The 267717-nt window shown below is 39.1% G+C and overlaps 3 protein-coding genes across 6 annotated transcripts; 2 read left to right on the top strand and 1 right to left on the bottom strand.

Moving 5' to 3' along the window:
• Positions 1–5414: 5414 nt before the first annotated feature.
• SNAPC3 (small nuclear RNA activating complex polypeptide 3) lies at positions 5415–31207 on the top strand. The gene is made up of 9 exons (XM_056324765.1): positions 5415–5898; positions 12517–12594; positions 13862–13946; positions 15847–15951; positions 16478–16627; positions 23914–23996; positions 25298–25462; positions 26503–26610; positions 28280–31207. The coding sequence occupies exons 1-9, from the start codon at positions 5618–5620 to the stop codon at positions 28425–28427; spliced, it is 1203 nt and encodes a 400-aa protein (XP_056180740.1). The 5' UTR covers positions 5415–5617; the 3' UTR covers positions 28428–31207.
• A 5557-nt stretch (positions 31208–36764) lies between these two features.
• PSIP1 (PC4 and SRSF1 interacting protein 1) lies at positions 36765–77230 on the bottom strand. Of its 4 annotated transcripts, none has more exons than XM_056324885.1 (18): positions 77095–77230; positions 76220–76354; positions 75085–75161; positions 72459–72597; positions 65348–65464; positions 64845–64952; positions 64246–64308; positions 61457–61516; positions 61294–61381; positions 59576–59651; positions 58499–58721; positions 57745–57860; positions 50508–50563; positions 49205–49275; positions 43611–43712; positions 42693–42906; positions 40300–40411; positions 36765–37669 (listed from the first exon to the last, which is right to left on the bottom strand). In XM_056324885.1, the coding sequence occupies exons 2-18, from the start codon at positions 76289–76291 to the stop codon at positions 37606–37608; spliced, it is 1758 nt and encodes a 585-aa protein (XP_056180860.1). In that variant the 5' UTR covers positions 76292–76354; positions 77095–77230; the 3' UTR covers positions 36765–37605. The 4 variants fall into 4 exon arrangements, with proteins under 4 accessions (XP_056180860.1, XP_056180859.1, XP_056180862.1 ...); XM_056324884.1 differs by having other exon boundaries at positions 76220–76377; positions 77095–77182; XM_056324887.1 differs by lacking the exon at positions 77095–77230 and adding an exon at positions 76890–77015.
• A 5866-nt stretch (positions 77231–83096) lies between these two features.
• On the top strand, positions 83097–232137 carry CCDC171 (coiled-coil domain containing 171). Its single transcript, XM_056324797.1, is given in 28 exon segments — positions 83097–83194; positions 86103–86274; positions 89447–89585; positions 91589–91763; positions 94544–94725; positions 99685–99831; positions 111165–111257; positions 112566–112726; positions 119512–119650; positions 127893–127995; positions 133035–133138; positions 135949–136038; positions 137927–138127; positions 140001–140168; positions 142078–142266; positions 147750–148254; positions 148958–149074; positions 153842–154068; positions 154708–154875; positions 156570–156755; positions 173619–173764; positions 177154–177208; positions 189670–189801; positions 209955–210019; positions 210021–210109; positions 218119–218147; positions 231849–231909; positions 231912–232137. Coding segments are annotated over 27 exon segments (3930 nt in total). The 5' UTR covers positions 83097–83194; positions 86103–86164; the 3' UTR covers positions 232061–232137.
• Positions 232138–267717: the final 35580 nt, after the last annotated feature.

The raw sequence follows: 267717 nt of genomic DNA, 5'->3' as shown, positions 1-267717 counted from the left end.
AGATACAGTCTTATGTATTCCAAGCCAGTGAAATTTACACTGACATCAAATGTATCCATCTTTTCTTTGAAATATACTCAAGAAAAAACAAGACAACTTTTTTTTTCCCAGAGAAGTAGAGAGTAGTCCTATGATCAGCCCTCCAAGCCCATAAAACAGAAATTAAAAATCTGAGCAATAAATTATAGTGTCATGTGGCAAGGTTCCCTTCATACTTTGTAAATGAAAATTCTGAAATGGAGGGGACAGTAACACATCGTGCAAATGAAAGATTCAGTATTGAGTCTTCAGCCAAAGGGAGCTGGTAGATCAGATGAGACATCTTGCAGAAGCTTGGCTATAGTCCTGCTTGGTGTCTCATAAAATCTTTGCATGCTTTAACTAGAAAACACTTCCAATAGAAAGAGAAAACTGCCTGGAAGAAGTTTATAGTTTCTTTGGTCTTAGCATGATCCCCTTGGCAATTTACACTGGCAAAGTGCTAAGTAATTTTGTTGTAGCACTACCTGCCTCTGCAAATCTGAGCCTTTTCTATACTATCTCACTGCCTTATATAAACTGGTTTATAAAACTGTACCAGTAAACATTTTCTTAGTCTTTTGTTACGTATGTAACATAGCTGGACTGGCAAAAGGTTCCCATGCCAGAAGGTTCTCTGGTGATGCAAAAGCAACTTCAATTAATAGAATTCCTTGTCCTACAAATCTCATAGACATGTCATGTTTTCTAGCTGAGAATTTCTTCAATGGAGTTTCAAATCCAGATGTGATTTCCTGAATCATTCCTTTCCAACTCGTAACAAAATGTGAACATGATCTAGTGCACACCCAAATCCAAGAATGATATTTATATGAATTCCCAAAGAAGCTGCAAGTGAAAACAGCATCCATGGTTTGCATTTTTAAAGTGTTTCACTGTACAAACCAGCTTTGAAATGAGATGTTGGGAAGTTACCGCTGGAGTAAAAGTTTGGTATGACTGCAGCAGCCTGAGTCCTGAACAAAATTTTATTTATGGCTGTGCTTGTTCGTGACTGAAAATAACATGTAACATACTCCACAACTGTAGATGTTGTCCACTCTGTGATACTGCTGCTGCTTTGTGTCTGACTTTGTTTGTACTTTATTCCAGTAATATACCCAAATTCAGCTGTAAATATCAGAATGACTTGGGTCAGTAACGTTTAAATCCTAAAGACTAGACCTCTGTTTGGGGTGTTTTGGGTATATGCATCCGTGTCATCATCTTTCTCTTAAGCTTGTCTTCTACTTGCAGCTGTTTTAACAGCAAACAAGAACAAGCACTAGAGGTAGATGAAAATCCTTCAGGGAAATTGCTTTGCTCAGCATTCATGAGATGCAAGTATCCTGCATTCATTTGACTCCCACTTAAGTCATGTAAATGTAATAGTCACCTGTGAAATAGTTCAGACATTGTCAACTACAGGATGTTTCCTTCCTTTTTTTTTTTTTTTTTTTTTTTTTTTAAAGAAATTGTTTCTGTGTATCTTAGGTGATAGCAAAACAGTATGCTGTACCCTGGCAAAACAACATGCTGTCCATGGGAAGTGCTCTCACTTTTGGGGAAAGATGCAAAAACCAGTATAACTTCTGTCTTTGGACAGAACAGTATTTTAGTTACACAGCTTTCAAGTTACCTGCACAAATTTTTATGTGATCTGTTTAGACATGAAATGTTTGCAGAGCCTTTATGAACCTATTAATGTGTATTAATATTTTATAGTAAATACAATTCATTGTAAAAGTAATGTAAGCTACGTTTTTGTCCCACCTGTGGCTACATTTTAGGAATGGATTGTTCCTTTTCAGGTGTAATAGTGAAAGATGCTGTTGGCTGCCTTTGAGAGTGTTTGATGTAGAATTGTCACACCCCTAGACCACTGTTCGTTGGCACGGGATTTTTGGAAGCAGTGACAGACAAGACGTTGCTAGGCTTTCCCCTTCATTCCCACTGTTGGTGAACATCAGGCTGGCTATATGGATGCAACCCCGTGTGAGATCATACTATAAAGTTATGGCTTAGCTTAGGCCAAATTAAAATGTGCTCCCCTAGAAGAACTGGGGGAGGACTTTCAATTGGGTTTGATGTGCTTTGAGTGCTGGTATCCAAAAGACAGCTGCATCCTCAGAACAAAGGCCTGCAGTACAGAGCATGGCAAAGAAAAGACTGACAGCTGTTTAAGCCCCATCTAAAATTATAGCTTTCTGTATCTCTAATTGCTGTGCTGAGAAACGTTCAATTCAGTTTAAATCTCTTTGTTTTTCATATTACTCTTCCAGTCTGACATCAGAATGGTTCTGGAAATCTAAGTTTGCTTGTTCATCATTGTCACTTAAAAATGAGTGACAATGTCCCTAGTCTACCAAGCTACAGAGGTACCACAGAGCTCAAGACTGAGGTAATGAATGAGGACAGAGCAGATTCTAAAATATTGAATAAAAATAATGCTCATCATCTATTCTCCAAAGTTTTTTCCAATTACCTACAAACATTAATTTTGTAAGTCTCGTGACACTCCTGTGGGAGCATAAATGATGACTATGGTGATTTTTTGGGATTGAAGTGGAAGTCCAGGGTACTTTAAATGACTTCTCTAAATTTAGTGATGTGAACCGGGGCTGAGAAGAGCATGACATCTGATTTATGATTAAGGCACAAAACTACCCTTTCATAAGCATTACCATGTCATTTTATTAAAACTATGTCTGTTAGAGCAAGTAATATTCAATACCCCCATAGAAGGTGATTAACTTGACAAATATTTGTATTTTTCTGAGGCTGTGTGAATCAAGAGAGGAATGAAGGGTGTTTCTTGTGGTGAAAGACTAGCCTGGAACTAAGGGGTTTAATTAACATCTTTGCCTTAGACTTCCTGGACCATTTAGGACCGGTTTTTCAGAATGGTTATGTATCCACAGTGTTTACTGACTGTAGCTGGAGTTGTGTGCACGTGAGCTCGAAAAATCAGTCTCTGTAGCAGTAGCAGGTCAGCTACAATTTCTCTCTATTCCTCTTGCACCTAGGGTGCTTTTATTAGCTTGTTTACTGGTCCTCTTTTGCACCATCTCCACTTCTTCTCTAACTCCAGTGGTCTTTCAATGCTCTTCAGATTTCAGCACTTCTGTCTTAAGGAATTCAACTCAACACCGGTCCGGTTTACACTGCTTGAGTTCTCCATACTTCCTTCATTGCGTTAATGTTGAATTATTAAGCCTCGCAAGCAGAGAAAAGTAGCTCTTGGAAACCTTGAAATGCCCATGTACCTTGCGCCTACTATATAAAAGGCAGATTAATTCCAAGCTATAAAAATAAATAGCTCTCTTTGTTCTTAAGAGGATTTGGATTGAGCGGAGTTGCCTTATAAGTATATGACTTCTTAGTATTGAAGTTTGGAAATGAAACAGAAAATATATTATCCACTCATGCTTAAAAATTATCAGCATTGGTATTTTCAACTTAGCTGCTGCTTGAGCTTCTGCTTATCCAGTACTTCCTGCTTGAGGTTTATGTACTCTGTGATGGGCTTTTTAACTAATAATGAAGAACTCCAAAATCAAACCTGTCATGGGAAGAAGGAAGAGAGGCTGTGAGAGAAATTCATATATCTAACTGAACAGCCCAAGGTGATTATTCCAGGAAGCATGAAGAACAGTGCAGCAGTCCCTAGCCCCTTTCGAACCATGCTCCCCTCTGTGATAGCACTGTGGATGGCAGTGACCACCCTTGTGCTTGGGAATTCTGTGATGTCATTTTCATGCGGTCTTAGAAAAAATCCAGCCCACTGATTTCTGCACAGTTTGGTGTGTTTTGTTTTCCAGAGAAGGTTTTTGGAAACAGATGTCTTCTTTACTTTCTTTCAAAACACTAAAAATCTCTGACTGTTTTCTGGAAGAGTAGGCTTTAATCCTGCTTGTCTTGGCTGAAATTGCTCCTGTAAGTTTATGTCAACACTGCACTTAGATCAATACTGCCCAGTCACTTCCACCCTAGATGTGGGTATACCAGGTAAGTGATGGGGCGTTTCCAAATTTCAGGTAACACTGTAAGTACACAGAGGGGAAAGGTATGTTCATAACAAAAACAGAGCATGGGAGATAACAACAAACACATTAAAAGGCAGGCATTGTTTTGCAAATTGGAATGAGAATCACTCTTGGAAGTAGGTTTCAGGGAGGATACATCAGGAAGTGAGTGCAACAGCCCTTAATCACGAGCTTCTTCCAGAGCTGGGGAGTGTCATGATGCACAGAGGTGGTAGATGAAGAAAGCAGAGGGTGTAGCTTGAGAAGGTAACAGAGACTGTCCATAACTACGGGCAAAATGGGCTGTAAAAAAAAGCTTAGCAAGACTTCCATAATGAGGAATAATAACTGCAATTAAGAGGCAGAGGTGAGTGAGAGCTAATAAAAGAATTCAGCATTGAAATGCAGTGCAAGTCTAAATCTAACTGAGGGAGGTGTAAGGGCTTTAGGTCATGCTGTTATTGCTAAATGAAGCAAAATATGCTCTTATATCATTGGGCTGTGCTATTACATTCTTACGCCCCCTTAACTACTTTCCATTGTGAAAGCAGCAGGCAAATGTTGTGACCTTCTTCCACTCTCAGCTTCCTACCCCTTCCACACAGCTTGCAAGGAATCAGTCTCCTGTCATGAACTTTTTCTGGCCTTAGCTTCACCCTCTGCTCCAAGAAACCACACAGCACACCTTCTTTTTGAGTACTGTTTTCTTATTTAAAGAAGCGATAGGATATTTTGGCTTGAAGCAAGTGAGAAGGCTGTGGTTCAACTGGTATGTGCAACAGGTATGTCAGGTTAGCTCAATCCAGAATTGCTTCTGCCTCTTTCTTAACAGGAGGTTGTGCTCACGGCAGCTTTGTCACGCTGCTCCAGTGGGGTATTCCCAGGTGCTCTAGCACAAGAATATTTTGCAGCTGTCTGCTGTGGTGTTCTTTGTATATACCATAAAAAAAATTAATGATAATAAAAAAATCACTCCTGGAGCAACAGGAGTACATCATTAATCCCAAACGGCTAGGAAGAAAGTTTGGGACGAACGGTTACATTTTTTAAAGCAATGTCATGACCAATGCTAGTGAATAGTCACCCACCTGGGGAACCTGGTTTGTTGCGCTACTGAACACCCCCATGCTGCAAAAGAAAGTCTTGGCAAGCGTGAGGCTTTCACTTTGGCAGGAGAAAGTGCATTTTTCCAGTGAAGCACGATGAAAGACTGTACTGCTGTAGTGCCACAGGCACCGTGCGTTTGTAACGACTGGAGATATATTTTTTTTTTTTTAATTATTATTTTTTTTTAAGGGACGCTAGCAGGCCCTCCCCCGCCCCCAGAAGGAGCCCCCCCCCGCCCACCGCCGGCAGGGCCCCTCCCGCAGCACCCCGGAGCGGCGGGCTGCCCGCCCCCGCCCCCTGCGGCCACGCGGAGCGCCGGGCCGGCCGGCCAGGCCCTCGGCAGCCTCACTGCGGGCCCCGCCGCGGGAGGGCCCCGCCGCTCCCCGCAGAGGCACGGAGCTGAGGCGACCGTGACACGCTATCGGTGGACTACAGGCCCCAGCGGGCCGCGCGTGAGCCCGACGGCCATGGCTGCGGCCGGGCTGGTGGGGGCCGCGGCCCGTCATGAGGCGGCGGCGGAGGCGGCTGCGGCGGCCGATTATGAGGCGGCGGAGGAGCCGGCGCCCGATTACGAGGCGGCGGAGCTGTACACCCGTGCCTTCCGCCTGGGGGCCTTTGGCCGCTGCTGGAGGCAGCGGCTGGGGCCGCCGGATCTCTCGCTAGCGGCGGCGGCAGAGTCGGACACGGCCGTGGCGGCGGAGCTGGGCTGCGCGGCGGAGACGGCGGCCGAGCTGCGGGCGGTGTGCAGGTGGCCGCGGAGCCGGCGCGGGCGGGGGGGGGCGGCGGGGCCTCCCGACGAGGCTGCGCGGCCGTGTGCGGGGGGCGCCGTCCGGCACGGCGGGGCCCGCGGGCGGGCCGACACCGCCGGCGCTGCGGGCGGGGCTGGCGGCCCGGCCCCAGCAGGAGACTGCGGCCCCGCTGGGTGCCGGCGCGGGGGAGGCCGCCCGGGGCCGGGGCAGTGCGCGCTGCCGCCGGGGCGCCGCATGGGCACCCTGCGGGGCGGGGGGAGGCGCTGCAGCAAAACCGCGCGGAGCGGGACTGCCCCGCCTCTGTGCCCTGCGGGGTTTTATCTCCCGGCTTAATATGCCCTGAGTCCGTAGAGCATCGTTCTCCTACACGGTGATGCTCCGCTGGCGGAAACTTTTATGTTGTGGCCTCGAGTTAATAAACCGTTCAGTGCTTAACAAGTTACTTAAGTAACTACTCAGCAACATACTGCTTGTTAGGTGAAACGTCAGGTATTTGCACGTGTATGTGGTTCTGGGGGGCCCCAGCTGCAGAATGAAAGGCGTTTCAGCAAGGAGGAAGAGGCAGGTATCTGCCTTAGCGCCATTCAGACGAGTCCTAGTAGCTGGCAGTACATGCTAGCTCTTCAGCTTGGCCTAGGCCCTTACCCTCTGCCGACTTCTGCTAGGCCTCATTTCAGCCAGTAATTCCTACAGGAGGCGTCAGAGCGGAAGATTTGTCTGTAGCTCATCAGTAAGGAAGACGTGCCTTAGAACAAGAGTTCTGTTACTACCTGTATAGCTTTGTGCAAGTTCTGTCCTCCAGTCACTATTTCCTCAAAGGCGCAGAAGTATTTACCAGCCATTTCAAAGGCCAGATGGAGATTGTTCACTTCCATGTACTGTACAGAATGAATGTAGTCTCAGAAGAGTTGTAGATGGTGTGATTTGATAATGTAGCTAGAATTGCACTACAGATTAAGCTCTTCTTGATGGCTTTTCCTGTAGTGCCCTGCATGCAAGATGCATATGAAAAATGCAGGTCATGAGCGTGGAGATGAGTATGTTGTGAACATGTCCTTCTAATGTTTTTAGAGTTATACCTCAAATTATGGGGATAACATGACAGCAAAACCGACATTAGCAACATTATTTGAGATAAAGTTGTTAACTGGACAAAGTTCATTTGATAATTATTGTTTGTTTAAATTATTATGGTACCTCAGAGGTAGGAGTAAGAGGAAGGTAATTTGTCACTTTAGTAAAAGGCAAGGAGCAAACAGAGAATAGGAATAGCAGCACAGGCACGTGGAGTTCACTGTTGGAGCCAAAATATACCTGTGTGAGTGTCGTGTGTAATGGTGAGAGCTTAGTAAGCCATTCAGAAGTCAAGAGATTTAGGGACATTTTTAATCAGGAAGACATCAACACTTAGTGAATTGCATCTGGCCTTGCCAACATAGAAGAAATTTGTCAGGCATTCTCGCTTTTTCTAATGCTAGCTTAACTAAAAGAATGCTTTACTTCAGCTGTCGTAGTTCTGGTGAGGAGGATAATTTTTCATCATTACTAGGCTTAGTAAAAACAGAGGCTGATATTAGTATTAAAACCAGTTCATGTATTCTGGTGTGGCAGTAACTGTGAGAATTATCCTGTGAGCTTTCCCAGTGCATATGTCGTCTCCGAGTGCTCCTGTGCTGTGGCTTGTTCTCTGCAGTGACCCTGTTGCTTGCGCGTGTTGCAATTTTCACTTGAATTCCAAGCAGATTGTCTATGCTTTGTTGAATTTTCCCGTCATTCATTCTGGTTTTTCTTTTGTTCTGCTTTCTTTAATCTACGACTGGTACATTTTGTCTGCTGTGTGTGTTTGCCAGTGTTACATAGCAATGCTGTCTGTTTGCTGCTGAGTGTACTGTGTAAAGTGGTGCTGTGTAGTGAAAAAGTTAGGGAAGGAAAGAAAGGACAGGTAGTCTGTGCGGGGGGGACAGGGCACATGATCTGGGAGCTGCTTGTCGGCTTTCCAGGAGAATGAAGGTAAGCCTACACATTCTGCTGTGACCTTTCCCCTGTGCGGGTTGGAAATCCCAATCCATAATCTCCATTTGCTTATACATTAAATAATCCTAGCTTCTGGAATCTCTCCTTAACATTAGCCAACCTCAAATCACTACCTCTGATCACTTTCACTGTCTTGCTCTGAGCTGTTTGTATTCCTCCGGTGAGAAGAGATGAAGACACTGGACTACACCAAGATCTGTTCTATGGTTTGCTGGGGTCACGTTTATTATTAGCATATAGTTTTCTAGGCACTGAAGTGATACATCCTGGATGTAAACACAGATGTTTTCTGACTGTAAACTACTTGTAAGGGAACTTCTAGCAAATGAATGTTTTATTTGGGTAGAAGAGAGATGGGAAGATGTAGATACTCCTGCTATATCTATTTTTAAAATAGTGGTGGGTTAAGAGAATCTTTCATAGACTCAGGGTGAAAATAACCATAGTTAAATCTTTCTTAGAATATAGTGACATAATGTATGTTTAAGTATTCTTGATGATTTAGAGTCTTCTGGTGAGGAGAAATGGTGTAATGTTTAAATGCTGTTTAACTCTTTTTGCATCTCAGTGTCTTGTGGTTGATTTTTTTTCTTCTATTTTCTTCGTGTAATGCATTGCTGTGAACTTAACACACGAAAAAAAGTATGGTCTTCACTTGAGTTTAACTCAGTAAGAAGGCTTTGCATACTGCTCAAGTTGTCGTTACAGAGGTTGCTTGTGTTTTCATCAGACTTTAAACAGGTGTAAGATGGTGTCCTTAGTTGGGAGATTCCATCAGTAGTTTTCCAAGGGGTTGGCAAAGTAAAGTTTATTTTTTGTTCAAATTCCTTAACAGTCTGTGAACAAAGAGGTTTACCTTGGGATTCATTATTGGTGTTTGAGTGATTGAAGTGCTTGAACATTGGAAATGCGAAGTTATGTTACTCTGTTTTGCCTTCTGAGTGATTTATTGTGGCGTGTAGGGCAGGCTAAGACTCAGATTGGTGTGGATTTTAGGTAGGTCAGTGGAGGTGAGGCTACAGGTACCCGATTCCACTTCAGCCCTAATTCACCTTCTTGTTTTATTAGGAGGGGTAGTTGTAAATATCTCTAGGGATGTGTTATAAAGCTGCATTAAGCTAGCATTAACGTCTTAATGTATTAGTATTTAGTGTCTCGTAGTATTAGTGTCTGAAAGGTGATGAAAGTACTGCCTTTAAAGTATATGCAATGTAAAGAGTAATATAAACACTCTACCTGCTTACTATGAAAATACCAGGCAAAATAATAAAGCATCTTCTGATTTCTAAAACTGAGAAAGCTCATTGTGCTGCCAGAATATTCTGAGAAAATTAAAGCCATGTGATTAAAGGCTTCACTAATAGTCTATTTCCATGTCCAAATTTCCACAGTCTTGCCTTTGGCCTTTTTATTTCTAGCCATCTTATTTTTCTAGGGACATGAATTTCATGTAACACTTGGCCTGCTTTTCTCAAGTGAGACCTTCAGCTGTTGTTCCTCATCACTGCTACAGTTCACTTCAGTGTCCATTAAAACCGTATGGCCAGGGTTTTCCCCTCTACCATAACTGAGTGCACTTGAGTGTATTTGTCTTGTGTGCAGGGGCTATTCTGTGTGGGCCCACGGTGAAATGCTATGCTTGTGGCTGTCAGGAGTGTGTATTGCCTGCACTTTCATCTGTTGGGTGTATGACACTGACTACTTAGCCTTAATTTCTGAAGGGTTTAGCATATACTTCCCATCGTAAAGCCAGGTTTCATCAGGACCATGGACCAAGGACCAAATGTTAGTGATGGGGCTTTTATGGCTGCAGCGGATTTGCTCAGGAGGAGCTCCAGCATGGCTTGTGCAAAGGGCATACAGCAAAGCCTTTCAAGGCTTCAGTGCATGTGATACAATGACATATGTCATGAATTGTTAGACTGATGCAAAATACTGGAGAAGTGCTCTGTGTGTTAACATTCCTTTAGAAACTGAGGGTTTCTTACTTTCCAGGAGTGAGAAATGGCAGTAACTGGGCTCACAGTGGTCCACAGAACTGTCAGGGATTCAGTGGCAGTTTGTAGTAGCTGCCTTTCTGTCCTTACAAGGAAAAAGAGGACACAGTTTACATGCCAGCTATTTCACATGGTGGCTGCTTGGAGCTGCTTTCTGGAGAACATTTTTTCCTGCAGCAGGAGATTAGTGGGTATGGTGTAGATACCACAGTCAGAGATCCAGGCCTAGAGCTGTACAGGAGGGAAGGAAAGCACAAATCTTATTGGTGAGTTCTGACATCGTCTGTATACACAGAAGGGAAATGGGAAACTCACATTTGATGCAGGTGGAACTTCACAATCCTGGGCAACAGGCTTTTTCAGATCCTGCAAATAATGTCTGTGGTGTTTAAAGAACAAAATACACAGCCACTTCTTCGAAATGGCAGGTCATCAAGTGACTAGGGGCTTTTTAATGAATGGGATAACTGATTCGTGTGCAGGAAGACTTAGATAAACAGTCTGGTCATGCTGGTTGGGAAGTTGATTCCACAGAAGGGTCATTTGTGATTTGCTTTACCTGTCAGGGGTTGTACGTCACTTCACTAGGTGGGCTGTTCATAACACTAATCTATGCTGAATGGAGAACAGCCCCATCTAAAAGGCTAGTGCTTGCTCTGCGTTCTCCAGAGTGCTATTCTCCTCCTTTAATGTTAGTTGGATAACTGTTCCTCAGCAGTAGTTCAGTCTGCACTTGATACAGGACTTGCTCAGTTGTCCCTACAGGACTTGCTCAGTTGTCCCTGTCTCCACTTCCTTGAGTGGGATTGAAGGATAAGGTTGATTCTCTTTCCAAGAGGTTATAACTAGTTGGTGCATAGTTTGTTTTAAAATGGTATTTCTGAAGGAATGCCCTTTTCTCAGTAATTCAAACCCAGCAATTTTCAGTTTGAGATGAAACCTGTAGGACACAAAGGTTAATACTCTGTGTACTGCTGGATGGTAAGAAACTAACTAAACAGCAGCAAATTCAAATTATCTTTAATGAAAGGTTACTTTATTGAGTCATCATAACTAGGCCATCTACCCACAACCAAAATTTTGTCTCTGACTTTTGCGTATTGTCAGCTGATACCAGTTAATTCCAGGCTTCAGTTTCTCAATGACTATATATTCCTATGCAGGTCCACCCTGAAGACTCATTACTGCAGTGTTAGTATTACCTAGCTTAGTGTTGTTAACATGGGGGACATTATAAGATTGTGGGGAACGTTATAATATTACAATGAAAAATAATATAATGAAATCATAAATTATATTGAGTATTGAGAATAAATTTTACAATCCAAAAATTTTCCCTGGACCTCACAAATGCTTTGGGTGTCCCATAAAGAGATGGGTTTGCACAAGAGTTTGGTGGGATTCCAACTGCGCATGGATTTAGGTAATGGTATCAGCTGTGCCTTTATACAGTCTGCAGATGATAGAGACAAAAAAGATCAAGTCTGATTCAAAGTCTATGATACTTCTCTGTTTTAAATAATACTTTCCAGACTATTTTTAAGTTGTATAAAATTATTTTGTGATTAATACGGAAGTATTACTGTGTTTGAGTCAGCGTTGTTCTGTGTTTCTGAAAAGGTAATTGATACTATTATAGTGCCTAATCTGAAGCTTTCAGATGGATGATTTGGTCTGTTTGTGGAATGGTGTAGGGTAACATTATGTTATAAAACTGTGGCAGGGGAACAGATATGGGATCCCACAAGTTTCATTTTTTTGTGGCATGTTTATGAGAAGTTCCATCCTCATTTATGTTATTAAAACTTAACATTTGTATAATCAGTTGAAATTATTGCTGCAGCCAAAAGCAGTACCACTTTTCCTTTCCAGATCCTGCACTGATTTGTACTACAGCAAAAAAACTGTGGTTAGCTATACTTCGGGTTCTGTGCTAACAAAAGAAGAGTGTGGGTGAAAGGATCTGAGGATGGAAAGAAGGATACAAGGAAGAGTGGATGTGTCACTTCTGGCAGAAGTGATGTCCTACTCCCACTGGAAGACATGGCATAAATTCATGCCTTAATACACCAATGACAGATCATGTAAATGTGGTGGCTTGCCCACATTTGCACCTGCGGAGGGGTGTTGGCTTTACACCTGCGGAGGGGTGTTGGCTTTACGATGCGGGTTGAGGTTGATGGTTCCTTTTGGTTGAATCTATTTTGCTATATATCATCAGAAAATCCGAATAGGTGGATGAGATTTTAAAAAGTCATTTTTAGTTCATATAAAGTATCGAGACACATTTTGAATGGGGATAATTAAACCTCTCTAGGCAGCTATGCTTCATTAGGAAGAATGCAAAATAAAGATAAAATTTACCCCGTCTTTCTGAAAGCCAGATATAAAGTCCAGAACTCTTTGACTTCTGGTTCTTTATCTCGTCAACCGTACTGCCTTTTTACCCTGATTTAGGCTATACAGGCTCTGTCTTGTTTATTTGCTTTTTTCTCTTGGCTCCTTCTAAGCTTCATAGATTTTTTTGTTACAAAGTAAGTATGAAAAAATATGTAATAGTTTTTTTGTTTCTTTTAATTGTCCTAGCCTTGATATGTTACTGTCTTCTGATAAAGAAAAGGACCCAGATGTTATTCCTGAAGACAGCAGTCTGCTAACTCTTCGGTATGTTCGTTATATACTTCATAGTACCCTGATATGGGGTGGGGTGGAAAACAAGCACAAAAGCATGGCTGGCTGATTGTTCCCTTTCAGGGCAATGGTGTGGTTTCTGAAGCAGAGTCCAGAAATACTCTAAGGGCAGAAACACCAGCTTGATAGGATAATTGGTATGAGCCTTCTGCTTGAATGTTACTTAGAATGTTTTTATTATGATATACAAAATATTCCATCTTTGTTATTGGAAGAACTTAGGATTTCTGGACCTAGGTACTTTTGAACTAGTGCCTGAATTTGAATTTGGAGCATGCAAGGAACTTCTCATAGTCCTGCAGGAGGTTTCCCCAGAGCCTTGTGAAATAGATCTGTTTAGCTTTGCCTCTAGTAACCCACAGTCACATCGTAACAGCCAAAGTGTAAGTAGTGAAGTTGTAGCCAGATAACCTCTTTATCTAAACCCACTCTTTACGGAATTCGTTGATACTACTGATGCATTTCAGACACTGAGTGATGTATATTAAGTTTCTATAAGTTAGTGAACTTTGAACTCATACTTGACCAGTTCAGGCCTTCGCTGTACTTGAATTTCAGTTTACATATGTTTCAGTTTACTAATGTAAAGGAATGTTTTAACGACTGTGATCAGTGTTAAGTCTGATTGTTACTGAAAACCTTCAGGAAGGTCTAGAGGATAAATAGACTTGTCCTGAAGGTTAAAAGGATTTGGTGTTCATGCAGTAGTTAAATACATGTATTTTAGTAGATATTCTATGTATGATACTTTCTTCCACAAATGATACTGAAGTGTTTTTAGAACAGTATCTGTCATGGGGTTGAGAATATTTGTGGGCTCTTTCTTCTGGTTGCATGAACATGAATTCGATTTCTCTGAAGTAGGAGGGATAGTTGAAACAGCTTCCTTAAAGGTAGGAAAATGTACTTTCTAGGGGAGCCTCTTCAGACAACATTTTGCTGGGTTTTTTTTTCTTAAGTGTAAAACTAACCTGTAATTTGCACATAAGGGGAAAGAAAAACACTAACTGAAATCCACAAGCCAGCCTGTGTACTACTAGGAAGTAGTATGCTACTACTACTAGAAAGACCACACTTCTGCGGAAGTCAGGAGATAAGTATTGTAAGAGACATGCTAAGACAGCCAGAAATCCTCCTCTTTGAAAGCTGCACTGTAGTAGCTTCTGTTGTTTAAAAATATACCTAGAGATTCTGCATGGAAGTTGTTGAATGAATTTTGTCCTGTGTTCCTGCCCCTTAGAATTAGAAAGAAGGCATTAGAGAGGAGAGAAGAAACAATTATTGTGGATCGGGCTTGCAGACAAGAAACTCTTACCTATGAGATGGTAAGTTCCTTGTCTTAAGTTCTCTGTCATCTCATAAGATCTCAAGACAGTTCTGCACAGCCAAAATCCAGCTTCTCCTTTTGCTTTTTTTCATCACTGTGAACCTCTGTACACTGTAAGTGTTTGCAGGTACAGATTTGCAGGTAATGATTAAGATTAAAAACATTTTATAGAAAGATAGGACAGGAACTCTTCTTACGGTCTGTTAGTACTGAATATAGTAAGGAGGAACACCAGCCCATTACCACTGTATGACTGTTTTTATTTGGTCGCTACTAAAGCGTTGTGTGTGTAATGAGCATCATGTGAAGTTATCATAAAGCCAGATAAAATGTTTTTGCTCGTGGAGTCCTGTATTGGAATCTAAGCTTTAATGTGTAAATGATTGTGAGCTAGTTTTTGTAGGGCTGAAGGAGGAAGACAGTAGGAGCATGGTGGGAGTAACTTCCTAATTCTGAGCTTTGTAACCCAAGTTCCTCAGCTATTCTGAGCTGTCAGGAGTGTAGTGATCAGCCCCTCAAATGCCATCTTGGAATTCCTTTAACTATGCTTAGTAGCTCTTTGGGTTTTTTTCTTTAAGATTTCTTCACAACCATTAAAGCCTTAAAAAGGGAAACTGAAGTTCTTAAATTTTGCATTGCTGGAATCCATGACTTGAACAAGCAAGCCGTGAACTGTTGTAAAAGTTAGGGTTGAAGGTGTAGTAGGGAAGGAGCCTCACTTGTGACTATTGACACTTTTTCTCCTTGAGGTTTCGTGATCTGTCACGAGCGATTGTGTTTCAACTCTCCAGAGGCCCAGGCGCATGGTGTAAACATCATGTATCAGCTGAGATGCAACAGCTGTGTTGGGCTTTTAGCCTAGGGCGTATCTGAGAAAATATTTGCAATAGAAATATTCATAAAGGGTTTTGATGAGTGGCGTTTTATTTCTATTTCTGAAAGAGCACGCACATGGTCAGTTATCGCATCCTTTAAGCAAGCTGTGGTAATTGGTTTCTGTGTCAGAGCTGGTTGGGAACACAGTGTCCTAGAACAGGATGAGAGCAATAAGAAATGTCAGCTTGGAACGTGTCGCATGAAGAAGAGAGATGCAAGGGACAGACGACAAGTATCCCTGGACTGAAGTCTCACAGTAGTACACATTCTTGCTATTAAATCTGAAGTACGCTTCAGGCTGGTTGAAAGTGTTTCTGCAGTCAGTGTTCTCTCTTGATTTGTTGAAAAGGGAGCAAACCAACTGCCACAGAGAAGTGCCCTCCTTCATTCTCACAGCTGGGCTATGCCTTAAACATAAAGTAGGATGGAAATGGGGAAATGCTTTCACTTCTTTCCTAAAACATAGTAGTGTGGCAAGGGCAGTGCTCTATTTTGCGTTTGGATTCTGGAGAAATGGAGACCTCCAGCTATGTCAAGCTTCCCTAATAAGAGGAAGCATCACACTAATTTTTATTTTCATATACTTCCTCTTATGCCTAGTATCTAGGTCACCCTTTCTCAGGTTGAGGGTTGCAATCTCCCTTCGCATGTGAAAGCACATTCAAAGAGCATTTCAAAGCATTAAGTGAAGGAAGTTGGTAGCAGTTAGGTTCCATGAGGGCAGAGCAGTGGCAAGCTTTAATTCCTTAATGCAGGGTGTCTCAGTAGCCACAGAGTAGCCAGTTATCTTGTAACTGCTGAAAGCACCTCAGCTTCTCCAGAGATGAGGAATGAAGAAGAATGCTTGAAATCAGTAATTACAGCAGGTTCTAATACTTCCATCTTCGACGAGGTAGGCTGCTATCAGTTCAGAAGGCTACACAGTCAGAAGTGAGTTACAGTTAGAACAGCATTTCTCAGACTTTTGTCCAGGGGCTATGATATATAAGTGGTTGCCAATACATATTTTTTTTTCTTCCCAGGAATCACATGCAATTGGAAAGAGGCCAGACAATCCAACAGATCTAGTTGAGGAGGGAGAACTACTTTTAACTCTGAATGTCTTCTATCCTGTCATATTTCAAAAGGCTGGTACTAAATCTTCTAGGTTGTATACTGATGTCTCTTCCCTACTCAGGTAGTATGTTGCTTTCCCAGCAGTTAAAATCAGTGAGTCCACTGAGGAAGCATGGTAAACCCTTCAACTGTGGTAACTTTTTAAAGGATTTTCAGAATCTGCCTTTCATTCTGTTAGTGGTTTACAGAAGGAAATTTTTACAGTAATTATTCAGCAGTTAATTGATTTCACAGAAAGCTCAAAATCTGAAACTAAATACATAAAAACTAAAGTATTCTTTCTGGATTTGGGATGAATGTGCTTAGACTTTATATCTTTTGGGCACTTTCTAATGGGGATTGTAATTTTTGAGTTTATGAATGAAACTAATAAATGACAGCCTTAGGAGAGGCTGAGGTAAGATGCCGTTTAAAATCTTGTACAGAGAGGGGGTGTGCTGTGTGCTGCCATTACTGACCTCAAGCTATCAACTGAAGAGCAGTACTGATGATAACAAGTGATTTTTAATTGAAGCTTATATGCCCTTTTCTTTGTAGCATAAACACCACAAACCCTATCAGACAGTCCTTGTACTGGGCAGCCAGAAGCTCACTGAGCTGAGAGACTCAATTTCCTGTGTCAGTGACCTTCAGATGGGTGGTGAGTTCAGCACTCAGCCAGATCAAGCACCAGAGCACATCAGCAAGGTAAAATGTTCTATGTGGAAACCTCTACATGTGCAGGAGCTTTGAGAATATACAGGAGAGAGGGAGGCAGAGTTTTGCTCTGATGTTTTTCAGCAGTAAATTCAGCAGTAAATTGGTTCTGCCTGTGGGTGGCACTGCAAGTTAATACTTCCTGGTAGCACTACCAAGCTGATCTGTTTTGTTCCATGTCAAGAAAAACACCTTTAATGCTACCGCTGGGATGTAGTAACACTGGTGGTGAGTTTTTGCATAGATGTACCCTGTGGACTAACTTGACTTTAAGCTATAGTCTAAGACACCAGAGGCAGTAGAAAACAATCTGCAGATCATCCCCCTTTGAACTTTGATGCTTTGGTGTTTGGAGTTGGGTGCTAATCAAAAGTAGGAATGAAGGTTATTCCCCTCTTGCCCAATTGCCAGGTGTGCTCTGGGGATATGCAAAAGGGGTCAATAGAGAGAAAGTACTTTAATTGAAAATACTAAAAATGCATCTTTTCAATAATATATCACATATAATGGTTCAGGTTGGAAGGGACCTCTGGAGGTCATCTGGTGCAAGCTCAAGCAAGGCCACCTACGGCCAGTTGTTCAGGACCATGTCCAGACAGCTCTTGGATATCTCCAAGGATGGAGATTCCACAGTCGTCTGGGGCAACTCTACCAGTGCTTGGTCACCCTCACAACGAAGTGTTTCCTGATGCTCAGAGGGAACCTCCTGTGTTTCAGTTTGTGCCTAATGCCTTTTGTCCTGTCACTGGGCACCAGGGAAAAGAACCTGGTGTTGTCCTTTTTGCATCTTGCATAGAGGTATTTATATGTGTTAATAAGGTCCCCCCTGAACCTTCCTCTTCTCCAGCTGAACAGTCCCAGCTGTCTCAGCCTCTCCTCATAGGAGAGATGCTCCAGTCCCTTCATCTTCATGGCTGTTATGGGACTCTCTCCAGTATGTCCATGTCTCTTACTGAGAGCCTCAGGACTGGACAGAGGACTCCAGGTGCGGCCTCACTAGCTGAGTAGAAGGAAAGGATCACCTCCCTCAACCTGCTGACAATACTTTGTCTAATGCAGCACAGAATCCTGTTTGTTGTCTTTGCTGCAAGGGCACGTTGCTGGCTCACAGTCAATTTGGTTTCTATCAGGACCCCCAGGTCCTTTTCTGCCAAGTTCCTTTCCAGCTTAGGGGCCCCCAGTACCAAACGGTGCATGGGTTGCCCCTCCTCATGTGCAGGACCTTGCACTTCTTGCTGAAATTCATGAAGTTGGCCCATTTCTCCAGCCTGTCGAGGTCCCCCTGGGTGGCAGCGTGGTATATCAACCACACCTCCCAGTTTTGTGTCAGCAGCAAACTTTCTGAGGGTATGCTCTGCCCCCATCATCCAGATCATTAATGAAGATGTTAAACAGAACTGGACCTGGTGCTGACCTCTCAAGTACTCCACTAGTTACTGCCTTCCAACTAGACTTTGTTCCACTGATTATTACCCTTAGGACCCAGCTGTTCCGCCAACCTTATGTATTAATAATATAATATATTATCAATATAATAGGCATCAAATAATATACGACATACAAGCTGAGAGAAACCAGAGGATTTCACATACTTGTATACACAATAGTGAAGAGGTAATACATTCTTGTTTAAGGAGACTGAAATACATCCCAGATACTAGTTTTTCATTTACGTAAAGTAAATGGAAGAGTCTTTCTGCCACTACCTAGTAAAGCACTAGCTGGTTAGTTCTGAGACCAGACAGTTCTGAGGCTCTCCTCCTGGGGATGCAGAGGAGTCATGTGAGGCTGTCATGGCCTCAACAGGGTTGGATTTAGGTTTCCTCACCTCAGTAATTTCCCCAAAGTAAAGTGCATGCCACCATGCCTGGCCTCCCAGCAGGAGCTGTTAATGAGTGGTGTGCATTCATTCAATTTACTTGTTTTCCTCAAGCATGATTGTTAATTTACAGTTTGCATTGAAGTATAGGCTCAGTATGTGGTAAGTCTTCACAATAAAATTTGCAAGTTGCTTCAGAAACCAGGTAATGAGCCATTGGTGGGGAAGAATTTTCTTCCTTTCAGTCTAGGAAGTGGCACCATGACCTGCCAAAAGTATGTTACCTTTTCCAAATAGAGAAAATTACTTCTGTTTACTTTAGGGATGTTAAAGAGACTGATACAAATAAGAATGGTGCTCTGAGAGTCTGCAGGAAAGAGGCTGTGTAAGTAAGTTAGGTGTTGATGTCAGCTTCTGCTTCTCTTGAATTACCACTTGAGTACACAGGCTGAGCACAAGGATCAAGTTGCTGCTCTCATTGGTTAAGTAAACAAGTGCAGCTTGTCAGCTGGTACGGACAGAGTTAGAGAGACTTTCTGGATTTTATTGGCATAGATAGGCCTAACTTCTCTTTCATTCCTGCTCCTTTTGAGTTTTGTGATTTTATTTTTTGCTTTTTCTTCGTTGGGCAATGATTAAAGGGATGAAATTTAACAAGTCCAAACGCTGGACTCTGCATCTAGGGTGGAGTAATGCCAGGCACAAGCACAGGCTGGGAGAGGAGTGGCTGGAGAGCAGCCCTGCAGAAAGGGGACCGGCGGTGCTGGTGGGCATTAAGCTCACTTGGGTCAGCAGCGTGCCCTGGCAGCCAGGAGGGCAAACCGCGTCCTGGGGGGCACCAAACACGCCGTAACCAGCCGGTCAGAAGGGGGGATTATCCCGCTGCATTCAGCGCTGGTGCAGCCTGACCTTGGGTACTGTGTGCAGTTCTGGGCCCCGCAATTCGAGACTGATGTGAAGGTACCCGAATGCATCCAGAGGAGAGCAACAAAGCTGGTGACAGGGCCAGAAGGCATGTCCTATAAGTAATGGCTGAGAACTGTGTCATTTCCTGGTTTAGAGGAAAGGAGTCTGAGGGGTAACCTCATTGCTCTCTACAGCTTCCTAAAAGGGTAAAGTGGAGAGGGAGGTGCTGGTCTCTTCTCCCTGGGATCCAGAGATAGGATGTGTAGGAATGGTTCAAAGCCGTGATGGGGAGGTTTAGACTGGACATTATGAAACATACCTTTACTGAGAGGGTTGTCAAATCATGAAACAGGCTTCCTAGGGTGGTGGTCAGTGCCCCACAGCTGTCAGTGTTTAAGAGGCATTTGGACAATGCCCTTAATAACATGCTTCAACTTTTGGTCAGCCCTGAGTTGGTCAGGCAGTTGGACTAAGTGATCGTTATAGGTCCCGTCCAACTGAAATACTCTGTTCTGTTCTATTATGTGCCTTGTTTGGTTTGGTTTGTTAACAAACCCCTTAGTAAAACCAGCATCAGGGGGATGTTTGAGAGAACTGGGCAATATTGAGGTATTTCCTCATATATGGATACTTTTAACAAGGATCCTGGATACTTCATGTGGTTACTGCTAGTGGTAGGGTTCCCTGGGAAAATGTAATAGGGCATCCCTCCTTGCAAAGTGAAGCCTAATGCAGAGTCCGGGAGGAAGGAATGTCTGAGTCATACCTCTGGCCAACACTAATCAAACTCCCAAGAAGTTTTTAACAGTGGCTCTCTTCTGTTCACTATGACAAACAGCTGTTTTCTGAAGTTTGGAGCAGCTTTAAAGGACTAGCTAACTCAGAACTGCAGTGACCCACAGAAATTCCTAGGGAGGTGTCAGAGCATGGCAGTACTTAACATTTTGTGGTTGGAGAGCCAGGGATGGTGGCAATAACAGAGCCAAAACAAACTGTCTGAATGTAAAACACATTCCTACTGCTGTGCCTTTGTGCAGGTCACCTGCAGTCATGGACCCCATCTCTGGCCCCAGTGTCTGTGTTTCCCATCTTTTGACATGTTGGAGTTAATAGCTTAAAGAGACCTCTGGCCACAAATGAGCATTCATTCTTTCTTAATAAAGACATGTGAGACTGGTCTGGGGATCCAGAGTGCCTAGTTGTCCATGGTTTTGCTGTATGATTCTTATTTAGTCTGCTTATGCCTCTGCAGCCAGCCTGTAAAGTAATTCCTGTTCACTTCTTGCCTTCTACTTGTTCTTTTCCACTGTAAGCTCTTGCAGGTCATAGGCTGCTTCGCAACAGACATGTAAAAAGTTCATCAGGATTCTGTGACTTAATGAGCAAGTTACAGAATTGGAGTGAGCTGGTCACCATGTTAATCATGGAAAGCGACTGCAGTTACTTAATTTGTGCAATGATGCCTGTGTTCTTGTTCTCTGTTTTTGTAGAAATTTGTAACTGCTATAATGGATGTAGAAATAAGAACACTAAAATAAGCTGTAATGGCTTGAGCACAGTATCAGCAGAGCAGCTGCCTAGCTGGCAGTCATATAAACCTTGTTGTCACATCAGGATCTAAAACCAGTACAAAGCTTTTCTTAGAAATCTGTACAGTGACATCTCTTAAGCACTTTAGATTTCTAAATTATATTGTATTATATTATTATAATATAAAAATATAAATATAAAAAATACAAAATCAGTATATTACATTATCCTGACCCAGCTGGTGAGTGAGCCAGCCAGGGGAAATGCCTTGCTGGACCTGCTGTTTATGAACAGGGAAGGACTGGTGGGTGACATAGGGGTGGGAGGATATCTTGGGCATAGCAGTTGCAAGATAAGAGTTTTCAGTTCTCAAAGTAGTGATGAGGGGGGTCAGCAGAGTCACTGTCTTGGACTTCCAAACAGCCAACTTTAGCCTGTTTAAGAGCCTGGTTGACAAGGTCCCTTGAGATACAGTCCTGAAGGCCCAGGAAGCGTGGACATTCTTCAAGAAGGAAATCTTAAAGACACCAGGAGTGGGCTGTCCCCATGTGCCAAAAGGTGAGCCAGTGTGGAAGAAGACCTGCCTGGCTGAACAGTGAGCTTTGGCTGGAACTCGGGGTGGGGATGGGGCGGGAAAGGAGAGTTTACCACCTTTGGAAGAAGGGGCAGGCAACTCTGGAGAACTATAAGGATGTTGTGAGGTTATACAGGGCAAAGATTAGAGATCCGAAAGCCCAGCTAGAACTCAGGCTGGCCACAGCTGTAAAAGATAAAAAAAATGTTTCTGCAAATATATTGGAAACAAAAGGAGAGCAGAGGTCTATCTGCATCCTTATTAGATGTTGAGGGGGAACATTGCAAGGAAGGACAAGGAAAAGGCTGAGGTACTTAATGCTTTCTTTGCCTCGGTCTTTAATAGTAAGACCAGTTACCCTCTGAGTACTCAGCCCTTGAGCTGGAAGATGAAGATGAGGAGCAGAATGAAGTCCCCATGGTCCAGGAGAGAACAGTTAGTGACCTGCTGCTGCACTTAGACACACACAAGTCTATGGTGCCAGATGGGGTCCACCTGAGGGTACTGAGGGAGCCGGTGGAGGAGCTCACCAGAACACCCTCCATCAGTTATCAACAGTCCTGGCTAACCACGGTGGTCCCAGAAGACTGGGGGTCAGCCAGTGTGACACCCGTCTACAAGAAGGATGGATCTGGGGAACTACAGGTCTGTCAGTGTGACCTCAGTGCAGGAGAAGGTTATGAAGCACATCATCCTGAGCGCTGTCACACAGATGTGCGGGACAACAGGGGGATCAGGCCCAGCCAGCATGGGTTTATGAAAGGCAGGTCCTGCCTGACAAACTTGATCTCTTCCTAGAACAAGATGACCCGCCTAGTGGATGAGGGAAAGGCTGTGGGTGTTGCCTACCTGGATCTTGGTAAAGCCTTTGGCACTGCCTCCCATGACATTCTCCTGGCTGCTCATGGCTGGGATGGGTGTGCTCTATGCTGGGTTGAAAGCTGGCTGGACAGCCTAGTCCAAAGACGGTGGTGAATGCAGTGACGTCCAGCTGGCAACTGGTCACAGATGGTGTTCACTAGGGCTCAGTATTGGGGCCAGTCCTGTTTAATGTCTTCGTCAGTGATCTGGATGGGGGGACTGAGTGCACCCTCAGTAAGTTTGCAGGTGACACCAGGCTGGGGGGAGTGTTGCTGTCCTTAGGGCAGGCAGGCTCTGCAGAGGGATCTGGGCAGGCTGGACCGATGGGCCGAGGCCATTCCTGTGAGGTTCAGCAGGGCTCAGTGCCGGGTCCTGCCCTTGGGTCACAGCAGCCCCACACGGCGCTACAGGCTGGGGCAGAGCGGCTGGAAAGGGCCTGGTGGGAAAGGGCCTGGGGGTGCTGGTCCACAGCCGGCTGAGCGTGAGCCAGCAGTGTGCCCAGGTGGCCAAGGCGGCCAGCAGCACCCTGGCTGGTACCAGACACAGTGTGGCCAGCAGGACCAGGGCAGCGATGGTCCCCCTGTCCTGGGCACTGGTGAGGCCGCACCTCGAACGCTGTGTTCAGGTTTGGGCCCCTCACTGCAAGAGGGCCATGGAGGTGCTGGAGTGTGGCCAGAGAAGGGCAACGGAGCTGGGGAAGGGTCTGGAGCACAAGGCTTACAAAGAGCAGCTGAGGGAGCTGGGGTTGTTTAGTCAGGAGTGGAGGAGAGTCAGGGAGAAATTTACTGTTCTCTACAGCCACCTGAAAGGAGGTTGTAAGCAAGTGGGGACAGGTCTGTTTTCCAACATAACAATGGCAAGGCAAGAGGGAAAAGCCTCAAGTCAGGCTGGGGAGGTTTAGATGGATCTTCGGAACAGTTACTTCACTAAAAGAGTGGTTGTTACTGCACAAGCAACAAGGCTTTTACCATCACATACCAGGTTAACCTCAGTAGGTAGTTACCACACGTTGCCCCAGCACAGCCACCAATCCCCCACAAGGTTTCAACAGTTCATTTACTGTTTGTGCTGTTTCTTCATCCTCTTCAGGCCAGTCCACCCTGCTTCTTGCCTCTGCTGCATCCTTCTCTCTCCTCCATCCAGGGCACACTCTCTCCTCCCTCTGCTTCTCCCAGGTCTCTCATCATTGGCCACCCTTCACACAGTCCTTAGAGCTGTTTAACTGCTTCACAGGAACCAGCCACAGCTGCATGTTATCCACCTCAGCCAACCCACCACCCCTGAAGCAAGCCCGTAGCTGTATATTATCAATGTTAATTAACCTGCCTTCATTCCTCTGTAATTCCTCTACAGGTGGTCAAGCACTGGAACAGGGAGGTGGTGGAATCACCATCCCTGGAGGTGTTTAAAAAACACATAGATAGCAACATGGTTTAGTGGTGGACTTAGCAGTCCTGGGTCAGTGGCTGGACTTGGTAATCTTAAAGGTCATTTCCAACCTAAGTGATACTATGATTTTGTGGATTTTGACATGTTCTTTTGTTTAATCTCTCATAACACTAATGCAGACTTATCTCTTTCTCTCAGGATCTCTACAAATCTGCTTTCTTTTATTTTGAAGGCATCTTTTATAATGATAGAAGATACCCAGAGTGCAGAGATCTGAGCAGGTATAATATTTGTAGACGTTGACTAAGGAAAACCTTAAGGGACAGGAGATTTATTTAATTTTGTTTATGATTTCTGGTGTTTTGAAGACTGGAACGTCTAGTGTATGAAGCTGGAATGGACTTTTTTTACGATCTTTTCATGTGGAATTGATTCTTACATAGAGGTTTAACTTTACTTGCTTTGCTTTTTCCTTCCATTCACTTCCTTTCTGAAAAGGGGATGAACGCATTTTTTCCCCACAAATTTTGTTTTGCTTGTTGGGATGGGATTGCTGTGGAAAGTGCAAGGTGCCAGTCTGTACTGGCTTATTAAGTGCCCTCCCTAGTTGTGATGACCACCAGAAAACTTGCCTGTGAGGTAGAAGATGGGTCAGAAAGACAAGCTCAGCTGTGTAGAAGTAAGATTTCTGCTCAGTCTTGAAAACAAGCTAAATGCCTTCATGGTAAAGTCAACAAGGGGACTGTGTGACTGTTGTGAGAAGAAATCTGAGATGACATTGCCAAGAGTCTCTGGGATCTCTTGTTTGGATCTATAGCTCACGCTGGTTGAGCACAGGTCATGTCCATTTAAACTGTACGTAGTGGTTTATTTTACGGAAGTATGGGCTTGCTGACACACTAGTGAGATTTAGGAGATCAAGATGTTAAAATGGATGGAAGAGCTGTGAGTTTGGAATCTGTTCTTGATATGCCAGACTTAAGTGTGACTTCAGAGAAATTATTTTGCCACTTCTCTTTCTGTCCGTGAGCAGCAGTGGCCTTCATGGAAGGGTTTGTGATAACATACATAGTTTATAGAAGTGAAGTATGTAGGAATATGCTGAAAAGCCAAGAAAAAATTGCAGCAGTGGCCAGTGCCCTTCGAGTGCCAAATTTTGGAAATGTAACTGTGCAGTTGGCAGCTTTGTGTTTCTCCTTGGCAAAACCAAAAAAAGCTTTATAATAGAGTTATTGACCAAGGGAGCAAAAATGACCTGCTGGTAACTTGAATTATTGGAATGCTTGAGAACTGTTGCGCTTGCAAACCAGACCTGGATGGGTGTCATCAGGAGCTTACACTCTCAGGAAGGTGCCTGGTGGGGATTTAAAGATGGGTGTTCCACAAGAACAGTGCACAGTTCTGTGGGGCAGTGGTATTGCTGTAAAATTACCTTAAATTATTACAAAATGTTGCGAGGTGTTTTGATTTCCATCTTTTTAACTGTGTCCCAGTGAAGAGTTTTGCATGTTCCCCAAGGCCTTCCTTTTCACTGCATTCACAGTTTATAGCATTGCTATGCTGAATACCTTTCTGTTTTTAGGACAGTTATTGAGTGGTCAGAATCTCATGACAGAGGCTATGGAAGTCTTCAGTCTGTTAAAATGGAGGACTACACATTTAATGATTTGTCCCTCAAAATTGGCTTTCCATACCTTTTCTGCCATCAAGGGAACTGTGAGCACATCATTATCGTCACAGATATAAGGTAGGTTACTGCTCTTTGGTAGTCCTTAGGCAGTTGAATGCAAGCTTTCTGTGGACAAACTTCAGACATTAAATGCTGAGTATTTGTTAGACTAATTTTAAGATTATTCTGCAGCCTTCTGCAGGGTTTATTTAAGACTTCAGTCCATACATGTGACTACTTCTGCAAGGAAGAAAGTAATCTCCGGTACTTTTTTTCTTTTTTTTTTTTTTTATAAGTTGTCTGCATAAAAAGATTGTTTTCTAACTAGCATGGCGTGACTATGGTATGGGAGGAATGGCACCCACAGTGAAAAGCACTTTCTGTGCAGAGCCAGTGTGTGGCAGATGAACATGCTGGTTCCGGAGCACCAGGGAGCAGAATGCTGTTAACGGCTCTGGCTGGAGTCAGCTGCACTTGTTAGTTTAGACTTGATGCCGAGGGGAAGGAACTGAAAAGAGAACAGAGAAGTGGAAATAGTGGGCTGAGGTGGATAGGCAAGGGAGAGAAGGAGGAGCTGATAAAGGTGGCAACCCCATCAACAGAACTGCTGTGTCCTCTGCTCAGTGCATAGCAGGTAGAGAGAGCACTCCTCTGATTGTCTGTAGTGGGTGACAGATAATTTTTTGTTTCCAGAAGCCTAATGTATCTAAGCATTGTCAATAAATGATACCTCCCAAGAGGAACACAACCCAAAGAAGGGCATAGATGTTGCAAGTAAATGATCTCGGGATTACGAACCTCTGAACATTCACCTGGTGACGATTTTGCCTGTTGGTTAGTCTATATAAGAGATAAAACCTTTGAAAATACCATCTAAAATAGATGAAGACTTCTGAGTTACTGCACAAACTGAATTTACTGCTGACCATAAAATCCAGAGATGGTGCAGCTAGCAGTCTATCCCGAGGTCTTCATCTGTGTTGAAATGCTAAGCAGAAATCTAGTCATAGTTTACACAGGAATGTAAATTATGCCTTATCTTCAATGTCCATGCTTATATCCAGATAAATTCCGACACTGCTGAGTCTTTATTTTATGCATTATTTATTTCCCTCAAGGCTCATTCATCATGATGACTGCCTGGACAGGAACCTCTATCCCTTGCTGATGAAGAAACACTGGTTATGTACCAGAAAATGCTTTGTGTGCAAAATGTATACAGCCAGGTAAGCTACGCTCTCATTCCTCTTAAATGAGTCTTTCTAGGTGCTGCTACTAACTTGAAAAAAATAATTAAAAATCAAAGCTCTGTATATATTTGATAAGGTGTGTGAATAATCTTCATGCAAGTATTTTGAAATCTTACTCCTCAAGCAGCTGTCCACTCTCTACCCAGGAAAAGGCCTCCTGCAGGTAGCAGTCATTTGGAGATGATGATTCAGGTCGATCAAAAGAAATGATGAAGTGGCTAATTATTTGACTCACAGAGCTTTCATTAAATCTAGCATCTGAGTAAAGGGAAGCATGGATCTGTCCAACTTGAGTATGGTAAAATCTAGGTATTTTTTCAGAACGGCGTATAGCATTGCCCACAGGTAAACCCCTAACCCTCTACCTGAAAACCCTGCTGTGCAGCTGTACTTGAAGGAACTTTTTTGTGATGCACAGATTTTCTGCAGTTAAGAGAGCAGAATGTGAACTTGGTGCTCTTTATCTGCTTTAGTGCTGTTTACTTAGACATGATAAAGCTTTTCAATAGACACAGTAGAAATTTCTCTACAGGATTTCTACAGACTAGGCTAGGCTCTCTGATTTTATAGGTCTGAATGATGTATTTACAAAAATACCCACTGCTCCTTTTTTCCCCCCAGAGCAGCTTACAGTCTCAGCCTCAGTTTGACACAGCAGCTGTGTCCTTGTTATCTTGCTTGTTTGGCCTTAGACTTCCCTGGAATCAGGCAAGGAGCCAATTCCGCTTGTGATGGGAGCCCATCCTAGGGTTCCTAGCAGAGCCCCTAGGATGCCTTCACAAGCAGCTATAATCTGTGAGGCATTTGGCCATAAGGGGAGGTGGAGCCAAAGGGTCAATATGGGGGAAAGATGGGATGGGGAGGGCATTACCAGAGGTGATGTAAATGCATTAAATTAAAACCAGGATAAAGCACTAAGCTGAAGTGGGGAGATGCTAAACCATGGATGGCAGAGCTGCTTTGGCTGGCTGTCCTGCGTATTTTAATCTGTGCAGATAGCATCTAATCACTAGAGGCCTTGAGCTGTCGTGGCCGCTGAGTGCTACCATAAATTAATTGCTCCGTGGCATGGCAGGCCCTCCTTGTACTGGCACCTGTGTTCATGTTAACTCCAGTGCTTGCTGGAGTATGCAGCAATCTTCTCCTTGTCTTGTCTGCATCATCCAGGTGCTTCTTTTGGAGTCATAAATGGATTTGTTACTACTCGAGAGTAGTTTGGGTCAAGTCATGTGTCTGCTCTGTATCACAGTTTCTTGCCTTAAGGGAAAACAGATTTTTTCTTTCATTACTTAAATGGTCATAGGGTGGACAGAAGATTCTTGTTAATTTTGGGGTGGGTTGGGGTTTTTTTTTTCGGTTATGCAGTGTACCAGCTACTGCAGGTTAGAGGAGTTCAGGAAATGCTGCTGTAGCAGTGTAAGGTAGCAGCTGGGATTGGCACTGTGTGGGTGTGAGTTTGGAAAAAAAGCTGTATGCCTGGGGTGGGAAATAGACAATATAGGCAGTACCTGGTCAATATAACATTAATTATTGATGTTTGTCGCTGCCATCCCCAACTCCAGGTAAAATGTTGAGATGTTTGTCACAAGTGAGATTCGCAAGTGTTTGACTCACACAGAAAATACTTGTATTTTGTAACCTGCAGGTGGGTAACCAACAAAGACAGTCTGGCACCAGAGGATCCTTGTTTCTTCTGTGATGTTTGTTTTCGGATGCTCCATTATGATGTGGAAGGCAATAAACTGGGGGAGTTTCTTGCATATCCTTATGTCGATCCTGGAATTTTCAGCTGAAACTGACGTGAGCTAGTGTGGTGGGCTGGATGCCAGGTGCCCACCAAGCCGCTCTGTCACTCCTGTCTGCAAAACAACAGGGTAGAAAATAAGATGGAAAAAAATAAACTCGTGGGCCAAGATAAAGGCAGTTTAATGAAGCAACAGCAAAAGTCGCATGCATGGAAGCAAAAGAAAACAGACGATGTTACTGTCTAATTCCCATCAGCAGGTGATGTTCAGCCACTTCCCAGGAAGCAGGGCTTCAGCGGGCGTAGCAGTTGCTCCGGAAGACAAATGTCATAAATAACGAATGTCCCCCTTCCTCCTCCTTTCCCTTAGCTTTCATATCTGAGCAGACGGCATGTGGTATGGAATATCCCACTGGCCATTCGGGTCAGCTGTCCTGCCTGTGTCCCCTCCCAAGACCTTGCCCACCCCCAGCCCACTGGTGTGTGTTGGGGGAAGGTTGGAGAGGCAGCCTTGGTGCTGTGTGAGCGCTGCTCAGCACTAGCCAAAGCACTGGGTGTTACCACCACCTTTCCAGCTACCAATACAAGCTCGGTGCTGTGAGGGCTGCCGTGGGGCTCAGCCAGACCCAGTACAGCCAGAATTAATTCAATGAGCTACGTTGGTGAATCAGTTACTCTGGCTGTTCAAACCACCAGACAGCTTGAGTTTTGAGCGTACTGCTGGGGTTTGTGTTAGGCTTTTAATTCTCTCCCCTTAGGTCAAAGGAGCTCTTTGCACTTGAAGTCTTGCTGGCGTGCTTTTCTGAGTAAGAATGGTTTTAAGAGATAAGTTAGCATGGAAAAATACTCTCAGACATCTACTTGATTTTAATCAGTTACATCTTTTTTTCTAATGCACTGACAAAAATACAGTAGTTCGGAGACTATGGACTCTAAAAATATGGATGTTGCAAAAGCATCCCTGGTCTTAAGAATTTGTGTGCATCTAAGTCTCTGTTAACCTTGAAGGATGAAAACAAAGTGTTTGGACATCTTACCTTGAAAACTCTGGCAGGTTGTCATCTTTGAACAAGGGTGGATAGCACTGCATTTGTGGGGAGCAGAGCGTTTTCTGAGAGAAGCTCAGAATCCTTGTTAACTTTTAAGGTCTTTCCTGCAAACAGGGCATGCTTGCATCTGTAAGCCACTGCTGTCCTTGCGTTCTGAAGACTGATCCTGTGAAGAATAAACTACATTTCGCTGATTACGGAATTGTAGCCTGCCTTTCAAACAGCTGTTAACTGTTCACAGTGTGTGCAGTTTTAACTGTTCATAAAGTAGAGTTCATTGTGCATTTCTTTTTTTTAGTATCATTCTGTTGTTGTAAATATTGTTGGGTTTTATTAAAATGTGACCGATTTGTACTTGCTAGTCTTGATGTTAAGTTGAAACTCTGCTTGCCAAGACAGAACATACTTATCTAGTGCCTTGCTTTTTAAAGTAATCTGCAATTCAGAGGATTTTAGTGGGCATAATTGCTGTTAAGTAAAGCTATTAGCACTAACTGCTTTCTTTTTGAAAGCTTCAGCTAGTTCTCCAAAAAAGTCTCGTTCTGGTTGGTGTAAGAGACAACCAGCTCTGATAACCTCTGCACAGAAACGTACTTGACAGATTACATTGTATTCAGGTCCTGTGGCCACAGATTGTGTAAGCGCTCACTTGATTATCTGAGATGTCTTGAAACAAAAGTGTCTTAAGCATTTGCAGGACTTCATGCATCACTCTCATATCTGACTGCTTTCCAGTGGTGTGTTAGCTCAGCCAGCTGTTGGCCAGTGTACTTTGGTAACAGGGTGGTGAACCAAGCACTTGTAGCAGCAGGTGGTGGTAGTTCTCTTACCCTTCAGGAATCTGCGGAAGAGGGAGCGAGCGCCCTTCCTGCCGCAACTGTTGCCAGTTAAACTGCTAGGGCTGGACTGCTTTGTGGTGCTGTAGCAGCTGCGTTAAATACCCCACGTGGAAAAATTACTGAAGTTGTATTATAATATTAAGGAAATTTTAGGGTAAAACTGCAGCTGCTACTTCCAGGGTGGAATATAGTTGGTATGCACAGGCTCTACTCGCCAGTAGTTCCCCAGGCAACACAACTTGCAACCTTAGGACATGCCAAGAGAAGGTGAAGGGCCGCGGGGGGGAGGAGCAGAGTGGAGACACTGCGCCCAGACCCTGTTGTGCTCCCTGCAGGAAGGGGAGCCTGGTGGTACCATGTACTGATAAACTTTATGCGTAGTAGCTGTCTAACAAGGAAGATAAGGGAAGGTACCGGCTGCTGAGCCAGCAGCTGCAGTGAGCCAGCAACTGTGGTGAAATTGCTTTCTTTGGATGAACTTTGCTCGTTATAATTTCATTGTAATACCAAAGCACACCTCCATCTCAAAGCCGCCTGCCTCCAAGGTACGACCACCCCTTAATCAGCTGTGCCTTTAAAGGTAAAGCAAGATAAGTTTGCACCCATCAGTAACCAAAGTCTGTATGACTGGAGTCACTCAAGCTCCACCTGGAATTCAAGAAGTACTATGAAAGTAAGTTAGGAAGGGGAGAAGTTAGGGAAGACTCCGTTGTAACTCTTGGTGTTGGTGGATGGGCTGAACCCATCTTCCCCATAAGGACACCTGTCGGGTAAGAACTGTACTCCGCACATTTAATGATGAACTCCAGCTGGCTTTTATTAGTGATTAGATTTTGTGTGTATACTACTTCACACTTGTTCTTGCAGTCAGTGTACTATCAATGGCAATCTGGAACCTTAAATCTGTCATGGGTTTTGTATAATAAAAAATTCTCAACTGAGATGCCTTCTGTGTACGTTTCTGGAAGCTTGAATAATTGATTTGACTAGCGAATCCATCAGCGCACGTCCCTGCACAGGGCGGGTGAATCACCCTCCGATGCAGTGTGCTGCCCAGGAAAGTCCCTGTGGTGAGCTCTGACAGGCTGGTTGATGCAAGGGTCTCATCTTTCCTGGGATGTTGACAGACTCGTTGAACTTAAAGCACTGGGGGGGGAAACACATACACCCATACATACACACACACCCCGTAGTGTGACACCCTGCAATACAACTCTGGCTGCAACTTCAGTGTTTGCCTCATAGGTTGCTAATCTTTCCCTGACCTCCTCCTCTTTCAGCTGTCTCCTGGTAACATGGGACAACACAACAACTCAGTCCTATCCAGTATTCAGGCAGATCGTGTAGACAGCTGGCATCATTCTGAAGATCCTGTTTGCTTTTTTGATGGCTGCCTATGCTGATCTACAAGGCAGCAGTCACTAGGGTTTTTGTGTGTGGCAGTGGTTGTTTGGTTTTTTTTTTTTTTCTTTTTTTTAGCAGTAGGCAGAAGGTAGTAGGAAAAATGTGAATTTAGTCTTTCATTAAACTAATTCTGCCTCGGTGTGCTATCTCTCACCCAACCAATTTACCTTCTTTCCAGTAAAAAAGTTATGGTCAAATATATTTCAAAATTGCTGTCCCTGCAGATTAAGGAATTTTTCTAGGGCCCAGTCCCATACTTCCAGTAACACAAAGAGAACTGGCCACATCTGGGTGTGGGAGTTGTGCTTAACTACAAAGCAGAGAACTCCTTGTAGGAGAAGCTGTGCTTCGTGTGTTCTGGTCCTCTTTCATATTGAATGATTCAACTTAAATGACAAATGGAACAAAAAGTTTACACTAAATCAGTTTTTAAAAGTACTTCACTTCCCGGGAGCTGGGAAGTCACAGGACAGCTGGGTCTGGTCTTGATTTAATGTGTCTGAGTGAGTTCTCCGAGTGAAATTCAGCATCATACCCAGTTGCCCATTCATAGTTAAATTTCTGTGACACCACTTGGATATTTGTGTTTTGGCTGCTTGTTTTAAATGCATTTAGCGTTTCAGTGATCAAAACTTCCAAACAGATTTATGATGAAAATGACAAAATATTTTTAATAATCACTTCTCTGTGTGCTTGATATTTATGCCTTTTGTCATGTTTTTGTCTTCCACAATCAGCAATTTTTTCTTATAAATCTCTTGTTACATAAACTAGATATAAGGGGTTGGAACCTGAAGATTGTTTGAGTTATATTTAAACTTCAAAGGCCCTGCCTGCTGACAGGTGACTTGTGTCTGTACTTGGTGGGGGCAGCAAAAAGGCTGGAGTATAAAAACTGTAGTTGAATCTGAAAAGCATTAACCTGAATCTCTGTTGGCTTTTTACTTTGATCTTCTTTAAATGCTTAGTGATTTGGCAGCATGAACCTTTGTAACTTACTTCAGACTTCCAAAAGGTGTTGGAGATTCTCTCCCTAATGAAAGTTTTTGCCTTGCTGACAAGACGTGATGTTGAGGAAGAGGAGAGGCCCTCTGATTCCGGGTTGGTTTAAAGTTCGAAAGCGAGGTGTGATACATACATACAGTGTCGCTTTCTGCTGCTGGCTGGGCACTTGTAACAGTATCAGGGCGGCCCTTCGCACGCTTGAATGATGCCCAGCTCAACAGGGCTGCATAATATTTCAAGCTGTAGTGAACATGACTCTTGAAGGAGGGATGCTGCAGTTGAAGCTAACTCTGCTTTGAATTGTGTGCATTAACTGTGGTTTGTTTCCCTTCTGCAAAAAGCATCGGCCTTCCTCCTTAGGAGACTTAAGTTTGGCTGCCTAGTCAGTTCTTGTTTCTCGGAAATAATATCTGTATCTTTCAAGAGACACCTCATGGACACTCGGGCACCTTGGAAGGCGAGATGACCATTTTTACAGTCTTAGGTTACTTCTGATTTGTAAATGGGCAGTAAATTGGGGCAGTAAAGGCCCAAGTGTTGTTTAAACTCCCAAATTCTTGAACTCTGATTTAGTGCTGAACTCAATTTAGTGTTTAACTATAGGTTGAACAAATATGTGCACAGAGTTTAGGGCAAGATGACCCTCTAGAGTTGTCAAGAATGACAAATCAAGGGACTTCTAATCACACCCTTGGGAGTGACAGAACAAAGAACATCCCATTTTTGTGATTTAACATGTACTTAAGATTATCTTGTTCACGTTAACTCTGATGAGTCAGCTCTTACGGTCTTTAGCCTTGCCCTAGAAGTGAGCTATCCTCATTATAATACCAAAAATCACACCCCCTAAGGGAAAGACCTAGGCCCACTAAAAGACCCTTCCTCAGAGAGCCTGCTAGTAGTAGTAAGGTTAAGTTAGGTAATGGCTGTGCCCACTAGCTATATGGACCCACCGTCTGAGCTGGAAAAGCACAATAAGGTTTTGTGTATGATTAACTTTGTACCATGGTACTCCAGCTTTGCTGGCATCCAGGCTTGCGCAGCTCCGTGATGAAGCAGTAGCTCACCTCCGTGTTGGAGTGGCTTGTTGCACGCACCAGGAATGGACTCACATTTTAGAGACGACACAGGCGAACGGATGGATGAAAGCATGGCTTTGGCACTTGCAGCGTATCATCAGAAGCTTGATCTCTGTATCCATCTCAAGTAACCCTTTGAAGTAGTGGCATGGTTGACTCATTGTCTCTGAAGCAGTGCTGAAAGACAGACGTCTGTTGGCTCATCAACACTTGTGTGAAAACAGGGTGGGTTTGGCCAGTTTGTTGAACATGCTGTACTTTTTTAGTGGTAAAAGGGGTTTTGATACAAAGGAGTGGTCAAAATCGGGAAGCACATATGTGAGAATTCCCATTTATTTTGCATTAACATCTTCACAGAAACACTCTTGAGGGTGAAAGTGGAAGTCGCTTTAGTTTCCTAAGGCAATACAATACATCTTGTGACTAGCTGTATGTAGAAATATACAAAATCCAGTGTATAGTAACTACCTGTATTCCGAAGCTGAAGGAGAGTGCCATGGTCTGACGGTCTAGCTGTGTGGCCGTGTTAGTCCCTCCCTTCGGTCTGTTGTGGAATGCTAGAGACTGCGGAAACTCGCACCTGTGGAGGCCAAGCAGTGCTGGTCATCTGCTGAGGACATTTTCATACTGGGAGCTGCCAGGGCTATTGATCTGCCAGGTTTAACCTGGGGGTGTCTTCAAGACCGGAAAGCTATTCAGTTTTGATATATTAACACCTTCCATTTCATTACACAAGTGCATACTAACTACGCACATGGAAAGCTCTGCAAGCAATTTTAGCTTTTGGCAACGACTTGCATGTTTTTACCTTTGTGTAGGGATTGCAATATTCAAAATCTTAAATGTACTGCTGCCAACTAAAACAACTTTCCATGCTGAGTTTTAACTTCCAGTAATCACTTAAGTGGATCCTGCTTTGAAAATATAAGCTTCAATATTTAATCATGAACCATTCTAAATGCTTATAACTTGGTACTTTGATTTCCTAAGGCAGCCAGCGCCTTACTACAAAGCGCTACTGTAACTGAGTGCTGGTGCGTTTCATGCAAAAGCCATTGGTGGGCACGATTCTTTGAGCAACAACATGGAGCCCTTCCCCCAGGCACGCTGCACATCTCTCCCCTGTCTGGTTAATAAAGCTGTGAAGGGAGAATACAGTTTTAAGCAGCTTGCAACTTTGGGCAGAAAGGCGGAGTGGAAATAGTACCGTGTTGTAAATATGCACAAATGACACATTTTTGTTAAGATGGGTGCAGATGCGTACATGTGCACATGCTTCTCTATCCCCTGACTTAAAAGTGAGAGTGGAGTGATAAGGAAGGATAAAAACCATGCTTGCATCTATAAAAGTTCTTAATATAGTGAAGTCTTTAGGAAGTGTGCAGCATACTCCAATATTGAGAAGTCTGCTGTACAAATACAGCACAACAGGTGCTGTAAATTCAGCTGCTAGCAAACAGTGTTGTTGAATGTTGAAATACTATTGTGTTGCCTTTTCCACATACCAAACCTATAATCCTGCCTCATCTTAACATGACAGACTACTTACTTCAAAAATAAGTGTAATGGGTTATGCGTAAATGACAGCCTATGGAAGCAGTTAACATCACCTAGGTGTACCACTGTGTAAATGGACAATTACAAGCTGGTCAAACTACTTCGAACAGGAAGCAGCAGCAGCTTACATGTAGTAACTACATGTTGCACACATAGTCTCTGAAGGACTGGTGTATTTAACAGGGAAAAAAACATTCACTGATGGATTCTGGCAAAGTTATATAAAAATAGGAAGTAGTGCAAGCTCGCAAACTGACAAAGTGGCAGTTCTGAACACAATAAACATAACGCTGCTTGTGCAAAGAGCATCAGGTACTAGAGGTTTGATTTTCAGGCTTTTCATGAATTTTTCAGTGCCTCTGGTCACTGGTGAATATTTTTTTTGCTGTTACTTAAATCTTGCAAGTGAAGAGAAGAAGTTAGGACTATGATCCTAAAACTATTATGTGGTTTACTACTCTAGTCTCTTGCAGGGAGGGGGACAGCAAAAAGGCAACGCTAGGGAAAAAAGTTTTCATCTCTTTACAATTAGGAGATGGAGAATAAGGAGAAGTTACTTCATAGTAGTGCATGATTTCAGTGGGAGAAAAAGCATGATTCTCAAAATAAATCTGTCACTTCCAGAAAACAGAGAACACAAAAATTTTGAAATCAATGCTGAGGTTGCTGACCTTTACTTGGTTGTGACATACTGAGCACTGAGGTTACTCTTTCCTCTTACTGAATGCTTAGCACTACTATATCAGCAGAACTGCAAACAAAAGTAAAGATTGTACCAGATTGCTGAATGGGGAAAAGCTGTATGCCTTGCTTTATAATTGAGAAATCCCTGTTCTCCATACCACCCTAGGTGCGAACGAAAGAACAACCCAGGTGAGCTGACTGAAGCAGCTATGGCTGCAATTTACACAGCATGTAAACAAGAAATAATCTGACTTCTTGGTATTAAATACCATGCTGTTTTGGCATGCTGCAATACTGAAAACTCTTCCTTATTGAATGATGCAAGTTAAAGCTTCAGAAGTACTGGTCTGCACCAGGCAGATTAATCTTTGTTGCTCCCTTGAAGGTGATGCAATACAAGGCAATACATACACCTGGAAGACTGTTACTTCCCCTGATACCCCTAACAAGATACTTAGTGCTATTAAAATTCCAATTTCTAGCCCAGGTGGCCTCTGTCAATACCATTTTCCAGTCACATACAAGTTGTTCCTAGTTCTGATGCTAGGTGGTACTTCAAGAATTTTCAGAGGCAGTTATACCCGTTTTGTTCCCTTTCATGACTTTAAGAAAAATTACTAAAAATACTCTGCCAGTGTTTCTGTTAAAATTCAAGTTAGAAATCCCCAAGTGAATGCCAAGACAACAAAACTGAAATAGCACTAAAACCAGACACTTGTTACTATGATTGGTTTTGTCTACACAAGTTAGTATTAAGAACCAGTCTCTCTTTACCAGTTTAAAATTCTTTAATTTCAATTCAAGTCAGATATCCCCAAGTTAATGCCAAGGCAACAAAATTGAAATAGCATTAAAAACAGACACTTGTTACTATGATTGGTTTTGTCTACACAAGTTAGTATTAAGAACCAGTCTCTCTTTACCAGTTCAAAATTCTTTAATTTCAATTATTCAAGACAGTGTTTTCCAACCAGTGTGCATGAAAAGGTTCTGTGGGACCACCACGTTTCTTTCTAGTATACTTATCAGACCAAAAGCATACCATAAACTCACATTGCAGTAAGATGGCACAATGCGTTTTGCACAAACAGAACCAAACTTGTTTTTAGAAAGTGATTAAGTATCCATTAACATTTTAACGGCTAGAAAAACGGTGCTTCCAACTCCTACAAAACACAGTGAAAATACATCCCCACGAGAGTTGAAAAGCTGTGCACTAACAGACGTCAGTACCATAGGAAGAGAGTAGGTTTTATACAAAGAAAGCAGTTGGGCAGTTAAAAGTATTTACACTTTTTCCTGCTATTAGCTAGACAAACATACAGTAGTCAGGTAAAAATATACTACAACTCTAAGACCTGTAACATTTAAGCATTTCTAACTGGAATTTTCATCTTTTGAAATGTGTTACCTGTTAATACTGGACAAAACTATTGCAAAAGTGTTTAAGTACTTCAAAACCAAGATTAAAGGGGCTTTTATTCCACAAAATTTAACTTCAAAATACTATGCTTATAAAATTATTTAAACTTTCAGCAGTCTATAGATTTCAAATGCAAAACTTAACAATCATCTTTGATATTTTTTTTTAAGAAAAGATTCCAGTGGCATCATTTGCTTTCAAAGGCAGAATCTTTTGCTGGCTTTTCAAGCTCTCTCTCTTCACCACATGTCCTAGAAAGAAAATAAAGCAACATTAATGATCACATACAGATGCAGAGCAAGACTTATTCCAAATGAATTTGTAGTCTAGAGTAAGTGATGCTGCTGTACATCCAGCAGTACACGGACTCTAGAGAAGCGAAGCAGGTAGTGATGCCAGCTGTCTGTGCTCCCTCACGCTGACTGCCCCCAAATGTGAAGCTACGCCGGTGGTGATTAATGTATGTGACCTGCTGTGAATGGCAGTCATTCTGAAGTGAGTTTGTGTTCCATTCAGGCAGTCCTCCCTGGTCTGCTGCCAAATATATGTCAGCTCAGGTAGAAAAGCACTCTGGCTTAATGTACCTGACCAATCATAAATTTTCTTAGCAGCCAGAAATAATCTATGTCCCCCAAACACTAAGGTGACCTCAGGAAGCACTATGTATTTTTACCAAACGAGAACAGAAAAATGTTCTTCAGAAGTGTGAAGTTAAAGAACTTCTGTCTTCCAAAATTTCCAAACTAAACCTTCAGAAAGGTACAGATATGTCTTGCTTCCATTTATCAAAGGGAGTAAAGTTTAGAAATTAATAGACAGCCATATGATTTGAGCAGCTTACAAATTATTTGCCTACAGTCAGTAGTGGGAACTGCAGGATTGTTTGAACATTGATGATTTATTCATATTTATTTTGCTTACTAGTTTCTCACTTCTAAGAAACTGAATATTGCAAATAAAAATGTATGAAAAAATCCTGAGTGAAAGGAAGTTTGTATGATGCAAAGACATCAGTCTGTAGCTTGCTTGAATTTAAAACAGGTACACAGATGCATTTCTCAATTTCCCAACATGCAAGGTATTTGCAAAGAGGTGTTAAAAAACCTGGTTTATAGCTGTTAGCCAGGAATGAATGTGAGTCCATGGAAACCTTCTCCCAAGTAGCCACAAAAGTTTTGTTGTGAAGTGTGTTTATTTGTAGAAGTCAGAGAGGGGCAATGGGGTCAGAGAATGAAGTCTAAGAATATGTTGGGAGTGTAGTTTGCCATAGCAAACACCGCATGTACTTAAAAAGAGACAGACGTTTGTTAGAAGAACATGACACCTCTCTAGCTCGTACATAAAAGATGTATTTGCAAGTTATACAGACACAATCACAATTGCTGAAATAGCGAAAGTTATTAATTGCCTTGCCTCAAAGGTACTTGACACTCTTTATATTCAACAGCCTTTTCCAATAGTATTTCAACAATCTGAACTATCTGCCTTAAATTTCCTTTGACCAGTGTCCACCAACTAATGACCAAAGCATGCACCCAAATATTTTTAATTCTTTTAATCAGCATTATAAAGGGCAATCTGACTGAGATTGTCTCTCTGCCACCTAAAATTCCAAGTGTTGTCAAGTTCTGCAGGAAAAAGAGCAGGCCATGAAAAAATTCTACCTTGGAGAACCAGTGTAGTCGTCATTTATTTTTAAATATGTGGTCAAGCATACTCTATCAGTACCATACCGTGATTTGGCCAAACACTTATTTAAGCAGCATGCTAGGCTGTGTAACCTGTGTTAGGAACCTCCACTTGTGCCTTCATCATGTTCCCTCAACATGCTGCTTGTTCAGACCAAATGAGTATTTGGCATCACTGGTTGAAAACTCCCAAATGTCACTTCTGACAGCTGTGTAATCAGAAGTGAGTAGTTCTTCTTAAGTTTTTTTTTTGTTTTGTTCTGTTTAAGTTTACCTTCTTTTAAATAACTGTCAATATTCCACTTAGTTGTACAGTTTTAACTTGGCAGACAGCCAAAGACTGCCAGGCAACTGCAGTTTCTCGAAAGGGAAGTTTCCTTCAGTACATACTGGTGGATAAGAAGAATCGCCGAGCACAACGTGCAGAAGTCCTTAAAGAAAACTAAGTGGTACTTCAACAAAACAGTTCAGCTCAAGGATAATTTTGGGCCTTTTTCTCATTGTTTACTAAACTCTATTGTATTTCTCATATTCTACTAGATTCTTCTTGTTTACAAAACAACATTTTCCAGTGAGGTTAAGGTTTAAACACTTACCTCCTGACAGATTCAAGCATTCCTATGACTTTTTGTGAAGAAAATGTAAATGTATCAGCCTCTACAAAGCTTTCAGAGTTCTGAAATGTCACAGGTTTAAAGTTCTAGCCTGCAGTTTACCTGCATTTAGGCAATTCTATAGCTACACTACATATATATATACTAAAATGGCTTGGCTTGATTAGAATACATGACCATAAAAAAACTTGTTAAATCCCATTAGGTTTGGTAACACTTGATTCAGGCTTCCTTTGCTTCCAGCTTAATAGCATCGAAGAGTCTAAAACATAAAAGAAAGCTTTACGCTTTTCCCTGTCTCACCACATGCTGGTATCTCCTAATAGGACATTCCTCTGATTTTTTTTTTCTTTAAGTCTCCACCATAGCAGTGAGTGAAGTAACTTCTAAAATGTTCATTCAAAACTTTAACAGAAGATTTGCATGGTATTATCAGTCCCTAAAGTTGAGAAAAAACTCTTTCTGTAAAGAAAACAGTACCTCAACATGGTTAAGTAACCTCAGTTTACTGGTGTTCTAATTTCACATCATTTTGCTCCAGCAGAAAAGAGCCTTAGCTCAGTAAGGTTATTAACTCACTTTCTCTTACTGCCAACTTCATGCCTATCTTTCTCATCCTCAGTGTTCTCTCCATTGTGTTGCGACTGGTTGGTGTCTTGAGCTTCAGACCCTCCATTCAGAACCTTGGAACCTTTAAAATGAAAGGGTAGAGAAAGAAAACAGTACTGCAGACAGCAAAACCGTGCTATAAAAAGCCCCAGATAATTTCTTTACCTTCATCAACTCAAACACTAAGAGTTTTCCCCTCACCTTGATACTCAGCAGCTGAAACAAATCAAAAAGCAGTAACTGATATGCCTTCAGCTTCTGAAAATACCATGCAATGAGCCTCATCCCATAATTTTAATAATGGGAAATAAGTAGTGTACGTATTTCATGCGATTTCGAGATCTTCTTGTGCTTGTTAGGCTGCAGATAATAGGACTAATGCATATTTATATTCTGAGCAGTGAGAGAATATACTTCAGTAGTACATTGTTAGCACTCTAACCTCGTCAAACAATTTGGGGGCATTTCTGATACTTAAACTAGAGAAGTTACTAGTTCCACGGATTCTCATTTACTCTGAACTCTGACAAATTTGTATGTAATCAAAATAGGACAAACTATACATAAATAGAGTAAAAGTTATGGTAATACATACATATATATGTATATATAGTATTAGTATATCGCAGAGTGAAAGAGTTACAGATTCCAATTGTCAAGCAGGAAACAAAGCACCAAGCAGAAGCTGTATTTACTGAAGTCAAAGCAGAAATATTTAACCTCTTTAAAATTCTGTGATGAATACATGTTTTGCTCTGGTATTACAAACCAGCGAATTTTAAGTAAATGGTTAAGGAATGTCACTAAGTCAGAACTGACAGTCCGTTTTATCTGAAGTTGCAGGTTTACCAACCTCCCCCATTAAACTACTGTACTACAGCAAGAAAAAAATAAAAGACATGATTCATTTGTATACTTACAGGCTAAGAGATGCTAAAAAGCAGGCAAGATCATTTTAAGAGGACATTCTAGTAGTTGACCTATTTAGACCTGCTCAGAATTAGTTCTGGACTGCTGTAACTGTTGCACTTTGTAAAGATTGTAAAAGTTCAGCAGTTCCATTTTTAAAAGGGCAGAAGTACGAACATAAGGAACCAGAATTTGTCTTTGTAGCAATCAGAGCAAAATCTACTTCTATGAAATATCCCCCTACTGATGAAACTACTTACCATTCTCCGTTTGACTAGGCAGTAACACACTCCTTCACCGTGTTCTGTTAAGTCTAGCATTAACCTTATCCAAAGTAACTTCACTAGTCACACCACGTGAAGGAAGTCTTTCAGTTTAGATTCCTTGTGTAAGTGTTAGCTCTGCTGATCACTGGGCTGGGGAAAGATCTGTGTGGAACATCTACATCATACATACTTCTCTCACCGTGAAATGGTTGGATTTTATCATCACCCTTGCTTTCTTAACAGTTACAAATACAGTGGCATTTCAACTAGTTATTCTGAGTCCTTGGTATCTTCAATCACCTCAGTTACAGTAAGTTGTTTGTTCCAGATCTGCGTGGTTTAACTTTTAAACAGTTTTCTGAAACAGTTTTGCTCCCAGTATTCAAGTTCAAAGAAAATATAATTTCTGTCCAGTGCTTGTGGAGGTCAAGGATCTAAATAATTTTAATAGATGGGTAGAATTACTGCATCTTCAAGAATTTAAATTTGTTTGCAACAGCTTTCCAGCATCTGTCTCATTTTCTTCCTCTCTTGAAAAATGCAAGTATCTATTTTACTGTATTTTTTTTTTTTTTTAAACTGACCTAAGTTATGGTAGAACATGCTTACTATGGAAAGCTTTCAGTACCATGCTGTACAAATACAAGTGCTCATGCTTAATCTGCAACAGTACTGCTGAGAGCACAAAGGCCTGCTCTCCCCTGAATTATGATTGTTCCTTTACTGTTAGACTGAACTACTAAATTTGCATCACGGAAGTAGTATGTAAGTAGTTAAAAGCTGCTGCTACACATAGTAGCACACATGACATAGGAAGAGGCTAGTGAAAGAAAGCATAGGTGGAAGTCCAGGCACCAAAGGCTGCTTGAGGAATGGAAGGTAGTATGTTGTCCTACCTCATGTTTACAGGTTTTTTATTCCACAAGGTAATAAAGTTAGACAACCTACAGAGAAGTAAAAATTCTAAACAATTCTTGCAAAAGCCCTTCCTTTCAGGTAATAAAGGTAAAATAACCACAGAAAACATTATACCCTTGAACTTGAAACTTAGTTACGGTTATTTCAGTTATGTAGAGGTTTTAATAGATAGGTAGAATTCCTACATCAAGAATTTTTTGAAGCTGGCTCAGAAATTGATAAAGACTAAGTCTTTTATATGACAAGAAACTAAAAACCACAGTGACTTACCTGTTTGGTCCTTTTCCATTTTTTTGTTTGCTCCTTTCTTCCACTGTTCTTTGGTTTTGTTGGCTTCCTCATGCTGCTTCTGCTCAGCAAGTGACTTATTTAGTACTTGGGAAAGAACAGAATCTCCTTCCCCAACCAGAAACATGGTCTTGAACTTGTTATATAGCATTGTAGATTTCTCCATGATAACTTGGCTAACTTTGAATTTCCGTATCTAAAAATCAAAGTAAAAAAACAATGAGCTCCACTTAGGTATTTAAATACCTATGTGATTTCATCACATGCAAGGTGAAATTCTGAATTTAACCTGAAATGAGATCACAGACTTTTACACTCTCTGAAGTATTACGGAATCATAGAACAGCTCAGGTTGGAAGGGACCTTGAGAGACTACCTGGTCCAAGCTTTCACGGAAGAGGAGTCTAGATGAGACTGCTGAGCACACTGCCCAGCTGCATCTTGAAAGCCTTCAGCAACAGGGACTTTTACCACGTCCCTGGGGAGGACGTTCCACTGAACAATTGTTCTCAGTGTAAAAATTTTTTTTCTACTGAGAGGAAACCTCTACCAGTGCAGCTTGTACCCTCTGCCCCTTGTCTTCTCCACATGGCTCCTTGTGAAAAGAGAGCCTCTGTCCTTTTTGTAACTGCCCTTTTAAGTGCTGGAATACTGTGATGAGGTCCCCCCCAACAAGACTTCTCCAGGAAGAAAAGACCTAAGCCCCTTCAATGCTTCCTTACAGGGCAGGTTCTCCAGCCCTTTGATCACTTTCATGACCCTCCTTTGGACCCTCTTCTGTCTGTCCATATTACTTGAATTTTGAGGGCCAGAATTGAACACAGTACTCCAGCAGTAAATAACACTGATACCAATTCAAGCAAGCACATGGGTTACTTTAATTAACATTGTAGATCTCACCTTCTTTAGAGTCAGAATCATCTCTGTGTGTTTCTGAGCTTGCTGCATTGTGACTTGAAGGGATGCAAGCTCATCAAGAGCCTCAATACACCTGTTCACATCCTGTATATAAACAAGAAATTAGTTTGGAGACTTAACTTACATGTTAATAATCCTTAAGTAGCCATACTAAATTCATTTTCATGCTCAGCTATACCTGCCTATAATATCCTTAATTTGACTAAGTACTTAATTTAGAACAATTTATACAGCCAAATCTGTGAACAAAAATTACTACAAGTTGCCCTTCAGCTCCTTCTGAAAGGCAGATACAATTTGAGTAAGTTGTAATTTTTACAAATAATTGTATACTTTTAAAAATGAAACTCAAGCTTTATGCCGCTTTCACAGTTCTAGTACTTCCGTGCTAGAAGCTGTTCTCCATAGTCAGTGTTTTCCATACACAATTCTTGCTAATGTGTAATGACTTGCCACTGAGAAGGTAGCAAAGCTCCATTGCACCTCTGAATCAAGAGGCCTGGTGGGGTTCTGGGGGGTCTCTGTCTTTTTCTGGTTTTACTTACTATTTTAGGGGAATTTACTATCTGGTCCATGACAAAAGTGATTCATTTAAGCCAAACCATTACGTTGTGAAATAAGAAATTTATATTTAAGACTAGCTATTTTTTTGAGACAAAGTACTGGAATAGACTTAAATAAAATATTTTAAGAATAGGCCATACTGGAAATGAATGTTTCATATTTAACACTGTGGTGGGTTAGCCTTGGCCAGCAGCCCGATGCCTACCCAGCCACTCACCTGTCGCTCCACTCCTTAACAGGGCAGGGGGAGAAAACAGGATGAGAAAGCCTATGGATCGAGATCCAGGCAGGGAGATTGCTTACCAGTTACTGTTTTGCCCACAACAGACTCCACTTAAGGAAAATGTATTACCAATTAAAGTACATTTAGGTCACGAGAAACAGGGACAAACATCAAATCAACACTTTTCTTTCACCCCTCTCCCATGCTCAACTTCAGCCCAGACTTCCCTCCCCAGCCCACCTCCAAGCAGTGCAGAGCAGGGCAGATGGTCACTAGGTCACACAGTTCCTTTCTGCAACTCCTTCCCTCTCACATTCTCCTCTGCTCCAGCCTGGGCTCTCCCCACAAACTGCAGTCCTTCAGAAGAAGTCTCCAGCATGGGCTCACCACAGGCCACAGTGAGAACATCTGCTCATTCATGGTCTCTTCCACAGTCTGCAGGGAAATACCTGCTCCAGCAACATCAAGCACCCCTTCCCTTCTTCTTCTCCTCTGACCCTGATGTACCTCTGCTGTTTCTCACTTTTCTTCCCTCCTCTCTGCCCAGTGTGTTTTGCCCTTTCTTAAATTTAGGTTTCCACTGAGGCACCACCACCTTGGCTGAGGGGCTCAGCTGTGCCCTGCAGTAGGTCCACTGGAGCCAGCTAGACCTGGCTGCCTCCAGCACAGGGCAGCCCGCTGTCCCCACTGCCAGAACAGAACCTTGCCTCTGACACCCAACACAATGCCAAGTCCTCCAGCTGGAGCAGCTTGTTGCTTCTTATGCTACTGTACTTCACTGACACTCATTTTCTCATTGCACAAACAGCACTCACAAAATGAAGATGCTAAACCAAAGGCTGGTTCCCTTTCAGCACCACCCATGCAATGACACTCTGAAAAGGCCATGTAGTCAGTTAAGGGAAGTCCTCAAACTGATGCCACTCTCACACCTCTCCTGAGCCAGTTAATAGCAGTAGTGAGAATTTCTCGTCTTCAGCAGTACATAAAGGCAGAGACAGAATGAATGAAGCCTTTTATTTGCTTTTTCAGTTGTGTAAATGGAAATGGGCTTCTGAAGATTCGCAGCCCACTCCAGCACTTGAAATGAGAGACACTGATGATGAAGTATTTTTGGTCTAGCCTCACGATTTGAGGTTTCAGTTAAGAGAAAAAACTGAACAAAACCAACAAAAGCACAAATAACCTTGAATTCAGAAAACCTGGTAGTATTGTTCTGAAGCACCAAAGGCACAAAAATTAAAATAGGCTTAAAAAAAGATATAGCTCTGGTCCTTCCCTATCTGTTTTCACATCCCAGCCTTAACAGTGGATTCCAAGGAATCCAAATAATTTAGATAAATGTATGTGAGTGCTTGATGACCTTCACTGTAAAAAAAGTAAAGAAGTTTTTTCTTATGTTGAAGCAGTATGTCCTGTATTCACTCAGTATTCGTTGTCTCTTGTCCTTTTAATAAGAAAAGTCTGGCTCTGTCACCTTCCCATACTCCATTCAGGTATTTACACACATGGAGAAGATCCCCCCCTCAGCCTTATCTTCTCCAGGCTGAACAGTCCCAGCTTTCTCAGCCTCTCCTATGACAGATGCTCCAAGCCCTTAATTTGTCTTCAAGACCCTTTACTGCGCTCCCTACAGTATGTCCATGTCTCCATTGTACTGGGGAGCCCAAATCAGGATCCAGTGTCTCACCAGTGCCAAGTAGAGGGCAGCCATCACCTTTTCTAATCTCTAATGCAGCCCAGGAGGCTGCTGGCCACCTTTGCCACAAAAGCATATTTGGCTCATGGTAAGCTTGCTGTCCATCTACACTCACAGGTCATTCTCTGACAAGCTGCTTTCCAGCCACTTGGTCCCCGTCACATGTGGTGTGCTGGTGCATGGGGTTATTCCCCGCCGGGTGCAGAACTTGAACCTTTGTTGAACTTCATAAAGTTCCTGTTGGCCCATTTCTCCCCTGTCCAAGTCCCCCTGGATGGCAGCACACCCATCAATCTTTCCTTTCAGTTTCACATCATCTGCAGCCTTGCTATGGGTGTGGTCTGGCCCCCCCATCACCCCAGTCATTAATGAAGAAGTTTTAACAGTATTGACTACTGGTGACTGGCCTTTAGCTGGACTCACTACCATTGACCACAGTATTTTGTGCCCTGCAGTTCAGCCAACTGTCAGTCCACCTTGCTAACCACTCGAGTCGAGACTTCATCAGTTTGTTAATGAGGCTGCTAAAATAGACAGTGTCGAAAGATTTTTTAAACTTTAATATAAACCATGTCCGCTGCTCTCCTATATCCACCAAGCCATTCATCTCACAGAAGGATGTCAGTCTGATCAGGCATGATTTCCTCTTCATGAACCCATGCCAAGAACTTCCAGATACTTTACTGTCCTTCATATTACTGTAAACAACTTCCATGAAGATTTGGTCCATCACCTCCCTAGGGATCTATGTGAGGCTGACTGGCCTGCAGTTTCCCAGATCCTCCCTCTGGAAGACGAGGGGGACATCTGTTTTCTTCCAGTCCTTGGGAACCTCTCCCTTATGACCATGACTTTTCAAAAATAAAATGGAGTGGATGCACAATGACATCATCCAGCTCCCTCTGCACTCTGGTATACTTCATATCAAGTCCCACTTTGTTTACATGTTCCTGAATCTGATCCTTTTCCACTGAGCACCAAGTCTTCCCTGTTCTGGACTTTCCACTGGTCTTAGGGACCTAGGATTCCTGAAAGGAATCGTATGAGCAAACTGAGGTCAAGAAGGCATTAAGTACCTTTGCCATCTCATGCTTTTCACTAGATTTCCTCACCCTGTTCTGCACCTTTTGCTGATGAGGTATTTGAATAAGCTTTGTTGTCCTTCATATCTCTCTCTGGATTTAACTCCAAGTGGGTTCTGGCTTCGCTAAGCACATCCCTCCATGCTTGACAGTGTTAGCATTTTCCTCCCAGGTCACCTGTCCCTGCTTCCACTTCCTTTATATGCTTCCTTCTTTTGTCCCGGCTATAGTCAGGAGCTACTTGTCTATCCATGCAGCCCTCCCACCAAGTTTGGTTATTTTCCCCCTTGTCAAGATGAATCAATCTTGAGAATGAGGTCATCTCCAGAAGTAAACCAGTTCTCTTGGACCCTCCTCTCCAGACTGGTGTCTCCAGAGATTCTTCTAAGCTAGAGCCCTTGGGCAAAGGCCTCTGTAGAGGCCAGAGTCTACTCTCCCGACTCTAGGTCTGTGACCCTTTTTTCCCTGCTCCCTCCTACCAGGATCCTGAACCCCACCATTTCAATCACTGAAGCCAGTGTTGCCCCTGACCTTCATATCCCTAATCAGATCTTCCCCGTTTATAAGAATCAGGCCTGACAGGATGTCTTCCCTTGTCAGCTCTCTTGATCACCTGTGTTAGGAAGTTATCACACTCCAGAAGCTTCCTGGATTGCTGTATAATCCCCATGTTGTCCCTTCAGCAGATACCAGGATGGGTCAAGCCTCCAGTGAGGACCACAGCCTTTGAGCAAGAGGTGTCTCTGGATTGCCTTCAGATGACTGACTTCACTCTCTGCTTCTGCCTGATAAGGTGATGTGCAGTAGATATCCTCTGATGTCACCCATACTTGTCTGCCCAAAAATCCTGACCCATAAACTCTCAGTTGGCTTATCATCTGTCCCAGTGAAGAGCTCCACACATTCCCACCGGTCTCACACAAAGAGTTACCCAAAACTTGTCTTCCCAGCACCTATCTTTAGTCCTAAAGAGCCGGTAATACACACATGGCAATGCTCCAGTCCTATGAACTATCCCAAACCACAGCCCTGCAACTGCAGACAGATGTCCAGTTCCTCTGGTTTGTTCACCACGTTTATGCATTAGTGTACAGCCACTTCAAAAAGGCACCCAGTTGTGCTCACTTTGCAGAAAGGTTACGAGAGCTTTCCCCATAATGCTGTGCTGCCAGCACTTCCTCACTTCTGTGCATATGCTTGTGGTGATGCCACTTCAGTCCTGTTCTGTTGATTACAACGCCAATTCTGCTTACATCACCCTCCATCATTTGACTGCCATCCTGCTCCACCACTTCCTCACTTTCTCCTCTGCTGCTGTTCCTTGTTTAACACTCTAACCAGGTCAGCCAGCCTCTTGGCAGCACTACTTTTGGGTGGATGTTGCCACCTCCTAGGAGTCTTACCCATTCCTTTACAAGTCCTTTCCTCAAGAAAGGGACCACCACCTCGGTTCCCATACCCTGGCCATCACGCTCAGAGTCACAGTCATGCTTGATACTTTGCAGGTCTCCCCTGACCATGTCATTGGTGCTCCACATATAAAAGCAGCAGTAGTTGATAAATAGTCTTAAGGCCAGACAAGCCTCAACCACTTGTCAGTAACATTCCAAATCTGAGCTCCCAGCAAGGAGCAGACTTCCCTTGACAATGAGCAGGGTCAGGAGATGGGGGCCTCCATCCCTTGCATCAGGGACTCTGCCACTACTGCACTTACTGTGACCTTCTGGTGCTTCTGCAAGGCTCAGGCTGACCTGGCATAGAAGCTTCATTTAACGGAATTCTGTCTGAATGCTTCTGGTAAATAGTTCATAATGAAGTATTTTCAAACAAGACCAGTTTTACTGGCCAACACTGATCTTTTTATGTCCATTGTAACCTCATTTAAGCAGGAGTTATGTTTCAAACTGAAAAAATCCATTAATTCTCAGAAAATTAATTACAAACACCTATGCCAAGTACTTCCTACTGGAATTACATACATGTATAAGTTTTTAAAAAATATACTTACAAGATTATCAATTTTCAGGGAGTTCTTAATTTCTGCATGTATCCTTTGAAGCCTAGAATCCATTGATGTTTCTGAAGATTAAAAACAATATGCATGAGTATTTGAGAGTCACATCAGGTTTGTTTTTTTGGAAACCTTTCTACAAATCTGAACTTCACACAGGAAAACATGGGCAGGCACTCTACATTAGTTCATTATGCAGCTGCACACAAATACACCACAGGGCTTACTACCAGAAGTATGCAAAATCGGGCACTATCAGAAGCCTACATAGTTTTCTCCTTAGGAGTTACAAATGGAAAAGAATTTTCTACTTCAGCATACAGCTGTCACCTGTCACTGTCTACTTGTGGGCCAGGTTAGAAGGAAGTTTCAATAAATACTAACACTTACAAAGCTGAAAAATCTTTAATGACAGGACAACTGGATATTGATGGGTTTTGTTTTCAGTAAATCAGACATCATTCAAGTTATAGTCCAAATTCATCCAAATAAAGTGTTCCCAGTACACATACTCCAGCTGATGTGCAAGATGAATGAACATGTCCATCTCTAATTCACCTGCCAAATGCCTGTTTGGACTTTTCCCTAAGCAAGTAGTACATATTCTGAACAATAACTGCAAGCAAATGGCTTCCTTCAAGTCCAATCCAACTTGGATGGGTTTAGGTAATTACTTTTTTCCCCTGCCAACACTAGGTTGGTTGGAGTCCACGCCCCCCCCCCCCCGGAGCTGTACTATACTACAGTCACTGGTTTGGATTGCCCTTAAAGATGGGAGTACTAAAAAAGGAATGACTTATCCCTATGAAGGTCAGTTTGCAAGTGTGGGTTAATAGACAAGATCACAGTAATCTGAATCTAAGCCTCTTGCTAAGGAAGAACAAGCCTCTTGCTTAGCAGGCCTCCTGCTTAGTAAGAGATAGTATCCAACTGCTTTCAAGAGGTCCCTCAGACTGTGTTACGAGAAGACAGAAAGGAAAATGAAGGGAAGAACAAAAGTGATTCACTTCAGAGAGTAAGAGCTTTTGGGGTTTGTTCACAAACAGAAGGGATGATCGAGGTTTAAAAGCTTGAATGACAGTAAAATGGGAACAGCAAAGACCTGTTCTAACACACTGAAGAAAGAACACAGAAGAGCAAGAACGTGCTGTTTCACAGACCTGGAGCAAGCAGTCATGGCTCAAACATATCTAACAGAGACCACACAGCCACCTTTAGCAGTGAATTATGTTATCCAAGCAGTTAATCCTGTTCAAAATTTAAGATTACTGAAAATACCATTTAGCGTCTTTCAACTAACCTCTCTTCTTCTCCATCTTCTTAACTTCTGTTTTCTTACCTTCTTCCTTACTCTGCCTATAAAGAATGTTAAAAGTGTTTTTACAATGCTGTTAATTCTGTTCTTCAGTCTTCCCCCCCCCCCCTCCCCCCGCCCCGCCGCCCCACCCCCCACCCCCAACTTTTCACAGAATGGTGTTTTGAGGTATATCTCAGTAAAATATTAGCATGCAAAAACCACAGAGCCAAACTCTGGTTTTCAAAGACTAAACTAAATTAACAAAATTAGTTAGCCGAGATACTGCAGGTAAATCCTGCATACCGACAGTCTTCCCTAGAAGCAGCAGATTAAAGGATTTCAAAAACAAGTCACATTTCCAAACTGTATTCTGTTTTGGTTGCATGTACAAATTGGTAAACTGGCATTGTACAGAACGAACTTAAGGAGAAAGAAAATATTCTTATTATGATGACAAAAAGAGTAAAACTAGTTAATATTACCACAGGGAATTATGGAGAGATCTGTAATAAGTAACTAAGGGTAATTTGCTGATCAAAGGGGTTTTTAACAAAAGGAATGATCTTGCTGTAACAGATCTGAGAATGTTTTGTCTGGTGAGAAAAGAGTTAACCGTTAACCATGAGGTTGGAGATGTACCTTCTCAAGACCAATGTTAAACCATAATCTCAAGTTACTATGACAACTTTGTCTTCGTCTAGACTTTAGTGTAAAAATAGTTTAGTTTGTAATGTACAGCTTCTTGCTACAGGATTGAGAGCATAACTGTTTGCTTAAACCGGCCTTGAAGCTGAGATTAAAAGGGCTGTGTTACTTGTCGGAATTTGCCAGCCTGGATGGAGCTGTGACTCCCCGGCTGCACAGCGCTGGTTTTTTTGCTTTCCTGCCTTAATAAATACTTTGTGAATTTATTTCGGACTCTAGCTATTTCAATTTCAACTATAACAAATTTGGTGCCGTGACTCGGATCCAGACAGCCAACTCGGACTTCAACTCTGGGAGGGCGCCCCATCTTTGGATGGTCCCGGAGGAGATTCCGACTTAGCTCACCTGGATTTTCCAAACTGAGAGAGGAAAGCAAAAAAGAAAAGAGAAAGAAGATACTGCAGTTCTCGGTGAGTTCCCCGTAATTTTTGTGCACAAAGAGCCGGACAAAGACTCGTGAGTGAGTGAGTATATTGCGGTTCCATTCGGTCGGGGATTGGGTACCCGGAGTGCGAGTGACTGAGACATCCACCGGACTTAGTAGTCCACCGGGCGAAGCGAGCGTGGGCCTCCTTGTAGTGCAGTTCCCATTGTCCGCGAGGGCGTGGGCCACGAACAGAGGGAAGTGAGTGAATTTTGTGTGAAAGGTGGCACTCTCGGAAGATGGGCCAGAAAAAGAGTAAGGCGCCTGGTTCCATGCAGGAGATAGGGGGTGGGGGTGGGCTCCCTGATATACCCCAAGATAGCCCGTTAGGCCTAATGATTCAACACTGGGACGCCTTCCCTTCTCAAAAGGGGAAGTCCAGGGAAAAAATGATCCATTATTGTATGGAAGTAGGGGGAGGAAAACAAATAGGAAAGGATTTACATTGCCCTACTTTTGGATCCCTTGAGGATTGGATATGTCAACAACTGAATATGTATGTTAACGATAAACAGCCATTTAATAAGGAGGGGAGTGAATATGCCTTTTTATGGATCCTGGGTACAGCCCAGACCACCAATTTGTTCCCATTAAAAGAAAAGAAAAAGGATAGGAAGAAAAGGCAGGAGGAAGACGAACTTCCAGTGTCTCCCCCACCCTATATTCCCCCTCCTCCATCACTACAGGGTCCTGATCCTCCTCCAACAGCACCCCCCCAACCTGAGGAAGAGGCCCCTTCTGATCAAATAACAACTAGAAGTCAAACTAGAGAAAGGAGGGAGGAAAATCTATTATATCCATTAAGGGAGACTGCTATGGGGGGACCACAACCCGGAGTCGGATTTGTATCTGTACCCCTCAACTCTGGGGATGTGAGAGAATTTAAGAAAGAAATGGGACGCTTGTTAGAAGACCCATTAGGGGCAGCAGAACGTTTTAATCAATCCCTCAGCCCTAATATTTATACTTGGGACGAGATGGAGGCTATTTTAAAGATATTGTTTGCAAATGAAGAACGAGGGATGATCAGAACGGCAGGCATGAGACATTGGGATTGGGGACATCCACATGGCCCAGCCGGAGATTTAAAATGGCCCTTACAGCGGCCCAATTGGGACAATCAAGATCCCGCACATAGAAATAATATGGTCGATCTCCGGCATATGATAATTCAGGGATTTCACGATTCTGTACCCAGAGGACAAAATAAAGCCTTCAACGAACAACAGAAAAAAGATGAAACCCCCACCAGGTGGCTAGAAAGGCTGAGAAGGGGTTTCCAGCTATATTCTGGACTAGACCCTGATAGTCAAGTGGGTCAAGCCCTGCTGAAAACTCAGTTTGTGGCTAAATCTTGGATCGACATAAGGAAAAAATTAGAGAAAAATAGAAGATTGGCAGGAAAAAGGGTTAGATGAACTATAGCAACAAGCCCAAAAAGTGTATGTGGGAAGGGAAGGAGAGAGTCAGAAGGGACAGGCTAAAACCTCGATGGCAGCTGTAAGAGAAGGAAAAAATTTGGATAGGAGAGGAGAAAGGTCCCGGAAGGGCCCAGAAAATCCTAGAAGAAAGGAATTCCGCTCACAAGATGTAGAGTGTTTCTATTGCCACAAGAGGGGGCATTTACAAAGGAATTGTCAAAAAAGGAGCATGGATGAAAAAGTCTTTTAAAGAAGATTAGGGGGGTCAGGGGCTCTGTTTGCTGGGGACCCCTAAGGTTACCGAGCCCTTGATGAAATTAAAATTGAGTCCTCAGCATGAAGCATAACAGAATATATTTTAGAACTCACAAAAAGGAGACAGGAATTAAGAAAGAAGGGTTTGATAGTACAAAGTCCTCCCTTGGATATTTCCATACACCGAATTCAACCTGGAGACCAGGTATTGATAAAAACGTGGAAAGAAACTTCTCTAACACCCTTGGGAAGGGCCTTTTGTTGTTCTACTTACTACGGGTACAGCTGTATGAACAGCGGAAAAAGGATGGACTCACGCCAGCAGAATTAAGGGACCTATCCTCCCAGAGACGTGGACTGTGACGTTGGAACCAGGAGACCTCCAAATGAAGATAAGGAAAACCGAGGCTGGTAAATGAACCCCTCCAGAAGGGAAATAAGAAATAGTTTATATCAATGGTTCCAAATACCACCTGGAATTACCCTACAAAAGGTATATTTTGCACCCTGGAGTGAAGAACAAATACCTGATCAAACAGGGGGGAGCCGGACCATATAAACTGACAGGAACTGCTCAGGTTTTTCCCTTTTGCTGTGAGGCAGAGACAGGTATACCTGAATCATCCGGTATAGGAGACATCCATGGAATACCCTGTTTAAAACACCCCACTTCCGGACACTTATGCTGGGTTGTTTGCCAATGTTTAAATTGTGATAAAAAGTGGTCTTGTGTTTCAATTAAGAGACAACCTTATTGTATGAAATGTCGCAATAATCTGACACCTACCAGGGAACAATGGGCTCAAACAGAATTTGTAAATTATTTTGTGGATGGGAACTGTCAGTACCTGAACTTTGGGAAGTATATGAAACAGACTGGTATAGAGTTTTAGGACAGTGTACTATAAGATCCTGGAAACGGGCACAACAACTGAACAGGTGGAAATGTATCTGAGAAATAACTAACTCTTTAGACCTTGAAAATTATTGCAGGATAACAGCAAATTCCCCTGAAGACTACCTGCTGCTGCCGAGAAGACACTGATATCCCGATGCTCTCTGCAACACAGTAGATGAGGAAAGGCAGAGACGTACTAACAGTGGGGAAAATGAAGGCTGTTATCCTGATAATATTAATTACCACGACTTTAGAAAATGAACATCAACCCTTCAATTGGACCTTAGGTCGATGGGAGGGTCCTGTTACATTGAGAATTAATGTTACGGCCGGTGCTTCAAGTTTCTTGGTAGATCTCTGTGATTTAGTGCCCACACAACCATGTCTTCACCAGTGGCCTCATTACTTTTGTCCAAACTCAAACCCAGGAAAAAGTTATTGTAATTTTCCTTACAATGATGTTACTGACTCTGACTTTTGGACCCTGCACCATCAATAGAATTATAACTTTTGTTAAAAACAGGTTAAAAAAGTGCAGCTAATGGTAATGAAACAATCAGAAATGGAAATGAAAATTATACCAAATGAAAGTCCTGAATTAGACGCAGCTTGTGAGGCATTGTTTAGATTTGACCAGCAAATCACTTATAAATAAAAGAAGGGGGGGAATTGTAATAAGTAACTAAGGGTAATTCACTGATCAAATGGGCTTTTAACAAAAGGAATGATCTTGCCGTAACAGATCTGAGAATGTTTTGTCTGGTGAGAAAAGAGTTAACCGTTAACCATGAGGCTGGAGATGTACCTCCTCAAGACCAGTGTTAAACCATAATCTCAAGTTACTATGACAACTTTTGTCTTTGTCTAGACTTCACTGTAAAAATAGTTTAGTTTGTAATGTACAGCTTCTTGCTACGGGATTGAGAGCATAACTGTTTGCTTAAACCGGCCTTGAAGCTGAGATTAAAAGGGCTGTGTTACTTGTCAGAATTTGCCAGCCTGGATGGAGCTGCGACTCCCCAGCCGCCCAGTGCTTTTTTTTTTTGCTTTCCTGCCATAATAAACACTTAGTGAATTTATTTTGGACTCTAGCTATTTCAATTTCAGCTATAACAGACCAATTGGTCATAATCAGTTCCTACATTACTTATCTTCTCATATAATTATTTTACCAGTGAAAGAATCCTACAACTGGCCATAAATGTATCAGTGATAATTTAAATATCCTTAAAGCAAAGAGTAATAAAGGAAGACTATTTATTACAAATTCATTTAAATCTCCTGGTTCTTTCACTCTTTCTCTAGTGTTATCACTGAAAATAAAGCTGGGACTCAAGAAAAACAAACCAAAAGTTTTTTCTTTCTCAGTTACAGGATGAAGACAGGCAGAAGTCTTTCAAACAAGCTTTTGAACTCTATTCAGTGAGTTTAGCAATTCCTCAGTCTTGTCTTACCTTGAAGGGTTTCAAATCCTCATTTTAGAATTTGCATATTTCAGCATATCACAATTCAATATTTGCAGGAGGGGCCTGGGAAGCAGGACCTCAAGTAACAATCAGTTGGAAGGAATGTGCTCGAGCTTGTGGGCCACAAGCCCTGGTGATAAGGGACATGAGGAATACTGAAGGGTATAGAAACAGGGACTAAATATCAAGTTGAGACTATACAAGGAATAAGGCGGTGTGTTTGTCAGCTTGCACAAGGACCTGGTGCAAGAACTGCAGACACTGTTATCTTTAACTATTGCAGAATTGCTAAATAGCTAGTGTGAGGTCTTTGCACAAGTTGCCATGTAGTTATAGAATAAGCAAGTTTTTGAACCTATTAGAATAGGATGTAACAAGCCATTAGGCTAATTAAAGTGACATTTGCTTGCATCAAGCTGTGTCCTATCTCTCAATTGCAGCAAATATTCTGTGACTAATCTTCCTATCATAGCAGTATGCATCCATAAAACATCCAGGCCTGCATGTCTATAGTCTTCCATGTTCCTTTCATACTCCATCCAGTTACAAGTCAACAGTTTTCAAGTACTTAAGACAATCTACTTTATTCTGTAGCACAAGTTCATGCTGTCCAAACAGTGCATGTACACTTTGTATATGCACAGAACTGTGTACAAAGCACTGTTATTCAATGTAAATATTTCTAGTCTTTCTAGCTACTTTGTTAAATCGAAATTATGCTGCTGAGAAAAGTAACCAAAAATGGTATCAGCCTATACTCAGTATATTAGTAGAGGAACCTAAGGACAGCACAAAAAGCAGCTGTTTTTTGTTTTATCAATATTGAGTTTTGTGGTATTAGTCATCAGCTATAATTAAATTATGCATTCATTAACTACTGCTTCTTTATCTTACCGAAACAAAGCTCAACCTACCCTCCAATGCATAAAATACGACCGCTATTTAAAAGTAGAGGAGATTGGATTATAACCAGAGCAATGTATGACTGATTTCTGTAGTCATTTAGCATATGCCATGTTTATTAAACAGTCCAATTTTTATTTATTAAAGAGTGCAATTTTCAGAGCTGCAAAGGTGCTAAGGACAATTTAATATCTCTGGAACTGAAAACACTTAGGTTTGCTACAGGCAAGTAGAGTAATCACATTAGGTTTCCAGAGAAGGAGTGACAGGAAGAGGAGAAGAAAGGGCTAGAGGATTTAAATAAACACCCCAAACATGATTCTTGTTAATGAATGTGAAAAAGTTAGAATTTTGTTGTTACAAAAAGGTGAAGGGGACCTTTATCCTCCTCTTCATCTGAATGTTTACCTTGTTCTCCCTTTCTTCTGCCCTCCCACCAACTGTGAGGATGGCAACATCACGTTTTCGTGGTGGTGGCTTCTTCGCTCATTTGCGGAATAGTTCTTGAGAATGAGTCAGTTTTCTTCCTATTGTCCCACCCCCCCAGTTTCTGGCAGAATCTTCTCTCCATTCTTACGCTTGATTCATTTGATAAATTATCTTCCAAATGCAGACTGCTCATGGTATCACTCAACTGGCTTTGCAGCTCTACAGTAGAATAATTCTTATCTGTTCCTTTTTTTCTGATGGTTGAGCTCCAGCTGCCAGACAGAGGAGGAAATGTTTTCCAGGTAACCCTGTGCATTCCACAACCCAATCAAAAAATCCATAAGCATGGATTGATAGGTCCTACCACTTCTCAATCTGACAGAAAAATGTATGGCTGTCCCGAACAGTTTTTCACACTGATCCCTTTTCATATGGATATTCTTAGGTTACTTCTAAACAGAACCCACCAGCTGTCTTCTGCTAGAATCTCTAAGTCACTGAAAACTGACATCACTTAATTACTAGGTTCAACTCTTCCCATCCTCCCACAACAGAACCTATTAGTTTAAAGGAGCTTTTTACTCTCCACTTACATTAAAATAGAAAAAAAAAAAAGGGTGGGGGGAGAGAACAACAGAACACTGCAAATCAGTTTGGAATTTTTTCAGGTATTGTCTTCTCTTGTTAGTTTCAATGTACTCCTACAACTTGCGTACAACACATGTTAAAACATACTCACAGTTCAGATACTGTTTCTTCCTCTTGCTTACGCTTTCTTTCTGTTCCTTCCCTTTCATGCTGGCCTCTTGAAGCACATCTTCTGTAAGTGCTCAGGCAGGTCCTTCCCCTTTTCTTCTGTTTTTATATGAGATTTTTGGATTGGAAAGAAGAACAAGATTATTAAATCTTTGTTTCTGTTAACAGGTGAACTTACCTATGCTACATATCTTTGAAGCAACACTGCTTCACAGAACAATTCAACAAGAGCTGGCTTTCCCTGCAACTAAATACAAAACCTCCAAATATTGCTATGTTCTGAATTTCTGTAGCCCTTTCTTCTTTTCTAAGGGAAGGCAAATATCCTAAGCACCAACAAAATTAAGACTTCCCAGTAATTAGCTAGGGACAGCTTTATACCTTTCAAAACCTTGATTTCAAGCCAAATTCTCAGACACACCCAAGGAAAAAATGTCTGTGTTCAAAGGAACAGAAATCGAAAAAAATTATCAAAATAAGTTACATTTAAATTTTAAATATATTCAAATCCTTTTCAACAAATAAAGTGTCTTAGAAAAGATGCTTTTCTTTAAAAATACTAAAGTTCCTGAAATAATTATTTGACAAAATGAAGTTCTACATCCTTTATTCTATGAATCTGTATTAGTCAGCCACAGGGCTCAGACCTTTACCAAGTTCTATCATTACCTTCAAGACAGATCTGCAGTGGTTCTGCTTTCCTCTATAATAAATGTATCAGAAAAACAAGATTATACCTTGTCACCTTTTTCTTCTCCATCACCTTCAGAATCAGAAGCTGATGCAGAACCCACTTTTGCAGCATTTCTCCTTTTTGGTTCAGCCTCTTTCTTTCCTTCCTTTTTGTCAAATTCCTTCTTTGATTTCTCCTCTTCTTTCTGACTTTCCTCATCTTTTTTTCCTTGTTTTTTTGGCTTTTCTTCTGGTCCTTTTTTCTTTGCCTTCTCCTCCTCCTTAACACTAAAATATGACCAGTGTTTAGGCATATCAATTGTCTACAGTGAGTTTAAAATATCACATTAACTCAGGAATTTGGGTTTTTTTGCCACAGAATATTAAAAATTATGAATTCATTAAATCTCAGTTTATTTAATGACTCATGAAAAAAACCATCAGTCTTTTCCTAAAATTATAGCTCACTACCTATGCAAAAAAAGAAATGATAGCATGGAGGCCTTAATGAAGCTAACACTAACATATGTGCAGAGATCCAAAACCAGGGAGTTAATGTTCAGAAGTTTTCCGCACACATCTGTCTGCTGGACCAAGAGTGCATACACCATAAATTAGTTTTATGAAGTATACTTAAGGTGTACATATGCTGAAGTTATGCATCCGCTAATCTATAGAAAACTACACCAATGCCCAGCTTTCCTTCAGTTACCAGAACCACTAAGGACTTGACACAAGACCCTAAGAGGTTATAAATAAAGTTAAACAAATAGTGTTGGAATTTCATCACAAGACTTCTGAAAAAATTTTACAAAAATAATCATTTTAATTTTGTCTTATCTTGTCTCCTCCCTTAGTAAATGTCTTTTCCTCTTCACTCAGTATACAATTATAGAAAGAATTTTGCACAGATTTTACAAGTTAGGAAGGTTAAGATCTTCTGTCTCTTGTTCCAGAAATGTGCTACCTTGAGTTACTCTGTATTTATCACTTGAGCTATAAATAACATCAACACAAACAGTAACTCATACTGAATATTCAAGGGGCAAAACCCTGTCAGGAACTCAGTATTAATTGTGAAGTCTTAACAAAAGGAACACAGTTTACAATGAAGAAGCTTTATATTAAGAAACAGAACTTACAAGTCACACTCTGAAAGACAAGATACTTTCACAGACTTGGGTCTCCCTCTTGGTTTTGGAACCTTTACTTCAGAAGCTAGTATTTATATAGAAAGAAAAGGTTAGTCCACAATCACCATCTGCTCCTCATCTATAAGGAAAGATTCTCCCTCAGACAGAAGCTACACTTAAAAGTCAAAAGAGACACTAACTTTGTTATCATAAAAAAATCAAGTGTTAATTGAATACCAAACTTCAATCAAGATCTCTTTGAAAAATTGAACTGTTAGTATTTTTCATTGGTTAATTAAAAACTTTCGTTTTTTTAGCCACAGGCTCCAACTATAAATTCTTGTGGGTTTTGCACTCTGTGCAGTTAGAATTTGCTTCACATGTTGCATAACTAGTATGAACAAGACTCAAATTAGAGAATGAGTAGGTCTGAAATTAAGAGAATGGAAAGAAGCCATTTAGTGTCCACATTTGTCCACTCTGCTTAACAGTATTTTTAGATTTATCATGGGGCTTCCATCACTTTTCTTGATAACAAATCACTGTCAGAAGTTCTGCCACCACACTACAGTATGCTGCAAAATTGCACTTCCTCAGATTCATCACATTATTAGGGGACTAGACAAATACTGTTATCTGCCTTCTTGGCATTTATATCCTCCAAATACTTGCCCAATACCACAGTGAACATGTGGTTAGGAAACCTAATACTCAAGTATTGGGACTCTTGCTGATGTTAGCATGGAGTGCTTAAGCAAGAGATGCATGCATCATATCAACACCAGAAAATGCTGCATAGTACATCTTATAAAAAGGTATTTTCTACAGAAGGTGAAATAAGCTAAACCGCATACAAATATTGATGAATACAAATAAAAATGAAATGGGGGGGGTGCGCAGGGAGAAGGGGAGCTGAAGTAATTCTTTGTTTCCTCAGTTTCCAAGGTAATCAAGCCTAGTTAACTGTACTTGCACTTTCTAAAAGTCATTTTCAAATGGTCAGCCAATACAGATGAGTATAAATTGTTTCTAGACCAGATGCTCATACAATGTACTTTGGAAGGCAGTTCTCGCAGCACTAAGTAGTAGCTAATAATCAATTCAAGAATATCTGCAAGCTTACCCAAGAATTGCAATTAATTAGATCATTGCTACTTTGAAGCAAGCATTGCAGAACTATCACCAAATGGTTCTTATTATACGTCTTAAAAAAAGCACTTCTATCTCCTTTTCATTTCAATCTACAGACTGCCTTAAATATCTTTTCAAGCAAGTCTCTCCAGCTTTGTTTTTACTGTTCTCTGAGCTCCACCTACAAGCTGTGTGTCCCCCTAGTTACCTTATGTTTTATGGATACTCTAACACAAAGTATTTTACAGACCTTTAATGAATATTAACTTTTATGGAGCAACAATGCACAAAGAGGTTATATCCCATCTCCGCACTTCAGCGGTATTCTATAAAGAAGGTTTTTCTAAAGATGATACTTGTACCCAAAACCAACGAGTCATACTTAGAAAACTGAGCATTAATGCTAACACTTTAAACCCATTTATGTCATAAATTAGTCAGTTTGACATGAGGTGTTTTCTCATTACAACCTATTAGCAAAGACCACATTTAGCATGAGAAAACACTCCAGTAGCACTTTGCAGTAAAGAGACAGCTGACTAATTTTACTAAGACATTTCTGGGATAAAAAAAATAAATCCTCCTTTTCAAGTTACCTGCTGGTCGTCCTCTTTTGGGGCTTACTTTTGGAGACACTGGCACAGGAACTGCTGCTGCCTCCTCAGCTTCAGCTTGTTTTACAGCCTAATTTAAAGAATGGATTTTTGTAAGTGAAAAAACACAGGGCACCAATATCTCAGTTCCTCTTTTGGGGCTTACTTTTGGAGATACTGGCACAGGAACTGCTGCTGCCTCCTCAGCTTCAGCTTGTTTTACAGCCTAATTTAAAGAATGGATTTTTGTAAGTGAAAAAACAGGGCACCAATCTCTCAATTACTTTCTCAAACAACAGTTTTAAGCTCCTAGAAATGCATTATTATGCTATTGCTTGTACAGATGAAAAATGTTTCCAAATATAGTAACAGCTTGTATTTAAATACCACTAATTTCACTCTCTCCATACCATCACATAGTAAAGTTTCATGTAATTTCAGCCAGCCCATTCAACTTCAGAATAATAAACCATCTTGGTACAACAAAGGAAAAACATTATTTGTAAGTATTTTTAGGATTACCATAACAGCATGCCAAAACCAGTTTTAAGCAGGTTAAGTTCATATTTCCCTACACACCCCATCACCCATATAGAAATACTCTTTGAAATGCTATTACCTCCCCTAGCTGCATCAAAGTGATGACAGATGGCCAAAGAAGGAATATTAAATAATCCAAGGAACTCATAAGCTAACACACAGACACAGTGACCCTGTAGAGTCAGTGTTGTAGAACTAGGGTAAGAAATACGTTTTCAGACCTACCAATTGCTGAGACAAAGTACCTGAAAGTAACTTATCCTCATTACAACATAATAGTAAGAGTAACCTCTGCTGAAGCAGAAACTTTGAAAAGGCAGCCCCAACACTGGAGCATGCGTATTATATATACAACTATGTAAGGAGTTACAGGAAATCATGTACAATGACTAACATCTCCACTTGAGAAGTATATAAAGTTGCTGTAAATAAACCTCCTAAAACCAGGAAAAGATGTGCTAGCTTTGTGGATTTACTACCCAGCACCCATCTTGGCGCACACATGAAATAAACAAGTATCTCGACTCTGTTGATCACCTTTCACGCACCAGGTGAAGTACCTTCCTTTAGGGGCAGCGACAGTATTAAGCCAGTAGATGGCGCTACTCGGAAAAACATCTGCCTCCAAAAAGCACTACAGCCAATTACTGGCAAGGAAAAAAGGTATGTTGCACTAACTGAACATAATGACCCCCCATCTACATAGTCATTTTATGGAGTTTGGTTGTAAAGACAGATAGAACTTATCACAAAAGAAAATCCTGATGAAACAACACATCTCCCTACAGAAACATCCCATATCCATACATGCATGAAAACAAGAACTGAGAAAAAAATCCCAAACGGAGAAAATGTTCACTGGATTTAGTATCCTGGATGCAGGTGCATCAGCTAGCAGCAACAGAGAAGTTATAAAGATAAATAGGTACTTGTTTGTATTATTTGTGGGCACCTATAATAAGACAATTTTAAAGACTAGAGACCAATCTAGAACACAGTAGAAGCACACCTTTCATACTGTGCTTTTCATCAGCCTACAGAAAGTCTTCTTAAATGAAGACAAAATACCTGCTAGAGTGCTTTTTTCACAATCCTAGGAAAAAGAACACCATGTTTTTAAAGGCAAGTAAGAAATATTTGAAGTCATGTAACTGCATATCCAACTCTTTTCTGACCCACAGGCATACACCAAATCCCTTGCAATGTTTTTTTCTGTTCAGCAATGGCCTGTAGTAATGCAAATTTCTTATTAAATCCCTTGCCCCATACAGCACATGCCAAATACAAGCCTGTCAGCTGAAGCTAGTGTGACAGTGGAAATCTTAAGCCTGCAGTGACTTCTGATGCCAAAAACACCCCACCTCGAACAAAAAGAAAAATGCACCACAACCATACAATTTCAGTGTTTTTTGAAAATGCAAAGAATGAGATCTTTTTGTGTGCCATCTGTGAGGCTTCTCTTGTTTACAAGCTGAAATCACTTTTATGCATAGTCACAGACATTCATTCAACTTGTTTCAGACTGGAGGCTTTCTTTGAATTTTATTTTAGATTTCTATGTAAGTCTACATATTTTTAAAAAATAAAGTATTATTTAAATTATGTGGTTTAAATATTCAAGTCACTTCTGCAATAGCATCCAGGCACTATCTCCCTTTTCCATTAAGCAAATGATACTCAGCATGTTGCTTACCTGTGACAACATACTAAAGTTAGTTACCCTGCACTCATCCCATCCCTGCTATCAGCACTAATGTTACAAATTAAATGGTTTCAGATTAAAATTAAACTCTACCCCACTTTAAACTAGTTTTCAGTTGGGCCAGTTCCCCAGTCTGGCTTGCTGTGTGACCACATGAACAGTAAGGCTGGAGCATGCTGAGCAAGCAGGTGAAACTGCTTCTTTCAGAGGAAGTCCATTTTTTCCCAGGTTAAAAAGACCACAAAATCACAACCTTACAAGAAGAGGGAGTATTTCAGGTGTTAGTTCAGTATGACAAACATGTTAAACTTTTTCAGAGCTTCAGAACAGACTACTTTGTCAGTGGTCTAGCAACAGTTTATCTCTTAGTTTTTTCTACTTGGCAATGGAGTGTTTGGGAAAAGATGGGAACTGGTTAAGTTCAAACAGAATTAAAACTTGTAAAGCATCCTCTAGGAAAACCTCCATTCCTCCAAATCTTTCAGCCATTTGAAATGGGGGAGGAGAGTATCAAACACAGCTTACACATAATCTGTCATTAAAGAAAACAATATCCAATATCACATCCAAAAATTCCAGTGAGGTGAAGTAATTAAATAAATTATATATAAAATAAAATACTTATATGGATATTTACAATCCATATATATAATTTATGTTTTCTTTTATATTATATATAGGTAATAAAAATAATTAAAGGAACATACTGTTACCTTTCTTTTTCTTCCTCTTCTAGGAACTTTAGGAATAGAATCATCACTCGTTTTCACCACATCCTGTCAAGGTTACAAATGGTGCTAAGAGTCTTTACAAAAATATATTTTTAATGATTCTAAGTATTTTCCACAACTGAAGCCTCTGGCATACAATTTAGACAAGAACCCCATAATATGTATGAAGACACCTCCTGCTTTTAAATTATTAAAGTCATTATTACCTAGTAATCAGGATTTGCTTCTGGAAGGTAAGAAATAAGTACTAAATAAATAATACTTTTAAATAAAGGTATGTTTTAGTCTAAACTCTTTCTCTAGTCCTTTAAAAAAGTACATTTGCAATACAAAGTGATAAAACCCACACTGTTACACCTGTTTTAATTGATCTTATAGACAAGCCATACTAAAAGGTTCCTAAGATGAAAGCTTCAATTCCTGTTAGTTTCAAAGAGAGGCATAAACATAAGTGAATACGTAAGTTTTATATAATTAAACAGCATCTGAGACTCTTACAGTAGTATTAACTATAGCTTCTTCGTAACAGATACACATTGTATTAATATGTTCTTTGGTACTCAGAAAAAGCTTTCACATACTTCTTTACTGTTTTTTTCAGAAGTTAGATCATCTTCCTTAGAAGTACCCAGCTCCTTCTCTTCCACTCCAGGTACTGTAGTTAAGTAACTATCCTGTTTAGAGTGTAACTGTAAAAAGAGTCAATATAGAGTAAAAGAACACATTTAGAAGTATTTCATAGTGAAAAGAGAACACACTAATAACCATCAGGCTGGTTTTTACTCTGAATACTTTGTCTTGGACACAATTTTTAGGTACACATCTAAAAGCCTAAGGCAGGGCCACTTTTTCCAGTACATGATTGTTGATGGTTGTCAGAACAGGTTAAAAACCAGCAACATACCATAGTGGATCTTAAAATTTCACTTTGTGTTCATGATAATGTAACTACACACTACACTTTTTCACTGTATCACTATTACCTGAACACTTTTAAGTGTTCATGTCAACATTCTAGATTTTTTTTGAACACTGGCAATGCAACACAGTTTTGACTTTAAAAACAAAACATTCAGTCACTTACTTTCCGGACAGTAGGCTTTCTTCTTTTAGCTACTGCTTTTTCTTCACTTCTTCCAGCAGGCTCCTGACCACCTTCTTGAACAGCTTCCTTGATGGTAGCGTTAACAGATGGATGGGACTTCAATACAAAAACATCAAAAATGAGATCCAAATCTCCTCCTGAGCTACAATAATGACACTGAGAAGTGTTCTACCACCGGTACATTACTGAAGGAAGCATCATGCTAAGGAACCCCTTAGCAGAACTACAATAATATTACAACATATCTTATTTCATTACTTTCCATTTTTCTATTTAAATTGCATCATCATTATCAAATTTCCAAGCTCTAATGCTGTAACTTCTTTTCACACTAGAAATAGTGCAATTTAAGTTTTCTCTTATGTATAATTTTAAAAAATTGGGTTCGGTCAAATAAAACTTGTGATGCTATGGTCAAGAAATGCTTTTTTACATGAGACAATCTTAAATGAGCCAACTACCTGTTCCTGAAAACATGAGCAGAAAAGAGATCATGATAAAAGCTAGAGACATCAAGTCTGAAACATGGAAATACAGAAAGTAAAGCTAAAATTACTCTTTTATTCCATTACATTATGTATCACGTTCTCAATCTTCACCATTACCTCCTTCAAACAAAGCTGGCAGAATGCCCCTGACTCTTAATTTTTTCCCCGCACTGAGGAAGTGGGTTTGGATTTAAGCCCAAGCCACAAGCTCCCTTCTGCCCTCCACCTCCCTTACTAGCATTTACAAGCAACATCTGCAAAGTATAAATAATGCTTTCAGAACATTCCAGCCAGTTCTGGCAGTTAAACAGAAAAAGCAGCTCTCGGAAGAACTTATCAAGGCAAAATATGCCCAGTAAAAGAACAGGGGGGGAAACATGCAAGTGAATTCCTCTATATGAATAGCTGACAAGTCTGTCCCTTTAATATCATTACTGTATCCAGAGTAAAAGCCCGACTTTGCCAACTTTTCCATCTGATTACCCAATCCCCTCTGACCTTACCTGCTGTGTAGCCAAACACGAAATTATCTACTCCCCTTGAATTTTTAAGGCTCTGACAACTGAACTGTCTTCCCTGCTACTGTCCAGTAACTGTGCTTCACTTAACTCTTAAGAATATTTTCTAAACCCAATGAATTGCATGTGGATCAAATATAGAGATGGAAGAAATATCTTCAACTACATTCATTCATCTCAGACCTCGCTAAAAAAAAAATCTTTTCCACTCACCAATGTGTACTGAATGCTGCAACATATTAATAGGCTGTTATATACTAATATATAGTTAGAAAAGCATACTGGCAAGACACTGTTTATGTTACCTACCTTTCCTCTCAGTCTTCATAAACAACTACTTCATTTTTGAGATCACTTGCTGCCTACACTGCCATTTTCCCTGGTGTAGTGTGTGGGAGAAGATCAGGCAGGTGTCAGCACCTACTGCCAGCCACCTGTGTGGAACCCAGCCTAGGATTGCCCTGAGCTGGTCAAAACCGGTTCCAGCTGGCTCAGCAACAGGCAAACGGAGCCACACACACCACACACCCCCAAACCTGCCCGCCAGGAATGCACAGCGCCTTCACACCACCACTGTGGGAAGGGAATCACTGAGGAGAGAAGCACCTGCCTGAGAAGGGCTGAAGGTGCTGCAGAAGGGGCTGCTGACACAGACACGATGCCTGTGCAGGGCATGAGGGACACTGAGCCAACTGAGATGCCAAGGCAGGAGGCACCCAAGGGGTCACCCAAGCCAGGCTCCATTCCAGAGGAATTGCCTGAGCAGGGACAGAAGGGTTGGCAGCCCACAGAGAAGCCCACACCTGAGCAACTGAGTAAGAAAGGAGGAACAGCAGAAGCAAAGTAACCCCTACACAGTAGCATCAGTCTCCTGCACTGCCATCTCCTCACCCAAGGGACCAACTGCCATGTGCAACAAAGGGACTGGTGACTAGTGAGCAGAGTTGGCTGGAGGGAAGCTGCTGTGTTTTCTCCTACACATTTGTTTTTTCATGTTACCAGAATCAGTAACAAAAGCTTATGTGAAATGGGTAAACTGTGCCAAAGCCCCCAGCACGAGTGGTTCTGTTGCCTTACCATACCCCTCTGGCAAAGATGGGAAGGAAGGCCTCAGAAGCCAATTTCAACCACTCTGCTACCCTTAAAACAGGTATCAGCTTCCCCATAAACTCCCAGTAAAACTGACTAAATACCTGCATCAAGCAGTCTTAAAACTTCCTTCCCCAATCAAAATATACAGAAGCCCAACCCCTCAGAAAACCCTTAGCTGTTAATCAAGATAGCCACAGAGACTGTTATCAAGCAGATAAGCATCCTTCCCTTTTTACTAGAAGTGAGAAGCTGTACGTAATTGTTTCTCCACTTTGAGAATAGGATGCTAAAGCAACATCTTCATGAACAGGAAAACTGCCACATAGTCAAAACATCAAGGAAACCAACAAGAACTTTAAAGTACCTCAAGTGTCATCATTGTGAACTGTATGTTATCCTGCAAAGTACTGAATAAATAAAGCTAATTTCAGCACATAAGCTGAAAAAAGTAAAATCAAAACAAAAACCAAACATCACACTACAATTTTCTTATTCTTGGAAAAGTGGGATGTTCCTCCATCTCATCTATAATCTTTGGTGGAACACTGACATAATATTGACATTCTAAGAATTAAACCCAAAAAGTAGTGCTTTGTGAAAAACCATGGAAGATCCCTGACTGATTAACCTGACAAAGATAGTAAAGCTATCTCTGAAACATACCCTTATCGGCAGTTCTATTTCACATGAAGTAACACTTACTCTGTTTTAGATCCCAATTTTACAGACTGTCAAAGCCAGTCAGCTGCATATGTGTTCCTTCAGCACCAACAAGAACTGCCCACAAGTAACAAGAGCTGGCTAAATGCTGACTAAGGCCTTGATTTAGCTTTATGTCCCTGCAAAGACAACATGGGTAGGCACACGCAGTCCAGAAGGTTCCTGCAGCGCATTGACAATAATATTTTGATGCAGGTGGTGATGCCAATGAGGTGAGGCATGCTGCTGGACCTTGTACTCATAAACAAAGGAAGACTTTGGAGGTGTGAAAATCAGGGGCAGCCTTGGCTGCAGTGATCATGAGATGGCAGAGTTCAGCATCCCAAGTGGAGGAAGTATGACAACAAGGAGGACTGCAACCTTGGACTTCAGGAAAGCTAACTTCAGCCTCTTCAAGGACCTACTTGGAAGAATCCCACGGGTTAGGGCCTTAGAAGGTAGGGGAGTCCAAGAAAGCTGGCTAGTAGTCAAGCATCACTTTCTCCAAGCTCAAGATCAATGCATCCATATGAATAAGAAATCAAGCAAAGGAGGTAGGAGGCTTGCATAGATGAGCAAGGAATTTCTGGCAACCTCAAACAAAAGAATAAGGTTTACAGGATGTGGAAGAGGGGACAGGCCACTTGGGAGGAATATAGGGATGTGTTCAGAACCACAGGGAGGCAACATGGAAGGCTAAGGTTCATTTGGAATTAAATCTGGTAAGGGAGATCAAAAACAAGGCTCCAAGTACATCAGCAGGAAAAGGATGACTAGGGAAAACATGGGCCCACTGCTGAATGAGGTGGGTGCCCTGGTGATGAAGGACACTGAGAAGGCAAGAAGTTACTGAATGCCGCCTTTGCTTCAAGACTAACCCTCCAGTTGCTCTGGAGGTAAGAGAGGAAGTCTGGAGAAAGGAAGTTTTTCCTTTGGTTGAGGAAGATCACATTAGAGCTCACTTAAGCAAACCTGACACCCACAAATCCACAGGCCCCAAAGGGATGCACTCCCGAGTGCTGCGAGTGCTGGCAGATGTGATTAAGGGCTGTGATCAGCAGCACAGTCTGGCCGGAGGCCTGTAGCCATGGTGCTCCCCAGGGGTCAGCACTGGGTCCAGTCCTGTTCAATTCATCCACCAGTGACCTGGATGAAGGGACAGACTGTCCCCTCAGCATGGTTGCTGATGACACAAAACTGGGAGGAGTGGCTGGTACACCAGTAGGCTGTGCTGCTGTTCAGCGAGACCTGGACAGGCTGGAGAGCTGGATGGAGAGGAACTTTATGTAACAAAGGCAAGTGTAGGGTCCTGCACCCGGGGAGGAATAATCCCACACACCAGCACGGGCTGGGGCTGACCTGCTGGGAGGCAGCTCTGCGGGAAAGGGCCTGGGAGTCCTGGAGGACAGCAAGCTGCCCCTGAGTCAGCAGTGGGGCCTGGTGGCCAAGGCGGCCAATGGGATCCTGTGGCGCATCAGGAGAAGCATGGCCAGCAGGTCAAGGAATGTTATCCTGCCCCTCTACTCTGCCCTGGTGAGGCCACACCTGAAGTGCTGGGCCCAGTTCTGGGCTCCCTAGTTCAAGAGAGGCACAGACCCGCTAGAAATAGGCCAGTGGAGGCCTACCAAGATAAGGGTACTAGAGCATCTCCCTTATGAGGCAAGGCTGAGAGAGATGGGCCTGTTTAGCCTGGAGAAAAGACGACTGAGGGGAGATCTTATGAATGCATACCATTATCTAAGTGTGGGTGTTAAAGAGGATAAGGCCAGGCTCTTTTCAGCCGTGACAGCTGACAAGACAAGGGGCAATGGGCAGAAACTGAAACACAAGTTCCATCTGAATATGAGGAAGAACTCGAGGGTGACACAGCACTGGAACAGGCTGCCCAGAAAGGCTGTGTAGTCTTCTTCTCTGGAGACATTCCAAACCCACCTGGACATGACTGCGCAACCTGCTCTAGGAGAACCTGCTTTACCAGGGCGTTGGACTAGATCATCTCCAGGGGTCCCTTCCAACCCCAACCATTCTGTAATTTACTCCAACTTTTTAACAATGCACAGCACAGGCTAGAAAGAGAAGTCTATCAAAAGAAAGGCTTTCTAAAGTTAGAGTTAAAATTCAGAAGGAAATTTGTGCAAGTTTACTGTATTACTTCATTCTGTAATTCAACCTGGTTCAACCCTTCTGCTCAAGCAGTGACACCCAGAGCTGGCCAACCAGAACCATTTCCAGATGGCTTTTGACTATCTCCACAGATGGAGACTCTACAGCCTCCCTGAGCAACCTGTGCCCATGCTTGTGGGTATGTCTCTAGCATCATATGCCACACATGCTCACCCACCTTCATAGCAATAAAACCCACCTGCTCATTTTCAGAGGGAACCTCCAGTATTTCAGCTTGTGCCCACTGCCTCTGGTCCTGTCACTAAGCACCACTGAAAAAAGCCTGGCTCCATCTCTCTTCCCCCTCCCTTCATGTATTGTATACACTGATGGATCTCTCCTGAGCCCCCCCAGGGTTGAATAGTTTAAGCTCTCTCAGGCTTTCCTCAGAGCAGAGATGTTATGCTCCATCATCTTTGTGGCCCTTCATGGGACTCTCTCCAGTATGTCCGTGTCTCCTGTACTGAGAAGCCCACAACTGGACACAATATTCCAGTTTGAACATTCCTACTAAGAGCAGTTTCTTTTTCTAGTAATTTCAAGCCTCACTTATAGGAGCCGATTTTCAATACAACTTGCAGAAAAAGGTTTTTTTTAAAACAAAGCAACAGGGGGGAAAAAATAGCAAAGAACAAGCCAATGGCTACAAGACAGAACCTGACCAGTTCACAGAAAGCATCTGTGTAGGATCTGCCACTGAAGTTGAATGAAGTATCTGAACAGAACTCAAAAGGTGGAAAGGACTACCCTGCAGAAAAGCTGCCAGACTAGGAAAGCAGTCTGAAAGTATCTCTTGACAGTATGTTGTGTCTTTCCAATTGGAAATGTATTCGGAATGTCTGACATGCTACACAAGCAATGCAGAGCACTGCTTAATGAAGTTACTGATTCCTGCTGCGAAACAAAGTATTAGACAAGCTTGTTTATACCCCGATTTTCACCTTGTTAGAATGACTGGTAACATACACCTCACTTAAGGTTCACAACTGCCTCAGCCACCCACAGAGCATCTCTCCTAAACAGTCACAAAGAAAAAAGCAAGAAGGTATACAGACTCATTCTGCAATATCAGAAAGAATCTGTCCCTTATTAATGAAGTCCTTCCCACTGTGCTGAGGGGATCCGCATCTTTCCATATTCTGAAGCAGAAAAATGCACATCTGGAATACATTATCTTACCTCTCAACTCTACTTCAGAAACTCTGAAACTCTTTATCCATGTTCTCCTTCAAACTAGAAACATAGTAACTTCAGATACCTTATGAAAGCAGGGATTCACTGGTGCTAAAATGGCAATCTGGCACATCCTGCAAGAGCAGGAAGTAATACCAAAAGAAACCAATTCTTTTTACTATTACTGCAGCTTTCCCTACAAGGCAATGTGATCAGGGTCCAGTGCACACTGCAAAACCAAGAGGCTACAAAGTGTTCACAGCAGGTAGGCAAAGAAAATGAGCAAGACAATTTCTTGATTAAGTTTGGGTCTTTCTATGGGCAGCACTGCATAGCTCCAGTTTAAGCCTGGAAGATTTACCAAGAAAGCATGAAATGAGGAGCAAATCAAGGAAGTCAAGTCACAGTTTGGGGGCAAAATTCAAGCATCACATTGTTTCCAACCACTAGAAGGATAATACTATACACTAAGGATTACTTTATTACAAGGATACTTGTGGAGAAAAGCACTTGGGTTTAGAGGACAGAAAGAAGTAGTTGACTGAGATTCAAAAAAACTACCACTTTTCAAGCACAGCTGTATAGTTCCAAAGTTAAGTATCTGAGAAATAGACATAGTTATAAGCATATATATAGCTGTAAGTAAAACTTGATGTATACTGTAAAGTGTTAAAACTTTTAGCCTTGTGTTCCCAAACTGTCCACATGATTCGTCACAAGCTTGCTACAATAAACAGGTATCTCCATTTAAACACCTTCCACCTCTTATGACAAATATTAGATTTAAAGTATTTTTTAAAAAACACAACTGGTCTAACCCACAGCTGAACAACAGCACTAATTCATTACCCTACAGCTGGGAAACACTCCTTGCCTTTTTCCCTCCCCCACTCCCCACAACAGCACAGCAACAAAGATTTGCAGCCTCTACATACAGACTCATTTGCAGACTCTTACCTGCTGATGAGAAAACTTCACTCTGGGGTTGTTGTCGATTTCCCACAAACCTTCATTAAAACCCTTTCTTTTATTTGGTTTGCCATATTTATCTTTATTTTCAAGGTAAGGGAATATGTCCTTTGGTCCCAAAAATGCCCTTAAGGAGAGAACAAACAAGAAAAAATTTCATAGTTTAAATGGTTAGTTTTTTCAAAGCAGTAAGCACCAAATTTTATTAAGATACAAAATTCATTACTACTGCAACAACTAGTTCTGCTACATAAGCATCTTTGGTTTTCTCAACTTCTGCCTTCAACAGCTCAAGTCTTCCATTACTAGCACCACACATACGGGACCCCTGTTTCCCAGGGCGTTGAGTGTCTGAGCAAGAAACAGCCAAAGCTGCATCTCAGACTGAAGCTGATAAGACACCTAACTACTGTAAAACGGGAACAATTAAAAACTGAGTAGTTTACAAACAAACAGAAAAAGCAGCTGCTTTCTTAGGAAAAAAAAAAGAGGCTTAAATGTTAATAAAAAAATCTTTGAATCTGGACAATGTAAGGCAAGAGAACAATTTAAAGGATAAAAAAGAGCTCCAAGCTAACAAAGAAAATCTTCTAAGTAATTGAATTAAAAATAATCCAGTTAAAACAATTTCAGAATAAGAAAAAGCAACACTTTCAATATACTGAAAGATGGTAACAGTTAAAGAAATGCATGGGCATACAAGCCAAACATATAGAAGTCTTCTTCACAGAAGAATCACAGAAATCACTTCTTAAAACAAAGAACAAGTAACAAGTTATAACAGAGTAGAGAATGCTTACTCTTTAATTCAACAGGGCAATGTATCTTGTCTTAGCATGGCTTACTAAAAGACAGATGTGAAGTACTAGATTAAGGCAATTTCAATAAATACTTAGTAAGATAAAGAAAAAGAAGAAAAAACCCAAAGCCTTTCCTCCCTTTCAGAGGGACCCGGACAGGCTTGAGAGGTGGGCCCATGCAAACCTCATGAAATTCAACAAGACCAAGCACAAAGTCCGGCACCTGGGTCAGGGCAACCCCCAGTATCGATATAGGTTGGGTGCAGAATGCATTGAGAGCAGCCCTGACAAGAAGGACTAAAGAAGGACTTAGGGGAGCTTGTGGAACAGAAGTTCATCATGGCCCAAAAATGTGTGCCTGCAGCCCAGAAAGCCAACCATGTCCTGGACTGCATCAAAAGAAGCATGGCGAGCTGGTGGAGGGAGGGGATTCTCACCCTCTACTCTGCTCTCATGAGACCCCCACCTGCAATACTACTTTCAGCTCTGAAGCCCCCAACAAAATGATATGGACCTGTTAGAGCAAGTCCAAAGGAAGACCACGAGGATGATCAGAGGGCTGGAGCACCTCTCCTATAAAGACAGGCTGAGAGACTTGGGGTGGTTCAGCCTAGAGAAGGATCCAAGGAGACCTTATAGCAGCCACGCTGTACCTACACAGGGCTTGTAAGAAAGACAGGGAGACTTTAGTACTGCCTGTAGCAATAGGACAAGGGGTAGTGGTTTTAGTCTAAACCTATCCTCTTTTATTTTAAATATTATGAAGAAATTCTTTACTGTGAGTTTGGTGAAACACTGGAACAGGTTGGTCAGAGCCTCATACCCAGAAGTGTTCAAGGCCAGGCTGGATGGGGCTTTGGGCAAACCTGTCTAGTAGGTGTCCTGGCCCATGGCAGGAGAGTTAGAACTCTCAAGGTCCCTTCCAACCCAAATCATTTTATAACTCTAAATGCAATAAACAGGAGTACTTGCACACAGAACTTCTATCTCTGACCTGTTTAAATATCATTTGCCATTTCCTTAAGAAAAAGCACAGAACTAAACCCACACCATTATAGGTTTTGATTCTTTTTAACAAAAGATTCAGACAAGAAACGTAGCACTGACTTTGAAGTCTTAGAAATCTACATTAGGACAACTAGTCATGCTATAAAGTAGCATAATTTGCAAAAAGACAGAACTGCATAAAATTCAGCATATTTACAATCAAATTTAGCAATGGAAGAAATACAGTCCCTCAAAGTAAACACTATACAAATTCAAAATGCTAGCATGGCTGAAAGTACCCAAAGTTAAGTATTTTGAAAACTGCAGGTATAAAGCTGATTGCACTGCCTCATTTTTCTCTCCAGATCTTATAAAAAACCAATACCCACCAACCCCAAACCTCTCCAGAAAAAACACCCCAAAACATAATACATGATTATTTGTCTGTTTCTCAAATTTTGCCTATTTCATTGTCCTCAGCCTTACTGCATTTTGACAATCTAGTGTTAAGAATTTTGAGGATATATGAAACTATAATGAAAGTCCATTATTTAAGAAACAAAAACCTACCAGTCATACCACTGTGGGTACAATTATTTTTCTTCTGACAAGGAAAGTCTACATGGTATGGTTATGGTCTTACCAATGCCTTAAATAGCTTAAGCAAATGTTAGAGAAGCATGTCTTGTCAAAGGATTAATTTAGGAAGAGCTGGTCTGCTACTGAATGCTATAGTTTAAAATACACTGCACTCAGACAAGCAGTTAAGTTCTTGTCATGGCATTCTACAATGAAAATAATACAACCCTTAAATATAACAGACTTACGTCTCATGGGTGCCAAAAAAGAAAATAAGCATTTTATTCGCAGGTGGCTTTACTGCACCTTCAGGAACTTCATCCACCTAAGGAAAAGACAGACTATTACTCAAGTCACGTAACATTTAAGAACAGTCTAGGGGAAAATAAGTAAAAGGGGAAAAAAGCTACAGAGAAGTAAAGGAGGTCTCAAGATCTCTTTTTAACTGTAAATCAAAAAAATACAACAAAAATCAAAGACTTACCAACAATAAGAAATTACACCACTTTATGTTACGGCAACACTTTTCACATGACCACTTTCTTTACAAGTGAGAGACATGATATACAGGTAAAAAGCACAATTCAACTCCACCCAACTACTGTCCCTCTTGGAGCACAAGTAACAGCTAGACTTCCTACCCTTGGGGAGAGCTGGTAACTTGCCCAAGCCCAAAATATCAACTACAACAAAGAGGAAAGGTCAATAAGCTGTTTACAAAAAAAATTCTTAAGCCAGCACCTTTTCTATGTATCTCATAATTTTATCTATGTTCCCACAACTGGCAAATGACCTACAGCCATCACAGAACTTGCCAAGGCTCTTCCCAGGGAGAGGGCAAAAAAGGGCCTGGACAACTCATTGCATACACTTCGGTTATGCTAGAAGCAGCACTGTAGGAACAGCTGACTAAGAGTTACCCTGCCATAACTTTATGTTTTTCTTTTTTTCAAAAAAGCACAATTATTCGGAACAGTATTTCCATACAGTTAGGTGCCTGCAGAGCTCCAGCATCATGCTACCATACAGCGCCCCTCACTTCTAAAAGTTATTATGCAAATTAGGCCAACTAACGACTCCTAGAGAGGTCTGTCTGTTACAGGAGAAGGGACACAAGATAAGCATAAGACAACAGCAAGCCAGAGCACAGCACAGGATATGCAGTGCGATTCAGAAGTCGCTGCCAACCACGGGAGTGCAACCGTGCCCTCCCTGGCAGGAGGCGAGGCTGAAGGTGCGACATGGTTGAGCCGCATTACTCTCCACAGGTGTCTGAAGGCGCTTCTTGCGGCACAAAGCACCAGCGGCGGGGGAGGCGGCGCAGGGGCCAGGTACCGCGCGGGAGGGCGTTGCGGCCTGCGGGGGAGGGAGGGGGCGCCTTACCCTGGCGGGCCAATGGGGGTAACCTTTCATCTTGGCAAAGATCAAGTCTCCAGGTTTGTACTCGCGGCTCATGTTTGCTCCCGGACGCGACGCTCTGCAGCGTTCACCGGGACGCTGCTTGCCGTCCGACTACCCCTGTCGGAATAAACACACTGGGGCTGGGGAGCGGAGTCAAGGGCAAGACATGAGAAACATGAACAGCGCGCTCCCGACCGGCTGCCGAGGGACCCCGCGCCGCGCCTGCTCCCACCGCCGCCGGGAGCCCTCGGGGAGCCCCACGGTCGCGCCCGCAGCCCCCGCGCGCGGCATGTCCGCGGCTCCGACGCTGCACACAAACCCACGCGGGCCGCGCTGGGCCGCACGCAGGCGGGAGCGCCGCCCGCCCCCCGCTCGCCCGCCCCCGCGCACACACGGCTCGGCGCTGCTCGCCCGCCGCGGCCGAAGCTCCCCTTCCCCAACCAGCAGGGCTCCCGCCACACGGACACGAAGCCCGCCTGCTCCCTCCCTCCCCCCCCGCCCCCATAAGGCGTGATGGCGCGGAAGGTAAACTCCGCCCGTCTGCCTACCTACCCGCCTGCCCATCTACCCGCTTGCCCGTCCTCCCACCGCCTCCACCGCGGCGGCCTGCCGCCTCGCCACCCACCGCGCTGGCGCCCGACCCGCAGCCCACCTCAGCCGCCTGCAGGAGCACCCGCCGCGGGAGACACGGCTGCGCTCCCTCCTCCCGCCAGGCGGGGCGGGACCAACCTGCACGCCGCAACCGGCCGCGGGGGTGTCCCAGGCGAATCAGCGCAGGCCCTGTAGAAAACAGACGACTTGGCCCCCCCACGCAAGCCTGAGGAGGACGCGAGCCACAACAATAAGCAACCACTTACCTAGGTGCCCCGAGATGGCAATGGAGGAAGGAAACGATCGAGTCTATTTAAGGTTTCTCCCCGCATCGTAGAAGTGGCTCCTCCCTCTTTCCGCGGGGGCGGGGCAGCCGCGGCGCTGCGGGGTTGGCGGAGCGGCGAAGGAGGAGCGGCGCGGCGCAGCCCCGCGGGCCGCCCTCGGCGGTAGTGCGGGGGCGGGGGCCTCCCGGCCGTGTGTCGCCCCGCTTCCCCTCCTGGCCGCAGGCGGCGGCCGCGGCCGGCCCCGCGAGTACGACCCACGCTGCTCCCGGGCTCCCCAGAGTGGGGCGAGCTGCGGTGGGGGTCGCGCCGGTGGCAGCGTGGCTGACAGACGCGGGGGCGGCGCTCCCTCGCTCAGCGCCACGGGCACGGCCGGGGGCTGGCACCGCTGCAGCCGCGGCTGCTGCCCCAGAGTTGTTTTCACCGGCGTCTGAGTCCGTGGCCTCGCGACGGGGCCCTTCCCAGCCAGGAACGCCGCCCCACTCGCAGACTGGTCACCACCCCTGGCCGTACCTTGGGCGGGTGTGTTGTCCCCACCGGTCCCTTTGTGTTTCTCCTGCCCCACGAGCCCTGTTACAGAGCCCCCCCTTTCCCGGGCCTTACCCCGTCGTGCTGCTGCCCCACAGCCGCTCGTGCTCCCCCAGCGCTGCTCACCTACCTGCTGCTCTCGATGTCTTGACTTCCCCAAGCATCCAACAACCCACAGTTTCGGTCTCTTCAGCCTACGAAGTTCTTACCCACAACTTAGTTGCTATCAACTCCTGGGGTTTTTTTTCTGGGATTACTGTTAGTTCAGCTTTTGTGTTACCCACCCCACCCCACTTGTCCTCTCCATTATCTACCCTTTCCTGGCTTGTTCACCCGTCGGTGTGAAGCTCACTCCTCTCCCAGCATTTCAGCCACTGCATCCTCCTCTCCCCTTGCTGTCTGTCAAGATGGCCAGCCTCTGCTGAGTGCATCAGGTACCTCCAGCCGCCCCACACTTTCCCCCACAAATACCTTTCTACAAACAGAAGACCTTGGATCCAGATTTTAACTCAGCAGCTTCTTTCTCCCTGTCTGCCCGCCCTGTTGGGTCTAGTTTTAGTTCTCCCTCTGCACTGAAAATCAGCCGGCCTGTCAGCTCTCTGTCAGATAGATGGTCCCACGCAGCACCACCTGCGAGTCACTGTACCGTGTGTTGTGCTGACACGGGTGCCAAAACCAGCAAAAAGCTGTAGGAGTAGCAGCACAAAAGGTTACTTCTTACACAAGTACATTGGCTCACAGGGGCATACCTGACCATTTTGCACTTCAGTGATCATTCTCAGCATGTGGCCTGATGCACAAGTTTTACAGTCTGGTTTTCTGCCAGCTTCCCTCCCTCCTACTTGCACACAAAGTTAAGTTGTGTGCGAAGAATCACCTTACTGCTTTCAGTTTTGGTACAGAAACTCAACTCGTGTCTGAAACTCCCACTGCAGTTGCCCCAGAGCAAACTGTGCTTTGTTCTAGGCTCTCTTCTTCTCAAATGCAAAATGGTCACTTACAAATGTTAATTGAAATACTTTACTCCATCTGTGTTGACCAGGAACAAACTGCAGTTTTCCAATGCCTTAAACCAGTCAAATTCAGTCGATTTTCTTGGAGGTTGTGAAGCTCATAACCCTGACATAAATACCAACTTTCTACATGGTTAGAGAAGAGCTCATCAGAAAATAGATCATCGGCATATTAGACAGGAAAAAAACTTTCTTCCTATGCGCAAACAGATGACCAGTTGTGGCACATGTTGTTAAAAAATTAAGACTAAGGTAGACTGTACATCTAGAATTGTTTAGAGGAAGATAGAAGTTTGACAGTGGTAGAAATTGTATCTCATTGCCAGATATTTAGTCTTTATTTAGCTATATTCAATCACTCCTATTGCAGCATACATAGTTTTGTATTTTTTCCTAAATGAGAAAGTGTTGAGTACTGCAAAAACTCTGTATATTAATACTTTGCTATGCAGGAACTGAGAATCTGCAGGGATTCCCTTAGCTAAGTCACTACTCTGTTTAATCATATAGTTACATTTGTATTCCATATCAGATTAAATAATTTCATATTTTAGTTTTGAAGAAGCAATGCTTCTCTTGAGGACAGTCTTTGGAAACAGTCTTTTGAATCTGAAGTGTCTCAAGAATCAGAAGTTTTGCACCTTGTATTAAAATCAGTGAGAGCAGCTAAGAATTTTGTTTTTCCTAATTAAGGAAGCAACTCAAGATTACTTGGCTTCATTGAAAAGCAGTGTGCTTTTCAAAAGAGACTAATGTGAATAAAGCCTTTTTAAAAGGTAAATAAAACAAAGTAAAATTCGATTTAAAAAGTGAAAAATAAAACTGTTTGAACAAGTTATATTTTGTGTGCAGTTGAGCTCATTTGTACGTTACATAAACATAAGATTGAAGGTAAACTGTTCAAGTACAGACACAACAGAAGGAAAAAAATATCTTTTGCATTCCAGACACTACTTTGACAGTCCCATGCCATACTGATGCTGTTAAACTTTTAGGACCATATCAGAATTTTTTAGCAAACAGTTTCATTGTGAAGACAGAATCTGTAGGGCTTCAGCCAGACCTGCCATCTGATGCTGGACTAGGAGGTCAGTACGCTGATACATATTGTTAGAAGCCATGAATTACCTTTATAGATGAAAACCAGTACCTCCTGTGAGGAGTTGTGTAGTTGTATGTCTTGAGTTTGCCTGTTTGAAACAGCCATGCCAACCAATTTCCTGCAGATGTGGCCTAGGTTGCATGGCAAAAAGCTGGTATCCTGTCTGCAAGTGAAGCACTTGCTTCCTGATGTACCAGGGCCAGAGCCACAGTGAAGCACCATGTTCCCTCCTTTATCCTGCATGTAAAGCAGTTTCTAAACACATCCATCAACAAATCTCTCTGAAGAATAAGAAATAAGTTAATGATGAATTTCATCTGTGATACAGCTCTGTTTTGATTCCACCTTTCTAAAAAAACTCCATTTATCCTGAATACATGTAGGTTTTAGCCAAAATATTCCTTGAACTGTGAAGAAATGCCTAAGTGTCTATATAAGATGTGTTTTTCAGTGGGGAAGGAAAGAAGGGTGATTGTTTAGCTACATGCATGTAGCAGCAGTATTGTGTCTACTGTAATTTTTATGAATCAAGTTAAAAGATAATACATGTGTTATTTTGGGCAGATAAACTCATGGTTCAGCATCTGGTAAGCTATTATGGTGCAAAAACCACACTAGAACTTGCAGACATGGTGTTAAATGTCTATGATTCCTTCCATAGTAACCCATAATTTATAATTTTTCATTAGCCAAGGCCACTTTGCATCATGTTCAATTTTTGACTGCTCATCAGACACCAGCAGATGTATTTTTCATCTGCAAAAAAAATAACTACAGCATAATGAAATCTTCCGATTTTGTGCACTCTGGGCAAAGAACTTCTTTGATTTGGCACAAGACATTTAAAATAACTGCATGATGCAGAAGTAGCAAAACACAGCTGAAAGCCACTTTACAGGTCACAGACCACTTTCTACAGATTAGGTCACAAACTAGAAATCAAGTTTTGAGATTTACCTCTGAGAGTGTAAAAAATATAACTGAGCTTTTTGTCTCATGCAATTAAAGGTTCAGTCTGTACCTTGAAGGATAGCAGTATCAGGCTACACTTCACCACGTCTTAGAAAATTTTAGTCCAAAGTGGTATTTCTGCAGTTGTAAGCAACAGGGAACCCTTCGGAATAAAAAGTGATAGAGCATCTTATGTGCTATGGCAGTACTTGCAGTTACAAGGGAAGTCATGCTGACCTGTAAGCCACAGCAATTAGCTGTACTTTGAATTCAGTGTGAGTGTTTTTCTGAGTAAGGACCAAATGCAGCTCTGTGGTTGACAGAAGCTGATTTTAACTTCATAAATATCTTTAGCGTAATATTGCTCCTGTTAGGGAATTCCAACTAGAACAAAAACCCCAACAATTTTAAAGTGTTTTTATAAATACATAAAAATAAATGTAAGCTATGTTTTAATTTAAATTTCTAATAGTATTTCTCTGTAGATTTTTGATGTTATAAAATCTGACACATTTAGATTCAAGTCTGAATTAAAGAAAGGCTAAGACTTCATTCTGCTTGTTTCCAGTTGTTGCATCCAGATTAAAAAGTAACATCAAAGGTGGAGCGGACGTTACCAGACCAAATACAACGTAGAAAACCTGAGAACAGGTAATGCAACACAGCTCCCCATAGTGATAAGAGAACAGTACTTACATAAACAGCAATACAATACACGCAGCCTGTCAAGAGTGATGGGTGCTGCATATTCAGTGCTGAAGAAACACGGCAGCTTACACAACTCAAGAGTCGTGTAGGCTCACTGGAGTCTTATATATCCAATCTTCATGTGTCTCTACCTATGCTATTGCTTGGGGTCAGTTTTGGTTACAGTTAAATTATGTAATCCCTTCTACAGATAAGGATAATTGAGTTTCTCATAGTGTTTTTCCCCCGTGTTTCCACATGTGCCCATTCTGTGCACCATCCATCCGTATATTATTGTCTCTTAAGCGACTTGTTCACCTTCTGGACTGTGTGTTCTCAAAGAATTTGGTCATTGTTAGACTGTGTTTTCTAAAATTAACCCAGGCATTTGTGGATTACTTATTTCCTAGATAACCTGGTAATCTATGGACATCATTATACATTTTTCTTCTTCAGATACAGACCCACGTTCTTTTAAGAGACTATTTTAACTGATGCTTTTCCAAATGTGGTTTGTGATAGCTGTAATTCAACCCTGCTCATGCAAGAAGACCCAGATTTCTCTGGGCCTGTGGAAATTCTGGTCATGTACAAGAATATATAAAAAGTACCTTTCAAATTACTGGTTAGTAACATCTGAATGTGTATCTAGTTATGACAATATATTAATGTTAGTTATTGAAAATGCTAACTTAAAGTTGTTTTAATTCCCTTCAGCCTGTGACACTTTCCAGAGGAATACCATGTCCACTTTTCTAGGATATTGTAGGGTGGATTTTATTCAGCATCTCGTGCTGTTGTTGTTTTGACATCACACATGTTTACATCTGGGGCTTGAGATCTCTCAGTTCGCATGTTTTACAGGAAACTTTCCATCCATATAGCCAGGCAAAGAGAGAGGGAGCGGTAGCCTTGTTACCCATCTCCCCCATTGCTGCGAGTGTCTCATGGTCTCTCAAAATCATTACCCACTTGATTTTCTCCATAAACTGAGTGGAGAACACCACCCCATACTTGAGGACATCCAAGTCTCCACCTGGCTTTCACATTAGCTGGTTACTTTCATTTCCTGTGCATTCCCCATTATCTGTTTTAGGGATTCAGCATCCCTAAAACATGCCTAGGATTGCCCGGCTGCAGACACGCCAGCAGCCCTGGGAGGAGGGTACAGCCACCCCCGGGTCCACGCAGAGGTGTCTGGGGACGCCACCTACGCTGCCGGTAGCCGCCGGGCCTCAGCGGCGCGAGGAGCTGCCCGGCCGCACCCAGCCCGTGCCCAGCCGGGCGCCGCAGCGGGCCGAGGAGACCTGGGCGCACTCCAAGTCTCGGGGAGCCCCGGAGGGACCTCTCCACGGGACGCGGCGCAAGCCCCCAGGGAGGGAGGGCGGCACAGACGGTGGGCGCGCCGAGCCCCGCGCCCGGCCTCCTCAGCGGCACCGCGCCTCCGCTTCCCAGGGAGCCGGAACCGTCCCCCGGCAGCGGGGCGGGGGGCGGCGGGCGGGATACCGGCGGCTCGCTGGCGGTCAAGCGAGGCGACAGCCCGGGGCGCGGCACTGGGCAGCTGCCGGGTGCCCGCCGGGCGTCCCGCCGCCCTCCCGGCGCATGCGCGATGCCCCGCCCGCCAGCGCCGAGCGGCGGCGTTGCCAGGAGCGGCGGCGTTGCTAGGACCCACCGCGCGCCGCCTCGAGGTACGGGCGAAACCGGAAGTCGCCGTTGGGAAGGAAGGGCGGGACCGGGCGGGGCCGCGCCGCGTCGGTCGCCTCGGGCCCCAGCGATGGCGCGGCTCGCCGGCGGCCGCGGAGAGGTGGGCCGGGGCTGGCGGCGGTGTGTCGGCGGGACGTGCTCCTTCTGTGGCCAGCGGCGCGGGCGCCTCACGCATGGCTCCCGAGCGCCCCGGCCGCCGCAGCCGTGCGGAAGCGTTAGTCGCTGGCGGCGCGCTGCCTGGAGCGCAGCTGGGGCGGCGGGCGGGCCGCGGAGCCGCCCCGCACAGCCCCGCCAGGCCGGCGGCGCTCGGCGCTCCGGGCGCCGGTAGCGGCCGTGGGGCTTCCTGCTGGTTTCTGGTCGGCGGCGGGTTTCGGGCGGCGGCCGCGGCCGGTGCTCGCCGGAGCCCTTCCCTGGGCGCCCGCCCCCCCTCCCGCGGAGCAGGAGGCGCGGGCCTGCCGGACGCACCGCCCGGGCAACGGGCGCGGCATGTGCTGAAGCGAGTGTAAACTTTGGTGTAAGCGTAGTAAAGTTATGCTGTTGCCCTGCTTTTTGGCTTGCATAGAGTTTTTGATCTACGTTAATGAATGTCTGGCGAGTCTGTTAGCTGAAACAGTTGCCGATGAGTTTCTGTAGGTTCTAGCGCAGACACGTGAATTATGCCTGGCTTTATATGTGTGAAAGTAGTACATCTTAAGGTCATGGTTAGAGGTATTTTGGGTAGTCTCGATCATGGAACGGCTTGGGTAGCACCTTCAGAGATCATCTAGTCCAGCTCCTCGCCCCCAACCGCCCCCCCCCCCCCCCCCCCCCCCCCCGGTTAGGGTCAGCTTTCATTCGACCAGGCTGCCCAAGGCCCCGTCCAGTCTCATCCCGATGCTTCCAGGGATGGAGCATCTGTAGCTTTTCTGCTCCGCCTGCTGCGGTGACTCGACCCTGACAGTAAACAATTTCTTGCTTTGTATTCAATCTAAATCGGCAGCCGTGGTGAAGTTTGTTAAGGGTATTCAGAAGTTCGTGAGGAGATTATGACACAATTGTTTTTAGGTGACACCCATCAAATGTATTAACTCCTCAAGCAAAACATTTCTTAGACTGCTTTGTTTAATTGTGGCGCTCCTATGAGCCATTCCATGCCTCTTGAATACTTCTTTTACTAAATGAAATAGCATGGTTTGGGAGTGTATCCATTTGTGCACTAATAAACGAGCTGTTGATATTTTAAGAGAGGGATGTTGCATATCCAAAATAATTAGGATTCCCAGAAAACACTCCAGAGATTCCCCTCCCCCCCAGCCCCCCCGTGTGACTTCAGTAGTTTATGGTAGTTGTCAATCTGCAGAATGATGTGGATGTGACATTGGCCCATATTACTCCACTTGATTTTGAAGACATTTTGGAATAACTGCATGTTTGAATATAAAGCGGTATGATAACTGTGGACACCAGTTGTTATGCTTTTCTGTAATAAAAAAATATTTAGAAAGAATAGGTTTATTCTTGCTGCATGTTCTGTTGAAGTTATACTTTCAAACAGAAGTGCATTTTTTCTGTTAAAATTATGGTTTGAAGCAGAAGTGCATTTTTTCTCCTCTGTATTTCTAGTGCAGATTATTAGCAGATGGAATGGACAAAATCAGTTTATAATTAATATATTACACCAAGTACTTCTGTGTTCAGTCCAACAGAAATAAACTTGGCAAACGTGTGGCTGTAAGCTGGAGATGGTAAAGATGGAGTCCCGGGTAGTTTCTTGTTATGGACATGAGTACAGATATTGTTATAGTTGAAATTGAAATAGCCAGAGTTCGAAATAAATTTGCTAAGTGTTTATTAAGGCAGGAAAGCAAAAACAGCGCACTGGGTGGCTGGGGAGTCACAGCTCCATCCAGGCCGGCAAATTCCAACAGGTAACACAGCCCTTTTAATCTCAGCTTCAAGGCTGGTTTAAGCAAACAGTTATGCTCTCAGTCCCGTGGCAAGAAGCTGTACATTACAAACTAAACTATTTTTACAGTAAAGTCTAGACAAAGACAAAAGTTGTCATAGTAACTTGAGATTATGGTTTAACATTGGTCTTGAGGAGGTACATCTCCAACCTCATGGTTAACGGTTAACTCTTTTCTCACCAGACAAAACATTCTCAGATCTGTTACGGCAAGATCATTCCTTTTGTTAAAAGCCCATTTGATCAGCAAATTACCCTTAGTTATTATAGATGTGAACTCCACAGCAGATGGACAAGCAGACCTTCATGGCTCATTAATCTTGACTGTTGAAAACTGCTTGTTTTTCATGTTACCTTGCTTTAATTAATGGAAAGAACTTACAAATGAGTTTGCTATTCAACTTTAAATCTTGAAGGTTTTTTTAGGGCTTATGTAACAAATATGTGTATTGATTTCTTCTTGTCACAAAACTGTGAATGATACAGGAACAGTAACATTAATTTAATGAGTTTCTTTTCAAGGTGAGCTGAGTTACAGTCCAATTCAATATTCTTCCTGTATACCCCTAAATAGTGCTGATACCATTAATACGGCAGAAATAAACTCAGGTAGAAAATTCCAGGTTTATGAAACAGGAGACTTGCTATGTTAGAGGCTGCTATTAGACAGCAAACCTTGGATATTGACCTACTGAAGAAATGATAGTACATGCATTTATCTCCTCTAAAATTATTTTGAAGAGAAATGGAGTTTGTGATCATCTTAGGAGAATAGAGAATGTAGGGGAACAATCTATGCAAGCGTAACATTTTGTATTGGCACCCTTTTGAAAACTCTGGCAGTGGATATACTACAAAATACGGTTTGTTTTTTTTTTAGTCTGCAATATTGAAGCTTAGAGGACTACCACCACTTTTTGTTGATTAAAACTGATGTCAGATTCCAATTGGTGGTGATTCTTTGTTTGACATAGCAGTAACAGTTTGGTAACTGTTTTGTGAGTGTTAACAAGTGGTTCTTTTATTATGTGGCCAAATAAACTAAAGCATGTTTCTGTTACAGGTTTTGATGTTATTATAACAGGAAAAAGAGTAATCTTTGAAGCTTTTCAAGTAGAAGTATATATGGGTGAAAGTGATGTTCATTCTCCAGACTTTATAGGTTTAAAAAGCTGCATATTGGATGTTGTGAGTTTGCCCTCTCCAGTCAGCTACGTTGTCATGGAAGCTAAATGGTAAGCCCCACTTCTGTATTTTTAAGTCTAGTTATGAGGTTCATGTTTTTGTGGTTTATTTTCTAGATCCCTGAAATGATATGATACAGATTGAAGAAGAACCAGAGAGCTATGCAAGCTGTGCCATGTCAATGTAGTTGTTAGATGAAACTATTTACTTGAAGACATGTATACTGGTCATCCCATGTGCAAGAATTCACACAGGACCATAGGAGATGTGACTTAGAGATAAGAGGGTGTTCATGTCTGCAGTTAGGAACATCCACCTGGAGTTACAGAATGATTTCCTGCATTAGCTGTGGTGGGAGAGGTTAGCTTTAGGTCTTGCACATGGCTCTTATTTTTTATAACCTTATATGTGTTGATCTTTGGTGCAATTAAAGTAAGCATTAATTCATGAAGTTTACCTTAGCTGTGAGAGCTATTTGTCACATTTAAAGTCTGATTATACAAAACTGCGAATGATACAGGAACAGCAACATTCCATGAATATGAATTTTGGTTAGGAAATGAGACTGCAGACTACTCCTTCAGCTGGGGAAGTTAAGCAAAATTTCACTGCTAGCTAATAAATGAAAGAAAATTTATCTCTGTTAGAAAATTACATTTTCTGCCACATATTGAAGAAAAGCTACTGAAAACATGTTTTTCTGCAGTGTTCTATGTATACTGTAACATGCAGTGTGAATTGTGACGTGCGAAGTGAATGTGAATTTCAAGTTTTTGAGTTACATAAAGTCATTCTGCAATGTAGAACTCAAAAGTGATTTCACTTGCTTACATGCTTTCTTAAAAAACTACTAAAAATGGTTTATTAGATACGATGTAGTTGGTAAAATATGTATTTTTATTCAAAACCAATGATTGATGAACTATTAATATATGAAAATGGAAGTACAAAGCATTCTCTGAATTCCTTTCAGACTGCAAATTGTACATTCTGTGAAACTTTCCAGGGATTTTGTGTGGTTTTGTCTTTGATTTAAGCTTCCCAGAGGTTTATGCTTATAGCACTTCTACCTGTAATATGAATATGGAAGGAAAAATCCCCTACAATAGGTACTATGAAGCTTTCATGAAGTACTGCATGTGCTGAGGATGCTGTGATGATTGAAGAAAATACCACAGAAATAAGAGTTCTTAAGGCTGATCTCTATTTTATTTGGAAATGTTTAAGTAGACAAATAAAATAATGAAGTTGTTAACATAGTAATAGTCCGTCCTTTTTTTTTTTTTTTTTTTAGTAGCTGATTAAATTTGATTCTATAAAGCAGAAAACCCTATTTTTGTTCTCAGTACATTTTTAATTTTTCAGTAGTGGCGTTGTGAGTTTGGAAGCTGTGCAGAAAACATTATTTAATGAGTTCAACATTTTTTTCCCAGAAGTTATTGTTGTGCTGTTGTGTTTTAATGCCATTATGCACATTTTTCATTTCTGTAATGTCCCTAATTTACTCTTAATTGTGATGTTTTGTAACTTGTTTTGGTTTGTGTGTGGTGCCCCACCCCCCACCCCCTCCAGTTAAGCACAACAGTTAATCACATAGTTAAATGTTCCTCTGAATTGAAGTTTTGTGGTGCACTATCTCCATTGTGCTCTTTCTCCCTGCCCCTGGATAATTAATATAGGAATTGGAAGGACCAGCTTTCTTGAAGCTGATTGCTGTACAAAGCAATGTCATGTACTTTGAAGACTTAAAGGTATTTTTAAATTTACTTTACAAAAGTACTCATTCCCTTGCTTGCATTCAGTGTGCTGTCTATGCAAGAAGTATTAAATATCATCAGGATCAAAGAAGCAAAACGACCTCCCTACTGCCTGCAAACTTAACAAAATGGTTACCCTTTCGATAACCCTTCTTTCTTTGCCCTAGTCCTCTCCAGTTTTCCAGTTGGGTCCTGTTTTTCTCCCTCACTCGTGCTTTGGTAACATAGCTATCTGGCCTTTAGCTGTCTTTAGCTGAGATAGATATGTGCATCATCTCTGAATAAGATGACTTGCCTTTCTTTCATTTCTGTTTCTCCCAGCCATGGAAAAATAAAGGTCTTCCAAACCTATTATACGATGTCCACCAACAGGCTTTTATACAGTTTACAGATGCTCCGGCTGTTCAGATTCTTATTTCCTGCTTGTTTTACCACTGTCTCTTCTTACAGCAGTAGCTAAGACTTGTGTAAAATAATGATATGTGATTTTACTTACCTTGTTGCTGATCATTTGCCCTTTGAGTAATGTTAGTTCCGCTGGGTATGGTTCTCATGGTAAACACTGAAAGCTGAATAATGTGCCTGTGGTTTTCTTGCAATACATGCAGGTTTTAATGATCCTTATCTCCTACATTTATTAAATGTATAAAATGTGTTAAGTACATGGCACCCTGTAGAACAGTTACTGATGGCATGCAATTATTCTGATCTCGTAGATGAAGTCCATCTTGGTTTTAGTTGGAAATAGACTTAGTATTTATTAAATGATAAAATATTCATAGATTGCAGCTAAACCCCTGAAATTTCATCCTTTGTTATTAGTAATGTCTTTACGGACAACACAATATAAATTGCTGTTACCCTTGTTGATGACATTTGTGCCTTTTTTTTTTTTTTTTTTTTGGTTGCTAGTCAACTTACGTGAGAACTTATATCCTCAGGTAGAGTTCTCAGTCATGGAAAATGTTAATGGTGCCTGTGCACAAACCTAGGGGTAAAATGGTGATTTTTTTATTTAGAAAAACCAAATAATTAAATTCCTGTAGACTGTCATTTCTGTAATTAATACGTAAGACTTAATGTAGACAAAGGTGAGCTATTTCAGTGCTTCGAGTTCTGTATGAACTGAAGGCAACTTTGTGGTTAGTTTAATCAAGTTTTTGTACAGTGTATTTCATATTTAGTGCTCCTGACAACTTGTGCTTTTGCATGGAGCAACTAATTATGGTAGCCAGTCTTATATATATAAAATAATGTGAAAAATGACATATATAATAATGTAAAAAAATATTTTTAACTCTTTTTCAAAGAGCAATATTGTGACAAAATTATGACAGCTGCGTGGCATAATTTTACCTAAGCAAATGTTTAGAAACTTTGGGCTCACAGTCTGATCACTGAAATAAGGGAGCATTAAAACTTAGAAGGAATACTTACATTTTTTGAAAACGTTCTAATTTTGCAGCTTGCATAATGCCGGGTGTGAGTCAGAGTTACTACAAAATAGCAATGAATCAGAACTGGACACTGCTGAAGATCTGAGAAGGAAACTCTGTCAAGCTAAAAAAGAAAAATTAGACTTATCCATTAAACACAACCAAGAAGTAAGGACTTTTTTCTTTGCTTTATTTTACTCTTGGAATACATGTTAATCATGTTTCATTGAAGTAATACTCTCGCATGGTGTATAAAAAGCACAGTCATTAGCTGTACAGAGCCCCCATGCCTGTTCATAGGAACTGTTAGCACCTCTGCTGTTATTGTTGGTAGTTACAGTTGCCCCAATCAGAGTGCAAATTTTCTGCAGGGAAAGGAGTCACTGCTGCTACCAGTAGTTTGTTAGATAAAATTGCCTGGTGACACAAATAAATAAAAGGCACAGCTTGAATCTAGCCTCATAAAAAGATGTTATTTAGGTCTTACTTTTTTTGTTGTTTGTAGAGTATTAGAGTGTCATTTTAATTCTATGGAAATCTTCTGCAACTCAAACCTAGCACAGTGTTTTTGTGCATGTGTGTGTCTGTGTACACCAGATCCAGCTGGTATATCCTTTGGAAGTCTTGCAGTGTCTCACCTTGCGCAAATTTTCAGTTTTCAGTATCTACAACAATGTGTAATGTATAAATGGAGTGATGTGTTTGTCAATAACTTCATACTTGTTAATGAGAAGTTCATTCATAGGGAAATAATTTACCTGCATTACAAAGGTTTTCCCTCGTGCTGTTGTGGCTAACTAGTATTGAAATGAAGTAGTAGGAAGAAAATAATTAATCTTTTATTTAGCTTGAATATCAGCTTTTGTAATAGTATATGTAAGGAAAGGTGGGCACTGAGTACAGCAGTAGTTGTAATCAGCTTCAGATTCTTCCCACACTTGCTAATGCCAATCCGGCAGCTGATATCCTGGTTTAAACTGTTGGTGCAGAAGTATTATTACTAGTGCAGATAATGATTCTGCTCTTAGCAGTTTGCTAGGAGCAGTTGGTGTGGGTGCTTATTCATCTTTTCTGGGTGAAATCCAGCCAATAAACCAAGTTTGCTGTTCCATATCCATTTTGTATTGGGGTGTGTACAAAATTACGAGATTCCTGCTTCTTCCACAATTACTTGCTCTTGGGCTCTAGTTAATTCATTTTTTACCCATTGCCCCATCAGTTGTGGGGCGGTTCTATAAATAGATCCCTGGAATTACCTGGATTTAAAAAGAAACCCAAACCACCTCTTACATTGAGAATTTGAAAGGTGGGGGTGCACAAGGATCTTCTGCACCATTTTTCTGTTGTGATGTGCACCCCAAAGTTAGGTTGCATTTTAAATAGATAAACTACTTTGAGAGACTTTTTTTTATTTCCCTATCCATATACTGTGTAGTTACAGATAATGGAAGTGCTTAAGTTACCTACATGTGATACTATTGAACTAAAAGGGCTACTTTGTAGATATTCTGGAGAAATACTTAATTTAATGTCCACTTTGTTGTGTTGAAATAACTTGAACTTGATTTTCTAGACTCAGTTTTTGGCAGCAATGACTAGACTATGTTTCTTAATCTGGAAAAGATAACTTTTTGAAGCATTTTCCATTCTTAGTTTGTTGTGTGCTAAATTTAGTAGCATTCTGTTTTGACTACTGAACATTATTGTACTGAATTTTATGTTTATAAATATATTTGTGAGTTATTAGACATCTTGGTCTAGCGTTCCAACATGACTGTTTTTTTAAGTGTTAAATTTAAAGAAAGTTACCAGAATGCTTGTGGAATATGTTTCTGTTGATGCAGTTTTTCATTTGAGGTGCAGAAAGATGGCTTTATTATGACTTCTGTTTTCTTACGATAGTGTATTTTTGGAAAAATGGAGGAGTATGTTTAAGGTACAGAAAATTAATCTAGGAGTAGGAAGAGTTTGCAGAAAACAACAGTGAAAGTACTTAAAACCTGCATAATTGTGCATTTACAAGACTATATTTCAAATTCAAGTGGAATAAGAAGGCAGCTATAAATGCAATTCAAAATATCTTTTAAAATACTCTGTGGGTGTATTTCTGTAACATTGCATTTTTTCAAAGGAGCACATTGGCCGTTTTCTGAAACAAATTTGTTTTCTAGCTATCCAACTATGAAAGCCAGATAGTCAAATTACGGTTGGAAATTGAGAAAGGAGAGGCTGTTCGACAAAGTCTGGAGTATGAACTGGCAATTGCCAGAAAAGATGCTCGTCTGAAAACATATGCTGCAGAAGAGGAATTGAGTGATGCAAAAACCAGACTTGTGGAACTGCAAGGTAAGTTTCAAAAAAGCAAACATGGAATGAAGGCTAAGTCAGTTCCAAGTCAGAAAGACAAGTGAGAAGCAGTGACTTAATTAAATTTTCTACTTACTGCTGTTTTTCTAGGATCTCTTTCTGTTACCTGTCTGCTTTTGTAAACTTGCAAGAGTTTTGTAAACTCTTGCAGTCTCATGTGTGAATTAAAACTAACTGGCTAAACTTGTCAACCCTTTTTCCTCTTGCCCCATACCTTCTGTTGTTCCCTCTTTCACTGCTGTCCTTGTGCGGAATCGTAATCCTGTTTATCACGATATCCAGCAGTTCTTCCTTTTCCATTTCAGGGAAAAAGAAAGTCTATTCCTATTCATTTGTTTGCACTATTTCCATAACTTTTTTCAAGAAGTTCTCATCATACTTCTTCTTTCTTTCACCTTTTCAAAGGTCTCAAGCTTTTCAATTTTTGTGTCTAGTTTCTTTTCTTACCATCCTTATTTCTCTTTTTATAGGTAATGGAACATGTTTGTTGTGACAGTAATACGTGGAAGTGAGGGTTTTTACCTAGACATTTTTTTCCCCTACTGGTTTTCTATTCAGTCCTTGGTCCTCCTTAACAAAGATTTCTCATTCTTACAAGTAAGGTGCATTTTTAATTACTTAAGTAGGTATAATACCTTTTTGTTCTAGTACAGGAGATGAATTTCTGAGTTTGCTGAACCTTTGATGTTCCATGAAAAGTTCAGAGCACTCTTCCTGGATATTTTATCCTTCCAAGAATAGAAAGAGATGTGGAAACTTGCAAGTACTTAAAATACCAGGTGTTTTTAAGATGGTTGGAAAGCTGAACTTCTCACTCCTTTGGAGAACATACACACAGGAAAAATAGCTTATGGATTGCAGGCTGGAAGAAGGCATTTATGTTCCATTTGGAAATTCCCCTGTGATTGCAAGCGGAAGACTTTAGCTGCTTGTTTCTCACTTAAAGGAAAGCTGTGCTTCTTTCTGTGCATGCTCACTTTACTGCTGGTTTGCTTGCCAATTTAGTAGTGTGTGTGTGTGTGTGTGTTTTTTAATTTAGAAAACTCATTGGCTACTGTATTGGGCATTGCTGGCAGGTGTGGGTGGTGGATGTGGGTCTGCAGGGCCACCCGTGCAGGAGGAAAGCATTCTGGGTCTGCCCAAAGCTGGTCCTGGCCAGTTCCACAACAGGCAAACCCACCCACCACCTTGCTCCAAACTGCTGACCGGGGAATGCATGGCACCTCTGCCACAATGTGATTCAGAAAGGGTGGTAAATGCTGAGAGGAAGAGAGAAAGAGAAAAAAAGAAACAGCGGGAGAAACGGGAACAGAGCAGCAGTCTGAGCAGGGGCTGGGGCCAAAGTAGTAGCTGCCCATGCAGGCACCAAGAGGCAGGACTCGAAAGGGACTTCTGCTGATGGAGGAAACCACAGTGCAGCAATCCCAGTCCACTGTGCTGCCTGTTACCTCTCTGAAGGGACTGGGCGTTATAACTTAATGTGTGGTGAGGAGGCTGGAGAGCAAAAAGTGGGTAGGAGAGGTTTTGCAGAGGCAAGGAGTATTTTCTTGTGTGTTTGTGAATTTCTTTGAATACCAGAATCTGTAATTAGAAGTCTTTTAACAGACAGTAAACTACATTGGTTGAAATTCCTCAAACTGTTGTTTTTTCTGTGAGAGTTGTCAAGAAGTCAAATCATCATGGTGTTGCTCCTCAATTCTTTTGCAGTTTATAACTTACTGCATGTTTGCCCTGGTCACTCAGAGCTTTCCTCACCTCATTTGGTGCTTTGATGTGACCCCGACCTAAGCTGCTTGGACAGAATGCCTCATTTGTGGCTTGTCCTCATCAGTATTTCCTCCAAATTGTTTTTCTGCTGTTCTCAGTGAGGCTTGACTTTCTGCTGTCATACAGTCCTTTCTCATCATTGTGTTCATTGATTGTCCTAATATGCCTCTTCTGTTTGTTTCATCCTTCTTTGACTGGGAAGACATTTCAGAAAACTGGAGTGAATTTGAAATATAAATCTGTTAGAAAGTGGTGATCCCTTAAATGCGAGTTAGAGTTATAGTTGGTAAAATGAAAAGCTGACACAAAGTACTTTCATCTGAAAGCCAGTTTCTAAAACAAAGCAAAGTTCCTAGTCATAGTGCTTAAATAGCCGTAGATGATGAAGGCTTCTGTGGCATTTAAGCATTTGTGGATGAGTTCCTCTACAATGTTCTTCTATCTCAGGGCATTTGTTGGGCTCAAGATTTAAATCTGGTGAGCAGCAATAAATTTCCTTGGAACAGCTAAGCCTTTGCTTGCTAGCCCAAGCTGTCTGAGGTTTTGCTGTACTCCCTTTCATGGGGCACATGCCTGTCTTTAGTTTTGAGCTCAGTTGAAGTGATAGTAACTGATGCAGACTAATATCTATATGAAATAGACATTTGGAAATAAGCTGACCAAATACAGAAACCTGAAATTAAATCCTCCATGCTATAGAGACCTTACTTGAAAGAGTTATCTCAAGTTTTTATTCTTTTCCAACGGAAGAAGAGTTTTAACGTGCAAAAATCTCTAAAGTATTCAGATCTCCTTCTGTGAAAGATGTTATAAGAACACAAGATTTGATTGTTTCTTTGTAGTGAAGGTTGTGCGCTCTGGAAGTGTTGATGTTCAAGTGTTCCACAGGATATCACAATACACAGAAGAACTGATGATAGTTATACATTTTTTTTTCTGAATATGCTTTGCAGTGCTACTTGTCTGTCTTTCTCTTTTTCTGTAAACAATAGCATTGAATGAAAAACTTCAGCAGAAAGTGGCAGAAACTGAGAAAACATTTCACATTGCTCAGCAGAAGTGGAAAGAACAACAGCAAAGACTTGCAAGAGAGAAGGATGATATCCACAGAACTTGCAAGAATGAATATAAATTGCTTGTTAAGGAAAGAACCAAGCTAGAAGGTGTTTTGCAGGTATGATGTGATAATAATTGGAAAGTTTCCTGAGATGATGGCTGGAACATTTTTGGTACAGAGTGTGTGGTGGCTTGGAGTTTTTCTGATTTAGGGAAAATATCCCCCAAGTAGCTAAATACTGCAGAATATTTCTGAAGAATATAGCTTTATAAAGTCAAACTTACTGTGTCAGAGTCTTTCTTGCTTTGGTGGAATGTGTTGTGGCTGATTTTCATGGTAAACACCTAAACTCGAGCTACCAGTGCACGCACAGTGGTAGTGAGGCCCATTTGCTCTTGTGCAGATCTAAGTCAGTAAAATCAAGGACACCCAACACCTAGCTTCCAACTCTGTTTCCCTCTTACCACCTCAGTCTGACATCTAATAGCCTGTTAACATGAAAATAATTTCTATAATATGGAGACTACGTCCTGTCAGGAAACCCATATAGTTATGATGGGATTTCTGGCTGTGTATTGTACATTATTTGTTCCATGCCACATATGAAAAATGCCTGTTACTGGAAATTCTGCCATTTGGTTAGAAAAAAAATCATCTAATACTAAGAGATGGTCTTATAATCTGTTTTAGACTGTTTTATTCTTCAGATAATGAATTTCAGTGTATTTCATGAAAAAATTAATTATCAAAGTTGAGTTGCATTGGTATGCATAAATCCCTTAGGTGTTAAATGCGTAAAACATAATAGAAATGCAGACTTTTTTTACACTTTTTAAATACAGTCAAACTATTAAAAACTGAATTATATTTCAAAGAAGTCTTGTAGTAGTGTTGTGTGGTAATGCTGAGTTTTTTCAGTACAAAAAGTACCCAACTTTTACCTGCTCTCCAGGGACGCAAACAATTATATCAACTTTCATCTTTTTAATTGACAATTTAATTATCTTAAATCTTAGCAATGTATAATACCATATGAGGAAAACTGAGCATGTATTCAGCTATAGTTATCCTTTATATTTTTCAAGAAGTGTAATATAGAGGCTCTGTTAAGCCTGGTAGCCATTTATGCATATGCATGACATATGCAGAGAACAGATTGGTACTAAGAGAATCACTGTATTTAGTGAAACTCTTTCTTTTCCTACATTCATATTTTTTTCTTTTCTAGCTACTTTTAAGATGTGGCAGACTTATCTCAGTTGGTCTGGGCACTAGTCAAGCAGCAGAAAATCAGCCCTGCTTTGTTCCCACGCTGTCAGCTTCTAGTCTGGGACTTCACCAAACGGTCTTCCCAAATGACACAAAACAGTCCTTACCTGGCAGCTTGATAGCACAGTTCTGACAGCAAACCTGCCTGTTGCTCTACATTTAGTGCTGTTGGTCAGATTCTGTATGCCACCTGTAGGTCTTAAAAAACTAAGGCAGAGAGAATCCCTTAATTAGGTGTCTTCTCAAAGTATGTGTGCTGACCCTTCAGCTGTTTGTTTGAAGGCAGGATCTGGAAAGAGAGGTAGAATAACAAGACCTGAAGTAGAAATCAGGTACCATATGGATATGTGGTGTTTCTGTGCATGGGCTGCAAAAGGAGTTGCACTCTGTTGCTGGTTTAATGATCAGAAGCCGTGATGGTGGAGAAAGATCACACTGAACTGGATTTTCTCTGAATGAAGGACAGAGAGTAATTTTGTGGATATGTAGAGCAGTGCTTTAAAGAACAGTTAAGAGAACCATAAAGGAATAGTTTAAAAAAAAAAAAAAAGAGAAGAGAAAGCCGAGGAAGGAGAAGGCTTTGGAGATAAGCGAGTTGATTGACAGGTGACACCCTAAAGGTCCTTCTCAAACCAACAGAAACATGATTCAGTTTCCATTCAAAGTTGATGCTTGAAAAAGTAGGGTTAGGTATAGGCTATGAGGAATCCTATTTTTAGGTACAGTTTTCTTTTTTTGAGTTACCAGGTAAAGCAAGCTAAGGGTGGAGCTTTGGCTCTGAGTTCTGGCTAATAGTAGGCTAAGTTACGTCGAGGAGGCTTTGGAATGGAGCTGTCTTAGGTTCTGTACAGTGTTTGGTAGAAGCTACGTTCGGTGAGTTTAATACTGTATAAAAAGAGCAATGTTGGAGAGATACACTCTCTGAAGTGATGTTGGCCTCGGAACCAAGGGAGCAGTGGATTGCTTGGGACATTATGGAACACTATGGGACATCTGGCAATGGATGTATATCCAGAAGTAAAGGTCATCTGCAGAGGCAGGTGTTTGGTTGGTAAATGTAGTAAAGCTAGAAAACTGATCACTTCTAAGGTAAATGTGATTCACTGCTAGGTGTGCGCTCCTCATCTGGTTTCAATAGTAAAAACTTTATATTTTCCCAGTTTGCTTTTGTAGGTGTTCCCCTGCCCATAGCCATAGTTACAGGTTTTAGGGATAGTTATAAAATTCTAGCAAATGAAAAATATAACATACATGTTAAATATGGACTTTTCCAGCAAATAAAAACCTCCCATAAAAAATGTTAAATATGGACTTGTCTGCCTTAGTTGTTGCTTGAAAGTTTAATTGATTTAAGCTTGGCAGATAAATATGAGAAAGATCTGGGTTTATAAATTATGGCTTTAGATATGTTCCAGTCTTGTGTTGTGTATTTACAGGCCTGTTTTAAATAGTTTTATAGGTATTCTGAGTTACAAAATAAAAGCTAGATAAGGTGAATTGAATTTTTGTCTTAATAAGTACATAGAAACAAGATTTTAAGCATGTGTGCAAATCCTGCTTGAAACAGTTGCACTTCACGAACTGTAATTCTGAAACTGGGTATGAAAATGCTGAGGTATGCGTGGAAATGAAGTCAGCTTAACCTATTGAAACGGGTCTGTAAGATATGGAGGAAAAGTAATCTCGGCTTTCTAACAGGTTTGTAGAGTGCTTTCTGTGGGGTGTGCTTAGCAGACATACCATCAGCTTCATAATAAAAGACGTTGGAGTTCCATAGTAGGTGCAATAGCATCACCTTGTGGTTAGTCAGAATATAATATTCACAGAAGCACTCAATTTTTCCTTAGATCAGTTGAGAAATCATCTTGCTTACATAAGTGTTTTTTTAAAAAATCAGACATGTTTTTCATAATCATATATATGTAGTAAGTGTGTATATGACATGCAGGTATACATGTACATATATATAATTTTTTTTACGTGTCTGAAAAGTTCAGACACTTCTTTAAGATTCTGAAATTCCACAGCCATGTTGACTTGCATAACAAGTTTGATGCATTCATGTCAATTTTAGCCTGATTAACTACATTTCCATTATAAAATGCTTTTAAGTATTTTCCAGCAAGCTATGCGTTACTTATTTAATGTATGCTTTTCCCAGCTCACTTCTGTTAATATCTGGAGGATACAGGTGAAAAGATAAAATCTCTGTATCTTTATAGTGTGGAGAGAGTCAGAGTAGTTTCAGATTTCTATAAAAATGGTTAAACATTTTTTTTTTTAGCATGCTGATTGTAAAAAGCCTCCACATTGGCTTGATGTTACAGGCAAAGTTAGAGGATTAGCTTAAATTTAGTCCATATCCAGGTATTCTATTTTTGCAATACTTTAATTTACGGAGGCCCCCATTTTTTTTCTGTGCGTGAGTTTCACATGCATACTTCTTGTCTTTTCAGAGGATGCCAAAAAATAGTGCCTGCACATGAAAGAAGAGAGAAAATAAACAATTTTTTTGTTAGTAATCGGTAACACTTGGCACTGTAAAAAGGCATGATTCCCTGTCATGGTTCCCTTGTTGTCATGTTTGAGTTGCCAAAGTGTTCTGTCTTCAGTCTGGAAAACAAGTAGTGGAAGTTCCTCCAAACTTTGAAAAAGACTCGTACTTCTTTAATCTTCATGTATTAACAGGGTTCTGTCAGACTTCAATCTTCCAAGCAATCATTCTGTATGAATAATTAGTTTCCTCCTTCTCCTCCCCTGTTCTGCAGATGCCTTATGATTAGTAATTTCTAGGATCAAGATTATGTGATGTAAGAGGAATAGAAGAATTTCCAGACCAACTGGTTTATTTTCACAAAATTTCTTCTTTTGCTATGGTGTTGAGTAGAAGTAAATGAATAAGAGAACTTACGTGTTTTGCACAGAAAGTAATTTTAACAAATTGGGTCTCCAAAGGTACCCCAACTAAATCACTGGATTTGTGTCTTGTTTCTGATGCTAGTTATGGAAAAGCTTATTCCTGTCCACTAGACCAAAGCTATTCCTTTTGAGACTTCTCAGATCTCCAGCTTAAGCATGCACTAGGCTACTGGGGGGTCATTATTTGGCTACTTTCCTCTGAGTCTGGTGTGTTGTGAATGTGGATTTTGTAGCAGTGACTCCACAAAGCTGCAGAGTCCCGTAGTGTTAGTAATTATCCTAGCCTGTAGCTTGGTTCAGCTTCTGAATGCAGAAATAGTGGGAAACAACTTGGTTATTCTACTGAGAACTTCGTAGTTCATGTAGATGGTTTTTTGAAGTAATTCAGCTTATAGACAGAAGAAAGTCTTTTTCAGAGTAGCAGAAGTGAAGATTATTTAATCTATGGGAGTAACTACTTCTAAAAATTTCTGATCTGATTTCAAGTTCTGACAGTTAAGACCAGAACAAAATAGAACTTCTGTCCCTGTGTATCATTAAATCATACTTAACTGTTTTCCTCTTCCATCATTGCCATTCTGCTGAAGGAGAGAAGAGATTGGAAGAGCAGTCTTGTACTCTTTAGAGAGTAAGTTTTCCTGTGAGTAGTTGGCTCTGATTTTAGTATCACAGGTCATGCTTATAGTGATTTTTGAATGAACACATTTTACCTGCTGGTGAATGAAGAGCATGTCTGCTGTTGGGTAAATGGTTCTCTTGACATGCTGATGTGTTAGATTTTAATAACCCAATCTAATGCAGTTTCCATTCACAAAGTATTTATTTTTTGAACTGTTTACTGTAATACTTTATCTTAGTAAAAGTATCTCTATGCTTTGTTTTTTCTAGGAGCAGAATAATACACTGCAAAATTTGCGTGAGAAAATGAAAGAGGTGGAGGTGGAACACAATGTCTGTACTGAGTTGCTGAGATGCCAGGCCAATGAGCTTGAATACAGTGTTGAACGAGAGGAGCGACTTAAAAAAGAGCTTAAAGTAAGGCTTTTTGACTGTTGCTGTTAGTCTCAACAAGCACTGACACTAAGCAATTTCATTTTTGAGGGGTGGAATCACCCAGTTATGCTATGAATTCTGAGTACTCGATTAACAAAATGTTGAACTTATGTTTTGTGGAAAAGCCTGAACAGGCAAGTGCCACTTACACTGTGTACCTGACTCGAGACTGGTGTTTGAGTAGCAGATAGGAAAAGGTTTATGTAAGCGTGCAAACAAGGCTAACTTTAGGAAATTGCATCTTTTCCCTAACCTCTCCATTTGTCTATCTTTCTATCTGTTTGCATTAAGAACAGATTTTGAGAACTAGTGAACTTGTGATGGAGAATCTACTGGAGCTGAGAGAGTCACCAGATGGTGTGCTAGGTACAGAGAATAGCATACTGGAAGATCACAGTGGTGTTAACGGCAACCTTTTTCTATCTAGACTTAAACGCTACAGATAGTTTTAGTTTGCCTGTCTGTTGAGTGACCCCTGTTGCTGAGAAGTCTGGAATTAAGACTAATAACTTGTAAATGTATTCCTTTCACTAAACTGCTATTTCTGTCTTTGTTTGTCCACTGGTAGGCTCTGTAGGAACTATGTTATCTGTATGTACAGTCTGGACTAAGACTTCCTTGGCAGAACATTTGTCAGTGCAGAAAGGCACAGGGTCCAGATGATTCTTTATCCTGATTTAAGTTTTTTACCAGAGGCATCTTTAAGTATTTTCTGCAACAAATTTTAAAGAAATGGCACTTGCAGGATGTTGGGAGCCCTTAAAGAAATAAGTGAGATACAGTTTTCAGCTGTGTTAGTTCTGTTATCCCTTAAAGGCAAAAAAAGTATTTAAAGCATTGTTTGCTATGTGGGTAGAGCCCTCCATTAAAGGTGAAGTACAAAAGAAAATTCCTACAGGGAAGATCAAAGCTCATCAGCTAAAACCACTGACTTATTGACCAACAAGGTAGACTTCTGTGCCTTCGGAGAGATCTACAGGAAATCTATTGTGATGTATTTTGCGCTGCACATGTTGGCCTAGGCAGAACTACCTTTAGCTGGAAAATGCTGTTTTACTGTGAAGTTCCAATACTCCTGTTAAAAAAAAAAAAAGATTTTTGCTTCCAAGGACATGAACAAGGGCTTTTTTGTGGCTTCATGGCTTTTAATATATTAACATAGGAATCATGAGCTGAAAGCAGGAGGAGCAAGGCAGTGAATTGTTTTATCTTTCTAAGTATTTTGATTTGGTGTACTCACAATCTGTAAATTTGGAAAGGAGGCAATCAGTTCCTTGAAAATGCTATGTCCTGGAGATGGTTTTATCAGGGAATGCTATCTGTTAACCACAGTCAGCTAAGATACTGTAATTTTTATTAAATTGTGACGAAACCTCTTGTATTCAAAACTTCATACAAATAAGCACAAGTCCCTATGAATTAAAAAAAAAAAAGTCCAAGTTAGACTGTAGTGCATACGCTTTGGTCCATTTCCATCTCATTCTACTATCCTAAAGGTAAATTGCATGTGTGTAAGTGTCTGAAAGGGCCTACAGAAATAACTTACCCATTCGATACTTTAAATCAGAGGTGTGAACTAATGGGGAACTCTGAAAATACCTTTATTCTTTAAGAAGCGAAAGCATTAGATCCTTTTAAGTTTTCAGTATGGGTTACTCTAGATTTCATATTGGATAGTGGACTCAAACTCCAGAAAAGTCTGTGACAACAGCATCACCTGCATCTTACAAGGTACCAGTACTCTGCATTGCTGTTTGTAGTGCAAAATTTGTTCTCCCTTTTCTGTGGTCATGAAAGGCTGCAAGCATTCTGAAGTTCAAAATTCAGGTTAATAAAATCTGTTTTAAGTTGCTCTCTCATCCATGTCCCCTCCCCACCTATTGTATACTGAGAAACACTTTCATATTAACAGAGTTTGAATCCTAACTGCAACCTTTTTTTGATTTTTTAAATGTGTCATTCCTCTTCTTCTCTTACCTTCTGGAACTCAGTCAAGCAAAGGTATTTGTCCTTCATGCGGAAACAGAGTGGAAAGACCTCAACCAAAGGGACCAAATCTGCTCTGTAGCTCAGTTACTGGAATTTTGTGCTTGGAGGCTGAGAGGGAAGGAAATGGGGGACTGTTCAAGACAGACTTTTTGCATAAAGGAGGGGGGAGATAATCACAATCTTCCCTTCTAATTGCGTTTGAAGGAAAGGACTATGCCCTTTATAAAAGGGCATGTTGCATTCCCAAGTAAGAAGTGCCTCTGTGAAGCCTGGAGATTGTGGGATTTAAACACATTGATGTCAGTAGAATTTCCTCCTCTCTGCCTTAACTGCTCACTAGCATGCTAGCTTCTGTGGATCACGTTCTTAGTTGCCAAATTCTTCCCATACGTTCTGGAAGAGGCCTTAAAGAAGGGCACTAAAGCCTGAGCAGTAGGTTTCACTGTGTGCTAACATGCCAAGGTCTCCTTGTGTTTCTGCCCATTTGGTATTACTCTCACATAGTTCTGTGGTGTTCTAGCTGTCCGTTTAAAACTCCTTAACGTATAGGCATAAGTATTACCCATGTTAGAGGTACGGATAAATTTCTGATGACTAGTCCTGTACTTCCAGCTGTGGTTAAATACAGTTTGTATTTTTGCCTGTGATGTCAGTATTTGAGATGGATTTCCATTCAGGTACAGAAGCCTTAAAGCAATACACCCCAGAAAGTATAGTCTAAATTTTTTCATGAAGTAGCCTGTATTTGTTCATGGAATTTGTAGCTTCAAGATTGAAAGTTGTTTTTTGTGGGAGGATGGACATAGGAGACATACCTTATTTCAGTTTCCACGTGGAGTACCTTGTGTTAATGGGCATTTGGTTAGAAAATTAGTACTTAAATTCTTGATGGGAGTGAACTTAAGGGTGATTTCTGTGAAGCGTGGTGTAATTCTAAGTAAAAGGCAATCTTATAATCTTTATATTATACATTAGGTATGTGTCCTGTTTTCGGCAGGGATAGTTATTCCTCTTGGTGGCTAGTTCAGTGCTGTGTTTTGGGTTTGGTGTGGGAACAGTGTAATCAGGGACGTTTTGATTTCTCAGGCCTTGCCGGTGGGAGGGCTGGAGGGGTGTAAGAAATTGTGAGGGAACACAGCCAGGGCAGCTGACCTGAACTGGTCAAAGGGGTATTCTATACCATGGGATGTCATGCTCAGTATATAAACTAGGGGGTAGGTGGGGCTGGCCGGGCATTCATTAGCAGGTGGTGAGTGGTTTTGTTGTGCATCACTTGTTTTCTTTCCTCCCTTCTGTTTGGATTTCATTTTTCTCCCCTTCTCTCTTCTTTTCAATATAACTGTTACTGCTATCATTACTGCTGTTCTTTTGTTTTTATTTTATTTCAGTTATGAATTTTTTCTTATCTCAACCCTCGAGTTTTACATTCCTTCCTGATTCTCCTCCCCACCTCTCCGGGGAGGAGGGTGCGAGTGTGCATCTGCATGGTACTTAATTGCTGGCTGAGGTTAAACTGTCACAATATGCAGTAAGGATGAACTTTTTTTGGAGTTCACAAGGCTGTTCCTGTACTACCCTCTGCTGGACATAAGGGAGAAATCCATGGGAAAATAATTGCTTAAGTAATGAAAGGAGGTGTTAAATTGAGAATCTTTTTGTACAATGGCACTTATATTTATGAAAACATTATCTGATAGACTATATTATAAAGAAAGCAAGGTGAAGAAAGTCTGCCTCCTCTTCTTTTTTAATATTCGCATGGTTTTATGCTTCAATCATTATTCTGAACATGGTCTAAAAGAGGACATTTCTAGTTTTTGGAATTAAAACTGAAGAGAAAGAATAATAGCAAGTTCCTGTGGACTCTTCACTTGAAAGACAGCTGAACCTGCTAGCTTTTCAGTTTGCAGTGATACCAGTGTGGTATATTACTGCGTGGACATGGAGTCCTTCTGAAGTGGAACACTTACTATACCAGAAAAATTTAAATTGGGAACCTTATTATTATTATTATTATTATTATGTATCTTTAGCCTTCAATTCAGTAGTCAAAAAAATTCCTGATGTGTATATATTGAACTCAACAAGATGCTACTATTTCTGATAATCAGTTTCCTGGAACCAGTGTATTTTATTTTAGCCTTTAGCTTCACTGCTCTGGAAGGATGATTTCTTGGGAAATATAAAGCAATTTTTATATAAAATAGTGTTTCTTCTGATGTGTCTAGCTGCCAAAAAGCTGCATGGGAAAACTGTTTGACAAACAGTGAAAGAAATGCTAATGTGGATTTTACCACAAGAAACGGAATTGTTGGTTCATAAATTTTAAACTCTCTCTTAATAGTGATTTTGTATTTTCTTTTTATGCATTTGAGGCTGCCAACTCTTAGTAAGCTGGAGCTCAAGGTCTTTTGAATTTTTTAAGCCTTTTTCATGGGGCCTGAAAAACATCCCATAACTTGGTCCATTTTATTTCTGAGACTTGAGTAAGTTGCCATATTTCTGAGACTTTGAGTTACCATTTAAAGACCATTCACTTAGCTTTCACTTTGCCCTTCCTGCTTCCCCACCCATAAGCATATTGACCTTTTCATGTCCTGCTAAATGTGTTATCTTCTACTGTTTGGTGATGCTGCTATGATGGAGAGATGGCGGCAAAGACTTGAGGGATGGTCCGTTTCTGTATTTGCAGAAGGTGCATGTGCATACTTTAAGGCTGTGGGTGTGTTACATTTCTTACTGTATTCGAGTCGATCAAACACAAAATTTAGGTCCCAGCTAAAAATAAAACCAAACTCCTAAACCTGCAGAACTGCTTTTCCCCCCCCTGCTTGTTATTAATTTTACCATAAATTGTAGCATAAGCTAAGTTACAGTTCTCATAAGAAAGACTTGAGAAAGCTCCAAGCAGTGCAAGAGAGGCCACATTCCTAAGCCAATTAACAGTGCTGCTGGTTAAACTACTTTTTGTCTTTTATGACTACACACTCTTGATGGCTTATCCCTACTTAATCCACTGCTTTCTAATGTCTGCACAATGCACAACTGGCATCTAGGAATTCTAGCTACTCTGACTGTCTTGTATGTCCTCTAAGTGCTGCGGTTTTTGTAGTGGTATCTCTGTGGTGGCTCCAAAGTTCAGGTTTCTCCAGTGACAAGCTTATTGATGCAATGGACTTTCTTTCTGAGAGGAAATTCCTCTTTATCAACTCCTATGCATTTTATTCAAGTCCAGTTTGAAGGCTGTTCACTCTTGCCTCACAATGAGACTGAAGTTCTTTGAATACTGTCTTATGTAGCCCTTAGCGGGAGTTAGTAACAAGTCACGTGTTAATCTTGTGTATGTGCATGTATAAAGTAACAGTGTCAGTTCATGTACTGTTAAGGGGTTTACCAGCTACTAAGCATGAGAACCAAAAGGGTCATCTTTTTCCCCCCAAGGTACTGTAGAAAGTGAAAGCAGTTCAGATGAGTTCACTAGCAGGAAGGAGCTCAGTTGCAGTTTGGAATGGACTTTATCCAAAGGCAACCAAATTATGTCAATTTAGCAGTCCTAGTTGTTTTTATTCTTTTTTTTTTTTAATGTAAAGCCAAGCATATGGCTTATCTTACAGCCCCCATGCCAGTGAAGTTGTTTATGTGGTATTGTGCAGGTCAAATATGGCTCCTCTGTCAATGACAGATGTTACTCTAGACTTCATATACAGGAAATATTTATAGTGAAGGTTGACCACACTCGGTCAGACTGAAAGAACATTTATTTAAGTGGTTAAGGATTGTTTGTAGTTAAGTAGTTAAGTAACTTTATAGTTATTGAAAGGTTGTTTATTATCCGGACAGGAGATGGCTCCACCTTACCACAATCAAGAGGCATCAACTTTTCTAACGCTAGGTGGAAGTGGTCAGCACATCTTCTAAAGATATGTTTAGACCTGGCCTCCTGATTTGACTTATGAATCATAGGGAATTGCTTTTAAGTAGGAAGAAGTAAGATCTTAATCTGAATATTGAAGCACACAGAATGAGTGGATGATGATCCAGATATGAGGTATGTCCTCTTCACTCTTGAAACTTTTAATTTAGCTGAGCATTTCACATAGAGGTTGGACCTCAGCCATGGGGAAGTATAAGTATCTTGACAACTTGTTAGTAAAATAAAACTGAAAAATTGTTCATATTGTGGGCTAAATAGAAGCAGAGAAGAAAAAAAAATACTTGTATTACTGTATCTAAACTTAGTAACTGTTGTAAATGTACTTCTATCTTTTCTCCTGTTGTTTTCTGTGTTGCTTCTCTGGTAAAGGGTATCTTGATGTAAATTCAAATGTCAAATGATTACATTTTCATGGCTGTGGCATTGCACAAATGTAGGATACTGGATTACTCTTTCAGTATTCATTCAGTATGGAGTACCCCAATATTCACAAATACTGCAGTACTTAGAGCAGGTGTGAGGGACTCGGAAAAGTGGAAGCCACAAAGGCCAGTTTGGAAAATGGTACTGCAAACTGTTAGCATGCAGAAAATGTCTCCTAGAAACCATATTAGCATTGACCTGCAACAGGACATTGGAAAAAGTGACTGAATGTTGAGAGATTAAACATACAGCATGGTCGTGCACAAGTTCTAAGGCTGGCACTGAAGTTTTCTTAGTCACTTTTATTTTCTCCTAAGTCACAATTCTGTCTGTGCCATAACGGGAACAGATCCCAGATACCTTTGTTCCTTAGATTAAGGCTGAAATTGACTCAGTTGAATATCTAAGGAAACTTTGGAGATGCCATGAGTTTGTGTGTGATACCTTACTTAGGATGTCTGCCTTCATCTGTCCTATTTAGGTGCACGTGGAAATAAGGAGTGACTGAATCTCCTTGAATTGTTTTCAGTATTGTATAAGGAAACACTTTGTAACCAATGCAGAACCCACTTTTTGGATCTGTCCTTCAAATAGATCTCTGTGACTTGGTCCTGACAAGAAGCTTTCCAAGCTAAATCAGAAAGGATTCCTATTGGGCACCCAGTTGAAAGACTGTGGTCTAGATGCCTGTGACCTGCAGCCTTTCTCTGTGACCTGTTGTCCTGGTTTCGCACAGCTACCTCTTTCTAGGTAGATGTTGTGATGTGTTTGGACACATAGTTCACTAAGGGTACTGTTTCTCACCTTTTGTCTGATGCAAAGAGGTTTGCATGGCTAACATGCTTCTGGTAACAGTTTCTTTCTGTTTGTCAGATGGGAACACAAAACTCCTTTGCTCATCTCATTCCTCTTTTTGGAATTGTTAGTATGGTGTTACAGGCTAGGCTCATGGCTGACATTTCTTTTCCTTACGAAGTACGTAATGGATCATCCTCACTGGTAGAGCATGCAGCTTCTCATGGCAAGGGGAAGTGCATGTAAGTATCAGCAGAGCTTGTTTGAACCTTTACTAGCAAAATAGACAAGATTTTCTATATAGTCTTTTTTTGCAGCTGTGTTCTTCCCAAACAAATCTTCAGGCTCAGCTTGGAGTTCAGGTGCAACTTCTATGGCTGATGTGCACTTAGATAAATAGCAATTACAAGATTCGTTTCCTTAGAGCACTCTAAGCAAATCTGAATTTCTTTATATTTAATAGCTCTGTATTGCTTAGCAAAGCTTATGTGCTAATGGCTGGCTAGATATCTCTCATGAAGTTTTTGTTTTCCCACTAATTTCCCACTTACTTGCTGGCTTCTGACTGTTTAAATTTGCTAGATGTATGGTGAACCATAAACTTCAGCAATCAAATCATAGAACCCAGCAAAAAGAGTATTCATTGTCTCACCAGACACAGACAGCATCTACATGACTTCGTCAATTTACATATGTAATTTTTCTGCAAGCTCTTTTAAGGATCTAAATCTCTTCTGTGTAAGACAGCTGCTTATACTGATATGCTAAGATAAAGATTTACCTGAGTAATACTCTGAGGCTTTTGAAGAGAACATAATTCACTCTTCATCTTTGGCTTCTAGCGATACAAGAAATTGGTGGCAGTTCCTGTCAGATCCCTGACAGTGACTTGCCTTGAATGAAAATGTATTTTCTTTCTCTCCCTAGATCTTTATTTTCTGAAGGTCCAGTGAACTAGAGTAAAAAAGGTTTTAAAAATCAAAATTGGAACAAACTACTGGTACATAGCAAAGCTTTAAAGAATCAAACTGTAGAAGATGATGAGCTTTAAAAGCAAGAATAAGGTGTTGAGACTCCTAACATTGTGAAGAAACCCCAGTTTTGAACAAGTGAATTTTCTCCTGCCTTTATATAGCGATGTGATCTGTAAGATGATACTTACCTGCCAAATAAATATTTTGCTTTCTAATTTAAAATTTAATTACCCTATGTGCACTATCTCAAATCTCTGAATACTTTCCATTGGGATACCTGTCAGGTACATCTAGCTCTTGGTTGGTCAGTGCCTAGGGTTCGTACCTCTTTTACAGTAGGCCAGGCTTACTGTCCTGCTTGTAATTAGGAGCCTGTTTCTCACATTCCAGAGACAACCAGAAACGTATGTAGCTGAAACACTAGTTTTGCCAGTGTTTCTCTTTTTACGGGCATGCTAATTGATTCTTCAGTGACTTGTGACAACTCAAAACAAATGAACCATCTACAAGTATGTCTGTTTCTAAAGTGAAGCGCTTTTATTTCAGGACAGCAAAGGAATGATATGTTGGCACCTCTTAAGGTGTGCTTGCTTCTGCATCTCTTCCCTCATTGTCCCAGGATTTTCTTAGGACTGAAGTTTCTATATTTCTGGGAGTTTGTCTCCTTTGTATAATGTGTCTTCTCCTTGCAGTTAGTGTCTGTCATGTTGGCTTGAGGAGGTAGACTGCTTTTAAAGTACCATGAACTGATACCTGTATGCTCTGTTTGGAAGAATGTGATTGCTCCAATTTTTAATTCCTGCAGATGCTTTCACTTAAGCTGTTACTTATTCTTCCTGGTGTTATTGTTCTTCTTGGGACTGATGAAATCAGTTCTGGGGGGGCTTCATTTGAGAGAGTGTGTTAGTCATTTTGATAGTGTCTTGCATCTCTGGTTTCAGCTGGAGAGGGGCTGACATGAAGGCATAGTTCTACTTTGGACTGGTGCTTAGGAAATAAAGTAAGAGTTAATTCAAATGCAGTACAGAGCTAGTGAATTAGTAAGTTATACCTAAAAACTTCACTTGCAGAATCACTTTTTTCTTTTTCCATTTCAGCGTTCACTATGAGAATAGGCACTTGAACAAAACAGAAAAGCATTTTTGCTCTTGAGGGTATGCAGTGAAATATTCTCAGTGAAATCTCTGTTCACTCTATTTTAAAAAAATTAATTTTCCAATTGTTTTTTAAAAATGATATTTTCAGAATGTTGTGATAGGTACCTTCCTCACTGTTTCCTTTATTCTTCTCTTCAAACTTTTATTATTTTCAGGCAGACTTTTAAAATATTAATAAAAAAGAAATTAAATCCACGTCACTCATATTTATTGTTCACTGACTGCTTTTACTAGGCTGGCAGTGTTGTTGTGTAAAACCATCCTGTTGACAGATGTCGACCTGTTGGAGGATGCTAAGGAGTCCTTCCAAATTGAAGCAGGAGGTAGTTCGCCAGTTCTTCATTAAGGGCAAAGAGGAGTAGGATCTGATGTTTGCAAGGAGTAGTACTGCGAAGAGTCTAAATCAAGCTATTTTTCAAAAGAATCTTAGCAATATGGAAGGACAATGTTTGTGCAGGATTTGTGATTTTTTTTTTTTTTTTTTTTATCAAGTGTGTTAAACAGGTAGAATCCTGGGAAGAGGCAAAGTTTAAGCCTTTTGACAGCCCTTACTGTGGAGGAGCTTTTGTAAGCTCTATGCAGTTGCTGCATTTTTCTTTAGCAGGCCTTCCATGGATGTCAGTTTCAAAAGTCTTTCCTTTTGTGTGCGTGGGTGGTTATACAAAGTTTAAATTTATGCCAAGAGCTTTTATTTTAACAAGTTAATGTTTCTCTCTTTTCTTTTAAATGTTCAGAATCAAAATGCAGTCTTGCATACTTGCTACTTTGTTTTACTTTTACAAAATCTGTAACTTTCATTGTATTTATATAACCTTCTTATGTTAAGTGACTTTTTAATATTAATTCCTTTTTCTTGATCTGCCTGATTTAACTTGAAGCCAAGAGACATTTTGGGATGATTTTTAGTTTTCAATCCAATTATGAAAGTGAAAAGAGAAGATTTTATTGATAGAAAACAGTGTAGCTAAAATTGCATGTGCATTTCCATTATAGCAGATCTTTAGTTACTGCTTTTGGTAAAAGTATTTTTCCAGATGAAATTCTATGTCTAGGCCTTTGTCTGGGCATACTGATCTGGTGATTGCTTTTGTGTTTATTGTAACTTGAATTTTTTTCAGCTTGGATCACTTAAAAGTTTGAAAAAAATATAAACTACTTGAACTTTTTATAGGCAATCCAAATTTCCAAGTAGATTCTTAGCATAGTCATTTGCATTTTTGTGCTTTTCTAAATCTTATAAGAATGGATAAGAAAGATGTAGCAGCTTAATTTGGAGAATCCCATTTTGCTTAAACTATGCATGCATGTACAGGTGTTCTGTGTAATGAGATATAGTAACAGATTAAAGTACTCGGGTATTTGATAAATGAGATCATGAGCATCCTGATAATTGCTAGACAAAATCATAACAGAAGAGTTACAGGTCAAGGAACATAGCAGTAAAAAAATACTAGGTTAATGCTTTGAAATGTTAGAGAGTTTACAGGTTTTTGTTGTAAGGAAACTGACTAGTCTAGGGCTGCAAAGCAATCTGTTCTGGGCACCTTGCCTGGAAATTCGGTGCCAAAGCCAACATATTTTTGAGGAATTTTGTATCTTCTCTGTGCTTCATCTGCCTTGTTGCTGAAATTGTAGATACTCTATTGATACCTCGTATTTTGGAACATACAGGGTGTGGTTATTTTGTTTCAGGTGACAACCTTGGTGTAAAAGCAAATAATCAGGGAGTAAGTAGAATGTTTAACTTGGCCTTTCTGCTTTCTGACTTCAGCTGCAGTTTTCGTGATTATAAAAAAATGTATCAACAACATAATGCTACAGAAATGTCTTTAAATAAATAAAAAATAATAATTTAATATTCTAGATATGTAGAATTTGTTTTTATATGTATTTCTTGGTATGAGTTCTCACAGTTCCAAAGTACAAGTAGTTCAGATATATCAGGTTGTTGTATGGCGTCGTGATATACTGAATGAATAGAGTAGTCTTTGTGTCATGTTTACCACCTCTGTGGACTTAAATTTCTTCAAAATACACTTTCAGGCAGCTACAGTGAGAATAAAGAAACTGCAAGAAAACATTGAAGCAGAGAGAGCAGCACATTTGGAATCCAAATTCAATTTGGAGATCATCCAGGTAAACTTTTTGTTAAATATTTTGTAGATGTTTACAGTAAAACAGTTGATAACATTGTAAAGATACAATCTTCCAAAAATGTTAAGACTGCTTATTTACTTTAGTGAAAACTGAATAGTCTTTTCTGCAACAAGTGTCAAAATTGTAATAGCTAATACGTAAGGAGAGAATAGAAAAATACCTGCTTTTCAGGGAACGCTAAAGTTATTATAATAGATAATGAAATGTCACATTTGTAAGTTTGAGAATTCCCACTAGCAGTTAAATAGTGAGGGGAAAGGAAATGTTTCACAGTAGTTGAACGCTATACTACTGTTTATATGTCTTGCCCTGTATCTTTTGAATGGGCGTTTAGAGGTATTTGGCGATGCAGTGCATACATCCAGCTTCTCTAGGAGTGAGTTCAATGCATCCTGAAACTGCAGTTCCAAGTATAATTATTCAGAGTACCTTTTAGCTTCAATCAAATTTATGGTATCTGCAGTTACCAGTAAAGATTGATTATATGAAAAAACGTAGCGTACAGACTTGAATAGTAAGTCTTTGTATCGCTAAACTCTCTCATGGAGTTTGACCCAGCATGCCAGTAATGGGTTTATTTTAAAAGGCAAGAGAGAAAAAGCTAAATGATGGTTGCTCTGGTAATTTCATACTAACTAACAAGCCTTTCAGACTGGACTTTTGAAACACTAAGTGGGAAAAAAAAAGGGAAGTTTGTTACCTGTTTTCTTCTTTTCTGAGTAACAAAAATAAATGCTGCTCTTCTTCAGTTAGTTATTTTCTTATTCTCATGATTTTCTCTATTTATAGGCACTTAAATTTTTTAAAGTGACGATTAGCAGTAGAAAGCAAAGATTTAGTTTTCTTATTTTCCTCTCTCTACAACATACAAAGGCGCTGGGAGGGTAACATTCCTTAAAATGAATGGCTAGTGAAGTTTTCTTCCTCGTTGATATACATGAAGAAGCTTCAAGTGTGCTTTGTGCTGAGTGGGAGTTAATCCCACACTTTCATGAGTCTACTTGAAAATTATAATTCCCGTGAAAAACTTCAGTAGTAACTGAAAAAGGAAAAATCAGTCTACCACCAAAAGAAATAAAAGGTGCTTTTGGTCGGTGTACCTGTTTGTCTCCATTTTGAACTGTATGCATTCATACAATTTTACATGTGTTCAATGCTTTCTATGTTTATACTTCCACACAGAATTAATGGAATAGTTACCTGTAAAGGAGAACAGAATGTAAACAGCATTAAAGGTTATGATAGTTTTTCCTAACTTGCTTTAATTGCTTTCTTATCACTTGGTAGTTAAGAATTCGAGACCTTGAAGGAGCTTTGCAGGTGGAAAAAGCCAGCCACTCAGAAGCTCTTTTGGATTTAGAAATGATCAAGAAAGAGTTCAAAGAGGTAGAAAATGCATATGAGAGAGAAAAACACAATGCCCAAGAGAACTTGGAAAAACTCAATGTGTAAGTTACCTTTCAAATCAATTGTAAAATGGCAGTAGATGGTTTGAGTACCACTTGCAGTTTACATTCTCAATAGTGTTCAGTCACAAGAAAGCAACACAGTCTGGTGCAATTTACTAAACAAGCCAAGGTTCAGAACCTGGCATTCCATTTATAATGGGTCCGTATCAGTAACCATACATATGATGGGTAGGCAGAGAAAATAACCAATCTGTTATAGATTATGTGCCAAAGCAAAAGTGTTGAAAATTATAGTTATGATAGGGTTGGCCCACCAGTAGTGTTTGGGAGGAAAACATACATGTTTATGACGAAAACATAAGTTGCAGGTTTATAACACTTCTTTTCTCTGTTTACACTTACATTCTTGTGAAAACATTACTTTTCAGTTTAGTGAGCCAGATGAATCTCTAAGACTTCTGTCTAGAAGTTGTGTGTAATTTATAGTGGATAATTTCGTTTTCAGCTTTTGCATAACTGTAGGAAGTTTTTAACATGGTAATGAAAAATAGAAAAAAGGGGTTGAAGTGTGTGAGAGCAGATGAAATTACTTGGGATTCCTTTCCTGTTCAGCACAAGCTGTTGTGTCTGTGGTAACAGACAGTTTTTGGAAGAATTTGAAGGCTTTGTTATATTCCCCAGGCAGGTATAGGATGCGCAGTACTGAGTCTTCTTCCCTGGCTGAATCAAGTATATATTGGGGTGAGAAAATGTCAGGAAGAAGAATGGCGTTGGAAGATAGATAATTGAGGAATATGTGAAATAAAGGATGATAGGAGGTGAAGTTTATGGGAAGAGGAGGTTTAAGAAGACTTGAAGTGGGTGGTGCACAATGGGGCTGTGGGAAGAGACTCAAGCTAGTAGAGTGGGCTGGAAAAGGAGCTGGCATCTCTTATCTAGGATTATATGAGTCTGTACACAGAGGTATTTATGTTGACGTATTCATACAAACAATAGTTGAGAACAAAAGAAACTGGTTTTCCTAGAACTAAGGAAGTTTGTGGGCCTGAGGAAGTCTTTCTGTATGCATGTTTACAGAGGTGTTTTTAGTAATATAGTTGAAACCTGTGCTGTATTATGAACACCTTAGAGCTTTTCATTAAACTAAGGCCAAAAGAAGTCTGAATGTAAGGTTGTGCATTTAGATAAACCAGAGTTGTATTTAAAAAATTAAAGCTTTTTTCCTAAGGAAAGGAAAAATTTTTTATGTAAAAAAATTTGTGAAAATGTGTGAAATACATTGTGATAGTAATCTAATGTGATGCTTCAGGAAGACTGCAGTCTTCACAGCTGGGAAACTGAATAAGTATATTTCAAGATTCTCTATGGTCCTAAAATAACATAATTTAATTAAACTGTACTCCCATCCTGCCTGGTTATTTTTGCTTTGAGCATGAGCTCTGTGGCAGCAACATACATGTCACTAAACCAATACCAAGTTCTTTGCCTTTCTTTGAACTGGAGAAGGCCTGGACCACTGATGTAACATTTTACTTTTTGTTGTTTTACTTTAAAAAAGCTCTTTTGTGTTCAGAACAGCCTTGTTTGGAGGAATGGCTGTTGGATCAGTAGTTTTTTCCTAACAAGCTACTTCACTCCGTAGCACATCATGCAAACATACTCAGTCCTGAAAGGACTGTAAATGTATTACACTGGGAGTTATGTATCAGTAAAACAAGTGGATTCTCAGGGTTTCTAGTGTGTTTAGCATTTTAGTGCTTGAATTTGTCTGTCTTGAGTTATTTTAAACTTTGATTACACTGGTTCTCTCAGGTATGCCCATCTATTTTAGCAAATTCTCATTTTCATGTTGCTACAAGATATTTTATCTTAGATATCTGTGCCCAGTAATAGTTTTCAGTTCAAGTTCCTCTCATGAAGATTCCTTTTGTCCCCACAGAAAGTTCATAAAATATCAGTACTGCATCTACATTTTTAAGAACAGTTCTGGTTGGTTGATTTCACCATGCTAGATCCCAGTCTCCCAAAGTGGTATGCGTGTGCATTTAAATTTCCTTAACAGTTTTTCACAGCATTTAATTCTGAATTATGTTTCTCAGGTGAGCAAAGACCTTTTGTCTCAAGAAGTAGCCTTAAATGGAGTACTGCCTGCACATGGAGTGGTGCTGATCAGTTGTTATCATGTGGAGAGCCCCACTATCCCTTTAGGTGGTGAACATGAGTACTCTCTCAACAACTCTGTATTTTTTTCTAAACACTTAGAAATTGCAAATTACACTCCACTAAGTTAGTGACAGACATTTGAGTCTTTAAGGCCTGAATGATTCTATTATTAGTATGAATATGTTCTGAGAATCAAGAGATGAATTGTGAGATAAAATGTAAGCTTATTAGGAGCATTTTTAATTACACCTTAAACATCCAGACCATTAGAACTTTACAAGTTTTACCACAAGGTTAACTTCTTAAATTTTAAATTAGTAATGTTAGTTTAAAATTGTGAAAATCTGTAAGTAGTAATTTCCCAACTAAGTATTCGAGAGACTCTGGAAGATAATTTTCTATATTAGATTATTCAACCCAGCATAAGGATAATGGTTAAATATCGAATGACATTGCTGCATTCAGTAGTGTATTATTCTTTGTGAGGATCTTTTATCTAGACGCATGAAACTTTTTTTGAGAAGTGAAGTTTTTTGTGTTTAGGGTAGTTCTGGTCTGTGAAAATTACATTTTGGAAAAATGGGAAGAATTGCATTATTTTATTTGCTAAGATAGATAGGGACTGCGAGAACTTATTCTCAAAAAGAAAATTTGTTTTTCAGATACTGTATTTCTTTGTCTGGAATTGCTGTAGGAAATACCTGAATATATGTATTTGTTTTGGCAAACACCTGGAAATACAGTTCTTATAGTTATGGTACCAGTTGCATTAGCAACTTTGATACTGGTGCTTACAGAGAAGTAAGTACTTGTGTTACTAAAATGCGACAAGAACCATAAACAGCCTTCCTCTTTTCCTCTGAACTGGATAATTCTGTTCAAGACTTCTTTCCCAGGAAAGCAGATTTGCCCTATTTTGGTTTTCATTTTGTACGGAGAAGAATTTGTGCCTACTTAAAGCACCTGTTCTGTTTGTTAATTGGATATCATAATAAACTTTGCCTAACACCCAAACAGTGTCTTTCACTACATGCAGTTGTCTGTCGATACAGGCAATTACTCCTAGTAGCTTTTGCCAACTGAGTTTTCAAAAAACAGATTATTTTCTGTGATATCAGAGAATGCAAACTTTGGCATGAAAGTTAACACAGTTAAACAGATGATTTTGTTAATAGAGCTTGAAGAAACAGCTTATCCTTACAATTTTTTTAGTCCAGTCACCTAAACTTCCGGAGTTCTATGAAGATAGGTAGTGAAGGTCAAGCTTTATCTCAGATTGATGTCAAAATACCTGGTTCCCTTGAGCCATGGGGTGGCATGTACTGCCTGATCTGTTTCCCGTGCCTTTTTTATTCTTTTAAGTATACAAGTATCAGTAACACTGGTGAATATCAGTGATTGCTTTCACCAGAGCCTTTCAGAGAGAATACAAAAGCCTTTGATCTACTTACTTTTGAAGGCTGTGGTCCTTCAACTCCAGACTATGTCAAGAGCATGGCTTTTTCTTTTAAGCCATGGTTTGGCATCCTAACAAATTTTCCCTTTTTCTGAAAGAGTCCCATGAGTTTGTCTTTAAGCCTTAGTCTTTGGAAAGTTTTGGAGACTTTCATTTGTTGCACTAGAACACTTGTATATCTTTTTTGCTGGACTTGATGTAGGGTACATGATACCAAAGTGGGAAGATATACAAACCTGTTAGAATTTATTTTCTCAGGAAAAGATGGCTTTAATAACTGAAACCAAGTAAACAGGCTTTTCTGGGTTGCATAATTTATTAATTAGCTCTGAATCCAGTATCACTATGTAAATTGGAAGCAACATGGGATTTGGGTCTCCATGTGAATTTACTTTTCTTGAAGAGTGAGAGCATGACATAGAATAAATTGGAACTGCTTTTGCTGTATTTCTGAAAGCTGTGGGAGTAGAAGCTACTTTGGAGGATGAAACAGGCAAGTTCTTTCCGTAAGAATAAGTAACCATCTACAGCTAAAAGAAAAAATACCAGGCAGGCTGATGCAGAAGCACATAGGTATTTGGAGGACTGCTGAAGTAGTCCTTCAGCTAAAAAGGTACATTGACCTATAAGAAAGAAGTCAAAGTCAGAAAGTGACAATACTGATTCAAAAGTTTCAAAGTTGGAAGAACTTTGAGGCCTTTGCATTGTTTTAAATTCTAGTGAGACAGCGATAGGAGAAGACAAAAAAAAAAAAGACACCTGGATGGATGTTCACGCTGCTAAGAGTTACATCAAAGAACAGTTCAGGTTGAAAGCGATTGCAGGAGATCTATAGATTGCAGGATCAGGTATGAGATCAGGTTGCTCAGGGCTTCATACAGTCAGGTCTTGAAAACTCCAAGAATAGAGATGGCAGAACATATTCAGGAACCATTGTTCCATTGTTTGACTCTCATTAAGGTGGAAAGATTCTCCTTATCTGAATCTCTTTGGATTTGATTTGTGGCCGTTGTGTCTTGTCCTCTAGCCATGTGTTGCTTTAAAGTGACTGGCTGTATCTTCTTGATAACCTCCATTTAGATGCTGGGGGGCCTGTTATACACCCTGTAGTTATCTCTTCTCCAGCCTGAATGTACCAAGTTCCCTCAGTTCTTGTACGTACTTCAGACTCCAGCCATGTTGGTGACCCACTGCAACTTCATTCCACCTTTTTTCCTGTGTTACAGGGAAGGTGTGTGCTTAAAAGTGGTCATTATCCTAGATGTGTTTTAATGAGTGTCAAATAAAAGGTGGTTAATCACTTCCCTTGATCTTCTGGCTATGCTACTAGTAATAGAGGCCAGGATGCTGTTACCTATGTCTACTTATATGCCATGCTACTGCTTTATGGCTAGTTTGCTGTCTGCCAAGATTATCAGGTTCTTTTTGAGCATGGCTGCTTCCCAGTCAGTTACCAGCCACATTGCTTCAGGGGGCTATTGCTTCCTAAGTTTAGATCTTTGCATATGTTCTTGTTGAATCTCAGAAGGTTCATGCTGGCCTGTTCTTCCTCTCTAAGTTGTAGGGAATGGCCACCTTTCTCTTGAGTATATCAACTGTGTAGTGTTGTAACCTACCCTGACCCAGTTCACTGTTATCTGCAGATTTGGTGAGACTGCACTCTTGGACTAATCCAGGTGATGGATAAAGATGTTAAACAGGTTCTCATACAGACTCCTGGAGCATTGTAATTGATATCAGCCACCACCGTCAGAGCTTTACCATCAAACTGTTTTTATCAGTGTTGTAGTTCACATCTAGTCTGAAAACGTGGCTATAAAAATACTGTGTGAGACAGTGCCAGAAGTCTTGATAAAGCTGTTATATTTAGTCTCATTGTTCTCCTTTTGTCCACAGATCTGGTCATTTTGTCATGGAATATAACTGGGTTGGCTAAACATGATTTAGCCTTGGTAAATTCTCACTGACTGTTCCAAATATCTTTTTTTTTTTCTTTCATAAGCCCAGAAATTTGTTCCAAGAGGGCTTGCTCCATGACCTCCTTGGGACTGAGGTGAAGCTAACTGGTCTGTAGTTCCTTAGCTTGTTCTTTTGCTCTTTTCTGAATATAAGGGTGAAATTTGCCTTTCTCCATTTGCCAGGGACCTCCCCCAGTCTCTGTGACCTTTTAAAGATGATAATGAGCAGCCTGGCTGTGACATTGGCCAGTTTTGTCAGAACCTTTGAGTGCAGGTGAGCTGGCATCTTCAATTTCTATGGGTTGACTTCTTCCAAGTAATTCTGGACTCAATCCTCTCCTACTGCTAGCAGCTGTTCTCCTCTTTGAGCACTTCTCCTGATTGCAGAGGTTTGGGTGACCTTGTCCAGGAAGGCTGTGGCAAAAAAGGCATTGAGTGCAGTGACCTTCTCTGCGTCTACTATTGATAAATTGCCTAGTCTGTGTAGAAGCAGGTTGGTATTTTCTTTCTTACCTTAATGTAGTGGTAAGATCTGTTTGCAATGTCTTTGTCATCCTTTGCAAACATCAGTTCTACGTGAATTTTTGGGTTTCTTGACACCATGTGTACATACTCAGGCAGTCTTTCTAAATTCTTCCTTGGATTCCTGTCCCTGCTTCTGTCTCCTGTATGCTGCTGTTTGGCCTTGTAGCTTTCTCATGAGTTGCCTTTTTATCCATGCCAGGCTCTTTATGCATCTGTTTTCCTGAGTACCAGGAGAACTGATAAGAGTACAAAAAGTGTTTGAAATTTTGGGAACAGTCTGCTGGTGGGAAAATTTGAAGTCATGCCATTCTGAGTACAGTATAGACAGGTATGTGAAAATTTTAGGAGCAAACTTTGTATGTGAAATCAGGGTCGATTATGCAAGATGTGACATAATCTTTATGAAGATTTAATTAACTATTAATTAAAATGTGATTAAGTCTGTTTATTATATGTAACTTGGAGGCCATATCCCAATGGGCAAATGAATTTATGACTGGAAACCTAATACGAGCATTGGTAACTGAAAAGAGCGTAGCCACTTCTTGAAACTTCGTTCTTAGAATATATGACTTCCTTCAGTTAAAAAAAAAATTGCCATTTTAGGAGCCATATGATGTACTAACATATGTGCCATATCCATTTATTATCATCTTTAAAATTATATAGTATAATTGACTATACATTTTTGATGAAAATTCTCTAATGCTGAAACTTTCCAGATTAGAAAGAGAGTGTTTCTCCACAAACCAGCAAATGAATCAGAAGATTGATGAAAAGAAGAGGGTAATTAAAGACCTTTCTGAGAGACTAGAGAATAATGAAAAAACCTGCAGAGAATTACAGGAGCAACTTGCAGTGGTAAGACAAAAGGCCTGTGGCACTCATTGTTAGTGTTTTTTAAACATACTGTGAACATAATCTGCGTTTGCTGTGTTGAACTGTGGAAGAACTCTGCCATTGTGTTACTCTGATTTTACTTCCTACTTTGTCATGTAAAATGCATAAATATAGCTAATATGCTGGAGAAGCTAATTTGAAAATGCATTTAAAGTGGTACACCATGTATTTAACTGAAGATTATTTGCGGAAAACAGTTTTTGTAAAAGTATGGGGTATGAGTAAAGAGTAACTTGTGTTTGCATTCCTAGTAAAGATGACAGTTTGTAGATATGAATTATGATTCCTTGTAGAGAATATTCTGTCTTTTTACCCAAGTTTTTTTTCTTCTCCAAGTGTTACTAGCTACCATTTAGGCTTGTTTATTTATATTTCACATAACATATTGGTTTTAGTGTGGGCATTTGACTAAAAATTGGTTGAAAATTGCTTGTTTGAAGGTGACAAAGTAGAGGGTTGGTTTTTTTTTTGGCATGGATTTGCCATGTTGGATGTGTTTAGTGGATTATTTTCTGATCTTTTTTTCCAGTTTATGTGACCAGTTGGGGCTTTCCCACTGTCTCTGCCCACCTCAAATTTGAATAACAATTTTGCCATCCTGTTCCATAGCATCAGGGACAAGGCAAAGATCTTAGGATATCTTGAAAACCATCTCTCCTTACATTGTGTAGCGGCATATACAGTATTTCTGTACTTCATCAGTATAAACCTTTTGGATACTGTCTTGCAAATTTCTCCTCTTTCTCTCTCCTGGAGCTCTGAATATGAAAGGTAAATACGGTGTATTCCCTGCTGCTTATAGGCATTGTGCTAATCAGTGAGCAGGAGCAGGGACCAGCATCAGAGGATCTTCAGACTTCCTGGTGTCTTCTGTTAGTTGGAGTTATTCCATACATTGTCTTAGTGTTACCCACTTCCCAGACATATTGGTAACTAATAAATGGAAGAAAAATTCAATACACACCACACACCCCCCCACCCCCCCCCCACCCCCCCCCCTTCTGGGAGAATAACAGTTTCTTCCATGCAAGTATTAATGTGTTAAAAGGCGTTTACTGGCCTAGTTAACCTGAAAAAGTCATCAGTCACAAAAGGAATATGAAGAGACAAAAGCAACTGTCTCCCCTAACTACAGTCAATAATGATTGCTATGTATAAATACAAAATACAATTCCAAGCTGAAAAATTTCTACCAGGAACGTAGAGCACTTGCTAGCCATCACTGTGATATGAGATTTCATTTTGTGTTCCTTAATAAAATGTATGTTATACCTGACAAGAATTCAGGACAAAATTCTGTGCATGATCAAGGTTTCTGGTGAGGGCAACAGCATTGAATGGTGTACTCAAAATGAACATTACGTTACTGAAAAGTAAAAAGCAGAATAAATTGTCTCAGTTAGAAGAACTGTCTTATTCACAGAGCTGGTTATTTTAATTGTTTTATTGGAACAATTTCAAACCACAAGACTGTCTTGAACAAGTAATAAAAATACTCATTTTCTGAGGAGTTGTATTAGTGGTCCCCTGTGGGATTAGATTTTTATCACCTTGGATGGCTTTGTGTTTTTCCTGAAGATTTTTGTATTTGTTTGGGAAACAGGAACGCCTGTGTGTGGTCTTGTTTACTCAGTCTGGACAGCTTTTAGTTATTTTTCTTCCCAAAATGAAAAAACAGAAGGCTCTAGCAGAAGCTAAGTGTTGATAACATTTCATATACTGTTATTAGGCTTCCCTATACCCGTACTAAAGTTGTGTGAAATTGCCAGTGTGTGCTCTTCCCTTCATTTCCCCCTCCTGTGCTTTTTTGATCTATTCATTACTTTCTTATATTTTATAGTATTATTAGGCATTCTGAGTGTGTCCTTTCCACTCCAGTCTGATAATCTTATATTGGTTTCTCACTGTACTGCTATAATACCAGTTAATGTTTTTGTTTCTAAAATACTTGGGAAATAAACCCAAATAATTGTTTTTAGAGAAGCAGACTTATGCAGGAAAAAAATACATTCTTTGGAAACTACATGAAAACTTTTTTTTTTTTTTTAAATGGCTCAGTTGAATGTATGGTAAAGTATTTAGGTTGCTTTTAATTTTAAATATCAGCATGTAGCAGAAGTTTGCCAGAAATTTGCATGGACCAAATGTGATAGGATCTGTTGGTATCAAACAAAATTGCTTATGAACATTCAGCATGAGCAGGTTCTCAAGATTTCCATTATGTTTTTCTGAGGAAGTTAGTCTCAAGCTTGTCATTATTTCCAGCTTGGGTTTTTAGAAATGTTTAGTTTGAAGAATAGGAATTTGGAAGAATGGCCGTTATGATTCAGAACTTATTTTACATTGAAACAGCCCCAGCTGTATTCCTGCCCCATGGAAAGAATAAGAAGTGTCTTCTTACAGTTTTACAGTTGTAAAAGTTACTTAGGATATTTAAGGTTTTGTCACCTAGTAGTGAATGGTCTTTAATTCTTAGTACCAGACAAGCAGGAGATTTTGAACCTTTATGAGAACTGTATTTTGAAATTTGGGGAACTTACCTGTTCACCAGAACGCATGTTAGGAAATTGAGGTCATTAAAAATAGGTATTTCAGTATAAATCCTTTTAATTTGGAAGAACTGTGTGTTCATTTCCTCCCCTTTGTATAGATACTATCAGAGGTAGCATAATTAGTGTACAAGTAGTGTAGTAAATTACACCCAGAGCCTGTCTTTTTCTGTGTGGCATATAAATCTTTTACAGCTGTGCGTGCAGTCATGTGCTGTATACATCTCGGTTGTCTGTAATAGCCTTGTAGGTTTTTGTAAGCTGAAAGTCTGAACAGAACTGTCAAGAATCTAGTTCCTGGACACAGGCATTAACTGTTGTTCTCTAAAAGAAGTGTCTTGAGTCTTGACTGAACAGACAATGAAACACCTTGAAGATTGTGATTCTGTTTTACAAATTCTGTGGAGTAGAATCTGGTACTCAGTGGCAAAGATGTCAAAATCATCTAGATGATTTATTGTGAAGAGAGATTTTTCTTTGAATTCAAAAAATCCAAGATGCAGTCTTCATTAGTTTTGTGCTAATGATTTTTAAATGTTATCTTACCTTGATTTGCTTGCCTTAACTCAGGGATGGAGTGTTCTTACCCACATGCTACTTCTGTTATTGTCCTGATTTAAGAAGACCAGTCAGTCTGAAACATATGTTTAAATGATCTACAGAGAAACCAATTTTGTAATTTATTCTGGAAGCGGAGAGGTCACTCAAGCTGTGATGTCCCAGTGGTTGAAGACAAGAATTTAAAAAATGCTTTTGAAGTTGCCAGTTCTTGAAAAATTTTCTCTTGACTTAAAAAGCCCCAAACTTCAAAAACCAGAGATGCTTCATAACTTTATCTCCCACCAAAAGGTTGTTACAGATCTGTCTTTAAGGGACTGGAATAGTTCCATATTAAACTTGAGCATTTTGATTAATTTTATTTCAGGTAATTAAAACTGAGACACTAAAATTGTTGAGAAATTGTATTTAATTTACACATGGTTAGACATTTTCTAAAGATCCCCTCTGTAGACTTTGGGAAGTTCTAGCTAATGTAAGAAAATAAGGAAACACTATTAAGTATTCAATAGTTAGATACTTGAGCAAAAATAAATAGTAGCCTGAGGATGGCGATTGTCAGTGAGGGTTTCATTTTTTTATACTGCAGTTTATGCTTGGTTGTTTAAAATTTGTGCCACTATTTTGCTATGCAGAACTCAAGTAAAACAAATTTTTTTTAACTGTGGAGTAGTTGTTTGGAGCCTGTTTCTATAAATGCTATGATTTGGTTCCCCCAAGGTCAGCCTGGTAAACATTGTGATGCTTTTGTAAATAATTTACCCAAATGCTTGTCAAGGAGTGTCTGAACATACACTGCTTTTTCGTGGCTTTGTGGATAGTTCTGGCTTTGGCACTTGCTCTGCCATCACCAGGTGGGATTTGTACTGCAGACTGAGTGGATGAATTAGTCCATGGGCAAGAGAGCCACAGAGGAAAATCCCTCTAACTGTGAACAAAGTAGAGAAAATTCCTTTTGGAATAATGACAAGTTTGTTGCAGGACTGCACCCCTCAGTTCCCTGCATAATACTAGTAAGGTTTTGATAAGTTAATTTTGAAAAGGCCTTGAACTGCCTATGGTTTGTTTTTCTGTTCCACCCATCTTCCCCCTCCTCCAGTGTTACTGAACTTGAAATGCAGATGCATGTGTGCAGCATCAAGTCATGTGGGCTACTCTAGAAGTGTACATAGCGTTTGCATTTATTTCATTCAATAGTGACTTTTGGAAAATGCTGAAAAATGAATGGAACTTCATTTTTGTCCTGGAACAGGTGATGGAATGGTACGAAAATTGAGCACTGGTACTTAAGGAAAATATCTGTGCAGCCAGGGAAGTAGGGAATTGTCCAGCTAAATGCAGATACCCTACTTGTGGAAGATTAGCATAATTCTGACAGTGGATAGAGTAATTTTTGCCAGTAGTAGGCTTTCTTAATAATTCTGGTTATCCTTACAGATAAGGATAAAAAGCATTTGGAAAAAAGATTTTTCTCCTTGCTGCAGTCTACAGTACTTGCAATGAAAAATACTTGGCTTCTATTTAATTTGTTTAAAACTGTGATTCTGTTGTAAAATTGATAGTTAAGTAAACATGTTGCCAAACACACTTTTCTACCGAAAATTCTTCTGTCCTCAAGGGATGTTTTGTGATAACAGGAGCCTTCTTAAGGATATGAAGTGTGACTTGGGGAAGCATTGTGTATGCTACAATTTACAAACTTCATAGTGAGACTTTGCCATTGATCCCAGGGACCTGCAGTTCCCGAAGGCAGGTTCCTACCACTAAAGACCAAGGTGAAAAAGTCATTGAGAAGGCCTTTTCTGCATATTAGTCACCAGATGCCCTGCCTCATTCAGCAGCGGGTCCACATTTTCCCTAGTTTTCCTTTTGCTGGTGATGTACTTCAGGAAGCCTTTCATGTTCCCCTTCAGGTCTCTTGCCAGATTCAACTTAAGGTGGATTTTGGCTTTCCTAAGTATATCCCTCCATGCTTGGACAGCATCTGTATTTCTTCCAGGTCACCTATGCCTGCTTCCTCATTTATGCTCCCTATTAATATTTGAATTTCATCAGGAGCTCCTTGTGCATCCATACAGGCCTCCTGCTGCCATTGATACTCAAGGTAGTTTTCAAGGATCACCTCCAAGGTCAAGAATGGTCCACCCAGATATGCAGGAAGTCAAGCAAAGTCAGCAGAAGATTTACTTTACAAGTGTTCTTTCACCTGTTTCTATGAATGTGGTCTGGGAATCAAACTCTGTTTAAGTAAAGGCTTTAGCACTTTGTCACTTGATTTCCCTTTTGAAGTAATCTAGGAACACTCATACGAGTACCTTTCAAGTAGCTGTACAGGAATGGCATCCTCTAACACATATATTATGATGGATGGACTTGCTGTGAGGGAAGTACTCTCATCTCCTGGAATAGCTGGATCTGGCAGAAGATAACTTTTAGCAGCTGCAGTTGATTATGTTTGGCTTCTGTGCTTGTGGACTCCATTATGCTTTTCAAACTAAAGAGTTACATATACTTGCTGTGATTGTTCAGTCTGAAGAAAAGAAAAATAAGGGAGTTATACCTACTGCCATGAACTCTCAGATGCATACTTACGGAGAAGACAGAGCTACACTCTCCTTAGAACTGTGCAGCGAAAGTATGAGACAAAAAGAAATTTTAGAAAGGGAAATTCTAATTACCTGTAAGAGGAGAAAAACTTCACTGTGAGAATTGTGATATATTGGAGCAGGTTGCCTGAAGGGCTTGTTGAAACGCCATCCTTGAGGATACTCAAAACTTGACTGAACAGGGCTCTGAGCATCCTAATCTGACTTCAAGCATGGCCTTGCTTTGAGTGGGAAGTGGGACCAGATGACCTCCAGGGATCCTGTCGGCTTAAATTACTCCATGACTTTATGACTCTGCACTTTCTTAATAGTTACCAGTCAGTGAGAGGTGAGAAGTTAGATCGGTATGTTCAGACCCTTTTGGACTCTTAAACTGTGCCTGGATTTCCAGCAGTTTGCTTTACTGTATTTTTCTTCAATTTCTGACAAAGGGGACAGTGATTGAAAATGAGAGTTAGAAAGGAAAGACACACTTCACAGCTGAACTGTAGGGAAACTGGCTATTCCAAGGGGTTTTCTTTTGATCTTTATTGCTGTTAAAAGAGAGACTGAAACTGGTTCAGGGAGTGTGGATGCAGTTAGCAAATAAAGCACAGGAGTGGTGAAAGCTGAATAGATTGCGATATACTGACTAAATTATGGTAAATTAACTAAACCAAATGAAAAAAATTGGATGAGGAGATTGAAAAAAAATCTCACATTTGTCTTCCATGGGAACAGATTCTTCTGGGAAGATTTAGTCTTACCTTGTCTATGCTGGAGCAGTTTATTTAAAAAGAGTATTTATTTCATTGTGATACTGATCATACTGTTGTGTTTTATTATTTGTAGTATGTGAGGTCTTTGAGATGATATCAGTACATGGGACTAAATTATTTTAATGTGTTTGCATCTCATAAAATATTTTTACTGGAGCTCAGCAATTACAAGCTCTATTTATATAGATAATTTTATAGAGTAAGAATTAAACTTAGTTATTTTTGAATATATAGATGTGGTTTGGAAATTCTTTATGAAGTGCAGTACAAACTCTCACACAAGGAGAGGCGTGTAAATGCTACAAGGGACCTAACATTGAAATACACATATGAATAATATATTAGTTGATATACAGTACATATAATTAAAATTGAAAGAGTAAAGCAAATTTATAAAATATTTAAACTGAATACTGAAGAACACTGCAGAGAATTAAATGCATTTCTTGGTTTTTTAGTCTGACAGTTATGTGCTACCAGTATGTAGCAGTTTTCCTGGGAAAGATATTTCCCACGCTTGAGAAATTGACTGGATCCTTACACATGCAGTGAAGCATAACCAAACCAATAATTCATAGAAATGATAGAAAACGGTAGGATTTTTCTCAATACAAAAAGGTAATCTTCCATCACCAAGTAGAAACGGAAATTCATAGGTAGTAGAATTTTAGATTAAAAATGCAAGTGATTATCAGTAATAAGGCATCTTTGAGCATCACCTTTGTCATAAGAAAATTGTGAAGTTACTTAAATAGTTTCCTCTTATTTGCGGGGGAGGGGCTATTAGGGGGTTTTGTTTGGTGGGGCTTTTTTGTTTTGTTTGTTTTCTGAACTACTGAGATGTTACTACTTTTTTGACAGCTGCTAAAATTGTACATTTCTTTGATAAGTCAGAACTAGATATGTTTAAGAGGACCTTGCTCTTGTCTGGGGTTATGGATTCATGTCTTCGAAAATTACAAGTTTTAATATCAGATATAAATTGAAGGAATGATTTGATATAGTCTTTCTATTGCAGTGATTAAAAAATCTGCTGTAATATCTTTCAGCCATAAATATTTTTTAAAATTAATTGATTTAAATGATTTATTTAATAAAGCCATTGTCTTGGTTTGAACAATAGGCTACACTTAGTGGACAGCTTTATTTTAAGAAAATTCAGTGATAGGAACTGAAGGACTTTGCTGCTTTATATTCCATGCTTAAGGAGGAGTTTTTGACACTGAAGAAATCACTATCAAGCATGGAAGATACTAAGAATTAAAGAAGGCAGGTTTGCAATGAGAATAGGTGTGGGATTTGACTGAGTGCCAAATCATGAATTTTTAGCCTGTCTGCCAGTAGTTTGGTGTCTTTCTGGATGCCCTTGTAGGGTGTAACAATAGATTGCATTGCTTGCATAGATAGGCAGCAGTTAGTTAATATTTATTGAGATATTTTTAAAGCAGAAGAAGATCAAGACTAGGTTTTAGTACAGCCATTTTTTTCTTTTTCTTTTGACTACTTGAAGCCTTTAGTTCTATTTTAAGTGTGTTTCAAGGTTCTCTGTTACTTATTTGTGATGTCATGTTAGGTCTCTTGGCTCAAGAAAAGGAATAATAAGAAATACAGCAGGAATTTAAATTTAAAGGGAAACAAAAATAATGTTGTGATCTGTATTTCTTCTGTTTACTGTTTTAATGGGTTTCTTTTTTCCCCCTCTTGTCTTGTTTGTATCTCCTGTGAAATAAAGGCCAAGAAACACCAGGTCTTTCTAACAGAGACGTATGAAAACAACATGAGAGAACTGGAGTTACTCTTGGACAGCTTTGCCATGTCAGGCCAGCGGACAGCAGGTTAGTTGAAGGTATAAAATGACAGATGCATCTGTCAATGTTCCAAAGTCACTACATTGTGGGAATTCTGCAGATGCCTCTTGCATTCCCCCTTCTCAACATGCTTTGATTTGATGACATGATAAGAGCAGTTCTCACAGCAGTCAAATGGCCTTGCTAGCTGAGAAAGGGTGACGGAATGTGGACCTGCTGTTGTCAGCCCAGAGCTTGATTTACAAATGCTGGGGTGTATATGATCGGTCAGAAAAGGGCTCACTTGCTGTGCTCTAAATCCAACTGAGAAAAAAGTCCTTACAGTATACCTGCAAAGGGAACAGATGTTTTGCCTGAACTGAGCCAAATTCTGAAGCAACCTTCAGCAACTTAAAGGTCATATATTCAAAAAGGTTGTGTAGGACACATGATGTAACACAATACATTTTACTGTTGATTGTGGAGTAGTACTACATTGCATTCATTTGATCTAATACAGAACAAATATTTTTCTGTTTTCTCTAAAATTAATCGCAAGTCAATGGTTGTCACTCTGCTGCCTAGCTTTATATGTAATTATTGTATCAAACTCAACATACGGCTGCCTGCTTAAACATTTGAAATGGTGACTAACATAAACAAAGTGAACTTTAATGTTAAAGCTAGTAATTTTTTAAAAAGTGAAAATAGTATGCTTTTATAGATAGTTTTAAATAAAGATTTTAAAAGGTCTTCTCTATGTAATTGCTGTTAGAAAATCATATACTAGACAACAAATGCACCCAACTTATAGTGCAAGTAAACTGGAAGAAGACAGGCAAAATGTTGCTTTAATAACAAATGGGTTTATTTTATGTGAGTTGTAACGATATGTTCCTGCACTTAGCAACAGTAGACAAAAATGGGTTGTATACATCTTTAAATGAAGATATTTTCTCTTTGTGTCTTCACAAAAGGAGATTTTTTTTTTTTTTGGGAGGACCCAGTACTGTTAAAATTGCATAAAGGAACTCCTTGATATTTCTGTTGTCCTTAAAAGCCTAGCCTTGAATCGGTGATGCATTGATTTCCTCACATGGGCTATATGATTGTATTTTTTTTTTATTTAGGAACTGCTGTCAGTTTTATTCTGTAATTATGAATGTAATTCCTGTGGTTAATACCTTAGATTTACTGTAGATATGTCAGACTGAAAAGCTCTTCAAAACTATATGCTTTTCTCAATCTTGCAAAGTTCCACATGCCCAGAGGGGCTTCAGCAGTTCTGGGGTGAGCTGGATGGGGGGATCTGGATGCTGCTGTCAAAGTGCAGTTTCCAGAGGAGTGGTTGTCTTTTGAGTAAGTTTTCTGTTCTCCCTAGTGATAAACCTCGCAGAGAATAGCTTTGACCAGATTCTATAATATTAGGGATTCAGTAACAGTATAATTTCAGTATTAATTTATTTAAGGTGGACTCTGAAAGATCTGATTTAAAGAGATGTTTTTTAAGCTACAGCATCTCTGCAGAGGCTCAGTTGAGGCAGAAAGTCAAATTTAGCTCTGCTGTGGGTTGAGTCTTTAATATTAAAGTGGACATTGACCAAGACATTTGTTCTACCTATTTACTATGCTTGAAAAGCATGAAACTTAAATTTTTAATGCTATTGCCTAACCGTGTTGTATTTGTAAATTTATTCTGTAACAGTATTTATTTCAATTTTCAAAAAAATGTTTAATGTAGTCATATTTGAAATGGAAATGCCTAGGTGCCAATAAAACTAAAAATCTTTAAATAAATCTTTGTAGTCTAATTAGCAGATGAGGGGCTGCATGAGCCGCAGCTGTCTGGGCAGTCTGTCTTGGGGTGATTTTGTGTGGTTTGTTTGGTTTTTTTTTTTTTCTTTTCATTTCAGCTGAAGTTGTTGAGACATCTCCTTAAAAATCTGTCAGTATTAAAGGTCCAGCCCCTTCATTTAAGTACTGATTGGGCTGTGATTTTTGGGATCTACAGGAAAAAGAAGAGAAGACTTTATATTTTTAAGATTAAACACCAAAGTATTTTCAAAAGTTATCTTTTTCTTTATATGTTCAGGAATAATGGGCATAAATCCACTACTTGTCTTTTTTAAGTGACCTTTATAAATTTTCCACAGCATTGTTAGTCTTACTGGGCAATTTGCATGATTTCAGTTTGTCCCTTTTCAGTTTGCCATACTTTGCAGTTATTCAGCAACAGGGTTTGCGCTCAGGGAAATTTGTCTTCATTTCAGAAAAAAAAAAATAATTGTGGTTGTAGTAGTCTGAAAATAAAGTGAACAGAGTATAAAATATTAAGAATGTTACCTGCTTTGAGTTAGTGTCACTGTTTAACACAGGCCACCGGTACTGTTTTGGTTTAATCTGAAACCCAGCACCATATGAGCCACTATGAAGAAAATTAACTCTATCCTAGCAAGGTGTTAGCAGAAAGTCTGAAGCAGCAAGTTCAAAAGTTTACTCACTTCTATACCTCTTGGCAGACTTCTGTTGAACCTGTCATTTCCTCAAAATTCTTCCCCCAAACTTGTAGGTGATAACAGGCAAATGCTTCAAGTAAGGGTTTTTTTTCCCCCATGTTGCTGAAGTAGGGCTTCTCCAGCATGAGAGCGTTGTTTGGATTATGTTCCATGTCTCCTGCACAATAATACGAAGACAGACAAGATTTGGCCAGTATTAAAACCATAGGCTTGTTTTCAGCAAGTCCAGGAACGTGGTACCTGGTATTTCTGTTGGTGGACGGGGCCGCTGAGAAAATAGGGATGCAGCAAAGGCAAGGAATGCCAGAATGGAAAGTTTACTGGCAAAAGTCTGGTTTTGGCAAACATGATGTAAATTAAGATCGTTCAGAGGCATGCTTCAGTGACAGAATTGCAGGCTGGGAGTTTAGGAATGAAGGTACATTTTAGACAGTTGGAAAACTGGGGTGGAAGACAACCCCTCGATTGACTGTATAGGTATTACTTTAAACTGAACGAGAATTGTGAGTTTCAACTTCTCTAGGGCTAGAAGTATTGAGGAATAGCACTTTTTTCTGTGCAACAAGATTATTGCAAAATTTTCCTAGTAGTGAGAAGCTGCTCCTGTAATTGAGCAGAAAGGACTGGAGCCCTGTGCATCCTTAACTATAGCTGTAGTTAAATGATAAAAATGATAGTAAGGTGCTACTAGTCTCTTCCTTAAATGTGAAATCTAAACTTCTCACAAAAGGCCAGATTTTATGAATTCTTCTTAGGTTGATTCTAAGGATAACATGGCTATTTGAGACATCTCTAGGACTCAGAGGTTTGGTTAAGAGCACTGGAGTCTCACGAAGAAGATTTTTCTTTTCGCTGACTCTGTAGACATTTAGAAGCTGTGGTGAGTAGATGTCCAGTGGAGTGGCTAATAGGGGAGAGCCGAAGTCTGTCACTGGGACATGCGTTCTTTTTAAATTCACTTGCGTGCTGTAGAGCAGGTCTTACTCCTGTTACTGAAAGCAGTCTTGGAAACCTGCACTGGTTTGACCAGGTGTGACTTTGACAGTAACAGTTGGCTGGCAACTCAAAGTGAAAAGTTAGTGTCCAATCTGAATAGTACTATTTGTTTTCTGGTATTATCAAAGGGTTGGGAAAGAAGAGGCTAATTAGTTGAACAAACTTTGAGAATGGCTGTTGGCAATACTTTCTGACTTGTACATATGTGTAAGTTTTCCACTGACTACCATTGGTGCATTATGTATAACCTACAGGACAAATCTGTCATGTTTTTATAACACTTCGAGTGTCATGCTTATTAGATAATACTAACCATAGGATCCTTAAAAAAACCCCAACCTGCAAGTCTGTAAGTGCACCTCCTCTAGCTGAGAAAGTTTTATGGAGAGCCAAAGAAAAGGCTTAGAGTTTAGTGTCTGATTTGACTTTGAGCTATTCTAGGTAAATTGCTTAGTGACACTGACCTTTCAGAGGTGATAAACACCTGTATCATCATTTGGTTCTGCTGGGAGTTATGATTGTTTAGCCTCTCTGGATTTCAAATGCTACAGTTTTTTTCACTCCTTTTGCAGAATAACGATGCTATTAGTGTTGGTAAAGTGGGTTTTGCGTATAGGATGTGTTAAGACTTGTAGAAAATACCTTTTAATTTGTTATAAACTAAGTTCATAAATGCTGCATACTAATATAAATAATGCTGCAAAGAATCTGTCAGTAACCTGGTGTTTTGCTTAACAGAAAAAAATGCTTAGCAGAAAAAAATGAATAGTTTGTTCTTGGAAATTTAGTATCAGCTGACATCTTGTGACCTCTTGATCACTACAGTGTTGTTTTGCTTTCTTAGCACATTGTACTATGGGCTTTGGAATGCTCAAACATGTTCACATGTCCTTAATTAAGGCAACTGGATCAGAAGTCTCCTTCTAAAGGTTTAATAAATAAGTGTAGTGTGTATATGATGGATATATCAGCTTTAAGATTTATAATTTAAATGTTATGTAGGACTGTGCAGACAGATAATAAATTTTTTTTATTGTTTCCTTTGGAATGAAAGTCAAGAGAATTTAAAAGGTTTTTAAGATCTCTCCAAGCATAAGAGAGTCATGTGATCTTTGGCTCAGTAAGCTTTAAGTAAATGAAGTACTACATTATACTATGCATGCTTAGTCACAACAGCAAAATAATGTCAGGAAAAGTGTAACATACCTAATTTTCAGGCGACATGTTTTTCAAAGTGTGTTATTGTGTGGCTTTAAAGTTGGCTGCTGTGACTGAATGACACAGACTTGACCACAGTAGAAATTTTATGTGAGACTGCATACCAAATACATTAGGTAGAAATATAATCCAGAATTTATGGTTCTGTATCTTGTATTAAAGCTTTTATACAAATGTTTTTCAGTGGTATTCGCTGTGAAAGTATGGCTATTCAACTGCATCTCTTGTGGCAAACAAGGTTGCTGTTCGGTGTTTTGTATTGTCACTGTAGCTCTAATTTTAATACTTCTCATACAGAGCAAGTAGTTTTCTTTCTGTGGCTTTAAGGCCTAATTTTTATTCTGTATTTTCCTTCAGGCACTTATAAGGACAAAGATAAACCTCCAAGCCTCTCTGTCCTTGAGACTTTGAGGTGTACCTTGACAGCTTACCAGAACAAGCTGGAAGATATGTCTAATGAGGTAACACTTGCACGGTTTGGCTCTGTATGTATTGCCTTCGGCCTGCAGCAGTACATATGCTTTGCTTGTGAAAAAGGTCAGAAGAGTGGATTGTTGAGTTGACAGCTTCACATATACCCAAAGAAATAATCTCTGTCGCTATTGTTTCTCTAAGCTTGCCTTACAGTGAAGTTTCACATACGTTTGAGGGGACAGGGAGAAGAATTTTTCCTTTGTGTGTTTTTTTTTAATTAGTTTGGTTTTGTTTTCTTATTAAACCTGTTAGAGTTGCTCTTTTCAGTAAACATGCAGGAAAACAAGCCTTCTAAAATTAGTTAAAAGATGATGATTTAAGTGTTAGGCAGTGTGTACCACAATATTCCTAAATATGCAACACTTGAGCCTCAACAGTCATTGGTATCAGTTATGTAAATGCGCATGCCCTTGTACATGTAGAAAGTGGCATAATTCTCTGAGTTGAGAGTGTTTATGATGAAATCTCTTTCGGTGCTATTTTGATGTCTTAAATAAAACAGGACTGTGACAATACTCTCTGAAGTTATCTAAGACAATATTGGAAATATTTCAATTTTGGAAGGCTTACCTTTGAAAAAAAATGTTTTCCATGCAGTCCTACTGGCCTTTTATTTCACTGACTGAAAAGTCACAATCTTGCATTTATTTTCTCATTTGTATTGCTAATGTGATAAATTAATCCTTGTGGGTGTAAATGTTTTATGAAATTGTGGCTTTAAAGGCTGTCGGGAGAAGTTAACGGCAATGTTAAAGTTTTCTGTACAAGCTTGTAATTAGCTTGTCTTTGGATAAAATTGGCAATACAGAAAGGCAAGGTGTGATAAGATTTTAACAATGCCAATACTGTTTTTTGATTCCTAGTTTTTATCTTTTGCTATGACAAATGCATAGTCTAGCTAGTCACAACATACAAAAAGATAAAAACATAAAACAAAAAACCCAAACCAAAACAAAAAAATGGAAGAAAAGTATGTCAGTTTGCCTCTTTTATTGGGAAAAGAATGGTCTCCCACAAGACCTTTTGAGTTTGTTCAACGGGCACAAAAATAAGTGACCATGGAAACAATTATACTCCTGTAAACAGCAAGCACTGTTATGTCTCTCCCAGTGAGGTAAGAGAACTGATGTGTATAGTCATTATGAAACTCTTCTGAGACCCAAGTCTGGAAGCTGAAGAGTAACTAGGAACATATTACCCACAGTGAATTGTTATTTGGGAGGAGGGATGTCACGTGATAGGCAGCACAGTTGAAAAGTCGACTCAGCAGGCTTTGGCTTAGTGATGTGCTTTGTTGTGAAACTGTGCCAGAGACAGCAGTGGGGAGACCAAGGGGGTGGCTGCTAAGAAAGCAAAGAGAGTATTCTGACAGAAAGAAGAATGAACTGTCAAGGAAAATAAATCGCAAGCAGAGCAGGACCAACAGATGACCTGCCACAAGACTTCCCAGTAGGACTGTGTGTGACTGACCCTGAAGTTGTCATATGGAGCCAGAGATCACTGAGCACCTTCATGGTGCACAGAAAGGGCAGTGCTCTGTCCTTCTTGATTACCCCTGCCCCCATAGATAATACTGCTTTTGGCTTTTTATATAATAGATATGTTTAGTAATGAAACTTTTTAATAATACAGTAATGCACAAAGGAATATGAAGGGCACTGTGCAGTAAAAACACGATTTTTTAATACACAGCAGTAAGGGTTTAGTTTTGAGTAATTATGTAGTGGTTCTGTTTATAGAGAGATTTTCAACAATACCCTGCATATTGATGAAGATACTAATGTGCGGGTACACCTGTATGTATATGTGAAATATCCTGCTAAACTTGATGTGTCACTTTTAACTTACTGTGTTAAATATTAAACAATCTAGTTCATTAGTGTGTCTGAAAGGTGTCTAAGTGTTTTGCTTTTCACAGAAAAGCTTGTGACTTTCTGTGTAGTGCAGAGGCTAGAATATGTTTGGGGAGAGAGAAAAGGCTAGTAAACCAAGAAAAAGACGGGAAATAGCATTCTGTATTTTACTGTAATTATTTGTGAGAGTGCTGCCAGGTCTCCTGATATGAGATCAAACAAAAATAGAATTTTCAAAGTAACTTGTAGATGGGATATTTTACTTGTGAGTTGCTTCTTAATACTGAAGTGCTGGCAGTAACCTGCACTATAATACATGTTTATTCGATACTTTCTTTCAGACATTTGTCTTGCTAACCTAATCATCAGCTAACCAAAGATACAGATTATAATGGTGTGTTATCTTTCTTTGAAAGTGGAAAGTGAAGCTAGCACACATTATAGTCATGAGCTAGCTCTAAGGTGGTTGCATGTAGCACCAAAACGCGTTCAGTAGTTGCCATACCTCTCAGGAGTATTGCTGCTTTTTTAGGGTATGTGTGTACTGTCCAGCGCTCAGTAAAATGTAGAGACCATGCTCACAGCTGGATGATTTCTGCACATGGCCACTGACTTTGAAAACTTGTTTGCTCAGACTACTTCCCAGATCATAGTCTGAATTCATTTACATTTTCAAATGCATTTCAGTCTGTGTTATTTTGAGAGTTAATGGGAAAGTTAGTAGTGGACTCAGTTTGGGATTCTGCTACTGCTATTTATCTTAAATCATTATAAAAGAGTTATTTTGTAATGGCACATTATTTAGATTATATGGAGTATAAATATTGTCAAAGGAATTGAAAACAATTATTTCTTCTACATTTATATAGAATATTCTTTGTGTATATTCAAGTGATTATGTAGCCTTTCTGTAAAAGCCTGCCTGACCTCTGTATTTTTCATAGCTTGGGAAAACGAAGGCTTTGTGTGAAGAGATGACAAAAGAACTTGAGATATCCAAAGAAAAAATGTGTGCTTTAAGTCAAGACCTTAAGGTATGGTTTCATGAACTTAACATAAAATTTTATAGTTCTGCAAAAAGTGTCTTTCTGGATTTAAAGGTATCTTTTTTTTTTTTTTTTTCTTATCAGAGTAAGTCTCTGTATCGTTGTATTCTGTTGAGCAGACTAGTTTACCTTGCACACTTGTATGAAGCCATACTGCTTTATTCTGGTTACCACCTTAGGCTACCTGACTGCTGATTTCAATGATTGGTCTTTTGAAATAATTAAAATAGATTCATCAATTTGCAAAATTTTGTTTTATATTAAAACCAGCATTGGTAGTTTTTTTCTCTTAACTTTTTGTCAAGGAGAAGAGAATTTATCGCTGTTCATATGATAGCACATTTTAGTAAAGGTGACCTTTCTTTTGTTAATTTTTTTTTGTGTTTATCAAAGTTAATGCATGTTTGAAGCGTCAGGTCTGCCTTAACAGTTGTGCAAGGTGCAGTGCAGAATTTCTTAAGACTAAAATCTACCTGGGAGCTGATAAAAACACTTGAGAAGCCTTTTCTTTAGTTTCTGAACAAGAATATTTTTATCTCTGTTTTTGGCTGACACACCACTTTTGTAACATCCTGTCTGGTTACATTGGTGGCCAAGGGAGTGAGGAAGTCCTGAGGTCATGGTTAAACTTTATCTCCCCAATGGCAGTGTATTACATTATTGCCAGAATAGAATGTCTCTATTCCCAGTGTTTCTCAGATTCTTTTGCTGGGGATATGCTGCTTTGTCACTTTAGTTTAGTCACAGGTAAGTCTGCAGCACTCAGAGTCTCCATATTAATTGATGCTTGCACATGATCTGTCATCTGATCTGAACTTTCTTTACTAATTTATGCTCAGAAGACTTAAGACTTCTGTTTCCATTGCAGCACCTTTGTAAGATACCTAAAAATTTGGCAAGCCATTGTAACGGATACTTCTTCATGCAAAAACTGAGTTTGCTGCACAGGGAAGGTGCTGGTTTTTATGCAATATGCCGGTTTCTGACCTCTTTAAAATTTTGGTAATAAAATTGCCTATGTGAGTGAAAACTAGGTCCAGTCTCAAAATATTTGTGTTAGAAATTTAACATTACTTTTATCTTTTAATATTTTCATTGAGAAGAAGTTGACATTGCCTGATGAATTTGGGAGTATCTTTCCTAATATATTTCCTATCTAAGCAGCTATGATTTTATGAGAAATAAACAATGCTTTCAGTTTGACCTTTAGCAAACTTTAGCAGTGCTGGAAGTCCAGTGCTTGTAGGAAAGGAAAGCACGTGTTTCTGTTCTCACCCTCTCAGCAATATTTTGGCTGAAAAGGTGTAGTGTATTAAGTTCTTTACTTACCTTGTGAGATTTTGTACAGGTAGCATAATGATTCTATTTATGACCATTTTTGTTAGTTTCTTCCCATGGTCAAACCTCCAAAGAGAGTCATCACATTTTTTATCATGTAGATAAAGAATACATTGGGTAACAGCAGCTCTCTGTGTTGCCTACCAACTCAGCTGTAACAGATCAGAGATTTACTTATGAAAATGATGTACCTTTTCAGTAGCTATGAGAGCTCTCCTCTCTGTAGAGGATGACTTGTGTCCATGCATTCAACATCTCAGTTGTGGGGGTAGAAGGGATTCCGAAGATCACTGTATCATGGAGCTTTTTGCTCACAGAGGTGGGTTTCTCATGCTGTCTAGTTACAAGCTGCGGAGAGGGACCATTGTCAATTTTGAAATTCTGTTATTAAAAGATACAGTCAGCTTAGCCTGGAGTCTTTGGAACATGTGTGGCTATGTGACTGCTTACTTCCTGAGATGCTGAGCACTGGACTAAGGTAACATTTTATAGAGCAAAATTCTTACCAGCCTCTCTGTTCCATGCCGCTGTTTTGCAGGAAGCTCAGGATAACCTGACAGATGCCAATAAAGAGTTAAATCACCTGCATGCTAAGTGTACAGACAGAGAGACTTTAATAGGAGCTTTAAAAATGGAACTACAGAATGTACAACAATGCTGGGAGAAGGAGAAAGCACGTGCCACAGAATCTGAAAATGAAATCCAGAAGCTTACCAGGGCTTACCAGAAGGATATGGAGGTATTACCAGAGACAAGATGACTGTCAAAAAGAGTCTTTATTTAATCTCAACTTTATACATTTACATACATCAGATGGTTACTTGTAGTCTTAACAGATTTGTCCCCAAAATATGATTTTAAGATATGTATTTTGAAATATGTATTTAATATCTACAGGATCTCAGGGAATATTGGTTCTCCTTCCTTCTATATCAGAACTAATAGCTTAACCCTTCCAGTGCTTTGAATTTTTGAACACCTGAATTTATTTAAAGAGCTATGTATGATGAACAATTATTTCTTTATTTCAAATTGGAAGTTAAAAGTGTTTCACAATTGGAACATGTCAAGAGCATCATCATCATGTGTTATTAATTACTGATTCACATAGCAATCGGTAGCAATTGTGGAATTGAAGTAGTTTTGCCTGTGTGCCACAAAACCTAGAATTATTTGTTAGCTGTTAGCTTATTGTGCTGTGCTATATGTGGGAATTGCTTCACAAAGTCTTACTTCAGAACTATTATCTTTTTCTGTATATTTGTTTACAGATGTCAATTTTGTTGCTTCCCCCCCCCAAAAAAAAGGCAGTTCTCTACTAGCAATAGAAATTATATACTTTATCATAGTTACTGTGCATATTGAGCTCATTACTTCCACAAATTTGGACACGGATGCCAACTGAGTTAAAAGGAAACATTCTTTCCACCTCTTTTACAGTCTGGTATTTAAATAGTGTCCACATGAAGCAGCTGGAATTGTTATACACATCAGATAATGATTAAAGTGAAGGAAACTAGAAGCCTGGCTGTATCGTAAAGTCAGCATGCCTACAACACTGTGGTTGCATTCAGCATGTGTGAATTGATTTTGGGTCTTGGGATCCCTTTTTTCACACCAAGTGGATAATTATCATCCTTGGTTTATCACAGTTCAGGCAAAAATGTAATGATGGTGGTACACTGGATTTTCTGTGGGGAACTATGAGATCTGTTAGAAACAAAGTTAAACTAAACTAAACTGGAGGTTTTTTATTGCCTAAAATACATGAAATAATAATGAGAAAATGCATCTAAGTATAATGCAAGGGGCTCAGAAAAACCATACTTCCTCATCTCGGTCATCCACAATTTCTTAATGTAAAGTCTCATCCAAGGCCCCTGGAAAGCAATGGAAACCTTTACAATGGTTTACTGACTTTGAATAAAGGCTCTGTTTCTCATGGCTTTCTGTTATTACCTTAAAGTTGCTAAGTTGCATGTATGTACTAAAAGGATGAAGGCTGGAATTTCTGTTGCATGCTATTGTTGCTAAAGTTTATTCATAATTTGCATCAATTTGTTACACTGCTAAGTGTAAATGAATAAGGCACAGCTTGCAGAATTTGACTGATGAAGCTATATGCCCATTTTGTGTAGCTATTTAGTCATACATAATCCATGCAAAAATAATTTTTAAAAACTTCAGAGTCACAGTTGCATAAAGTGTGTTGCGCTGCTAGCCAATCAATGTTCTGCATGTTATGCAGATATTGGAAGTAGGCACAATTTCAATATACCTGAAAAGTGTTAATGTTAATGAATAAATTGCATCTGCTAATAGCATGGAGATTTTTATCTGTACCAGGTCATGGTTGTGACCACTGCAGGATTGGGCTTTCTCTATATACTTAGTCTAATTAGGTAAATTTTACAAAAACTGTTGTCTTACTGTGGCTTTAATCTGTATGACTGCAAATATTAACAAGAAATTGAGGAGTCTGAAAAGGTTTGGGAATGAGCCTTGTGGTTTTTTTAAGCTGTGTGCAGCTCACATTACTGTACATATATGATGCATCTCTTTGGATTCTAACACTGTTCAGATACAACAGCTAATTTTTCTTTTTGTCTCAGGAGAAGCTAACCTTCCTCCATAACTTATACCAGCATTTGGTAGCAGGCTGTGTGCTTATAAAACAACCGGAAGGCATCCTAGATAGATTCTCTTGGTCTGAGCTTTGTGCAGTCTTGGAGGAGAATGTTGATGCCCTGATCTTAGACCTCAGCAGGGCTAATGAGAAGGTAAGTGTCCTTAGGCACCAGCTAACTCTATTAAATTCAGTGACATTTGTCCACATCACAGTATCATTAAAAAGGACTGACATTCATCTTATTTCAAAAAGAATTTGGATGTTAATAATTCAATACCATTAATTATGGCTTGTCTACAACTCAGTTTGATGCCATTGCTGTGGGCATGTAAATGTGACTGAAGTCTGTATGAAGTCTCTAAGCTCCACTTTCTGTGCAGGACATGCTAATAGTACTAGCCAATATTAGCCACAGGGACCTAATTAAAAGAAAATAAATTAATCTTACTGATGAAGCAATTCAAAGAATTTAGTCATTTACACTAATAAAGCAAGTCTTTATTTTAGCATAAAACAGAAACAAAATGCACTTACTCCAGGAACGTCATCTTTAAATTACATGTTTATGATTCAGAGGTACTATCTGAAAGAATACCAGTGTGTTTTTTGGTTTAACTGTAAGTTTCGGATTATGAAATTTATAGTCAGAAATACAACTAAAAAGTACTTATTTTTATAAAACATGTCAATATTTGTTTGAGAGGAGCTGTGCTTTTCTGAATTGATTTTAATGTGAGTAAGTTTATGTGGCCTTTCTCCCCAGAAATCCCTGCATTTTTAGGAAAAAAGAGACCTCTTTTTAATTAATTTAAGCTGCTCCACAGGCTTAACATGTCCCACTCTTTAGGATTTCGGTTCATGTTCTAGCCCCACTGATAGAGCCAGTCCTGCAGTCTAGTAGAGTGACCCCAGATCCTGGCTGCCCTGACATTTGATTCTTTAGGCACAGGAAGGGAAAACATCTTTTGGACATTCCTCATCTGCTGGAATTCTGATCATTCTGGTCCAAGTAAGAGACAGGGCAGATCACAGTGAATCATTTTGACTCTGCCCATCATTTAGTAACTAACCCAGGAGTCAATGGAAATTACTAAAGAGGGGTAGTATAAAATCTGGATTATGCAGATTGGATGTACATTTATATTTTCCTTTTGAAGTAGAGGAGAAAAAGGAATAGAAGGGAAGGGAGTGAACATCATTGGCAATGTTTGGGGGAATTGTGGGGTTTTGTTTCTTGCTTTTTAATTTAGTGTGGTAATTGAGATTGATTGTGAGGTCTCTAGGGCTCTTTTCATGTACTTACCAGCTTTTCAGGGATTTGGGGTGGTATTGTTACCTGTGTTCTGCCTGCTTTCTGAGAGCAAAATTTTTCTCCAGCAGTTTTATGTGATCTGTTTGGAAGTTATGTTGCTGGTATTTTCTAGTAACAAAGTGTAGGCACTTGTATTTAGAGGTCATTGTTGGCTTGATTCATTACTCCATTTAGTTTGCATGGGAGCTGCAGAGTTAAACCACAAAGTGAATGCCTTCGTTTTTGTTGAGAACACATCATAAACTAGTGAGCTACTTGTGAGAAAAATGTTCTGTACACTGAAATTTCCTGAAATTATTTTAAAACTTAATAATATATGGAATGTCTTGGCTTTCCAGTAAAACAAAATTAAGGGCTGTTTTTTCATTATTACTTGCAGTCCTTGCAATCTGCTAAAGCACTGATTCACTTGATTTAACAGCACAAGATTTAATGTGCTTGTTCTAAAAAAATATGGGAAGTGCCTAGTTCAGGTTTCCAAAAAGAAGGCAACAGATATCTGCAAGGTGGTGTTAAGGATGGCAAAACTGAAACCAAGGAAAATTCATTATTCCAAAATATGTCTCATTTTTGTTGCAAGGTTGAAGTAATCTGTTGTGAAAAGCTTTTACTTAATTTTAACAAATATGTTGAAGAAATCATGATTTAGATTTTTATGCTGGAATAGTTTGTGCTTAAATTAATATGTACAATTAAAGTAAAAAGGTGTTTTGAGAGGTAAAAGAATTTCTAAATGCTTGTCACACAGATATCTCACCTAGAATATGCTTGTAAGAACAAGTCTGATGCTATGAAGGAGCTTCAGCAGAGCCAGGAAGATGCTTTTAACAAAATGGCTGAACAGATGAAAGCACAGGAAAGCTGCTGGCAGAAACAAAATAGGTATCTGGAACAGCAGTACTCTGGTCTCCTTGGGGAAGTTCATGCAAGGGCACAGGTATGGTGCTGTGAACAGATTTTTTTTGGGGTTTTTTTTTGTTTTCCTCTTGTAAATATTTAATGGATTATTTCAATAGTTTAAGCTCCTACCCAGTTTAAGGTTCTTTGGGAATTTTAATATATGTTTAAAATATCAAAACCAAAAAACCCAAATCACTGTGCCAGTATTAACTTCGCTTATTATAAATAAATGACTTTGTAAAAATTTTCCAGAAATGAATTGCTTAATTTGGTCTAGCAGCTGCTAGTATTTTTTTTTGAAAATGTTAAAGCTGTAAGACTTAGGGCAGCAGTTACTTTTTCAGTGTCATGCTTTGCAAAGACTCTGTAGAGTAACGATAATGTGGTGGAGATAAATTTAGGTATGTACATTCTGACCCTAAGAACCAATTAGCAGTTACATGGTAGATTTCAACATTATTAAAGGACTTCATTATACAGATACTACAGTGACCAGTGGTTCAAAAGTGTAAAACCGTTGTCAGTGATTGTTAGAAAATTTATTTGCAATCTAAAATTTTTCACTGGTATTCTACAACCGCAAGTCACTGTCTTTATGGTCACATTCCTTTACATGTGTTTCAGGTAAAAGTGTTGTGAAATAGAGGAAATAAGATATTCTTTGTTATTTATGACTGCCATCTGAAACTTACTTCATCAGAAGAATGCTGTATTTGACTCAGATTATGTACTTGGAAGTCTTTACACTCCAAAAAATGTATTTATGAAGTATTCTTTAGACAGAAAAAATTATAATAATTTCTCGAGAACTAGTTAATCTGGTTATATTTTTTGCTTGATATTTACATTTCACATTATTGGCAATGCTAAAAACATCCTTGTGTGGAGTAAGTGGCATCCAGACATAATACATTCCCGAACATCCTGTAGTTTCACCTAATGAAATCATTGATAACAAAAAGAATGATGAATGAGAAAGCTAAATTTTAATTTTAAAAATTACTTTTCCTTCTTATAAAAAAAGTGGAGTTACACAATATAGATTTCTGCCTCCTATAGATGCTGCATAAAGGTCATCTCCACAACTGGAGCATATTGTGGAGAACAGGTGCTGTGCAGTTTATAATGGCGCTAAACCTGCTAGTTTTCTTAGCCGAGTTGTGCAGACAGCAAGCAGAGTGTATACTGAAAACACGACTCTTTTGTGGAGCATGCATTAGGCATGTCTTCTGGAAAAGACTTTATCTGTCACCTTGCTGGACAGTACTACTCGGTTTCTAAAAGGGAAATGCTTTCCCTTAGAAACATCTGGGTGTGTTTTCTAACACAGGTTATGAAGTGTTGGAGTACGAACTGGTAGTGTAATCTAGGCAGTATAATGTCTGCATACACTTAGATGATTCAACAAAACTTTGATCTTTTTTCCATGCCATATTTCAGTTAGCCTTTCTTACCATTCAGTGTCAATCTGGGAGAAAGACAGTCTTAATTTCTTCTGATTTCTATTTTGTGACCGCTTTTGGATCTGCAAGTACCAGATTAAGCCTTTCCTTTTATGGGGTCCATAGGTCTTTGCTGTTAGGGCTCTCCTGATCCTGATTGCTTGTTTTTCAGAAGACTGGGCTGTCTTTTACCTATTGCGTTTTGAGCCTGTGAGCAGTATTTGTCTGGAAGATCACTGCTGCGTTGGATCAGAGATACGCAGACAGACTAATGTTGTATTCTTATTTCCATAGGAAACAGGGGAAAACATGCCACGAGTTACAGAATTTCTTCAAAGGGTCTTTTAGATACTACCGGCCAGTGTTTACATAAATATACAGTATGCAATATTTAGATTTAATTATTATAGCAGCCTTTATTCATTAAATTTTATAGGAAACATATAATTGGTGCAAGTGGAATATAATTTGCCAGTATTCTGTATTTCATTGTAGAACTGTGAGTCTCATCACTCTAGGACATTTATTCTAGCACTACAAGGAAACTGTAGCAATTTGCTGTATTTTCCATTCAAAGATCTGAGTGTTAATTACAAGCAGTTTAATGAAATAATCTCTTGTTGGTCTTGGTTCCTTTCTGTAAAGGGAAGATGAGTGGTTTTTGCTGTCCTGCATCCAGCTAATGGTACATCATAGGATACACCCTTTTGTTTGTAGCTTTGTCTTCAACCAGTGTTGCATGCCTCCTCCTCCATGTTTTTTCTTCAGAGCTCCTGGTTTGAGACTTCTTAAGTTTTTCCAGTTGTTGGTTCATTTATGAAGGCAAACTGAAGACTCAGCTCAGACTTTCAGGAATTAACTGACAGCTCTAACTGCGCAGCAGTATGAGTAACGTGTCTTGGAAATTAGTGGTGGTGTTTCTTAGAACTTAGAGAGGGCTTTTCAGAATGGTCTCTATGATTAAAATGTAACGTTGTAAAATCTGAAGGTTTTAGTAACAGTGACACCTGCCACTGCTGCTTTTCCCATCTAGTATTGTTCAGGGGCCCTGGCTCCAAAATAAGATATGTGGATGTTAATAGGTACTATTTCACAGGTCTGTTACTATAGGTCGGGTGGATGGTGTAATCAGAAAGCAGTTTCACTGGTTTTCTGTAGGGTGTATACTCACAGAGTAGCCTTATCACAGATCAGCAATAAACAAGGTGCTCTATAGAAACCTCTCTTTATTTGTCAGTGGTCATGTTTGGAGAGCCAGTGGAGCTTAAAATGCGTTATGTAGCAGGAGTGCAGTCCTCTTGATTTGGTATTGTGCCATTTTGAAAATGTTACTATGTCTGTTCCTTAGCCTCACACAAATTATTTATTCAGACTGTGCACAGTCTCATAGGAAATATCCTCTGAGTTTTATTAGTTGTTGTTTATTGTGTAGACATCTATTAATCTGTCCCCATTTTTTGTGGCAACCACTTAAAATAGAAGGATTTTGTTCTGATAAAGACATGCTGTAAAAGGAAAATCCTGTAACTACTTTAAAAATATTAATTTCAACAAATAGGAAAGGGAAAAAGTCCTCTAGCGAGGAAAAATAAGTGTTTTCTCTTATTGGCCTTTTATTTTTGTTTGTTTGGAAGCTTTTCTTCTATAGCAAGGCAGGTGAATAGCTAAAGGCTGTGACATCTTGCAGTTGTATCAAAAGTCAGTGCAGTCAATGCAAAAGGAGGAGAAGTATGAGTAACTATACTGTTCCCGACCCACTGGATGTCTTTGATAGAGATGTCTGGCCCATGTACTAATACATTGGAAAGAAGTGGAGGACAGTGGTGTTGATACTGGTTTTTTAGATGTATAGATGTACATATATAGAAAAATAAAACAGCTGAAACACAGGAAAACCTTTTGAAGTCATAGTGTCATTATATTTCTAGTTTCCAGTTCTGTTTTCATGCTAGAATAAAAGGCAAGGACACAGTAAGAAGGAGGATAAAACAATGTTGATAGTAGCATTTTTCTTACGCATTCTTGGAATCCACCAAGCTTTGCAACCCAGTGAGGTGTGCTGCAAAGTGCAAACACCGAAGGAAACGGGCTTGCCAGCACTTAGGAAGGGAATTCTATGTCCCTTGCAAAAACTGTGCTTTTAAGCTTTGAAGAAAACTCTAGAAACAGCGTGGGGTAAGACAAAAGCAGTTATTAGCTGGTAAAAACAAAAAGGTGTATTTTCTTACAAAACTTTTACGTTTCTGTAGTCAGAGATTGTCTTGTTCACTTTTGCGTGTTACATATAACCATAAGCATAAAAACACTAAGCTTTTTTTAAAAATAAGCTTTAATTAGCCAGAGCACTGAATGTGAGTATTGCTGCCCAACAGCCCTGTAGGGATCACACTTTGTTTACTCGGATATTGGCCTTTCACCTGTGATGGCCAGAAACCGTAAGTTGTTTTCTAAATTCAACTTACCTTTTCAGTTCCTTCCAGTCATGCTATCAGGTTTTTTTTTTTCTGTAAAAATCAAACACTGTAAATAATGCAGTAGCACTGAAAGTATTGTACATGTTCATACTTAATTTTAGAGTAGTGAAGTGACATATGAGGCCTGTAAATTGTGTTTTGTAATTAAATCTTTGTTACCTACACTATTTCTGTATCACTGGAAGTATTTTAATAACACTACAAATTCTTCCTCTTATAAAAAAAATAATTTATTTGGTCAAAGACATTCTGAACTGACTAGGGTATTTCTCTGTAGAAGCGTGGAATCTTTTATGGAAATAAATTTCCATTCTAGGGATAGTTATGTATTTCTTTCCCCCTGTTGTGCTTGCAGTATGGAGGAGGGAGAAGAAACCAGGGTGCCCCCCTCACTGCTTGCCTGGGACCTGTACCAAACAAAACACATGGGAATGTGGCTGGATGAAACCATACTCCTTCTTTTTTGGCCACTGCTAACATAAGTAACCTCACCCGATTTTTAACAAAATTGCTTTTAGCTCTGAGAGGGATAGCTGTTATTTAGCATAATCCTTGCTTCCCTCCATCATATGGACCTGTAATTCAATTCATGGTTGCCTTACTGTGTGCACGTATTCTAACTGGAGAGTGAGCATTTAATTTGAGTTTGTGGGTTCTTTGTGAACAGTACCTAATTTTTTTTTTATCTCCTTATACCACTGAATCCTGTTTAAATGGAGCCTTAACTGGTTGTTCCAATCACAGAGGACTCACATGCATTGAGAAGCCAGTCTTAAGTCTCTTGAGGTCCAGCATAGTGTCTTGATTTCTGTGCAAGGACTGCATGTCATCAAAAGCAAGCAGTCTGCCTGGTGTATCCTGTGTCCTGGCATTCCCTGGCTTCATTTTGCTACAATGGTTTACTGTTCTAAATTTCCCCCTTTCCCTATTTCAGGGCATACAGAGGAAAATGAAAGATGTTCTGCAGGCTGAAAAAATCTGTCATGGCACTAGTCAAAATAAAAATACCAATATTACACTGTTCTTTTGAAAACTGAATTCTGTATGAGACCTAATTAATCTGTGAATATATAAGTAGGGGGTTGATTACAAAGTAATTAAGGGATCACCTTTACTTCTCCTTTCCCAGCTGCTGCCAATCTGTCTAGGTTTATCTTCCAGAGTCTTCCTTCTTTTTTTCCTCTACCTTACACTAACTTTCTTTCCTGCTTTAAAGAGCAATGTTCTGTTTGAAATTGGAGCATGTAATTGCTTATTGTTAAGCCAACTGATAAAACTGTATTGTGGACAACCAAGTACTGTTGGTTCTTCTGGGGACTATTATAGTACTAGTGGATTATCATCAGAAATTGGAGTCTATTTGTAGTTGAAGTGTAAATTTTCTTCATACTATTGATTTACTTTTATATATATGGTTCTGTAACTTTGTTAGGAGATACATTTTGACAGTCATTACTAATAATTTTTGTTCCTTTAATACGTTACTTGACTCTGAAAAAAATAATTTACTTTTAGCTTTTGTCTAGGTAAAAAAGATGTTACTTTAAAAAATATGTTCTATTAATATTTCTTCTGGTTTTGTTTGGTTTTCCCCCTTGTCCCAGGAATACCAAGAAACAGCAGAGAAAAACAAGGAAAAAATGTATGTCCTTGAAAAAAGATTGGAAAAATTGGCCATTGAAAATACTTCTGTGAAAAATGTGTTAATGCAGGTTCAGAAGGAGCATTCATCTCTCCTGGCAGCCTGTGCGCTATTGGCAGGTGCCCTGTATCCTCTCTATGGCCGATGGTTTGCTATGTCTTCCCAAAGAGACCTTCTGCAGGCTCAGGTCAATGTTTATGAATTAGTGAACCAGGAGATTAAGAGCCTTGTTCATGCTCTGTGTGCTGTAGAGGAAAACAATCAAGATGAAGAAAAACTGAAGGGAAGAAAATTCAGAGGACTGATTCATGTATTCCGAAGAGGTGTGATTGCAATTTTGGCAGCTAACAGATTTAAAGTTTTAGCCCGGTCTTCTAGTTCCCTCTTCTCCTGGGTAAATGGCTTCAAAGAAGGCATTGGAATTCTAGTTTGTATAGGAGAATCCAAAGGCAAGTGTAATCTGTCAAGTAAGCTCATTGTTTTCTTCTTTGATAGGTGTTTTGTTAAGTTACACAGTTAGTGAATAACAAATAGTAATGTTATTATTAATAGAGTGTAAAGACAAATTGAACGACATTCTGACAAATGTAGATTCCCTTAAAAGGAAATGCTTAGTTTGTTAAGCATTGAAAGAAAAGTTACAACTACATGCGTGATCTCATACTATTTGATATGCCTTATGTTTGTGTTGCGGATTTCAGAACTAGGTGCTACTGCATCTTCTCTGTGGTAAATAGCTTGAAATTTTCTTAACTGATTGGCCATCAACATACTTTTTTAAAAGATATTTCCTCTTCTTTTATGAATAAATTTTAATATTTATTTCCTACTAAAAATGCACAAAGTTCGCTTTCTGATTCAGGTAAAATATTAGTATGAGGTTTCTAAATGTTCTTTAAAGATGATGTAGTCTACCTGTCCCTTACTGTTACCAGACCTGGTCTTGCTTCCCCCTACAAGGATAAATGGTATCAAAAATGTTTCCCAAACTAGAAGATCCATTTACTTTTCTGTTTTAGTAGTTCTGGAAGCATGTTTAATAAATTGTCCCAATAACATAATTAGTTTGTGTCTTACATACTTAGTTTAGGTCAGTTTCTGAAAAAGCTGGAGATAGTAGTGTGCCTTATCTAACTTGGTTTTATTGCTAGCTATAGTTCTGTTTCACAGGTTGTGAAGAGGAAAAAATACGCTGTGTTGAAGCACTCAGCTGGTTTACTAGTTCTAACCTCCTTGCTGCAATAATCAGTTCTGTCACTGAATTACAGGATATTGTAAAGAAAACAGGTAATTTTAAAAGTATATTTTGTAATAGAAGGTAAAAGAAACAATCAGGGCGCTTACATAATTTCCATTTTTAGGATATTAGTGAAACTATTCTGGATTAAATCTCTATAGAGAGCTGTGTTGTTGGAATGGGTTCATTTTCTTTAATTGATGATATGATACTTTATAATTTCAGTATGTAGATTCATGAAAACAGAAGGCTGGAGAATGCTTCTAGAAAGCATATGAACAGTTTCGCCTGGTTTGTTGTGAGATAAAAAAAAGGTATCTACACCATGCCAATAGATACTTGGCTAACCTGTTCTTAAAAACTAAAAAAGCTATTATATTTCATATAAAAAGCTTTATTATTTTTATTAAAACTTCCTAGTCACCTTGTTCCACTGCTCTAATAATCAAAAAGTATTTCACTGAAGTTCATTCTATTTTTTTTCTGTACAGAAAATCTACATAATTTCTATTTAATTTTTGTATTTCTTAAGTGTAGGCTCTAAAACTGGGACATATTCAACCTGGGACATTACTGCTGCTGACTGGAAGGAAATAATTTCCTACTGTATTTTATATGATACGAATCTGGAATTTCCAGATCTGGAAAGCAATTGAATTTGATGGATACTATTTTCATCTGGTTTACTTGCTATCTTGTGGTTTTTGAAAGAGAAAAAAAATGCTCTCAATTTATGTGATGTATGGTAGTCCTTATTTTATGTCTCTGTGTTCCCGATGTATATGCTTAATTAGATTTCTGTCTAGATTCCCTAAATTTCTTAGGCTCTCCTTGTATAGATCTCTACTATGCCTATGGAAAATTTTAGTGCCAGACTCTGGAAATGTCACCTCTTGATTCCCAGCTGTTAAGTGTCTTCCTTGATTTCTTTGCAATGAGGACTGATACAGTATCTCACTTGGGTCCTCTGTATTGCTGTCATCCTTAGTTCTTTGGTACCTGGTAGTTTCAAAGTCCAAACAATCTGTCACAGAACAAAGGATATTAAAGGAACAATAATTTATATGAGTAAAGGGAAACAGCAGAACAGAGAGGAGATGCGACATGTTCTAGAAGCCTGAACAGTAACCTGGTACCAGAAGTCAGCCATTGAATCAAAAGTCTTTCAGTTCAGTTTCAGGTGCTCTCTTTGGTCATCCTGTTTTCAGTAACTTTAATTTACATCTTTACAAAACAAAGCTTGAACTGTGTTTCAGAATATTTATGGGGTTTATACTGCAAATGTTCCTGTCTATTGTGTTGAGTAAAAACAGCAAATTGAAAAAGAATCAGGAGAAGTTTTACAGCAGCATCGATGTGCTGAAGTGACAATCTAATGATATTTTGCTGATATTGAAGTATATGAGATTTCTGGTGGACTCTGATACCTTTGCACTCAGAACAGTTTTGATTTTAAGAATTAGGAAAACCCATGCTGAGGGTGTTTTCGCCACAGTCAGTTTAGTGATTCTTTCATAGCTTATCTCTATTTCAAGTCATTTTCACAGAACCTCAAGACCTAACTGCTGATGTGCTATTTGATCTCATGAGCAACGGAATTCCAAAAGCCTCCCCAAGAACTTTTCGTTCAAAAAAGAGTAATAAATAATTTAAAGTTTGGCATGAAATTTCCAGAAGTATTGAAGTGATAAAGCTATGAAGGAATTCATTTGAAAGAAAGCTTGCACACTTAGGAAATTATTTTATGTTATATTTGAAATAAGATTTAAACCTTCAAACTGACTTAAATTATTATGATTTTTTATTTAATTTAAATAGGCAATCTGAGAGACATCTGCTCTATTCTGAGCTTGAAATAATGGCAGTTCCAGATTAGTCTGTACATCACAGGAGAAGCAGGCACAGGAGATGCTATCTAGATCTATGATATGGAATGGTTCATTGTCTTAAAATTACTTTTAAAGATGGCTAGGTTCTGAGGAACCATTTGGGGCAGTTGAAAGAAGCCAAATCCACATCACTCAGATAACGCTGGAACTTTTGGGCTTGTGTGCTCTGGTTGTTTGAGGCATATTTCTTGAACTTCTATCTTTTAAAAAAGTAATTTTGGTTTGACATTCATGATCATTTCACTTCACAATGTTCATTGGTTTTGTTCTTATTCCAGCATGTCTTGGAGCGATCTCTTAGCTTCAGTTTGAATATAGGTTCATTAAAGCATTGGGTCTTTTTTGCTTTGTTTTTTTGTAAGATTAATTTTGTAGGTTTGAACAGAATCTGTACTGTGATAAACCACAGACAGTAAAAGTCAAACTTTTTGACTACAAATATTGTCAACTGTTACTTATACAAAGCTTTTGAAGCTTAGCATGAAAGTGTCTTTGTAGTACTCTTAAACTCATCCTGCTGATTGTTCTATTTCACCAAAACAGAGTAAAGAATTCTTTCTTCATCTGTCAGTGAAGCAGATTTGTTGCTTTTCATTGTATTTTTCTTAAGGTAGAATTAATTGCTTTTTGTGATATACTTTTGTATTTGTTAGTGATTTCTTATATACATCACAATGTACATCATTTAATGCTTTTATTGTAATTCCTTGATCCTTTGTGGGCAAGTACTTAAAATGTATATACTTAAACTGTATATTCCCAGTGATTATGGATAATGTTCTGCGTGGAATTGCATTGTATTTTCACTTCATCATTCAAAGCAGTCAGTAACTTGCATCAACATATTTCTGTGTATTTACTGCAAACTGCACTTCATAAAACAAATAAATAAGCAGGGGTGATGATTTGCTTTTTTATTTCCCATCCCAAGAAAGTATCTTAAGTTGTGGGTGCTAAACTGTACTGAATAATGGGAATCCTGATTATGAAGTGAAATGATCATTTCAAAATGCTATAATTGCCTGAACTATTATTATTACTTTAATATGGTTAAACTGGAGGTTCTAGACATAGGGAAAGGGCCTGCCATCTTATGTACTGCACGTATGGAGAAACACTGTGTTTTTTGGCAGGCAAACAATCTCATGTAAATTGAGATACCAGGTGGAAATCCTAAAAAAAACCTGAAGGGACAGCAGCTCATTGACAGTGTCCTTGTTTTGGTATTTACCAAAAACATGGCAAAAGATGGTGTCACCTTACATGGAAGGCAATACAAATGTTCTAGTTTTAATTTTAGGTTTATTTGACTAAACATTTAAACTAGTGAATGCATAATGACTGGAGAAAAGAGATGGTCTTTGAAACTGAAAGACAGGTAGGAGAAGATAATCTGTGATAAGACTTAAAATGATGAAAGTTTTATATGATCAGTAATAGAGAACCAACATAAGGAAAAGCGATGAGCCTTGGCCAAAGTAGGAAGAACATTACCATGGCAGTTTCTTCTAGGTATGAGAATAATAATTATATTTATTTCAAAGGATGTTTTGTTATTTGAAGTGCAAGATAAAAACGCTGGATAAGTTTTTAGCTTTAAAGATGAATAGAAAGAGTGCTATCTTAGACATGAAGAAAAGACAGATTTACTCTTAGCTGGGATTATGGAGAGTACATACTCAAAAATGGTACTCCAGGTAAGTACTGAAATCATTAAAATGGTGGTGTTTTGAAACCAAGCAGGAGAATGCCTCTGAAAAAAAAGAGTATTTGATTTTATCCTGTGCACTTTTTTGTTTGCTCACAGATAAATGTCATCTCATGTGTGTAAAAGATAAATTATTTATGATGAGAATTATAATCTAAGAATATCAATAGTCATGAATCTTTGACTTATCCTCAAAATGTATAAAAAAAAATTCTTTAACTTAAAAAAGCCATTTTTTTTTCTGTTTATACTCTTAAGTAAATATTTTAATTTACTGCAGCAACAGGAGATCTGCTGTACTGCTGAATGTAAATAAGCTCCTCCATGCTTGTCGTCTTACACTGATAGTATCATAAGACAAGTAATGACAGATTAAGACCTGCCTAGCAGAGGGAAAACTAAATTACAAGACTTTTATTAAGGCATAAATAAACCTATTAACTGTTATCTGGAATACCAATTAGTGGAAGGAGCACTGACAATTTTATTTATCAACATTAAACACAATTATTAATTACAGACCTGACGAATCTAGCAGTAAGCAGGACATGTTGGGTGTGCTGGGGCCTTAAGTCCATTATATGAGAAGGATGATTACCAAAATCCTGTGGGGAAATAAGTAATTGTAGCTGTAAAATTTTAATTGCCTTGGAATAAGGTAAATTATATTCTCTTGTCTCAGAATATAAATAGTATGGCATTAAGGTACCAAGCCTCGCTAATTTTGAACAGCAAATGATTTAGACATCTATAGAGGGGAGGGAAGAGGAGTCAGGAAACCCTCAGAAATTTGCGGTGTAAATACTGCGATAAAGTGATTCACCATGTGCTGTCACTTCTGACATACTTGACCTGGCTTGCATTTGTCTCACTTGTTTTCTGAATTACGAAACTGCAACACCCGAGAAAGACTAAGAAAGTAGAGTATTGGAGGACAACATAAAAAGAACGGGATAACTATTATTTGACAAACTAATCCTTTTCTTTAGAATCTTATCCTACCCTTCAGTCCAAAGGTTGATAAGAGTAGTGTGGTCATTGCTAAATACAGAATTTGTCCCAGAGTCAGTCTTGAGAGATTCCTGTGAGCTCAATTTTCCAATCTTGAATGGAAATTTACTACTATTTTAAAGGTGCTGTTTGTTGTTACTTTTTTCCACTGAAAAACCCCAAAACTAATAACCTACTTGATGTTTCTTTTATTTTGTTGTTTCTTAAAGATCCAGAGCCCTGGGTTTCTGGACACTTACTTGTAAGCGCAGCCAGGAACTCCTTTGCAAGACTTATGGACAAGCTGATTGTACTAATGGAGACTGTTTCGCTAGACAGCAGCAGGAGAGTTACTTATCTGGAGAAAGACTCCTTGGTACAGAGGCTGGCTCATGGACTTCATAAAATAAACATCCAGGCTGTGGAAGCTGGATTCTGTGAAAGACTACCCATTATGGTATGCATATTTATAATGCTGTTTCATGTAAACACTAGGTTCACAGAATGTTACAGTGAAGCTCTCTTGATAGTACTATTAATTTTGTTTCAAACTGTTTATGAGTTCATTACTTTGTAGTCAACTGTATAGAGAATCAGAAGTTTATTTGCAACATCCGTAACCATTAAGGTGTGAATAGATCTTTGTCAAAAAAGAAGAGATCCAAGAAAATGGTGTTTTTTAAAAAAGTTCTATCGAAGTTGTATTTGCTTTATAAAGACAAACTTGCTTTTGGCTTTAACTAAATGTTAAGGATCTTCTTTTTTATGTGCTATTTTTTCTCCTCCTGACTGTTCCATCTAGCGGTAAAAATAACCTTCTTCCCTTTCACCAAAATGAGAGGATAATCTCTTCCTCACATCATCTGTCTATTATTGTGGGCCTTATGTGAACACAAGTACTTCCAAAAAACCAGAATTTTCAGTAACCCTCAGCAGTAGGTGAAATAGGTTCACATTTTTACACTTGTGTGTGCCTTTTAGAGATGGAGGACAAAGTGACAGCTTTGTCTGATTTGCTTGGCTATTAAATATGATTGATTTTATTGCTAAAATAACACATTTTATAGCACATGAATTTGTTTCTGTTTACTAACAGAAAAGCATAGCATCCTTGAAGAAGCAAATATTTGAATTTACACAAAGACTTCATACAGCAGAGGTGGAACGCCGCGCACTGCGCCTGAAACTTGCAGAATTCGAATGGAATTTCAGTGAGATGAAAAAAGAGGCTGACAGAACCCAGAGCCAGATGTTTAAGCAATCTGTAAGTATATTTGATTTAGATAAGAGTGCTTAAGAGATCCTCTTTTTCACACTTTGATTTGCATTCTTTTGAAAAACAAGTATAAAATCAATCTACTATTCACAAAATTTTATAGAAAACTTGCCTTGTAAATTTTACTAAACTAGAAGTCAACTGTATTTGTAAGTATCTCCTTTCCACAGGAGTTTCTCTTTGATTTGTAGAATGAGGTATCTGTGTAAATTACATGTTTGGTCTTCAGCAACCCAGGTTTTCTTCCGTATATTGAAAACATTGGTATGCTTTATATACCCTAAAAGGATTTATAGATTTCATTTTAACAGAGTAAATTCAGCTGGAATGAGGATATCCAGTAAGATGTTAATGAGAATTCCCTAAAGCATAAATGTAGTATTTTAAACTCTGCATGGATATTGCTGAATATTATGATAGACTTTTTACTGTAACTTTGAGTATACGTTTAATCCTGAGCTAGTCAGTGCAAATTGTAATGTGGCTGTTTCCCTGAAGGAGTAAGTTTATGGCAAGGAGAAAAAAAAAGCCCTCTTCTATATTCTCAGTAGCAGATAGGCACCAAATTCCTCTGGCCCTTTGTTGTCACTGATCGATTTACTTAAACACTGTGAGTTCACTAACCTGTAAATGGCACTGTCTGGCAAGAATGAGAAGAGACAACAAAAAGGGTTCTGTAACCACTTGAAACCATAGTGTCGTGAATAATGGACTTGGTGTTTGAGGGATTAATGCCATTTTGTGGGTTGTCAGTTTGTTCCCTGTTGTACTTGTGGAACTGTGCCTTCAGTCCTTATTGGAGGGGAAGAAACTTGTCTTACTTTTAACATGCTGGAAGTTCACTGGACTCATTTCCTCTTCCTTTTATAGGCTGCATTCAGAATTGAGCTCACATCTGATCTGTCTGTAGAGAAGGTGAATAGATGAGGATACTTATACATACTTCACAGGTGCATGCTATAACTGAAGCAGTTGTGTCCCAGAATGAGCAGCATTTTCTGTAGCTGTGCCCAATGTTCATCCTGAGACCTAGTTGGTAGACCTGTCAGTATGTCCCTTCCAAAACACTTCCAAGCAGAGAATATGTAATTGAAAGAAAAATGAACAATTTTACATCCATTCTCCTTCGTATTCCTAGTTGGTAAAATGGATTTTTTTCCCCTCAAATTGTCAAGGTTATATCTAAACATCTTCAGTTTTGTTCTTAATGAGTATTATTCCCTTACAGTTCTGGGACACTTAGATGCAATTGTCAAATTTTAGATTGTCAATCAAACATAGATTATTATTTTCCTTGAAGACTTATTTCTTCTTTCTGGAGCATTTGGGGAGGGAGGAATTGAGTCCAGAAAGGTATTTTCAAGGGTTAATAATTTTCAAGGGTTAACGCACTGAAATGTGGGACATGGGTCAGCATATTTCCTTCTAAATATTGATTCTTTACAACCTGGGGTGCTAATTAGAAAAGAATAATGAATGCATACTTTTTACAGTACCCTGAATGCTTTTGTGAAAAAAGTTGTCTGCTGTTCTATTGTTCAGTCATCTGTCTTTATGTTAAAACCCCTAAATATGCAGTTTTTGTCTTAGAATTTGATATTTGCAAGTGGAACTCTGAAAGTCAAGCATGTAAACAAGTGAATGTAGTTACATAATCAAACACAGTTTATTTCCCTTATCAGGAATTGATCACCCATGAGAGGTTTGAAAGTGCATGCGAAGAATTAAATAACGCATTACGCTGGGAACATGGGGCACAAATGCTTCTGAATGAACAGGCGCAACAGCTACAGAAGTTAAAAAATGAACTAGAACTGCACTGCAGTGAAGAAGCAGATAAAAACCAAGTCTTAAGTGAAACTGTAAAGGTAAGATGGTTATCCTTCTGGAATAGGCATCAGAAATATACCTTTTGTTGAATAAGCCAAATCTTGCGGTTCTTGTGCAAATAAAATTATAGGATGCATGCACACATACTTCTCAGGCCGTTGGAATTTTTGGGTACTCAGAAAACTTTCAAGGTGAAACTTCAAGTTATTACTTCCCTTTTCTGTTTTTGGGACTCGGATTGGTGGATCTGTAATCTGTCAAGTGTCTGGATTTTATGTGATACATAAGAGATACAAATTCTAGCTATCAGATGTTTGCAGACTATAGGAAGAATAAAGGAAGAACACAGGAGTAAGTATAGAAATATTTCAATTTTTGATAGAGATCATAATATTTTAAAGCCTGGATTAACTGTTTCTGGAATGTAATCATAACGAATGCATTTTTCAGTCTGGAATATGCTAGATGAGAGTAGAGAGAGATCCTTTTTCATCAGGATTTAGAATTTTCCCCAGACCTAATGAGTCATGAAGGAAAAGACGTTATCAGAACCTCTGATAGCAAATCAAGAGAGGATAAGAGGTTTGAAACCAGGTAGCTATCTAACATGGAAAGAGAAGAACCTTGTGATGGCAGGCCAGTAATCAGTGGTGACCTGAGCTTTGCAGCTTTTGTTTATTTTTTATTTAAAGCAAGTTTTGCTGCTTGTCTGCTGTTCAGCCCTGCTACTGTCTTTCCACCTCCCAGTATTCTGTGGATAGTTGAGCAAAAGAGTCTGTTTCAGTGGTATTTTAAGAAATAGAAGCATTTGTGATTCTGAGGAAGATTTAGAGACGAAGTGGTAAGAAAGGTCAAGAGGCAAGAGGAGAACCAAAAAGTACAAGCTATAAAACTAGTAGAAATGCCAGCAACCTTTGTTGAAAACGTAACAGTGAAAATGGATGTCGAAGAGGATGACTTGCAGCAGAGTTGAAGTGATGTACAGTGGAGGAAGCTGAAGGATGTTAAATTTAAGGAGGGTTTTCATTAGCAGTATTATTTACTAAAATTGTCTTACTTCAGTAAGGATGAAAGACAATGGCATTTCCAATTTACCTGTTGTTTTTTATGTTTTTTCTCCCTCCCAGGCACCTAACTTTGGGTGTTTCATTTCAATACAAGAATAAACTTACGTAATGTTCGTCAGGTTACTTTTTTGTTTCAGAAATAACTGCAGTGTATATAAGCCATTAGATCTGTGTTTGATTTCTTTGGGAAATAGTTGATTCAAGATTTAAAATGAGTATTAGGATTATAAAGAAGGGAGGGAGTGGAAAGTAAGTGTTATCTGAAATCTTCATCAGGGTCTACTCTTTATACATTAGTGTATGGTATTTCACCATGTTTTAATTTATGTGTAAGACATACTTTTACACTTGTTCAGAGGAAATAAAACAAAATGTCAATTGTAGGCATTTAAAATATAGGCTGGAGTTTTAAACAAATTTATTACATGATGATTCTGATTGTTATTAATTAAAGGCTAGATGCAAATTTTTTTTGAGACAGTAATGATCCTAAAATTAATTCTAATACTGCAGCTCCCTAGCAGTTGTTTGCTACTGGAACAACTTGATTCATTGTAAGATGTTTGATTATAGCTGAAATCTGTAAAGATACAATACAATGTTATAATACAGCTGTTGTGATAGGATGGAGGATAAGAAAGTTGACAAAATAAGCCTTAGAGCAAAAACTTTCCACTTAAAGTTAAACTGATCTGGTTTTCTGATTGTATTACTTTATAATTCTCAGCGATTTCCGTGGAGAAGTTTTGAACCAAGTTTCAGTTGTAGTCTTGTTACTGTGTACTGTCCCTAAATTTTATAGCATGAGGCTGGTTGATGTCTCTTTAATTCCTTTGTGATGTTTACTACGATAATTAGCACAAAATGGTTTTGTGGTCATAATGGGCCTGTACCATTGACTGTATCAAGGAAGGAAACAAGATCAGCTACAGTAGCATGGCAACACATGTTTATGGTCTTGTGTTTCTTGATTTTTTTTATCATGCATATATTATTTTATAATGTATACTTCCTAAATCATCATCTTGCCTTCAGTTTTTATCATTGCTTTTTACAGTTCCAAACCTGTGCTGCGTAAGTATTTCCTAAATTCAGGCAGTAGTCTAACACAATCTACTTTGATACCAAGAGGTAAAAGGACATTTTTTTTTAATTTTGAGGTCTACATGTTTGGGTTTTTGAAACTTACAAAAAAGTCTTTCATAAGCTTTTTTTTTCTCCCATGTTTACCACAATTCCACTTTATTCATGGCTTTATTCATTAAAAGGCAGAAATAGTGTCTGCCTTTGCCTTAGTGTTTGAACTAAGAAACATTTTTCTCTTGGCCAAGCGGTTTTTGTGCCCTAAAATTATAGAGTTTTTTTTAGTTCTTGTGTTGCAGTACAGGGGAACAATCTCATCTTTGTAATAATCAACCCATACCTTTTAAAACAGTGTTCTCAACAATTGCATAAGCTTTTAAACTCTTAAATAGTACCAAAGTATGGAAAAAAACCCACCTGTTGCACTGAAAAAACTAAAAAATACGCCTCCATCTTCATCTTAAGATATAAAATAATCTATCAGTCTAGACAAATTATATATAAAATGTTGAAGAATGTGATAGTGGACAAATGATTTCAGATGGAATAGTGTCATGGAGTTAAAAAAACTTGCTTTGAATTCTTTATTCATAGTTTTTAAACAAGTGAGAAGGGGTAAAATAAAATATTAGATATTTTTACTTTTGATAACTTATTTTTAAACTTACTCAAACTTCAGCAGCAATCAGGAGATACTTTGGTATTCATGCACTTCCATAAAGTAGGCTTATTAAAGGAGTAATACTTAATTTCTTAGCTTTATCGGTTCAGATTTTAATCCTGTATATTCTTATCTTCTTAATGGTGTATACCATAGAGACATCCAAGGTAGCCAATTAGATTCAAGGTCAACTGGAACTAAGCAGCTCTTCTACACCACTTTTTTTATTAGATGAGGTAAATCAGTAGCTCTGATTCCCCTGTCTTTGAAGAGAAACTTTTACAAAAATGCTAAACAGGCATCTATAACAGACAATTTTTACTGCTTATACAAGCATGTCTTAATTCCAGTAAAATAATTTTTCTTCATATTGAGAAGCACTGTGTGTATATTTACTTCCTTTTAGGTATATTAGTACTGTAATAAGAAAAAAGTATCTTTTTTAGGTTTAATTTATGGAGCGTAGTCCTGTAAATCATTAATGAGTAACTTTGTGCATTTCAAATGCAATATATGTTAAATCACATATCTTGCTACTTACCTGCCTCAAAAATAGTCTTCAATAGATGTTTTAAAAGAAGATACCCTAAATTTAGGGTTTATTCACTCTGCTGAATTCAGTGAAACTGCCATTGATTTATGACATCATCAATGAGAAACAAATCTCATCCAAATGTCTGAGGAGGAGCTTTGGAGTGTTTATTTTACTATGTATTTCATTTAAATCATAGTATGCATATTCTGTGTTGAGAAAGTATAGTATCCTTTGCTAAACAGAGACATCTGAATTAATTAGATTCTGATGGAGATTGGAATTGCTAAAAGCGTTTGTTTTCACTGAGCAGGTTCTTTGTTCTTGGTGTGGATTTCAGGTGAAGGTGGTACACAATTTGCTTCTTTTTGTTGCTTTTCCTTTTCATACTTTTTTAGCCACATACTTACCCTGGAAAATAATTTCAGTTATTTATACAATTTCTTTTACTAATACCATTGAACACACTTGCAAGTCAGTTTTATAGTTTGCTATTCCGCAAATGATGTGGTATCTTCACTTATACAGAAAAGTTAAAAGACCTCACTTACATAAGGAAGACCAAGTGATTTTCATGCTTCTCAAATAGAAGAGCAAAGGTTACAGTCAGTATATGAACAGAAATGGGGTTTGGATTTTTTTTTTCAAGTCTCTTGACATCCTATGTTGGAAAGGTCATCAGAATTAGAGCTCACTGAAGGATACTGTTGATTCCCAAAAATTTGCTTGCCATTTTTTCAAGTAATGGCATTTTTATGTATTGCCTGGTTAAGTTGAGGGCTGTTCTTTAAAGAAAGCAGTGTAGCTGATTACCATTAGCATCTAACTTAATAGAGACTTTGTATTAATCAAGCTTAGCATGTTAAAGAGAAGCAAGCTCCCCTCTGAATAGTTTAGAAACTAAAATTCATAATTCATTAATTTTCTTTTTTTTTTTTAGTTTCTATACTCTCTGTTCTGAACACCTAAATAATTTATGAAGTAGGTAAGGATGGATTAGCATTGCCATCTGCCCTATTGTTAGTCACAAGAGGTCATATGTTTTCTTATCACAATAAATTACAGGTTAAACAGTTTTGTCATGTGTTTCAGTTTGGGTTAACACTATTTGTAAAGCAAGCCTCCTTGTTCTTGTTCTGTTACATAACTTCCACTACTGATAACTTATTAGCTAGATAGTCTTCAGATAGTTAGGTCAAGTAAAGACTTGCCCTGGAGCTGGTCATCTGTGCTTTCTTGTTTAAAGATTGCAATGCATTCATTGTACATTAAACTTAGGTGTATGGGAAGGGGTAGTATTCCCAAGCTTCCTTCTAGTAGCTGCTGTCTTTACATAATAAGAGATGGACTGGACCTGAGAGCTGCTTTTCACAGAAGGAAAAAGAAGGTGACTGTGGCCGAGTCTGCAGACCGTTACTCAGCCTGTGCTTCAGATACCTAAACTTAAAATTCACTTTAAATTTCTCTCATCTGTGGTTTGTCCATGGTGTGAGTTTGTTTCATTGTCTTACTGTCTTCATTATTATCTTATTGTTTTTAAAATTACAAACTTGAGCATTAAATCTTCTCTTGGAGATCAATAATTGTACTCCATTCTGTTTAGCACTTTGAAAGCAGCTCTTTATGTTGTGCATGGCTCTCCTGGCTTTGCTTCTCTGGTTAGTCTCCAAGATTCAGGATCCAAGGGTTGCCCTGTTTGGTTTCTATTTTAAAGATCACTTCATTAGGAATATTGATCCCTGCATTTCCTCGCTGAACTACCTTATTTCCAGCCAGGTTGTTAGTTAGGTCTGTGTATTTCCTTTGTTCTGTGCCTAGAACATTCATCAGTATCAGCATGAATACTCTGGAGGGACTGAGGTCAGTACATGGCCTTTGGAAAGTATTGTATTTGCTCTGTAGTCATCAATGAGGCAACTAAGCAACTAACATCCAAGTTGCTGAAGGTCTGCGTTAACTTTTCTGGAAAATATGTAAGTAATGAGCAAAATAGAAGAAAGAAAAAAAGTTAAAAATTGTGGTTATGAACTAGTAATGTGTTTGCATTAACATGAAATTCAGTACAACAGTTCAAAATTTTCCAGTATCAGTCACACATAATTTAATTAGAAGCTCTTGTTTTGAAAAGATACTGACATTACCTTTGCGTTAGTTTCATTACTCAGCAGTTGCTCTTTTGTCCAATTTTGCAAGTTGAATGTCAGTAATAGTTTATTGTAATGTGAACAATTTTAAGATTTCATGTTGGAAATCGAACATGTATTCATACCAAGAGAATGTTTTTTGTTATTTTTTAAATTATCTTGCTGCACAATATTTTATTGGTTAGTGGTAAAAATATTGTTCAAGCTTTTTTTGTCAGGCAAATTGTTTACTATCTTGGTATAGTAAGAAAGTAATAAAATAATATCCAAAACTGATTCTGCTTTACATTGAGAGAAAAGTGAAAGGAATTGTCAGTTTATTACATTTATGTTCAAACTAGTCAGTTGTAAACATCGTTTATCTAATAAGAAAAGACAACCCTATGTTAGGAAAATTTGTATTTAATTTTTAATGTGTTGAAGAGTTTAAGATAACTGAGGAAGATGCTTTCAGTGTTGTAACAATTTGGGTGTAATTTAAACACTGAGGGAGAGCAATGGAGTAAGTCATGATTACATGATTACATAACATCACTTTTGTTAATTATGACCAGGAGTTAATTTCCAGGTAAGAATAGGTTTTCCCTTCTATAGAAAATAACGGAGTAAATTTGATCATGCTAGTCTTAATTCAGTAGTCTGATTTCAACAGTCATTTTACTAATCATGCACTGAAGTGTCCTTCTGCTGTTAGTTTCCGGAGGAAGGCAAGTAACCAAGACAGGCAGAATTGTGCCCAGGAATAATGAAACCAATGTGGAAACAAGTCAATAATTTGGACTGCATGTTACTTCTCAACAGATGGCTAAGACCTTGAGGTTTTGGTCAAATATATTAATGACTGCAGAGAGTGTAGAATACTGTAGTTATAATTTTACAGTGTAGTAATGTTGCCTGTTTCAGAGGATGCTTTTTATCTTGAGCATTTGCTGCGCCATGCTAGTAAAAAAAGAAGAAATTCTCACGTTCTATCAAAGATTAAATAAAAAGGAAAACTTTAACAAAGTAATTGCATGAACCAGAGGATTTTTATTGTCTTTTAAAAGTAACTTCCAATATTTTCTACGTATTCAATTTGCAGGAACTGTTTGCCTTCCTTGGGGGAAGGGGAGAATAAATGGAACAATATTGGGATCTGAAAGCTTAATGGTCTTATTGCTTCATCATAATTATACTAATAAACACTTTTGTCCATGACCTTGGAATTTATAGTGCAGTGAAAGATTTATTGACATGTATTTGGAAGAAAAACGGGATTATTGTGTAATTACAGTGTGTGGTTATTAAGCATATGTACTTACATACCATTTATCTGTGTTATTTCAAGACCTTCAGCTATGTTTCAGTTTCCACTCAAAAATTCAGAAAGCCTTCTTGGTAAATCCAGTGCCTGGGAGATCTTTGTTATATTATTGGGTCCACTACAAAGTAACTTTGTTACCTTGAAATGTGCAGAGGGGATCAATAGCTTTTTAAAACAGCATGTGATGTTTTTAAAGAAATGTTCTAAATGCCGTTTTTCCTAGTAGTTTAGGTATCAATGTGTAGGACTTTCTGCTCTACAGGTTCTTCATATACAAGTCCTTCATACACAGATTTACTTCTTGCTGCTGTTTATCAAGGGTATCTCTAGGTCCTCGTGGTTTTTTTCATATTGGAATATAATTCAGTATGTATCTAACTCACATAAGGCTAAAGCAAGAGATGCATTCCTTTATGCTTTGGTCCCCTTTGTAATTCTATGTAGCTTTGGCTTGTAGCAGCCATGCCTCATCTTTCACATAATTTGTTGTTTTTTTTTTTAAATTTAATTTAGCACTCCATTTTCATTAGGTATTCAATGATTTTTTCAACAAGTTTTTTCAAAACTTGTACCACTTTCAGTTTCCAAAATCTATAGCTATGCTATCTTCTTTTAATGATGAAAAGCATGGAACCTGTTCAACACTGTAGCAAGGTAACAAACTCCAAACAGAAATTTTTTTTGTTGCTTAAATTTTTCTGTTGACTTTGACATTATATATTTATGAAAAACTTACTGAAGTTCTTATTGCCACATGAGTCTCTTTACTGTCTCAGAAGAACTTTAAAAAAATATTTTAAAACTTTCCAGCTAAAGTAAACCCACCTTGTTTATTGTTGTCCATCTGTCATCATCCCCCCTGCCCCCATCTCCCCAGGAATAATACAATAAGTAGTAAAGTAATTTAAAAATTAGGAATTTCAGATTCTCAATTCCAAGTGACAGTCCCAAGATTTTATTTATAAATAGTACTGCATTGTCAAGCAAGGAAATGTCTCAGGTGTGAGAACGAAGAAATAATTGTTCTTAAAAAAGTTTATGATAATTTACCAAAATAATTGGTTGTGTAGTATCACCCAGTGTGTTTGATAAGAAGGCGTGTTTATTACTGTTGCTTCTGTAGGTAAATGAAGCAGGCAATTTTCCAAGTTCTGTACTGTCATGGTCCCATTTTGTCTTATACTTCAGAAGCATACCAAAAGTGAAGAATATGAATTCAGTTTAACAGTTGCAGTGATTTATCGCTGTCAGTCTCCTTCAGGATCTGTGTGTGGCATGCTCAGAAAAACATTTTTTCTTTAAGGTTTGTGCTCTCAGTTAGTATTTGGTATGACACAAAGCATATCCAGAGGGAAGGGAGACACCCAATCAATATGCCTTCATAGCACTTTGATCTCCTTGCTGAATATTGGTATGTAATGTATCTTTGATGCTTTTTCCACAGAATGATTTAGAAGTGGCCTTTTATATTAGTTAAATTTCGTTTTACTGTATCTGTACTTTCTACTAAGAGGACTGGTCTCCAGTTTTTAATGAAGAGAGGGATAGGGGTGACCTGTATAAAAGAATAGACCTTTCAATATGAAATTACATATTTATCAATTCATTCTTATTTTATGGAGGTTTAAAGAGTAAAATGGATAAAGAGAATCATGTATGCGTCTCTTCCCCCTGCAGATACTTCATGCAGCAGGATGTGGTTGGCATAATACTAAAATAAAATATGCATACACTAAACAGCATTTGGAGCTGTCTGTAGAAACACATATACCTGAATACAAATGTACGGTTTGGTCAGAACTCTTCTGAAGGAGAATGGAATATTTCAATGTAGACTGTATAAAGTGATAAATCTGCTGAAGCCCACATTAATGTTAGTGCCATGTTAAAATAAATTTGTCCAATTTATTAGTTAAAGAAAATTAAAAACTCTTGCTGAAGAAAGATCAAAACTTTAGGTGGCATAAACTGACATACATGACGTTGTCCGTAACTGTTTAGTATGGTCGCTCATACTAAAGTGCAAGTTTCTGGTGGAATTGTGCAGCAGCCTCTTCCAAGAAACTGCTGCAGAGTGACCAGAAGCACTAAAACAACTGGGACCACCAGTATATTGAGGTCATAGACAGTGTTATTTTCTTACTCAGAACTGAGCCTTAAGTTCTATTTAGAAAATGTCTTGAAACTGTTCTGGAGACTCTTAGGATTCCCATCTCTTTGAATCAGTGTCTGAAGTAAAGACATACAGCCAGTGTACCATAATACTAGTTTCTTAAATTTAGTTCTGAAGGAGAATGCTGTGTGATTTAACCTGTCCCTGCTGACTTTTTAGTCTGTGTCCAGATTCCCACTGACTTCAAATTGTATACCTTTCAAAATAAACAATGGGAATGAAATTGCAGTTATTTAATTTGTAAGTAATACTTCATTGTCATTGTTAATAATTTCATTGCTGTTGTTTCTCCTTCTTTCTGAATTAACTAACTGTTACAATTTAGAAATATTCCAAACAAATCGAGTGATGCAGATTCAGTGGAAGAGTATTTTTTTGAAACTTGAAATAGTCTGTTCCTGGGCTTAGAAATGTTACTGATAATGCAAGATCATTAAGACCAGTAGGACATGATCAGAGACAGATGGTTTGAACCCAGTTTACTGATAATGAAATGCAAGAAACTGGTGCAATATGTTGTGTCATCATATTTCTATATTTCTGTATATGTACATGTGATATAGTAGTGCTTGTAAGGCATAGTAAAGATAAAGTCTAAAGTTTGTATCTATCTTCTGCACTGTGATAACGTGCACAGTTAGATAATGTATAGCAAAATTAGGCAACAGCTATTGAAGATGCTTGTTTATAGCAGAGAGCAGTATTACAGAGCAGCATTGGAATTTCCCTGTAAAGTTAGGTGCCTCACATACAGGTATGTGAGAGAGTTATGAACAGTCCTTTTTTGCAGTACCAGGTATAAACCATCTTTTTGAAATGTTGGAACTGTAACAAGTATAAGGCTGGGAGTATTGTCAGGGTAAAAAGTGTAACAGTGAAAAAAACAGGATTATTTCTTTTCTGTGGTGCTTAAGTAACTGATGTAAAGGTGTGAGTGATACTACCAAAGCACAGAAAAACTGCCGCTCCTGCGGGGCTGGATCTTGTCTAGTCTGCAGTTGTGCAGCGTTAGGTGTTGTGGTGGGAGAGGAATTAACTTTTCTAGGGAGAAGAAAGAAACATCAGGCCTGGGGTAGCATGTCAGAGGTGAATGAGGAGTGAATGACTCATGCCACCATGCATGTGATTCCGAAAATTTATTCTTACTTAATGTCAAGGGGTTTTCTAATACACTTGAAAACTTACAGTGATAAAGCTTGAGTTTTTCTAGAATTGTCTTTATTCCATAAAGGTGGTATAATCCTTCTCTGTGGCTTTCTAGTAATACTAATGTAATTCACTTGGCTCAGAAGATAATAGAAGTTTTTTATTATCATGTGCATAAATTCTATTACATACTTCTAACATTTCCTAAAATATTGTTTAAAAGTAGGGCTTAATTATTATCTCTGGTCAGATCAGTGTTTGTCTGGAAGGCCCAGTGTATCTTGGTATTTCAAAGGGTTTCCTTCAGCTTTTTTCAACTTCTATTTCTCTTCAAATGCAGCAGTGTACCTGGCTAATACATTTTAACACCGATGCTTTTGTTTGCTGATGTGAGCAGTCTATAAGGATCTAGCCTATGTGGGAGCAGTTTATATTTTGTGATTACTTATATAACAACTTTCAAAGTTTTGTTTACTTTTACTTACATTGAAGCTGAGTGACCTGTGAACATAGGTTGTTATCTTCTGGAAGAAGTGTGGAATTATTCAAGAATAGGTACAGTGTTTAAATTAATAAGCTCTTTTAATTGACAGTAACTTTAAAGCATGCACAGCTTATTGACTTTATAAAGCATTTTCAGTCATCCTTTGCTGAACACCTTGAGTTAATGCAATTGAAAAATGCATTCCTTTCTTGTTGATCAGAATAGATTTTTTCTCTTGAGAAATAGGTCTGCATTGTAACACAGAGATATACTAAACCTAGCTTTAAGTCTTTGAGGTACTGTAATCCAGCCCGAACCACTGCAGGTAAAATGCTTGTGGTACCTAAACTTGCTTTGGTGTCTGAGAGCTGTGCTTCAGTCAATAAATGGACTGTTGTCTAGACACACATGGGTAATGCTATTCACTTTCACAATGTGAGGGCCTACCATTTCAAATGACTTTTGTAAGAAAAATCTCTTGCAAGATGGATTTTCCCCATCTAATCTATTTAGTGACTCTTGAATAAATTGTTATTGAAAAGTTACTTAATACTTAGATTCTAGATCTTGGTAGAGTAACTGTATCACGGCTGCTTTTTGGGCTACCTCCACCATCACTTAACTTACAATTGCCTTTAGATGATTGCTTGACTTTTTTTTTTTTTTTTTTTATTCTACTGATTTGGCTAAAGCGTTCTGGTATTAGCATAGTTTGTGCTCCAGTATCATGAGGGTTTCTTACATAAAAAAATTACAAGCAATTGCTTTTGACATTGTGTCAGAAATGTGAGAATATGTCTGCACATATCCCTTATTCCCTAGTATTTTCTTGGTTATTTATGAAAATAATTGTGCTGTTCTGCATAGTAGACCCACTTCTGGTCTGTGACCTCACTACACAGAGCACTTTCAGAGACATGAAGTCTGCACCATTTTGCACCTAGTTAGGTACACCGTTGATCTGTAAGCCATGTTTAACTGCTTCCATGCTACATTGCATACTTCAGAGAAGTCATCAGGTATTTTCTTTCTGATTGCCAGCATATGAAAAGATTGCTGCTGTCAGGATGAGAGTCCAGTAGCAAAGAGGTTAAAAAAAATCACTGCTTTTTCTACAAAGCAGGTATAGCTCATTCAGATGTCCTTTTGAGTACTCATATTCTTTTTTTTTTTTTTTTTTCTAGAGAAGTTTAAAGAGCATGTGAAAGCATTTGTTATTGAAGGGATGTCGTGGGTGGTCAGCCTCAGGTTAGCTCAGCTTCACAAGAGCCCAGAAGCCCCATGGAGCTCATTTCAGACTGTTCTAAGACACTACTGCAGCCATGGTGAAACTCACAGTGAATCCAGATATAGTATGTTGATATTGCAGATTGGTTTCCAGTTGAGAAGTGTAAATCCATCTTATTTGTTGACATAGGTCTAAATATATGTCTTAAATGTATTGGTTTTTTTCTAACATATTGATGAGAAGTCTCAGTTATGGGTGGGGTTTTCTGGCCACAGAACTTTTTCCCCTGAGATTTTTTTAATCTTCCATTTTTATAGAAGTTTCATTTTAAGTTGTTCTTGGTAAGTAAGAATTCTTTTCAGAAGACATCTGTGGAAATTCAGCAGTATGGTTTGAGCTAATGTAGTTTGGTTTGCATTGGAGTCATGCAGACTAAAAATACAGTTGACATTAACTATTGGTGTAACTTCTTGTACCTTTTGGATTTGGACCTTTTGAAGACGCAAGACTTCTTTATCTTTCTGTATGCTGTGTTTTGAGGGGCACTCGGAGACCATCCTGAAGATTATATTTGCCAACAGGGATAATGAGGAGTGTGTTTCAAGTGGTGGAGGAATGGATGCTGGCTAAACTATGTATTATTTTTTCATTGTGGAATTTTATTAGTTATGTGTATAGGACAAATTTCAGGATGTTTTCAGTGTACAGCTCTTTTTAAAAGTAATGTTTTGCATATAAATGGAAAAATATACCTATAAAACTTCATCCTGAAAGTGAAATCTTTAATTTCACAAATTAGTTCATAATACACATAGTGCAGTTTATTTGCGTATCTTGTAGTGCTGTGTTGTGGTTGTGTAATTTAAATCTGATTTAGTAAGCAGTTCGATATATACTTAGTTGATCTTGGAAAATATGCTCTCAGTATAAATGTGTCGCACATGTTTTGCAGGGATTTAAACTGTATGACTGTCATCATTTGTCTGGAATGATTGACCATCTGTTACCTTTTGAATAGAGTGCTTTTTTGTCTGTAAAGAATGACAGTGTTAAACTTCAATTTATTTTTGTAACCGGTTTTGAAGAGATTCCTCACTGCAAAGCCTAATCTTGTTAACTCTCTCTGTGGAAGGACCCAGCCAACAGACATCCAATGAGATTTTTCTTCGGTGCTATCAGTTACTTGCTGTTCTCTCCAACAAATGTTTTTTCATGCTCAGTTTATGGGGGGTGGGGGTGGGGTGGGGCAGGGGCGGGAAAAGCCTAAATTTAAAGTATCTCTAAAGGGAACTCCTAAGGTTCTGATGAAAACTCAACTGATCTGTGAGATTTTGGTGGAGTGTAGAGGAAGGAGTGCACTGATGTCTGAATTAGCACCTGAATGCCTAAACATCTGAACGAAACAGGTAACTGACAGTTTATAGAATGTCAGTAAATTGGAGTTTGGCTTCTAAGTTGGTTCAGAATCACTTGTGCTTGAAAGTGAAAGCTCAGCATCTTCACAGAACTATGTGCAGACATAGTAGGTTTTTAAAACCTTCATTCTTATCATATTTAGCCTCAACTTTCTAATGGTTGTAATTGTCCACAGAAAACATTTAAAGATAAATGTATTATCAGGTTTTGAAATTTTCTTATTTTTGTAAATACTCAGACCTGGGGGGCAAAATAAGGGCTATATTGTGGATTAAGTGAAATATCTCAAGGCTGTGCTTTTCTGATAACTGAACCTGAAGTGACCTTTCTCAGACACAATTACAGAGCTGTATGTTTTTCCTTTAATTTCATCAGGGGTTTAATTAGTATACAAATAAAATTTCCCTTATCTTCCTTTCTACCTAATTGGCTTGTCTTAGCTTATATATGAAGAATGTGAAAATGGGCTGTAATTAGGGTGACCGTGTTAACCTTTTTTTCTCAAAAGTACTGTTGCCTAAAGGCCTCAAGGCCTAAAACCAGTGCTTTGGATTATTGCTTTGCAATCACTATGGCTCTCCCATAGGTTTTCTCATGAGCAGAAGGGCTTTGGGTGCTGCAGGTTCCCACTGCTTAACGGGATCTTCATTCTTCTCCCCACTAAATGTTTATTGATTATCTCACTGCTCCACACTCAGCCTCCAACAACTTAATATCAGGTGACAGTCAGGAGAGTTCTCCAAGTAATTAGAGTAGAGCATTGAGGGAACAATTAGGAGCAGAGTTATTAAACTTGATTTATCCTATTCTCTCCTGAACACTTTCTTGGATATCAGAACATCACACTTTCACAATCAACCCTGGCTGAGAAATTAGTGGCTAACCTGCTGCTTATCATTGTTGCCTTGCTGCCTTGCGGCACACCCTCTTGGTTTCAGTCACTCAGCTGGAAATATTAGAGTCCATAAAGTTTATCAAGGGTTTTAATTAGATCAATCTGAAGAAGGAAAAAAGAGAGGCTTAGCAGCCATTACTTTAGAATGCTCCACACTGTAGTTGAGCAATTTCCAAGGCTTGACTTTAACCCACAGTAGCAAGGAGCTTCAAGTGAATGCTGAACTACTTTTGAGAGTGCTAAAATCAGTTTACGTTTTGCCTGGATATTCCATTATTATTGATAGGTAAATTCTGAGTCCTTTGGAGTTTTCTGTAAATAACAGTGAAAGACTTGTATATAATAAAGCAGCTGTTCAGTGAGATACTTGATTTAATCGCTTGTATATTGCTTCGTCACTAGCTAGTGTAGATTGCTGGCTGTGCCTCTGAAAGAGTTTAGGCTTCATGCTTTCATGCCTTTTATTGCCTCATTAATTGCAATTGGTAAGCAAGATTAGTTAGCGGTTCCCGTAAGATTTTGACAGCTAGAGGGTCTCTTCACCATTTGTGGTCAGTGATGAAACCTTTATGTGGGAGCAGACAACTCTTCAGCCTCTGTAGAATGATAGCTAGCTAATGAAAATGAAATAAATGTGCATAATATTTCTATTGTCCTGTCTGTCATCACTCTTTTAGACCACAAGCATCTTGGAGCTAGACTCTGTTCCAGCAGTCTCTACATCTGAAGTTGCTTGCATCAAAATACTAGCAGAATTATGTATTCTGTATTGTCCAGAGCTCAGACCTGTGGCTGCATCTTAAAAACAGATTTTCCAGTCAGATGGGAAAGTGGGGTGGACAGAGCATTGTCACCAGAGACAATAGTTCTCTGTTCAATAAATTTTGTTTGCCAAAAGATGGGAAAAGGAGTGGTGGGGTGGGGTGGGAGCGGGTGGGGAGTGGGCAGGGGGGCAAGACAGGGGACAGGACAAGGACAACTCGACTCTGTTTCCAAAGCTGTTCCCTCAGTGCTGACTTAGCCTAAAACAAACAGTAAACACAGTAAATGGAAGAAGGTAATATTCTTTGTTCTTAAATTAAAAGACAACTCTGTTTATCCTTGCTAATCCACATCAGGGTTTTTTGGAAAAAACTTTTCTGAAAATCTGACAATTCACAAATTCATCTCTTCAGGCAAAGCTTTGATAGCTGCTAGTGGCATTAGGGTAGAATTTCTGAAAGCAACACTTTAGTTTTGGATATCTTTATGCTAATAATGCAGTGGAAGAATGAGATCTGTGCATTTCTCTTTTCTTAGATGAAAAATAGCATTCTTCATTGAAAATAATGACATGAGAGGCAGAAGAGAGTTATTCAACCTGCATTAATTTGAGCAAGACAAATATTAACATTTCTGAGAGGTAGAGTTTCTTAAATAAACTCCTGATTTTTTTTTTTTTTTTTTTTTTCTTACCACGGTGATTAATCTCAGCCTGGATTTTGTAAATTGCTGAACAGGGAGTTTGGGTAGTGGTGCTGTACCTTCGATCCAATCACACTGTTGAAATAACGGGTTGCTTTTTTGTCTTCAGGACAGTTTGAAGAAAACATATGCCAATCCACAGATTTCAGTTTATTTTGCAGGTTTATGCAGTGTTATTGTGTTCTTTGTTATTTTAGGGAATTTTTCTCTAGCATACTGTTTCTTGAAGTGCCTTTGACTCTTGGCTAGGCCTGAAGCTTTTTCAGCTTAGTTGAGTTTTCTAAATTTCCATCAGCGTTTTGTATATACTGTTCTTAATACATATCTGCAGCATAATATATGTTCTCCGTGTTCTACATTCAGGTCAAGTACTCCTGAGTACAAATTATGCAGCGCATTCTTAGAACTTAAGCAGAAAATATATCTATAAATCTTAAAAACAAGGTGCAAGAGCTCAGTCTTGCAACTGTGCAGCCTTCTGTATCCTTCTGTCTTGGTTTAGAATCTCTCAGGGAATTTGCATTTTGTAAAAGAATGTGTATTAGCCACAAATTATAATTTCTTTCTAAAAAGGCAATTAACAGCTGTAAGTAATATACACATTTAACAAACTATGAAATCACATTATTAATACTCCAGTCTATAAAAGTATTGATTTATCCCAGCAGAAAGGAGTAGCAACTAGCTGTGTTCTGTATTAATTAGTTTTGTGTGCTATTTGTCATCTATTGGATTAATCTGAATTGATTTAAAGCATGTTGTGTTACTTCTAAGCTGGAGAGAAACATTAAAAAAATATACATGTAGTATTTTGCATATTGGAAAACTTACAATAAAATAGTGAAAGCTCCACAAAATAGTGATTTATTCTTAGCAAGAATTACAGCAAAACTATGCTTAATGCACTAACAAGAATGTTAGGTTCTTTTTTTAATCCTGAAATTTCTGAATAACGGAGAGTATTTAAATAAATGCTACTTCGTTTATTCCCTTTCTTTACTTGTGAATTCTTTTCTTTAGTTTTCATTTTAAATTAAGTTTTGAGAGTATTTTGTTACATATGTTCTGTTGATCAACAAATCACTTTATTTTATAAAACATACTTGTACATAGGAAATATACTAAAACGGGGGCGTGTGTCCTGAGTTGTAATGTTTTTGCTGGAGAATTCATAAAACCTTAGTATGTAATGGTCCAAATCTACTTCACAGTCAGTCTGTTTTCCACTTTGTTTAATAGCCTGTGGCATAAATTGAAGTTAATTATTTGGGCTGACAAGTAACTCTGCTTTCTGTCTGCTTGCAGAGACTCTCCAAGGCAGAGACAGAGCTGAGAAGAAAAGATCAATCTCTGCGTCAGCTCAATAGACTTCTTGCCCAGCTGGAGCAGGACAAGCGTGGACTGAAAGAGAGCATCCGTGATGCAGAGAGTGCCCTCTGCATGGCAGCGAAGTGAGCGCTGGGACCTTGGGGAGATCACTTAAAACAGACAAAAGATCAATTCTTACTTTCATGCACAGGGTTTTAGCCCTGGCTAATGTAATGCTGGAAAACAAAAGTACATCTGTCTCTCTTTGAAATTCAGTGATAGTCTTCTAAAAAGAAAACTGTTAGTTCAAGATACTGGATGCTATGTTTTCTGTAGTTAGCCCATCGTAGTGCTTTAAATTTTGGGTCCTGAAATAGCATGGGCATTTTTTTTTTTTTTTTTTGCCAATTAGTGATGTGACAACCATCTTTTTGGCAGATCTCTAGTGCTCTGTTTATTTAAGAAATGATTGCTTGTTTTTTCTATTTCCATGTCACTTTTTATAGAGAGATAAAATTTGTTTATAATAAATACAGAATGGGCTGAAACCCATTTTGGACCTAGTCTATCTGTGGATAGATCTTACAGCTGGTTTCAGAGAGTTTTGGATTTGACGTAAAACCCGTGCCTTTTTATACCATTACCTGGAGTGTGGAAGGAAATGTGTTCAGGGACCAATCGTGAAAAGATTGGTAGTCAAAAGATGTTCCATTGACTTGAATGAGATTACTACTATCCTTTTACAGTCATAAATTCAGATAACACAGTCTGCAAAGATTTATCTTTTTATCCATTACACTTGTTGTAGCACATACTTTGAATATTGTTGGTCCATGGCTAAGATTTACAGTAAGTTTAATTTAAAATTAAAATTTCTCATTATGCCTGGGATACATTTGACCTCTGAAGAACAATAGCTTGGAAGCTTTAAGGGTTTTATGCACAAGTGAAATAATATAATTCATATAGTTACCAGTGAAATGTTTAATTAATGCTAATTAAAATGATAAATCTTATTTGTTATGAGTGTATTAATCCAGATGTCACCTGAAGAAGGGTTTGTTCTGGAAAGCTTGCCCCTTTTCACCCTGCCCGAACCTGTTTTATGCACTCTAGTAAAGATCATTGCCTGTGGCCCTTCGTATATTCAGAAGAGGTTATTTTAATGTGAAGTGGTTTTAAAACTGCCTTTATTTCTGTGTATAGAAGTTGAGTATTGACAAAGAAAAAACCCATACCATTTATTGTTCTACCAAGTCTTCATAACAAATGTCTTTTTTTTTCCTCTTCGGAAATATAAGCAAAATAGGTGAAATACACTTTACTTTTGTCCAGAAAATCTTATTTTAATGCCTTTTCCTTAACCTGAGTGGTTATAAGGAATAAATGGGTGTCTTTCAAGTTTTTTCATAATCTTTTGTACATCTTCAAAGGATAGCAAGATAGCTGGCTCATTCTGAGAATGGCTATCTTGATTTTCTTGCAGTGGTTGCCAGCAGTTCTGTTCCACTTTCCTCCAGAGTAGGAAGCAGTATTAATAAAAGTGTCTGTTAGTGAACTTGACAGAAATTTAGTAGCCTTTTGTCATTTTTCTGCTATACAGAAATCCCCTACGAAACCTTCACCCCAGCTATTGTATAAAAAATGATGTTCCTCGTGCCTGAACTACATTTCTGGATAATAATCCCAGAGAATACTTCTATGATCCAATTCCAATTTCCCTTACACGTGTAGCAGTTGATGAATATATGAAATACAGTGAACTAAATGTGGATCCTGGCATGTAGAGGTGCAATAGATTAATTTTTAAAGCTATTTTCCTAGGTGCTATAAATAAATATTACCAGATTCGATTTGAAGATGTTTTTTAAGGTAATAAATCTACCATAGTCAGAGGTCTTTCTGTTCACAAAAATAAGAACCTGGGAACCACCTATTAACCTGGATCCAAAATTCCATCTAAAGATACTTTCCTTTTTATGGTGAGCATTTGAGAGTATGCGAGGAAAAGACTGGCTTTTCTGTCAGTAACTAACTTTGAAATTAATGGTGTTGAACTGGCTCTCTAGAACTGACTTCACCCAGAGAAATAGCAGTCCCTACATAAATGAGGCCAACAGAGAAGGTGAACAGCATGTTCCTATCAATCTAGTCCAAAGAAAGGCAGGAGAAAAGAGAAAAATCTCTGACAGCTTTACTAGGAGTGTAAAAGCCAGTCCTACTTTTAGGGTCAACTTTTGGTATTTGCTGCTAGGGTCGTATGAATCAAAAAATGAAGAAGCAGCAGTTATTCCAGGCAGAATGCCATGGTTTTGACTGGAGAAAAGGAGACTGAGGGGAGACCTTATAGCTCTCTAGAACTATCTGAAAGGAGGTTGCAGCAAGGTGGGTGTCCATCTGTCCTCCCAAGTAGCAAGTGATAGGACTGAGAGCAAATGGCCTCAAGTTGTGCCAGGGGAGGTTTAGACTGGATATTAGGAAAAACTTATTCACTGAAAGGGTTGTCAAGCATTGGAACAGGCTGCCCAGGGTAGAGGTTGAGTCACGATACCTGGAGCTAGTTAAAAGACATGTAGATGTGGTGCTTAGGGACATGGTTTAGTGGTGGACTTGACAGTGCTAGGTTAACGGTTGGATTCAATGATGTTAAAGATGTTTTCCAACCTAAATGATTCTGTGTTTCTATTACATTTGTTTTAGGAACTGTAAGAGCTCGAACAAAATATTCACATAGCTGGCAAGGTAAAAGACAGTCCTGGAATATTAAGGTGTGTTAGCTTTTCTGGCGTGGTTTCCACTTGATTTTCTGTGTTGTTTTGTTGGTCACATTGTCCTGTTCTCCATAGTCTTATGGTATTATGCAACTTTAATTCTGTTTCTGTCAATGCATTGGATGAGACCAAGGTTTTTTTGTGGAAGCAGAACTGATCAAAGCTGTCTTTCTTACTGAAGCCCTAACCTACAAAAACTCATGAGGATAGTATTTAATTTTCCAAACTTCTGTTTTGTAATGATAGGATCCTTGACTAGACTTCTTTTGGAGACGGACCTGTGGAATGTTCGGGTTTAGAAAAGACAGGAAGACTTAGATGCATATAAGTACATAGTTGTTAAGCCCATATAATTGGTAAAAACTGGAATTTGTCAGTGTTTTCCAGCATGAGAATGTAATCTCTTCCTGGTAGAGTCTGGGTTATTCAGCATGCCCTTTTTATCCAAGGTTGCAGTTTCTTCTCCAAGAAGATGGTGGTTGTTCATTGGTTTGCCTGTAAATACAGCTAGTTTAATTGCTTACCCAAACAGAAACATCTTTCATATAGAAACATGCCAAACAGTAGTCCATGAGCTACCTTATAAGGTTTACACTGGAGATACAAAAGGTAGAGATACAAACACGAGTCTGAGTTATCAACAATTCTTTTTAAAGACATGATGCTTTTAAAGTAGCAGAAAATTAATTTCTACATCAGTAGAGCTTCAGTTCTATTAACTACTCTGTTTCCCCCCCCCCCCCCCCCCCCTCTTTTAATAGAGACAAAGAATTGATTATTAGTCATATGAGATCTGTGGAAGCCGCTCTTCATAAGGTAAGAATTTGAGGGTTTCTCTCTGCATTTGTATATGCAAACACCATAAGGGTTTTACAACCGCTTATTCTCAGGGAAGGAGTGGAATAGAAGTTGTTGTAAAGCAACTTCCTTTTCTTAGCGTTTAAGTTTCTACCTTCAGCTTCTTTCATCTCCAAATCCACTCATATTTAGTGAAATAAAATACAATTTTGTAGTACATGGACTTCTTACTTTTGAAATAAAACTTACTACAGAATTCACCTTCCTTCCCTCAATCAGTGGGCACTATTTCTGATTACCAAGTGAAGGATATTGATCTTCCAAACAATGGGTAACTGCTGCTGAGTTAACTCTCTCTACTGAGTCAGGTGGAGGTCACCTGGTGAGGTCATATATGTGATGGCCCTAAGACCTTTGGCTTTGTGCACGCTCCTTCAATCTTTGATACATGATAGATAAAAGAAGGAAAAGACAGTATTAACCCGTAATCAAAAATTTCATGATACTGATTTTAAAACCTTTTTTAAATGGAAGTAATAATCTCAGTTTGTCTCTGACTTGTACTGTTTTGCCCTGCTATAGTATTTTTGAAGGTCCAACAAAGCTGTTTACATTAATTAATTATTTGGGAGAAAGGGCTTATTGTAACTGTAGCTCTAGTGGTCAATTGTTTTATAACTGGGTTTAGTCTAGACCAACACAGAGCAAAAGAAGTGTTTTTATTACCTTGGAGTGTTCATTTCCCTTATCACATCTTGAATTCTCAGCGACAGGGGAATCTATTCCCTTATTTTAGTTTCTGTGTCCACCAAAGCTGCTGTTAATTTTCAGGTACCTTTTTCAAGTTTTTCTTTCCTTTAACATTCACAGAAAGTGACCGTACCTAAACAGCATGTTTTAGCTGCAGCAAACTGTGCTGGTAGTAATGACTTCCTTTGTGTCCCCATCTTTTTCATACTGGCTTCTTTTCAGATTGGGAAATACGTTTAATGCAGGAAGTGCTGTGTTTTGCAGTAACATATGAATGTAATGTCTTTGGCCTTGAGAATTTACTGTTCTGCATTGCAAGTTTACGTTTAGATTTAGAAAGCAGTGCTGTATATCCACAAGTATTGAAATGTTTGGGGAAGGGTTATAGGCAAGGTCATTTGCTTAGTACTGATCTTCCTGGTGCAGTGAATGGATTGAGAAATGTCCATCTTTCTTTAGGAATTTTAGTTACCACATCTGCTTCTTAGTTCTTGGTGTACATAGTTGTTAGGCCCAAATAGCTTATTATTGAGTAGCAGAGTAATCTATCCTTTCTGGTTTGTCAGCCTAAAGAATGAGAAAAACCTGAGTTAGAAATGTCAGGATGCTCCTTTCAGCAGGAACTAAAAATAATTGATTGTAAATAATTCATAACTTGGCACATCATTTCTTCTATAAGAACAAAGGAAAAATCTTGATCTATCTTTGGGATATATCTGAACCCTACATCGTAATGTTAGTTAATTATCTAACATAAGCATGGCTTACGTGTAAACCATCAAGTTTACACTGTTGTTCTTAAAGGTTTTCTCACACAGTGAAAAATCAGAACATGATGCAGTAGACAAAATACTAGTAAAGGAACCACAGGCCTGCCTTTTCCCCTGTAGAAATTCTGGGAACTGCTTTTGCTTTCAAAAAAGGAATCAAAAGAAAAAAAAAAAAGTAAGTTCAGAATCATCTGGAGTTGAAAAAGTATTACTATTAGCTGCAGATATGTTTATAAGAGTTTGAAATTGAACGTTGTCGTTATTCTACATTGATGTATTCATGAGCAAATATCTGCAAAATTCCACTGCATCACTTGTAGGATCTGTGCTGTCAATGCATAATGCTAAATTTTTGCCTATAGAGCTCAGAGGGATTTTACAGACATCCTTAGTAATCTTAGTTAGGCTCCGGATAAGACGGTGTACACTGATAGCCATTAAAGTGACCTCGTTCTTCTCTGTACTCTATCACTGCAAGAATTCCAGAAGGCAGCAATGTAGGTACTAGATCATCTGCCTTTGGGTATACTTGGCTGTAACATTCAGCAAACAAAGCAAAAAGAAGCAGAGCTGTGGGAGATCACCTCTGTGCACGCTTCTAATACAGCGCCAGTTAAGGGATCATTTACGGCACCTACTGCCCCCCAGTGACCGGATGGAAAATCTAGTGTCACACGACTGGCTGCGTCAACAAGCGCTCGGGCGTGCTCGTGCCCGGAATTATTCTTTTAAGGCCATTACAGAGCCACCTTTTTAAATCATCATGAATATTTGTGAAGCATAAGTGTTGAAGAACTTGAGCATGTGCTATGCTAAGAGAGGAAACAGCTTTAGCAACTAGTTCCATATCCTTTATAGTCTGCAAGATAGTGTCTAGATAGATAGTTTTTGTGTCATCCTGAGGGGTCTTGTCATGTTGGCTATCTTCATCTGACTCCTGGAGCTAGATTGTTTGCAGACAGTTTCCTTATACCATTAAAATAGGAGATATTTTTTGGGTTTATACCATCTAAATGATGAATTTCAAAGTGCAACGTGAATGTTTTAGCAAATAATAATAATTAAAAAATACCACCAAGGGCAAACAAAGTTATCTCAGGAAGATTTTGTTTTGGTTCAGTTTTATTCTTACAATATTAAAGACCAAAAGGTAATAGCTGGATTTTTGTAAAATCTAGGTTTGGAAAGTAGATGCAATTTTTTTCATTTTTTTCTTCCCTAGAATCTATTAGATAGCCTTAAACTGAAAAAGCTTAGCAAAGTAGAACAGGTTTAAACATTGGCTACTTAAGAGAACTTGTGTCCATAACTTGAACAATTCCTTTTAAAAAAAAAAAAAAAAGCAGCCCAATGTAAGATGCAAAATGGTAACAAAAATAAATTAATTTTTACTAGAAGAGTTCTTAGAACAAATTCGTTCTGATTGAAGTTCAAACATAAAAGGGTTTTCCTAAACAGTCTTCTCATCAAGAGAGAAAGCATTTAAGTAAATGTCTTATTTTAAAACCCATCTGCAGTCCTTTTTTTATGTGTGAAAAATAGATTATTTCTTGAAACACCTTCTCAAGATATTTCTGAGAGGGATTTTGTTATAAATATACCAATGTTATACTTGTTGATAAACTATATTTCATTTTTTTTTCTGTACTTGTTAATATCACATTTGCATTAACTGCAAGAGACATTAAATCTGTTAGTTTTATTCAGCTAGATTCTTTAACATGTGTAATTAATGACTTAATAGTTATGGTAGACCCATCAGTGGAAGAAATGATTTTACACGATCTCTGCTAAAATCTTCAGCCTTCCCTTTGTATCGCTTCTCAGTTTGAGTGTCGGTGGTGGGTTAGCCTTGGCCAGCAGCCAGCCGTCCACCCTGCTGCTCTCACTCCCCCCTCAACAGGGCAAGGGGGACGAAAGAGGATGAGAAAGCTTGTGCTTTGGGATACAGATGAGGAGACTGCAGACTGGGTACTGTCACAGGTAGCACAGAGTTGACTTGGGGAATGTTATTTTAGCGTATTATTAAAATAGATTTATATAGTGGGAAAGAAAGAAAAAAAATCAGCATCCTCCTGCCTTTTAGGCTCAGCTTCGCTCCCAGCCCCTCTGCCCATGCCCTGAAGCGCAGGATGGAGGAGGGGAAGGGGGTAGCAGTCCAGCCCATGGCGACTGGCTGTTTCCCTGCTCTGGTGTGTGCTTTCCACATGGGCTGCAGTCCTTCCAGAATACCTGCTCTGGCGCGAGGTCCTCCACAGGCTACAGCGTGGACATGTGCTCCAGCACGGTCCTCTCAGCATCGGGGAAATGCCTGATCTGGTGCCTCAAGCGCTTGCCCCCGCACCTCACTGCTGCTGGGACTGGTGCCTGCAGGGCTGTTTCTTGCTCTTTTTCTTCCCTCTTCCTCAGCCTGTGTGCTGGTTCTTGCCCTTTCTTAAATACGCTTTCACAGGGAGGCCCCTGTCTTGGCTGCGGGGCTCGGCATGCCCTGCGGTGGGTCTGTTGGGGCCAGCTGAGGAGCCTTGGGGCAGCCCTGGCTGCCCCCCGCAGAGGCCACCTTGCAGCCCCCCGCTGCTGGCGCCTGGGCACCCGCACCCCTGCAGCGCTGTAACCGCCCAGCCTCCCTGCATCCTTTCTTTCTAAACTCCACGTGTGCAAAACACCACCATGGGCAGGCATTCAGGTAAGTAAGCCTAAACAGAGACAGAAAATGGTTTCAGATTCCTGTTGTACTCTTTAACTGTTAAAGTCTTGACAAGCCTTATGGGCTGGCAGGGTTTTCAGCCTGTCCCAGCCGCAGCTGCCTAAGATTTGGCCATTTTAACAGGTTAATAAAATAACTGTGTCTTCACAAGCTTAGACTGTTACCCACTGGCCTGGGAGGCTGATGAGCTGTAATAAGAAGTCAGTAAAAATGAGAAGATTCCTCCCCTCAAAAATCTTTTTCCCTGTACTAGTTAGCAATCTACTCATTCTGACATTCTGGGACAGTTCAGGGATTAAAGCACCGATCCAGTACGGCCCTTCTTATTTTTGGCACTTGATCTGAAAAATTCTTCTTTATCCACTTCTGTAATGCACTTCATTTCTGCTGATTGAAAGGTTCATACGCCAGCTGGCAGAACAGCTTCCATGCAGACTTGTCAGCAGTCATGCCTTGAAATCCTTCCACCATTGTGTTTCATTGCCTCACCGCTGCTCCCCTTCCACCCTTGTTGCCTTCTCCAAAAATGTCCCTAAAGTGGCCATGCATGAGGTATGGGCCCCACAGTTCTATCAGCTGAAAAGAAATCTGAACACTGTATGATCCATCCTGTTACTCACATGCAAAATACAAAGACAAAACTATTTTTCTTTACCCAATTTGATGATGTTTTTAATACAGGACAGAGAGACAGTTGGATGTGGGGTGAGACCATTGAAGACTTGAGGATTAGTAACATCATAGCATTAGCTTGCTATTTCTGATGTGGTCCATAGCAATAAAATGCTTGTTTTTATGATGGTTGTTTTATGGCCTGCAATAAATTAATTTACAATAGGTTTAAGTCCATATACAAGTGACTACGTCAGTAACAGCAAGCACACAGTGTAAGTGGCATTGTTAGTTTCAGCAAGAAGACCACAAATTGATCAGGGCTTGAAAAAACAGAACAGTTACGAGGCTTAGGTTAGCTGCCATGACCAGACTTCACCAGATGTAACCTGCTGCTTTTAGGTGTAGTGCTCAGCCACATTTCTCTCAATTAACTGGGATTTATAGTCTGTGGTATTATTTAGTTAACAATGATTTTAAAGCTCTTGTTTTAGAGATTTCAACTTGACATTTTTTCCCTAGCCTGATGTCGCTCCTGGAGCTGGTGGTTCTGTGTGTTTAGACACATTAGCAGGTGAAGTCTGCTTGTGTGTAGGCTCAGATTCTGTTCATTGCTGTGATCCTTCGTTGTTCTAAACTGGCCTTTTCACAAGCTTATTGAAACAGTGGGTATGTGTACATGCAGTAAAATCACAAAGAAACCCAAATACAATACTAAAATTCTAAATGATTGCTGTAAGAAGTTTATAGTAGGAAACAAGCTATTATTTCTCTGTGGTAAGAAAAAAAGCAAAGTAAAAACATTACCTTTTTTTCTTCTCTATTTCAGATCAGCACCTCTTCATTTCAGTGTTTTGTGAATGACTTTTGTTTCTCCCCTCTAGTAATCTGACTTTCTTGATCCTTGTTCCTAAAGATCAGTTGTGCAGGACATACAGGTGTTAGCACAGCTGGCTTGCTGATGACAACTCTGTCCATATAGCTGTCTAGTGTGTCATCACTCATATTGTTCAGTGTCATTCTGACCTAGCCAAGCTAAAAATGGTACTCCAGCTCAAATGGGATTTAAAAACCTTGACAAACTAAAGATAAGACATTGCCGAATGTCATATCCGTGTGCATAACTGTTTTTAGTTTTAGACATACCTAAATAACTAATTTCATGGTGCATTTGTCTTGTCTTTTGTTGTTTGTTTTCTTTTAAAGGCTGAATACTTTTGTATTTGTAAGTATTCAGTAAGAAACAAATCCTTTTTTTTGAGAATTGTGGAATTACTGAATACATTAACTGTTATTTTCTCCAGACACAGGTTCATTTTCAGCCCAAGGTTACTTAAATCCATTCATAGGGGATGTATTATAGTGCACGTCCTGCAACTACAGCAAAGCTTAGGCGCGGTGGTCAATGTCTGCAAAAAACAACTCTGGATCAAATTAACATCTTACTCAACAGAGCGTGTAGTGTGTGTGTGTGTAGTAATACGAGAAGGCTTGAATTATAGGTAAGCCTGGGATGGTATTCGACTCTGAAAATTAATTTCTAGAATCTCGACTAGTCTTTGAGAGAGAAAGAAAAAAAAAAAAAAAAAGCCAAGCGTACCCAAAGCATCAGTTTTGAGATACATCTCCTTACATAAAAGCTGTTATGCAGTAATTAATTTTCTTTTAAAATCCACCTTTGAAATGGCTTGTATTGTCATTAAATGCAGATTGTATGGCAGTAATCAAAAAGGATAGTCAGTAAAGCTGTATGCTAATACAGAAATTGTTAGTAGATTTTAAATTAAGTGAAATATTTGGTATACCTAATTGCATTCATGTATGGCTACCTGCAGTAGGGTATATGCAAATGCTATTTAAAACCTCCGCTATCAACAGAAGTCAGACCCTTGGGTGTGAGGATGTATTCCTTCTTTTGATGAAAGTATGCAACAATCTGCTGGCCTTTAATGAGTACTCAAACCTAACTGTGGTAGCCATATAACAAGTATCTATTAAACTGTACTATATAGCTTCCTTTCGCTTCTATGAGGCAGTATTTTGTCTAAGTAAGATATGTTGCAATTTGGTGTAGTTCAGTTTGGTGGTCTTGGGGAAAAAAAAAAGGAAAAAAGGAGTTTGAGGGTTTGGTGGCGTTTTGTTTCACTGCCACCCCCCCACCCCCCCCCCAGTTCAGTTGACTGGCTTTGTTCCCAGCATCATTCCTCACCTGTTTCACTTTCTAATTGTGGCTATAGTTTTCCAGTTTTCTGATGTTTGACTTAAAGCACCTTCAGTTTTCAGCAATTTAAGCAATGCAGTATTGTCACAGGCAGTCTCTCTGCTTGTGCAATGATCCTTGATTGCTGAAACATCGTGATGAAAAAAATCGGGTCGCTGATCATATAGGCAGGCCCTCTTTCAATAAGATGAATAGACATTTCTTGAGAGCAGATTCAGACTCTGGTGTTTATAGGCACTGATATTAACCGATTGTCTCTTGGTTCTGACAAGGTGCTTTAGTATATACTTCCTTGGATGTCGCACATGCCAAATACTTTGGCAGAACTTACGAGGTCTGTATTGCCTTAAAGGGCTAACACTTCAACTGTGATCACTGTTTTCCAGAGAGCCTGTACTCTGGAATGGCTGGGTATGGATATATTCTTAGAAAGATCATCTGTATTGGCAACTTAATTGAAGAACTACAGTTATCAGTGCTATTCAATACTATTGTTGGTGCAGATTCCTTCATGTGTATTCCCTTGTATTTTTTAGTATAGAGTAAAAGAACATCAATGACTCATAATTAAACATTACAAAATTAGGAAGTGTTCATGACAGTTTAATTCTTTACACCAATGTGTATACTTTTTTATTGTTCTCCTTAGATCCATGATCATTTGTGCCACTGTAACAAAGACTTGCCCATTCAAATGAGTTTCTATGTAACTTATTTCTGTTTAAGTGCTTCTCATCAAGGAAGGCAAAGGACCATGTTCAGTAGATGTGCATCTCCTTGTTTTGTGCAATACGGCCTCCATCCCACATGCTGCCCTGGAGGTATGGACATTATGCAGCTAAATCAGCCACATGTTTGCAAGACTTTGGTTAAGATTAAGATGGGGTTTGTATTCAAACTGTCTCCTTCTATTTTAAGAAGTTCTAAAAATATTTTTATTAATTGTATGACACATGCAAAACATAATGGTGTGGCAGAAACCATCTTGTGTGCACTCTTTTAAAATGGTTGCATAACATTTGTAGCTTCTGTTTTCTCAGCACTATGGTCATCTTGAAGTCAAGCAGACTAAATCAGTTTGAATTTACTTATTGTGAAATCACTGCATCGTTCTATTTTTTGTTCCATTGTTTAAATTGTAGGTGATACGCTATTAAAAATAGGAAATGAAAGTAAGCCCACAGTCTCTTACTTTCTAAGTAATGTTTTTTATGTAGAATCAGTGAACTTTGAACTTACAAAAAGTTCTCCTATATAGCTTACATAATGAATTTTTATATACGTAAATAATCTTACCTTTCCACCCTAAGAAAGCATTGAATCAGGACCAAAATAAGGAACTAAAATCTCAGGGGTTTTATACCAGTCAGACAGTAACGGGACAAAGAGAGAGGGAGGGGTAAGCACATCTCAGTACCATTTACAACTTGTTAGCATTTAGTACCGTATCTCTATGGGCATAACTGGACATAGCAGCTCAAACTGTGCAGAGGCAAAACAAAGAAGTGAGCACAAAAGTGGACTATAGACAAAACTATTGTTACCTCTGATCAGCAGAGAATTTTGTAAGATCATTTTTGGACATGTAGAATTAGCCCATCAAATTGTACTCCTTGGTTCAGTCAATAATGTAACTTCAGTTTGTTATTCAGTTTCAGCTTTGATCTGAATTAATCAGTACTTTATTGATTTTAAATTGAGTGGCTATAGTGTTGTCTTCTGTCTTGCTCTCTAAATTAATTAAAAAGTTAAACACTGTCATAAGTCACTGTGCTTCTTTGTTTGAAAATGTTTTGAGTTTTGTAGTACAGTTGTGTGGATCTCTTTGTGCTTTTGCCTCTTTTCAGATGGTATTTATTTAAGGCTGCCCTGGTTTCAGCTGGGATAGAGTTAATTTTCTTTACCAGCTGGGGTTAAACCACCACAAAGGCTAAACTGGAAAATCTAAAGAGCATACTTAGCAGCCAGCCCGCTGTCACAGTACTTAACTATGCTCCATATAAAATCATTTGCAACTTTTCACAGTCTTAGCCAAAATTACATTTTTCAAAATCAGAAATAGTCAAAATCTTCACTAGCATTGAATATAGATACATTTATATATTTTTTTCCCCTCTATTAAATTTTTAGTACATGGAAGTGGAACTGGTTTTAGGCTTTTTTTAAATCATTGCAGTAAGCCTGATTAGCTGATGAGGTTTTTTAGATTATAGCATTAGGTCTCTAGCCTAAGAAGACCTCTGAGATAAAATAGTCTTGCTTTAGATTTCATGTGGAGAAAAAACCAGTGACATTAAATACAAAAAAACCTCTGAAACTTGCATCATAAAGCTTAACTATGTAGGATGGTTTTCCTCCCTGTCAAGCTGCCAAAAAAAAAAACCCAAACCTTTTTTTCAATAAAATTACTTTTGCCTGTATGTGTTTGTGATTCTGTGTGAGTACCATGCTTACTTTCTTAGAGAATTAGGAAATAATCACAGTCTCTCAGCTCCTGTCATTAGCTTTCTGGATCTCAAAAAGGAAATAGCCAGGAAGTGATGAATTTAGTTCTTAATTAAGATTTCTTATATGTACAGCCTATCCAGCAGGATTCCATGCAAGCATGGCCATTATAGCTTTCCATTCCTTGAATAGGTAGCCAGCTTGAAGGCTGTTTTCACTTTTAGTGAAACAATGTTATTTGCACAGTATGTACCCAGTCTTTTGTTCTTATAATTTTTCCTGTATTTTTCAAAGGAAAACTAGCTTTGTGTTCTGTTTCTTAATATGCATGTGGGTAATGAGATTCACTCTTTATGATCTAACTACCTACAAACGTGAAAAGTTTTGGGTTTTTTTTTTTTTATTGTCAGTCTTCATATCAAATATCATACTCTTTAAGGCGCTAATGTGTAGTTTTCTGGTGCAGTGGCATTAACGACATATATTTACAACAATTGTCTTTTGCCTTTTTATTGTTCAGTGTCAGGCCCCGATACTGAAATGGAGAGTTTGAAACTAATAGGGTTAAAAGGACTTCCACTGTCTGTATTGTGTGTGTATTATACCTACATTGCTTATACATTGTTTTTTCCCCCGTAGTATTAGCAATCTGCTTTTGTACTTTGACACAGGGATTTCCCTTGTGAATTTTGTCACAGAAAAAAGAGAATCATCAATATCGCAGTTAAACTTGACTTTCAAAGCTAATAGTATCTCATTTGGGGGCTGAAATTTAATAAATTTTCTTTGATTCTGGGTGAGTTTTTAAACATCAAACAATGAATTGGCCAGGGTGCAGTAAAATATTTAGATCTATTGACTACAGTTCAGAAGGGTAGAAGGCAAAACACTGGTGGTTTGATGTTGATAAATTCTTAGTACCTTAATCCACATTAATGTTTTCTTTTATCTGTGTGCATACTGGCAGCAAAGACACTGAAAAGTTGGGATATATAAACTGTAAAAATGTAAATCAAGTGTATATATGTGCATGCATGTGTGTATATATCTGTGTATGTGTGTGTATTTAAAGTAACTCATTTTGTTATATTCAGCAAGGTTAACATCTGACCGGAATTACACATGCTGACAGAACACTCCAGAGAGAATGTTTGTTCCACAGGACTGTATATCCTGAACCTAGTGCACTGTGTGTGCAAAAAATGTGTAGAGGACCTTTCCTGTTATAAAAATTGCATCATAGTGCATATGTTTAGCAGCCACAGGTATTGACAGGAATTCTTTAGGTCAACTTGGGAAATGTAGGGCTGCCTATTTCCACAGAACAGAGCAACGAATAAAATAAAATCTTTTCTTCTTTGTATCAGTAGATTTATACGTGTGTACCTCTTTCAGAGTGGATTTCAATGGCTGTGCTATTACTTGAAGTATATTCACTCCTAATAAACGTTTTACAAAAATTATTTTTGTAAGTGGTTACAAAAAAGTAACCTGGGATTTAAAATGAATGGACGCATGTTTTAATTTGTTCGGTGAGTTATTTTGGGTGAGGGAGGCTCTCAGGAAAACTGAAATTTATGTGAAGTACTATTTAGCAAGTGGTGTGTCTGTTGATTTATATGGATTTGGTATATGCTTTAGTATCAGACTGTGTGTTGTTGTTAAAGACAGTAAATTGTTTTTGCAGTACTGGCTGTTGCTACTCAGCAGTTCCAGCCTGTGCCAAACGAATGGGTGACATCTCTTCGCTTGTACCAGTACCTATTTGTATGTGCGTCTGTCCGTCTGCGTTAGAATCTGATCTGACTGCTGGGATCTGCTGGAGGTGGACGCGATAGCGTTTGTGTTGAACAGCACGCAAAACGGGTGCGTGGCAGCGCCTGGTAACGCGCGCGCCGGCGGCGCGTCCGTGGGAGTTGGGTGTTCCGTGCGTGTCATGTCACACCCAGGCTGACGGACCCGTCGCGCGCGGCGGAAGCGTTGCCTTCGAACCCGCGGCCGCCCCGCGCGGAGCGCTGCGCACGCCGGCGGTGCTGACCGAGCGCGGCGCGGGTCGCCTCGCGCTGCCGGGAGCCGTACCTGCGCGCGTGCCTGCCCCGGGCGGCGCGGCCGCCGTTCCCGGCGCGGCCGGGAGGTGGCACTGTGACACCAACGGCCTCCGGCGCGCGCGCCGCTGGCAGCCGCGCGGCTGCTGCTCGGGGGTTTTGTTTTATCCTTTTCATTTCAGACTGCCTGCAAAACTAAATATCAAACCGTCTGAATTCACAGAAAATTGTAGCGCTTCCCGCGCCGGGTTGGCATAGATAGAAACTGTATAAAAGTAGATTAATACCAATGAATGCATTATTTCTTGTAGCGAGTCCCCAGGAAGAGACTTAGTGGCAGATTTGGGTTTGGTGTGGGTTTTTTTTTTTTGTTTTTTTTTTTTTTCCTCCTCCTGTTAATTGCAGAGCTACAGGTCGGTTTATTTTGCTTTGTTTGAGGATTATTCATTTTAATCTGTGTTTTGAATGATTTGATATTAAATGAACATTATTGCGGAGGACTGATATGATCTCCCTGCAGTTGTCAGAACTCACGTGCCAGCTTCTTGTTTGTATGATCACATGAACTTTTTAATTTCTTAGCTGCTGTTTGTTTGATCAGCGGTACAATTACTGTTTCTTTTCTTAAGAGCTTTTTACAGGGGATGGATCTGTGAAATGCATATACCAGGTGGGCTTGCGAGCCCTTACTGCCTCTTCTTTCCTCCTTATTTCAGACCAGAGGAAAGATGCTTTTTCTTCTTAACATTCTCACTCACCACTCTGAATTAGAGATTTATTTGCAACGAAAAATCAATTAGTCCTAAATTTATTCATGGATTTCAGGTCCAGCGATCAATGCAAGTCCACTCAGTGGGCTCAAGGGGACCCAGTTCATCCCAGTTAATGTGTCTGAAGGGGAATTACCATTGATGCTGTTTTTTTCCCTTTAGGTCAGAGATCAGACCTTCCTGTCACAGACTGCGGCAACCAGGAATGACTTCACCCTGCAGCTACCCAAACTGCACCTAGAGACCTTTGCAGTGGAAGGGCTGAAGGGCAGGCCAGAGGTGGTAGCATTTCAGGTTAGAGACTAAAATAATCCTGTTTCTTTTTTTGCTTTTTTTTGCATCTGAGATAGGACAAAAAGCTAGGTTGCTCAGAATGTGTGGAGAGCAAAATGCTTCAAAACTTCACAGTTAACAGTTGAAGGAGAAATAATTTCTATATATACTCTTGAACATAGTGTTGCAGAGATGATGTGAACTTTTAATTTTGCAGTTATAATATTAAATAACTGATGGGAATATAACCATGGGAAAATGCAAATACTATATTTGAAAATGAATATCATGGTATCCCACCCTCCTTTCCTCCTCCCCATAATTTAGGCAAGACAAATAAAATGGGGGGGGAGGGGGGGGGAGGGCAGGAGAGACAGGATTCTTATGCTGCTTCTTGGTTAGTATCAGATTTTTCCATATTACAGTTTTAGAAATAATAGTGTTTTTTGAGCATTCCTAATTTAAAAGAAACTGCTATTTGGAATACTTAAATGTAGAAACTATTTTGTTCATGTAAGTTTAAAGACCTGTATGTTTCCAAATACTAATTTCGTTAGGAAAAAAACAATGGAGAAAAAAAGAGAAATGAACTGAAAAGCTACATATTTTCAGCTCTGAAAATTGATTCTGTGTAAATGCCTCCTTACTGTTTTTAAGTTTGTCTGATACACAAACTATCACTTAAGTCTTTATAGCTGTTCGCAATGACTTAATTCTTGTGGTACGCTATTGCTAAAGGCAGAGCATTCAGTTTTCTCAATGAGAGAACGAAAGGCAGAGTACATGCTTTCATTGTGCTTTTCTATGTGAACCAGAGAGGAAGACTGGTCATGTAAAGTGCAAGGAATTCAGACAATGCAGGTAACTGCATAATGCGTGTACATATCTGTAGTAATCCTATTTAATTGTGGAGTTTCTGTTCAAGATGCAGTATATAATTGCAGGAACAGGGACACAACATCCAGCATTCAAGAAAGGCAGATTCTAAGCTGGACATTTCTCACTGTTGCCCTCTTGCATGCATGTATTTCAATATGATTAAGATTTAAATTATGTGGGTGTTATCGTATTTCCACAATAGAGTAGTAATTTGTAACACCTTGAGATCCCATGAACTTTAGTTAACACAGCTGTATGTCTCTAGTAGAGGGTAGAGTTGCAAATGTTTCCCCAGTACAGTGATGATCACTTTTAAGGCTGTGCAAAAGGTCCCACAGGCAGCGTCTTTTCAAAGAAGCCGCTGTGGAAATCACCAGCTTTTAAATACTGCTCTTTTAATTTGGTGGCCTATTCAATGGTAGCTGCCTTTGGGTTTTTGGGGGTGGGGTTTTTTTTTCTCTTTTCTGTTTTTTTTTTTTTTTTTTTTTTTTTGTCACATCCCAACTCCTGTTCTTTTTTGACCTCAGAATGACTGTTGAAGAATTTGCAAGACAGCCTATTCCTTCTTTCTTTCTAAGAAGATAAACAGAAGTATATAAAAAAATGCATTTCACATTTGTACGAAGTGCTGGTGCTGTAACTAATGCATAATAATGTGTGTGCTGTGTAGCTTACTAGTGGTGCAGTATTGTAAACATGCTTTTTGTTCACCTGACAGCTCCAATTTCACATGGTTACTCTGTACATACACGAACAGTGTCGGTGGTTCACAGTCTGTGTCACTGTGCAGTTCTTTTACTCCTTTCAATTTCCCTCTCCTTATCTCCAGTTACATACTGCCTGTTTGATAACTTTCCAACTATGTTACAGAGATTTTATAAAAAAAAAAAAAAATCCCTTTTATACCTAAGCCAGCTAACTGATGTTAATTTCAATGTATGCATATGCAAAACTATAGTAAGGGCAATTCTGCAGTCTTGAATGAAGTAAGCAGTTAGTAATCGCCTTATGGACACTTCTTATTAAAACCAGTGGAATTGTTTGTATGCATGGTGTCTATAACTGCTACTACTACATGTATTTTATAGTTTATCTGTGACAAGCACATTGCAGTTAAAGGCCTATTTTTCTTCAAATGTTAGACATAAGGAGTTTTTTTTCCATGTCTACATTTATAGTTTCTTTTATTGCATAAAAATTAAGGTCCTAAGTTAGTATGGTAGGGATGAAGCACTGACTGTTAGAACTATGAGTACTCACAGAAAATTGCATTGTTTTATTTTTATTATTCATGCATCCATTTTATAGTAGGTCGATGGAATTAATTAATAATAATTTTACATTCATTGGTTCAGTGTGTATCACTTCATCATATGAGATGAAGAAAAAAAGCTAGTATATTTGTATGTGTGTATGTGTCTGCATAGGTTATCTTCCAAATTTTTCAGAAAGCAAGTGGCTCTTAAAGGCTCTTTGAATGAAATCTACTATCCTTAATTTACTCGATGGGCTCAAACTTGTTTGGAATGTGGGAAGTCTTGGAATTTTTAAATTGCTGTTATCTCTATATGAATGTTTCTTGGGAAAAATATGCTTTATAGGAGACAAGTGCAAAAAAGGTTGTCATAATGAACTTGACTGTGAACTAAGCTATCAGAGATTTATTTTTTAGTGGCATACTTAATTAATTATCTTGTAAAACCAGAAGGTTGTTTTTTCTAGCAAATGGATCCAAGATTCCAAATACCATGAATGCTTACAGGGCTGATCAAACACACACAAATAAAAGCCCTGTCATTCCCAAACTAAATAATCGCTAAACTGTATAGGAAGTGGTGTGCATCTTTTGAAGAATGTGTTGTACACTCTGTTGTACACTCTAGTGATAGACCTTTAGATCATGAAATGAAATATTGAGACACAGAATTCTGTGTATCTTCTCCAAAGCCTGCACTTTATGTAATGGATATTAAATTGCAAAATTATGTAATAGATTGAAATGTAAGTTACTCAACAAGAATGTCCTTGTACGGAATTTCTTTTAAAGCCCCACCCATGTAGTGAAAGTATGACTTAATTTGTAGGCATTTGTTAAATTCTTGGAAACTGTAACAAGAATTACTATAAGGGTTTGAAAATGTCACTTGGGATAGTGTAATACGTAACGAGAAAAGTGCAGTATCTCCAAGAGTAAAATGATGAGTGCTATAACTTTTTAGTTTACTCTCACCTGGCATTTAATTGCTGTGAAGGATGTTATGTCACGGAGTTGTACTGTTTGTTACTTATGTTTGAAAATGGAAAATTAGTCTAAAGCACCTGAAACACATGAGAACAGGGTTTAAGGTGTACAGTTCTGGCTATGCCTTACTGTTCCCACTGAAGACAAAAACTGTGTGAAGCTTCCAATAAATACAGATTATAGGGGGGGAAAAAAAGCAACTGAAATAACATGGGATACCTAATTCTAGTAGTCCTGCTTGGCAGATGACTGTTGAAATTATAACCAGTAATGGTTATCAACTCTTTGTAAAATACAAAATTGAATTATGTTATGTCTTTAGGAAGAGGATGATGTTCTCTTAACTCTTTTCTGAAAGAGGTGATTGGCTTATAGAAAAAGAGGTCATTCCGAAGATTCATTCTGAATTGTCTCAAGTACTTTTACATCAAATCTGTAATTAATACTCATGGCAAGCAATTTGATCTAAAAAAAATGCATAAAGTCCCCAAATAAAGCCAATAAGGTTTAAACATTCATCTATAAATACTGAAGCATTGGTATACTATCACAATAAATTTCTTCTCTTTGAAGATGTAGATACAGAAAGGTAAGAAATGGTGTGAAAAAAACTCCTTGAAGCAAATTTAGGTACCTCAGAGTAGTTCTGCAATAGCTATAGGATGTGTAATACATACTTGATGTGTATGTCAAGTGCTTGATTCCCAAACAGGAAAAAGCTAACAACATACAAATCAGTGGCTTTGCCCTGTGTACGTAGGTTATGTTCTGTATCTACCGTTGCAGGTTGGTTTTACAGGAGGTACAGGAGCAGTTCAAAGAAAGCAAAGGAGCACTGTCTTTATGCAGGATGTTCTGGAAGTAGCAGATTTATTCAGGCACTGTCAGTGAAAAACAGTGACAACAGGAAACTAGCTGTGGTTGTCAGAATCACATCCACGGCATGTCCAGAAGATGTGCTAGGCCTGTGGGATCAGCCAGCCACTGCTGTTCACATGTGGCAGCTGCCTGCAGATGCGCAATTAGGGGAAGAGTAATAATCTTCTGTGTTATAGGGACTACCTTGACCTCTGTCTTCAAAGTCTCGATTTGTATATTTTATTAATTTGGCCTTATTAATTTGTGGTGGTGGCTTTTGGTCAGTATTTGGCATGGTGGGCCCCTTCCTCCTCTGATATCTGTTTGCTAAAGATATGATCTGTCTCGTGGATGTTGATTTGGAAGAGAACTGATATTCACAGATGAACTTGTGTTCCTGTTTTACAGGATTTATATGAATTAGAGAATCCAAATCGGCAAGTTTTATGAGTGACTTTAATGATGATGTGAATATTTAATGCGTTGACGTGGTGTATGAAAAAGCATATGTGAGGATGAGATTATAGGCCGGCTTCTGGTGTAAAAAGGGTGCGCATACATGTGTCTGTATTTGTCAATATTTGCAGGTCTTAGGAGAGAGCATTTCTTTGTGTGCTGCTTTTCACCTGAGATGTAAGATTGACCTGAATGTTGGAAATCACTTGCATATTAAGAAAATTTTAGTTTATTATAACTAAGGACTTGAGTATGCAGATCTGTGGTTTTGATTACTAATCTCTCCCTTGATTTTGAAAGGTACTATACACTTGTGGTGTGCTTTCTCTCTTCCAGGTGGGTTTGAGATGGATAGGGTTTCACTTTGTGTTGTCTGTGTCTCTCCTTCTCTTTTTGTCTCTCTTCTCTGCTATGTGCTCGCGTTCTCCGCTGCATGCTGTCTCTCTGCGTCTGTCCTATGTGCATACTCTCAACTGCATGTGTGCTCTCACTGCTGTGTGCACTGCTGCACGTGCACACGCGTTCTGCACCTCTTGCTCTCCCCCTCCCTGCCGTGCCAGCTGTCTCTGCTGTGTGCGTGCTCATGCTGTCCCTCAGTCCATCTCTGCCTGCTACTCTGCCTACGTCTCTCTGTCTCTGCCCCTCTCCCCTGCTACCTGTGCCTGTCTTTCCTACTCTGCCTCTGCCTCACTTGCACTGCCTCTCGCTCCCTTTCTGTCCCCACTGTCCCTCTGGCTCCCTCCCTCCCACCCCTCCCATCCTATGCTCCCTCTGTCTTGCTCTCCCTCTCCCTCTGTCTTCAGTATGTGTCCATCTGTTCATGTCGGTTTAGGAAGTCCACATGGGGTTTGTATGTGCTTCTTTGTGTTTCTCAGGTGTTTTTGAGGTAACCTGAAAGAAAAGTGCAGTAATAGCATAAAGGCTTGTAGGGGTAGTGATAAGATAGCCAAGGACTGACACGTCTTCAGTGTTAGTATATAATCATGATAAATTTATGAAGGGGTAGGTTTTTACCATTTATTTTATGTAAATTATGTATTCACGTATGATTTAGTCATGCATTATTTTATGGTCTTGTAGACCCACTTTTTCTAATTAATTGGCCAAACATAAAGGTAGTTTAAAATGTTAGGAGCTTCTTAATTTGCTTTTATTTTCACTTGTTCATTAATTCTAGATTTATGCTTGATAGATTAGAAAGTAAAAGCTATGCGGAATTCTGCTGATAATTTTTCTCAAAACAATAAACGCTTTCTCAATCTGATATTTACTTATCAGTAAAAAAGTTCTTACCAAATTGATGAAGCAAGTGGTTTCAAAGGTAACATTATAATTCTGTCATCGGATTTTATCCTCTGCATAGGGCAGATCTTTCAAACATAAGCCACTTCTGGTATGAAGACTTAATGGGATGAATTACTTGTGGAGCAGCTGCTTGAAAACTGAATTATTGCTATTTTAAATCTTGTACTTCTGCTTTGGAGCCTTTTTCTCTTAATTTTCTAAAGGTATGACTGTTAAAAGAACAAATAATTGTGTTTTTTTTCCCTTAATACCTAGTACTTCAGAAAGGAGAAATCATTTTAAGAAAGTCTTGAAGATAGTGCATTTGTATATACCTGCACCCAGCATGCACACACTTCTAGTGTTTCCTTTTTACTTCCACCATTTAACCCCCAGGAGGAAGTACCCATTTCCTCACAGAGGCTAGCACGCTGCCTCCAGTGCAATCAGGCTGCTGCTTCTAGTTGGGTAAAACTGGGTCTTCATTCTCCAGGATTTCAACAGCTGCTATCAACGGCACCTGGGCCGTTGTCTCCCCCTCTTTTCTCCTCCTCTCCAAAAGGACTGCTTTCCCACCTAGCATCAAAGTGTGCTGCTTCTGGACCATCCGTGAGCCTGCCTTCAAATATACTGTGTAAAGAGAGAAGTGATTCTTTATTAATGTAACGATACTTTGCACTTGCACCTTGAGTTGAAATACTTATAAATAAGTGTTCTGAACTCATTAGAGTGGGATGACACCTCTTGCAACCCTGACCTTTTGCGAACTTCAGTTTGTCAAAAATAAAGTTGGTGCAGGGCTGAAGAAACAATGATTAACAGCAAAGTGAAATCTGAATAACCAGACTGAAAAGACATAACACGAAGAACTCTAATTTATAATCTCCTTGCATATGTTCAGCTGGTACCTGGAGTCATGTCTCCACATAGGTTGTATCATGGTGATAGATATTTAAAAGCCGTTTTAGCATAGTTTATTTTAACTAGAATTCCTTTACAACATAACATTAATGTGTGTTAGCAAAACACAATTAAAAACAAAAAATGAGGCACCTTCAAAATGCCAGTGATATTAGAAATTTGCCTTCTATAATTTGAGTTTCACATGCCTCCTCCTTTCTGTGGGTTAACTGTGTTCCCAACTTCCCCTCTTCTTCACAGCATTTATTTTAGCAGTCTTTTTTTCCCCTGCCCTGTATGGGTTTTTATTGTGCTCTCTCCTTTCCTCGTTTCTCCCCTACTTATCATTAGTCCCTTTCCTTTGCTTCCTCAACCACCCTTTCACATTTTTGTTCCTTGAACAGAGACTATATGAAGAACCATTCTCAGAAGGCTTTGTAGTTAGCTGGTACACTGATTGCACCCCAACCCTGTTAAGTCTTTGGCACTGTGGGACCGTTAATACCAAAGTCAGTGTCTGTAATCACCAATTAATCAATTACTGAAAGCTGTCTCTTTATGTCTGTGAAACTACTAATTCTTGTCCAGCCTTTTTCATAAGCATTATTAGTTTTGTAAAAACTTTTCAGTTAAGATCTGCTGCTGATTATCTTGAATGCCAAAGTTAGTATATAATCATTTAACCTTTCAGTAACCTTTCTTAATGGAAAATTTTCTTTCTTGACCCTGTCAAGCAATCATGTAACTATCTGCCTTTGCCCACTCAGACTTTTTCATACATTTGTATCTATTGCATGTGGGTAATCTCCGATGAATGATCTGTGCTGTTATGCAAGAAAGTTCTTTAAAGACTGCAAAGTATGATCTTGATTCACCAACTTTATTAAGTTTTGCTTCTGCTTGTAATCCTGGGATGGGTTTTCTTTTCCAGCTGGTTACCAGGTTGCTGCATCTTATAGCAGGAAGCATCTTTCCTGACTTCTAGTCACTAATCTTTTATGAGAAAAATTACTCGAGTCATGGTAATCTCAGTATGTACCCAAAGCTGCTTCAGTGAATAAAGGCAGACTCTCAAGTGCTGTAACTACAAAAATAAAGCATTGTTCAATAACACAAAATAACAAACGTAGTTTTCACAGCACCTTGTTTGTTAGACAGTTTTTCTTACTTCAGAAATACTGTGTTTCAGAGCTGCATGGGATTATCTTTGGCAGTGTATATAGAAAAGGAGTAATTTTACCAGATAACCACTGCATAACTTGGATGTGACGGTGTTGTTTGATACTGTGTGCAGTGGGTACTGTTGTAACACAGATAAACCCATTCAGAAGCACAGATAAACCCATTCAGAAGCATAGCTGTTCAACTGTTGATACTTGTGTGGGTTAAAAAATGAATTAGTGAAGTGAATACCATGAAGGATTAGGAATTATCTGTGGTCTAACTTTTTTTATAGTGGTTCTTTTAATTTCAAAAGCTAAGAAGTGCTGAGCAAGTGAGTCTAAGCAATAGGAGTTAATAAGGCAATAGACTTTATTACACAAGTGTCTTAGTAGCAGAAACAGATTAAAAGTATTTTCTATTCTTAATTACATTTAAACTAAAAAAGAAACTTCTTCAAATGCTGAACCTTTTGTTTAGCCTTTTTTCACTTTATTGCTTAGTAGTCCATTATTATAAAACATTTCTGTATCTGTTACTCATATTGATAGCTTACAGAGCAAGAAAAAAATTATTAAATAATGCACTATATTAATGCAAGAATTTTGTAATGGGATCAAGGGAGACATTTCTGCCCAGATACTACATTTGGTAGTCCTTGTATTAAAGACCTGGAAGAGGAAGGGTTATCTACAACTTGAGCGAGTTTATTATGGCTTAGTGATTTGCTGACTGATTTCATTTGCTGTCAGTTAAGGCTCTCTTAATGTCAGCTTTCTTTGCATAATACCTTGAAATAAAGACTGATGAAGTTTTTCAGATTGATGCCGCTTACATAAACTGACCTTGATTTGCCCTTCTGCATGACAGTATAAGTGACAGCAGTTAGATGAAAATACAGCAATGAATATGCAACTTAAGGATTAAGAAAAACACAGTAAACCTTTCAGAATATAAAACCAGGCACAAAAAACCAGGCTGTTCTGTTAATTCCACAGTTGTCCTATATTGAAGAAGTGGACTGGAATAGCATGTGAAGTGGTATACCACTGAAGTGAAATTTGAAGAGGACGATTTTTGAAAGTATTAAAAATGAACCTGTTTTTTACCAAATTTTATCAGTTTGCCACTAACTCATTTTGGGTTGTGTTTTTTTTTTTTTTTTTTTTTTTTTTTTTTTTAAGGGAGGAGTGTGTAAATCGTGGCTTAGAAATTCATATATGTGATTACCTGTGAATTTTGTGTTTTACATAGTTATTGTCTTGCAGGAATCGTAATGAACTATTTAGAAGCTGTTGTCTTGATTTTCAGTAACTGAATTGATTGATGGTGTAGTGGTATGTGCTGCTAGAATCCTAAGGTCACAAGTTCCAGCACTTATATTGGACTGTGGAAAGCATAAATTCTGACGATTGATAAGGTTTATTGCTGTAGGTGTTGCAGGACAAATATGCTTGAAGTAGGGCACTCATTTTTAATGAATAGTCGTCCATTGCAGTACACAATTTCATTATAGTCTCATTATGGTTGCCTTCCGTTAGAAGCAAAAAGGTGGTAAGGAATTAGGGAGTGGGGAGAAAATGGAGAGGGCTGGAGGATGCTAAAGAAATGGGAAGAGGGTGAACGTGGAACTATTTTTTAAACCTTAATAGTAGGGATACGCAGCCTGCAAGTTGGCAAGCTTACCTACAAAGGACTGAGTCTTCCATGGCTTTTAAAAAGTTAATATCCATGGGAAAATCACCATTTGTTTATCCTCTTGGAACCTTCATAGAACTTCAGAGTTCTTTGGATTGCTTCCACACCATGATCTTTTTTGACAAAAGTGCAGATTTAAAGTAAAGATCAAGAGGGAACAGTCACCCCTTCCACCTGTGGGGCAAACTTGCAATGCCCATTTAATGCCTGAAGGCTATATTTTAGTTTTGACCTTTGACAGATTGTGTGTTCTTTTCCAATACCAGCAGCTATTTATAGGTCCCCTTTTCTTGATCATATAATTGACAAATACCAAAGGGAGGAGCAAAGCATCATGTTATTGCTACTGCCTATAGAGCCAGACTTTCACTCTGCCCAGTTTCCCATTCTCAGAGGAATAACTTTTTAAATAAATTACTTTAATATTGTGCAAGATGGAGATTACAGATTGAAGTTTAAATTCTGAAGTTTTTACAAATGCCTGCAAAGATCACAGGACTGGGTTTTGAGCAGCTAGTCTCTCGCATGTCAAAATGTGATGTTTGTTTGTACCTTGGCAAAGGTACAAGCATCCTAGATGCTTGATTTGTTCTGCATTTATTCCATGTGAGACTTGCTGCAAGTGTTACTCCTTTGGGAAGTAGACTGTGGGACTGAGTAAACATTTAATGCCTAGAGGGCACATACAATAGCAGTAAATCTGGTTGTTCCGGCTTAAAAATAGGTTGGAAAAGAGAAAGGGGAAAAAAAAAAAAAGAATATAAGAAAGAGGGCTAAAATGTCCTCAGAATTTCTCCCTGCTTCCACCATTTTAGTTCAGGGACCTCCTGAAACAAAATTCATTATTTTGTATTCAACAGCCATTTGTTGTCCCACTACTTTTTGAACCCATGTAAAGCAAAGTATTCACATGACTTGTGGAAAGAATTTTCACAGCTGAACTACACCCTTTCTGAAATAGTATTTTCTGTGTGTATTTTAAGAATGGTTTCTGCTACATCATTTAATGTTAAAATGTTATTATGTTAATGTTAAAAAATATTCCTGGTTTGCCTTCTTTATATTAGTCATGGTTTGGCACCATCTATCATAGAAACCTCCCATTCTCTGTCACTCCCTCAATAGTTGTTTATTTTCCAGTTACTTTGATGGTTTCCAAACTACAAGAAGGTGAAAACCCATAGAAATTATCTGTAGTTTCTAGATTTGGTAAGCAATGGAAGTGATTTCTGTATGTTACCAACATACATGGACACAACTGCTCATAAATGATCTAACTGCAAGTAATGTCCCAGCTTTGAAATATGGGTAAGGAAGTAGTAACCAATTAACGTTGGGGATAGTTCGGAAAATGCTATCCTTCAGGGTGTTTCTAAGTTGGGATAGCTTGAGGTCCTTGGATGAGAATCAGTTGCTTTTGCTGATCCACTGTTAAGGTCACCACTCAAGCGCATGATGCTGTGGTGCCTGCGGTCATTACCAAATCTAGTTAAAAAGAGCTTTCTCACTGTAGTTACAACACGCTATGATATGGGGTATTTTACTTTGGATCCTATTGTTGAGGAATATTTTATGGTCTCTAGGCACTGGTGAGATGACTGTGCCTATCCTCCTTAGTTTTCCTCCTTTCAGTGTTGCTGTAATCTTCCAGTTTTATAAACACAATTCAGAAGTTTGCTGTATTTCTTGTGCTTCTAAGGAATTGGATCTAATTTTTGGCTGTTGGCCAGAGAGGGGAATGGACTGTAACAGCCTGTTCCTTACTTGCTAGGCTCCCAACCTAATAATTCAAATTCTATTCTGCAGTCTGATGATGTTTCCATTTATGAAAAAACACTTGGTGCATTTGCTGAAGACAAAGCAGAAAATCAATGTCTTCCAAAATATTATCTAAAAAGACCTAGTTAAGTAACAACATATATCTTTGAATTGTTGGTCTGAATGAGGATAGTGTCGTCTTCTCTTTGATTTCAAGCTGTTCCAAGTGAAGAGGTTTCTCACTTAGCTGGTTGACCTCTTGAATAGAAGAAGCCCAGACTTCATAGTGGTCTCACTCATTCACCAGTTTTTAGCATGTGTTGATGGGGGTTTATACCTTTCTGAGATGAGCTAATCTGTCATTTATATGACAAATGCCAAAAAGTTAGACAAACAGGATTAGTTTTTCCCAGCAAGGATTTTTTTCAGCTATACCTCCACTGTTAGTAGAACTAGGTATTCATAGATGACAGGGATAATTTTATTTGTTCTTCTTCCTCAGATTATGTTGGCTAAAAGCAAACTTTGGGAGGAGGTTTGCAAATTGTCAAGCTCAGTGTTAATACCACTTTTGGGAGATATTGCCAATATTCTCCAATTTTTGCTTTGGAAACAGGGATGCTCACGTGTATGCTCATTGTGAAGGTCAGTAGTAGTAGGTGTACTGTGCCCTTTAAATTTCCATTGACTCTTCAGATATTGGAACAAGAGCTATTGTCCCTGAAGTTTCTAGTAAAACATTTTCATGGCATAAATCATGTCTTGAAAGCAAGTCTAATTGAAAATCTAGCCATTTGTATGGTGTTTTTTTAAATACAAATTTTGATAAAGTTCAAGAATGTATGAAGCAAACTAGTTATCTAACATCTGAGTTTAAGCAGAATGAAGGGAGAACACTTATCCATCCTACATGTGGCAGCAGGTATTAGATTAAGGGTGTGTTCATTTACCTGAGGTGTGCAGTTCAGCTTTTCTATATCATTACTTTCTCTGTAGAGACTGACTGGTGCTTTTTCCTGTACTGGCATCATGAATTTGTGCATGTAACTGATGTTTTGGAGAGAAGCCAGAATGAAAAAATTAGGTTGCTATCCAGCCTAACAGGTGTACTTTAGAGTTTCCTTACAAAACTACAAAATGTGGCTTTATGTAGGATGAAATATTTATGTTGAATTAAAATAGAGTGCTACCATGAGCACTTCCTAAGAAAAGCAAAGAAAATGAAGTAACTATATCACAAAACTTTGTGCAGTTTTCTAGCCCCTAGGCTCCACTAGAGTTGAGCATTCACCTAAAATTTGATATGAAGATTGGGACTCTACTGGCTGTTTATATATGAGCTACGTAATTGCAGTTGTCATATCAACTAAACCTGCCAGAAGGGACCTTTGTCTCCTAATGAATGGCAACTACAGCATAGATTGTCATCATCTTTTTGCATGGAAAATACAAAGTGGACAGATTTCCCTCTTCTAGGCATATGTAAAATATTTTATCTAATTCAGTTTGAAAATGTTTTAATCTAAAATGGAAAAGCTGCTTTTTGTGGCCAGAAAGGAATAATCTATATCGCTTCATAGCTCTAGTCAAAATATTTGAGGAAATACCTGTACTGAACCCAGATTTTGTGGGGTGATCATTCCCTATGTTGGAGTCAGTGATAGACATTTTCTACGCTGGTTAAAACTGAATTGGTATTTTTTCATGGGTTTCTAAAAAAAATAATAAAAGTCTCAGTAGCATCTATTTGTCTGAAAAGCGTATTTATTTAAAGTAATCAAAATCGGTCTTAATTAATAGAGCACTCTAAAACCAATGAAAAAAGCAGTAATTTTCAGTAAAATCATTGTTTCTAGTACATTGGCAAATAGCAGAATTAGTTACTTATGTTGGATAATCTATGGACAGGATTCCAGAAGAACAGAAGAGTTTTTCAGGTCTCACATTTACCCTCCATGTCAAGTTTCTTCAGATTTTCCTACTTAGTAACTTGGTAGATGAACGTCTGCTTCTCTCCCCTCCTTAAATTGTTCTCATACACTTTCACTTATAATTAGCCCATTAGATTTCAGACAGTTCAGATTTATTTATAAAAATTTGTTTGCTTATATATAAGGTATCCTAGCTCTATGTTGGAGTCCCTTAAAAATAAAAAAGAATATACATTTTAAAAGTGATTATGCTTCATGAATTTGGTTGTGAAAACAGAATTCTGTTACTTGAGCTTTCATACATCTTTGCTGGTTCTAAGATGTCATTCCAGTAGACCAAAAGCAACATCATTCAGATACAGGCAACTTGTACTTTCAGTTGACCTTTCACCTGTATTTTGATGAGAAGTTTTACTCCCTTGTTTCTCCTCAAGACTGAATGTGTGATCAGACATTGCCATTTTTTAAGTAAAACTGCATCCTGGCTTTTCTGTTGTGACTGCTGCTTTCTAGTTCCTTTCATCAGTGGTAACAGATTGTCCTCACTCTAAGCAGATTTCCATGCTTGCAATTGAAGCACTTGAACATTTCATATGACTTCATATTATTTTCAGTGACTACCTGTCCCTCTTTCTTTCATCCCTCTAGAATATACACTGCAAGAGAAAGTTAAAGGAAGGGTACCAGCCTGCAGCTGCTTTCATTTTCCATTCCTTTCTCACCAAAACCATTTACTTGAAATTCTCTTCCTCCCTGACCGACTGAAATGCTCTTTTTGTATCAAGATTGTGTAAGAAGATGGGAAGAGGTACTGTTCATAGAGTTTTTCCTATAGCTGTAGCCTAAGCTACAAGTTCTTCAGGGCAGCAACTGGTTTTCCTTAACATTTTGCATGCAGCTATTTTTGACTTTGTGCAACAATGAGAATGGTCTTTGCATGTAAACATGATGAGCCTATGAAAATCTGCATTTCCTTAGTTTTATTAAGTGGTAATTTGCTTACATGGTCCAGAGATATTTCTAAATAGTCAAGGCTGCAAGTAGCTCCTTTGCTATAAGATTCTTAGGCTGCTTTCTACCTGCCCATACCAACAAACACATTGGTCTTCATTTATCAGTCTCTAGAAGATCAATGTTATTTTTAAAACTCTTGCACTTTGTAATAATTTTCATGGCAATTGTTCTGATGCCCATCTTCTTTGGTTTCCAGTAGAAGTACTTTCCCTTCAGTCTCTGTCAATTTCAATGCTCTCTTTTCAATTTTCTTTTAGGAAGTCATGTCATTACCTCTTGCAGAGAATCTAGCTTTTTATTTAGATCTTCATTCCCTTGGGCTATCCTCTGAGACCTACGGGGTAAAGTAATTGTTATTGAAGCAAAGGGGATAGAGTTAGGCCCCACGTGTGGCACTGAGTCAGCTTTCGTTGGGAAAAAAAAAAAAAGTTGTAACAGAACTGACCTGCTTTTTGGCACATTTAAATTGTGCATGCCACGCTTGAATGGAACCGAACAAAAAGTTTAGTGTTGAAATGAGATACAAGGAGAATAGATCATTAAAGAAGTGCCAAACAGCTGCAAAAGTGCAATTTTGCTGGATGCTGTTTCCCTTGAGGTTTTTTTCTGATGCCTGAGAAGCTGCTGTATTTACATCCTCCACTGATGCCACTAGACATTTTGGACTATGGGTCAAGGCAGCCAGAATGGGTTTTCAAATGCTAAAATATATGAGGAAAATGAATTTTAATCCTTCCTTCCTCAAATGTAGCTCTCTTAAATTTATAATAAGTATCCTGAAATCTTACTTCTGAAAACAAAAAGTAGTTGATATATGTTTTGTTTTCTGGACTTGTTTTAACTAATCTTACTTATGTCAGTTTGAAGCAAGGCAGTAATGACAGGCATTCTATTGGTTATCCATTAACCATGCAGAGCTCCACTCTGTAGATTTATGTTTTCACACCAGTTGCTTTTGCCTGTACTGCACTTCAGCCAAATTCTGTACCGTAAATGAAATTCTCAGTCTTTTCAGATTCTCTTCTAAGTACTTTGTTATACCAGAGCTAATCTTTCATTCTTCTCAAGTCCATTCATTATTCCTTCTCTTGTTCTTTTTCATCTTTTTGTATATGTTGCCCTTAGGTAAATTTACTACCTGCTAACATTCTTTTTAGTTGAAGAATTTCCAGAAGGGAGAACCTAACAGTCAACGTTAATTTTGATTTTTTCTTTTACTTTATTTTTGTTTAAGCACATTGTGTAGAGTAGATGGTCTTGTTATTCTGGCTACTGTATCTGATGTTACAAACCGAATGCTTATATTGTCAGCCTATTAGTCTATTTGATACCTTTTAATAAGCATAATTTCAAATAAGGTCTCCTTTGTTTAGTTTTGTTCCTTCTAAACAGGAGATGCAGTTCTGTGGTAACAGCAGGCCCAATAAGGTCCTGAGTTAATGATATAACATGGCTATAAAAGTAAAGAAACTGATTCTTAATCACTTGGTATTTTATTTGTAAATTCAGAATAGCTTAAAACTTTAATGGAAACTTCCATTCACAACTACTTATAATTCATAATCCAAATAAAAATTGATGTGAACTGTGTTTTCATTACCCAAGCACTGAGGGCAAGAGAGATATGTTTTTTAATTTGGAATTAAAAATGCCAGTTTTATAATGTGTAATAAATACATTAAAGCTTTGATGAGAGGTCTTCTGCTAATTTGCATATGCTGCTCTGTATATTTCTTGTTGTATTTCTAGACATACATTATATGTCTTACTATAACTGAATTGAGAAGTTTGAGTAACCTTTGAATTTCATCAATTAATTTAAAAAAGGGTTAATTTCTTTTAATGTTTCATATGTTGTATGATTTGTCAGTATTAGCCATTTTTCACTTCAAATAAAGTACTCCTGAAGATTGGAGTCTTCTAGTCTTGTGGGTTTATAGTCAGTAATACATTCAAAAGCTGTTTTAAAGCATCTTTTGCACTGTGCACCTTGAAATTACTGGTGCTGGAAATGGCAGACAGAACAAGGAAACTGTTAGTTATTAAAAAATACACAGAGAGAATATTAGAAAAAATTGTTTTTTGTGTCCTCTGGAGGACTGTCTCTAATGTTAAGTGTTCTCAGTTCTTTTAAAGATTAATCCAGAGAAAGAAAGCACAGTTTAAATTTTGCTATTTTGCTCCGCAGTTCACTGGTTTGTAGTTTGTAAACTAGCATCAAATTAATTTGTCTCCTTTTTATTCTCAACTCAGGTTTCTCAGCTTCACCAACCTGCAGTTTTAAGCTAGAGGTTTTTATGTGTACCCTCATATTACAGACGGGTACCCTCATATTACAGATGAGACATCTTTGAACAGGTCATAAGGACTTTATTCCTTATGTCTGCTTTGAAACCTCATCTGTTAATTTAACTTAAAATGTTTAATTTTTGTTAACTTTTATGTATGTTCTCTTTTATCTGTTTACGTGCTTATCTGTGTGTTCTCAGGATATTGGAGCATTAGTAGATGGCTATGCACTTACATGGTTTTGCAATGTTCCTGTCTTCTGGCCTTGTTTTTACAAGCTGGGCCAGTGTGCAATGCTCAGAACCTTCAGTGTCTCATTTTCAAACTAAATAAGTATCTGAAATTTAAAATACTCATTCCTTTTTCAATTTAAATAGCACTTACCTGCATTTTTCAAAATTTTCAGATTTGCTTTCAATAGAACGATAAAGTGCTCACAGTGATTTTGTAGATAGGGGTACTGTTTTAAATGTATAAATATCCATAAAAAAAAAACAAACCTTAGAAGTACTTAGGCTTAAAATAACTTGTTCATTGAAAGTTATATTTGAAAATGGGTCTTGGGCACTTCTGCAACTTTTGTACCTAGTTCAGCACGTTCAGCATAGAAGCACACTTTCTCCATACCAACTTTATGAATATATTTTTATCCTGTGAGTTGCAGGCAGTTATCTGGGAAAGTCATACATCTGCATGAAGCTGCCTGTATCTTCACCTAGTGTTGGAACATGGGTCTTCTCTCACATTGAAGACACTTTTGACATTGAAAACACTCCTACCATTATAATTTGCTTCTGCCATATCAGTAGCACGTGATGAACTTCAAATAATAGTGAAATCCTTTATAAAACAAGGCATTGTGTGGAGTAAAAAGAAAGGGAAGAGGTCACTGAAAAAAGCCATTCAGCTGTCTGATTAATTCCTCTTTTTCTTTGATTAATGCAGAGTATTTAAGTACAGTTTCTGCTCTTAAAAGTCCTATGTACATTTCAACTATTATTCACTTGCATCATGTTCCATTTTTAGGAAGACATTGTAATCAGTGATTGAGTTGGAAGGGTCTGGACCTCTGGAGGTCATTTGGTCCAAGCCTCCTGCTCAAGCAGGGACACCTACAGCCAGTAATATTTAAAATTAGTATTCTTCAGCCCCACTATTGCTATGGCCTCCTTGGTTAAGTCTTCTGCCCACTAACTTTCCTATAACACCCATCTGTCTGAAGAGGTTGTAACTTTTAAAGTGGTCTGAGTTGCAATAATATTGGTTCCTGTAATGTTAAGGAATCACTGCATCTGGCCTTTCTGAATAGAAGTGATTTTTTGGTGTGTTTTTAAAAAACATTTTTATTTGTAATGAAGACAAATTTTTATTGTTTCACATTCAGTTCCCAGTTTGCATGACACAGTATTACCAATGCATTCAAAACCAGAAGTGCTCGTGTAAATGCAGATCCTGCAGACATGTATGAAAGCCAAATTTTATGCTATAAAAATTAATCAGGAGGGTTGCTGAAGTATCTTATTGCTATGTGTACTTAAAAATAAAAGAAAACACTCCTTCCTAGCAGGAGAGGAAAGAAATTCTGCAGAACTAGATGTGACTTCTCTGAAATTCTGTCAACACACTTTGATCATGGAACAAATATATTTGTATCATGCAAACAGGGATCTAAATTGAAGTTCTGAGCTCCTTTAGATATGTGTTTATTCAATATGTGACAGTTCTTATAACATGCACATGACCAGGTTCTATGCCCGTTCCTTGTGTATCAAGCTAATTAGCGTAACTTTTGTATTGTGGAAAACAGATCCATGACTCAATCTGTGACTGACGCGAGTTACATAAAATCATGTGTAAATGAATGCCTTCCAATGGCACGTCTGAGAACCCGAAGTGTTTGACTTCCTCCAGATGGCATTTAAAATAAATGTTCTACACACTCATTATCAAGGATTCCACATCGCCCACTGGAAAATCCAAAAATACTGTTTTCCCTAACCTGGTCCTGAGTGAGAGAAATCTAAACTCACCCTGACTCTTTGCTATGTGCTTGGGATATACTGGAAGGAGTGCGTGCCTATACGTGTGTAAATGCTACCTCAGACATTCATAATGGATTGCTAATAGCTGAGAAATTACTTCCTCCTGAATCAAAAAGAAAAAAAATCTAGGTGTCTTAGAAAAAAAAAATTGCCATGTCTGAAAAGAAAAGCTTGTGAATTAATAAATTTTTCCTAGATTGAAAATTTTCAGACTCGTTAAACAAGAGAACAAATGAAATAGCCGAGTTGAGCAGCAAGGAATTGAAAACTCTATGGACTTTGCGTGGCTCTGGAGGTGTAGGATGGGGCTGTATTGGTTCGTGGCCTCACTAGCTTTGTGGTAGCAGAGGTAAAAGGAAGAAGGTAAGGAATCATCTCTATGCATTCTAGTTCAGTGATATCTTTAAATGTCAAGTGGGAATTAATCAAAGGAACACGTAAGAGTTGGTGGTTTTTTTTTTCCTTGTGAATTTGAGACACAGATTGTTATGACGCATTGGTATAATCCTTGTTTATGAGTCACAGGCCCAGTCCATAGACTGATTTCAACATATGTCTAATTTTTAACATGTGGGCAGTTGCCAGATGAAGACTCTCAGACAGTTTTATATGGAGTGTGAGATATATCCACATTCTTACTTGGTATTGTTTGTGAAGAGCTGCAGCATTTTAGTCACATTGAATGTGAATGAAAAATTTTAAAAGCAGGATCAGAGCTGACAGCGGCAGACTTAGGGCTACACAAAATATACTTTTAGGACTACACTATAATATGTAAAACATTTTGGATATTCTTTCTGATCAGAAAAGATATGATGGTGTTTGCCACTGCTGTGTTCTACATTTGACAATGAAATCACTTGATTGATTTCAGCTATGTTAACTTTTATTCTAAAAAGCAGTAGTGTGTTTGAGAACAAAGAAAGGAAAAGAATAAAACATGTGTGAATGCCTGTTTGTGTAGGTTGTTTGTAAAGACAACTAAAAATCTCACCAGTGTGACATTATTTAAGGTAGATATAAAGTTACCTGTACTGCCAAATCATTTGTACTCTCTTGTGCTGCTAACTTTATTATCAGTCTGATCAATATTACACAGCTGGGACATTCTTCTACTATATACATGAAAACAATTATATTTGCTTACCTGTATTATAATCAGAGTATTTACTTTCAAAGGCCTGTAGGTTTACTGTGTTTCTTTTGTTTCTGTCCATTTTTTTTTTTAATGTGGAGTGGGAGGATTAGTAACTTGACTCATTTTGAAAGTATGAACTTTTACCTGCAACTGTATAGTGATTTTTTTATGAAAAGAAATTGAACTTGCACTGAGTCTTGCATTTAAACACAATGAAAAATTGTATCAACTGCTTAATGCAGTACTGCATGTTTGAAAACAGCTTATCAAAACACCTTCTAATTAGGGTGCACAGTCATTTGCTCTTCTTCAATGCTGTTAAATATTTAAAGTTTTAGAAGGAGTACAAAATCCTGTGTTAGACCTTTTTAATGTTTAAGTCCTGAGACTGAAATTTTGCCTGGCTTCCAAGCTTTGTTAGATTTCTCTGTTTAATAAAAGGTAGGTCTTCTGTAATAAGTTTGGATGTATGCTGTTTGGCGTTTAAATATCGTCTGCCTGATTATTTATTTTACTTTTTGAAGGCCATGATTAAAAGTTTTGTGGATGTCTACCAACTTGCAAGTTCCAGAATTGACATGTTACTGAGAAATAGCATCTCATCAGCTTCACGCTGCAGCCCTGAAGTCCAAGCTCAAAACAGCTTGTCTGCATGAAGGTGAGAGGTTACAACTGGTAAGTCTGCTTTTCAAGTAATTTTTGTCATTTGGATGTCATTTCCTAGCCAGCATCTCCTTTTGTGTTGCATAGTTTCTGTATGGAAATGCAATAATATATAATAAACATAACAGTAAAACTAATGTCAACAGAAACCTTTTGAGAGATTTTGAGAGGGGAAAGGGGGTGGTAAAAATTAACATCAGAATCAATTTTGCTACTGTATCTTCTGCAAGGACCTGTTAGTTGCTGCTGTGGCTGGAGAAGTATACATGGTGATTTCTTTGGTTTTGGCAGTACAATAAGCGGTTGAATTATGGACCTGAAGAATTTAACCATTTAAAGATACAGCACCAGGTTAAACCAGAATGTCAACTGTGCATATAAACGAAATGTTTATTAGGAGATGTGGTTATTTTTTTATTTTTTTTTTTAGTGATTGTGAATAATATTTCTCACTAAAGTTACAAGGTTGTCTTGTCTAAAATGTTGTTCCCTGCAAAGGTACTTTGACTTGTTTAAGGCTAACAAGGTGATTCTTCAGATCTGAGGTCTCTCTCTGGGGGATTACTGATTGCAGATGTACTTGTGTCACACAGGCAGGAGGCCAGACATGTAAACTGTCATAAATATGCAGCCATCTAGAATGAGACACTGTGAACTGTGCAACTTGCATACGCTTCATGTATTTCTTCTCCACCTTTCTTAACTTTTCTACATTAGATAAAGGAGAAATCATTGGAGTTTGGGTTTTTTTTTAATTTTGTTCTTTCTCCTCTCCTTCCTGCTTTCTCTTCTTTTATTCTTGTGAAGCAAAGGACCATAAAAATAATGGGGTGGTTTGTTCTCTTTTTGAAACAGAAGATCTGTAAGAAAAAAGCCATCACTAATGCAAATGACATGAACACATCAGCAAATGTATATTCAAAGGCTGTGGCTGTGGCTTTGGTTGTTACCAACAGAATTGTGTTAATTTCTTATGCTGCTTCTAAATTGGATGAGCACAATGGGAAATACACTAATCAGTGCAGAATTTCAGTTTGAGGATCTTGAGATTGTTGAGTGAAAGCTTTTTTTTATTGGTGCCTGCATCACTTTTCTAAGAAACTAAATAAAATTGCTTCACTGAAACAGCTTCTTTTCTCCTCCAACCAGCTTTCTTTATGTTTTCTGCTGGGTTTACATGCATCCTGCTGAGCCTGTGCCCAGTGAAATTGCATTGCTCCTTTGCCCGTTTTTTTTTTTTTTTTTGTTGTTTAAATCAAGGTGACCACTTGTGTACTGAGTATTAGGATGTCTGCCAAACTTGCTGCAGCAAGGTTGGCTTTCATTTGGCTTGAGAGGGCTTTTAGCAAAGATTATGCTAGTCCTGTCTATGATGGGCTATGACTCAGTGTCTTGATATGTTACAGTGAAAACAAACACCTTGCCCACCCAGCTTTCCGATGTCAGTGATTATATGCAGTGCTTTTAAAGAAATTTGTGTCTGTCTACAGTATCAATGTAAAGATGATGCTTTTTGCATTGTAGTATGATCTGTTGGCCCTTATGTACAACCCTCTGGGGAGAATAGTTCTATCTTGAGATGCTGTTTAATTTGAACCTAAGATAAGCATTAATAGAAGGTGATTTAAAATTCTAATGTAAAGGTAAAAAAATCAGAATGATAGATTCTCAAGTTTCCTTGAAAAAAGCTAAGTGTTTATGGTATGTTTTGTAGTATTTTTTTTTTAGAGCTTGTTTTTAAGATTTGCAAAGGTTGCATCAAGCATGACTTTGTCGTAGAATCATAGGAGGGTTTGGGTTGGTAGGGACCTTCAAGATCATCTAGTTCCACCCCCCCTTCCACTAGACCAGCTTGCTTAAAGCCCCATCTACCTGGCCTTAAACACTTCATAACTTCAAGCATCACAGCTTTGCAGAGTGACTTACATTCAGCCAATACTGTTCTGTTCTGATTTTGAGGAATAAATTTTGCACTGAATTCCTTTCTTTATTAAAGAAGATTTTTTTTGCTTGATTATTTTAAATGGAAGGGCATAATGATTTTTCTTGAGCATCTATTTGATTTCAGAATTGTACACACTGTTGGTTGCAATCCACTATGTTCAATCACATATCCAGTTTTAGTAATATTGCAGGCAAAACTTTTCATGTAGGAGACAAATACAGCACCTGGACTGTATTAATTGCAGGTCTTCATATGATGCATGCTTGTGTTCCTAGAACAGTAACCTATTGCTCAGTGCCGAAACACAGATTTCAAATGTATGCCATGGGTGGACTCTTACCTTATAAGGCTGGGTTTTATCTCAGTGTGTTGTGGCTGTCTCTTGATGTCTTGTCTGGTTGCATAAAATTCTTACCCTCAAAACTGTCCTTCACATCGAAGTTTGGGCCATTCATCAGTATTGATCTTTTCCATGTTCACAAAATATTGCTTTCCTAATTTAACTTTTTGTACTGAAATTTGCTATTTTGCCTTTCTTTCTATTCACACCACCGTTTTTCCTCTTTTGCTGCTTTGGGTTTTGCTGATAATTTTAAAAACCCTGATGCCATAAGGCAACATCAGTGATCCTCATCTTTTATCTAAGACTCTGAATTGACATCTCCATCCTCCAGTCTGCTTCTAGTCCAACCACTTTCCTTTTAGTCAATAGTGTTTAGATTCTGAGATTGCTGTGTGTGCTCATGCTAATGCCAACAGAGGGGAACAGGAAGGCATATGATTATGATGGACAGAGGTGAGACGAATGCTGGGAACACTGCCTACAGAGAAGAGAATTATTGCGTGGGGTGAAAGGGAGTCAATAGCAGAATGTCTCTGTACTCTTCATCTGTGTCCAGCTATCTGTGTGTCGTACTTGTCTCTGATTCTTCCCCTGTGCAGAGAAAGGCCCTGTGCATTTTTTCATTCTTGCAGCTCTTTAAAATTCAGTACGGCTGAAATACAGATTATTGGTTTTCTACCTAGCCCTTCTTTTTTTTTTTTTTCTCTTCTGTTGTTCCCTATTCCTGTATCTCTTTTCTGTTGGTTTTGTTGTTTGGTTTGTTTGTTTGTTTTTAATTTCTCCTGGTTTTTTTTTCTTTACCAAATGCTTCTGAATTTTCCCTTACATTTCTAAAACGTATTTTTCTTTTATTTCTGTTACCAAATCATTAATAATTTGTAATAGTCTTTCTCTGCAACCATAAGTTTCTCTTCTGTCCATTTCCTTGTTTTTTTAAATTTACTTTCCCTGAATTGCAAGTACCACATCGAGAGTTGTGTCCTCCATAACTTGTTGCATCCACACATTAAGGGTTGTATTTATAAAAGGTAGAGCTAATAGTAGTAAGAGTTCAGCTCAGATGTCCATCATATGGCCATATGTAGTCCTGACAGTAAGGATGTAGGTTGCCAGAAGAGGAACCAAGAAGGCAGCAGTCAACCTTTAGTGTGAAATCAGATGGAAAATTATTTCACTGAGCACTGAACTCAGTACTGGACTAGCACTGCCATTTTCTCCATGAAATTTAAGAAACTGTTGTTTCCCTTTACGTGTCTCTGCCTTTATGCCTTCTTAAGATTTTTCCTTAGCAATGCTTAATGTGCTTAGGAGAAGGTTTTGTAGAAGTACTTCACTGGTAGTAGCTAACTGTACACATGATCTGTATTTAAGCAGAGAAGGTATCAGCTAAAATGTTCTTGTATTTCTTTTTTCCTGTTTATTTCTTGTTCAGCAACATTTAGAACTGGACTGTGCTTCAGGGTTTCCTATTAAATGAACACTTGCCAGTTACTTTAATGCTACTGGATTCTGCTGCTTAGATCTATTCTAATTCTTTTTCAGATACATTAGTTTATTATTATACTTGCACTTTCATTCAGAGTTGCACTCACAAGTAGGCTTTGTACTGAGAGCTTTTAAGTGCTGTGCTGTGCAGTGGTATAGTCATAAGCAGTGACTCTGTAGGTGCTGTGGGGCAGCAAGTAGCGTCATACCAGTCATCTGGCAAGCATATGAACTCATTGTGTCTGTACTGCCAGGGAGTTCATTGCTGCAGGCACAGTGTGCTGAGGAGTAGGTGCAGTGACACTGTGTTTTCCAGTGTGACCTGACACATGTGAAAGGAACTGACAATTAAGTTAATTTCAAAATTTCTCTAGAAAGTGTTTGTGTTTTCACAGCTTTCGGCCTGGAGATTTTGTGCCCAATACCAGTACTGCTGTCAGAATTTTAAAAATTTAAAATATTCTGGTATCAGTTTCAGTAAACAAAAGAAGCTACTGTTATATTGGAAGTGGTCAGTTTTTTCTCTGATCCTGAATGTGCAGCTGATCTGGTGATATTCCTTCCTTTTTCTGCTTTCTTCAGAACCAGAGGAGAGTGGAAAATGAAGGGGAAAATACAGTCATTTTTAAAGATGATGAAGAGAGAAAGGCTTCTTTTGTATGCACTGGAGAAATGGAAATTTGGGGGGCCAGAGGGGTAACTTGACTGAAAAAAAGGAGAAGGTGAGTTTCAGATGGGTGAGAGGGGTAAAGTGAAGGTCTGTAAGATCAGAGTTTTCCAACTAACCATGAAAACAACTGTTGCCTTTGGAGGCTTCTTCTAATGAGGGTTGAAGGGGAAATCAGTCATTGCTCTATGTGGCTTTGCATCATCCTTACTTTTTTTCCCCTCACAGTTGTGGCTGTGTCTGTCCTTTGTCTGAAAATGGCTACTGATACCACTTAAAGTACTGAAAATACAGGAATTGTAGGTTTTGGTAAGGAGAGAGAAGCAGGTAGAATGATCTTATGTGAGAAAAATCCATACTTACTGTTGAGAACCTAGGAACTGATGTATGTTCTCATATTTTTGTGTTAAAGAACTGCGTTAAGCAAAATGTACACTTTTCTTCCTACTCAGAGCAGTCAGCTATCAGTTCTCATGATCTACTTGAATGCTGTTCATGAGGGGGAGAAAGAAAAGAAATATTTTAAACTCGAAGTTACCAGTTAAATACACCACTGACAGTTTCTTCCTACTTAGCTAGGCTGGTCAGGGCAGTGGTTTTACATGTCTTTGCCCCACACCCCATTTCCTTCTCACCAGTTCAGTCTGTGTTTCAAGGCTGAGCCCTGCATCGGGTAGGGGTGCAATGTCTTACATTTAGAATTATGAGGACAGAACTGGAGAGAAAGAAAAAAAAAGCTGTTTGCCTTTTCACTTGCCGCATAGGAGAAAGACACTCACTGCATCGTTGTCGTGTTAAATGTCAGATTCTTTCATGAGCTGGAGCCATATCTCTTGTGTTAGGACGTGGAATGACTGATGTAGCTGGGGGAATTCTTCCCAGATGTTGCAAGAAGCAGAAAGGTCCTGGATAAAAACTGCTTGACTTTTCCACTACTTCATGCTAGCCTGATGCACAGTTGAACTGAAAATATTTTTGAAAGATTTGGAATTGAACTGGTTTTGTGAAAGATTTGGAGATACTAGTTCTTAATTTGCCTTGCAAAAAAATTACCACGCTTATTATTTTTGTTGTTACCCTCTGTCTTGCAGTGTTTCTTTGGAAATAGTCTAGGACAGAATTCAGTAAGATACAGACCTCAAATAATTGTAACTTTCACACAGTGCTATTAGCTACCAGTGTGTGGTTTATTTACTGTGAACATATGGATGTTCTTGAAGTGATAGTAAGTAAAGAAAAATCTGACAGGCCCACAAGGAGAATTTCCCAACTATTGAGATGGGTAATAGATGTGAAAGAGTGGAAATACCAGTACAGGCAAAAATAGAAAACTGTGTTCATAATGCCTAGTAATCTTGAAGTCTCCATCAGGATGAATCCACAAGGCAATAATACCTTCTGGAAGCTATTTGTTTACTGAAATATTTGCATTTCTTACCTGACTTTAAGTAATTGGGCACCACTTGCCAACCTTACTGCATAGCCAAGGAATGCGGGTATCCTAGTATAAATGCTCACCATGTTACATGGTATTGCTTACATGAGTAATAGTTGTAACCAAGCTGTATAAATCATGTAATTTAAACTATTTGTTTTTTATGTAGTACCAATAAAAAAAAATATAATATGAAACCAATATTATAAAACTCATGTAATTTAAAGCAAGGTGTTAAAATACAGTTACAGTAATCCAACAACAAATTTGCTATTTTGTAAAGAATACTTCTTTTTCTATGCAAAAATTTTTGGATACTCAATATTCTAGTTATGTGAACTTTTAACTTGTCAGACTATTGTAACATATTTGCAAATTAAACTAATTTGATTAAAATGTTTCCTATAAGGCAAAAGGTTCAGTTAATATAATCCATATGTAATTACAGTGCAGAACTAAATGTAATCAGACCCCAGTGACTGGTGCCTTCATATTGATAGTTTTACAATGGCCTCTGGGGTTGAAAGTTTATGTTAAAGTTACTAATGTAGCTGTACTACAGAAAAAGAGCAAGACAATTTAGCCGTTTCACATATGACAGTGTCCTGAAGTGATAGTCACACAACAGAAATAGTTGATAGTCTGAACTTTAAGGAGTATATTCCACTGGCAGGTGGTAGAAGCACAAGACTGCTAGAGCGTACTAGTTAGAGAATTGCATTCAGCAGCAGCACTGCTATGTAAACATCTCCAAATGAAGGATCTTGCTGTGAGCAAGTAACAGTGTATTTTTAAAATAATATAGTTACTTAATTTGTGCGAATTCATGTTTGGATCATCTGAAAGTTATAGACACAACACTATGTACCAAGCCACAAAAGAAGTCTAAAAAAATTTCCTGAACTTAAAAAAAAAATTATTTTCTCTGGACAGTTTTAAGAGTCGACATCCTGTGTTAGAGTTCTCTAATCATCACCAGCACAATTTACAGTCAGAACACACAGAGAGCCAGTTCAGACCAGCTCATCTGTTGACTTTGGCAGAAGCCCTTAATCTCACTGTGTGCAGCTGCCACTTGAGAGCTGGGGACTCGGCAGAGAGCCGAAGGAGGGTGGGATGCAGTGTTGGTCAAGGCATGAACACATAGGCCTGCTTCATTTCAACAGCCGTACACTGCTTTTTTTTATAGTCTTTTCATTTTACAGCCTTTTTTTTTTTTTTTTTTTTTTAAACCTGAAATTAAATGAGGACCTCTCATGAGCCACTGCGCTCCAGGCATAAGAAATTGTAATGTCTGGCTTCCAGAAACTGTCCCGTCAAAATGTGCTTCTGATTAGGTGGCTTAATTACAGCTGTGAAAACAATGTTGATTTAGGCCTCAAGATTCCAGTGCATGTCAGCCGTTATTAGCTAGCCTTGGACTGAAGCCACCATTTTAAAACTCTGTACCACTAAAGTCACACACTGCCTGACAACTTTTTATTTAGGCAGAAATGTTGCCAGAAGCAACACATTTTATGCAAAATATTTTTCATTGCGCAAATTTCAAATGTGACACAGTTGATGGACATAAAATGGGTAGTTATGGGTGGACTTCACCAAGTCCAAAACCTAACTTCTGCAAAACAGAAACAAAACCCAACATCCCCTGCTCCCCCCCTTTCAAACAGCTTTTATAAAGTTTGACTGACATAATGCTTAATTTTAATTCCTTTAATTCAGTTTTATTCCAAATCCAGCATGTTGGTTTAACCACCCAATTTTATTGCATCTAAATTTTCCTGACAGTTTCATTTGCTGTTGGGAAATAAAATCACCGTTTTTGCAACATGGGAAATAATGGCTAGTTTCAAAACCAATATGTTTGAAACTTCCTTTGCCTGAAGCAGGTTAAGGCACACACTCAATTTACTTTAGGGGAAAAAAGCTCATTAAATAGTTTTTAATATTTCAATATAATTTAAGTAACTGCTTTCACAGTGGGAAGGCTTATTAGGCCCATGTATTTACACCTGCAGAGAGGTAAATGTTTGGGTAATTAGGTGGTTTCCAATACCAGCTTTTCAGTGAAGTTGCAGAGTTAATGCTGTAAATACTGTAGATGGACACAATGCCTTCACTGCATTTGAACATTACATTTCCACTTGTAGTATTTTGCTTTCAAGTGTTTAAGAAGGAGGTTTAAGTGGGGTTGGTTTGGTTTTTTGGTTGTGTTTTTTTTTCTTCTTTGTTTTGTCTGTTCTTAAAGTCTCCTTAATGACATGAATTGGCTAAGGAATGTGAGTGAATGTGTGTGGGTGTTAGCTCTCGGCAGAGGCTGGTGCTTTGGAAAAGCAAGATCTACACTCTCACTTCACAGTTGCCATGAAATTCCAAATGTCCATGCTGGGCGGTTTAATGGAAACCATGAAGTTCCTAAATGACCGCAGGTTTGTTCCAATGTTAAGCACAAAACAAATCTTTCAAGTCATTGGCTGAGTTGCAAAAAAGGAGGGTCATGTTTTCAGGAAGGTAATCTCCTTTCCTTTTTTTCCTTCATGGTTTGCATTTCTATGGCATTAGAAATGTGTTTCTAGTGAGGTACTGGAACTACTAGCTCACAAACAAGGGTCCTCAGTTCCCAGGGCTGAAAACAAGACGCTTGAATCTAGAAGCTCTATTTGTCTCTTATCCTGAAGTGCTCAGGCCAGTGCAACAATTGTAACTCCCAGAGAAGCCCCTTGGAAATTGATTTAGAGAAACTGATGATTTGGATAAGGAGACAAGTCTGAAGTGTAAGTTCAAGTTTGCTCTGTAAAAAAAATCATCGTGCATTCATTCTCTGCTTGCAGCAGGTTAACAGGGAAAAAGGAAGTGAATGCCAACACTTCATTGTGTCCAGTTTTTGAAGGAGAGATACAGGAATGAGCTAGTCTTTCATTTCATTGCAAATTAGTACCTGGGGCTTTCTGCAGCTGAATGGTTCGGAAAGGGTACAGTTGCTGTGGAGGGCAACCATGAGTCAGGAGGTGGCCATGTGATGCCGTTTTCCTTATTCGATGTCTTTACAGCAGTCTTTTAAAACGTGTGTCACTGGTAATATGCAATGAGTTTTACTCAGCAGCCATGTTTCTTTCCTGTTTTCCACACACCCCTGTTTCTTTTGCCTTCTTTCCACACCTCTCAAAGTGACATTTTTCAGCACATCAAATTAAAAGGAACTTTTGTGTATTATTATTTATGCTGCTAATGCTGCAGTAGAAATGAAAGTACTGGGAGTGCTAGACAGGCTGTAATTTTGAGCACTGGGTATTATAGACCAGGACATTTAACCCTGGGAAAAAGTTTTCACAGAAGAACAGAGCCAAGGACACAATTTTACTGGCTTTATAGAAGAAAAGAAATATTCTCTACAAAGGCAGACAAATTCACTTCTTTCCAGACTCAAGGACTTTTACACAGGCCAGAAGGTGCTTCCTCCTTCCTTTTGAAGAAGTTATTTCAAGAAAGAGAGCTGGGAAGCTTCTATTATTCTCTGTTAAACTGTGGGTTAAACATAAAGGGAATGTCTGTTTGTTCTGAGACTGAGAATTCACTGAGAATTTTTTGGAGGGGATTAAAGCATAGCTGTGCCTGAATGAGTACAGCTCAGATACTTAAATGGCAAATGAATCCGTGCAATCCAGATTGTCATCTTCCTGGTACCTTCTCGGTATTTTAAATTTAGATCCTAGAAGGTATACTGTTGTGAACAATTATTTTCTTGCTCTGACACCTGTTTGGTTTTGTGTATCAAGTGAAGTCTGTAAAGCACTGATAATGAGAAAATTCAGTGCTGATCTTCAGGCATTAGCTTTGATAAATAGTGCGAGATGTGTGGATGCTGCCTGTGAGTTGCAATTCAATTGGTTGAGATAATAGGTGGAAGGGTTTTTGTGGTCTTTTGTGGTGTTTCTTGTACTTGGTACCACCAGCCCTCTGCCCCATCCGCAGGCAAGAACAGAGAGTGAGACCTGGGGCAGTGTTCCCAGGAGTCTGCCTTTTTTCCAGCCTGCCTTAGAAATGCATACGTGTGCAGCATGCCCCCACTTAAAATGTAGCATTGATAATGCTACATGCACCTATTGAAAAAAAAAAAAGGGGGGGAGGGAAAAAAATTTATGCTGATATTTAACTGGGTTGGGCCTGGAGTATCTGTTTGAGGGTGAAACTACATATAAAAGAGTGGGGAAGTATTCCCCTCAGAAAATGGACTTTTACATGTTTGTCAAGCAAAATCTCATGCTAGAGCTTTATGTTTTCCTCTGGATGGCAGACGTCCCTCTGATGTCTGGTCATCAGAGGTGGCCAGTGCCCCACCACCTGGGAATTCAGTGCCGCCGTTGGGCAGACTCTCCTCCGCAGGAAAGTGGACCTCCCTAGTCCAGTGCGAGGAGGAGCAGGTCTCTGCAGGCCAAAGGGAGACAGTGAGGGCAATGAAGAAAGTCTCCTTTACTTTGTACCTTTCTGGAATTTGTAAGTCCGGTTGTTTTTCTGCTGGTTGCTCTTTTTCCCTGCCTTCTGCTACAATTGTGCATGTTTGCATCCTTTTCAACTGGGGGAAAAAAACCCCACCCAAATATTTATGTTCTTTTCTGTGACATTTTTGCAGTAGAGTAACATGTTTTTGTAGGAATATGTGTGTGCCTACTTCTGTTGCCTGGTTGCTTGCATTTTGTACTTTAAGCATAAAAGTTAATGTGAGAAATGAAAAAAACAAAAGAGCCCTTTAAAATATATTAGAGAGTATGACTTGCAGAGATAAAAAGACAGGAAATTCAGAGTTAAGGCATGAAGCATAACACTGTTCTTAACTCATAATTTTATTCCTGTAACGCTGACATGATTTAAGGGCTTACATTCAGCAAGTTACATCTTAATGTTTATTTTTATTGGGTTTTACATATTTAAGTCACACTGCTTAATATTTACCCTATATATTTATTTATTGTTGTTGTTTTTAAATTGCATGTAAAACCTTTTTGTGGAAGTCTGTGAAACCCACATTGTGTAGTGAAGGCACAGGTTTTCCAGTTGATCATAGTAAGGACCTATTTTCTGCAAGAGACTGGGCTCCCTGAAGCAGTTTGGCTGGTTGAATAAACTAGTACCTGAACAAATTTTAAAAATGTTAAATGAGTACACAGTAGGGTAAAGAGCTTCATTGTCAGCTAAAAGGGTATTATCATGACAAGAATCTTGATTTTTCAAATAACTTATGTTATCTTCCGTTTGTGTAGTGGTTCAGTTAAAGAAAGAGATGAAGAAACCAGTGTGCTTCTTGAACTATATCTTTCCCTTTGCATTTTACAAGAATTTGGATTTTTTTGTTGGCTTGTTTCAAAATACTATGTTTTGGAAAGGAAGAACTTTTTTTTGTGTGTGTGTGTGTGTGTGTAAGGTAGGTTATCTTTAAAATGCACCATAAGTAATAAAATTTACTACAAATATTGGCAAGAATAGCATGGTAATCACCAGCAGAGTTTGCTGCAGGTGATGATATTAGGAAAGCAAAGTGATATTGTAATGATGCAATGATTCTATTTCATCCATTTCAGATGGTGTAACTGCTTCAATTCCTACAGCTTTTTAAAGAGGGAACCATGAAACCTTTAAAGCCACATTGCTTTAAGATGCCACACTTTTGGATCTGGCCCTTAACTGAAATTGGCCCATAAACCCATAGTTCACTCAATAAACGTCACCATAAATCTGACATTGCAATACTTGCTTGTCTTAAATTTGTATGTTCATCAATATTTTCAAAGCCTTTTGTCCTATATAGGTGTTGCAGGCACCTATATTTGACAAAGCAAGCTCTTGGAGGCCAGAGCCACAATGATGAAATAAGTCACTGATTTCTCAGCTTTTGTTGACTACCAAGGATACGATAACAAAAGGATCAGCTTGTGGTTATACACTTATGGTCAGGGACCTGTTAGTTTTCAGATGCTGTGTGACATCCAGTTTTTTTTCACAGGGTCTACTAAATGCATTGCACTCTTTTGGGAGCCTGAGCATGTATCATAACTTAACCAGGACTTTGCAAAGCTTCCTGATGCTTAAAGTCATCCAGTTTTGTTTTAATTTGTGCATGTTGAAACATCCTATTGCTTTAGGAATTTCTAGTTTCATTTAATAACTTACTGATGTCTACTACCCTTTAAATGTAAGATTTTTTTTTAGAAGAGCATGTTCTGACCAGACACTCTGAATAAAGGAGTTTAAGCTACCATTCTGGTACACGGGCCACCAAATAGAAAGAACACCAAATTACTGAAACATCCCCGTGTAAAACAGTTTTTTAAAGTTGTGTTACAGCTTTCTTGCTTCACAAACCAAAAAGCTGAAGAAACCTCTCTCCAAGTCTCATTTTATGTTCATGACTCTTCTGATAAAAATTCTATGTGCCTGATGAAAGTTTGTAGCATTGTATGTGATGATGATGGTTCTGTTTTATTTGGGTTTTGTTTTTGTTTTAACTCTTCCGTGCTTTCAGAACACACATTTGGCATATATATACACAAAAGGATAAAATTCCATTAGAGTTTTTTTAAATGTTGATTCATATAAAATATGATTTATGTGCAGGAAATATTAATTCCATTTGCCTAGTGGACTCACTCAAACTGTATGTTCAGCCTCACAGAAAATGATGATCTAATACCTAAGCTAAGAGCAGTTCTTAGAGGCTGATTGTGCTCAGGAATCTAGTAAGTATAAAAAGTTCTGTTGAAGTAATTACTAGATTTTTTTTAAATTTAATTCCAGTCTGAAGTATAATTGTATATATAAATTTGGCCAAAACCAATAGACACAGTAAACCTAGCTCACCCACACTCAAGTTGTTTATAACTGATAAGCTTGATTCCTTGCCCAGTTAGTGTAATTTGGATCTTACATTTACAAAAGACCTACATGTTAGCCATCAACTGAAACTGAGCTTTAAAATTCTTTTTTAGGCTCTTCAGATATCAACTGATGTTTTATAAGCAATACTGCCAGAAAGCCAACTGTTTTCCCTGACCATTACTGTTTTAGAACTACTCTTTAGAACTCTATTGAATATACACTGCTTCAGATATTGCATGGTATTTGTGGGAGAAAGAATAATTCCCTCCTGAATTTATTTCAATTGAGTTTTACTGGGGAAGAATTAACATTAAAGTGCTTGGTTTGGATAAGCAAACAAAAGTTTGAAAACTATCCAAAACCTACAGGGAGCCAAAGGTACCCCTTCCTGGTGAATCTTTCTCTAGGCTAGTTTATGGGGGAGGGGGATGAAGTCCTTATCAGAATTGTGGCTGGGAGGTAGCAGGATACACATCTGTAGTGGACAACCCAGAAAATCTACACTTCATTGGCCAGTGCTAAAAGGGTGAAACTCTTTGTCCTGCTCATACATTGATTTTAATAATAAACATTAATTTTGAGAAAGTTAAGTCAACAGCAGTAATAGTTCACTTGTAAGCATGTGGTGTAAGTCAGTAATTTTTTTCTCCATCATTAGAGGATCTTTTTAAGAGGCTACTCAGTTTAATACAGGTATTGAGATGAACTGAGATTTAGATTAGCCTGTAGCCTAATGCTAATGCAGATGTTCTTACTCAGCGTGGAAGTGTTTGTATTTTGGATAACAGATTACAATCTGTTTTTCAGATAGGTTGCATAAACCATGTCTGTATCCAGTTTATGATCCAAATTCTGTTATCTCCTAAGAACTAACATCAATCTGCTATTAGGGGATGCTAAAGGCTGTAGTTCATAAGATTAGCATTTCCCTTCTCACGTCAGGAATATGGACAACACTGGATTATATCCTCACGGCCAAGTGGACTGAATCACATTTTGCTCATATAAAGGTTTTTGGAGAGATTTACAATAATATTCTCCACTAAAATGCCTTGTGTGTCCCTCGCACCTTATTTTAATTCTGAGTAATACCATTTTCCTACTTGAAATCTAAGTGGGATGTTAGCTACATTTTTTTTTTCATTGCTGCAAAACTGCCTATTTTTTCATCAGCAACCTCTGCCAGAGATGTGTGAGCTCCAAGTCCTTATGACTTCCTCCTTTTCACTACCTTTCCTAAAGATAAGTTTGTTCTATGTCCTTGCTCTAAATTCGTGTCAAGAGAGGTGTCTGCTTTACACCTCAGTCAATAGATTTCCTTTTTTTTTTTCCTTCCTTCATGCATATGGCATCTCTTGAGCTTCCACTTTCTACTGGATGTCTGCTTCTCTTTCTGACAATCAGATTTCTTGTGTGAAAAAATGCCCTTTCAATATTTTTAGAGAGAACTTCAAGGGGACTTGTCCCTATGGATATACTGGGAAACAAATAGGTTACACAGCCTATCTGAAATTGCTGTAGTTTTGCAAACACCTGAATCTGGAATTGCTTCATGGGTATTCTTTTGAGTCTTGCCTTGCTGGAGTTGTGGTAGTTGAAACCCGTAAGACCACCAGAAAGCACTTGCTACAGCAGCTCTCCTAATTTCACTGTCAAGACACTAGTGCTCATCCAGACTGTTCCACCCTTGGTTTACAGTGTGCCCCTTTAGCAAAGAGTGCTTCAACATCATCAGTACTTACTGCATATTGCATTTTTAAGGGTCTTTTCTGACCGACTCCACATATTTATTACAAAAATACTTGAGAGGAGTAGTGAGCAAATGGGAATATTCTTAACGCATCTCTCTGCAACATAACAGTGAGTTCCATGTTTGTTCTCCTTTTTATATAAGCTATCAGGAGAATTCTAAAATGTTGATTTCAATTTTTTAACAGTTCATTTGTTTTGTTAGCTACATAGATTTATATTTCTGAAGATTATTCCTCAAAAATATTGCATATTTGGCAGAAATGCATAGCAAAAATTAATCTTCTGAATGCATAAAGATTTTTTTTTAATGCAGGAAAGCTGAATCATAAAGACACTTTCATTGTTTCTAGACCTTTCTCCTTTCTGTTGTTAAACATTAGTATTAGAAATAATCACTTTTTCCCTCTTTAACCCCTTATATCCATATTGCTGGTACAGTACATCTTGATTAATTATAAAGTGCTTGAAGTATTTTACTGAATCAGTGTAATTTCTTTTTTGTCAAAATGTTTATGATGATTAGCGCTAGGATTCTGCATTAAAATTAGTCTTTGCTAAAATATAGATTAATGCACCACTGTCAAAGGTCTGCTGTCCTGTTTAGTAGCAGAATGCCTAAATTGTAGCTGCAGCAGTTCAGAGCAAACAGACAAAAAGGAGGGTAGCTAAGCGTTTTGCTGCGCGTGAGCAGTTAGAGGGCAAGCAGACACCATGCACCTTGACCACCTATTATGAAGCTTTTTGCTGCAATGTCAAGTGAAAGCGAGTTAATTGGGTGAAGCTGTAGAGCATGTTAGGGGCATGGTAAAGGGTTGCTGTCTGACAGCTGAATGTCAGCAGAAGCTAGTGAAGTGTGGCTGAGAGACAGAGACCTGTCACAAAGTTCATGTGGACTATAGCACAGTTAGGGAGATGGAATGTGGTTCTGTCTCACTTTCTCCCTCATTGCATTCAAGCACCTTAAGATTTCACACTGTATGTGTCAACCCTTGTTCTCTAAGCTGTTTTCTCCCAACACTTCTGCATTTAAATGATTGGACAGAAGATGCTAATGTTTGGCAAAATGAATGTAAATATACTTTTTTCCCTTTTTCTGCTAGAGCAGCAGTATACATCCAACTAAGACGAAACTTTGAAGGCTTACGTCAGACAGTCACACTGTCTAGGAATTCAGCTGATGACTGAATGCATTTCTCAAGAGAATATGAAGTTTGACACTTTAACTAGTTGGGTAGGGACTGTTTTCCCACTAGCACTGGCAGAAGAAAAGGCTAAGTGGGGAGGACTACTTTGTGAGCTGCTTGTACCTCAGCATGGTGTCGTGAGTGTTTTCGTCTCTGGTTGTAGTCCCCTTCTCCCCTTCTTGCTAGAAAGAAGTGAAAAGCTGAAAGGGAACTGTGGGAGAGAGAGAAATACTGATCCGAGGCAATGAAAAGCTGTGTGAGAACTCACATAGCAGAAAAGGCTTTCTTGGAAGCAAGAGGAGAATCAGTTAAAGATAGCAACAGTCTTATGCACTGGTTCAAAGCATGGAAAGGTGTCACAACAGTTTAGTAAGAGTGCAGTGTACCTTTCAATGTTGTTTGCAACATGCAGCACAAGATAAACCAATAGCCATTTGGGTTAGCTACTCAATTTAAAAATAATATTAGAAGTTGCTTCCATTCTTGAGAAAGTGGGAAGACACTGATAGACAGTATGGGCAAAAAGTACTACAGAATTTGGAAACCTGGATTGAAATCAATACAAACTGAGCATTTAACCATGAAAACAGTGCATTACATAGTTTGCCTAATGTTTTTGTATTAATAGTGTAGTGCTGAGAATTTGACCTGAAAAGGGGGCACTTCGGTGTGTATTCCAATGAAGCATCTGGAAGAAGAACTTTCTATATAGACTGTATGGTGGATTTTGGCCAGAATATTTGGCAATCGTCAAAATTAGCAATGCAAAAACAAACTGTCTTTAAGCCGGCAAAACAAAGATAAGGTGTTCCTGTGATGTGATCATCCATCCAATCCCATGCGTTCTTCAGGCATGCTATGTTTAAGTATGTTTGAATAACACAGGATTTTCTTTTAGAAAAACAATTACAGTATTATGAAATCTTTCTTTTAATTGCTTTTAATTGAGCCTCTAGAGTGTGATTTCACTAAATGCATTAAATGCTAAAGCATTATAAAAATGGGAAAAAAATTATTTCCAGTTTTTTCAGGCTCATGTTTGTTTAAAAAATCGTGAAAGTGGAAGAAGGAATTCTTTGATAAAGAAAAAAGCCATTAGTATTGTTGGCTAGCAGCACCCAAAGTATGTAGTGTGCCTACCTTTCTGACTTAATATATAATGAGTTGGCAGCCCACTGAATTATTCTTGATAGCAAATTGTTTGCAAAATCCAGGCAGAAGTGCTGACAATTAAAATTTATACTGAATGTTACCGTTTTCCTACTTTGTGTCGGAGCACCAGTTTAGTCCTACTGCCTCAGCATACAGAATTGCAAAATCATTGACATGGGAAGCAAACTTTCCAGTTTTGGCCATTCCTGCTTTGAAAAAGTTCATTAACTAGCACTGTATTGCACTGACACCCACTAGTAATGCTTTCCATTTTAAGCACCAGCTTCTAGCATTTTCAATCAGTCTGATGTTTTACTTACTTCACTGAGAGCGAGAAATAGCTCTTGGAGCTACTTTTAACAGCAACAGAATGAGAACTATACTGGAAGCCCATTGGCATTGTCTGGCAAAAGGCAACTGAGTGTTGGAAATAGTAGTCTGAGAAGAAAGTTTTGCATCAGCTGAAAATGTGCATCTTTATAGGGAAACAGTTTTTCACATAGGTGATGCAATCCAAGATAGTGGTTGTTTCTTTTCCTGGAATTGCTGTTGCTGCAGTGAAATGATGCAAGCTACAGTGACAGCATGTAGCAGGGAGAAGGTGAAAAGAGCATTATTGGCCATTTGATTTGCTGTATACTGTATTACTATGTATATGTATGTTCCAGAATTGGGGTGAGAAGAATCAGTATTAGAAGTCAATTGTGGAGAAATACACTGATCATCTCTCATTTTCTCCCCATCGCTCAGAGTGTCTGTACTTACCCTACATTTCTTCCTACTCTTGAGGGCTTGTGCTACAGCCTTTCCAGGGATTTTAGATGTTGCTATAATATGGAAGAAACTATAGCTTGCTTGTCTCTCTGCACTTCTGTTTGCTGTCAGGCATCCTCTTGCAACTAAGTATCCTGTAACCTGGTGATTTCCAGATCACACTTTGGCCTTGTAGTTCAACAAAATTGTCTTTAATTTACCTTGAGATGTAACACTGAACTCATTACTGCATCTGCATCGTCACACAGGAAACCCCCATAACTGTCTTTGTATTATGTTGTAACTTCAGTATTGTTCTTTCTGCCCTTTTATTTCATTCCTTCATCATATTCTGTTCTGATTCTAAGCAGTTTCATTACTTTCTTACCTCAGTCAAAGCCATATATGCAAGCTTGTTATTAACAACCCAGAAGCCATAACTCTCAAAAACCTTACGACTTATTGTGATATTTTTTTTTTTTATAATATAGAATGTTACATGTCATAAGAAAGCGGAAGGGAAGTTTGGGCTGCTGAATTTTGAAACTGAATATTGGAAAGTAGTTTAAAGTAACTAAAATTAGTAGTGGGAAATCCCAAAATGGGAAGGAGTTATTGTTGTAACATATAAATAGTGGAGAGCAACTGAGAAGTTGTAGTGTGGTATTATAGTGAAAATTGTGGTTCAGTAAAATCATCCTTGTTTAGGCTTTGAGGGCTGAAACCGTTCTGACTGATTTGTGGCTTCAGCTCTGGTTATAGATTTTATTTCTACAACCGAAGACAAACAATATACTTTTAGCAGTGGATTTCTTTATGTAGTTATCTGTTTGCACCACTGTTGTAACACATGCATAGTCTTCTAATTCCAGGTGTCTAACTGTGCATATTATTCCACAAGCATTGGTATATAAAAGCAAAATGGTGTGTCTTTGATCACAACACGATGCTTTTGAGTAGGCTGACATTGCAATAAAAATTTATATAAGGATATAATACATGATGGTGTTATATTTCCTGACAATATCATACATAATGAAGCAATCCACTATAAATCAGTTTTAACTTTGGTAACATAGCTCATGTATCATGAGACAACCTGTAAACTAGATCCTAAATGTGATCATAGGTTACTCACAGAAGAAAAAATGTAGGGAAGAATTGTTTTAGAAATCTTTTTCCATGTCTAATACTAAAAAACTGCTTGTGTTACCTATAGTTTAGAAAGCAATTATTCCATAATATAGGCTAACCTTTCATATTCAGGTCTTTGGGAAAACATGTTCTATAAAGTTAGGCTATCAAACTTTGAAAAATGACCGTAGGACATGAACAATTACTATATTACATAAATATTTTGAAAGCATATTTTTGCTAGACATATTGTGACCTAAATATCTATTTACCTGATGAAGTGTAACAGTTTAGATGGAATCATTTACGGCTTAGTGGGTAAATAAAAGTGCTATGCTTAAGATTTAACTGAACACACACCTTATTTAAGATACATAATTCCTCTTTTAAAAATTACCTAAATGCATATTTATATGATGGATTATAATCACAGCTCTGGCATAGTCATTTGAGTTTGTCAGTTTACTACATGTTTTAGAAAGGTACAATAATGTACAATATTATTCATTGAAATATGAATCATAATGTAAAATACAATAATGTTGAAAGAGGTCTGTTGTGGAAATTATAACTGCCTTTAAAACTCCTGCATATAGGTATGTGTTCAAACAATGAGTGTTGTAACAGTTCTGAGTATTTTTTCTTCTACTGTATAGAATCCTATTTTCTTAATAATCATGAATGTCTATAATGATATTGGATCAAAACAGTTCTTACGAGTAACAGCCAAGATTATTTTTTTTACATCAGTCAAATTGCTGTTAGATCCAATTTCCCTTCTATTCAATGAAAACAATATTGTGTTCTTCATAAGAAGTACAACACAGGATCTGGATAACGAAAACAGAGCTTTTTTTCCCCCAACAGTGAAGCTTTTACTGAACATAGTCTATTGACTTGCTGCCAATCATTAAGTTTCACACTTTTTTTTTTTTGCAACTCTCAAAGGAAATTTGATTTCTAATCTCCTTACTAGAATATGCCATATTCTTCATAAAAAAACCTATGTCTGGAAAAAGAGTAATTTGAGAGTGTAATTGCAGCATACGATTTTTACTCATTGTGATACGCTGATTGAGATGTTGAAAGCAGTACAAACCAATACGTTTAAATTTGTCTTCAATCAGTTGTGAAACCTATTTATAGCTGATATCTTATAGATTTCATTTTTTTTACACACACAGAGGGTCTTTAGAACATCACAAGTTAGTTGAATGTTTCAGTATTGTCCTAATATCCTTTTATGTATTACTTTCTTTTAGAAATTTGACTGTATGGTCAGCTGATTAAAGTGTACAAATAACAAACTGTTAATTGGTGTAACAGGTGGATACCTCCACTGAGATTTTGTATCAGATGTGCTGATACAACTGCAGTAAATCTTGTCTGTGCCTTGGCTTTTTAGTGGTTTCGTTTCTGTGTAGCGTTGAACCCAGAAGGACTGAAAGCCTAGAGTGTTACAGATCATACTTGCTAGCTCTGCTGGTTATCCCATCCTCATCACCACCATAGATAAGAAAAACTCAAGGCACTACCGCATGTTAACTACCTACTTGAAACAGTCATCTAAATTTGCTGCTGTATGGGTTTTTAATGAAGGTCTAACATAACCTGGCTGTTTACAGTAGCTGCAGTATGGCTTGTGGTGAATCAGGAAATCAAAAGAGTCTATATCAAAGGGAACTGTTGAAGTAGGTGTTAGAGGCAACCATTGATTTTTCTCCAGCAGTAGTAACAAAGGAAAGGGGAATCTTTCATGAATGTGTCTTTATATATATGATTGAGTCAGGATTTGTTAAAATACACACACCCTTCTGCCTGTCTCTGGATGAGTATGTATATTGGAATCTGTGCCTCTGTGTACATGCATTTCTGTGTATGTGTGTGTGTTTATATATGCATGTATACTCTTCCTGAAATGCTGAACTCAAATATACCGTAACAGTCTTTCAGTATCTTAACTTCTTTCTGTAATTAAGCTTTGCATGTGAAGTAGTCGCATATTTTGTGACCTGATGAAATAATTGAATGTTATTTCCACAGCTATATAGTGCATTGAGTAAAATACCTTGGTAAAGGGCAGAAGAGCAACATGGCATTGTGTTTTCTTAAGTTTGTTTATTATTATGGATATTTAAGGGAATAGAGAGTGTATTTATTTAGCATTTAAAAATTATTAATGCTGATATATTGATATTATCCATAATCTTTCAAAGTAGGATGCACAGTTTTAATGCTGGCAGTTCTTTAACATTGAGTTTTAACTGGTCTAACCTTTATAACTGTTTGACTGAATGCTGAGACTCACTGAATTATGAATCATGCTTCCCCATCAACGTACATCCAGTGTGTATTCCCTGATCATCTTCTAACAGGCTAACATTTGAAGAGTAGTAAGTGTTTGATTTCAATTGATGGTAAAGTGTATTTAAAAGTAATGAATACCTTCCATGGTTGGCATGGCATATTTTTCCTAATAACAGTGACAGGGAGACTGTAGAATATTTGTTTACTTGATTAAAAAAACACACCCTAGAAATGGTAATGGGTAAAAGTTTTCTGTAAGTATTTGTAGTACTTAAATTTAAGCAGGCTGTTGTGTCCTAACACTTACTAGTGCAGAATACTAGCTAATACTCTAGCTCAGGGGTCCTCAAACTACAGCCCACGGGCCAGATACGGCCCCCCAGGGTCCTCGATCCAGCCCCCGCTATTTACAGACCCCCCCGCGCGCCCCCCCCCCCCCCCGCCAGGGGTTGGGGGGGGAAACCAAGCAGCCGCAGATGGCTGCCAGCCACTTCATCCACGCGCCGGCCCCCTGGTTAAAAGGTTTGAGGACCCCTGCTCTAGCTAATGTCCTTTGGTCCTGCTTATTAAAGATTTTTTTTTTATATATATATATATTTAAAAAAGTGTTTGAAACAAGAAAACACATGCAAATACTTCATAAGCATACCTTTGTGAAAGCAAATGTAGATTCTTTATTGTTTTGGTTTTTATTTTTACTTTATTTTACTCTAGGAATCAAGAGGGAGTTCAAACATCACCATGGCTTCAAGCTAAGAATTCAGCCTGACCAGAGCTGTATCCCAGATTTTTGGCATTGCAAGCTGAACCTGACACATCCTACAGTTTTATACACAATAGAGCCAGTTCTCAGTCTTCAGTCTATTCCTTCAGCCTGAATGTCACATCCACTCCTAAAAGAACAATGGAAAATGGATCTTCAGATTCTTTGTATCAATAATCTTTTAAAAGGAAAAAATTGCATTAATGTAAAGTGATGCAATTAAAGAGCAATTTTGTTGCTACCTTTGAAATGTAGTTCAGTGTATGTATTTTTTGACGTTAATTTTGTGGTTTTATGAAAGTATGCATTCATATGTTCACATTTCTACACTTCTTACTCTTTGCATACCGAAACAGTTATTTTTAAACTTTTATTTACTGCAGTTGTTCATTTTTTATGTAGTGTATTTTTAAATGTTAAAGAATGACACATTTTGGGTAATTTTCCTCAGTCTTAAAAAAAATAAATCAATAAGCCATTTTAGTCTCTATCTATCAAAGTTGTTTCATACTTGTCTATTTTAAAGCAGGACTGCAATACTTTAATAGGATTGAGAGAGCTATTTGAAATGTATGCCAATGATTCCTGTCATTTCATGGCAGCCCTGCCATGGTTCACTGAGCCCCCTCTTTTCTCTTGTCAGCTCAACTGAAGACAAGCATTTAGTTGCAAACTTTAAGCAGGTTGTGCAAAACAGAAATGATGTGACTGCTTCTCTTCCTGCACAATAATGTCACTGCTGGTCAATGTGAGAAGGTCAGGTTGCTCCTTGTAAAGCTACATGATACCACTTGCCTATTTGAACAAGTTAAGTTAACTGCTGAATCTGGTCCCTGCAGGCGCTGAAAGCTCACCCTTTTATCAAGTCTGCATTTCATAAGAAGGAAGAACAATTGTGCAGGGAGGATTTCTGATGATATGTTTATGTACTTTATAAGGACAGTTCCCAAACCAGTGTTGCAGGCAATATATTTAGTTTAAGCTGAAAGACTTTAAAGTAATGGCTGTTTTGACCTTCAAATAGACTCCTTTTTTGTTGTTGTTGGTAGGACCCAAGAGTGACGCCCATCTTTGATGCTGACAGAATTTAAAGCAAGGCCATTGCCCTGCATTTTCTGCCTTGTAGCACACAAAAGTAAAATTGTATGTCAGGCCGAGATGTCGGGGAGCTGACAAGATGCCCCAGTGACATTTCAGCTGGAAAGAGCAAGTGTCTTGCAACCAAGTGGTCAAATATCAAATAATAGGTCAAGCAGGAAAGAGCTGAGTTCTAACCACAAAGAGGTTTCTGGTAACTTACTTGACAAGCTTTTGGGCGCTTTGTGGCTTGACAAAGTGATGTTCTGTTGGGTATCGCTAGACAGACTGTTCTTTATGCCTTCAGAAGATCAGACATTGACATTGATTAAACTCTTTAACCCTTAAAGGTTAAATCCTAGCAGTTTCATCATTGTGAATGAAGAACAAAAGAAAATTTGTAATATACCATTTGTTTTCATATTAATCACTGAATTCCCCAGTGCTATTAACTTTTGATGTGCTATGTAGTTTTTGACAAAAGGATTGAATGCAAAATCTATATAATAGATTGTTTCTCATTATAGGCCAGTGATACATTAGAAAAATAATATTATGCATTATGGAATTTGTAATTTCTTCTAATATGTCAAATGTAGGATTTGATTTTAAAGCCTCCTGACTACTACTGAGATTCCATTTTGGGTGGAAAACATTATTCGCATAGATAATAAGACCACTTACAATGACCCAAGTCTTCCAAATGCCCTTGTTTTCAGGTACCAGGAAAGCTAAAATAAATCTCAAATTTACCACAGAATAACCTTGATTAAAGATAGCTTCAAGTTTTCAGGTGTTCCCCTATTGTGCGAGTCCGTTGCTGACAGCCATGATGTGCCTTTGTGTGTGTATACTAACACAAAGCCATGCAAAAATGAGTAAGAAATCTTGCAGAACTCTCACATGTAAGAGTTGGCTGATGAAGAACACGCCTTTTCATTATGATGATGGATTTATTCTTGAATACTGAAGAAAAAAATTTTCATTTCCCTCCAAAAGTCTTGGCTCCCGTCTTTCCTGACGGTGACAGTTCCTGGTAAAGGCACTCCAAGTTCTGTATTCTGCTGTGCCAAATACAATGTCAAAGATCTTTTATATTTTTATGAAGAATGAAAGACTATATTTCACTGAGGTTCCCCCCCGCCTCCCCCCCCACTATGTATAGAAACAGGTATGTGCTTTAATTTTTAAAATACCTTCTCGTGGTACTCTATAGTTTGAGAAAGAAAGTGCCTGTTCTCTGCTACAGAGAACAGACCTTAAACTACTAAAGAAAATTTGCAGCATATTTGTTCCTTTCCCATTATTGCCAGTACATGTGATACTGTGCATGTAGAGATGGAAAAAGGATTTATTTCTGAAATCAGTATTTTACCAAGGCTAGGACTGATTTCCTCCAGTTACTCCAGTTATTGTTCCAAGCATAGAATCTTGTGGTTTCACAGGGGCCATAGCAATGGAAAACTAAGTGTAATTAATGGGGGAACGATAGTGAGCTATCATTTCTCACAGGAACTAACGTGTATATTTTCATTGAAAGGAGAACATCTACTTCATTTACACTGTTTAAATACTGACCAACTGTGAGTTACAGACTGTTTTTCTTAAACCTGTGAGTTACAGACTGTTTTTCTTAAACCCATCTACTTTGAAGAGACTTTGAATATCTTTTGTTTGGATCTCAGATGTCCCATTTGTAAAGGAAAGCTCTTCTTTCTCATATTCTGAAGAAGTTTTTGAGTAGTAAACTGCATCATCATTAGTCAAATACTCCTGTGTTGCTTTTTCAGGCATCTAATAAATTGGAGGTTGTGATAAATTCCAAATGAAGAGATCCAGCTGGCAAGATCCCCTGTTAGTTAGTTTACAAATGATCCGGTCAAAGCATTTCTTTCCATTTTTGGGGACACAATAAAAGTCATACTTGTGCAGAATGAGGCAGCACAGTTCAGTAGCAGCAGCTGCAAAAAGAGCATCCTGACTCTTATATACCATCTGCTCTTTGTGGCTTCTTCTGAAAATTGCAGAGCTTGAGACATTGATCCTGACTTTCAGAGCCTTTCATGGTTTGGGCCTGGGATGGACTGCTTCCACTTGGATAACTTCAGCTCCATCATCAACACTGTTCCATGAGAAAAACCAAACAGTTTTCCTTGGAAGAAAGCCCATTTTTGGTGGGGCTAGGATATTCTCCATGTTTTTGTGATTTGGCACAACAAAAATTGGTCTCAGAACTGACTTCTGATCAGTCTCAAAATTCGTATTAATTTATTATCCCACCAAACAACTCGCCTCTGGAAAGAGACTGTGAAATACATGATTTCCTCCCTGCAATAGGAAGCTTTGCAGCTGTTAGTACAAACTGTGTGTGTGCCTGTGTGCACACATGTGCATATACTTCTCAGGGAAGAGGTTGGTTATTGAGACTGTATTATCACTCCATATACTGTAAGCAATTCCTACTACACCAGTAGTAGTACACCTACAAAAAGAAGGGCTTTGTGGCTTCCCCTGCCTCCCATACACATTTGCAAATTTAGCACAGGGTTTACTGTTAGTAAAGTTAGGTGTACAGTTATGGGGGTATTCTCCATTGTTGGAAAAGACCTTGGATGCCTTTACCAAGTTAATCCAGGGCAGCTGAGGTTGGAGGGCACCTCTGGAGATCATGTAGTCCAGCGCCCCTGCTCAGAGCAGCTACAGCAGGTAGCTGAGCATCATGTCCAGTTGGGTTTGAATATCTGCAAGTATGGAGTCTCTCTTGACAACATTTTCCCATGTTCAATTATTCTCAAAGTAAAGGTGGGGGTTTTTTATGTTTAAATGGAATTCCATGTGTTTCAGTTTGTGCCCATTGCCTTTTGTCCTGTCACTAGGCACCACAGAGCATAGTGTGGCTCCATCTTCTTTGCTTTGCAGGTATTTATACACATAGATAAGATCTCTCTGAGCTTTCTCTTCTATGGGCTAAAAAAATCACAGTGCTCTTAGCGTCTTGTTTGACAGATGTTCCAGTGATGTTTGTTGCCCATATCTGGACTCACTTCAGTATGTCCATGTCTGTCTTGTACTAGGGAGTGCAGGACTGGAGCCATTACTCCAGACATGGTGTCACCAGTGTTGAATAGAGGGGAAAGATCATCTCCCTCTGCCTGCTGGCAGGTCTGTTCCTGATGCAGCCCAAGGAAGCTGTTGGCCTCCTTTGTGCCAGAGCACTTTGCTGCCTCACAGTCAATGTGGAGGCTTTCAGCACCTCCAGGTGCTTTTCTGGCAAGCTGCTCCCCAGCCAGCTGGTTCTCAGTCTTGGGCCCCCAGCTTGTCCTGGTGCGTGAGATTATTCCATCCCAGGCAGAGGGCTTTCTGCTCTTTTTTTTTTTGAACTCTGTGAAGTTCCTGTCAGCCCATTTCTCCAGCCTGTCAGAGTCCCTCTGGATGGCGGCAAACCCTTCTGGTCTGTCAAGCACTTCTTCCTGCTTTGTATCAGCAGAAAACATGTAGGGTGTGCACTGGGCCCCATTGTCGAGGTCATTAATGAAGTTATTAAACAGTATTGACCCCTAGCATACACCACTAGTGGCTGTATCCAGTGGTGGACTTTGTGCCACTGATTTTGTAAGCAGCCCTTTGAGCCCACCACTTCATCCAGTTTTGAAACTGACTTACTGTTCATACATCTAGTCCTATTCCTTACTCAGCAGTGGGCCATTTTGCTGTGCAAAGGGCTTTCAAAATTCCCAAACACTGCTAAAGCCCTGGATTAAGTGAAATGCAACATTTTATATAACCTGTTTTGTCAATTAGGTCAGTTTGATCATTTGATCATACTGCTGTCATCCTATACTTGAAAGGTTTACCAAGGCTTTAAATTTTTTATCAATCTGCATGTTCAGTGGTATAACTGAACTTTCAGTTCATATGATGAATGTTGAATGCTTGAATGTATTCAAGCACTGGAGAAGGCTGCGCAGGGAAGTGGTTGAGTCACCATCCCTGGAGGTACTTAAAAGATGTGTAGATGTGACACTTAGAGACATGGTTTAGTGGTGGACAGGTTAACGGTTGGACTTTATCATCTTAAAGGCCTTTTCCACCCTAGATGATTCTATGATTCTATAACTCGGCTCATAAAAATTGTATGAAATCTCTTTTGAAATACAAAATTGCTTTACTGGGATGTAAACTACTACACGCTCCTGTTTGGTTTTTTTTTGTTGTTTGATTTTTCTCTAGGGAATAAAATCCAAGAAGCCCTTGGCAGTATCACAGTTTGGAACAAATCTTTATGTGAAAAGCACCTTTCTTCTGTTGCTGGTGATGAACACCAAGGTTACTCAGTATTTCCCTCTCCATCCTTTTTTTGGTTGGCCTCGAAATCCAAACTCATAAAAGGATTCTTTAAGGACATTCTTTCCTATCTTTTCAACTTCCATCTTGCCCAGTATGGAATTACTAGGTTCTGCCTAACTGGGCTTCACTTTGGTATTCATAATCTGATCTTTTTGTACAATCATTTCACATCATGCTTTCTGTCTGGCCCAAAAATATGCCTCCGTATTTATTTGGAAAGTGTTCAAGTGTTTTCTTTCCTCTTTGCTGAATATTCACCTAAAGCAGTGGAATCTCTGGTGATCTTTATGTATATTAAAACTAAATTAATTAAACACTTTATGTACAGCGGTTTTGGATTAAACCTGGTATAATTACATTCTCTGATAGGCTCTCTACCTTTTCTATGATTTCAATTTTACAGATGTAGACTTGGCTTTCAGTTAGGTCTCTGCAAATTGTCCTTCGGTATCAATGGAAGATGGAAGGTGACATGTTTTTGTCATGCTAACGTGGATCTGACTGCTGTCATGGGGAGTATCACGTAGGGATTATGTGCAGTTAATACAATTTTATGTATTGTAGTTCAATGCTAATGTTAAAATTTTTTTCTTACTTTACAAACCAATTGGTCATCAGTGCACATGAAACTGAATCTTTGTCTGCTGTTTCTGGTGTCCAGTGACACTCATGAATAAAATTGAACAAGGACAAAGAAAAATATGGTGAAGTGTCTGAAAACTAAATTGTTTCCAAGGAATCCTCACCAGGAGGAAGGGGGATTCACTGAATAATTTTTCTTCAGTTCTTTGTTTACCACTTCTACTTTACCATAGTTTTTGTCTCTTTATAAGCTAATAGTACTAAGAATAATTACTGATATTAGATTGCTTCTCATGGCTCTACTGTGCCTGGTTAGCTTCAGAAGTTGTTGGATTTTGTTTTGACTAATTCAATGAAAATCATGATTTAAAAAATGAAGAACACTGGATTTACTTTAAACACAAGTATTGTGAGCTTTATTGTCTAAGTATCCTTTATTTTTCATGGTAAACAGTTTTTTTAATCTCCCACTGCATAAGGGTAAAAGGGAGATTGTTCCAAATGAAGACATCAATGCTAGTTATATTTGACACTTAAACATCTTTCCATTGCTTTTTGGTGTGATACACAGCTAACCTGTATAGCAGCCCCACTAACTGTTGACTCACAGATACTTGAATGGTTTAGTTCACAGGTGTAATGTGCTCATAAATGTCCTGGCGACAAGCATCATAGAATGTGTGCTTGTGAACAGTAGTCTGTTAAGTAAAGCAAACACCTTTTATGCTTTACAGGAAAAAATGCTGTTAGGTGTAAGAATCTGGCACATGGGCATAGCATTGCCGGTCTAAATGGTGGCAACATTTGTATGAATTGGGCAAGAGTTCCAGTAACTTTCAGTGTATGCTGTGTTGATTTACCAGCCCATAACTTCATACGTAAAGTCTTTTTAATGCATGGGATTCTGCTGTCACACATGGGGAGAGACCCAAAGCTGTACTCTCCATCTTGTGACATTGGGATGGCAATTGAGGTTTTTACTGAATAAAAAACATTAAAAAATTATTTTCAGATCCTCAGTTCACAAGGTATTTATCAAAACAGGCAAGGTAGTTAGGAATTAAATAGTAAATCCTTTCCTACCTCTATGCCATATGAAGGTTAATAAAATTTGTTCCCATAAAGAATAGCATGGGAGAAATCTTAGTTGCAATATGTTTGCAGTAGAAGATAAATCCTAGTTTCAAGCTTCATTCTCAATTGGCTTTCTGATGCAAGTTTATGTCAGATATTTGGGGTGGGAAGCTGTATATATTAAAGCACTGACCTTAACAAGAGTCATGCAGCTAAAATCCTGCACAGTTCTTCTAAAATGTCAGGGGTTAATGTTATTTAAATGCAGTATTTGGTGGTTTAATTGAGTCATGCTTCGTTGTCTTTTACTGCACATTAATGCCAATGAAACACTGATTGTTGACAGAAAGTTCTCTTCAGCAAAGTATACATTGACATATCATGCTGCTGTAGAAAAATAGTGTGTAAGACAGAGCAGTCGTAGTCTGCTGGAGTAGGAATCCTATGCTGTCTAAATGGTGGCAACAGTCATTATACACTGACAGGAAATGTGAACTAGGTTTTTTTCTCGTCCACATTTTCAGACTGCCTCTTGAGAGGACCAATAAGACAGAATTGCTGGTCTTTAGATAAATAAATTAATCTCAAGATTTTTTTGTCAGGTGTGTCACACAAGTTAGTAAATGTACCTTGAAAAGTACAAAGCCAACTCCAATAAAGGCAGATCTGTGATGGAAGCACCTTGAGATAGTTTTTGTAAGCTTGCCTAAGGACACACCAATGGCTTTTCATCTTGTCTTTGTCTAAGATTGGAAAAAATAACTTAATGTTCTCTGCATACTCAGTGTTAAGTCTCCATGCCAGTCTGAAATCCTGAAAAGTAAATAGATCCTGGCTTGGCAAGTGAGATGAAGAAAAAACACTGTAAACTGTGGACTCACAAGCAAAAGGGTTTGAAGAGGAATATGGGAAGCAATACACACTGGTGAGCTTACAAGAGCTTGTGTGCATGGTGGGTGGGGTATATTTCATATTTTTCTTTTGCACGGTAGAATAATTGTTCCAAAATAACTGCCTTTATATAGACGGCTGTTATATACTTCCTTATTTTGGCTGAAGTAGTCTGCATGCTCTTTGTCTAGTCCCACAGGGCTTTGTTATGGTTTTGGGCTCTGTGCTTTCCAGGATTTTTCTCATGACTGCAGGATGCTTTCTGGAAGTCATTAGAATTCTGTGTCTTAGAAATGAGTTTGCAAATACTCATGAGTTACGACTTTTTTTTTTTTTTTTTTTTTTTAAGCCAATGTCATTTTTCAAGTTGATGTCAGCCAGCCCGGCTGAAGCCTGCAACTGCTCATGGACCTTGCTTATGTGAAACTTGATGCATTGTGTGAACTTTCTGGTGCTTATACTGTCTTTTTAGGTGACATTGGAACATCACACTTGAGCTTCTAAGGGGCTAACTAAGTGTTTGAATCCTACGTAAGTGGTAAATCACAAAGAGTTTCTGTGGAAAGTCATAGTAGTCAGAGCTTCTTAGAAGCAGCAGCTTGTTTTAAGTACCTGCCTTTATGTGTTTCAGTAAATATATTTAGCTTCCTCCTAATGTGTTAAAGTATCATGAAAGTGTTTGGAACCAGATTAACTACTTCACTTTACTGGTGAAGTCTGCAGATCTATGTCTTCTTCCAAGATCTATACTGAGTCTCTCGTATACTGTGGAGAACAGTGTAGTTCAGCAGGCAGGGCCTGTAGAGCTCTGACCTGTAGGAACCCAATTCTTATGTCCACTACTGGATCAAGGGCAAAAAATAAATCCTTCTAGCTTCCAGAAACTCCCATCTGTGCTACAAAGAGCACAGAGCAATACAGAGGGGTGAAGCCTTAAGGAGACTTGCATCAACTTGCTGTAGCTCAAAGTCTAATTGTCATTCACTATGTCTGTGTATGAAAAATGGAGTTGAGTGTTGGGTTTTTGGACATGTGAATGCTTTATTTTATTTAATGTATTCTTTAGCACTCTGTGGTGTATTTGCTGTTATACATATTGTGCACCTTGCACAGAAATTTTACCCAGAATCAATTGGGTAGAACCAGCTGTTACCTGGTGAACTCTTAAGTCTCTGTTAAGGCAGGGTGTGACAAGTTATTAGCAAGAGAGAACAGGAAGCTTGATGATTACCAGTAAACTGAGAAGAATTTATTGTTCGTCATCGTAAATAACCCCCTTTTTAAAGGAGTGAGACAAATATCACTATCTCAGGCTAACTGCAAAGCAGTGCTAGTCATTTGGACAAAAAGCTCCAAGAAGAAAGGCATGTAAAAGTCACCAGTTAGAAAAATTCTGCTAATATTTTCCTAATGGAAATCCTAATTTACGTAAATAATATGTGAAGGGGGAGAATAGCTAGAAACAGCTTTAATTATGAAGGACCAGAAAGAAAAGAAGACCTGGGAATTTCTGGATAGCTTCAGAGGACATGGATAACTTGGAGCCTTGTTCAGTGGCAAAAGGCTCTGTTTGTCTCTAAAGAAGGGTTTTGTGTGATTTTAGCAATAAATTAGATTTGGACACCAAATGCTGGCTGTGGCTGCTTGTAAAGAGCAAAAACCCCTTCATCTTTCATCTCAACTACTACTTACACACCAAAGAAACAACAAAAAAAATAATCCCAGCTTACTTTTCAAGATGAAATCCTTTTGTCCAGGATTCTAAGTTCTTGTAAGTAAGAATTTCTACCTAGTTTTCTCCAATACTTTTAAAAAATGTTTTCTTTCTCAGATGAAAGAGGTTATGTAGCTGCAAAGTCCGTTCACTGTCATCTTTACTGTATTAATGTCCTCTAGTCTCTGAAGGTATGATAATTTACTGAAAATGCAATTTCCTTTGTGAAACACCTTTAGAACTGTAACTACATCAAAAGTCTTCATTAAATATTCGTGGAATACTGTTTTGTGTTGCACTTTTGTACCTATATGATTGGCTGATCACCGCACAGAGAAAGGTAAGGAAATCAATAAATGTTACTACTGGGATATTGGATTTGCTTGAATTTCAAACAAATTGCTTAAAAACTAACCGGGAACACCCTGACTGAAATGACTCTAGAGTAATAGTAAATTTAAAAGGAAGTGATAAATAGGACCTTTTATGAATGGCTCAGGCTTATCTTCCTGTAAACTAAACTTAGAAGCTGCTGATTTTCTACATAAATAAAATCAAATACCCTTGTTAATCGGCCTACTGTCCATTTTCTTTTTGGGAGAAATTTGCTTACAGTGGTCCTCTGTGGTCAAAGATTCTGGCCAGACTACAAAAGGATGAAGATTCACAAGCTGTATAATGCCGTTTTCTGCAAAGGAAGAGTAGTTTCCTCCCCCTGTCAGAAGCAGGCAGTTTTACAGTGGGCTACACAGAACCGTATGATTCTTCCTATTTCAGCAAAAATGTTTCTGCCGCACGTACACACACAGCTTGACTTCCTGAAGGCTACAGATTAAACAGTTGGGGTTGTTTGAAAAGTGTCTGAAGTCCTCTTCCTAGCCATAAAGAATTGCACTATAAAGATTTATAATTTGAAAGGGAGGAGTTTCCTCCTTTTGGGTGCTGCACAAAAAGACTTGGTTTCTTTTAATAACTGAAATGATTTCTACCTCTGTCTGAGTCTACCAGAACCTCTTATAAAGTTCATAGAGTACTTACAGTTCACCATATGAGCTAGTCAAATACAAACTTATTTTTTGAGCAGCGGCTAGTCCTCTTTTTCATTAAACCAGTTGTCTAATTCACATCCATTTCTGAGACTATATTTTTACAGACAAGTCTGAGGATCTCAGAAAGATACAAATCTTAGGGAAATGAAGATGAAATGTGAAGAGCTACTTGGGTTGACTTTAGACTGGAAGCTGGGCTGTAGTCCTGAGGAAATTGTTGTGACAGGAATTTCTGCATGACTTCCATAAGCTTGCCTGCCCCCGCCCTGCCCGCCCCCATTCCCTTCAGTTTCCAGTTCTTACTTTCATGTGTGTCTGCTTCGTTCCTCTTACTGTGTATGTATTTGTATATTTATTTTCACATTCAAAATTCAGTCTTTTCCAGAACAAATGAGTTCTCTGTGAGAATGAAGGATGGAAGATGGTAGATCCAGGTAGTGCAGCTTTGAGTGTTTCTGGAATTGCCCCTGTATTAGAGCAGCGTTTAAACATTCTGTCAGAAATACAGGGTCCCTCAACTGGGTTGTAAACCTGATATCCCAGTTCACTTGTTCAGACTACCAACATAAGTCAATTCTAAGTGGTATTTTAGCAGTTTCTTTGTCCCAGTTATTCATATTGTGAGGGTTTTGCCTAAAAGGAGGGGCCCTGTGCCCAAGGACAGCATTATTTTGCCATTTTTATGCAAACTAATCTGTTTTTCTTAAAACAGTCAAAAAAATTATGCCCTATACGTGTTAACTAAAAAGTTTCAAGATGAGAACTTAGAGGACTACAAAGGTGGTAGAAAAATGAAGGTCATTAAAATCAATCCATTCACTTGGCACATATATGAAAAACATAGTGTGCGATGCACAATAATGATGAGACACACCAATACAGAGGCATACAGCTATCAGTCTCAAAGGTTGGAGGGGGGACTTCATCATTGTGAAACCATAGGTTTGTGTCCACAGCAAATGAGAGGATCAGTATATCCTAAAATTCCATTGTTTGTTCTTCAGCTTTAGCTTACAGTATCCAAAAGTGTTTGGTTTGTTGAGGAGCTTTCTGTGATGATTACCTCATCTATTCTATGATGCCACCGCACGAGTGATGCGTCACAGAATGAAGTCATCAGATTCATCCATTGTTGCAGTAAACAGCTGTAAGCCACTGGCTTATGAATTACAGAATCACAGAATGGTTGAGATTGGAAGGACCCTTTGAAGATCATTTAGTCTGACCCCACTGCTCATAGCAGGTTTTACAGGACTGTGTTCAGTTGTGTTTTGAATGTCTCCAAGGATGGAGATTCCACAACATCCCTGGGCAACCTGTGCCAGTGCTTGATCACCCTCACAGTAAAAAGTGTTTCCTGACATTCAGAGAGAACCTCCTGTTTTTCAGTCTGTGCCCATTGCCTTTTTTGTCACTGGACACCTCAGAGAAGTCTGGATTCCTCATCTTTATTCCCTCCAGTTGGCTACACACACAGATAAGATCCCCCTGAGCCAGCTTTTCCCCAGACTGAACAGACCCAGCTGTCTCAGCCTCTCCTCATAAAAAAAGATGCTCCAGTAACTTGATCATCTTTGTTGCCCTGTACAGGAGTTGTGCCAGTATGTACATGTCTTTTTGTACTGGGGGAGCCCAGAACTGGACAAGTGCTCCAGATGCGACGTCCACCAGTGCTGAGCAGAGTGGAAGGATCACCTGCTGACCACTTGCTACCTAAGGTGGCCCACAATACTGTCAGCCTTTTATGCTATGAGAATGCATTGCTGCCTCACGTATTAGATTGTTGCCCATCAGAACCACCAAATCCTTTTCTGCAAAGCTGCTTTTCAGCTTGGGGGTCAGCATGTACTGGTGTCTGGGGTTATTCCTCCCCAGTTACGGGACTTTCCATTTATCCTTACTGAAATTGTGTAGAGGAATGAAGGTGGTGTGTTGATTAGCATTGATAACATGCAGCTGTGGCCTTGCCTCAGAGGCCGTGTGTTGATTGACGTGGACGATGTGCAGCTGTAGCTCCTTCCTGCTAAATGGTTAAATAGCTCTGAGGATTGTAGGAGAAGGGGTCAGATGGAGGAGGAGCAGTGTGGTCTGACCTCTGGAGGAGGGCGATACAGCACAGGTAGTAGAATCTGACCAGTGGTAAAGCCTCGTTGTAGCCTACTAGTTTGTTTGTGCTGCAACAAACTTCTGGAGTTTTCTCTCTGCCCAGTTCTCTAGCTTGTTGAAGTCCGTCTAAATAGCAGCAAAACACTCTGTGTATCAGTCACAGTTCCCAGTTTTGAGTCCTCTGTGAACCTGGGACAGATGCACTCCATCCCATCCTCCAGGCAATTAATCATGTTGAACAACGCTAGGCCTGATTGTTCAGCCACTTTTTACTCCATGTCACTGTCCACTTATCTAACCTGTACTTTGTCAGCTTGTCTGTGATGATGACACAGGAGGCAGTGTCGAAGACTTTGCTAAAGACAAGGTAAACACCATCCACTATTCTACCTTCAGCTACCAAGCTGGTCACCACATTGTAGAAGGCAATGAGGTTACTCTCAGTGGTCTCCAATGATCTTCCCTTTATAAATCCATGCTGGCTATTTCCAGTCACCTTCTCATTCATGTTCTGGAAATGGTTTCCGTGAGTTCATCACCTTCATAGGAACAGAAGTGATGCTAAAGGGCCTGCAGTTCTCCAGATCTTCCTTTTTGTTGTTCCTGAAGACTGGAGCGGTATTTGCTCTGTTCCGGTCTTCGGGTACCTCTCCTAGTCACCATGACCATTCAAAGACAGTTGAGGATGGCCTCGTAGTGACATCATCAGCTTCCCCAGCATGTTTGAGCTTATGTACAGACACTTTATGTACTCCCTGGACTCAGTCCTTCTTCATTGAGCGTAAATCAGTCTTCCTTGCACTTAATTTTCCCTCCGGTCTGAGGGACCTGGGGTTCTTGAAAGCAGTTTTTACTGGTAAAGACTGAGGCAAGGAAGGCATCAACTACCTCATCGTTCTCTATGTCGATTGTCTCCGGTTTCCCAGCTTCATTCAGCAGTGGGTTCACATTTTCCTTTTGCTTGCTGTTCATGTACTTGTAGAATACTTCCCTGTTGTCCTTCACAGTCCTTGCCAGATTCAGCTTCAGGTGGGCTTTCCTAACCCCATCCCTGCACAACTGGACAGCAACGCTATACTCCTCCTTGGTCACTTGCCCCTGCTCCCACTTCTTATCCACTTCCCTTTATGTCTGAGTTCAATTGTGTGGATAAAATGGAAATGAGAGGTCAGTGAGAGTTGTTCTTTCCTATCAACCTGTAACTGTTTTTGTTGATTAACAGAGAGGGGGGAAAATACAAAGTCATATCAACTGCTACAGTGTGCCACATGTGACCAAACATCAGCTGAAATACAGCTGCTTGTTGGTAGGCTATGAACTGCCAGACTTTCAAACACTTTCATTTTGACGGACTTAATTGTCACCTAGAGCTCCTTGGGTTAAAAAGTTACATTTAGAATATATTTTACAATATTTCATTTATATGTATATATCTATCTATCTATCTATATCTATAAACCAATATAAATGTATTTGAAATAGTTAAAAGTAAAAAGCTGTATACCAAAAAAAAAGGCTTAGTTATATTTATAGCAGGGAAAACTGCTCATATTTTCCTCATCCATATTTTACATTTTGCAGATACATATGGAAGTATATCAACAGCTGAAGTTTATTCTTACCTGTTTTTCCATGTCAAATGAGAAATTCTGAGACTATTAAGGAAATCGTATTAAAAATTATTTTGTATTATTGGTTAATGGAACATCTCTGCAGTTTTAAAAAAGAATACTTCAGAAACAAGTGGCGAATAAGAACTGGTAATATAACACATGGATGAAAGCAGAATTTATAGAAACTGCTGATGTTCAGAAAATGAAAGGGCTGGTAATAGCAATTAATGATTGTGAAGTCTACTACTCTGTTCTGTGAGATGTTAAAACCACGTCTGAAAAGGGGAGAAGATTAAAATACGTATTGATTGGCTGATGGGCAAAAGGTAAGGTTTGAAAGCAAAGAATTGACTAATATGTGTGGTATTAATTAAATTCTTCTCATCATTGTGAATAAACAAGGGCTGATAACCCATATCTGTAAATTCCTGAATTGATTCCAGATTGAGTGTACTTCAAAGGTCTATGCCATGTAAACCAGAAATCACCTTCAGAGGGGTCTTTTCCTGCATCTCAGGGGAACTGCAAGGCATGATGTTTGCTGCTGCACAATTTTCATTCTGAGTTTTTCTGCTGATTGAACAGGCAGCGCATAGTGGGTGGGTTGGTATGATAGGCCCCGAAGTGTACAAATTTGCCAGAAATACCTAATAATAATAATAATGTCTTCCACGAGGGCAGGCAACACAGAAAAGGCAAGTCTGTCAATTTAATCAGCTGTTGAAAACCAGATATGACCAGCTATAAAATATTTAGATTAAACCTGCAAACATGGAGACACCAGGATCCTGTTGAGAAAGGACAGTAAGGGCGGTGCTTTGGAAGCAGGACTAATAAACCATACAGAGACTAAGGTGGGATACCTCCTGTGTGAAATCCTGGCCCTGGTGAAGTGAATAGCAATTCTGGCCTTTTATTCACCAAGACTTGTATTAAACCGAAGATGGATTACTTGCCTGCTGGAATGCCCAATGCTTTAAGGAATGTTACTCAGACAACATGGGCTTCTCAGTGTTTCTCCTGCCTTGGGTGTAGATGTTTTTGCTAGGAGAAACACTAACAATACTCGGCACATCTTGTCTTTTCCCTGAGAATTTGAAAACCTTTTATAAAGTGCCTTTAGCTCATTTTAAGACTGCTGCAACTATGGCCTAAAGAAGTTCTAAAGGACTTGCCTAAGCTGAAACACTCCCTTCTGTGAGATAAATAGAGCAAAATATTCTGCCTCCTTATCGTACATGGGTCCCATTTCCCTTACCAGTGCTTCTCTCAGCTTTTGTTCTCTCATATTCTGATACTTAAAATAAATTGTAAAAAGTAGCAGAATGAAAACTGGTTAGAAGAGTTCAGTGAAGAGGATGAAGTGTCTGTCTCATGACTACCTGGTGCCCCCAGCTTGTGTGCAGGTTTTATATATATATATATATATATATATATATATATATATAATTACATGCCCCTCCCCCCTTGCCTTTCTATGTCTTTTCTGTAAATATGTTTTACTGATGTTAAAGACTACTGTGTCATGGAGTGTTGCAGACCAGGAAAGATCTGCAGCACAAAGAGCAAAAAAATACAGTAGGAAAAAGTGTATCACTCCTTGCCATCAGCTGAAAGCACAGAAAGACTTCTACAGTTTAGCAGATTCATAAGCAAAAAGATTTGATTGAAACTCAACCTGTGGAAGTAAGGTTCACTCAGCTTTTTGTAAGCTAGTTTGGGTAGGGGTTTTTTGAATTTTAAAAAAAAATTAGCCGTTCTAGAGTGTCAGAAACTGAGCTACAGCCCAGCCATCTCCACAGCACAGGTATGGAGAGGGCAGTGGGGCTGCAGCCTCCCTCCGCTGCCTTTGTTGGTGCATCAGCCGCCCTGGCCCAGAGACCAACCGGTCTGACCACGGAGTCTTTTTGCAGTGGCCACTACAAGTGTTGACTGGCATTTGCGATGGCCATGTTCTTTGCCAAAATTATCTTTTCTTCATCTGGTCACTTCTTCAGTCAATCCTTGACACATTTTTGCATTTGGACATCTTTGCAGGTAGGAGGCTGAGGCCATCTTGGCCATCCGGTCATCTTCTCTGAAAAGCTGGCTCTGCCATTCAGAGTCATACTGCTCCAGTGTTGGTGAAGCCAAAATGGACAGACACCATTGTGAACTGCTAGTCGTTTCTTGCATTCTTATCACATATTCAGGCAGCAGTGTAATGTCATCCACAATCTTTTTCACCTGCTTCCCTTGAGTCTTATCTGATGCCCTTATTAGAGTTTTCAATTGATTTCTGCTGCTGAATCACCCAGTCAACACTGCACAGTGCAAGGCTTAAAGAAAAGAAATGCTGCCCTGGTTACTCCCTGGGTTGTCTATAAGCCACTCAGGATTCCCTGCTGTTTGTTTTCACGTAAGATTCAGTGTGGTTTCTGGCAGAGCCAATGATCTCAGTTGCGAAGTTGCAGTAGTAGCATCACTATGGAGATTTCTTTCTGTGCCTCTTGTCCAAGATCCTTGAAAAAGTGGGGAAGTTGATTATCACACTGTTTTCAGTACTTAGCACTGCTCCATGTTATGTCAACATTCATCAGGCAGTGGAGCTTCATACTGACAGTGCTCAGGCATGTATTTACGAAGGCATCAATGAGCAAATTAGCAACTCTACCTCACGAGACAATTGAACAGGTTTACTGTATTTTTTACTGTATTTTTGCTATCATAACAACATGTATTACCTGGTGCTTTTTATCTAGAGAGCCTAGTGGAATATTAAAATTAGAGCAAAGGGAATATTAAAGTCTGTCATATGCAGAAGTAAGCTGAGGGACAGAGCAATTAAATAACTGGCCCCAAATACTGTTCAAGAGTAAATTTTAAGATAGACTTATGGGATCTGGGTTCTCAGGCCCCTTTCAAGACATCAAATTGCAGCAGGATTTTTGTGTTGCTATTTCATGTGCTTTGCACTCATTAGAAAAAAGTGCAACAAATTCAGTAGTGATCTGTGAATGACAGCTAAGAAAATTGAGGTCTAAGAAAATTCAGTATTTTCTTCCTAGTCATTTTCAATCAAAATTGAATTGTAGCTAGCTTTAGAGATTAATATTTCAACTAGGCAGCTAAACGAAAAGCGAAACCTAGCTCTGGCAATCTGTTCATGAAAACAGTCCTTTTTTCTTCAGTGGTTCAGAGAACCAGGTTCTTGGCACAGCCTTGCTATAATTTGTAAAACATCTTAATTCTCCATTCTTTTTTTTTTTTTTTTTATAGTGTAGTTGTACAAAGGAGGGAACTAGGATCGTTCCTATTGTGTTCTTCCCAGTGCATCAGTATAGTTAGTTTCTTGTGAAGAGCATCAGGAAGTATGGGTGGAAAACACGTGCAATCTGACTTTCATGATAAACTGCCTGGAAATGATGATTGAATAAATATTTTTGAAAGTGGGAAAAGTGCATTTAATTGCCCTTTAAATCCACTTACACAATTGGCACCAGTTCTCTTTTTTGTTTGGTTTCCTTATTCTGTCGTGTTAAAAAGTGTCTTGTGCTTCTAGTATCTGTCAAGCTACACCCTTGTGCTGGAAACACGCTGCTTCTTGTCCTGTTGGAGGTGTTCAGGCATATTGTATTAAAATCTTACTTTTGCTGAAGATACATGCCTACAGTTCATCAGGCTAATGCAAGGAATAATTAGGAGTAATTAGGATGAAATCTAGGAAATTACTAAAACCAGACATATTTAAAAAAAAAGTGTTCACAACTGATTTCTTTCTTTACTGGACATCATGCAGTTCAGATGAAAAGACCACTAGGATTAAATCATCTTGTCTGGCGGAAGAGTAGAGAAAGAAGGAGGAGACATATAGCAATTGCTCATGGGCAGCCATGTATTCCCTTGCAAAGATGCCATACATGCAGTGATTCTCTGCCTGAAGGTGTGACTCCAGGATCCAGGTCTATTTTTGCCTTTCAGTGCCAGGCCTTCAGTCCAGCATGTTCCCATCTTCTAAGATGTGGAAGGTGCTTTTTCCTATCTATTACACCCACACGGGAGGGCATTCAAAGGCTTTTACTTTTGCAGCAGGATGCCAGGACTGGCTGTGTGGAGTGCAGGCTAAGGAAGACATACTGAAGGGAAACCTAGCACTAACCTGACACAAATATGATCATTTAATGCGAGAATGAGGTGGTGCTGTGGCAGGCAGTATTTTACTGCAAGGAAAAAGCAACAGCAATGAGTTTCTAAAATTGTGTTGAGCCAGCTCAGCATGTCTTTTTGACCTGTGACAGTTGGATTTCTGTAGCACTGAACACAGCCCAACTATCTGTTTGCATACACAAGATGCTGACACCCACAGTGCCTGGCAGGATTTTGCTAACAGGGTTTTTACACACACTCCTCTTACAACAGAAAACACAGCAGAAGTTTTCAACTGTGCAACTATTTTTTTCTCTTTTTTCCCTTCTGGTCATGTACATGTAGGTGTCTGCTGCTGTAAAGCCTTGTATGCCTTTCAACTATCGTGTAAGAAGTAGGCTGTTTAGCTGGGCTATTCATGCTTTCTGCTTTGGGATTTCCAGAGATATTCTGATTTCATACCTGTTCTTACATGGGCAGGGGAGGGAGAGCTACAGGTGCTATCAAAACACATGAAGATAATTATCAACTGAAAAAGAGGGTAAGAGATTGCACAGTCACTAATAAAAAAAAAAAAAAAAAGTATAAATACATGAAATTGAATTTTCTTCCTCCATGTTACTTCCACAGTTTCTTCTCCCTTAGGGGTGCTCTGGCTAGGAGCCACACTTCTAGTAGTACAGGATATTTTCAGACACACCAGATTGCATCAGGAAGGGGAAGCCAAAGATGGAAGCAAAATATTGAGCTTTTTTTCATTAATACTTCTATTTCTCCAGACATGCTTGGAAGTGGCCTTCTGCAATAGTTACCTTTTCCTATTCCTGTGGAGGTGGATGTAATGCCTCCAAGAGGCAGCAGAGCTGTTCCCAGCCTACCCAGAAAAAGAGATCATTTTGCTGTGATAGGGCTGTTTGGAGTGCTATTGATGCCAGCTTTGAGAAGCAGATCCCCAAAATGCCATTGTCACAGTCACTGTTCAGAGTGGAAACATGCTGCAACCTAGAGTGATCATAGAAATGTACGTGAGCTATGGCAATTTAATGTTTCTACTACAGTAAATTTTAGGCAGACTGATGCTGTCTCTATTAACTCCGCAGCGTCTTGCTGGTGATGCTGGTACTGAGGTTTTTAATACGCTTCAGGAGCTCAAGGCTTTTTTGTCAGAATGTTGCAGAACCTGATATAAGTTAATTAGCAACTAAAAGCTCTAAAAAAAGCTTTAAACTGCAAATAAGGCATGGCACAGACCTTTCAAAGGATGTTTCAAGTAGAAGCCCCGGCATATGAATTCCTGTAAGCTCTGTATGTCTTGAACATAGGTGGAAGTGTAAGATAAATGGGAATACATGCTAAGAGAGTGGCACAGTGCACTTGAGTAACCAAATGTGGAAGCTTAGAGGTGTTGCTGCAAATTCACATACCGGCGGGTGTGAGTGGATCAGCCCGCAGCACTAGACCAGGCTGGTTTGGAGGCTTCCTCTGGGAAGAGGCTGCTGTGCACATGCGGCCAGATTGGCAGGCTGTGACGTGCCGCCCAGGCAGGCAGAAGCGATGCTCGGTCTGGGGAAGGAGCTGCGGGGCCCCGGCACCTGGGTGCCCCACGCTGTGCTCCACCCGAGGTCCCCATGAAGCATGGCAGGTCCCATGGTCCTGCGTAAACAGATGTCCATGGGATGATTCACAAAACTATAATTGCACACAATAGTGCAAATGTTTAATTAATTAGGTCTCATGTCCTTATTATCCCTTCACTGGGTTTCACTAATAATGACCCAGAGGAAAATTCTTCTCCTGTCTGTGAATTATATTTTATTTACAAGGGTTTCGTATTTTAGACAATTTTTCTCTCTCATTCCTGGCTACTACCAACAAGAATATAAAATTCTGATGTCCTTTACAAGTCAGACTTGTGACTAGCCTAAAATTAAAAATCAGGGAGGGCTTTGTGCTACCTCACATGGTTCCTTTAGCAGAATAAATTAGAATAACTTAGCACTTAATATGTCTCTTGCCTCACATTCACAGGATGCATAAATATTTGGCTGTAATCCTACTACTAAAGCTGAGAGGAAAAGAAAGGAGGTCTTGAAGGAAAAGCCATTCTGGATGAGGAAAGAAAGCAACCCTTTCCAAGTTGGTTTGTAACCCATATGATGGGTTAAATCACAGAAGGGTGGCTGGAGCCAAGAATGGGGTTGCAGCCTCCTCCACTGACAACGCCTCTGCCACCTCCAAAAGCCAGCTGCTGGAAAGAAAGTGTTAAAAAGGATATTGTTTGCATTAAGGGACTGAATTTTCCACTGGGTAATCATCAGTGAAACCCAGTGAAGGGCAAATGAGGATGGCAGGCCTGATTAATTAATGTGTTACGGTGCTAAGAGCAAGATTTATGCTATTGGCTTTACAAGAGTCATTGATATTAGTACTGCTAGTAGAAATTTTGAGCTGCTGTTTACTGTTTCCATTTTTCACCGCAAATCTGTTGTTGAAAGTAGGAATGAGGGTTGTGGAGTATTGGGGTGACATTGTAGTTTTACTCTCTAAATGTTCCTCCTGCTCTACGGAAAAGATCTTGCAGTACTGCTATGAGATGCACTATTGCACTATTTCCATTATAATCTGCAGTTCTGGAGGCTTTTCGACCTCATTACAAAAATTTACTTTGGGCTAAAATCCGCTTTACAAAGATCATGCAACATGCATATGTTTGCCCATGTATACTTCAGTGCACACCGGTTTGTACAGAATATTACATGGAACTTTCTGAAAGATTGAAAGAAAATGAACAATGTATGCATTTCCAAGTTATAGGAATGCAAATAGGTATCTACCAGTGATCTTTGAAGCTGTACACATGGTAATGTGTGACATTGCATTCTGCTAAAGCCAAATGACGTGGTCTGTTCAAGCCTGAAAGAGACAAGTGTCATTACAAAGCATGGACTAGAACAAAATAATATTTTGGGGGTAACAAGGGCTAGTGTACATGGGCGCTCTTTCCTCTAAGCAAAAAGAGACATTTATAAAGCTGTTAAGTGTTTCCATCACTTCCAGGCTGATATGCAGCACATTCAGAAGTATGTATTTCATAATATGTCAGTATAGTAGAAGCTGAATACCCTTACATTATAGACACTGTTTCAGAAATGTGTTTATAGGCAATTCTGCTTTGCTCATTAGTATGCCACAGGAAATAGAACAGTAAAACCTGAATGTGGGATATGAATGTGTGTCTTGGGGTGGGATGGGGGGTTGTCAATTGCCAGTAAGCTTGTTCACATCATGGAGAGTGTGAATGGCAACCAACCAGGTCAATGCCAGTTCAGTTTTTATTTTCCTGATAACGCACTCATGTATTTACTTTTCTCATTACACTAACATGGAACATTTTGTTGGAATGATGCCCCTTTGTCTGGGGCAATATTTTTCCTTTCTTGACAAGCAACTCTCAGTTGTCATTTATAGCTCAGTAAAATCTGTAGACCTTGCAGTAACTTTGCAAGGTCTCAGGACTGAGGCAGGCTTCCCAGGCTTTGCAGGGGATCTTCTTGGCCTGCCTGGAACTTTGTTTCAGTCAATTTAGCAGTAACAACAATTCTTCCAATGGTCAGCTGACTGTTGTCTAATTTGGTTTACTTTTGCTTATCTTTGTACAATCATAGTATAGCCATAATTTTGTACTTTCTAGTAGAAAAAGATTTTATACTTTAGCCATAATTTTATGTTTTATAGTACAGTTACTCTGTGCAGAATGCAAAACTTGTGACCATTCCATAATGATGTCATTATTATGTTATTATATGCAGGCCTGGTAAGACAGCAGAGGCCTGGGGAATGGGGACACATCATAGAGAAGTCCAGGTGTGGGGTGATATGGAAGTGGGAGCAGGCTGGCACTGGAGACCCCTGGGCTATCAACAACTGTCAGCTAAAAAGGCACAGACCTGGGACCTGAGCAGAACTAGCCACAGAAGCAACAAGCAACAGGTATCTACCAAGTGTAAAATATGCCACACAGAGTAAATTGGGACATAACATGAGCTCTATACCAATAAAGACAGAATGAAGTGTAGAAGTGTCACACAGATGCTGCTGCTGACCTGAGGTCATGCAGGGGCTGTGGAAGGGTCAATGTAAAACCAGAGAAAGGGGAAGATAGTAGGAGATTTTGTTTAATGCCTTTTAAACTGTATTATTAAGGACATTTATTTTGTGTTAATTAGATCATTTGGACAATGAATGTTAGCATTGTTCTAGCTGGACTACTCATTAGAACTACTTGTTGCTTAGTTACACTGTAGGATTTTAATTACACTAACGAGAAATTCTAGGCTTCCCTTCTAAGGCGTGCTGCCCTTTTTGCCCCATAACAAGTTTCTGAGTGTGACATCAAAGTGCTCCTGACAAACAAGAAATTGCTGTTTATTTGTTCTGTTAAGTATTCCTGTCTCATGAGAGGCAATGCAGGAATTAAGTATTACAGCATAGGTAGCACCTACCCTGAAATGGGAAACCAGTTAGGTTTTCCTCTAGCAATGCTCTTCCTATATTTATCTGCTCACAGCAGATAGCGAGTGACAGCTTTGATGGAAAATTCATTATAATATATATTTTAAAATACTGAACAGGCTAAGCCAGTAACCTCAGAGAATTGTCTCCCTTGATCTAACCCAAGGAAGTTTATGGAGACCTCAGCAAGGACTGAATCTTTAGGGAAGCTCAGCAGCTCTAACCACATAGGTTATGGGTACCCAACATCTCCGCTGTTGATCTGGTAGCAGATGCTGGCCCCTGCAGCCTCCTGGCTCCACAGCATCCTGTAAAGCTCGGTGCTGAGCAAAGGCTAGGTGATGCTGCTGGCTGGGTAATGTGGTTACCCCATACTCCCTGCTAGGGTCATGTTTTCATTTGTTATGTGAGTCACATGTGCTTTCTTGTCAACACCCATGGGTACAGGGTGCCTTGTGCTGAACCAAAAAAATCACTTTGGGAGGGAGGCTAGCCTGAAACCCAGCATGGCAACAATGCTAGCACACCAGAGCTGTCTTACGGTGTTGACAGCAGGTTTTTGTGGCAGAAGCAATGAGTTGTGTCAAAGCATTTGGCAAGTGCAGGTCCCTCCTGATGATAGTGCACCTCTCCTGACTGATTACCTGTGTGCAGGGGGGATTTCATCTCTCTTGGACCTTGGTCTGTCTGTCTGGGACTGCTAGTTTTACTAATGAAGCTTTCCCTTTGTAATTTCCACTTATGCAACACAAAAGAAGTTTTGGAGAAGTGGTGACCTTGCCTGCCGATAGATTAATGCGATCATTTTCATGCAGCAGGGCTTCATTTTATAGTTTGTATGGGTATGACATGCCTGCCTGAAGTCTTGCATCTGTCAGTTCACCATTGACAGCACATCAGCGGATAGGAGCATGACTGCTGAGTTCAAGTAGTGGGGAGACCTGTGTGAATTCGTAATTCTTATTGTGATGGGCTTAATTTCTTGAAAAGGATTTTTACAAATTAAGCTTCTCACTGCTGCAGAGCTCTTCTTTCAGGTATTACTATCAGTCACCATCAGGTGTATTCACCATCAGGGGAAATCCAGAACCACTAAGATCACTCATAAGTGTGGTTTTGTTATAAGTGATGTGAGGATGTGTTCCTTTTCATCCACCGGTTTAGGGTGGGCACCAAATACATTACAAGTCAAGCACCTTGCTAAAAAGAAGGTACTAAGTAATGTTAAATTAGGTGACACTTTTCTGATGTGAAAATAAGTTTTTAGTTTTATATGGCACATAAATGTGAACTGAAAAATTTACAAACTCAACCTGCACTGTCAATTGCAACGTGGGATCGCTATTCATCCCTCAAGGAACTAGTTCTGGCATGCTGTCAGCTTTGCATGGCACTGTGAGGAAGCAGTTCAACCTCTCTGTATCTTAGTTTTCATGATTTACTTTAAAGAAAAAATAATCTTGTGTACTTGTCATATGATTGTATGACTCCAACTAACAGTTTGATGACAACTTTTATGTTTTCAAAAGAGCTGTTTTAAACGAGCCTTGTGCATGTAAGCTTGGAACTCTTTTTGGTTGTTTTCTGCGTGGCCTAAGAGTGGTATGTGTATTTCCATCTTAGAACAGATGAAAACTTGTGTTCAGGTGAATAATGCTGCTAGGCAGAACTTTCAGAAATATTTCAGTATCTAATGTGCTGTTGAAAAACATTCCTTTTGAAGTTTTTAATAAAACCTCATTCCTTTTCTAATTACATTTTATTATGTTCTGTTAGTTTTTCTTCATTTTTAAAGCTGCTGGTTTATTCACTGTTCTTACCACGTTCTGTGGCTGCCAGGCCACTGCCTAGACACCAGCTCGTCTGTGCACTGCCCTTAACAGCTGAAAATGCACTTAGTAGAGTAAATCCATGTTTTTCAATAGATGGATAACTTGTGCAGGACTTGTGGTCCAGGCAACACATGCTGCCAATTTCCCACAGCCTGGTTTTGGAATTTCCAAAAATTGTACATATCGATTTTGTAACTTAATACGTGTTACATCCAAGTTCAGGTAGCTTCATGCTAGACTTTACCTTGGAAAACAGAAGCTGATCTCAGAACTTAAAATCAGTAGTTTTTTTACATGTGAGTTATCTCAAATTGGTTACATTCATTATGTGCAAACAGAATAGAGTCTGAACCAGCAATACATGTACAAAAGGATGTTAAAGGGTTTCACACACTTGAAAACAATTTTAGGTGAGATCATCTAGGAAAAAAAAATCTTGTTATTTGTTATAAAACATTTCACTAGCTACCCAACAGACACAGACCCTAAAGGACTATTATGGTTTAGGTTTTTGAAATTATTACTTATATGGTTGTTGTTTCTTAGAAGTTAGTCACAGAGGTGAAAATAAACATTTTTTTTCCAAATAGATAAAAATTATTAGAAAACTAGAAAGTAGCATTGGTGAATATGAGTTAAAAGGCAGGAAAAACAGAAAAGTGATAATGGAAGAAGAAATTCAGAAAGAGATGTCTATGGAAAAGTCTACTGAGAAACAAAAGAGGACTGCAATGACCCATTGCTAGTTGGTACAGTTACTACTTACAGTGCAGAAGACTTGGCAATTCAATAAATACCTTTGTTACAGACACAATAAAAGCCCCCACTTCTAATGCTAAACACTTCTCAGTTCCAGTGTTAAAGAACATCTTTGAAAATCAGATTATTTAATCACCCATTGAAAGAACTTATACTACCAAATTTTGAACAAAATGGCTGAGAACTAACATGTCTTGTAACTGTTCCAAGAGAGTAAAGCAAACTCTGGGCCAGAATACGAAGGGGTACTCAGCCTGCTGTTTTGGTCATTGGTGCCACAAAAAATAATGGAAAATCAGCATAGGCCCTAAATAAAAGGATGATAATTCGGTTACCAGCAGCCAGCATGGGTTAAGAGAAAAAGTCTAGGGAAATAACTGGTGTAGTTGTGACATTTTAAAATGCTGTTTGATAAAAGCAGTGTGTTGATTCAATAAGCTTAGAAATCTCTGACGCATTTTACGTTTAAGATGCCTCTTGGTTGAAAGCCTAGAACGGTACCAAACCAACATTGCACTCAGATAATGGACAAGGGGCAGGTCTCAAGAAGAGAGGAACAAATGCCTCCTTTTCCCAGTCCACAGATGCCCTAGCCTTACGCTGTTTAACATTTCCCTGAGTAATGACTAACTGTTGCTAGTAAATGGGCGCTCATTCTGCAAGAATTATTGTAATACTGGTTATTTGGGATAGCCAGGATGCAGGAAAACAATATACATTTCCATGGCTCTTCCATTAAAGGTAGTCTTATAATTGAGGGACACTATCGTGGAAGAAAAACCCAGTGACTTGTGGTCTTCATGAGGAAAGAGTTGTGCTGTGTTCAGCACCACTAAGCCTGGCACTGAGCCTACTACAGTATTGCCCATCAGTGGTTGCATGGTCCAAGAGGGAGTGGAGATATGGAGAGGGTTCTGCGAGAGGCCCCAGGTGATGCCAGACCCTGAGGGTGAGTTCCAGTTGGAGTACATGGAGGCTACTCTGTAGTACCATTTTGTCTATTAGCCAAACTCCTAACCAGATTAAGAGATGGGAAATTGAAGTTAGACAAATCCTGGCTAAAACGAAGATAAATCTTCAAAGTGGTAGTCACTGAAATAGCAGGGGTCATGATTCGTACCTGGGGGGAATTATTTCAGTTAAGATTTCTTTTTTTTTTCCGCCCTTAGAAGTGCGCTGTAGCTCAAGAGCATGCACTGGGCAGAAGCACACATTTCTTAAGGGAGGTTTGTTATCTTTTGTTATAATGAGTCCATTCTGACATTAAACCCTATTGATCTATTCATAGGGGCTAAAGTCAATATTTAGGGATATCAATAACAGATCTGACTTTTCAAAATTCTTCATTTGATTTCATTAACCTTAAGTTCTGGTTGTTATTCTACTTCTCATTGATTACTTATAAATATAAAAGAATGAGGATGCATTAGTGATTTTGACTACTGAAAAAATATTATCTGTACCATTATCACAAGGAAATAGAATTTCATATGGTCTTCACGCTTTTGTATGTAATAGTATTGCATTTTTTCAATTTGCTAACCCAAGAAGATGATACTGGTAGAGGTCTTTCTTCTGATGAGTTACACCAATAAATTTAACAACAGCTCTTTTGATACACTAAGTATTTTTTTATTTTTCCAATGGAAGTGATGGAATAATATGGATTGCAAAAAATGTATTGCTGTGTTGAATTGACTTATATTATTATTTTCATTTTAGACACAGGCTCTTAAAACCATCAGATTTCTGATCTGTCTAAGACCTATTTAAATCTTACTCTCCTTGGAGTCTTCTGTCTGCCACAGTCAACTTGAAGTCTAAAAGCTTCTCATCTCCTGAAAACATTGAGAGGAACTTGGTTGTCTGGCTAAAATGCATCTTCACTTCTTCCATTCAGCCTTTCTCTCTCTCGGATGACTAAAACTCCAATTAAAATTAAGTCTGTAAGTCTTAAAAATGTGCTTTAAGTTAAGGAAGAGAGACTGACTATGATTCTAGATCAAATATTGGTGTGGTATGTGCCTGTCATATCATCCCAGGTATCCTCAGATATTGCTAAAATTAATAATCAGCCTGCTCCAGGAGCAGGTCTATGAATGGCAGTCCTGCAGAGACCTGTGCTTCCAACTCTTCCTGCTGAAGTCAATAGGACTATGCAAGTAATTAAGAGTGTTCACATGCCTGTCTTGCAGATATTACTGTAAAGAGTAGGCTTGGTGTTCACAGAGTGGAGTTCTGGTTTAATTACATCTTCTGAATGATTTTGTTGAATGACCCAGGTACTGGACTAATTTCACTGGAATGGGCAAACCGCTTCAATACCTAGTTTGATTCCAGCACAACCATAATGTAAAATTGCAAAGTATGTCTTATTTAAGACATAATGTATATGAAATATAAGCTTTACATCACCTGTCACAGTGAGGGATTTTTCCAAACAATGTACACTAGGTTGTTGCTTTTAATTTGCTGCTCATACTTTATAATGGCATGAAGAACTGACTGGTGGAAAACCACAGAAAATTGAGATCCAGAATTAAATATACAGAATGACTATGTACTGATAGTTAATAGGATTTTTTTTTTCTTAAGAAAGCTACAAGAGAAATTCTCTGGAAGAGATACATCCTGTGGTGTAGGTACATGTAGTCCCCTGACAATCCAATTTATGACTTCTTGAAAAACAAGTTCAGAAACATTCAGTAATTTTGTCAACCATTTTGTCCACCGTTACATTCAGGAAGTCTTTGTGATGAACAGCATTCTTCATATTAGCAGAAAATAAGAAAAAACTTAGCCACGCTGGGGAATGATTGCAATTTGGGTTTTAGAAGCCTATGCCAGATATGGCATGATAGTTTACATCTTGGATATTAGCTCTGCTTATTAACCATAAGAGATTTGTCTTGTAAATTGACTCAGATCAGAAGTGGCATTATGCCCTTGTTAAGAAATACCATTCGATTAAACATAGCACCTCTGTTTGGGTATGGGTAAAGTTAGGTACCTAGAAAAGTACTATATTGTTCAAGGTGTTAATAGGGCTATTGCCAATAAGTTGTGAAAGTCTCCCCTTCAGTCACGGAATATTTCTGCATGGGTTGGGAGCAGAAGACCAGCTTCCCTGGGTCCCTCAACGTCATTGTGCGACCTCTGATATCACCGGTGATGCTTCACAGCTGGTGAGCTGGAATATCTGCTACAAAGTAAACCCAGGGTTTTCCCTCCTGACATGGATTATCTCTATATTAGATAATATAGAAGTTGAAAGATATTGCTGTCAGTTAGGTTCAGATACAAGAAGCCCATGGATGATACTACCATCAGTGTAAAGGACTCAGGTTAGGAAGAAACACCACAGAATTTTCCTTTCAGCCACTCAGGGTGGCCATATTGATCTTAAACAAGCCTTTCGTTACTGCTAAGGGATCCAGCTGGAAATAAAGTAAATCAAATTTTTAAAAGGGTTACAGCCAGTTCTGTTGTTCAGCGTATTGATGTTTCCCTTGATCTTGGACCTTGTCGTGGTGTGATTGAGGCCTTAGGGTAAGCCTGGAGCATTTGAAGGCAGTTTTGCTCCACCAAAATCCATCAAGGAAAATTTTACAGTTTGCATAACTGGAGGAAATTGTCATCTGACATTAACCAGCAATGACATAAAATGGTATAATATATATAATATCACATATATAAATTTATATACATAAAGAGTCAAAGCAGCCTATGTGAAACATAACTTCCTTATCTGAATCTTAACGTTTGAAGTTGACCTAGAAGATGACCAGTAAAAATTATATCTTCACATAAGTCTGCTGAAGGCCAAGAAGATACAACCGCAGAGCAAGCAAACTTTACTGCCATTTGGCATTATTTAGAAGCAGGTATGAGGAGAGGCTTCCTGCACAGTGAGCAGTCTGGGTCACGTGGGGAAGAGACAGGGAGCTAATGCTTTTTCTGAACTGGAGCTTTGCCACAGCCCTCTGTTGAAATGGGAGACAGGTTCAGTGAGATTTTCCACAAATACTGCAAGTAGGTAAAATGAGAGCAGTCTTGACTGTTTGCTAAAGGTAGGAAATAAGTTGTTAAAGGGAGTGAATGGGATATGTAGCCTCTGATGATGCTGTGCTTCATAAGAAAATTCAAGCAAAATCAAATTTCCTCTTTCAAAGAGACTTTCAGAGCCTTCTTTCTATGCTGAGGAGGAATAAGTACTAGCTCCAAGTGCCGTCTGTAGACAAGACCACATTCCTTCAATTTGCTAAGACTGTCTGAAGCTTTTACAGAGAACTCATGAGTGGTTGAATTAAAAAAAAAAACCAACCACAACAACATCAACATCAACAAAACTCAACAAAAAGCAAGCAAGCAAGCAAACAAAAACAAATCTGGAAAAGAAATTGATATCTATAAAGAAATAAAATAACAGTAGAAACAACAACAATTAAAATTGAGACAGTGACCTTTTCTATGAACTCCAATATTCAGGTTTTCTATAAACACCATCTAACTCATGCAAATATGTTGTGCCAAAAGCATTTTAGACACAGAATAAATAAATAAACACCATATAGAGACACAACTGATCACCATGCCAGAACTAACCTTTGAACCAAGCTATGGTTCTAAATATGGGAAGGTGGGGGGAGCAAAGAAATATAAGGAAGAAAAGTTCTTTGTTTTCTTTATGGGAGGGAGAAAGCTCATTGCTACAGGCAGTCTCAGGGAGAGTTTGCTATTCCAGGATGCTTTGTCACTGTGGTGACACTGCTGGGTTCCTGCTCTTTGTCATATTCCATTGCAGACTGGGACTTGACAGCAGCAAAGGGTTTCTTTGAAATGGATTCAACTGGTTAGCATTGTGTCCACCCACTCACATGCAAAAAGTCCCCAAGTGTCACCGGTCACAGATAATTTTCTAAAAAACGTGAACACTGTGACTTTCTCAGGAACTTCAACAAAAAAAATATGCAGCTTTAGCAATGACTTAGTCAATGTAACTGTTTTTTTCTGTGGCTGTTTTATTCTTTTCTCCTCCTCAGTCTGCAAAAACAAAAATATTTGAATGATTTCTTGTCTGAAAGGGAATTAAAGTCAAATCTTTTCCATAGTTTTGTTTACATGTGCCACATTTAGGCATCCCTCTCCTCTTGACAAGAGCACTAGGTAACTAAATGTAACCCATCACTCCTTACTAGGACATTCTATCAGAAACTTCATGTATGACAGAAAGATGGATGTGTCTTTTCTCTTGTCACTGTAGGGTTTTGACTGACCTGCTTAACACCATGGTTGGGCCCCCTGATGTAGACCATTACAACCACAAGAATTTCTGGTGACACTGCTATTTTTACTTTAGTGTTAATGGGCTTTACAAGCATGTGGCAGTCTGGGCAAGTTTGCCACGTTGCTGATCACATTATGGATGTAATGGGAAACCAAACTCCATACATAATGTGATAAATGTAAAGGGAAACTCTTGCCCAGCTTTGTGGTCAGAGGTGAGGGAGAAGTTGTACTCCCTGTTTCTTGGCCAGAGTGAGCACTTGCAGGCAATACAAAACGAAAAGCAAACCTCAGCTCATGGCCTCATGGTCCAGTGGAAGTCCTAAGCCAGGTAGCTACAATCACTGAATTGTAGGTTAGTAAGGGAAATTTAGTCTATATTCTCCTGTGGAGTATGAACATGTGGGAGAGAAAACTCCCCTGTTATGACTGATACATTTGTGTGGGCTAGAACCAGCTGAGTAAAGATGTAAGAGGTGTGTCAAGAAGAATGAGTGGGACTGCGGGAGTGAACCGAGGAAGGAGCATCTGGGGACCTTCAGACAAGCCAATGATATCAAGGTGTATAGCTTCGTAGCATGTATTAAAATTAAACCAAGAGAATGAGTTGACTGATGGAAGGGGAAGCTTTAGTGCTCACAAAATACAATGAACTCATTTAAAATGTTAGGGGATATGTGAGCAGACTGACTCCAAACCAAACCAAAGTTTGTCTCCTTGTTTGGCAATTATTAACTTCTAGTATTACTAACATTTGCTAACTCTCAGGGTAAGCAAGGCACGCATCCTCCTTCTTGGCTGTGTTTATTTAATTTGGTTCTAGAGGAAAAAATTGCTAGGGTCTATAGCTACGTTCAAATGGCCTGCTGGATACTTAATAATGAAAATGTGTTCAGACATAAAGTTAAGTGACTCCTATTTAAGGGACAGATCCGAGAGGGCAGGTAGAGTCTTGAACTTCTCATTCATTTTCCCTTATCAAATGTTGAACTTTCTGAACTCAGTGATCACTTTTCTCCTGTTAATCCAAGTCAGTCTAGAATATGCTGAAGAAGAGGTCACATTATATAGAATTTGGGTCAGGTGTTTGATGAACCTGTGTATTGTTCAGCCTGGCAGAAAAGGACCAGGTGATACTGATGGACAACAAGCTGAACATAAAACAACAACACACCTTTACTGCAAAGAAGGCTAATGGTATCCTGGGCTGCACTAGGAGGATTGCTGCCAGCAGGTTAAGGGAGGTGATCCTTCTTCTCTGCCTTGCACTGGTGAGGCTGTGTCTGGAGTCCTTTGTCCAGTTCCAGGCTCCCCAGTACAAGAGAGACATGGACACATCACAGAGAGTGTGTGTCCAACAAAGGACCACAAAGGTGGTTAAGGGACTAGAGTATCTCTCCTATTAAGAAAGGATGAGAGAACTGGGACTGTTCAGCCTGGAGAAGAGCAGGCTCAGGGGGGTCTTATCTCTGTGAATAAATACTTGAAGAGACGGTACAAAGAAGATGTGGCCAGGTTGTTTTCAGTGGTGCCTGAGACTGGACCAGACAGAATGGGCACAAACTGAGGCACAGGAGGCTCTGACTGAACATCATGAAATACCTTTTCACTGTGAGGGTGACTGAGCACTGGCACAGGTTGTTCAGAGAGGCTGTGGATTCTCCATCCTTCATCTGGACATGGTCCTGGGCAACTGGCTTTAGGTGACAGGGGGATTGGACCAGATGACCTCTAGAGATCCCTTCCAACCTCAACCATTCTGTGATTCAGCTACACATGTGAGATTCCTGGATGATTACTTCTTGTACAACAGAAAATCTGGTTCAGCTGCCTTCAAATCATTTGCTGTATTCATAAGTTAGATCAATTGCACTGGGACTGGATGTCTTCATGAAGAACTGATCAGAAGGTATTCTTTTCGCATTCTACAACCTGGTTGTATTCCTAGATAGTTTTTAAAGGGTTAATAAATGCTTATTAGACTTGACACTTGTAGTAACAAGTGATATGGAAGGTTATAAGCATGTCAAGAGGAGGTGTAATGCATGGTTTTTAATAATGGTTAGCAACCTATTGACTGACTGGATTTTAAAACAATTGATTGTTTATTACAACATCTATTAATCATTTAGTAATTTTCCCTCTGCTGTTTTTACAGAGGAACTTGATATAAAATTGCACCTCCAATGAGAATAAAGAACCCAAAGTAAATGCAGATCATTAGAATCTGACTTATGTATGGAAAGATCTCATTTTAAGTATTATTTTTTGAAGTTCAGTCTTTCTATATCAAGATCTCTTGGCCTGATTAATTTTGATTCATGCAAATATTTATTATGTGTAAAACCACCTTTCAACCTGTCAATCTGTAAGCCTTTGGTTTTTGGGGTTTTTTTGGCTTATCCCCAGAAATTACTCAAGAACCCAACTTTATAAGGGCATTCAGGAATTCTCTCCAGGAACAAAATCTTGAGTAAAAGTCTGGGGTTTGATCCTTTTGCTTTAGATGCTAAGAGCAATATTTCTTGAGTCTGAGCAAAAATTTAGTGTATATATTGGATTAGTAGTCCAAGAGGAAGTATTAGTAAGCATACCATGAGTACAAGCTGAAGCTGGGCCTCTGTTAGTGGGGAGCCGCTGCACAGTCCTTTTGTTAACTTCATAAATATATTTGTTAAGAAGGACATCTAGTGGGTCATCTGGTTCAGCAGCTACCGTATGGTTAGTTGTGTTGAATTCCTACCAGGTTAAAGGGTAGAAGGGTGGAAGGACAGCAGGCATAGCGTGGAGGCTGAACTGCTGCCCAGCACAGCTCTTTCCCCTCCACCAGCTCTGCTGCTGTGAACACAAAGCTTTGCGTACAAACAAGTTTTCCAGCTTGAAGCTCTTCTCTGTTAACAGAGTCTTTTGGGTGACACTGGTGCAGTCTGCTCAGTAGTTTGCTTTCTATTTGGTGCTACTGGGGTAGCAACAGTGCAAAGAGGAAATCCTTTAACCGCCTCTCCTTCCACATTAAAATGAGCAGAAGCACAAAAAAATCCTCAGCTGGCCAGCCTAAGGCCTGGATGAATATTTGGAGAAGGAGAAAGTCTCTTCCTTGTTATTGTCAAGAGCTGCCCTCCCATGGTGGGAGTTTGGCTTCATGAGGTTGTCAGCCCGTTTCCTGGCTACTTGGCTGTACTCTGGGATGCAGGAAAGGAGAAAAGGTCTCTGCTTTGTATCTTGGTTTTCAGGCCATGGAGGAAGGGGACAAGGAATGGGCTATGTCTGCTCTGTGGCTGACTCCCTGCCATGCTGGGCTGGCTCTTTCCCGTGGGGATGAAGTGTGCCATGGGCTGGCTGTGCTGGCACATGTGGAGAGACTTCTCTCTGTTGCTGAGCCACCCCCAACTCCTACTGCTCATAGCAGGGTTTTTATGCTTTCTGCCAACAAGCTGCTAGGACCCTCACCAGAGTTTGTAGGTATATAGGATATTTCTGTCTTACCTTTTGGGCCTCAGCTGGAAGATGGATGTGCACTCCACAGCCTGTGAATCATCCTGCCACCACAGACTCCAACAAATGGCCCTCCATCGTGTTTTCTTTGAGAGTAAATGCTGCGGTATATATGTGCATGTTGCTTAACAGTCATGCTGCAGCTCATAGAAATCTCTCATTGTTTCACCGCTTCCTGACATGTTCTCCGTTAACCCCAGCCTAAGCTTCATCCTGCTTTTCCACAACACCATCATGACTTTACAAGTGTCTTGTTTCAACAGTTGGTATAAAGCGTTCTTCTAAGCCAAAGAAACTCCTGTACGCCAAATCAGAATATTTGGTTGAGTTGGCTATTTCCTGTAACAGCAAAAAGCAGCAACTGCAGCGCTGTCAGGCAGGAATCCCATCACAACCACCACCGTTTTAGTTTGACTCAGAGACCCTGGGTTTAGAAACATATCAGCAGTCTTTCACTTTCCTTTATACTCTAATTTCAAGTCACTTAAGACTCCAACTCCAGCATTTTGCAGTGTCATCAAGAAATTAGACTAATGTTACTCTAATTAATAGTGCCTCCAACACCACGTTTACTGAACAGACATCCATGTAACAGGTAGCTTGAATGTATTGTATTTTTAATCCAATACTAATCTTTGACCAGAAGGGAAGATAGCATGCTATCATGCTACACTGTGGTACTACTTGGGGTTTGTCTCATGACATCCCTGATCTGCTCATCCAGCCTTGCCTCTCCTGCTGCTCTGTGCAAGGAGATGGAGAGGGAAGGAAGAGGCATAGAACAGGAGGGACATCTCCAGCATTTCCACATCCCAGTTTGCCAGGTGTCCTGATGGTTTGGTTTAATCTTTTTAACCTTTGGTTTTAACCTTCAACATAGACCAATTCCACCATGGTGGACCTATCCCTTTGTAAAGCTGTATCCACTGAGCCGTCCTGAGGTGCAGAATGGTCTTAGCAGTCTTTATGTGATTTATGCCCGGCTGTGGTCCAGACTTTGCAGGGCTGGTCCTCTGACTTATGGGAGAATATGGCCTGCAGGCTCAGAGAGAGAAATAATTAAGCAGATTGATGAAAAATGGTGGCAAATAGAGACAGCTTCCTGAAAAGGGTGAGTCTGACAATTGAACAGAAAAACAGAACCCCACTGCTTCCACCCTCTTACTAGGGTTATTGTTCTGCTTCTTTGGCCTTAGCAGCAATCCACGTGGAGCTCCCTGTCAACTGCCGCATCACATCTCATTCAGCTCTGTATTCTGTCATTGCTGTCACAGGGAGAACAGGCAACTTGGAGAATTTCCTTTGCTGCTACCTGATATACTATTACTCACCTCTTATCATTTTAGCAAAGCACTTCCACTGCTATGAGAGG

Source organism: Falco biarmicus, chromosome Z (genome assembly GCF_023638135.1).
Source record: "Falco biarmicus isolate bFalBia1 chromosome Z, bFalBia1.pri, whole genome shotgun sequence".
NCBI classification, from domain to species: Eukaryota; Metazoa; Chordata; class Aves; order Falconiformes; family Falconidae; genus Falco; species Falco biarmicus.
The sequence above is the reverse complement of the archived record's forward strand: the minus strand, read 5'-3'. Positions and strand labels throughout refer to the sequence as shown.

What these genes read in the sequence shown, in the direction of transcription:
- SNAPC3 (XM_056324765.1), top strand. Translation starts at nt 5,618, where the DNA reads ATGGCTGCGGCCGGGCTGGTGGGGGCCGCGGCCCGTCATGAGGCGGCG. An exon ending in AGCAGTCTGCTAACTCTTCG is followed by an intron (nt 12,595 to 13,861) that starts GTATGTTCGTTA and finishes CCTGCCCCTTAG; the next exon opens with AATTAGAAAGAAGGCATTAG. An exon ending in GAGTGCAGAGATCTGAGCAG is followed by an intron (nt 23,997 to 25,297) that starts GTATAATATTTG and finishes TTCTGTTTTTAG; the next exon opens with GACAGTTATTGAGTGGTCAG.
- PSIP1 (XM_056324885.1), bottom strand. Translation starts at nt 76,291, where the DNA reads ATGAGCCGCGAGTACAAACCTGGAGACTTGATCTTTGCCAAGATGAAA. An exon ending in ACCCCCATTGGCCCGCCAGG is followed by an intron (nt 75,162 to 76,219) that starts GTAAGGCGCCCC and finishes TCTTTTCCTTAG; the next exon opens with GTGGATGAAGTTCCTGAAGG. An exon ending in CAAAAGAGGACGACCAGCAG is followed by an intron (nt 59,652 to 61,293) that starts GTAACTTGAAAA and finishes TATAAATACTAG; the next exon opens with CTTCTGAAGTAAAGGTTCCA.